We start from the raw sequence: 232309 nt of genomic DNA, 5'->3' as shown, positions 1-232309 counted from the left end.
AAAAGCCAGTCCCTCTCCAATACCTCTTGCAATGGCATTCTCCATCTCACAGTTCTCCCGCCCTTTCGTTCTCCTGCTGCCTTCTGGGTGTTCCCCCCCCCCCCCGCGGCCGCCCGGGGCAGCAGCGCTAGCAGAGACTTCCAGCCTTGGACCACCGGTGATTCGCAGTGCGTCCCCACCAATGGCAAAATTGCCTCATACCGGGGAGACCGAAAAGTGCATGGATGGTCCTCTTAGACCACACACCCACATCCTCCTATTTCTCTTTACGGCGCAGTGAGTTGCCGTGCTTCCTGAGTCTTTTCAACCATGAGCAGGGGGTGGTTTACAGCTTTGCCAGAGTGTGCCATGGTGTCATGGTGCTGGCCAGCAGGCATCCTGTCACCTGCAACCCGCAACACTGTGCGGCGGAGGACACAGATAGGTTGGTGTCTTTGGCTTGAGGTTGCACTAGGATGATCATGGAGAGCTGATGTGTTCGCCTGCATGTGCTGTGGCATGTGATGGCATTGGAACAGTGTCCATTGCATTTTTTGATTACAGACAGGGCGCCACCCTCAATATTCTGTTCCCATCAGTGAATTAACTTGGGAGATCAGCATTGGCCCCAGGCAGGGAGCAGCAGTGGAAGGAATGCTCAGGGAGGAAGTGCAGTCACCATGCATTGTCACCTTCTTTGTATTATATCCTCATCACATTCTCCGCCTGTACCCTCTCAGCTGGGCTGGATTGAGGAGTCCTCACCACAGCAGAATTGTGATGGAGGGTGTGTCCCCTGGCTGGACCAGGTTGGGTTACATGTGCTCATTACATCAAGTGGCATTGTGGAGTGGATTTCAGTTGGAGATGGCATGGGATGGGTTTGCCTGACAAGGTGCTTTTTTGGCTGCATTGGCAGTGTCCCCTTCCTCCCCCCGGGGGGGGGGCTCAGTGAGGGGTGGGAGCTTCTGCACATGCCTTGCTCTATATAGAGGCCCATCTCCGCGTGAATTCGTGAGGAACAATATATCACACCACAGGTAAAGCACAACTGCAAGAGTACACAATGGCTTCTGTTGATCTTGACAACATCCAATTCTACTTTTCACCTCCATCATCTCCAGGCTACAGACTCTCAAGACCCAACATGGCCCACTCTTCCGCGGGCATTCTCATGCTTAACAGCTCAGATTGCACTGAACTCTCTACAGCTGCAGTTTCCATTACCACACCATCTCCAGAACAACCACACCCTCTTGAGAACCTTCACCACCTGCCACCCTTCCATCCCGCACAGGCAGCTTGGGCGCCCACAACATCCAGCTTGCTGCAACAAAAACAACAAGAATCAACATCAACCTGGGTGGTCTCAAAGAATTTCAGTCAGGTGCTAGAGGCATTTGGAATTGCTGAAATCAAAACTGTTGATTTGACCAGTGATGATTCTACCAGTCAAGCATCCTTGCCCAGCATGAGCTTGTCTAATCTTGAATGTCTGCTCCTCCTTTCGTACCTCACCTTATCACTGGCGCTCTCCTCTGTGTATCCAGACTGATCAGTGACACCTCAGCAGGCAATTTTGATGATAAGAGCTCCTACATTCCACAGTCACCTAACAGCAATTCCATGGTATCAACCAGGCTTGCGAGCCCAGCAGGTCTGTTGGACATGACTCTAGATAAGCCACACAGCAGTAGTCAACGCGAGCACTTCCATGCATCAAAGTCTTACACCACTGAGCCCCTATTCCCACATTCTGGTGCAGGTGACCCGGTCAAAGTGGGCTCAAGCTGCAATATTGACACAGCAGACACTCAGCTTTATGGGCTTCCTGATGTCTCTGTACCTTCCTTGTCACAGCCAGATACTGAGGCTGTTGCTGCCAGCACCATTGACAGTCCCGCCCATATTTCCCAGAAGCAACCACCAACCAGCCCACAACTGCCCAGGTACCCCAGGGTTGAAGTGGTGATTCCTACTGGCTTTCACACTCGCAATCTGCCAACCCTTGATATCACAGACAATCATGGGCCAACCTCAGTATATGACTGCAAATGCCATGGCAGTGCAGATGCTGAGCATGAGTCTTCAGCACCACCTGCAAAGCAGCAAAGAGTGTCACTGCAGCCATCCATGTGTTATAATTACAGTCAGTCTACAGTATCTGCAGCAAACCCACCAACACAGATCCAACAACAAGCCACCACTGAAAATGCCCATGCACATGACAACAACACTGAAGAAAAGGGCAGTGAAGAAGCTGGCACTGGTTTTGTCCAAACAGCTCATGAAGAGAGTGGCAGGGAGCCTGGACAAGCAGGTCACACATGCCTATGCCAGGCAGGTCACGCTCCGCTACCCCCAGAGGAGGCAATGACGCTGGCTTCTGCCGTTGTGCTTGAACTCTACTCGCTCCTCAGTCCAAGTTTGAGGAGTTGTTGGCTCTTATCAAAACCGGATATCAAACCTCGAAATGGCAGTTCAAGTTTCCCTTTGAAGACTCGGAGGTTATTCTCGACGCTGCCCGTCTGATGATTTGCTGGATCGACCACAATGCGTCTTCGATTGCGCAAGATCCTCAGCGGTTGGTGGTGTTCATCAAAGACTTCGTCATTATTCTCTTTGGGTTGGATCGTGAGTCAGCGACCAAATACCTCACTGAGATCTACGACAGCAGCCCCGCAGCTAGCGAAGCGGGTGACGAAGATGCCATGATGGTCGAGGAACCAAGCGCACCTCCTTCGCGGCGTGCTGGCAATAGCAAGAGGCATGTGCTCTTAGTATTCAAGCTTTTAAGACGCTTCGCAACGCCGCTGACCTCCCATTTCATGCAGCAGGACGAAGCAACCGGACGGAAACGAAAGTAGACAATGCGGGGTCTGTAGAAAGTGCCACGATTTCAACAGGAGTTTCCCATTCTCCAGTCCTCTCACTGTCCTAGATTGCACACTACCGCCAAAAATATCTCCGGCGTGCGCCCTTTGGCAACGTAACTGGTGTGAATAGGTTGCCAAAATCTGGCCGTGGTACATTAGGCTCGAATTTTGTGAGTGGGCGCTGCCTATCCAGGAAAGGAAAATGTACTTCCTGCCTCCAGCGCCGTCACGCCTCGCAGTACGGGTCAAGGCGATAATCCTTGGAGGAGAATGCCTGGTCCAGCCAGCGCGCATCTGTGGGAGACTTGAGGCGGCCGTAATGGCGCCTGATGTCAAACCTGACGTGGTCTGTCCTAAAATTCAAGGAGACTCTTGTTTTGCAACCCTTACACCTGAAGCTGAACCATATCTTGAAACCCTTCTCGACTCGCTCGGCGGATTCAAGATGCTTCTCGATACGCCCAGCACTGACATATGCTTAGATAAAGTCCGCAATCAGTTCAGGCAAGATGGCCAGGGAAAACTCGATCGACGCGAAAACGGACATCGTGGTAAAAGCAACCTTCTAACATACAGAGTATACATATGTATGTATATATGTACATAGCTATTTGCAAACCTCACCACCAACAAAAAGGCCTCCGTCAACATATTCCCTCTATCCTCTGTAGTTGGAGCATTGCCGAACATGTCCCCCCCCAGTGATACACACACATACCCATCTTTCTCTCTCTCTCTCACTCTCTGTGTCGCCCAAAATGGGAATAACAACAGTTGGGGTTCTTATATCCTCAAAACAAATTTCAAACAAGGGTAACCCATAACCCGCTGTAAATCTGTAGGCGAGATGTTTGATGCTCAAAAAGCCTCTCTTACCTTTCTTTTTTTTCATGGGTCCTGAAACGCGCATCGGAATATTTTCTCTCTCTCCCCCTTTACATTACAACCCCTTGCATATGTAGTTAACTAGGTAGGATGCAAAACACAACACTTCAGTCTATATTTACGATGCATAGATATGGATTCATATCATAATTCTTTCTTTTCTTTCTCCTCTTTTTTTTTTTTTTTTTTTTTTTTTTTGATGATGTGCGAGGAAAGCTCCCGTATCTTGTAGTAGGAGGTGTGTAAATGAGTTTTGAAAAAAATAAAAAAAGAGAATCCAGATCCGCAGAGGATCAATATCTGGAGGAGGAGCGCGATTGGGAACAGTCTGGATGAAGCCGGCATCTTTCACTTCTTGACACGCAACTTTGTAATCTTCATCCCACCGGATCAGTATGCTCGCCTGCAGAGAAAGTTCACACCTTGGCAATGCATTCTGTAGTTACTTTACGGGCACTCTGCAACCCCTACCGGCCCTATCATGAGAGGCGTGGAAAGGGTTAGCATTAACGTTTCTGATCGTTGTCTTCACTTTGCTATTGGATCCTATTATGGGATGATAGGAATCTATCAAGGTCCTGTTTGTTGGGCCATGTGCTTAGGGGCTTGACTGTATCCCTGACAGAAGGTTCAAACCCCTGTGGGCCTTAACCTGGAAAGTTTACACGGAGGTTTGCTCTTCAACACCCAAATCCGGGTCTAGTATGGAAAGGGCATTTTCATTGAATCAATATCTTCCTCTGACTTATGCATGCATGTGTCGAAACCGTTCGGTCTCCAGCTTTCTCTCATCCCTGATACCCCAATCCCCCACCCGACGACGCCCCTGGAGCGGGGGGAGGCGGCGGCGGCACGCCACCCCCATTCCTATCGGGCGTCCAGACGTCTTCCGCCGTAACACCGCCCGCGGTCGTGTAATCGCGTGGAAACTGAGGATCCCAAAATGCACCCTAAATCATATCGAAAAAGAGACACGGACAAGGAAGGTAAGAAAAAGAGAATAGACCCAATATATGACTAGGAGGAGAAACAGAAGGGGGAGTTTTACTTACCCAGCCAAATTGCACCGGCGCATCGATCATCGTCTCCATCACTTTGTACGCCGGGTTGGACGACATCCCCGCCGCCGCCGCAGCAGCTGCCATCGCCTCCATCGATCCTCTGCTGGTCTCCTGCGCCATCATGGCGTCCGGCTGCTGATACATCATCGCATCGGGTCTATACTGGAGCTGCTCTGCTTGCTGTTGTTGCTGCGCCTGATTTTCCGGTATTTCACCGATCACGCCATATTGATGATGGCTCCCCTCGCCACCGCCATGGGGCATACCAATCATGTACTGTGCTGCCGCTGCCTCTGCTGCCACCGCCGCCGCCGCCGCCGTCGTAGTTACTGAATAGTCCATGGCGCTGCCAGCAAACTGTTCGCCCTGCAGACTCTGTACTGGGCTGGTAGAGTTTGATGTTCCAGATCCGAAACTACCTTCAGAAACATCGCGCGAGGCGCACACGGCCTTTGCCTTGCGAATAGTTAATTGCACAACGTGCGCTGCCGTCGATGCCTCCTTGGACATGGAGCGGTATTCCTGCCAGATACCAAAAGACTGCTCCAAAGCTTGGATCTTACTCTCCAGGGACAGAGCTGGATTACTTAGTGGGGCGGTTGGATTGCTCGATGCGCCGATATTCCTGAGCGCCTGGTCGACGTCGAGGCAAACAATCATTGCCGCCAAGAGATTCTCACGGTTTAGATAGGTAAGAAGTTTCCACCTCTGCGGGAACAGCTTTTTGCCTGGTTGACTCTCCCGGTGCATGTACCGTTGCTGCGCGAGCATGTTCATCGCCGCATCCACGCATGCCTCTCGCGAATAGGCGTATCGCGGGTCCTGTTTAGTAAGGTATTTCCGATGCAGCGTGCACCGCGCCTGTTCATACAGAGATTCAAACGACAGTCGCTGAAGGAACGTCAGAGAATCTTGCGTATCCGGACCTTCTCCCAGCTTGTAAAATGTCGGCAATTGTCCGTATATATTAGAGAGCTCTCGATCAAACTCCAGGACCGTCTCGTACCGCGGTGGAACAGTAGCATTTGCGAGATCGGTAGTCTTCCCCAGGAACCTGATAAGCTTTAGCCTGGCGAGCACGTACGTCACCACCGTAGGATCGGCCAACGGTCTCGGCGGCGGTAGTTCCGCCGAATCTTCTGAGAAATCTTCCTCACGGAGGTTTCGCGGAGGTGAATTGTCGGTTTTGGAGTCATCAATCAATCTGGGAACGCCCACCTACACCAATGGTTAGCTGTGAGACCCTTTCAGTTTTCCTTCATCGACCCTCAAACCGGCACAAATTCATACTGCAACAGATATCATCTGATCAAGCTGCACGACGACAGCCCAAAGGCGCCGGCGTATTTCCCCGGCAAAAGGAGATAGATTGGGATAGTGGCTCGCGTCACGGTGATAGCCCATGCGCAGGGCCAGGCTGACGATCATCGCAAACAGAATGGGAAGACCGTAGTCAAATTCCTCCTTCCGCATGCGTTCGCAGGCGAGATATATTATTAGGGCCGGTAGATTGTATTTTCCCGGTTTCGTATAATTTCCTGATATGAGACACTGGGCGCATCTCTCTCTGTAGTCTCGAACGTCCATCCTCAGCGATTCCTCGCGCTCAGGGTCAACGTTGGAGAGCAGAAGGAAACTTGACGAGAGGGACATCATGCCAAACACCATGCTGAGCCATATGATCGACGCTGTCGTAGGGTCGCGCCGAAAATTTTCATACTTACGTTTGGGTCAGCAAGCTCAGATTATGGATAGCACATCTGGGTTGAATTTGCAGGCGGGAAAAGGGGGGAGAGAGTTTGGGGTTGGGGTTTGATCCTCACTTCTTTCCGGAACGTTGGTGAATGCAAGATCACTGTTATGTTAGTCAGGTGTCTCCGCAGTCTCAGGATCTGCAAAACTTCACAATCCAAGGAAAACTTACAAGGGGAGATTTCCATATTCTCAAAGAAGTGGCAGATCAGCGGGTCAACCACGGAGCGGGGTGGCACACTGTTGAATAATTCTCCCGGTTCAAAATACTTTCTAGCTTCCATCAGTAGATCAAGGCCATCGTCTTCCTCGAGGTCCCTTGGGCGGTCCGTGAAAGGAGAGTCAGTGCTCTCCGGAATAAGATCTTTCATATACTCGATCTATTAAAGCCCGGGGGAGGGTAAGATAAGCTCCCGTCCGATAACACCCAATAAGCAGCAGCAGCAAACCCCAGTAAGGAAAGGAAAGAGGAGCATTGAAATCACACCTCGTTCAAGATCGCCTGCCACGTCGAGCTCCCAAAATAGCTCGTCCCGTTGTCTTCGATACTGAGGCGACCCACGGACTCGACCACCTGCGGCTCAGTCGGGGCATCCTGACTCTGACTCTCGGGCAGGCCCGGGTGACCCTGGGCAGTCTCCTTGTTATTGACCAGGTTCAAGACCACGCCCTCGAGGTGGCGAATGCGTTCGTGCAGGCTATTCAGATAGGCCGGGTACTGGCGCCCGGTCTGTCCCGATTTGGCCTGACTTGGGGAGTTGACGTATATACATGACTGACCCCTCTTCGCGCAATTCTGACAGGGCTGGGAACGATCGCATCGCAACCTGTAGCGAGGGACAAGCAGCGTGTGTTAGGAAACAATAGCTAGTAGATAGTAGGGTAGCAGGGAGAGAGATAGTGTGCACCGTACTTTCTGTGCCTGCATAGCATGCACGACAGCTGGGCCTTGTCGCGCCGTCGGCCATTGGGAGGCAATGGCTTGGAGGGATGGAGCTCAGTCGCACGCAACGGCGAGGCGGAGGCGGGACTCGTCATGGTTCACGGAGCTCGAGTGCAATGCGACGCAGTCAGGGAAAAAAAAAAAGAAATATTACAGAGGAGTGAAAAAAGAAAAAAAAAAAAAAAAAAAGGAGGGGGGGCCGCCACTTTCCTCTCTTCTGCTATAGCCACATTCTAGCAGCAGGCCAACCGACAAGCTCCCAAGCAATGTGCGGATGGCATTTGAAGATAAGAGAAGAAGAGCCAGACGATGGGCGATTCTGGGGAGCTGAATAGATTTTAATTATTCCTTCTCCTTCGTCTCTTTTCCTTTTTTTTTTTTTTTTTTCTTTTTTTTTACACTTTTAACTACTTGTCATGAGAGAACTGGGGGATGGGGGGAGGAGGGGATGGCGAATCGACGAAGCAAAAGAGAGCGACGAACGAACGGGCAAGCTTGGGCGAAGTTGCAACTTGCAGACCCAAAGCAGAGTTTCACAGGAGTTGCCATGATTCACGTGCAGGGAAGAGCTTGTGCCAAAGAGCGGGCAGCAAATCTAGACGGCCCTGGGGAGGGTTTGACAGTCGATTGGGTGCTGAGAGGTCAGGATTGGCGGCATTAGGGTTTGGTGTTCGAGCAATGGGACGCGTCCAAATCAGCGCCACCCGCCGATCGGCCGTTGTGACGGGAGTCTGAAGAGAAGTTTAGTGAATCCTGAAGAAAAGTTGGTGAGCCTGAAGAGAGTTAGTTGATGGGAGCAAAAAAAAAGGAAGAGACCAGACATGGACAAGACCGGGAGAGCGAGACACGAGACAAAGACACACAAAGAGAAAAAGAGAGACAGAGAAAAGAGAAGAAGATTTTTGCTGACATCATCGATCGGCCCAATCAGCACCCGGACTTGCCCAACTAGGAAACATCTCGGGTTCCGCACAGTCCCGCCTTCCGATTTGGATGGTCCTTTTTGATGCCGAGACTGGACTTGTGTACATAAATTAGCCAGTGCCGGCCAATCAGCGCCCAGGAAACCCCGCAAAAACCCGCGGTCTGTGGAAATTAAGTTTATGCACGTTCCCAAAACTCTCCCCACACAGAACTGGACCGGTTGAAGCTCCAAGAAACGACCGTCGAAGGCAGCGAATCCTGTTGCCGCGCTGGAGAATCCTGCTGCGAAAAAGATGGCCACGCGTGAAACAACCCACCGTCCTCGAGCCAGTTCCACACCCGAAAACTAAAACTAAAAAAAAAAAAAAAAGAAGGAGAGCCGTCCCGCGTAACCCATCCTTGAGGCGGGGTGGTTGTACGGCGTAAATACAGACAGAAAAGTAAGCTCGCACCGAACCAACCACAAGCGACGGAGTTTGGCCTCTCCTGAGTGGCCAGTGCTGGCGCTTGACGCGCGCTTAATCGGGCCATGCCAAGCCCGCCAAGCCGCCTGAGTGGATCGAGACACGCGAGCCCCGTTCCCAAGCGTCAAGCGCCTTCAAGTCTATATGTACTCCAGCCATAGCCTTCCCGCGAGGGGGCGAGCCAATTCTAGTCCAACACATGTTGCCCCAGGAGATCTACATGGTCATCGCCAACGGCGTACAAGCGGTGGATGGATGGGATGTGGGGGCACTTGGAAACAGTACTACAATGGCCCGCCAGCTGACGCATGGGCCTTGTGAAACTGCGCTGTTAATGCAATAGGTAACAACAAAAGGAATGGTCAGCAGGATGAACCAGAGTCAAGTAGAAACCCAGGAGAAAAAAAAAAAGGTAAAAGAAAAAAGAGTCAAGTAGAAATCCAGGAGAGAAAAAAAAAAAAAAAAGAAGAAAAAGAAAAAGAAAAAGAAAAGGGAAAAGGAAGCTTTCCTGGAACCCAGCACCCACCATCATCAATGGAACCAGGCCCCCCCCATCGAAAAGGTACGGGAGGTGCGGGAGTGCAGGGTCAGTTTTGATATGCTGCTGAAGCTGTCGTCAGGGGTAAGAAGACATCCTGTAGCGGAAAACCCTGTCCAATGGTGTCCATATTAGTCCATCTTAGGATCCATCTTCCTAGGACCTGGAACCTTGCTTCAGGTTATAGCCGAACAACCTGTGAACCATCATAACAAGGCAGTAGTGCTGTTTCAAAAGAAAAAGCAAAAAAAAAAGGAAGAAGAAAAAGAGGTCATCTTAGTGGCCAGGACTGCTTGCACAGCTTATGCATATCGACCATCAATCCACCAAAACCTTTGAGACTCTCGCCGTTCTTGCAGAGGACTGGGCTTCCTGGCAACACTGACTATTCAGCCACAAAAGGATAAATTAAAACATTATCTGGAAGGCATTACCAGAAGAAGTAATGCTTCTGGGTTCACAAGACAAAAGGAAACATAAAAACTTGTGGCCCCCTTTGCATATCGGCCTGTTGGGGAAGCAGTAAATCACTCAACAAAAGTGCCCTCTCTTCCTCTGGCTGACGAAAGAATATTGGATGGGGAGAGACGGATCGCGAATTGCCACGTCACGACATGGGGACATAGACCTCCCCGGCATGTAGCGCTCCCCCTGATCTCGGCTACTCTGATTCTCCGAGGATCGACGGTGTTACACGTCCCGAGTGTGAAGGTTGTCCACAGACTCCTAACCGGACGACTGGAGGCATTCTGCCATCAGTCCGAGACAGGAGCAGAAATGGATATTTTCTGGCTGGACACCAGGCTAATGATTGGGAGGGGGTGGGGGGTGGTTTATGTGGCCTCAATTTGCTGTTTGTGAAGCACAAGGCCTGATGGGCGAGTGAAGATCGCAGGGGCCGGGCACCCGAGTAGACGGATGCTCTGAACACCATTGGTGGGCAGCTCAAAGGAGTTAGTCACGAATGTCGGCATCTGCTGCTCCCAGAACGTTTAAAAAAAAAAAAAAAAAAAAAAAAAAAAAAAAAAAACCTGTAGGCTGGTGAGAAGAAGAAGAAGATGGTATTCTGATTTTTAGAAGGGCAGGTCGGAAGAACTCCAGGTTGGATGGAGTGAAGAAGAAGAAGAAGACCGGAGCTGAGCAGCCTTCCGGTCAAATTCGGAGCAGGTCCCGGGCCATTCTCCCAGCGGCGGCAACTTGTCAGCTTCTTTGCCTCCTGCTGCTGCTGCTCTTCTTCTCTCGTAGTAGTCCTCATAGTCACTGACTGCATAAGACTAGTTATAATGAATAATAATAATAATAATAAATTCTTCTCTCGTCGGAAAAAGCCCACGTGGAACAACGTCGAGCGAGATTGGTCGGATCAGACCAGATCGGCCAGGGTTGTTGAACTCCCAACAACAACAACAACCACGACGACGACGACGACATCATCTTTATCAGGGCTCAGACTCCTTCGCACAGTCCGCTGAGGAATCAAAAAAAAAAAAAAAAGAAAAGAAAAAAAGACAAAAGAAAACAGGAGGCGTCTGTCTGTTGGATCGTGGCTTTTTTCGCGGCGGTCTCTTTACGGTGTGATTGTACTGTTACAGCGAAACGCGAGGGGCTGCCCATTCGCCGAACGCTGCCAATACGCGTCCCATACCGCGTGTGACCAGACAAACCCGCAATTCCTGCCGTACCCGCCCGTCACACCAGAACCGCGCTGCCTGTAATTTTTTGTTTTTTTGTTTTTTTGTTTTTTTGTTTTTTCGTTTTTTTCTTCAGTTAAATTTTTCGATTCCACGGATCAAACAATGACCACCAGGACCAGCTACCAGAACCGTCCCCCGGCTGCTGCAGACAGCGGCTTCTCCTGGCACTTGCGGGTGGTGACTTGACTTAATGATGCAGATATGATAGTACTCTGAAGATAAAAGGGAACCCTTTTCTTGGGGCTTTTTGGGTCATAATTCTCCGCAAGGATCGGGAACGGTGTGTGTCAAAACCCCAGCACGTCGCTGGGAGACCCAAGTGACCCCCTTCTAGTTTATATAGCTCCTGGATGCGACGTGAAGGTTCAATAATATTAATAGCTTTTTGCGGCCTTTTAGCTAATGACACTCATTGCGAACTCTCAGGGGGGTGGAAGAGTAAAAAAAAAAGGGCAAGGGGACTCGGAGAGCGATGATCCCACGTTGAATGAATGCGTCTCCGCCCACTGGGTCGATTGGAAATTGTCACGATAATATATTATATCTTCAATTTTCTTATTTTCTTATTTTTTTATTAATTACTTGGTTACCTGTTCAAATTTTCTCTTTACTGTTCACTTCTTCTTCCGAGTTTTACTCTTGATCAACTCCTCTATTCTTATTTCTTATTTCTTATTTCTTTTCTTTTCTTTTCTTTTTTTCCCCCCTTTGGTTCATTGGAGCTCTTCATTTCAAGCGCGACGGCCGACACCCGGCTTCGCTTCATCACTAGAAATCAACCTCATATCTCTACTCCTGCTCCGCCATGTTCGTTTGACTCTGTTTTGCATTTTCACACTCCCCACTGATCTGCCGCAGCTGGCACTTCCCATGGTTCTAAATCTCTCCTGAGCCTGCGCCCGCCACCCGCATTGCCTCCCTTGCCTCCGCCATCCGCGGTTAACTTTTAGCTACATATTAAGCTCGATGCAAAACAGAAAAATTCCCCAACTACCATTCCAATCAAGATCTGAGACATACATACAGCCTCTCTGGTTCTCTGCGGCTCAGCCCTATGACGTTCCCACTATCCACGTTCCTTAGCTGCAGATACAGTCACCTTTGAGGTTATCCGCTCGTCAGGCACAGGCCTTATCTATCGCCTGCCGCGCAGTTTAAAATTTTTTTCTCCGCGCAAACTAAAACCCTTCCCCCATTTGAACTCGTCCCTCTCCCTTTCTCCCTGCAACTTCTCTCTTCTTAGCCACGCGCTGTCTTGCTCCCCAATGCAACTTGGCAGCGGAACTCCGGCGGACGGCCGTCAAGCTCTGGCGGTCAAGACTCCGGCCGATGCCAAGACCGCCAATCCACCAACTCTGGCGCTGTCGACGAATCCCACTCCGCCCTTGACACCTGTTCTCGCCGACGATGGCGATGCCTCGCCCATCGCTTTCGCTGGGCTCCAGGCGTCCAGGCCTGACCTCTCGTCTGCTCTCGCCAGCCCGTCTGCGAGCCTGGCTGATGTTCCAGCCATTGCCACTCCCCGTGAGTTTGAACATGACCTGGAGATACGCCGCGATTCTCGTGGCCAGACGGTTGAATTCGGCCACGGCGCATGGAGCGTTGTGTACAGCGCCGTGTGCCCGGAAGCTGCGCCAGCGTCCCCCGTGGGAAGTGAGTCGCCAGCCACGACCAACATGTCCGATCGCGTCTTCGCGGTCAAAACGCCGCTGCGGCGCGATGCGCATCACATACTGAAGGCGGAAGCCCTCCTGTTAACTCGCCTATCGAGGATACCCGGCCAGGAGGACCATCTGGTCCCCTTCCACGGCTATGTCTCAGCGTCTCATTCGTTGGTGATGGATGCGTTGCCGCTGACTCTTGCGAACTACATCACCTCACAGGCTGCCGCCACCCGAGAGAACTTCTCCACGAGCACCATGTTCGACCCCGTTCTCGGCATGTCGAAGTGGCTGGGACTATCCGAGCGTCTCGTCAAGGGACTCGCCTGGCTGCACGACACCGCCCAAGTCGTCCATGGAGACATAAAGCCACAGAACATCCTGCTACGACCGCACAATCCAGCGCATGAAGAGGCTCTGCCCCACGACCTGGTCTATGTCGACTTTACCTCGTCACACGACTTGTCTTCGTCGACTGCCGGTTCGAACAGCCACGGGCTCGGTCTGTCGGCCCTGACTCCTCCCTTCGCGGCCCCTGAGCTGCTCACGATCTCGGCCCTGACGTCATCAACCCTTGCTCCGTCGAAAGCATCAGACACGTTCTCTCTTGCCGTGACGCTACTGACAGCCGTCACCGGCGACTTGCAACTCTACCCCGGTGCAGGCAGCATGCAGTGCCTGGCCATGTCGCGGGACGGGCACCGTGTGCTTGACTTCGTGCGGAGCGGCGTCAATTGCTCGAGAGTACCCAGAAAAGGGACGGTCGAGCGCCTATTGTCTCCGGCCGTCGTGAAAGATCCGGACAGCAGGATTCACCCTGCTGCGTGGTTCGATTTGATTAAATCTGAAGCGAAGACCTTGCTGTCAGCGGCGTCATCGTGACTGCATTCTTTTTTCTTCCCTTTTTACCTTTTTTTTTTTTTCTTTTTTTTTTTCTTTTTTTTTTTTTCCATTTCGCGTACGGAAATCGTGTTGATTGACGATGATAAGCGCAGTGACGATTTATGGTGGCCGGACCGACCAACTGACGTTTTTATTTAGACTTTGCCCATTAAAATATTTTGCATTTGTATAACATGCTTTATGCGTTTTATCATCAGCAGAGGTGTGATTGAGATGGTGTTGCGTTTTTCTCCTCCTTGTGCTTAACCACAGGTTCGTCCTTTTTTTCTCTTTTTACTTTTATCATCTTTTCTTGCCACTGTACTAGAAAAGATTCATGACCTCTTCTTTTCTTTTCTTTTCATTTCCTTTCTCTTCATTTCACTTTCAACTTTTCTTATACAGGATACATTTGATATGACGACTCCTAGACATACTCTTTGATACCATGTTTGCTAGAATGCCTTCAACTGTTATGTATGCCAATATCGGAAAATGAATGCTATTCTACATCAAGACTTGAAATTTTTTGGGTACATGACTCGAGTTAAGATAGACGCTGCATGGCGACTTGCCGGGGTTCGTCTGTCTTCATCGCGCTTTCACAGATTGACAGGAAGCAGGGCCATCGCAGAGGGACATGGCTTCCGTCCCGCATGCATATATATGTGTGTGTGTGTGTGTGTGGTTGATTGCCTAGTTCCTGCCTCTGGGTCCAGCACACTCTTTGTTCCTTTCTGCTAAGTATAAATATCTTGCAAAGACGGCACATTCGATGATGGAAACAAGCAGTTTTTCTCTTCTTCTCATCCGTTCTCTGGTGTCCTATCCTTGCCAGCACTCATCTACATTCGCTCCCTGAAAAGAGTGTATTCTTACATCTTACTGTATCTATTTAATCAATAATATCCCTTTGTTTCTTTTCTTTCCTTCAATTTTTTTTTGTCTTGCTTGCTTTTCTTTTCCTGAACGATTATCTAATCTACAAGATGGAGTCGAAGAAGACTGCTTCGTCCTGGTCCCCGTCAGGCAGAAGCAACAATAACAACTCAGACAGCAACGCCAACCAAAATGACTCAGACTTCGGGGATCAAGACAAATGCCCGGAAATTGAAAATAGCACAGTCTCTGAGCCTTCGATGTCGGGATGCGGAACTCCGGCTCCCAGTTTCGCCTCTAGTCCCTCCTTGAATCTGGCGTTGAGTTCAGCTCCGAGTCCATCCTTGAGTCGAGTCTCAAGCCCAGGCTCAAGTCGATCAAGAAGTCCCAATCAGGGTGAACAGAGCCCAAATGTCGATCACGAAGCGCATCGTCCGGTCGAGCCCATGATCGTATCTTCCGACCAAGTCGGCCAACCTTCCCCTCCGAGACCGGCGGACCTGCGGCCTGAGTTTTTCATATATCGCCCTAATCTGACGCGAGTGCCGCTCATCGCGGTCGATGAGTTACCCCCTGAGATTATCCTCGGAGGACGAACGGACTGGGTGTCCAATGAGACCTTGTTGGCGGATATGGCTCCTGTTAGTAACTGGACAGTCCCATGGTCTGGGGTGTATAATGTTCAATTTGTTGCAAATGCACATGGGAGAAGCGCTGCCTATGACCATGGAGGAAGGGAATGTCAACCAGAACCAGTCCCTGTGCCAATGGTAAATGGAACGGAAGAATATACGGCGTTAGAGGATTCGTCAAACAATTCATGGCAGGGGCTCGGGGTTTTGCTGGACACGGCATACTACGACGAAGCCCCCCAAGAAGGATTCCCTCCTATCTATTATGATAATTATCAAGATTGGGCTGAACAATCGATGGAGGTAAATTTACCTTCGTCTTCAACACTGGCACCGCAGTTCGGGAGTCCCGGGCAGCCTGAGACAACTTATATCATACACGATTCACCAGCAACAAGCACAATGCCAGAAACTTTGCAGGGAACCGGCGTCAGCGATCCCCTAGTCAATCAAGTTACGGAAGCTCCTATGCAAGATGATGCCGGACATGATGATTTGGGCCCTTCACGCCATCGGCGCTACTCTATGTAAGATCGACGCATGAGGAATTTGCAGGGCTCAAAAAGGGGCTCTTTGGGGTGTAACTCGGGGATTGAGTGGCTCCATCTCGGTGACGTCGCCTTCAAGAAGTTTCTACCTGTTTGGATTTTCTATATCAGTGTTGCTATATATATTTATGTTCCTCTTCCTTTCTTTACATAATATTAATAGCACTCCGGCGAGATACAGATCTCGCCGAGCCGCAGCACCACCATCCAACCCCCTGTCACTCCTTTTGCTGATGCTATTGAAACTTTCATATATTGATATTGGTTACCTGTAATAATCACTATTGTATAATCAATAGATTAAGTGGCTTTTAAGAGTCTATCAAACTAAGACGCACTTTCAGTTCGCCTCCTTCATTTCTAGCCAAATAAGAAATTTCGAGTTTATGCGTTAAATGAACACGTATATCTGTACAGAACAAGATTGCAAGCATTCACCGAAGCACCCTTGCACGACTCCGTCCCTGTAAATCCGCTGCAAAAAGTACAAGACAAAATATATGCAGTTTCATTCAATTTTTCCGCGAGACAAACGTCGCCTCTATTCTCTGCACACCACCGCCTCCCAGCACCTTCCACAGGTCCTGCGCAGTTATCATTCGCATGGGCCACCTATTCCATTCCAGCGCAATATCCCAGAGCACAGAGATAGGAAGTTCCCGCAAATACGTTCCAGACAGACAATCCTCGGCAAACGTAAGCTGGAGGTCTTTCGCGGATCTGATGGTGGAGCCTGGCGGATATGTCGCTGTGACCCTTGCGAATTTGCGCAGGGACGGGATGGCCTCGACAAGGTCTGTCACGGGGCGGCCGGGGAACAAGGGGTGAAGGAGGGAGCGGTCGACGGCGGTGGCGTTGCCGCGTGAGATGATGCGGATCAGTTGCTTGAAGAGGGAGATCATGTCGAGATAGTCTTCGCGGGATTTGTTGGCGGATGTGTATTCTTGGAGGGTGCGGAGCATGGGCGAGGATGGGTTGGGGTGGAAGTCGATGATGCCGCAGGGGATAGGGGGTTGGAGCTCTTCCTGCTTGATGCGTAAGGGTTCGGCGACACGTCGGTCCCAGAGGAGGAGTGGGGTGTGGCAGTCTGTGGAATCGGTGTTGTTGTTGTAGGCGCGGACTTCTTGGATGTGCTGGACGGCGCGAAGTTTGGAGAGCATTGAGAGTTGGGAGAAGACCGCGCCGTACTTGGACGTGAGGGCTTCTAGTTTTGAGACGAGGTCCGGAGTGCTCACGGGATATGGTTTGCCCTTCTGCATGATGGAGCGAAGCTGGGCGTGGACATCATCGATGGCGAGCGCCTTTTCAAGGCAGTCCGCGATTATGTGTGATTCTCTATTTTCAAGAAGGAGGCGCTTTCGCTGTACCATGAAAAGGCTCTCCTTCTGGGGATCCGGGAGCTTTGTGGATCCGGGATTATCTTTGGCGTTTTGTTTATACTCTTCGTATAGCTCGAGAAAGCCGTTGTGCCAATCTTGTCTGGGGCGTTTGAAATGCGGTATATCACTGGGACGTAGCGCCAATGCCTCGGGGGCCAGTTCTATTGGCTTCGGCTTTCGATCTCGCGGAGTAGTGATCCCGGCATTCTTCGCGCGAGCTGCAGTTGCTCTTGCGGATCGATCCCAGATATCACCTCCCTTGAGTGCGGCATTGTTACTCTCATTGGTGCCACCAGCAACCTGTATGACTTCTGACGCCGTTGCATCTGCAAGCACCGCCAACCTCCGGCGCCCAAAGAGCTTTCTGGGGAGAACATTTTCAGCGTCCGCAGCAGAAAATAACGAGATCATTCGCACCAGCCCGCGCTGGTGGAAAAGTGTCTGATCAAAGCAGGACTCGAGGTGTCGGAGAAAAGTGAATATCTTCTTCGAGTAGGAGTTCCGATGGCGTGTCATATTTGCAAGGATCAGCAAGGACGGGTTGACCTGGATGCGGCCCTGCGGCCCCAAAACGCGCTTGAGCTGCTCGGGGAGGTAATTCTCGGAGAATAGGGTGGCCAGCTTCCTTTCGTCGAGCGGTTCCCACGGCAGCAATCTGTAGTTTGGGCTACGGTCGAGAAGGGGTCGTAGATGGGGTAGATAGTCTTTCTCGTTAGGTTCGAGTAGGATATGGCGTCGTGGCTTGAGGAGCTCGTTGACCTTCCTCGACCAGAGCCCGATGCCGGGATACAAGTCGATGATGTCGATTGGACCCGTGTTGTGGAACGTGGGAGCGAGTCTTTCGAGCACATCATCTTCATAAAACCAAAGACAAAAAGAAAGAAAAATAAGAGTCAGAATACAGAGCGACAGGATACTATTTCTTTGGCATTCAGGGCTTCATGGACCACTCACCGCATAGTTTCTCGCTGTTGATGTGGATGGCATGATCCCTAGAGGCGGCGGAGAGAGAAGGGGATCGGGAATAATGCCGGACAGGCGTCCATACCAGGTGTATGGGCCTGAGCCCAAGGTACCTCCGCATCAGGAGAGGCCGTCGTTGCGTGTCGATTGAGCTACGTTGGCTGGACGCTGGATTTGTCCGTCGCGTCAAAAAAGAGACGAACAAGCTCCCTTGGCGCCGGTGAGGTGACATCAGCGAGTGCGTGAAAAGAAAGACGGCGGCCTGGACCGACAGCCAGAACACAGACACAAGGACTGGCACTAGACACTGTGACCCCGAGCGAGCAGACAATGGGAATGGCCGTCAGCGCACGGCTCATCCCCCGTCGCCGGCGCTGTTGAAACAAGTTCAGTAGATTCGATCCCCGCCCCATCGTGTGGCAGTTCACCACCTCATCGCCAAACCTTGGGAGAGACAAGCTCGCAACTTTCCGGCGCCACAACAACCTTTAAATCCTCAGTGGTTGGGCTATTTTAAGACGGTTGTGTGTTTTACACCTCCTCGTGCGGTTTGCCTACGGACCTAGCTGCATGTCAGTTTGCTGCTCACGTCCAAACGGCAGCCATGATTCCGCCGCTCAACGTCGCGGAAATCGCTCGCCAGGCCGCAGCGTACGAGTACAGCCCCAGCACGAAGCTGCAATACTGGCTGAGGACCGCTGCGTCTTTGGTGAAAGAGGTTCGTTTCCCTCCGTAGCAACATTCCGGTTGATACTGACTGTCGTCCCATTCAGGCAGATGTCTACGAGCGCGAAGGAAACGACCAGCAGGCATACCTCCTCCTTTTCAGACATGCACAGCTCGTCCTTGTCAATCTTATTATGCACCCCCAGGCCCAGGACCCGAGTTGCCGGCGTGGCCTGGCCGAAGCGCAGCGGGAGGTGCAGAATTCGCTGAAAAGATTGGAGGTCCTGAAGCCCCGGATAAATCAGCGATACAAGCAGTATCAAGAGGCAAGAGATATTGAGTTTAGGAAGACTATAGCCGCTCAGCTGGACGACCACGCAGACCTCCTTCGTGATCGCGAGTCTCATGACCCTGCGATAGCTGGACGACCACAGCCCCTCGCTGCTGCAGAGAACAAGGACCTAGCCGTGAAACTGGCCCAAAAAGAGCTGAAACGCAGAGCAGCGGCTAAATTGGGGCACTACCTGAGCGAGAATCTTCACCCGCACAAGCAACGGAAACTGCTCGCGCCTGTTCAAGGTCAATCAACGCAGGAGCAGCACGGCGTGTCCGACCAGGACGATCTTGCCAGCCGACTACAGGAAGTGCGAGCCAGAGTTGAAGGGGACCAGACTCACAGGACAAGCATCCAGGAATCTCAACCTGCGAGTTCTGAGGTTCAAACAATACTACGGCGGCCTGAGCCGAACCGTTCAGCGACAGGCTACAAGTATCCCGCTGTTCCTGCACAGAGCATCTTCACAATCACGGAAACAGTGCCGCCACTTCCAAGTAAAGGGCTGCTTCAGCCTCTGCCATTGCGGCCGCCAGCAATTCCAGCTAAAATCCCTGAACCTCCCTCCAGACCAATATCTGCTACACCTCCTTCCGCCCCGCCAGTTCCTAGTAAAGTCGCGCCTAACACCACAAGTATCACCCCTCCCGAGCCACCTCGCCAACCCGACTACATCACCCCGTCTTCATCCGACCTTCAACCGTCCACATTCACCTTCAAACCATCTTCCTACCTCGAGAATGGCAACCCGCTCCGCACAATCTTCATTTCCCCTGACCTCCGCCAACGCTTCCTCGAAATCGCCTACCCCAACACCCGTCGCAACCTTGAAACATGCGGCATCCTGTGCGGCTCCCTGATCTCCAACGCCTTTTTCATCTCCAAGCTCCTTATCCCCGAACAAGAATCCACACCAGACACCTGCGAAATGGTCAACGAAGGCGCCGTCTTCGAGTACTGTGACGCCGAGGACCTCATGGTCCTGGGCTGGATACACACCCACCCAACGCAGACCTGTTTCATGAGCTCGCGTGATCTGCACACTCAGTCGGGATACCAGGTCATGCTCGCTGAGAGTATCGCTATCGTCTGTGCGCCCAGCAGGACGCCGGACTGGGGTGTGTTTAGATTGACCGATCCACCGGGATTGAAGACCGTCCTAGCGTGTACGAAGCAGGGACTCTTCCACCCACATGAAGAGACTGATATCTATACGGATGCATTGAGGCCAGGACATGTGTTTGAGGCAAAGGGTTTGGAGTTCGAGACAGTGGATTTGAGGAATAAAAGGTGATCCTAAATTCATTTTCATAACAATTTAAACTGCATAGATAGGTACCTCTTTTTTTTCCCCTTATCTCCCCTCCCTCTCTACTAATGTTACATGCTAGAGAGCGTATTTCTATCAGCGCTTTTTATAATGGTGCTGGGAGTGCTGTCTATGTTTAAATGATTGATGAGTTATACCGAAACAGCTTTGCTACTTGTTATGTGCTTTTTCCCCCCCGAATTCAAAACCCTAATGATATCACAGAAGATCATTGCAGTCACTGCTGATCTAAGCAAATAGATTTATTGCTATATGTGTAGTTAATTGTATCTATAACTCTGTGTGTTTTTGTGAGTGTGTTGGGGAGGGGGGTTGGTCTGTCTCTTCTCATAACAACAACCAAGTATTGTGATAGCCCCCCTTTTAATTGTGTATAAAACATCCACCTCCTGCCTTGTTCCTTATCACAGAGGAACCATTTGTTCCAATAACACGCACTGGTCATGAGGGCCTTTGTTTTCGCTATACAAGCAAGCCACTGGCCATATCCTCAATCACAAACTGACTATATTGTATATCAAATAAAAAATCTTCTTGAAGATTATGCACGCAATCAATTTCACAAAGGCACACCATCTTTTGCCTCATTGAGATTTTATAGGCTTAGGAGGTAAGGGAAACTGCTTCCAATGATTGCTGGCCATTGTTGCCGCACAGGCCTTTCCATATATGATCCGGATCGAACTCCTTTTCGTCTGCAACCCTCCAGTTAGGGCTATGGCCCATCTTGAGCCAACTGAAGTCATCTACATGGGACCAAGAATCCTTTATTGTAAAAGGAACCGGGCTTCGAAGCTACATATTACATTAGTTATTGCTCTAAGATCAGTGAATGGTAACTTTTGAAACAAAACTTACAAAAGGACTTGGGATATGAGTGAAGCGAATATTGTGACAATTCTCGATGATGGGAGTGCTCGAGCACCCAAGATAGACGGTGACATTATCGCAATCATGCATACGGAACTGATGGCAGGATACGGCAATCACTGAATGTCCCACACCGGTGATGTGCGCCGCTCCCGTTACTTCGCCGCACATGAGTAAACTGTCGGTAATATTCTTGACCGAAAGAGCAGCAAATGGGTATCCATCGAGTAGATCAATCACAGAGCGTGTCACTGAAGTGATAGAGATTGGAACTGATTTATGTAACGTAGGACGCGGCAGGGTGAACCGCACATTGGACTGCGAGTTCACGGATATCGGCGAAATTTCGTTCTTTGTAGACTGCCCGTTGCCTATCTCTGATGTATCCCGTGTAGTAAAAGAGGAGAGAGAGCCATCCGCGAAGCCGTTGCTTGGACTTTCTGGACCTCCAGGATCGTTAGGCGTCAGAGCATGAAGGGGTGTTGTGTTCAGGGACGATTCCACAGATGAGTTGTCCCCAGACCGATAACCGGGGATATGGCGACGGCCTTGCGCGTCTAGTTCGGCTACATCTGCAAGAGATATCGCGGAGGGATTTTTGCGGGCGGTTTTGAAGGTGAACTTTTGCCGGGGAGCAATAGCCGCTTGGGTCTCTGCTAGCTTTTCTTGAAGAGCTTTGATCGCCTAGAAAGTGTAAGAAGCGGGCCAAAAAAAGAATAAAACAGAGGGATCCAGCGTGCTTCTCGGAAACATACTTCAGCATATATCCGCTGATCATATGGTGGTACGTAGCTAGAGGCGTCCTTAACTTCACTTGACAACCTCGATATCCCAGCAAGACAGTGGTCAACGGCATCTCGGCTTTCTCCGCCGGCCGTCGAGGTATCGGCGAGACGGTCCATCTGGTCTTGCAAAGCTGGAGCACGAGTGGATTAGCGGCGAAGTACTAAGCTGCTGAAGAAATTCGTACCCGTGATCTCTTGTTGAAAGTAGCGGAAGAAGCGGTCGTTCAGCGATTGCTCTTGCTTATTCCTGGGAGCAACTTCTGAGGGCGCACCACCAGGTGCATCGTGTGCTCGTGACGCCATAGTTGTTTCGAAGAGCTCCTGGCTTTGACACGCAGAGTCTTCAAGGAACAAAGGGTCGGGGAGAGGGGATAGATGGATGAGCGGCAAGTGGGATATGATGAAATCTGCTTAAGGAAATACCCCGTGACTGCAGAACGGCGTAACCTATGAGATAAATCTGAGCTCGTCAGAACAAGAATTTGCTTTGAAGAGCGAGGAGGATTGGAAAGGTCCACAGCCTCTGCCGTACCACGATCCGTAGCCGACTTCAAGCGTTGCTCGTTTTTGCTGTCTGAGCAGAGCCTGATTCAGTGGTCGAGGGCTGTCGCAAGGACGAGGCCCAGGAGTTGGATTGGCGGGTGTCGAGGAGTGGCGGGACTGCCGTCCAGGAAGACATCGCGTGCTCGCCTGCCAGAGCTGCTTGGCTTTGAGCACGTTGCGAACGACGGGCGGTCGGCGATGCGCTTGCCGGGCGGGCTGCGGCTCCGGACTGCGGGGCGCGCACGGACCATGCAGAGGGGATGATCACGTGGGAGGGGCAGCTTATGTAAGTGACATGTTTTGTTTGTTCTGTTTGCTATGTTTGACGAGTTACCCCGGATTGGTTGCATGTTTGCTCTGTTTGTGTAATATCTAAAGGGATGGAGTTTGCGATGCTTGGAATTTAAAGTGCGCAATGGTATGAAACAAGCAGTAATACTCGATATGTATCAATGTACGGAGTATATACATTCAAAAAAAAAAAAAAAAAAAAGGAAAAAAAGCCCTATCCTCTTACACTTGCCGAAGCCGCTGGATTTCGATACCCGAACCTCTCGTTCAGCTGCCATGCCGTGGTTCGTACCCATTCGTTCGAGCTACCCGTCCAAGCCTGCACCATAAATTTGGCTTCCTCACTCTGTGCCACGGCCACCACATTGAGTCTATCCAACAGCTCTGCGGCTAGCTGAATTCGAAGATTTTGAACCAGCTCACCACATGCGTCGCCGGAAAGTCGACCTAGTCGTAAAGCGCAGGCAAGCTTGTCCTTCGTGCGGACCTTGGCCATTGCCTTTTCTAGATGCCTAAAATCATCGATGAAAGATGAAGACAGGGTGCAGTTAGAAGTCAACTCGAAAACGCGACCGGCGAATGTATCATAACGATCTTGCGATGATTCTTCAAGATGCGGGAACGGAAGTAGAAGAGCCTGGATCTCCATGCAAGACGGAAGGATTGCTGGATGCCGATTGGGATCACCCAGCCAAGACTGTGTGCGAAGCCTATCCACCTCAGCCGCGATGCCTGCAAGTACCTGCCGAGCCGCCAATTCCCGGGATACGCTATTTTGTAACGAGGAAAATAGGTTGTGGATCAGGGCCCGAATTGGCGCCAGGGACAGGTGGGCTTTCCTGTCATTTCCAATATGGATTGGATTGTGGAGAACTATCTGGCATCGTTGATATACCTCATTTGCCAAATCATCTTGTGTGATACCATCCCCCACCTTTGGAGCAATTTGACCTGCGTTGAATACCTTGCAAGTGCTGTAGTTCTCCATGAATCTGGACCAGTGTCCACCGGAGTCTGTATATTTCCAGTTGGGGTTTTGAGCGGTCAACTTTTCCTCCACAAAAGTAACCTTGCAGCAATCCATGTAACGCAACGCCCATGCGCGGTGAAGGAGGAGATAATCTTTCTGAAGGTATGGTAGCCAGTTCACGAAAACCTTGTTTTCCACCTCGTTGTCAAACGGGCCAAAGTTGGAAATCGGAATGGACTCTTCTGACAATCCAACCTTCTTGAGAAACATTCGTATCCAGCGGTTATGCTTTCTTGTGGACTCGGCCAGGAGGGGTAGGATAGTATTCTTAACATAGTCTTCACGTAGATTGTGCGGAATACTATGACGGGCTCTTTCAATGAATAGCTGAAGCAACGGTCGGTTTTCGTTGACGCTTGGAAGAGGACCACCCTTGTCAGCATTGTCCCAGTCCGCCTCGGAAAGAGTTATCCGTTCACTAGGCGCAGCTGCAGCGGTATAAAACGATGTAACTATGCCATAAACTTCATCAGATAGGTTACCGTCCAAACCCATGCTCTTGCGCAACAATTGGAATAACGCGGTGATCACAGCATCTCGCACGTCAATGTGATGGCTAGCATGAAACAGTGACTGAAGGGTATGGAGAGCAGTTTTGCTTGAGAAGAACCCCCCATCTCCAATCAGTCTCGCTAGCAGTTTGATCGTCGAGATCTTAATGTGTTCTGGTTTCTTACCCAGTTCTGTATCCGAGGGAGCAACTAGGTGTTCGATTTCATCGCAGAGGATAGCGTCGTCAAGATCTTCCTCCTCAACAAGGTCGTTCTCCGGTGTTCTCGCCAAAAATTCGAGCACCACCGACGCGAACTTGGCCAACATGCGTTCTGCAACCGCAAAATCCAAACGCTGAATCAAGCCCAAGGAGACGACATCTCGATGCCATGACGAAGCACCCGGCATGTGCTCGATAACGTGTAAACTAAGATCAACTGCCAGCTCTGGTTGATCGGCTTTGCCAACCAACTTGATCAAGTCGAATGCCGCTCTTTCGACAAGCCAAAGTTTACTCTTCACCTGCGGGAGTTTTTTCAGCAACGAAGCCGAGAGCTTGCAAAGCAGCTCAGCTGGTATCATGTGTCTCAACTTGTTCAGAATACTCAACGCAGCCGTGACGGCCTCTGACTCATTTTCGATAGACGAAAGGAAGTCGTAATCCAGGTATAAAGGCGGATAACGTGGGGAACCGCTATTTTCAGGGAATGACGTAGAGAATATGCCTGAAGATTCACCTCCAAGGGTGTCCAAAAATAGCATAGCGGATACAATAATAATTTCCTTGTCCACCAAAGAAAGCTCACAAAAATTGCACTTGGGCTGCCATATATCTAGTGCGCATGGCTTCGGTTCCTCTATATCTGTACTGGGTTCTTCAAATGTAGCGTAAAAATCATTGGTAATATGAAAGAACCAATATGTCGACAACCGGCATTCAAGCAGAGTGGCGGGACCCTCATCGTCCATCTCAATATCTGACGAAGCGTCCAAAATGGCAGAGTAAGGATTCCATTCCGACGGTTCAGAAGCAGTAGAATTCTCCAATCCAGGCAGCGCACCCAATATCAGCGGATCTAGTATTTGCACCGCTTTTCGAGGTCTTGGCTTTGCGCAAGCGTAGTTTTGAAGAAGATATTGCTTGATGTGCCTGGTATACTTGCTTTGTGCGGGAAAGATGCGTGTATAATGTTCCCAAACCTGAATTATCCTCTCAGACTGTTCGACCTCTGACTTGCATGCGCAAAATGCAGTAATCACGTAAGGTAAGCTATCCACAAACCCACCGATTCCCCGAGTGCTTCGAGGAATCGGTGAAAGAACTGTTTTGGAATTGCAAAATAATATTTCGTCAAGCCGCTTTGCCACAAATGGTGCAGCACTCTTGTCCTTAAACACAGCTGATGCCCAGTCAATAGATGGCAAAAGCGCCTGAACCGGCAAGCCCTTTGGCCAGCCAAGTTTCAACGCTGCCGATTGTGGCTGCCTAATACGTCTCTGTTTAGCCCACAACTCGTCGCGTTGGAGAGCTAGTTTGTCGAGGAACCTCAAGGCATATCCTGGCGTTGGGGTGGGACAGTTCAAGTCGTCGAGAGGACCTCCCATGGCATGCCAGTGAAGCATTTCATTCCCTTCCGTGACTGCGATCGTTTCATACAGCAGTAAAACTGGGATCATAGAATCTAGCAAAACTTCAACTAGGGAATCTTTATCGGCAAGCCCCAATTTGCTAAATTGGTTTACTCCATCAATTCGCATTGAAACCACCTCAGTGAGTTGGGTGCTCGGATTGCGCAAAGGATGGTTTTTGAAACTTGGCTCTTGCAAAGCTGACAATGCAACGTTGACATGATACGAAAGAACGGCGTTTGCCTCTTGTACAAGTTCCGCAAGAGCAGTAAGAGAAGTCGGCCGATGGGGTAGTTTCGTACATGATAGGAGATCTGCACTCTCCGAACCAAACAAGGAGTCAACCAAATAACGGTAGACCAACTATTAACCGACAGTCAGTTTTGATTGATAGACCAAGCCAGAGAGAAGAAAGCAGGCCAATATGCGGGCTTCACTCACAGGATCGCGTAAATATCTAGAAGTCCAACGGCTGACTTCCTTGAAAAGCGGTATACTTTTACTTTCACAGGCAGCTTCAATGGCTCTCATAGCCCAATCTCTTCGCACGTCGCTCTCGCGCTGGGTCTCGGCCTCCGCTTTGATCTCCTCAATAACTATGACAGGTCATTAGGGCTCCATTCCTTGCAGGTAACTTTTTCCTTTTCTTTCTTTCTTGCTTTCTTTTTTGGAATGCATAGGTAGTTTACTTACATTGAAATGTTGTTGAGCCATCATTTCCAGGTACTGGATCTGCTGCTGCCCATTTTACTTTTAACAATCCTTTGTTATACCAAGTAGGCTTAGAGCTGTCGGACGCAGAAAACAGGATGGTGTCATCCACCAGCCCCAAACTCTCGATCTGTGAGAAAAGCCATCTCGCATCTTTTGCAGGAAGAGTGTTAAAAACATTGATGCCCCAACGGAAACGACGCCAATCTTTCTCGGAAGCGGGGAGCGCGTCCAAATCGATTTGGACACCCGGAGAATGTAGAGATAAAAGTTTTATAACCCCTAGCTTAGATCCCAGCGGAAAAGCTGAACCGTCGACCTTCTTTTCCAGCGTCAAAAATGTCGATGCGATATCAAGAGGGGTAAGATTGTCCTGCGGAATAACCTGAATAAAGCGTACAAGCAGATTCTCCAAGCTTTGCTTGTGTTTAGCGTTTGGTCGAGAAGGGTGACTTCGGGTTCTTCGACGACCAAAGATGATAATGCTTGTATCAAGGTCGCCGGCCGCTTCATCTGCAAAGGCCCATAACTGCGCCAGGTGTGCAGGGAATGCATGCAATGATTGTCCCAGCCCTTCATTCCGATCCGAAGCAAAATCCGTAACTGTTTGGATTAACCGCAAGATATCATCAAATGATGCTTTTTTATCAGCAGCAGCTGTGATAGCCGTGAGAGCCCAACCAAAAACCGTAGAATTTGAGAGTGAGATGGGCTGGCTGCGGAGACAGTCAACCAAGTCCAAGCAAAAGCGCAATCCCGGCGGAGCAGATTCGGAAATTTGGAAATCAGAAGTTGACCGGATAGAGTAAGGCTCGTTTGAAGAGAAGAGATTCTTCGGCAACCGGTTCACTATCTCTTGTCGAACCGATGTATCCACGGGTGTGGCACCAACCGAAATCCGCCGGAGAAGATCCGTTCGAGGTTCACCCAAAAGGTCCAGCCAGTTGAAGAGAGGAAAATCGGGGTCATAAGGCCGCATAAACAGTTGCAGAAGAAAGGATTCGCTGCATGCCTGAAGGAGCGGCGATACGTCGTCGGGCGCGAGACGTCTTGTCGCGGTTACACGGTCCCCTAGGACCGAGCAATTGAACGTGAGAGCTTGGGTGAGCATGTCAATATCTTCTTCAAAAGCGGGCTTCTTCCTCATCCTCTTTCCAATCATTTTCGCGAGCATTCTGGCTTGGCTGGAACCAACAGCCTGGAATATTTCGAAGAGACCCGCCGCGCCTCCAACCGCATCCCATGCGCGCTTTCTCCATCGTCTTTTACGTAAAGTTCGACACAGAGATTTCAAACCAATATTTCGAATGCAATATGACTTTGGGTCTAAAAGTAATGACTTGAGCAACGGCGGAGAACGGTGGAGCATCAACGGAAGCCAAACATTGAAGATAGTCGGTGGAATCGCTCCGCTATGTATTTGCGCAATAATATGAGCAACAATGCGTTGTTGATTTTCAATAGCCCAATTCTCCGTGATAGTGCGGTAGTAGCTGAGAAGTTCAGCTGAGCTCATCTGAATGAGGAGCCGTGGCTCCAGCTGCGGGAGCATCTCCATCTTGTGGTTGAGTCTTCTGCTTCGGACGTAAGAAAGCTCCCACAATATTATTCGACAGATTCAGACTCTAGGAGACTTAGAGCCTCAGAATGCCTGATTGACTGGCTTCAAATGTCGTGCATCTGGGGGCCATCTTTCAGAATTTATTTGCCAGACCTGGTACGATCTTGAAGGGGGCTGGCGAAGCCGAGGAGGTGTCCAACAGGAATGTGACACAACCCCCAGAGCTATGCGTCACTTTCTGGGGAAAATAAGACTTTAGGCCAGGGTCTGGGTGCACTCCAGATCAAGGTGAAAAAAACTCTTAAGCTGAAGCATGCGGGATCGTTTGCGGTGGAAGGGTGGGCGAAGGAGCGTTAACCAGCCTAGTCCCGCTTGGCCCTGGAAAGTTTCCACATCGCGAGAGGGAGTTATTACTCATTCTCGAAGTTCTTCAACCTGATATCCCTTTCGATTGGACAGATAGCCGTCTCGTACGCGTCTTCTCTGGAAGATTTCGAGGACCCTTGGGACAGGATTAGCTGCCTGCAGCCGAACCGGTTCAGACCGCTGGAGTAACATCGACTTGCCTTGCACCAACAGAAGACACATGCTTGCTGAGTGATTAGCGAGGGGTTTTCCACATTTTCGGAGCCACAAGCTTTGCCCTTATTCCATCGCTCTATTCGATCATGTTTCAACTCCTAGATTCATGGACATGAGAGGGACAAGGAATGGTGGACAGCCTTACGCGCTTCTAGGCAGCAGACGTTGAAGTCATATCTACTCGAATTGAATTCCCTTTTGAGGGAGGATTTTGCTTCTCGAAAATGCCCTCTCTACCCCTTTTCACACAGCATTCGCGAATCAGGCTTCTAGTCGGGCCGGCAGAAACCGGGAAATCTTCGTCTGCCAACGAGCTTGCTGTTGCTAATACGAAAGTTGAGCATGCTCTACAAGCAACAAAGGGCATGATTTTCTATTGTGACTAGGTAGGTAATTTCAGGGTATTAACGATCCCTACGGAGTACAGAGTATAAAATCCACGATATCTTATTTGAGATTCGGTTAGCTCTGTAATTCAACAAAAACTATGGGGAATAAACAAAACTATGATCTCCCCCTTTGTTTTTAACGATCACAGCAACCCTCGTTTCCTATTATCCCCGATTCCACTGTTTTGCATCTCCCCAATTCTCGATCACTAACCCTGAACTACCTGGGTTTTCATACCCAGCCGCCAGTTGTCTCTCAAAGCTCACGTCGCGCAAACGCTCAGCTTCTCTCGGAGTAAGACGGAGATAAATCTCCACTCCGATAAGATGAAGAAAGAAGGAAATCCAACCAGCGCTACCAAAGCTCAAATCTAGCGCCGCGCCTTTCTGCGCGACATCGTCGGCAAGAAGACTCGCTTCGATTGGCGTGAAGGTCGAGCTCATATTTTGGGAAGTAGCAGATGCGCAAATCGGATATCGTTGTGCCAGCACTTCTGCTACATCAGTAAAGGACTCGCGCTGCTCGTATGTAAACCGGATTTGTTCGCAAGACCACACGTCATGTCGGGAAGGCTGTATGCGACTAATGACCACGGCTAAAATCAGGAGGATGAGTCTGATGGTCACAATGCACCCCATATAAAACATAGCGCGCAACATCCACGCTCGATGCTGCTCGATCTGTAATCGACGAATGTTGTACCAGGTCATACCGACACTGATTGTGCAAGCAGCGACGAGCATAACCGTGAATGATTGGACATCCAATCCTTCACCAAATGTATGCGGCATAATCATAAGCGCACTAGCATTCGAAACCATAAATAGGATATAGATAATGTATCCATTTATACGATGAAACGTGACCCATCGTCGCCGGATTACTGGGGTGAACTGGAAAACCACAAGAATCGCACAGGGCAAGATGGTAGCCAGATGGAGAACAATCCCAACTCGATCCCGACCCGTATGTGCGTAATACCATTCGCCTGGTGCTGATTCTTTTGCGTAGGTGTCGAGGTGAAGGTACTGAAGGCGCGCAAAAGTGAATCCAAGAAGGGCACCGCCAAAAACGAACCAAAGAATGAAGTTATAGAGTTTCGAATACCCTACAATTTTGGCTGCATTCCGAAAGTATTGTTTAGCGATAGGAGCCATTCTTTCTCGGTGAATCGCTGTCGACGTTGGATCGTGAGGGCCATGTTTTTTTCTCGTCCAAAATGGCCGCTCGTGCTTTTAAACGGTCAAAAATCGGTAGGCGGGGAGACCTAGGAGTACGTGTGTGCTGACGCAGATATCGTAAAGCTCATGGTGACTTCTCGCTTTGCAAGCTCAATATCCTACTGGCCTCAGGTCTAGCAAACACCCAGTCGTTTGGCTGTCAGCGGCCGTTCGTGCAGTTGGCAATGATGTACTTCCGCTTGCCAAGAAAGAAAGTTGCTGCCTGGGCTCATGCTTGAAGAATCTGACAAGTCGTCAAGGGAATAGTTAAAAAATCCAAAAGCGCATCGTAATCTCTCGTATTGATTGTCGCCGCAGCCATTTTCCTGGGAAGAATGGGGCCTTTCCAATAGCCATGCACACGCTTGGTAGCATAGGCACTGGGTTTCGGGAGAGATCGACCGTCAATCTTTTCAAACTTTTTGGTTAAAATGATATCGTAAAAGAATCGACAAGTTCCCAATAAACCAAACAAAGAGGCTTGCATTGTTCGGAGCATGGGCAACACTATTCCCGATCAGTTGATTTCCAAGGCGACCACTCCTCGATGACAACGGACACCCTTCCAAGTGATAGAACCATCTGCCTTGTAACTAGTATAGCTTGTTTGGACGCCAGAATAGAGATAAATCTGGGATCGGATCGATATGAACAGGAGTTTGTTGAATTTGACTGAGCAAATGTCGGGGATAATGAAAAAGCGAGGATGACGACGGCGCGTTGCCAGCTGGAGAGCTTGGTAATCCATAACCAGGGTTAATATTGCTATACTGTTGCACATATGGGTATGGGTCGGAAGGGCCTTTGGGTTCCTCGAGAGTGTTCAACGTTTTGGGAGTACATTTTCCATCCAACGACGGTTCACCGAACGCTCTAAAATCCAGGGGTAGCAAAGTATCTATATCCGTATCCGCTAAATCGAGCAACGCGCGTCCTGAGAAAGTTGTCAGGTTGGGATCTTCGTTCTGTGCATTCAAGTCGCCGTGGTCGAGTCTCGTATCAGGAACGACATTTATTTGGGCCATCCACGTCCCGGACGCTGATGGACTATACGGCTTACGTTCCAGGGTGCCTTTCCGATCAGGACGCGAGTACCCATGTCGGAGTCCTCCGGGGCACTTTTCAGTGAGTCCAATAGGGAATTTCGGATACTCATGCTTCGAAGTGGACGCTCCTCTGTCATGACTGTCAAATAGAAACGTAGGCTCATTATGGCAAACGAAAAGATCTTGGTGGGAGGCCAGACTTGGGGGCTCTTTTTCCACCTCTAGTCCCTTTAAACTCCGCATAGTCCTCGCAAACCGGTCCTTGGGGCAGGCGGTTCCCGTTATAGAATTTTCTCCTTGACAATAAATGCCCTGGTACCCACTGGAGATAATTCCCGGTTTGTCAGGGTAGTCGTCGGTTTTGGTTTGTACTTGGTCTGCTTCCGAAATATATCTATCACCTTGTTTTGATATGGGGGCGGAGGAAAGATGTCGGCTTGCTAACGATTGCAATTCCTCTAATGTGTAGATTTGTGAACCGGATGATGCTGGCATCTCGTACGGCTGGCCTAAGTAGGCGTTTTTGAAAACCATGTCATAGACTTTCGATATAATGCACGGATCATGTCCAGAAACATCTTCGGCGGATGATACTTTCGTCCAAAAATCCTGTCGGGAAGCCACATCTCGGGCAGAAATTTGATGTGTGGTACCGTGTAGTTCATCACCCCCAGTTTTGATGTCACTCTTCGGGCTATCCTTAGCATTAGTGTCGGACCAAGTATAATAAGTTGTGGACCGCCTTGACCGCTTCACGCTGTGTGAATCTTTCGTTTCCAAACCATGGCATAGATCTGCTAGCGGCGCAGGTGAATCATCCTTAGAGATACCGGCTTGTTTAGCGAAATTTGATACGTCTCCGCATTTCAAAGGTTCTGGCCTTTGCTGCAGAATAGCGGAAGGACAGCTTTTAGCAGGCTTTCCCGTGGACTGCGGGCGAGAGAAATATTCTGATATCTCCACAACTGGGGGCCTGATCGATGCGTTACGTTTGCTTTTATCAACAGTGTTAAGGGGCTGGTGCTGCCTGCGATGAGATAAAAATCTCATCTCTGAAAATGCAAGGTCGGGTACTGCTAAGAATGATTAGCATATAAGCAGGTATAGAGATACTTTCAGTATGTAAACTCACGTTCGCATCGTCTTACTGGTGAAGAAGCACGTCCGCGTGCAAACAATCCCATATCAAAGCTTGAGCCAAGCTTTCAGGGGAATAATTAGTATTTTCAGTAACTGGGCCCTTTTTGGGGGATGACGCCCTACCGTGATGCGCTGTTGCGACACATTCGGTGCAACAAACTGATCCTCAAGAAGTTTCTTTCTGTGTTTACACTTCGTCGTTTCGGGTCTGCTGGACGTGGTGTTTCCAGCAAATTTAGTTGCCTTGTGGGTTTTTGCTGCATCTTTCGGATCGTATCGATCTTTTCGCGTTTTTCTTCTAGGCTTCTTCTCGTATGTCTTTTCAGGGAGAGGTAGCTCGATAGTATCGCCAACGGCCGTCCTTGTGGGACTGTATTGAACTGGGCTGTGCGGAGCGGGAAAAGCAAAACGCTGGAACGTGAACAAGTTGTTAGTTTTGGGAGTGTTACGATCGTGATGCATTGCTATAAATTTGTAGAAATGAAAGTTGTTTCCGCTAACCTGAGTTTCTCTTGAGTGAGATCTTGTCTCGCCGAGTCGCGTAGTGTTCCCTGAATGTAGGTACGAGGTGAGTTTCTGGGAACAAAATAGGGATGGGAGCATTGGAAATTGACCTCGGCCACCCCGCAACGTCATATCATCCGACTGTCTAGCTGGAACGTGGCATTCCAAGGCATGTGAGGACTGATACGGGTTCGGATGTATCGCAGCGTAGGATTCAACAGGAGGAACACCATCCAAGGGATCGACCTGCGACAGCCACTGGACAACGCTTTTCCGTCGCGAAACGCCAGGTTCCGGCATAGCTGGTATTTACCGGTCAACGCCTGTGGGAACCGTCTGGTTTCGTCGAGAAGAGCAGTGAACGCAAGACACGCCGGCGGACTCACAGCAGGTTGCCGTGAAGATGGCGGCGGCAGTGTCCTGACACGCCGTTGCCATTTCCCAAAAGGGCAAGTCACACGCGCGGGCAGAGGGAAGCCGGACGACGACCGCTGACGACGGTGCTCGGGACGACAGCACGACCACCAACTCACTTCGCCATCCGGCCGGCATCGCCCTCGGGAGACCACCGGGGAGCAGCTGTGAAGCACATGAGACTGGCCGCGGGCCTGCATGCTGACACACGCATTCCAAGCCAGCAGATATGATGCTCACCTTGAACATGTAGCATGGGCCGTGCCGGTCCAGCACACATTCAACAGGGCTGACATAATTCCAATGGAGCCAGGCGACGTTTGAGAGTAGGCCCGTAGGGCCATGGCGGCTAAAGCGATCGAACAGCCGTTAACCTTGTTCAGGATAAGCTATGCTATGGGATTGCGGAGGTAAAAAGGGCGAGCCAACAATATCTTCTGCTTGCTGCAGAATGTTGGTTAATCCGAAACCGGGGTGACAACCCATCAACCCAATGTGCGATCTCCGGGATCCACCCAGAGAGGCGACTTCAAAGATCTGGAAGATCTGGTGGATCCGCGTTTTATTGTCTATTTTTTTTGGGACTGAACACGCGATGGTGTCACAACAAACAAATTTCAAGTTCATTGACCTGTAGCCAGCATCGAGGCATTTCCAACAACCACTATAAGACCCAATGACAGTATGCGGGAGAAAAAAAAAAAATACTCCGGTCTCCAGGCTCCGTGGGCATCAACGGCGTAAGTACCAAGGGGGTCGTTTGTGCTGCTGGCATTTGCATCCCCCAAGAGAAGAACTAGCAAAACAAAGCCCTTCCTGAACAGTATACGGGAGCCTATTTGCATCACCGGAACAGACCACTACGCTTGTTAGAAGGCCCTAACCGAAAAGAATTGCACCGCTTCAAAAAGCATGCGGCTGGCCAGCTCGTACATTATTCTTATCCTTTGAAGAGAATCCGTGAAAATTCTATCGAACCATCGACTTACATTTTACGATCTGAGATGCCCAAGCTGCGGGACAAGCTCCCTCGCTCGACGAATAAACGCCCTTTGAAGTATGTGGTAGCGCATGTGGTCGAGGCGGGCTGAAGAGCCTGGCGTACGGAGCACAAGAGGTACGAACCGCGGAACCAATCAGTCGAGACGGGCTTTCTGGGACCTTTCCTCTTTTCCATGGGCCAGCTCAAAGAAAGCCAACTTCCCTCCCGCTGGGACGCATGCATCACGCCCTTTTATCCAAACATCGACGGAGAAATATCACCATGGCTGCCCTGCGAGTTCTGGCTGACATACATAACTCATACCATACTGTCGATCGTCCGTGTCCAGACCCTGATCCTGGCCATCCGTGCTCCATCAGCATCGTTGCAACAGACTTCATCAATTCCGTCAGATGGCACAGCATCCGAGCCAGTCCAGTTCGAATCGACCCGGGTCTGTGATGTGACTGGCTTAGCACCCCTTGCCGCGAGGAAATTAACGCACCAGCTAATGGTTTTCTGTCCAGTGGGAAAATCGGAAAACCTACGGAGTGCCGAGATTCGTCAACACCAGCAGCTAGTGCCCACACTTTTCCCATCACTAGCCCCAGAGCTGTTAGCCGACTCTTCCCACCAACGGCCGGCCGGGGGCGACGAGGGCTGGGATAGTGTAGTGCTGTCGCATAAATGAAGCGGAAGTGCATTCACCTGCGGGTATTCGAAGCAGGCTTCTCTGCTGTCGCAGCCAAGGATTGCCTTTCTGTTCTGCTGAGTCTGCTTGTCATGTTGCTTTCCGTCGTCTCATCAGGCACCCTTCGCAGTGTGCTTGAAAAATATTCAAAGGTTTTCAACTTTGTCAGTTGAAATTATTTTTTATTTTTCAGTTGAAAACCTTTGAATATTTTTTCTCATATTTTACTTTTTCTCGTCTACTCTCGCACCACTTGGATTTATTTTCCTGTTGGATGCAGGGCCTTTAAAACCATCTGCTGACCCCTCCATCTTGAGAACCGGCTGCTTCCACCACTCTTGCTCCCCGGCCAGTGTCTGCCTTGCGACTATTACTCAGAGCCGGCATATTCAAATCAGCATCCAGAGTGCACATAGAATCATTGCCAGAAAGGGTTAGATCACTTGATTCCTTTTTGACATGTTCTCTCCCCCACTTTGATGTGAATCTTGTGCTGGACATTCTTCCTGTTTTGTCCTGACTGCGCAGAGTCATACCTATCCCGTGCGGCCTGTATATCGCTCCCGGCAACACTGTTTTGCTTTGTTACGTGTGAAACATTCATGCTTGCGTCCTGAAAAACATTACGATCATAAATTTACCACCACATCTTGGTGTTCCTTCAGCCCAGATCAACCTTTTGACTCTCAATTTATTTTTCTGGTTCCAAGCTAACAGCATACTCCTTTGCTTCTAAAGTTATTTCTATCACTTGCTACTATTCGATTCATCAAATCTATCCTATTTGGTGTCATCATGTCCAAATTGTTCATTGGGTTAGTTTTTCAATTCCATCTCGGCCTTCTGCGCACCCTCGCGTCAGTACTAACCTAATAATTCAACTTCCTAAGAGGCCTAGCATGGCATACCACCGATGAAACCCTACGTCAGGGCTTCTCCAAGTTTGGAAGCATCGAGGAGGCTGTTAGTTATTATATGATCCTGGGCTGCTCGTTCAATTCGAAGCGGTGAAAGCGATATGAGTGTCTTATTCTAAACTGAAATAGATCGTCGTGAAGGATCGCGATACCAACCGCAGTCGGGGATTTGGATTTGTTCGTTTTGCCAGTGAGGGCGAGGCGGAAGCCGCTATGAACGAGATGAACAACCAGGAGTACGTTAAAACCTCCCTCATTTTCTCATTCAAAAAGCAGCTCTCTTCTCCATAAACCATTTCTGGGCAGCATTAAAAGTTGATCGATGCAGGTTTGATGGTCGCACCATTCGCGTTGACAAGGCTGCTGATCGCCCGTCTGGCCCGCGCAACGACGGCTTTAACCGCAGCAACTACAGCCGTTTCGAAGGCGGTGGAGCAGGTGGTTACAATCGAGGTGGTTATGGTGAGCTTTCTTCCTCATAGTTATAGCACCTTATCAGAAAAGTCGATCCTAGCTGATGCACGTGTTTGATGAAGGTGGCAACAATGGAGGTGGCTATGACCAGCGTCAGGGTGGTACTGGAGGAGGTAGGATTTTTATTTTCGCTTTTCTAATCTTCACCAAGAGATTGTCACTCGCAAAACTGACCAGTCTCTTCTTGGAATTTATAGGATGGGGCGGCTATCAACAGAACTGGTCCAACCAAAACCAGGGCGGATCTGCTGCCTGAGCCGTAAGTTGGGCGATTAGAGGCCGAAGCGAGTCTTGCTTCTCACTTTTTCCAAGTCCTATTCGCATATGATGAACCCTGGCTGCATTTCTTATGTCCTTTTGTTGGTGAGCTGACATTGAGGAGGGATGTACGAAAGTTCCAAGGCATTGGGATAGCATCTTGATAGCTTCTCTAACGATTTGCTCTCTAATTTCTCTTCCTTATTTTCGATTCTTAATGACTGACATGCTAGGTCCTCTTGTCCGAATTGTGGTTACTCGAATACACGGCCTGATATTGTCTGTCCATTCCCTTTTCTGTCTTGCCTTTGATTCTCTTCTCCGGATTTACGAGGGCTGGCGGTACGATGAACATTCCTTTTGCTTTCCTATTTGTAGTCCTTCGTTTTGGTTTGTTCTTTGATTTTGACCCGGCAAAAAGTCCAGCTCCCGAATTTTTGTCACTATTTTCCTTTTGTTGAAATTGCTACTACTTGCTTCTCATTTTCTACTCTATTGGTGTATGTACGCATGTACGCAAACAAGGGTGATGAGGGAATGCTGCTTGGTGGTCGAATTTCAGATCCTTTCGGCTTCTGCTCTGAATATAGTTTCGTTAGCTCTACTCTAAATAAATCTTCAGTAACTGCTTGGTAAACCTATGAACTTGTATGTAGACCAAGTCTAATATCTAATAAGGGGGAAATAAACACAGCTTAGCCTGGACAAATCGCAATCACTTCATCATGCTTTCCGCTCAACATGTTCATCCACCTCTTCCATCGCCTCGTCTTCCCTATATTCCGCTTCTGGGATAGTAATTTTCTCCACGTCAATCTCACTCTGGCTCTTTCTGCCCTCGCGAACACCCTCCAACGCTCTAACCCTTCGCACTAAATCCGTAACATGGGCGTCGGCGTAGCCCAGTCCGATCCCTTCAAGGGCTTTCTCTAGCAGATACAAGTACTCTTTATTCTCGCCACTCTGACCACGACTTTTAGCAATCACACCCGCCACAGAGGACGGATCGCGATCTGTCGGGTTTCGGAGGAACTGAGAATTTGTTGGAAGGCCGATGTAAACCATGCAGAGGAATGATGGAGATGAGTTCGATGGATCGGGTGCGTCGGGCTCGCCCCCCTGGGTTGAAGGCGTGTACGGATGGAAAGGGGTGTAGTGGACGCTGTAGCCGTTTATTTCACGGTGATCGAGATAGGCGTTGACCTCTTCGGCGTGGGAGGCGGGAATGTGGTACGCTGCACCCCAAACCAACGATTCGTTGGAGTTTGGCTGGACATCTTGATGCTGTGTGGTTTGAGGATAAGCTGGTTTTGTTGCCTGTAAATGGGATACAAGCCAAAAAAAAAAAAAAAAAAAAAAAAAAAAAAAAGGGAAAAAAAGAAAAAAGTTGTGAGAGCGACCCTTTATTCCCAAATGAAAGACGGGGAGGCAAAGAGCCTAGGGAGTACTAACAGGATCGGACAAAGTCTCCCAAAAGGAGCGCTCTATGACTGTGACCACACGGCCATTGGACTCAGGGGTGCCACGGTGATCCGCGCTGGGTATTAGAATTACGAATTAGCACTGAAAGGTGTCCATTTCCATTCAGCCGATCCATGTTGATTAGGGGATGCAACGCGTATTGACGGCTGAAAGGTCCCGGAATCCGACGGTATTTTCAACAAAACGGGACGTGGTTGGGAACAAGAAAAATGTCACTTTCAGGTCTAGAGGAACTGTGCTCCATACCTTGCCTTGACAAGGGAAAATTACGGGAGACGATAAAAATTAGCTTCTCTTAACCACGACAACCCGCGTTGGCTGAATGCTATGGTGTGCCTGGGCGTGTGAAGTTGGACAGTTGGTTGACACAGGACATACCTGCCAGAATCGCCGAACATAGCCTTTGATATAGCCTGGAAGACGCCGGTCTAAACTCCAATCAATTAGCACCAGCAGGAACCTCAGGAGAATACCGAGTACGGAGTAATGGAGCGTCTCATTGCATATCTTCTCGAAACTCAAACCAGCGTTGTGGCTTGTTACATCTCGGGGAGGCCACGGCTTAATGCTCTCCGTGTATCTCATGAAATTCGCAAATATGAGAAAAATAAAATGTAAAGTTGAACCCAATATGGAGTAATGGCTCCTCATCGGTACACATAATTTTCGGGTGCCTCATCTGATGTATTGAAACATACCATAATGCGGAGGCGGTTTCCATATCAAACTCCTGTTCATCAATGCATTAGCGGTACTCGCACAGACCTCCTTAAACAGGAAAAAGCAATAAAGCACCGGGACGGAGCCCAGACTCAACATCGAGCGGCAGATAACTAGTTGCAAACACTCACGCACCCATATCCGAAAACCCAGACATCTCCGTCGGGGAAATAACGCCGCCATGAACTCAGGGCGGATACCGAATGGGCTGAGGTCTGTTGGGAGCTGTCTTCCATGACTGTCCTTTAGATTCAGCACGAAACGCACAACCCGCGGCGAACAGGTTATAAATCTACTATGTCTATTATCAGATCGCCATCACGCCGCCCGTCGTCACGAACAATTCATGCCCTGTTCCATCCGCCCTGAGAAAACGGTACACGGGCGGGATGTCTTACCAGCCAATCAGCGCTAGCGCTTACTAACCCCTGGCGGAAATCCAGGGCAGCAACAGGCTAGGTTTAATGAGGAAAGGTGTCGAACCTTGATGCGGAAAACATGTGACCTGAGCTTGGCGCCCGCGATGCTTGGCGGGGAGAAGCTGCTGTTGAGCCGCGTCAAAGAGGGCGTTTCGAAAGAGAGTCAATGGGGCAGCTGAGCGTAAAGAGTAGATCAAACGCACTAGCCAGCTTGGTGAGCTCCTCTTGAGCGTGAAGGCCACGGTTGCGCCCAGTAATGTTTGTGTCTTCGTCGAACGCAATCTAAAAGTTGTCGACTCCTTGCTCCCATTTTTCACCCCCTCCTCCAGGCTTCCAAGTATCAAGAACGACGGTGAGGTGCTGAACAAACCAGCGTACAATGGCGTATAATAGCGCATTTAACCCGGATGCGCTTCCAGCGTAAGTATCTTCAGTTTGCCCTCGCGATTCCACAGCTACCGCTAAGAAATCCGAACTTAGGCATGCAGAGCCGGAGCAGGTATGCGATTAACCTCCGCATTTCTGGCCGGAGGAAGCGGCATTCCAATGTCACCATAGTAACACAGGAAAACAGGCTGCGCAGATGCTAGGGCAAATGCGGTCTTCCCATCCGCAATCTCACGCCCACAGTCAGCCACCACCAGGCGGCGGACTTCCGCCGCGTGCCCATCCAAATGCTCCACATCACCAGCAGACTTACCCCCCAGCTTCAAGACCTCCTGTTCCGAGTTCGAATACTGGTAATCGAATATATTCACCTCCTCCACAGAGCTATGGCCATGGCCCACGACCCATGCACCCAACGCAGAACCGCCCTCCCGCATCCTCTTTGCCCCCGCGGACACCCCGGCCGGGACAAGCGCCCGGAGTGCCCGCATCCGACAATCCCCAAGATCTCTTCCCGCTCTTTCGTGCCGCGAACGCTTCTAACACAGGCTCATTATCTGAACACGAGTTAGGATCCGCACTGGTAAACGGAGACTATACTTCTTTCGATCCCCAAACGGTTAAGATGATGATCCGAATGTTTGACAGAGACGGCAATTGTCGGGTGACATTTGATGAATTTGTTGCGCTATGGCGCTTTTTAGCTGCCTGGAGAGAATTATTTGACCGGTTTGATGAAGATCGCAGTGGCCGCATCAGTTTACCAGAGTTTAGTAAGGCGCTGGTCGCATTTGGCTATAGGTTGAGCCAATCGTTCGTGAATCTCCTATATAAGACCTTTGAGAATAAAGGTCGAGGAAGGGGTGCTCCAGTTCTATCCGGCGAAAAGGGTGGGATGAGCTTTGATCTATTCGTTCAGGCCTGCTTGACGTTAAAAAGAATGACGGATGTGTTCAAGAAGTATGACGAAGACCGGGATGGTTATATAACAGTGAGCTTCGAGGAGTTTTTAACAGGTACCTCCATTCTCCACCCTTGGTCCGGTTTGATGCTAACATACCTCCGTTAGAAATAATACAGCTACGAGAATAGCGTGAGACGGCCATGAGACGATAATTTGATGTCCATATGGCACGACCACATTTATATCCATTGCATATGCATGACCTTTTGGTTTTTCTTTTTTTTTTCTTTTTTTTTTTGGTCTCGAATATCTCGAGTTGCTTTTGATTCAGGTATCCGATAGACAGACACAAAAGTATGACATTGAGCTCAAAGGGTATCTCCTCAAATCACACCAGCACATCAGTAAGTTTGAACGCTCCATCCTTTCTCGGACCCCCTAGCGCCACGAATTCAAGCATCACTCTTCTTCTCCAATTCCTCTATTCTCTTCGACAACGCTTCATCAGCCATCTTGACCATGCCCTCCTCGCACCAAACCATCTCCCACAAATACCCATCCAAATCAGCAAACGCCCGCGTGTACATCATGCTTTCATCACATCCTTCCATCTTGACGGCAGGAAATGCTTTCCCGCCCGCACTCGCGGCCCTCTCAACCAATTCGTCAACCTCCTGCTTGCTTTTAGCAGGCAAGCCGAGGAGTACCACGTTCTTGGAAACCTCGTCAATGGTTGTTTCTGGGGTTCGCCGTGAGGCAGGGATGAATTTCTGGAAGTGGTCCGCACTGGAAATCATGACCACGATGTCGTGGTTGCGGGAATGGACCATCGCATGGCCATGTTCGGAACTGAAGAAGGGATGTTTTATGAAGCCCATTGTTTCATAGAAAGTAGTTGCGGCGGAGAGCTTGGTCGTTGAGAGGTTAATGAAGACTGGAAAAGCCATAGCTTGAAACGCTGATATGGAAAGTTTGCTTGAAGGATCTTGGAAGATGGAACGACAAGGGTATCTCTCCGCTATTGGAGTTGGATGGAATGCTTCTTTGCTTCGAATATTGAGGGTACACTCTTGTGGATATATTTAAAAAAAAAAAAAAAAAAAAGTGGAAAGCGGGAGTTATTGCATTTATGTACATATATGTATGTATGCGTGTTCAATATCACGATCTAGTTGCACATTGCATCATGATCACAGTCTGCCTGAAGTCAATTATCGAATCCGGCCCAAGTGCATCTAGGCAGAAAGGAGATTGAATCTATTAGCATTATTGGACTGTTCATGAAGCACCCGATGTTGACGGCGGGGTCTAGGGGATGCAATGCTTATCCGCAACTCAGCCTTGGAGTGCAACTTCTAACTTTCTCCCCAAGCCAATCTGTGCCAGCCCAGATAGAAGATTACTATTCAGATGTTTTGTGATTACTCAATACGAGAAACTTGGCCGTTTACCATCGCGCTTGGCACGGGCCTCGACCTCGCGAGAGGCCAAAAGCCAAAGATCAGGATAACTAATTAACCCTACGAAAGAGATTTAGCATCAAAGTAAGTGTCACTTCTTGGCGAGTCAATTTCTAGATTAATCGAGCTTTCAAGGCTCAGAGCGCACTTCAACAGGTTAAAACTGCAAATTTCTGGCATGTGGACCCGCTGTCACAGGGAAGTGTCTTTGGAATTCTTTTTGTCGAGTTATGAAATGTAATCAGAAGAGGTGTTGCAGTATATGACAGACCACGAGTGCGCCGATTCACTCTAGGTAAGGTACGAGCCATCCATTCAGCTTCTCGATTAACTAAACTTATCATTGAGGTGAATATCCAACTGGAATGATCGAAGAATCGAAGAAGCAAATGGTAAATCCGTGCCCTGCAAAATGGGTTTCGATCAGATAGTGTCATCCAAGGGTCTATATGTCTGAATAAATCAAGCCCTAACCAGTTCCAGAAGCTAAATTCGCTGGCGCAGACTTGAAAATCAAGGTCTCATGAATAAAAGAAAAGAAAAGAAAAGAAATTGGGGACGGGATAGGCTATTTAGCTAATCCCGCCATAGAAGTTATTTCGTCCAAGCCGTAGTGGATCGGTAGAGGATGATTTCGAAAGAAGATTACTGGCGTCCATGGTGGGCAATGGACCTGTTGCTTGAACCTTGCACAGAAAATGGCTGATAAACACCTCTCTTTGGCGCCTCTTGAAGGGGTGCATATCAACCCATCTAAAGGAAGAAATTTGACTTCCTCTTTGCATAGAGAGGCCATCCTTGCTGTCAGTGCATCATCTTAAATCATTCGGAGGATGTCTGTTGAAGGATTAATTTAAGAAGTCACTGGACGGCAAAATTGCGAGTTATCGTGATGGTAAGTACCGGTGCACGATGGCCTTGATTGTTATTCGCGTGCATTCGGAATTGTTTAGCAGTGAACAAGCCTGGACCTCTTTGGGTTGATTTTGGAGCTGGCCGGGAGTTTGATGCTGGCTGTGCTGCAGCAAGTCATCAGTCAATTAAAGGCCCATTTGTATCAGAAGTTGTCGATGTCAACAGTTGTATCTCCGATTTTTTGACTGTCAGAGAATATTTAGACCTAGTCAATTTGGCGTTGGTAGGATCATCCCAAACTCTTCCTTTGGAATTTATGGACGCGTGAGGATTTTTCCAAATGGCAAGGCTTCATCTTGGGGATTTGTGCCAAAAGCAACCCAGAGGGTGCAGAACACTACCAGACAAGAGAAACAGCGGCCAGAAGATACCTCAAAGGAACTGGTGGAGAGTTGAATTTTTCTCTCTTCAGCTTCAACACGTGGAGGACGCGCCAACAGCGCTTGGCCACGGCGGCGTTACACGACAGGGGGAAGTGTATGCCGATCGCATGAAGGAACTAACAACAAATCCAGAGTAACTGCGTATGGAGTACGGAGTGTCTATTTCAGCAACCTTGCCAGCTCGGACAACCATGGTATTTCAAATTCTCGTATAAGTTGCGAATGACTTTGAGATCTGGAGGAGAATGGACAGCCCCAAAGCAAGCTTATCTCCGGCTTGCCGGAGTTAGACGAAAGTACTCCGTACGGAGTGCTTCGCTCGTTTGTTTCGTGCCGTGTGAGCTCAGCGGCGTCGAGCCAATATCAATTTGGCTTTGTGGAGGGTACTCGGGCCCTTGGGTCTGGCTACTCGGTTTGTTCTAGAAGGAGATGACCAAGTGCCTTCGAAATGGGCATCCGCCGTGACGGTCGGCTCGCGAAAGAGCGAGGATCTAACCATCGGGAGCGGCGTCGTTTAACCCCGACAAGCTGGACTACGACGAAGCAGGGATGGGCTTCGGCTTCTTGACAGCGAAAAATGACCCACTTGGTATTTTGTTGAGTCAGGCAGAGTTGTTTCTTTTTTATTCTACAATCCTCTCGATAACTGGGAGGTTCGCTCCGGGCAGACAGGAAAATCCACGGCGAAAGGCTGTATAGAGGGTGCGAAGACACGCCTCTTGACGGGCTTCCATTTTTAAGATCTGGATGGTCACTGAGACTCTCGGGAAAAGCGACACCCCGTCTAGCGTTTCCAGGAACCAGACATTTGCGAAAAGCTTATCCATCCTTCCCCAAACCCCCGAGTTTTCATTTCCGCCGCCTTGGTAACGAAGAATATTCTCAATTTCATGCCTTGATATTATTCCCTGCGGTGATGGCGCATTCCACAGATCAACGGCCGCTTGATGGTCTTTCGGCTGAGTCTCGTTGCACCGTAACGGATAGTGTCGACCTTCAAGATGGGCAGGAGAAAGAGATAGATGGTTCACTCCGAGGAGAAAACATATCGCCATCGTCATCGACAGTGAATTCAAACGACAACGCTGGCGAAGATGATCCTGCTGAATCGCCCGCAACGCAAGAGGAACAAAATCCGTTGCAACTAACACCTTCTCAAAGCGAGAAAATGAACAGGAAGCGGGTGATCGCGATTATGGGGGCATTATGCGTAAGGACCCAGCTTATCGCAAAGCAAGCTTATGTATACGGAAGCTGATGGATAGTTGATTAGTTGGCGCTCTTCCTGGCAGCTTTAGATATGGTTAGTCGCTTCTTCTCCGCCATAAGTGATCGGATCATGGCTCTAATTCCTTATCTCTCAAGACCATTATTTCCACTGCTCTGCCTACGATTGCTGCTCAGTTCGATGCCAATGAAACGTCTTATACGTGGATGGCTTCGTCATATCTCCTTGCTAATGCCGCATGTTTGCCGCTGTGGGGAAAGCTGAGCGACATCTGGGGGCGCAAAATTATCGTTCTTCTCGCAAATGTCGTGTTCCTCGTAGGTAGCTTGATTTGCGCCCTAGCGAACTCCCTTGCCATGTTTTTGGTCGGAAGAGCTCTGCAGGGTATCGGTGGTGGAGGTGTCATTATCTTGGGACAGATCTGCGTGAGTGACCTGTTCAGTGCGAGGTGAGAATCCCCTCCCCCTTTCTTTCCCTTTTTTTTTTTTTTTTTTTTTTTTTTTTTTAGAATCTTGCCACGCTCTACGACTCCGGTCACACCATCTAATACTATATTCTCCGTACTTAGAGAACGGCCTGTTTATTACGCAATGTTTGGAGCTGTTTGGGCTGTTGCTGGCTCGCTTGGACCTGTGATTGGCGGTGCTTTAACTCAGGAAGTCACCTGGCGGTGGTGCTTTTATATCAACCGTAAGTCGTTTCTGCAAGCTCTCGCTTTTAAAACATGAGACTGGTTCCATTATGCTAATTCGGACACAGTCCCCGTCGGTGGCGTCTCGCTCATCATTTTGCTCCTTTGGCTGAATATCGAGTCCCCAAAGACACCACTTGTTGCCGGCCTCCAAGCGATTGACTGGCTGGGGACCCTGACCATTATCGGCGGGACTCTGATGTTACTTTTTGGGTTGGAGTTTGGAGGAATCACGTACCCGTGGGACTCCGCCACGACTATTTGTTTAATCGTGTTTGGCATCGTCGTTTTGGCCCTCTTTGGGCTCGTTGAACGTAGAGTTGCCAAATACCCGATCATGCCCACTGCGCTTTTTGAGTCTTGGAGCAATATCTGCCTTCTTGGAGTCAGCTGGTCACAAGCCACCTGCTTCATCGCCGGAACATACTACTTACCAATCTACTTCCAAACCGTCCTCGGCGTCGGCCCCATTCTTAGCGGCGTATACATCCTTCCCCAAGCAATTGGCCTGGCCGTCCTCTCCATTGCAGCCGCCATAGTCATCCGCAAGACAGGTCAATACCTATGGATCATCCGCGCCAGCGCCCTCATCACGACACTCGGCTACGGCCTTTTCATCGACTTCAAACCGTACGCCTCCTGGGCACGCATCATCATCTACCAGCTCATCTCTGGCATCGGAATCGGCCCTAACTTCCAGGCCCCGCTCATCGCTATCCAATCAGCCATGAGGCCTTCCGACGTCGCTTCTGCAACATCGACCTTCGGGTTCATGCGCCAACTATCTACATCCACCTCCCTCGTGCTTGGTGGTGTCGTCTTCCAGAACGTAATGAAACAATCTGCTCCGAAAATTCGCGCCGCACTTGGCCCGGAACTAGCACCCGCGTTCCTGGGCACCATCGCGGGCACGAACATCGAGAAGACACACCTCCTCACCGAGGAGCAAAAACGCGTTGTATTCGGCGAATACACACATGCTTTGAGTCGACTGTGGATATTCTACACCTGTGTTGCGGCGTTAGGTTGCTTGTTTAGTCTAGGAATTAAGAAGACAGAATTGAGCAAGAAGCATGAAGTCACAAGAACCGGTCTTGCGGAGCAGGAGCGTGCGAGACAGGAGCGGCTAGAAGCACAGAGGGAGAAGAAGAGGTTAAAAGCCGAGAAGAACGGGAACGGGAGCGAAATGAAACAGGAGGTTTAATGCTTGCGCGTTGGAGTGAAGAGCGGGGATATAAAGTGAGTTCAAAAGACTTTTTCGTTATATACATGGTTTTGGCTTGGTGATATCTGGTGGTCGGACTGGTTTCTTCACTTTTTCCTACCTTTCTTGTCGGTGAGGCTACACACATATATCATGCCTTTCTTGGACATTTTGATACCCGCACTGTACCTTCTTGGAGTATATGTTACGAATGGATATGGAAAGGGAGTTTTTGCACAAAAGGTACTGCTATTCTTGTACTCTAATACACTAAGATATAAGTCACATAATGCCATAGAGAGAAATGTATGATTCCTCGCTGTTTTCTTCCTGTTGTTTGATATATGTGCTTAAACAAGAGTTGAATCACTGCACCCTATTGTTCCAGGATCATACCTAATAAAGAAAATGTGGATGAGAAGACTATCCTAGCATTATCGAGAGCCTTATTCGAAAAAGGTATTGTGTTAAGTCTTTTGCGTCCACATGAGCATCTGACCCAGTCAGCAAAATAATCATGCAATACCATTTTCTGGTAACAGTGAGATGCGATAGGCTTGATGCTCCCTCAGATCGCACATCCGGGCCGTACTGCTGGTTCTCTGTGAGTTCTTAAATTGTGCTGATGGGAATTTGGATTTACCAGGGCATAAATTTGATAGACTACCCCAAGAAAATACATCGATATCTTAGGTATGGATTATCAACAAGGTCTAAAATCAGCAAAATCGGTAAATCTGCCAGACAGATATTCTGCCTCATTGCTCGTGGAAAGGTCTTCGACCGCCAAACCGGACATGGACCCCTCTTAGGCTAGTGGTTAACTGTTGAAAATACCGGTACTCCGTACTCCTCAAAGGGGTTTAGAAGGCATGAAAGAGGAGGCCTCTCTATGGGTGTACAGGCAAGAGAGCCACCCCATAAGACACTGGACGAATGGCCCCCTCGCGTCTCTGCCTTTAGCCAGACGAGTTGAGAATGAAATGAGAAAGCTGCAGGGCCCCAAAGAAAATGAAGAGAATTTGCGGGGACCAAAGAATCAAAATAGACACGAGGCTCGACCCGACGGGACCTTAAAAAAAAAAAAAAAAAAAAAAAAGAAAAAGAAAAAGAAAAAGAAAAAGAAAGGTAAAATGGTCCTCTGAATGAAGGACTCAGTGCGGAGTAGAAATGTTCGACAGTTAGGATGAGGCAGGCCTCCCATGGTAAATAAGAAAGTCATATCGGTCATGAGCAGACACCAGGAATTGTTACGAGGGAATTACGTTCGCAAGCCAATGCGGATGCTGAAGCCCGAATGGAATCATCCCATCAGAATTAAGCCGTCCAGTGTACAGAGTACTGACCCTGCAGATCAATAGTGTCGATTTGAAAGCTGATGGCCGATCATGACTGCCCAGAAATATCTTTGCACGGACACAAGAGCTAGGCATCGCTCAGCTGAGCTGTGGTCTAGGCCCGAGCCTGGGGAGCGATCGCCAATTTTCCTTGGGTCTCTTGAGCCATAGCGACCTCTCGCAGATCAAATTAATGTCGTACGCGCCATCTCCCAAAAGGCGTGTTGATTCAATATTGGTGTGGATGGAAATATGCAGTGTGATCATATGGAGTACGAGTTTTGATAGTGGCAGCGATGGCGGAACCAATATGAGCAAGATGCTGGGATGTGTCTCTTCGCGGCTCATCAAACATTGGCTTTTGATTGCACTTCGTGGGGGCTGTGATCTCACAAAAGCGGTCTCGCCTCGCTCTCAGGAAGCGGCAGGATGCACCGATAGTACGAAATCCCGTTCAACTTGGGGCTCGCCATCTTTTATGCAGCTTCTCGCGATCAAACAAAGAAATCTGATAAGATCATAAGGGGAAGTTGGCCCATCCAAACAGGTTAAGCCACCACCTTGCCCTCGAATGTACGGTCATAGTTAACTAACCGCAATATTATTACTAATATTGATTTTCAAAAAGCGAGGCATTTGCATGAACGAAGCGTTTTAGACTTGGGTATAGAGCACGGGGTGACAGGGTGGTGGTCTTTGGCCAGCAAGGAGGCCGATCGAGTCGGTGTAGGGGTCCGTGTGTCACCCGGACGAGAGATGAAACCGGTTTGAAATGGATTCTGCAAAGCGCAGCAAGCTAAACGAATAATAATTGTGAACTGGGGGGTGTGAAGACTCGAGATTTGATGTGCAGAGAGGGGCGTAATCGACGGGTTCAGAAGCACGAACGTTGAACAGCCCTGATCCTGGGCGAGACGTGTCTTCCCGGCTGGAGCACTCGGCGGATTCCGAACTGCGACTCTCAGTGAACGAGCGCGCCGACCCTTGTTGTCTCCCAAGCCCTTGCCGTCCGCCATGCGAATTCTGCAAACAAAGCAGCGATCGTCATTTCGTGGCGGAAGACGCAATAACGAAAAGCAAAAATGGCGCTTTGTGTGGGGATCCAACAGCATCCCTGTCCCAGTTCAAGCCTTCTCAACAGGAACCTTTGGATATTGATACCGAATTATTATCATATTTTTAGCTTCAAGCACTACATTCGCTGAGGAAATAATGCAGAGTTCCTCCTCATCAGACTTTTTGTAAATCTGTTAGTAGCCGATCTGGACCTCGGCTCTCTGTCACAGAAGCAGTTCGCAAAATTGTAGAAGTTGGTCGCAAAGTTTTGACTCGTTGCTCCGGAAGCTGTGATCTTTTTGATCTTCCAGCCCTGCTTTGTGCTTCAATATTTAAATACAAACCGATTTTGAACTCAGGTGAATAGCAGCCCAAGCCAGCATTAATATGATTTTTCCTTGTCTCTTTTGTTTATAAATACTCTATGATATGGTCGTATTAGTTATATGGTAAACAATCATCAACGCCGGCCAAGTCCTAGGATTCCTTCATGCTGCTAAGATCTACCATTCATGAAATGAACCTGGAGCCAGATATACGACCAATCATTATCAGATTATTGTTGTTCCTGGTGAAATATGCACACATTCTCTGTATTGTTACTCGCGCATGCAACCCGCGCCTCTTCCTCAGCATCACAGCCAATCAAGCTGGTAGAGTCAGGGACAAATTTGTGGAAAAATTGAGCATTCGCACTCATTGATGTTTTGTCACAGTGCAGCTAAAATCAATATCCATGAAGCGAAAGAGGCTGCATATCATCAACATTTTTGTCTCCCTGTCACTCGAGCCATCGCCTCACAAGTTATACTTGGCCTGCAACTCATCCATTGCAAGCATCCTTTTTTGCATGCTATTTGATACGGACTCTAGCGCAGCTGCATGCTAGAGGCTAGAGCCAGCAAACTGGCAAAAGAGCAGGTTAAGATAGTGCTCTTCTCGATCCAGGAGTTTCTTCACAAGCCATTGTCCCTAATTGGCTTGGCTTCAGTAGTAATGAGATTTGCCTGGTGGATTCTACTGTTATGATTACAGATTTGGAGAAGTGTCCGACCCTCAAGTGATATGGCAGTTTTCCGCTCATACACCTCCACTGCCGGAATCCTGTTTCACAGAATTTGGAGGACCAGACAAGCCCCTTCCTTCTCCAGGAGAAATATGAACACTTGCATGCACTATCTAGAATATCTTTGGAATGAGTCACTCTCTTTAGGCCTTTCCTATCGCATTATACTTGAGCATGCACAGCAGCCTTGCTGATCAGTGGCGGAGCAAGTGAGAGGCCAGAAATAATTGGTTCGATGAAGATGGACACAAGAATATGAGCATTTCATCCACGGTACAACAGCAGCACTAGGGACTAGTCCTAGTGATTCATGTGTATATACGGCACCCACAGGAGAGAAGAGTTTTGACATTTGTGCTTTTCTAGCAGAGGAGAATGCATGCAGTTGATGTTGATCATTGAGCTGAGAAAAAGAGCCGCGATCAAAGAAGTAGTGGGATGTGATTAAATACAAAGATGGGGCTTGCCAGAGGTGCAGAGAATGCAGGATGCAACACTGAAGAGCTCTTGAGCTACTCTATCCCTCAAGGGACAGCGCTCTTCGCTTTCTATTGAAGCCAGCTGATATCTATCATCATAACTTTGCGACAAAGTGTCTTGGGGAAAGGTGGCTTGCTATCCGTAAAGGCGAAAAAATCCAGGTGCAAGGCCAGTCATTCCCCTATATCCCACCGGGCTGAAGTTGTGATGTAATTATCACGTTTGTTATCATGGGACCCCGAGATGTAATTATTAGTATTGAGCCTGGCGTCCCATATCAGTCAGTCTAGTCAAAGTTCTCTGGATTAGAAACGAAGGATTCCAGGTTAACTACGCCACCATTCCGTAATAAATCGGTGTTCGTTGAATAGCCTCGGGATCGTCTCGCTAAGAGTATAGCTCGAGCGCAAAGCTCTCTATGCCTCGGGTCAGCAAAGTCCTCTGTCCCTACGTTAAACTTACCTGCGGTCTGGAGAGGCATTATCGCCGGCATGATTGGCGATGGCATCTCGACCGTAGGGTTGTCCATTTGGGATAGGGAATATTTAATTACACCGGACTCTAAAGACTGGACGAGGTGCATAGGACGTATGTACGGGACAGCTGGTGACTGAAGTACGAAGTAACGAGTTGGCTAATTGAACCTCGTTCTGATTATTTACATACGGGGCCCGGTACGATCATCGACAGGGCCTGGGGCCGAGTAATCAGTTAGTTAGTTATGTACTCCGTAGTTGGCGGGTTAATCACCGATCCTCAGCTGGGTGAATGATGCTGCTGCAGCTCGACCGGATGTCGTGTCTTTCTTCCCGTCGACATTTTTGAACGGTTCGCAGGCTCGAACGCTTGAAAGTCTTTCCGATCGATGTGATGATTACTAATTTGTCTCAACGATTTTGACGAGGAAACTGTCACTAACCTAGTCAACTTTTAGGTGGTTACGGATGTAACTTAACGAACATAGGGCAAGCTACCGGCAGGCCGTCGGAGTGGATGTGACTTCATGACTCCACTTCGGTATCAGCATGGGATCTTCCCTTGAACACGGTCGTATTATTGCAACGGCACTCATGGTCAGTGCGGAAGAGATGGTAAAGATGAACCCGGGCTGGCCTAAATTAGGAACGCGGCATTAGTTGATTAGTTAACAGGTAACTTATAACGACTAACATCGACCGGGAACGCCTGTCCTGCAGCTCTCAGAAAGAACGCACTGACAGTGGATGGTACCGGCTGACTGCTGCTGTAGTGCACCTGTTCCCGAGCGGGAATTGAAAAAAGGAGCATCTCACGATCGCATCATTCGCGAGGGACTGTTCACGTGGATCTGACATCATTTCCGTCCAGCGACCGCCGGACTCGGAAGTTCTCTTTTGCGCTTCATAGACTCGAAGGTTAGTTGGATCATCAAACTGCCTGGGTACGCTGGCAGGAACCGAGTATGTTGTCCAACTAACCACTTTTCGTCGGCTATCCTTCAAGCCACCGTTCAAATACTATTGCTAGACGCTTCTCTGTTTTCTTTCTTACATCATTCTGTCCTCACCTGGCTTAAAAAAAGAAAAAAAAAAAAAAAAAAAAAAAGAGAGAGAAGATCCTCATCCTCAGACAATAAGGGTGTGAGAGGCCGCATAAATACTCCATTCGAGCTTCTTTGGTTAGTTATCCCGCTAGTTAACTATCAGGATAACCAGCATCCAGCCCCACCACCAGAGCCACCTCAAACACCCCATTGCGACGTCTTCCCGGCTACGCACGTTGACTCAATTTGAACCTCGATTGTTGACCATCTTCATCTCTCATTCCTAGATGCTCCATTGATTTTATCTTCCAAAAACACACATCTCCTCGACCATCTATATCTCTCGTCTTGCGCGTGTGCCGAACAGTGCCCTCCCCCTCCCCGCCCGCATCCCTCTTTTTTTTTTTTTTTTCCCTTTCGTTTCGTCTTTTATCATTTCAGCTCGAACCACAGACCTCAATTGCACAATGTCACCTTCACAGAACCACAATGGGGAGCACCAGAATCCTAGGTGAGTGTCTACAATTTTCTTATCCGGGTGCTTTTGCTCCCCAGCCAAGTTTCCCCGGTCCTTGGGCAAATCTTCCAGAGCTGTTGGCGGGCTACATGTAGTATCGAGTGAACGGTGCTGGGCTGAATGACAAAGATATTCGAAGAGCAAGCCAATATTTGGGAATAAATGTTTTTGATTATTTCAGTCCTGGAGCCTACTGTTACCCTAGAGAGCTGTGATGTCAGTCTACTAAGCTAATTTTCATTATAGCGCTAAAGAGCTCAAAGATGATACGGTCATCGTGGTCCTAGGCGCATCTGGTGATCTAGCAAAGAAAAAAACAGTAAGTCCGACTATGTTGAATATTCGCAGTAGTCACGTATATCGATACTGATTGATGCAGTTCCCGGCCCTTTTTGGCCTCGTAGGTCCCCAGTTTCTTTACCCCGGACCCCACCATAAGAATCGAAAGCTTACTCCCGAATCCAGTTCCGCAACAAATTCCTCCCGAAAGACATCAAGATCATCGGATATGCTCGAACGAAGATGGACCATGCGGAATTCATCAAACGCGTCCGCTCGTACATTAAAGTTCCCACAAAAGAGATCGAAGAGCAGCTGGCTAGTTTTTGTGAACTCTGCACATATGTCGCCGGTCAATATGATCAAGATGACTCTTTCATCGCCTTGAATAAGCACCTGGAGGAGCTAGAGAAGGGAAAAACCGAGCAGAACAGAGTATTCTACATGGCCCTACCTCCGAGCGTTTTCGTCCCCGTATCAGAGCACCTAAAAAAGAACTGCTACCCGAAAAAAGGCATTGCAAGGATTATTGTGAGTCCATCGGTTTCTTCACGTTCTTTTTGCCGAGTCGAGTGCTCATCGATAGTGATATAAAGGTCGAGAAACCGTTTGGCAAAGATCTCGAGAGTTCGCGCGAGCTGCAAAGAGCGCTCCAGCCTAACTGGAGAGAAGACGAAGTTTTCCGTATCGATCACTATCTCGGAAAAGAGATGGTGAAGAATATTCTCATCCTTCGATTCGGAAACGAATTCTTCAATGCTACTTGGAATCGACACCATATCGACAACGTGCAGGTATGCCCTTGGCATTGGGGTGTGAAAATGAAATCTCTCAGGGGGTCTAACAGGTTGCAGATTACGTTCAAAGAGCCTTTCGGTACGGAAGGAAGAGGAGGCTACTTTGACGAGTTCGGCATCATCCGTGACGTGATGCAGAACCGTAGGTCACTCAATGTTAAGTTTTACTAATTTCAACTAATAATCGTGAATAGATCTACTTCAAGTCCTCACCCTCCTCGCAATGGAACGTCCTGTTTCCTTCTCCGCAGAAGATATTCGTGATGAGAAAGTCCGCGTGTTACGCGGTATTGACCCTATCAAGCCGAAGAATGTGATTATTGGACAGTACGGCAGATCCCTGGACGGAACGAAACCCTCCTACTTGGAGGACGACACTGTTCCCAAAGATTCCAGATGCCCAACCTTTTGCGCCATGGTGGCCTATATCAAGAATGAACGCTGGGATGGCGTCCCCTTCATTTTAAAAGCTGGGAAAGGTGGGTCTCAAAGCCTCTGAACCCAATTCGCGTTGGATGCTTACATATTTTACAGCCTTGAATGAGCAGAAGACTGAAATCCGCATTCAATTCCGTGACGTGACGTCCGGCATATTTAAAGACATTCCCAGAAACGAACTTGTTATTCGCGTACAACCCAACGAGTCGGTGTACATTAAGATGAACTCCAAGCTTCCCGGTCTCTCCATGCAAACAGTCGAAACCGAGCTCGATCTCACGTACCGTCGAAGGTTCTCCGATTTAAAGATCCCTGAGGCGTACGAGTCGTTAATTCTAGACGCGCTGAAGGGCGACCACTCCAACTTCGTCCGTGACGACGAGCTGGATGCCAGCTGGAGAATTTTCACACCACTTCTTCATTATCTCGATGATAATACGGATATAATCCCAATGGAGTATCCCTATGGTATGCTTTCGTCCCAAAATTTGAACTGGTAATAAGAGTTACTGATTCTCTGTAGGCTCGCGTGGTCCTCCGGTACTTGACGATTTCACAGCTTCATTCGGATACAAATTCAGTGACGCGGCTGGGTACCAATGGCCTCTTACAACTGCACCCAACCGCTTATGAGGCTCCAGAACCCACATTGTTGATGTGCAGAAATATCCTTATTTGTTGATAAATCAAACTCGTTTTTGCCCCATGTATGAATGAAAAAGGAAAAGAAAAGTGGTAATGGTTTAGGACTTAAGCTTCTCACTTATTTGTGTTATTTTTTTTTCTTTCTTCCTTTTTTTCCTTTTCATCTGTATTGTTTTTTTGTGCAATGAATGGGGAGAATGAATTCGGCAGCCAAGGTTTTTGTGGCGCTTCTCCCACTGGTTTCTTAGATTTGTTAAGCATGAGTGATGCAGCTTTTTGTTACGTTTTCTGGATGTATATGATCTGTCTTCTGTTCAATTCAATCCGTACGACGATTCCCTTTCATCTTTCGAATAAATATTTGGGCAATCACAGCCAGGGGGCTTGTGAGGTTGGGACAGATTGGCTGAGAGATTATGGCTTTCTAAAAAAAAAAGAAAAGAAAAAAAGAAAAGAAAAGAAAAGAAAAGTGAAAAGGACAAAAAAAGGAAACCATACGGAGTACGGAGTAGTTACAGTGAAAATTGGGGTCCCAAGGTTTGGCAATTTCAAGTGCTTCACAAGGCTCTACTCCATACGGAGTACTCCGTACATAGTCATGAAAGCATGCATATAATAACTAGCGCACCATGAAGAAGTAGGGCGTCATTCGACCTTAACTGCCAGGCTGTAACCACGTCAGGCCTGCATGGCTGTGGGTCAAGCTGTCAAGCCACATAGCCTGCAGGCCCCCGCGTCCCTTGCAGTGATTTTCACGAGGATCCTAAAAAAAAAAGCGGGACGGGGGTTTTAAGGTCAAGCGAAAAAGAAAGAAGAAGAATTGGAAAAAAAGCAAGCATGGCAAAGCTTTCCCCAGATTTTTGAGCTTGATGTTGTGGGGAGTTTCGGGAGGGTGCCGATGGGAGAAGGGCGGTTAGGGGGCCTTGGCGAGGGAGGGTTGGGCGGGATGTTGCCGAGGGACACCCTGGCGGTGATAGCTTGTGATGAGGTCTCTTTAACGCTAGACAATCACAAAAATTTAAATCCGACTGCTCAGCGCAATATCAAGGAGGATCCATGATTTCTGTGCGAGGGATGTATGAATAGCAAGCTTACTTCGGTGCTCAAGCTGCTTAGAAACTACCCTGGATTGGACACAGAGACGCTCTCTTGCTGCGCGCCATAGAAAACCAGTGTCTTAAGAGACTACTTCCCAAACCAGAAGGATGAGTTGAGGTTTAACAGTGATGGTGTCAATACAAAAGGGACGTCGGTGAGGAGAAGTCAATAAGGTGGTGGCATATGGTGTCAATGAGACCTTCCTGAGAGTCATGAAGTGCCCAATAACAGGCTCTAGAGATATGAAAGCCTACATCAGAGGGAGAAGGACATGAAATAAGCTGGCATCGAGTCGGAGTAATAAAGCCGGGATATACCTCGTTATGAATGTGTGCCTCCAGATGGTTCATTGGCGCGGTATGGATGACAGCGATTTTCCTTCGACGTTAAATCCAGCAAGGTCTCTAGCAAACAGCTTTTTACTGATTACAAGGCCCACTAATGGTAGGTCTAAAGGTATAGTTGTCAAGCATATGATCCTCTACCATGCCCCCAAAATTATAACAGCTTGTTTCAAAAATGCACAATATCTCACATTTATATAGATCTCCAGCACTGATGGCAATTTCTGGATTACTGTTCTTGAGACTCCAACAGAATCAAGGTCCGTCCGCCAGATGGAAACCTGCCTGAAAACATCATCTACACGTGTGACCTAACATGCGCAACCTTGGGTGCACGAAACCGGAAGTTCAGCTTCTTCACAGCAGGGCAAGGTTGCAGTGCTGAACCACGTGCCTCAGATGATGGGGAATACATGTTTGTATACAGTATACAAGATAGCGGAAGATTCGTCGAATGAACTTGATGAGTCGTCGGACAGTGCTTTATGACTGTTAGGAATACCCTTAGCAATGAAAACAGCCAAAGCTTCTGGAAAAGCTTCCCTGTCCATAAACCCAGCCTTTATCTCCCTCAACTGCGCCATGGCAACTTCTTCATTCTCATAGTCAATAAGGCGTTTCCAGGCCACAAAGCCCCAAGCGCTGATGTAGAAAATTCGGCGAAAATTGGGCGGCTCAACTGAACACGGCTAATCCGAAGGACGGGGTGAGAAACAGACACTTGCCGAGCATCTGTTTACCACGAGGCACTGTGGAACTCGAGTTTGGAAGAAGGGAAAGCGTTGGTAAGAAATAGGGGTGAAGGTACGTTGAATTATCACAATGTCCTTTGCATCCTCGATGCGGAAAGGCTGGAGGCTGGAACACAACTAGTTAGCCCCCATGGGCACCTGAAATGCCAAGGGCAGAGCCTAAGTAGTTCGCATAGTACCCTCCATGACTGTGACCGACCGAGGCGAAGCCGATCAAAGGAAGCCTGAAGTTTAGCGGAGAGGAGTTTTGGATTAAAATTCGAGGTGCTGTTGACCAACCCGAAAATTAAGTAAGAGTTCCGTCACGGAGCCTGGATCTAGTTAACTAGTTAGCTGTGGGAGAAGGGATCGCAGATATCAGGGAACTAAAGGCTGCACGTAGGGACATAACCAGCCATGCGGAGTAGCAAATATACGTTTTCGAATGTTTGCCATTTATGGAGTTATCGCTCCGGTTGTCAGCGCTTTCACCCAATGAATCGGAGAACTAAACGCAGACCCCTGTCGATTTTTGCCTGTAGGTCGCAGTTCGTGCAGATATTTCCCTGTCCGGTGCCGACGCCGCCTCCTGCGTGGACAAAGGGGTAAGACGGGCATGGAGAACCCGTGCCCCGTACTCCGTACTCCATACTCCATTGTCATCACCCTCCATTCCACATATATATAGTCCATTCTGACGCTCAGTGGATTGATCTCTGCGGGCTTTTCCTCATCTGTTGATCCCGACAACCGTTTTGCTGGGCCGCGACTCCGCAGTTCAGTGCCCTAAATTTAGTGCCTGGAGCTTAGTACGCGCAATTAACCTGGGCCGGGAGCTTGGACCGTGGATTGCGCCAAGGGGAGTTCTCCACGCTGAGTTAAATTGATCCAAAACGAAACGTCCTTTTTTGTCTTCCCAGATTTGCCCAACGTGATCTCCCGCTCCTATGTCTGTCTGCTTGTTTGAATAAATTGTTGGGCTTGACATGTTAGTGTGAGGCATTTTACCTGCAGGTCCTTTGACGTACGATGTATAGATCGGCCTAGTTCCACCCCCGATCTTTTTCAACTCGATCCGTCTGATGTTTACGTCGCTCGCTTGGTTTCCGATCTTTCACCAGGACTGTCAAAACTTCCAGACGAGACTCATCTTTTACGAAAAGCCGTGAATGACCAACAGGACATAGTCAGGCAATAACGGAATTTTTTGGCGGTAGCTACGCTCGCCTGGTACCCTTATCTGAAGGGGCGTGAGCCATGCGACAAGGGGCATCATGGATGGGGACGCCCTCCATCAAGGGGCGGACAGAGTCCCAGCGCATGGCTCTGTTGACTTTCAGCTTGGTTGGACTACAGTGCGTTGGTTTTCCCCGGATCCTTCGATTCCAATATCTACGCCTGGTTGCATGCTTAACTGGCGTTGGATTGAAAAAACTTGTGCTGATTTTACCGTTCTCATGTGCTGCCTTCCGTTCTAAAGGTTCACTTGGGGAATTGAAATGACATGTAATTGCTCACATTTTCCTTGATTTTTTTAATTTTTTATTTTCTATTTTATTTTTATTTTTATTATTTTTTTGGTTCTCATCCGCCGTCTATCTTCCTTTTATGAGTTTATCAGAAGATTTGCTAACAAGTTTCCTGGTATGATTATGATCAGATTGCACGCCGTATCTCCTTCAGCTCGGGTTAACGAAGTCACGCACGTCGCTCGTATGGATAGCTGGCCCGCTTTCGGGCTTAATAATGCAGCCGTTGGTTGGAGTAATAGCTGATCGTTCGACGTCGAAATGGGGTCGCCGACGACCGTTTATGATCGGGGGTTCTCTGGTAGTTGCGCTCTGTCTCTTCGTGCTCGGATGGACAACCGAGATTGTTTCGATCTTTATAAGCGATACACAATTGGTACGTCGTCGGATTCGACCCTGCATTAAGACTAGGGTTTTACTTTGAAAGTCTCCTTGAACAATGCTGCATGTATTTGATGCCGATTGTGCGGAAGCTAACCAACAAGTAGAGAAAGTCAGTGACGATAATGGTAGCGGTTTTAAGCATTTATGCCACTGACTTCGCCATAAATGTTGGTGCGTATAATCCTTTAAACTTTGTTTCGACGTATTCTAATTCTGTCGAACAGTTCAGGCATGTTGCCGGAGTTTAATAGTGGATACACTGCCCATCCCCCAGCAGCAACTGGGGTCTGCTTGGGGTAAGCTCAATTCGCTGATTTGTAACAATGTGAACCTTTGCTCAGTCCTATCACAGCAAGTAGGATGACTGCGGTGGGAAGCCTTATTGGCTATGCAATTGGGTCTGTCGACATGCTGAGCAGATTTGGCACCACGCTTGGAAATACTCAATTCAAGCAAATGACGGTGATAGCTGCCCTGTCACTCATCACAGCAGTATCTGTCACCTCGTACGCCGTTAAAGAGAGAGTCTTATTATCCGTCAGGTTCGTGGAGAACTACCTTGCTCGCTTCAAGTTTCCAATACTAAAACTTCAACCTTTGTAGAGATACGGATAGTCGAGCCGGCGCGATCAAAATACTCTCTCAGCTATTTAGAACCACTTTTAATCTGCCACCTCGAATCAAGGCGATATGCTGGGCGCAATTCTGGGCTTGGATTGGTATGCACGCCCCAGAAAACCCTCCGAGAAACCCTCGCTAATGCTTTTCTAGGTTGGTTTCCATTCCTTTTCTATAGCAGCACCTGGGTTGGAGAGACATATTTTCGATATGAAGTGCCAAAATCTGCCGTTGAACAGTCAAAAGATACACTTGGCGAGGTTGGTCGCCTGGGGAGTCTGTCACTCGTAATATTCTCCATGATTACGTTGGTTAGCTCCGTTGTGCTTCCGTTTGGGGTCCTCTCACCGGAAAACAAAAGAGGGCGATTCACTCCACGGCCGCCTCGGGGTGTCGTCCGTCTCCTCAAAAAGATCGCTTTTGTCCGGCCGGATTTGCAGACAGCGTGGATGATGTCGCACATCATCTTCGCTGCAACAATGATATTCGCGCCATTGGCAAAATCGGTTCGATTCGCGACGTTCCTCGTAGCCATTTGCGGCATTCCATGGGCTGTTACTAGCTGGGCTCCTTTTGCTTTCATGGGAGTTGAAATCAATCGGCTGGCCCTATCCTCTACGTCACGGAATTCCACAGTTACCATGATAACCTCTGCAGGAGCGAGCAACAGACATAGTGCCTACCTACCCCTTGAAACCACGGACGGTAACAATTCCGATCTAGAATTCGATAACGCCAGTGTCCTTCGGCTCAACCACCGTCATGATGGAGACAGCGATTTCGAGAGTGACGTAGAAGACGATGAATCCGCGTCCACTGGCGAATTGGCCGGAATATACCTCGGCGTCCTCAACGTGTACACTACTCTTCCTCAGTTCGTGGGCACGTTTATTAGCTGGATCGTCTTCAGCATTCTAGAACCGAATAGATCATCGACACAGAGCGAACCAGAGCTCAAGGCCAAGGAGACGACCAATTCAAAAGAAGACCAATGGATGAATCTCAATGCTGAGGGACCAAATGGGATTGCGATGTGTTTGTTTATTGGTGCGATATGTGCGATGGTCGCGACCGAAGCCACAAGGAGGTTGAAGCATGTCCGATGAATAGCCCCTTCAAGGCTACGAAGGCTTCTTCAGTATGGTGCTCTACCGATGGGGAACTGTTAAGCCGGTTCCCGTGTTTTAATATACATAACCTGACCACTTGGCCTTACATTCAAGGGCAGGGAGTCCGTACTATTCAAGGTATTTCCCCAGCTATACCTAACCAGCCATCAAGATATAGACTCTTTTTAACAAGACATGTGAGGTCCTCTGATGATTCTATGTGAAATCGCTTTATTCCTTTTTAATGTGAATGTTGAATTTCAATCTCTGAAGCCCACAATATGCTTGTTTTACAGTCATTCTGACGAGAACGCCCTGGGAAAACTGGTATTTTGGATGTACTGTACATTTAATACAACTTACATTCGGAATGTCGTTGCACCCTCGATACTGAGCCGTGACTCGGGATTGGGAGATTCTGGCAAGCAGGTATAAACGGAGCAATCTTCCCGATAGGTTTCACGGATGCGCTTTTTGTTCACCCGAAACTGAGAGAATCTATCATCATCCGCCGACCGGCGGTTCCCAAACGAATCCATGAAGTATAGGCTCGGAAGCCCGTTATCAAAATCAAGCCGGTCTCCTCTTAACGAACTGCTCTAGGTCTTCCTTCGTTGCAACCCCAAGCACGAATTTCCTGCTCGCATCCGTCACCACGGCAAAGTCCTGCTTTTCTCTCTTCTCTCCACCACCCATGTCTCCTTCAAAAAATCTCTCCAATTCCTCTAACGGCGTGTCCATCGTGATAACCTTGTAAACATGCCCTTTCCTTCTGAATCTGTGCATGGCTTTCTCTACGGGATCGGATTCGGTGACGGTGCCATCTTTAAGTAAGGATTTTAACCGCGGGATGCTGAGGTAGCCAAGGAGAGAGCGGGACGTGGAGGAGATTACAGTGAGGTGAGTGTAGTCGCGTTCGTAGGCGGCAAGGAGGGCGGAGGAGATAGAGTCGTGAGGTGAGGTGGAGAGGGCGGGTGGAGGGTCGAGATCTTCTACTGTCGCCTATGGAGTGGCTCGTTAATACTTTTTTTTTCCTTTCTTCTGCGGCTTTACTTCTTGCTGGGCTAAGGAGTAAGGGGAGACGGTGGGTGGGGAGGATCTTACTCCGCGGTATTTATCTGACCATGAAGACTGGGGTTGTGAAGCTGAGGATGAAGGCACCCAATTGGTGGGAGACCTTTCGCGTTTGTATGCTTCGCTTGCGGATATGTAGGAAGTCATTGCTCGTTTCTATTATTCCAAGAACAACTGATCGTGTTTGCTATTGAGAGAATAACATGCCCCTCCTAAGGTTGGCGGGGTGTTTAACAAGCAGGGAGTTCACAAATGAAGTCCCAGGAAGCGTAATAGAGACCAGGACCGGGCGTGAAGTGTGCAAGAAGCAACAGTCTCAATGTCCTTAGAGCAAGACGACATAGAATGCCAGCATCTCGAGTCAACACGCAGCGTCACCGTCGCTATTCCGTGGACGAGCACCACCATTACATAAACAATGATGCCAAGAATTGCGGATGAGGACGGCGTTCCCTATGTGGCCTAGCGCCCCTTCCAACCTTTCCCGAAATTCAGAAGCAACTCCCGAACTCCGCCTAACCTCATCTACATCAGCCTTTGTCCCCGTTGCTGACATTTAGGCCGCAGCAATATTATTTCTTGAACCAGCAGGTCTCTTGCTGAACTGGCTGTGTTGGCGAGTGTCTTGTTCATTGGCCCCACGCCTAGAGCTTTACTCTCGGATATTAGATTACCCTAACGCCCATTGTCTTTCCGGTTACCCGGTAGGCCGTGGACGTCATCATAACAAACCCAACTCCACAGGAGTTCATTGCAATCTTGCTTGACTGAGAGGGCGATATCAAGGCTTTAATTGCCAGTATCATACCTAGTGAGATTATGCTTACCACTTTCCTCACATGATCCTGGACTTTTGCAATACCACGACTCCGCACTTACACCAATATGATCAGTTCCTGGGGATCTCAGCTTATTAACTGTTTTTAGATCAATTTACACCTAGTCTGGGCGCTTGACGCACATTACGTACAAAATGCCTTCAGTCTTCCCTTCGCGAGACACTCTCGCCAGCGCTTTTGCGTCGAGATACGGACTCAAACAGGAAAAGAAGCCGGCAGAGGTCCAGCCGGCGTCTGTTCCTAAGAGGCGTCTCTTTCCAGCATGGAGTGCTGTGGACGATGTCAAACACAAGGCTGAAGCTGTGGGACACGCTGCAGCCCAGGAATTTGATAAAGCTAGCCAGAAGGCGCAAGCTAAGACTGGCAAGATCGAGCTGCATTCCCCAAAGTATTATGCGGCCTGTACCTTTGGAGGATTACTCGCTTGCGTGAGTATAAACCAAGGCCAAATTTTAGCCTGACCAATTTTTTTTTTTTTTCCTGCCGCGTTCTTATTTTCAAATTATGCATGTTCTATCGAACTTATATTGGGCTATATAATATTTCAGGGCTTGACGCATACTGCTGTGACTCCGTTGGATCTGGCAAAATGCCGCCTTCAGGTGGACCCTACCATGTATAAGGGTAACTTCGATGCGTGGAGAAAAATTGGCCGCGCTGAAGGGATTCGCGGTATATTCACTGGTTGGGGTCCAACCTTGAATGGATATTCCGTACGTTATGCTCTCCCATAGCCGAAAGCCCACGGGGTTTGGCAACATTCTTATCCATCTCTCAAACAGGCGCAAGGAGCGTTCAAGTACGGCGGCTATGAATTTTTCAAGAAATTCTACTCTGATCTCCTTGGGGAGGACGCCGCTATCCGATGGAGAACATCTGTTTATTTAGCTGCTAGCGCATCGGCAGAACTTATCGCGGACGTCGCACTCTGTCCGTTCGAGGCTGTCAAAGTGCGAATGCAAACGACAATCCCACCATTTGCCAAGACCACATTTGGCGGAATCTCCCACGTCGTTGGCAAGGAAGGTGTAGCAGGGTAAGATGAACCATTGCTCTAACGTAGAAAATTATTGTGTCTCTAATGAGGTTCCCTCGAGCTAGCCTGTACAAGGGCCTGTACCCACTTTGGGGTCGTCAAATTCCCTATACAATGATGAAGTTCGCCTCCTTCGAACGAATCGTGGAAATGATCTATAATCGACTTCCAGGCCAGAAGTCTGACTACAATAAGGGGGCACAAACTGCTGTTGCGTTTACTGGTGGTTATCTCGCTGGTATTCTCTGCGCTGCTGTGTCTCACCCTGCCGATGTCATGGTCAGCAAGCTCAATGCCAATCGATTGCCCGGGGAAGCCTTCGGTACAGCGATGAGTCGAATCTACAAGGATATCGGATTCAAAGGGTTGTGGAACGGTCTTCCTGTCAGAATTGTCATGATTGGCACATTGGTGAGTAAAGCCTGCCCCGAGCTCTATTTCCGAAGTAAATCTAACTATTGTTCTACAGACTGGTCTCCAATGGATGATGTATGCGTTTCTTTCTGCAGCCCCCTCCTCTGTGTTTCAAGAACATGCTGACAGACCGCAACAGCTACGATTCATTCAAGATCTTTATGGGTCTCCCAACCACTGGCGGCCCGAAGGAGACGAAAAAGCATTCCACAGAAGCTTAGAGCTACAACTAGCAATCCTATTATGTTTCTTACTTTTATCTATCGTCGTTTTGTATGTTATTCGAAAAGGTCTTGTAGATATAGCCAACCCCTCTCATACACTTTGCAATTGGTATCTGCATTCCATGTGGTTTTCGTGTCTCTTGTTGGATTATCTTATCGGTAAGATACGGGGTGGGATACCGCTTGATCGTCGTCTCCGATTGGCCGGGAAGGCGACTTTATCTTATCTCCATTCTCTTGGCAAACGCTCATTGGCCCGGAAAGCTCCCTCTGCCCCTAAAGCATTATCGGGCCTGACCGGAGCCTCTCAGACTGCAGTGATAGAGGACTGTTTTTTGCATCTGCGAGATTTCATCATATATTTGTTGAAATTCTAACTGGAACACAGCAAAGACTGAAGATTAGTCCCCGGATATAAAGATCTTGTTTGAGAAGAGCTGAAGGGAACAGTTCTTCCTGCAATTGATATTTATTCGTCATACCCAAGACTCTTCATTCGAATCAAGCAAAACTACATTATCTAAGTCTATATCCTGTACCCATCCCATCCCGCTAAGTCCCAAAAATAGCGATGGGTAAAACGAACAAGCCTACAACCGAGAACCCAGATTATACACTGGTACCTGTCGTGTCTCATGGCCGTGGCGGTATCAATCCCCTGTGTCCTTCAGTTCTATTCATCTCAAAACCATGGGTGAAGCTAACTATGATCTCTCCGGGCACAACAACCTGAAACTGACCTGGCCCCCTTGTGCTTCTCTAGGACAAGGGAATATACACCCCGACAGCACCGTGTACGTATCATACCACAACATGGCTGCGTTAACTTACTGATCTTGATAAAACCTAACAGCTACGCCGACGGCGCCATAACCCGTCAAGGCGAGGAGGGCGATCAAGGAGACGGTGCTTACTCCGTTGGCGTAGGATCCCCTCATTTCCAACTCGTCCCCCCAGTTTCCCGTTTTAATGACAAAATACTCCCTCTCTTACAAACAGCGTGGAGGAGCCGGCAATATTGGCCCGCGCGGTGTAAAACCAACCTCTCAAACACCGCGCGACGTGGACATCATTCCGCCGTTGGCGATACGACCAAGTATGGAGGGTGATTATCATGTTGGTGTAAGTGCTTCTTGTAGCAGCCCTTCCCTCCCCCCTCTCTCTCTCCAAAACCGACCTTCACCTTCGCTTTGTTTCCATTTATTTGGGTGACACATTAACGGCCTTGTATATATAGCGTGGTGGTCTGGGAAACATCTCGCACGGGTTGGATCGGAAGAAGGAAACTCTCCAGCCTGATTTGCCAAGGGTGCAGGAGAGGAAGGATATGGACGTTCAGATTGATCATGATGATTGTACGGGGTTAGCGGATAAGCTGAAGTACAAGATCTTTGGCTGGAGATAATAAGTTGCAGGGACGCACGAGGGCTTAAGTCCCTAGGCGGTTACAATATGCGATTATGAGACAAAGTGGAAATATCCCATTGGCATTGCGAGTTGCAAGTCTCATGGGCTTTTGGATGTTTTAAAATCTTCATATTTTATTAATTTTATTTTTTTGCTAGCTCTGGATAAATTGAATACATGGTTTGGTCGCTAAGAGCAAAAATTACTGACCGTACTCCGTAAAATGATATGATACTGAATATTTGGCCCACATCCATCGTTCCACAGCCGATGTGGCTGATAAATGCTTGAAGAACGTTGAATAAGGTTCTCTGAGAGCCGTGGTTGGAACTGAAGAGCGATTACAAGGGGAGTCTGAGTGTAATCATCAAGACAACACAAGGCGTTCCAAGGAAGGGTGGTAAGGTGAATCACAAAGGGGATCCTAGGGAGATTTGTAAGGCAGATTGCAGGGGAGACTTTGGGTGGCGTTGAGGGAATTAATTAAGGACAAGAATTAAGGGCTAGGAAAGAGGGTTCCAGAGGGGCGCTAGGCCGGGTGTTTTGGAGGTTAATAAGGGGGAGGTTAGGGAGGAACCGTAGGTAGGCACTGTCACAGCTGGGACCATGTCAGCACTTATCCCATGAATGAATTCCCGGTAAATGCATACAGGAAGGACTAGGAAAAAGGGCAACGATGCCCAATCAAACGTGCCATTTGTACATAATCAAAAGAAAAGGCACAGATGCATCTCAAGGAAATATTTCAATTGTTTGTGACTATCGAGACATTTAACGATTGAGAGACCAGCCAAAAAAGCATATGACAAGGAGATGGCACAGTTAGCACACGGCTCGGAATTGAAGCTCGGGAGGAAAAGAGGACATATCTAGTCCAAGACCCATGTATAAATCAGTCGGTCACCCTCAAGGAAGGGGGAGAAAACTTGAGAATCCTAGATGTAGTCTTACACGAACTGCCATCTCATGAGAATCAACTCAGAGCAACTCGAAAAGGTACATCAGTACAGAAAGCAGGAGATTCACTAAAATCGTACTAGTAAGACACAGAAAAACACCCAGCATGTGCTAAAATCGCAAATGTGCGTAAATTCAAATCAATTAATGGGTATGTCAGAAAAATGGGTATCGATCCAACGATCCGAGATCAGTCAGGTACAGGAAATAAAAGAAAAAGAAAAAGAGAAAATAAAAGGCGAACAGACAATAAATGATAAAAAGTGGAAGAATATTGAGATGGCTATTAATCAATACATCGAGAACGAGGCCAGGTAGGACCTCCAATCAATCCAGGTAACTATCTCGAGGCTTCCATATTTTTTGTTAGTTCAGCAACACGGGCACGAATACGTGCCGCTCGCAATTCAATAGCTAAAAGAAGTGAACGTTAGTGGGAGCCTGGATGAGAAATCTATAAGACATTACTGACATTGCTGTGTTGGGTCATCGGTAGTAGGGTTTTCCGGCGCAGTCTTTTTCGGGGTGGGATCTTCAACCACTCCTGCTCTCTCAACAGCATTCTTCCGAATTTGTGCCCAGCGATCCTGGAGTGGCATTGGTTGTTCGCTGGACACAGGGCTAGAAGGAGCTGTACGTCCATTCACTGGGCTGGGTTCAACCGGCTTTTCACTTTGCGGAGGAGTTGGGGACTTCTCGGAGAAAGACTCGGCGGTAGGTGTATCCACAGGCAGGAAAGCAGGCTGGTCAACTATCGGACTCTGGTGGTCAAAATTGGAAAAGTGATGGTCCGCTTCCGCCTGCTCAGCAGTGTTTACGCGGGAAAGATTGTTAAACTCAGCTTCCCGGCGGGATTTCGAGGGACCATCATATGTCTCTGGGGTGGGGTCTGACACGGGCGCTGGTGGAGCAACCGGTGTTGGCTTTCTATCCACAATCGGGGGAGTTGGCGAATTGGGGGTCACAGGGGTAGATGGCTCCTCGGATGACTGCTTTTGGCCATACATCGACAGCCGACGAGCAGCTATCCCCTTGGGAGTCAACGTTCCGGATCGCGAAGGCCGACCTTCAGAGGCAGCAGCTGCAGACGTGCTGTCTACGGAAGACCTGCTGGCTGTCTCCGACTTCTTCTTCGAAAAGAGCGCCTTGAGTCCTGAGGTTCCTGGTCTCTTCTTCAGTTTTCCATGTTCACGTGTGGATTCACCGGACGATCTGGCGATGCCTGGCCAGGGTATGGGAAATGTGCGCTCACCAGTTTCTTGTTTTGGAGGGGCAGGTTCAGCTACTTGCGTTGCCTTTGACCTCTCCGGTTGCACCTCCTTAGAAGGTGGAGGAGGCGGGGCAGCCGATACAGGCTCAGGGACTGCACGGGTCCCGTCCTTCGGTGGGACTTTTGGCTCCTGATCCGTAGTAAAGGTGGAATTAGTGGGAGATTTTCCATTCCAGCCAATATCCAAATTCTCAGCAGGGATACCAGTGCCAGCACGAGTATTGCCAAGGTAAGCTGCCCGGACGGCACTTTTATCATAGTTGCTAGCCCATTTCATCGCATGGGAAGCCTCATTCATGATGGACGGCTGCAGAGTTAGTACAGAGTTGGTCCGAGCCGAGTAAGAGTCGGCCTGCATTGATTTGGTGGCTCTAGCCTGTTCCTCTTCTTGCTCTCTATGTTTTCTCTGAAGTGCGGCAGCTGCTGCCTGGATTCTGGCATGTTGATCCGGTCCAATGCTTGTCCTGCTCATTGGTGCGGTGTTGTTAGTAGATTTATATGGCTCGGCGTTCTTTTTTGCGGCAGATCGGCGCCGAGCCAACCGCCCTTTTCTTGTCCTGAAACCGAAAAAGCTCTTTTTCTCAACAATATAGGCGCCAGCATCAGGTTCTGGTGCTGCTCCTTTCACCTGTTCCTCCAAGATAAGCCACTTGCCACCAGCGATGATGGTCTCAAGTAGAGCACAACGTCCGAAGACTGCTTTGCGTGAGGCAGGCTCTTCACCAGCCAAACTGCTGATCCAAACCCACCAGAATGAATCATCAAGATCTAGGATAGAAATGCTTGCCAGCTCACCTGGGTCAAGTGTTGATTCCTGGTCAAATGAGCGCTTGTGGGATTGGGAACTTTGTCCACGCACAGTTTGGATTGGTGGAAGAACCTTATCTGGCGGCAAGAGAAGAGGAGCGCGGCTTCTATTTTGCTGTTCGTCCGTAAATCCAGTTGACAAGAAATCAGCCCACGAGGGCGTAGTTGGACGACCTAGGTCAGCGGTACGCGAAGCCGGAGCTGACCTTAAACCAACTTGCGGTGGCTTTCCAAAGGATGGGAGCTCTTCATCTTCTGATTCCTCGATAGAGCCTCCAAATCCAATGTCTTCGAAACGCGACCATGAAGCATCCCGCAAGCTTGTGGATGCTTTGGTCGTTGACACCTCCGATTGGTTTGTGGTTGAAATGCATCGTAAGACGCGGCGACATTCATCGCTTAATGCGTGAGCTGGATCTTCGAAGCCTGCAAAGCTCTTCAAGACGGTGTCGCTATCGCGGTATTCAAAATTCTTTGCCCGCCGTAGTAAGGCAAAGGGAGTAGGGGAAACTGTATCGACGATCATAACAACCTTTGTCGTCTGAGTTTGGAGCAAGGACGGTGATTCTGGAGGGTACTCTGTCCCTTGAACCAACGTTTGGAGGGATAATGGGAGAGTAGCGATGCCATTTGTGCCACGGATTGAATCAGGGGAGAGAGAGCGCAGATAGGCGAAAAATAAGTGACTAGTCGCATCGGCAGCACTATAAAATAAACTTGTCAACACCGCCAGCACAGAGAGCCGAATGAACAAGGAATCTTACTTTGTCCATGTTTTATAGCTTGCTTCAAATCCTTTTCCTGCGTCGGTGTGCTCGAAAGCCCACCAGCCAGCGTATCTCGAAAGTTTTCGACCGCCTAAACCGTTCTTCTTCCCATGAGCTGCAATAGCGGCTAGAAGGTCAAAGAAATCGAAAATAATTTTAGTTCTAGCGTCCGAGTCCACGCTGATCGGAATAAATGTCGAGAATGCATCACGGGCGAGTTGTGAATCTACGAGACGTCAATCCATTGGTCGATGGCGAGGAGGAGATTTGAGTTCTGGAAGCCTATACCTTGTTCACCAACTTTAAAGAGTTCATAAGCTTCCCACGTTACTATACCTCCAGGAAGTCTACTCCAGCACCATTTCATAACACTGCAAAGGACCTAGGGAATGATGCTCAGCCATTTCTGATTCCAACGCGACGATACGGTATATTCATTTCAAAATTAACGCACCATTGGCTCCGTTAAACGTAACTCTTGCATGAGATTGTCACCTCGTAATAACGCGGCTCTTTCGGGTGGTGGGTTAAAATAATTACGGACGAATGTACGAGCAGCGCTAGGATCTGACGTCGGGCGAAATGGGAGCAGTAAAAATGGAGTGTCAAGAGCTATTCCAGTAGAAAGCAGTGAGCACCATTCGTCAGAACACATGCAAGATGCAAGCTGAATATATAACCCTTACCTCTGGCCTTCAATTCCTGTGTACATCCTCGCAATAGCTCCTGTACTTCCTCAGGATTGACTTCTGTGCGAAGCCATGCGTCCGTCCATTGGGGCTTCGCCGGCCCAGCAACGCTGGCTCCATTCTGCTTTTTCTTGCTACCTCCATCCTTTCGGAAAACTCGCGCAAAGAAAGACATTGTTCTGGGTAAAAGGGTTAGACCTCTCCTGTGATGGGACGTCGGACCTTGTCACGTTTCGCGGAGATAAGGCGTAGCGAATGTGGCTCGACCCGTGAATAGCTCGGGCTCGCTGTGATTCTCAAACGCTGACGTCCTTTTAATCAAACCGACGGCTCGACGATGTCCAAGTGGGGTACCAAGAAGGAGTAGTCTTCGAGGAGACGGGCGGTCAAAGGCCAAAGCTTTGGACAGGCACCTATGCGTGAGGGGAAAGAAAAAAAAAAAAAAAAACTGTCGCGACCTCAGAGACCGTCGGTCGGGAATTAAAGGGGGGGTGCGTGTATCGGGGCGACGGTTCCAATCAGCGGGAGGCTGTATGATCTGTGCATGGACAAGGCTTGTTAGAGTTATTTACTGAACGAAGGGAACATTTTAAAGGCAGATATCAGGACCAACCGAGTCAATGTGTCGCCCAAAGTCGGCTGCCCTGCCTAGTGCTGTTTCAACATGCAGGCAGGAGATGCATACGGGGAGAAAAGAAGTACGAGCGGAAAAAAAGACAAAAAGGAAAAAAGAGCGACGGGCAAAGGAAGAAACTGACAAATGAATGTGAAGAGGACGAAAAGAAACGCGGCCCTGGTCGTGCAGGTCTTAAACCGGCGGGATAATCGAATTGAAATGATAATCAGGGAGGACAAGGAAAAGGAAAAAGAGAGAAAAAAGGAGTTGAAGCCGTTTCAGAGGAAACACGTCGCTGAAGGATCTTGACTTGGCAGGGAAAGGCGAGCAGACTAGGCCGTTCAGGGGCTGCGATGTCGCCCACCCGCCCAATGACAGCCGGCGGCCGCGTTCCTCTGCCCAAAAAGCAATTATAGTGATTTTCCCAGGCCAATGGCTCGTCCTGCGAGCCGGAGAAAATGCAGACCTCGCCCTCTGTGTCTGCCCTCCTGCCCTTCTACCTGCGGGTTGTCTAGGTTCCTGGACGCTGCGCCCACATCTCCCCTCCGTCGCTCGCCACGCACAGAGCAGCCGAGAAGCTTCTTGCTTGTCGCCCCCCCCCGGCCTTAGCTTCATGGAATACGGGCCATCGCACGGGAGTCTAACCTTGAAATTCGGGCGTGAATGTACCATGGTTGACCTCTGCACAACAACCTTTGCTCTGGCTGATCCATCAATGTCAATGGCTACGGACCTCTCTCCGTCCAGCATTTTACAAAGACTCTTTCGCATGTTCTCCCCAACCTTGATGACACTGGCATGCGCTTCGTCCGGGCTCCTTTGTTCGCCCCAAGCAGCTCAAGGACAAGAAAGAAATTCTGAAGCTAAGGTTTTAGGCTCTGCCCGGGGTACATAAGGCTCATGCACGCGCCGTTCATTCAAGATAGTCGAATCATGAATACCGGACGTTTCGTGGCTTTTTTCTTCTTGCCTGCCTTCAAACGACGACGACAGGTCCGTCCTTTGGGACATGACCGCGTCCTATTTAACTACCCAAGACCCAGCCCCTGGGCGTCCACATAAGTGACAGGGGCGGTGATAACCACATGGGTGTTACCTTTAACAACTCCCCGGCCTATTTAGCTCCGCATGCCACATGGCCGTGGCGGGGGCAAAGCCAATTTGGTTTGGTATTTTTGGAAAAGCCAGACACTCTTTGGAAATCTGGCCCTGCAGGAATCTTCACATCTACGGAGCGTCGCACTGACATTTCGCTCTGTCAAAGTGCTCGACGTTTCCTGGGTGAGTCGAGGCCTGGTAGGCATATTTTCATGATCTGTGCAGATGCTGGCCGCCCGAATGTCCACTGAGTGCACGAAATCGGTTCTCAAATCGTCCGAGGCCGGTGTCACTGTGACATCTCGTCGATCACGGCTTCTTTTGGAAAACACCGTGGAAAACCGTTGGTCATGGCTGTTAATGCTCTCTACCTATAATGTGGTTCATGTCTATACTAACTAGTGGATATTCCTCTCCGCCAATAACCTTCCCGATTCGTCTCAGCGGATACTCGTAGGGTTTCAAGTTTTGGGATATGATTTTGATGAGCCTTCTCCGTCCCCAGCCAGACATAAGCGCCAGTCGAAATTTCCGACACATCAGTACCCTCTGGTCGGAGCACCCAAGGAAAAGCTATTCCAGTACTTCTTAGCTTTGTGGCTGGAAACGGCCAGCAGTTCCAAACGCGCACGACTATTGAACCCAGACAGACTTTCATAATACTCGATTCAGTTTATTTTGGATTGTCGGTAATAAAAGCTTGCTAGCGTTGTCTTAACGTTAAGAATAGCAGTTCTCGCAGCACAAGAATAGAAAGGAATTCTATTATTTTGTAGCATTACCAGCAAGAAACCGCACATAAATATTGTAACTCACATATCCTCGGAACGCAACCCAATTTTCATCTCGCAATTGCAAGCCGTAAATTCATGACGCGAATAAAAGCAACAAAAGGGGGAAGAGGGGGAGGGGATAAAAAGGAAAAAAGGTAGAAATGACTCGGAGGAATAGGTCGTAACCTCAACTTCATCGCTTATCTTCTTGCCTTCTCCCTCTCCACCTCATACATAAAGTCAAAGTATGGCTTATCAAAATGATGTACACGGACATATCCGTCTTCTCCGCCAGATGCATAGCCAGTGCCGGCTGGATGCACAGCAATCGTGTTGAGGGGACCGAAGTGACCTCGCACGCGGCCAATCTCGTCCTCGAAAATCTTGTGGTAGAATCGGGCCTCGAATTTTCCTTGCCTGGCTGATGTGGTTGTGACATCCATGGCGGCTTGACCACCACCGAGAATGACAAAGTCTTTTTTTGGGGTTATGGCGGCGGTGTTGAGGGGAGTATCAGCGACAAAAGTTTTCATGACTTGGAGGTCTCGGCAGGAGATGATCTGGCACTTATCAGCAAAGGAATTTCCATAACGATAAAGGTAGCAGGGCTATAGGGATTTTTAACGTACTTTGGCGGATTTGTCTTTTGAGGCGGTAATGAAATAAGTTCTATCGGCAGAGAATTGCAGGTCGTTGATTTGATAGTCAAATTCGTGCGCTTGAACATTTTGGAGTTGTTCGCCGGTCTGCTTCGAGTCAGTAAACGCCCTGTATGCAAAACATAAAGTCAACATGCGATGGATTTCTCACCTTTGAGTCATACTGGCTTACACTGCCATCCTCATGACCCGCGATAATGTATTTTCCCAAGAAACTCCATCCCGCGACGGTAGCTTTGCTCTGTTCACAAGTAATCTTCAAGCTAGGTTCGTCGGTCTGGTCGTCCAGATTATTACCCTCTCCGTCTCCGTACCGCACATCAAACACAACGATTGTGCCCAAGTAACCCATACGCTTCTCCGTGACCGCGAGTAATCTCGACCCATCGGGGCTGAACTCGACCCTCTTCACCGCAGTTGGAAAATCCCACACCTTCACACACTCGCCAGACTTTGCATTCCATAGGCGAACCGTATTGTCTGCAGCACCTGTTGCCAGAAGAACCGTGCCGGGGCTGACGTCGACGGTCCAGAGCGCACCTTGATGTCCGTGATAAGTTCCTAGTCTCTCACCGTTCGCCGAGTACCACGCGCATAGGATCTTGTCTTTCGCAACAGAGAAAAGGAGATCGCCGTCATGGTTAAATCTTATCTGGTTGAGGGACCGTTCCTACGCAGATATCAGTCTTGCGAGGCCCATATAAAAATCAAGGGGAGGTAGGCCGTCACTCACATGGCCCTGGAGGAGGATCGGTCTCATTGTCGCTGTCTATAAATTGTTCGGTGTAAAAACGGAACTGCGGGTGAACGGGACTCGTTTTCAGCTTGCTCGGTTTGCTATCTTCGCGGTGCTGTGGGATTGTCAATCCGAGTCGATATCGACCAACGCTGTCTGTGGAGCAACCACACACACACACAGAGTTCGATTTTGATGCCAAGATTTCGCCTGCCCATCGCGAAGTTAAAGTCACGTGAAATTCCCGGATCACGGAGTTATATTGATCCGAGGGGCCACCTGCTACGGCGGGCAGCGGGGACCAACCCTGTAAGGGGGAGCCTAGGGGTTGATAGACACTAGCATAGGTACAGAGTAGGTACTGGAGGATGGATATTCGGCACGAATGAGTGTGACTGCTGTACATGTCGTACTAGACGAAGACGTTTCTGTCCGACGTGTTTTTGGGGAGGACAAAACGTCTCAGCCTGTGGCTCGCAGAAATTTGGTCGCCATTAACTATTCCTACGGACCGACATTCTCTTACGTCCGGTTACAAGCCGATCCCAGGTACGGAGTACGGCTAGCCGATATGCATCCGGGCTAGCAACTGGGGATCCCGAGCGCACCGTTATTGCATATCTGCCCAGCCGAGCGTCTCACAGGTTTCGCAGCATTAAAACGTCTCTGAGGCCAATCACTGCAGTCAGGCTTTTGAAGCAGGTTTAAGACTTCTCGCACCGTGGCTCGCTGCAACGGGATGGTTTTGTGCCATTCATACATCAACTGATGCAGCTGAAAGACAGTTGGCAAGAGCTTGGTTTTAAAGGGGAATGTCCTCTCCCAGTCCCAAGTTCAGAGGTAATACACTTTTATCAGGAACAACTGGACCTCTATGACAAGATATTAGCTTTTAAGCAGGATCTCGTTGAAACTTTGGCAGTTGAGCAGGATGGTTAGGTCCCTGAAGATCGCTGGGAAGAGGTAAAGAAGTCTCATCAGTGTGTTTAAGAGGAGATTATGCGAGCTATGGAGAGTGAGAGGAACCGCGAAGATATAAAAATGATGTGGCCATTTGATGGAGTTAAAGTACGTGCTGATAAGGGATAGGATGTGCGTGATGATGGTCCTAGAGATGAGGTCTTGGTGTTAGAGGTCTTGGTGTTAGAGGTCTTGGTGTTAGAGGTCTTGGTGTTAGAGGTCTTGGAGGTCTTGGAGGTTTTGGTGCTAGCTTCTGTACGGAGTACTGTCTTCTAATATTTTTTTTATTTATATTTTATATCATTCTATGTAATATTTGGAATTCATTCTCTTCTCTAGACTTCTTCTTGTTTTGATGGGGTTTCTCTGGTCTATTTAATTATCTCAGATTAATCCGAAGTATAGAGAGAATCTCCGAGTAGTCCTTCGTCTTATTATCTGTACAGCTTATTATAATTTTGGCATTGTCAGATGCTTGATCTGCTTGCTAAATATATATAATTTGCAGAGATTCAACTTGCTATCTAGCTGTATGCTGAGAAGATGCAAAGATTGACTCACTATCCAGCTGTGTGTCAGAAACCTGCAGAGATTGCATGTACTCCGTATAGATATCTTTCTTAACAGATGTGCGTTTTTAAGTACTTAAAAATCTCACTATCCATAAAGATAGCTACTAAAGATGTTAATTATAAGCCTTAAATAACTAATTAGGCTGTAAAATCAATCCCATACACCCGCTTCTTAGCACAAAGAGCTATAACCTGATGGAGGACTCTACATGCGTGTCCCACCAAGCTATCAAAGGGGGGATTTTGTGTAATCTATGTGGGTCACGTGAGCGAGATGCCAGTTCGATTACTTAACCAGGGCCTCAGCGCGAAAAACGAGTCAAATTAAGTTTGGAATTGAAGAGCTGTGGGCAGGTAAAAAAATTTGCTGGTTTTTGAAAGTCAATTTTTATTTTGAATTTACCAGTTTTCCAAGGCGATAAAACTAAGACATATTGTCCCTTAGAGCCGTGGTGCGCGGATGGTCAATTTGCAAACCCGTATGTACAAGGCGGGAGTGCAGAGCCTATCGCGGTCAGCACCAGAGAAGATCCCGAGGGTCATGCACAGGCGGCCCAGCTCTCTGCTAATAAAACGCCGACTTCCATTTCTACCCCGCCATGAGTATCCCCTTGCCCACCATCGAACGATCACCTGCTACAACCTACGAGCAAACGGTTCTCGAAATTCTATTGCCACAACAAATCCAGCAAACGAACGTTCTCTCGGACTAAATTCCTCTTCGACATTCTCCGAGAGTTTGGGTACTTACTCACGGCCTCAACTTTCCCTAACTCCGCCCCTCTATAGCACCCCGCTTTGCGCGCAGCGCTTCTTTGCTTCAAGCTCAGTGAACATGGCCGGCACGAAGATTGACGGCACGGCGATAGCGAAAGGTATTCGTGAGAGGCTCAATGCCGAAATTCGGAAGACACAGGAGTCGAATCCAAGATTCAACCCGAGCCTGGTGATTTTCCAGGGTAAGTTTACCCCTTCTCCCGGATATCCTGTGGAATGATTGTCGAAGCTAATACTTAAATGATTGTAGTCGGTGACAGATCGGATTCAAGTATGTTCAAAACATTCTAGGATCGATTGCATGCTAACATCCCGTAGGTACCTATGTCCGCATGAAGCTCAAGGCTGCGGAGGAGGTAAGAAGGCCAATACACCCAAGATGCAAAATGAATATGGTCAGAACTAACAAAAGGTTTTTGTGAGTTTAGGCGAATATTCTTTGCAGACTTGCCAAATTCCCAGAAGAAATTACCGAAACAGAGCTGATCCAGGAAATTACCAACGCAAACAACGACCCTTCGGTACACGGAATTTTGGTGCAATTACCCCTCCCCAATCATCTTTCTGAACATACAGTCACGTCAGCAGTCTCGAATGAGAAAGACGTGGATGGCTTTGGCGCGATCAACATTGGAGAATTGGCAAAGCGGGGAGGCAAGCCACTCTTTGTCCCTTGCACACCGCAAGGGATCATGGAACTTCTACGCTCAAGCGGCGTAAATCCGGCTGGGAAGAATGCCGTTGTCCTTGGGCGGAGTGATATCGTCGGCAGCCCCGTTAGTTATCTGCTAAAGAACGCTGATGCCACCGTGACTGTCTGCCACTCGAAAACGAAGAATCTCCCTGAAGTCATCAAAGAAGCCGATATCCTAGTCGCAGCCATCGGAAAGGCAGAGTTCGTTAAAGGAGAGTGGCTTAAGCCCGGTGCCGTCGTTATCGATGTTGGAACGAACTTCGTTCCCGACGCATCTAAAAAATCAGGTCAGCGCCTTGTGGGCGACGTTGAGTTCGGATCCGCCGTAGAGGTGGCTTCTCAGATCACTCCAGTACCTGGGGGCGTCGGGCCGATGACAGTCGCGATGCTTCTTCAAAATGTGGTGAATTCAGCCAACGCGTCTTTTGAGAGGCTCAAGGATAGACGGATTTCTCCTTTGCCCATCAAACTCCAGAACCCAGTTCCGTCTGATATTGCCATCTCTCGTGCACAACGTCCAAAAGCAATTTCTCAAGTGGCTGCCGAGATTGGAATTGCTCCCCATGAACTTGAGCCATATGGCCATACAAAGGCAAAGGTAAGCCTAGACGTCTTATCGAGACTATCCCATCGCCGTAATGGACGATATGTCCTCGTTTGTGGCATTACTCCAACTCCTCTGGGAGAAGGCAAATCGACCACCACAATGGGACTTACTCAAGCTTTGGGTGCCCATCTCAATAGAATTGTTTTTGCAAATGTCCGGCAACCGAGTCAAGGTCCGACTTTCGGTATCAAGGGTGGTGCCGCGGGTGGTGGCTACAGTCAAGTTATTCCCATGGATGAGTTCAACCTCCATTTGACTGGCGATATTCACGCTATCACAGCAGCCAATAACCTTCTTGCTGCCGCTCTCGAAACCAGAATGTTTCATGAGTCTACGCAGAGCGATGCTGCTCTCTACAGACGCTTGGTCCCGACCAAGAAAGGAAAGAGAGAATTCCAGCCTATCATGTTCCGAAGACTGAAGAAGCTGGGTATTGACAAGACTGATCCTAACGAATTAACGGGAGAGGAGGTTCACCGGTTTGCTCGCCTGGACATTGATCCTGATACGATTACATGGCGCCGCGTGTTGGATGTCAACGATCGACATCTCCGAACCATCACTGTTGGCCAAGCAGCAACTGAAAAGGGCCATACAAGACAAACTGGATTTGACATCTCAGTTGCAAGTGAATGCATGGCCATTTTAGCCCTTAGCAACGACCTTGGCGATATGCGAGAGCGTCTTGGGAGAATGGTGGTTGCGACCTCCAAGAATGGAGATCCTGTTACTTGTGATGACATTGGAGTTGGAGGCGCATTGACAGCCCTGATGAAGGATGCAATCAAACCAAACCTCATGCAAAGTCTGGAGGGCACACCGGTCTTTGTCCACGCCGGTCCATTCGCCAACATCAGTATCGGGGCTAATTCCGTTGTAGCGGACAAGCTCGCGCTCAAATTGGCGGGTACCGAGCCTGATGAAGACCATGAAGCTAAGACTGGCTTTGTTGTCACTGAAGCTGGATTCGACTTCACCATGGGTGGCGAGCGTTTCTTCAACATCAAATGCCGCTCTTCCGGCCTTGTCCCAGATACCGTCGTTATCGTGGCTACTGTGCGCGCTCTCAAGGTTCACGGCGGTGGACCCGACATCACTCCTGGTGCACCACTTCCAGAAGCCTACAGAAATGAGGACATCGAGCTTCTCCGACGAGGTTGCATCAACCTGAAGAAACATATTGAGAACGCAAAACAATATGGCATCCCCGTTGTGGTCGCCATCAACAAATTCGAGACCGATACGGAGGCTGAGATGGCTGTTATCCGCGAGGAAGCCATCGCTGCCGGAGCCGAAGACGCAATTCCAGCTAACCACTGGGCCGAAGGCGGTGCGGGAGCCGTTGAGCTCGCAAAGGGTGTCATCATGGCCAGCTCCAAACCCAAGGACTTCAAACTTCTCTACAGCCTCGAAGGCACGATCCAAGAGCGGATCGAAAAGATCGGCCAGCTCATGTACGGTGCGGACAAGGTTGAGTTCAGCGAACTCGCCCAGAAGAAGGTGGACACATACACAAAACAAGGGTTTGGCAATCTGCCCATCTGCATCGCAAAGACACAGTATTCATTGAGTCACGATCCTAGCCTCAAGGGTGCCCCAACTGGATTTACAGTGCCAATCAGAGATGTGCGATTGGCAGTGGGGGCTGGATACTTGTGAGTATTTCACATCTCCCCAAAATTTCCATCTTATCAATCCGCTAACGCACTCCTTCCAGGTATGCTTTGGCGGCCGATATCCAGACCATCCCTGGTCTTCCCACCGCCCCAGGCTATCTCAATGTCGACGTTGATGCCGAAACCGGCGAAATTGACGGACTTTTCTAAACCCCGTTTCTGCTCGACTCTTCATAGCCCTTCCCTCTTTCCCCTGTATTTTTACCTTTCCCTGCATCCGAAATTTTCCCAAAAGAACAAAAAAAAGGAAACAAGGTGACATCTTCCTTTCTCCCTTCAACAGCGCTCATTCTTCCTTTGATATAAGCCTTCGGCGTTTCAGTTTTTTATTGTCATTTTTTTTCTAGGTCCCATTTTCGGGTTGATAGAGCCTGATGGACGTGGCAGTATAGATGGGCAAAAAAGTGTGGCGTGATTTATATGGGCGGCATATCGCGCACCTCTGGGTATTTTCAACAATAAGATTTCAACAGCAATGCATATATGGAATGTAATATCCATACATATATGCAGATAGCTAGCAGATAGATGTTCGACCTGATAGATCCTTTAAAATTCCAAGAGCATTTGTTCAGAAGCTGCGTGTTGAAATCCTGATTTCAAGGTTGAGCCGGGATATGTAAAAGCAACATATTGTCAGCAACCGCTCCAGACCCCCAGAGCGACATGCTCTCGAGGCCGAGGATGCAGCGAAGTAACTGGTTATTGGCCAGTTTCGGAGTCCAGGGGGAAGCGGTTGACCTCACGTCTTTTTTTGTCACGGTTACATCGGCGGGTTCTGAGACGAAAATATCACAGAGTTTATCAGCGATGCTGCAAGGAACAGCAGTCTTGCGGATGATGGATAACTCCGTATCCCATCTCCCTTTTGACCAGTTCGAGCAAGCCACCCCGCTCGCCTTGACGGCTAAACGAGGCAAATTCGGCAAGGAGAGAGAGGGGTAAATTTACCTCGAGACAGGGTCATGTTGCGGTCCCCCCTAGAGGCTGGGCGGTGGGAGAGAGAGAGATTTGAGGAAAGAGTCCCGAGGAGAGGACCATCGGCGGCGGGCTTTTTCTTTTTTTTTTTTTTCTTTTGCTTTCCGTCGGACTTGCACGTATGGGGTAACCAGGCACGTAGGTCATCCATAAGGAGGAGAAGGAGGAGGAGGAGAACGGAATTGGATTCCGCGGTCGGCTGTCGGATATTCCGGTTCCGGGACAGGTACCTACCTACCTACTAGAGAGGTACATACCCCCCCGAGGTGCCTGCAGCTACCTCGAATGCCACGGTACGGGTGGCACGCCGAAGCCGCCGATAAGATAAGGTTTTCGATACTGCAGGCGAGGCTCGGTCGGCCCCAAATAGCCGGCGGATGAACCGGTGAATAGTTATTCCGTAGCAGCTTTCCACCCGTCCTACCCATCCATCCATGTCAGCCCAAAGAATTGGGAAACGAGACCGAGCACGAGAGGAGTTGATTTCTGTTATTTTATTTTTTTTTTTTTTTGGTGGTTCCTGAGATGGAAAGACGCTCAGCGTAAATCGTTTTCAGCATTTCTCATTGGCCAAACCTGCCTGCGCAAAAGTTACTTTTAAACGGGCGCGATATCCGAACTTCTGGTTATCTTTTGGCGCGACTCGTCCGAGACAAGCCAAGAAGCGTCCAATGTCGTGACCTGCCGCATTAATGCTTAGCGCTGCGCCTGGCGATGTGACGTGGGAGGCGTTGTGACAACTCGCGGAACGTTAACTCCGCTGCATGAGAGGTTAGGAATGCCCCAAGTCTGCTGCGATAGCTGTTTGCGATTGCTGTTGATGTATTTATATTTGACGTCGACATCACGTAATCCAGTGGCCGATAAGAGCCCCAAGAATGATGCAAGCGCATACTGTATGATCCACTTATCAGCCCTGAAAGCTTAAAGGCAAGAGAAGCCGGGCACAAAGAGGGGAAAAATTGAAACCGCGCAAAGCTGATCGGATTAGTGTTCCTCCGGAGTGGTGAAAGAAATGGATGGAAGGTCCTCAGGCACTGGTCATGTATGTACGTAGGATTTGCGGATGGAGAGTTAGGCTCCGTCTGCAGGACTGCCGGAGGTGGTTTCACTCTGATCGGCCCCCCGGCAAGCCAGGGATTTGCGACTTCGTCTGAGGGCAGCCGGTCCAAGCAGCGTCTCGCTGATCGTCGACCAGCAGTCGTATTCCTGGCGCTCGCCCCCCTCCCCCGGTCAGACGAGAGGCTCGAGTACCGTATGTACAACGCCCGCCCGGCAATTATGGAGGCGGGACTGGGTATCGGTGCTGGGCCCTGGAGCAACGGAAGATGACATAAGCGAGCAAGCCGAGGACCCCGCCGAGGAAAATACTTTGAGCGGAAAAGCCCCACCGGGCCTCTGAGCCCGCCAACTCGCTAGCGCCCTTTGCAGCGCGAGGACGGCCTGCTGGAGTCGCACAGAGCAGCGGCCATGGCGCCCCAAGAGCGCGACGAGTCCCCGGAAGCCTGTACGCTGGAGTTGGACGGGACATGGGTGCGGCGGTGGTTGGGAGCATGACCTGCTTTTTATTTTGAATGTGCTAGTTGCTGGTTAGACGGAGGACGGTCATCGGATTAAAAGTGCCCTCTTCTCTCTCTCTTGCCTCCTCGCGCCCGTTTGTTTCTGCTGGATTCCCATCCCACGCCGCCTGTAGCTTTTGCACCCTGGGACGTCGAAGGGGACATCGCAGCCGTGTGAAAGTTTGTACATACACACATAATTTCCCGAGGAATTTTTGTCTAGGACAGCGAGGTTACTATAACCAAGCTTTGCCGCCCTGCACAGGTTCCGCCCACCAATACACTTTTTGCTTATATATCCTGATTAGGTTAAAGTTCCACTGATCGGAAATCTCTTCGCCGCCCCATATTACCCAGAGAGAGAGAGAGAGAAAATTTCCAGCCTAACAAAGGAGCCCAAGCAAGGCACCAAGCGCCAACGCGAAAAAAGACAGAGAAGACGAAAGGCAGAACCCACCGGACACGCCCGACACAGGCAGCTTCATCGCGCTCAGCGTACTCCTCCCCCTGGCGTAATTACTTATCCCCCCCGCCCCCGTTTGGCTCCCCTTCGCCTTTCATCAAACCAGCCCAATTTCCCGGCATTCCAAGACCATGCCTGCTCTTCGGGCGAGTTCCGTCCCATCCCGACTCTCCCTGACCCGCCTCGCTCGCAATAATTCACAGCCCGCTCCCCGACTGCTCTCAACGTTTTCTATCCGTCCTGCCCCTCCTTTGCCTTTGAATTCTTCCACTGCGCGCTCTTGTCTTCCTTCTACTTCCTCTATCCACAACACCTCCGCCGCAACCACTCGTTTCCAATCCTCCTTTGCCCCCCTGAGAGCAGTTAGCTGGACTGCTGCATCATCCCCCTCATTGTCCCATACACAGAAGCGCAACATGTCGACCGGACGGAAGAAGATCAAGGTCAAGAACCCCGTGGTGGAGTTGGATGGTGATGAGGTGCGTTTTGGATACCCGCGTCTTTTTGGTTTTCTGGCTGCATCCTCTATCCTCGGGGAGGGAAACTGGGCGTGAACGCATCGATCGCTTGTTCTCTCTCTCTCTTTTTTCTTTTTTCCCTTGCCTTTGGGAGGCGGAATTGCGGACCGGTTTTTATATAAGATGGAAAGAAGGAACTAACGTCATGCGGATCATCAGATGACCAGAATTATCTGGCAGGATATCAAGGACAAAGTAAGCGAATCTTAAATATCCTATTCTATACCCGTTTTGGTTGGAATTCCCCAGACCCGGTTGGCTAACCCTGAATCAGTTCATCTATCCGTTAGTTCAAACCTCACGCTGCAGGACTGTGCTGCAGATGCAGTGAAGATCAAAATACTAATTGAGACGCTAGATACCTTGACGTTGACCTGAAGTACTACGACTTGGTGAGTTGTCAATTCTAGACCTTCTTTCTCTTCGGGAGGATGCGTCGCTGACGGACTATACCGGAAAACAGGGCTTGGAGTATCGCGACCAAACCGATGACAAGGTCACGGTAGATGCCGCTGAGGCTATCAAGAAATATGGCGTCGGTGTCAAGTGTGCCACCATCACCCCTGATGAGGCGCGTGTTGAGGAATTCAAGTTGAAGAAGAGTATGTCCTGTCTCTGGTTATTTGCCGAATGAGGAGGCGCAGGATGAAGTGCTGACCCCGCATAGTGTGGCTTTCTCCCAACGGAACCATCAGAAATATCCTGTAAGTGTTTCTTTTTGTCCTGCACATGCAATCTGAATGGGGCCCAGAATACTCATACCGGGCAGAGGTGGAACCGTTTTCCGTGAGCCCATCGTCATTCCCCGCATTCCAAGACTTGTTCCTGGCTGGAAGAAGCCAATCATCATCGGAAGACATGCCTTCGGTGACCAATATCGTGCCACTGATCGTCTTGTCCCCGGACCCGGCAAGTTGGAGCTTGTCTACACTCCCACAAACGGCGAACCAGAGCGCATTACCGTATATGACTTCCAAGGAGCCGGTATCGCCCAGGTCCAGTACAACACCGACGACTCCATCCGAGGATTCGCTCACGCTAGCTTCAAGCTGGCCCTTCTGAAGGGTCTGCCCATGTATATGAGCACCAAGAACACCATCTTGAAGAAATATGATGGTCGATTCAAGGATATCTTTGAGGAAGTGTACGAGGCCGAATACAAGAAAGCCTTCGAGGCCAAGGGTATCTGGTATGAGCACCGCCTGATTGACGACATGGTTGCCCAGATGATCAAGGGCGACGGAGGTTGCGTTATCGCCATGAAGAGTACGTTCGATGCCTCAAACATTCCTTGGCCCACCCACGCTGACCCGATCTTTTAGACTATGATGGTGATGTTCAATCCGACATCGTTGCTCAAGGCTTCGGCTCCCTTGGCTTAATGACATCCACTCTCACCACCCCAGACGGCTCTGCCTTCGAGTCCGAAGCTGCCCATGGCACAGTCACTCGCCACTACCGTGAGCACCAGAAGGGTCGTGAGACTTCCACGAACCCCATCGCGTCCATCTTCGCATGGACTCGTGGCTTGATCCGCCGCGGTCAACTCGACGAGACTCCTGACGTTGTCACCTTCGCTGAACAACTCGAGCGTGCCTGTATCGAGGTCGTCGACGAGGAGGGCATCATGACCAAGGATCTGGCTCTGTCCTGCGGCAAGAAGGAGAGAGATGCTTGGGTTACCACCCGAGAGTATATGGATGCCGTTGAGAGACGCCTCCGCAGCAATCTGGCCAACGCCAAGCTCTAAATGAGTGTAAAAAACGCCCACCACTGAGCCTTCTGGATCAAAAAAATCAAACGCAAAAAGAAAAAAGAAAAAAAAAAAAAAAAAAAAAAAAGGCAAAAGGCTGTGTTTGAATGAATATCCATCTCTCCTCCCCAGCCTAATACCATTTATGGGCCAGATCCCATCTTCTGGGCCCTTTCCCGTCAGCGCTTGATTTCGGCTATCACACGGAGTGCTCCATACTCCGTACAATTGGTTGGAAACCGCTAGTCTCCCTCCCCAATTCCCCCGCATTGAATCGCGCAAAAGAAACTAGACAAACCCCCCAATAGATCGGCTTCTAGTCTTGTTCGACGTTTAGAAAAAGAACTACAACGGATAGGGAGGCGGGCACCCTTTCCGGATCTGCTCTTTTACGATTAATATGTTCTCATGATTTGAACCTGTGTATGTAACCAGATTTGGCTAGCTCTTCCTGTGTCCATTGTATCTTTGGCAGAGTTGATGCGAGCAAATTACAGAGAAATTTTCAACATGTAACTCATGGAATTGACATCGATCAGATAATTACTTCCCGTCTATTAATTGACTTGACTCCTTTGGGGAAAAAAAAATAAGAAAAAGTATTAGCTACGGTAGAAAGTATCCCAAGATGTCTGGCTCTCAAGTTTGGACAAAAAACAGCCTGCAAGGCTTCTTTTCAATATTGGCTACTTCGGCTATTTTTTGCTTCTTTAGTTTGTGTTTTGGCTTTTTTTTTTTTTTTTTGAATCGCCGGGTCGAACCTCAAAATGCAACAAGTTCAAACAAAAAAGAAAGCACGCAGCCAGTCTAAACAGTCGTGATTCGTTTGGCATAAGAAAAAAAAAAAAGTCCACAAATCTAGTGAGCGAAAATCTGTCAAAAGCAGGTAAACAGTAATCGCTGAAAAAAAAATAGTTGGACCATGCAAAAATCGTCAAAGTCGGATACAGGACAAGAAACCCGAGATACAAAGGGAAACTATTTCCCGGCGAAGAAGAAGTTACACAATTCCAAAAGTTCAATCACTCCTCCCAAAGAACCCAACCCCAAAATCGAAAACAATGGGAGGAAGGGCCAGTGAGGAGAGCAATTAAACAAGAAAAATTTATCTACTTCTTCTTCGCCGGAAATTTTTCTTTCCCGATATCCGACCCCCGCAATTTGACATTGAGCACTCTCTCCATGGCCGAAAGGACCTTCTGATCTGGAGCTGCGGTGCCGCGCTCAAAGTCCTGCACCACGCTGACGGTCGTGTTGCACTTGGTGGCGAGCTCCTTCTGGGACATCCTGTACTTCTCCTCGTTACGGCGGCGTTTGATGGCATCGCCGACCTCAAGACCAACGGTCTTGGGCTTGACGATGTCGTCGGAGCGGTCGACTTTGGTGAGATGCTGGCCTTCGACGGCGGGGCGCGAGGACTGCCGGGAAAGGTGACGTTAGCTCGATGTCTCTAGCCGCTTTTAACCCCTCCCTATTATTGGGTGACGCTGGGGAGGGGGAGGGAGAAAATTCAACTTACAGCATTACCCGTGGAGTACTTCTTTTCCGTGCCGATGATCGCTCCGGCTCTGGCGGCGGCGTTGAGGGCTGAGCGGCCCTTGACAACGGTTTCGCGAGGAGCACCGCCGCCACGGTGCTTGCTGCCGATAACGGTGACGGAGTCCCAGTCAGACATATTGACAGGTGTGCGAATTTGCGCTTGTTCGGATTAAGAAGCGAGGAAAGAGTGTTGAAGTTTAGGGAGCCAGTTGCGTTGAACCGCTTGCTCGATTCCAGAAACAACTGAGACTTTGGTAGATGAAATGCTCAAGGATAAGTGAACGGCCAGATAAAAAAAGGTATCCCACACAAGAAGGGCTATGCCGATGCAGCAAGGAAGAAACTGGCTGGAGAGAAAGTTGGAGTATGGGATGATGTGAGAGATGAGTCGTCGTCAATCTTATACTGCTGTTGGTTGGGATGACGGAGCGGCAAAAGGAAGATTCGAGAGAAAGCTAGCCGCTAGTCCTAATCTGGTATGGTGCGGCTGTAAAACTCTAAATTAATTTATCCGAATCGGGCTCACCGCCACGTGGATTATGTAATTCAGGGTTCATTTGTCATTCAGGGGACGAAGAACCCATGGGAGGAGAATACGGGGGAAGGACGCCATGCAGCAACAGCTGAGGGCCAAAAGCTGGGGAAATCGCCAGTAGCTGCATGGAGCGGGGAGATCCAAACAGCTCTTTTCAAGGAAACTTGTGTGAATGAATTGAAAAGCTCCCACGGCCACAACAGCTACGGAGCATTCTCTCTTGGGAATTAAGCCTAGCTTACTCCATAGAGAGCCGGAGCCCAACTAAGGTATTTCCGTTTCTCCGCTATCCACAAAGAATACCGGAATCGAAAGCACTCCGTATATTGCTTTTAATAAGCAGATGGTTATATCTTTAGTAGCCCCTAGCTATCGCATATTGGCATTTTCCTTCTACTATAACTAAACTATATGCCTGTCTGACTTTAGCTCCTCGATATGTGCGCTCATCAAGATATCAGTTGCCTCATTATAGCATGGACCTGATATCTCATGAAGATGCGCGAGTCCCAAACGGTATATTTTGGATAGGCTCGGTGTCCGCTACCTGAACCCCATCAAAATCGTTTCCCACAGCTTATCGATGAGGAGATAGTATATTGGTCAACTGCCCTGCAGAAATACAGAGCAGTGAATTGTGACATGCTCCGGAATTCTCAGGTAAGGCCTCCTTTAGATGGAGTTTCAGGATTGGAGTATCTTGGCGGAATCGAAGTATACGACGATATCTTCGTCAATATAAACTCCCTCACGTTAACGAAACTTCTGGAGGAAAGTATAGACGCGGTCGACACCATAAGTGTTCTCGGACCGCCCCTTAAAATTGGTGAGCTGGCCGAAAACGCCCAGAAAACAATTCTTGATAACTACCTCTTGAATATTTGGTAGCAATCACCGCCCTGCCGAACAGTTATACGGCATAAACGGAACAGGTGTTGAGCGTAGCGAAATGGAATCTCAACATTTCCCATCATGGTCTCTTTCCATATGGCTTTTGGCGAGAGGCCTTCGCTCTTTTATTTATTTGAATATACTCTGTGCAGAAAGTAGCAATTAGGCGAAAGCCGTCCCAAAGGTTCGAACCCTTGAATTCCTAGACAGCCATTTTCCATGTACGAGGCCTGGGTGGCTGAAATCTGAGAGCGGATTGATAAGAGAAGTCCATATTGTTAAAAATTTATTTTACCTTTTTATCGCGATGGTTCGTTTCAATCATCACAATGTAATTTTCCGACGATACAGCGAGACGCTCGTCCAACGGGTGGAGGTTTTCCCATTTTGGTTGCTCACGGCTGAAGAAAATTGGGCAAAGTCCAGTAGAGCTGTGACGGCTTTGTTCGGCCTGTTGGCGACAATCATTGCAGCCTGTCGCCAGTCAGCATCCAAGAGGTTGGTTGATGGCACAATCCACTCTGGCGCCCATGGATAGGGCTGATCTTGAGGTCTCGGCTCCGCCACTAACAATGCCATGACGGTGTTCAATCTCGACAGGAAATCAAGGAAAATACAAAAGTAGTAACGGTTTCTTCAGTCCTCTTTGCTGTGCTGAGAATGACGGCTGCATTCCGTATTTGTGTGCGATAAAAACGAAGCTCCAGGGCACACTATGCTGGAATGGTCTTTTAAGAAAAATACGTCTCGTGGGCGAGGGCTTCCGCTGTTACTTGAAGGCTAAAAAAAGAAATACAAACACCGAAGACCGGACGCTGTCGCTTCGAGTAGCTCTCGAGGTCCAATCAGATATGGACGGGGATTCCACATTCATAAGCACGGGGCGAGTGACAAGGAGCTGCCACCTGCGAGCCGCCGAGTTGGCTGGGGTTTCTCAACGCCGAATTGGATGATCATGACACAGTTTTCCCTTTACTCCAAGTCCGCTTGCATCCGGATCTCCATAATTTTGAGACTAGTTTCTAGTGATGGGCCTTCTGCTCACAAATTGGCTTGCTCCGTGCGACACTCTTCGAAAACTTCATCGATTTTCTCCGTACTCCGTAGTTATTTTGCTCCTCGCCTTGTAATTATATTCCTCCGCTCAGTGGAATGAATGGGCGCGTGCAATTGAGAAAGGAAAACGCGGCGCCAGGAACCTCCGCCCCCACGTGAGCCGAGCCTTGTTCACAGCCATCAATCATCACACCCTCAGCACCAGTATCAAATCACTGCTTCCATTCATTTTTTTTTTTTTTTTTTTCCATCCATTTCATCTCCCTTTCACCTCTCTCTTCCTTTACGCTGTTCTCCTCACCTTGTTATTATATCCCACCTCTTACCTTTCGCCGGTTCGATCCGAAACGCAGCCGTCAACCATTACTGTAAGATTGCCGTCGGCGTCTATATCCTCGTCCAGCCATCATGGCTCCAAACGATCTCTCAACCGCCATAACCAACCGGTCTTTACGGACCATCAAAACAGTACGTGGGAATATGCTACGACAATGTTTCGATCATGGTAAGCCCGTCTTTGCTAATCCCAAACCCTCCATAGGAACTGGAATTCCTCTGCGACTCATCCGTCATCACACCTGGCCAACTTTCCTCAATTCTTTCACAACTCCCAAGCCAAACACAGCTACACGCTCCCGTGCCGCAGTCGACGGCGGATACCGGCTTCACGCCTCCCTCAGGTCAGCTGGATAAACTGGCATTGAATGAAAAGAGCTCGGAACAAGATCCTTACTCGGATGTAGTACCTCCACCATCTTACGCATCAGCCCCGCCCGTTCTGTGCATGGCTTCGGCACTCTACGCATACACACCAACCGACGCAGGTGATTTGGCCTTACAAGCCAACGACCGGATTCAAGTTCTTGAACACATGAACAACGACTGTACGTTGCAGCAAATCTATAGATAAACCCCGCCGATTCTCATGTGCTAACACTCTCGTTCAGGGTGGCGTGGTAGGAACGAGCGAACGAGTATGGAGGGTATTTTCCCAAGAACATACGTTACCATTATCGATGAGAAACCGGCAGCCACCCCTCCACAACCGACAAACTACGGAAACATGCCACTCGAAGTTGCAAACTCCGGCTCAAGCAGCCAGGCAGGAAGGAAACCAAGCAAATTCGAAGAAAATGGAAAGAAGTTTGGCAAGAAGATGGGCAATGCTGGTACGTTTCTCCCATCGAGCAACCCTTTTTTTGGAATAAGGCATCAGTTTATCTTACTCCATGCTAGCTATCTTTGGCGCGGGTGCCACCATCGGCTCCAACATCGTCAACGGTATTTTCTAGTCGTATATTTGCCCCTCGACTTTTCTATTTGCTCTATTCCATACTTTTGGTTTCCATACGGGTCGTCTGGTTAATGGGATGGCAATTTGCTTTTCTGTGCCTTTTGTCATACGAGTGGCGTTTACGGTGTGACCGGTATCGAAATACATTTATCGGGTGGTTTTTGAAAACAACGGACCGGAAATCAAATTCCCATGTTACGAAACATGGCTGACATAGGAAGACTTTTTTTTTTTTCTCCCCCCCCAAAGCCTTTTGAGGTTTACGGGTTGAATATATCTTGCTTACTGTTATTAAAAATCTGGAACAAGGATTCCAATGAATCATGCGAAGTGGATGGGGTTGCATCGATATTCCTCGTTTAGCGGTGATGGCTATGCCACACACGCCCCCCTGGACAAGTTGTCGCTCCAGCATCTCGCTGAATTGGTTAATCACTCCTCATAAATATTTTGGCCGGATCTCCGCTGTCCTAAGTTAGATTTCTTGAGCCCTTTAATGATCTGCCGATGGTTTATTACGTTGGCTTCCTGCGAAGCCTTCACGGTGTAACCCGGCGTTCAGTCACATTCTCTATCCTTCCTTTCCCTTCACTGATCGATTTGGAATTTTTTCTTCACTCTTGAATTTTTATTTTTATTTTTCTTATTTTTTTCTTTTTCTTTTTCGAAGAAGCTACCTTTAAACTAACATCCTTTCATCCGTTCTTCCCTTTAATCGTGTCTCTTACCTTGTATGTGAGATCATAGAGGAGAGTTTGATTACTACATATGCATTATGTGTATTATTGTTTCCTATATCTACCTAGATGACCTTGTGCAGTTAAAGTATAACTCCCGCCCACTCGATGTGAAGATACGCATACCGAGATCCCAATTGTTGTAAGATGGCTATGTACTCCATACTTTGCTGCCCAATGTTCTACGAAAGGGAGCCGGTGTGCAGAACAAGGAACTAATGTGAAATGTGAGGAATTCAGCCCCGGCCGATGACGGACCCTGGCTGTCGTTTGCTACCTCCACTTCGCCGCGGAAAAGCAAAACTGTCGCGTGGCGCATTTGTGACATAAATCACATGAGATACGTTTATGCAGCAAAGCTGAAATGCATAAATTTAAAATAATGTGTGCCAAGCCGTATTACATAAAGATATGCAAACATGGCAAAACTTTTGCATTCGGTTTCTGTTGTTGAGGTTTGCTGGTATTTGAAGGATATATTTGGGTGGATCGCATTATTTGTTGATGAAGGGTGATGAGCACCGGGCCAAATTTGAGAGATGCCCTTACCTCAAATGCATAGCCCCGGGATCTGAAGTATTTCGGGGATCTCGAAATGCCGGACGCCCGCCAAGGGCGCCTTTTCAGTGACCGCCTCGATTCTCACGAGCGTGCGTGACTCTTGGGAACCTGGCTCCCACACGCATGATTATCTCCTTTGCCGGACAACGTGAGTGATAATCCCCGCCGTCTCGTCGATGCTGGGAACGGTAGGGTTTCTGGGTCATGTTTGCTTTCTGGTTTTGCCTAACGTTGCCCGCGCCCTAGCCGCTTTGTTCAAGTTTCCGTCGCGCAGGTCGTTTTGATAGATAGATATACCATGGCACCGGTCCCGGCCCTAGCAAGCGCGACCAATATTTCGGTGGGTTTTGAAAATAATATCTCTCCAATGTTAAGGCCCTTGTTAAGTTTTGAGTAGACGAATGGATATGGAGTTTAAATTATTCGCAGATTCATTGATCATCCGTATCCCTAAATATAACATGAGTTGTCGTTTTAAATATGGATAAAGTGTCAGCAATTCCTTACTCGATGCCGAAGGGGCAGGGGCGTCGGGTGTTAAAGACTGATCTTCGCTTTGAGATTGAATAAGGGACGCATGCGTCTGGCCAGCCTAACGTCAGATATCAGCACCTTTATCACAGAAACAAGGGGCCACGAGCAGATTGCTCTTACAGGACAAGCATCCAGGCTCCGCTTCAGCTGTTCTCCCTCCGATTTTATCAGTTTAAGCTTGGTATCAAAATGTTGGTACTTCTTGCTCAGCCAAAGGTAGGGGAATCGCAGGCCTCGGAGGGTATATCTCTTAGCAAGTGCCCGCGACTGTCGGAACCCGATGGAATATAACCAGCGGCCCAGCCAAGCGCAAAGGTCCAATATCCTTCGCGCTTGGAGCTCTATGTCTTGGCATCCAAGTCCTCGACGGATATACGGCTCGATTGAGACCATATAGCTCATCCAGTCGACAATCGAGAACCCAAAATCCGACCTGGCAATCCTCCTGTCGCCAACAGCATTGTAGATTGCCGCAATGGCCGCCGGTAAAGCGAGGAACGATTGCATCGCGAGGTCCAGAGCAGGACCACCGGCTGCCATCGACATTCTGGTCAACCGAGACACAAGGATAGGTGCGGGCTATGGTCGCGGAGTAGTTGTTATTCTCCCAGAACAATGTCAAGGTCGGGTTTCTGCATACCTACACACATTAATGACATCGTCGCACTGTCGGTCTGATCATCGAGGGCTGGTTTCCAGAAAGGGCAGCTGGATAACCAATCAAGTTTCAGTTAGGGTTACTCAACATTGGCGCTGAACCAACTGCATTCGAAGGTCATGCTGTCATGTTGAGTTTGAGCGCAACGAGTTGAAGCATCATCGGCTCTTCTGAGTGGCGTGGGATTTGGCATAATTCGTCCAACCTTGTGGTGATGGTCATTTTTGTCTGATTTCTCTTACTCTGTTTCGCAAAGTTCATTCTAACCTAAATTGCTCTATCAACGAGAATCACCCGGCCATCACCTGACACTTTAAATCATGCATGTACAGAGCATATACCCAAGAGGCTATAGTTCTAATAGACTATTCTTAAGGCTATCTAGGGAAGTGGTAACTTCAAGTAGTTTACCATGCTGCATCTTCTAGCAAAGTGCTTTAAACTATCCTTCGCAGGGAGTATATGCATGGCAATACGTCTATTCAACATAAAATATTGCAGCGGTCCTGTCGCTGAAAGCTATCGGGAGGCGGGACATGATGAAGGTCGCCCGGTCAATGCCAACGATATGCGCCAATACAGCCTGGGCGGGGCGCTGGTGCCCAAAACGGAGACTCGTGTAACCCGTCGCAAAAAAGCTCAGATTTTGCATCCAGGCAGATCCTTTGGTACAATATCTCTTGCACACCGTCCGATGAGTGTAAACAATTCGTCTGGTTTCTCTAGTTGAGGCCAATGTCCACATTCTAAATTCTCAATTCGCGGGTTTCGTGCCCATCGCTTGATTTTCTGGACTTGCGTTTCGGAGCCCCAAGCAAAATCCTTTGTTGATTGAATGAACAGATTTGGGAGAGTCAGGTATTTGTTCTCTTCGGAGATAAGTGCATCATCAGCGGCATTTACACCACGCATGGATACTTTATACCTGTATGCATCGGTTGGCCGAAGACTCGTACTCTGATGGAAATAACTTACCAGTTAAGAGGTGCACGGTATCCGCCGTCAGAAAAGATATTTTGCCGAATAAGATATTCAGGGACCGTGATGTAGGGTGGCAATGAAGTAGTTTTACCGGCCTTTAGCCATGCCCTCGCAGCCCCTGGTGGACAGAGATCAGTCTTCCAGAGCTCTGATTTGGTAGGCTAAAAGTGCCGATCGGGGCTTCCAGACGTTTTGAGAATGTAAACAATGCGGGGCCGTGATCCCATTACATTTTGATCACATAACTACACGGCCTCCTCAGTGTTGAACCAGTTCATATACTAAACTGCTGGGTATCCAAGCAATTTTTTTGTCATGTCGTTGAACTCATCTATTAACTAGTGGTTAACAGTTGTTACTGGAAACATGTCAACAATTAATGAATGTCACTCACCTACATTAAAGGTACCGGGTGGTGTATAAACTAACAGTCACTGTGACCACACCCAATAGCCGATCAGGGTGATAGATGGCTAACATAGATAACATTGCCGAACCCTAGAAATCAAAACATGAATGTACATTAACCAATCACCCACAGAAAGAGTATAATTCTCGGATGTGCATACCAGTCATGAGCTACACCAATGCATTTTCCCACGTCCTCGATATCAAGAATCTCCACTATATGCTGTGTCATTTTTGTCATCGCATAACTGTTAAGCTCCACAGGCTTGTCTGTATCCCCATATCCAAGCAGGTCCGGCACGATAACGCCATACCCAGTATTCCTGAGGCGAACGATCATGTGCCGCCGGTCCCAGCTAGACCTAGGGAGGCCGTGGAGGGTAAAAATGTGGGCTTCACACGAGCCGCCGGCTTGACTGATACATACGCATACGTTGTGTTATCAGAGAGGGAGACTTGCTTTGCAATATGTGGAAAGGCTGCGAGAGCCATCTTGGGTGATTATAGGCACAAACAAGAATATATTAGAGTGTGCCAGAGCAAATAGGCAGTTGATATAGCAGTCAAGGATCGAGACGTTAAAAAGTTAGAACCTAGGAAATTGCATCGATCCAGATGTGAGGGTTAGCTCTCTTAAAAGGCAAGATGGACATGCTAACAGCTGCCGCCCTAGTGCTTTTGAGAACATGCAGCTGTCCACGTTGGCGAGGGCTGAAATGCGCGAATATAGTTCTCCACACATCCATGTTCCCTTCACGTATTGAAATCTTTGCAGCGGCCGGTGGGACAAACAGGCACAGGACACTCAACCCCGAGTACACTTTGGGCGTCAATGGTGCTGTTCTGATGGAGGCCAGCTTCCAATATCACTCGGGGCCGTACATCCATGAGGTTGTTCTACGGACTTATTTATTCCGTTTCGGATGTGGACGAGCCAACTAACTACTTATGTAAATCTTCGGTAGTTTGTCGCCGCCTGTTCGCGAGTTCATCACCAATTCCGGACCGTGGATTCTCACGTGTCCACAAGGATCTCCAGATCCATGTCTTCATTCAACAACGTGAAGGGAAATGCAGAACTTAGGGAGAGATACGCGCAATGCCCCGAGGCCAGAAGTGGCGTAAAACATAGTTGGAAGCATTGCTGGATAGTTCCCTCAGGTCAGTGCTCCAAGTATCCACCATATCCTGAATACTAGCGAGACGGTCAGGAAGCTCAAGCTCGCCCAATCTGAGCCTACTGAATGTTTATGATGCATTTGTGTTCCGAGGAAAAGCCAAGAATCACAATGAATTTTCTCGGGCATGACAGAAGGATATTTGCGCCACTTGATGGCCGCCTGAAAGACGGTTACTTCTTGATTAAACAATATGTATGAGATATAAGCCTTGGGTGAGAGAGTTGGATGTGAAGGATTGGTAATAACTCTCTCGCATGAACTCTGAGGTGCCCCTGATTGCTGGAGGGTGCTCTTCGCGTTGTTGTGATGTGAGCTGATGCGGCCGCCGAGAATCAGGCGCGAGGCATCTGCAGTGAAATTGATTTTGATTGGTCAAGTTTAGAATTCTTCTCCATTCTGCTTTGAAGATACAGCGGTTAAATGATTGAGCCTAAGCGCCAATAAGCCGGATGATTCGTCTCTTGTTCGGATTCAAAATATCATGGAAAGACGTGTGTCCATCGTCGACTCATCGAGTCCATGGCAGTGTCGATGGTGTTTGTTTGAGTTTCGACGGGTCGTCCACCAGAGCCGAGGCCGCGTTTGCAATGAGAGATGATCGTTTGGCTACCGGCTTGGGAACACAGCTTCATGGGCAAAACAAGAGGATTCTCAACGCGCTTATGCTCGTATCGAAAAACTAATGTTTAGTGGCCCAACACAACCCGGATTGGGGGAGCTTGGAGCACGGGCGAAGATCACCACCATTTAAGCCTCAGTTGCCCCTCCCCTCGTGTTGGGCTTCTTTTTCTCGCCTGTTTTCTGCACTTCTTTTTTTTTTTTTTTTTTCATCTCTGCCTTATTCTTGTCACAAAAGGCACCCGACTTAGGACTTGATTGTTTGTTTGGGTTGTTGCAAGATTGTGAAGTTTGTTCACCAGCTGTACTACTCGCCATGTCATTCCAGCAAGGCCAGCAATCTCAACAACCCCCACCGCAACTAGGATTCTATCCGCGTAAGCCTCTCTGCTGGCTTCTGTGTCCTGCAATTCACTAATACAAGCTATGCTATTTAGCACCAATGCAACAAGGAGGAGGTACTTTGAACCCGTGTTCATAGAAGAGTGTTGATGAGGGCTCTCACTTGTAGCCGAAATATCTCCATTGACTGCTGTGCTGTAGCCTATCCTCCTCCTCCCCAGCAAAGTGCATTCCCTCCACCACAACAGCAGAGCTACAACTATCCTCCTCCCCCAGGGGCACAAGGAGCTCCTCAGTTCGCGCCACCCCCAACAGGTGGCCATGGCTCTCCACCACCACACGCGAACTCACCTCCTCCGATGACACAAACACCCCCTCAAATGCCACAACCTACACCTCCGCCAAAGATGGAACAGATGCCTGGTGGTGCGCCACCAGCTGGCCAGTTTGTAGGAGCCCAATCCACAGCTGCAGATGATGTTGGCACGTTCAATGGAGGCAGCTATCGCATCAGTCATCGTGATTCCAATTCGATTTTGACTCTTCAGCTTGCAATGGGATGTCCATTGACTGCCAAGCCCGGTACGTCCTTTTCGGTGGTATCCATTGCCGTGTAGATTTTGTGATATACATCTTTTAAGCTGTATGCTGACAAGACGATTGTTCAGGGGCTATGATTGCCATGTCACCCACAATGACCCTCAAAGGCTCAGTAAAATTCTCTGTGAAGAAGATGCTGGCTGGTGGCGAGATGTCGTCCTCAACATACACTGGCCCGGGTGAACTCCTCCTGGCACCTTCTGCACTGGGTGACATTTCCCTTCTCCGTCTCAACGGGCAGGAGCAATGGTTTGTTGGTAAAGACGCCTTTTTGGCTTGCACACAAGGCATCGTCAAAGACTATAAGCGCCAGGGACTAGGCAAGGCTTTTTTTTCCGGCGAAGGCCTGTATATCTATACAGTCAGCGGTACCGGTATCCTTTTCATCCAAAGCTTTGGCGCGATTATCAAGAAAGATGTATGTCTGGGGCCCTTTGGTATTTTTGCGATGGGCACTGACTGACTTTTAACAGCTTGTCGCTGGCGAGAAATATATCGTTGATAACGGCCATCTTGTCGCATGGACCTGCAACTACGTGATGGAGCGTGTTGCCTCCGGAGGAATCATGTCCGGTTTAGCCTCCGGCGAAGGGTTGGTGTGCAAGTTCACCGGACCGGGAACTATTTACATGCAGACGAGAAATGCGCAAGCATTTGCGCATTGGGTTTTGGCTAATGGAGGTGTGAGTGGGGCTTAAGAAGATATTTCATTTACTCCGCATCGAGTACCTTTGACACGTTTCTGATTATCCGCTGATTAATACCGTACTGTTATGATATCAATTCGTTGCCAGCTGAGCTTTAAATTCTTATGTGATATACCTCCCTTTAATGATGATGATGATGAAGATGATGATAATGATGAAGATGATGATAATGATGAAGATGATGATAATGATGAAGATGATGATAATGATGAAGATGATGATAATGATGTGGTTCGAGGATGCTTGAAGGTAATGTATCAGGATGGGCGGTGTGTGACACGGCGATTTTCCACCATCGTTTACCCCACTCAAAAAAAAAAAAAAAGGGGGTAGCGATATCAAAAATGAAAAACAATTTCGAAAGAAAGTCATCAGGTCCTACTGGGATTCGAACCCAGGATGCCGGAATTCTTGAGTATATCAAAATCCGGAGTCATAACCACTAGACCATAGGACCTTATTGAGGGGCAACCCCCACCCTACTTAACCTTGTCCTAAAAATGCCCCGGGATTTCTGGCACGAGGTTTAAAAAGGAGACAAACTTCAGTTTCCACTGGAATACTTGGAGAACGGTGTTCAACTCAGCAATATTGATTACTCACTTTTAGAAATATCCTTTTAAGAATGAGAGGAAAGCTGAATAAAGATTTAAAATACTATGCCAACCACGCAGCAAATGATGTAAGCAAGCATAAATCGTGATCCAGAAACGAATACCATCAGTCAGAAAATGAAGTCATTGAGCTATGCGACCACGACGACATTCAGGGGTAATATGTGAAAATGACATGGATCCGGTCGTTACTTTTGCAAGGAGATAACATCGTAGAGTAACGTAGAAAGCAAACAAAAGACAATATTGCATCTACGGCTGCCTCTTCCGCCTTCCGACCTGGCCACGGAAACCTGTCTTGATGGCAGTGACACTGCGACGACTGCCGCAGGAGTTGCAAGTAACGAAGTACAAACGATTTTCTCCCTTGTTGAGTTCGGTGTCGGGGCTGCGGCAGGTCTTGCAGGTGACATATTCGACTGTTCAAGCGGCATGTGTTAGAGATATTACAATTGGGGAAGCTCAAGGTTAAGGGCCCACATACCGATATATCGTCTCAAAACGTTTTCAATCTGTTTCTGCTGGAAACGACCCTTGATGACCAATCGTCGGTTGCCGTCAACTGAGCCGCTGGTACCCAATTCAGCGAACAAGAACTGAGTGACGTGATCTTCCGATCTCTTCATTCGCTTGCAGATATCCGCAATGTTAGCAAAGATCGTCCTCCGATTGCCTTCGCGCAAGCACTGTGGTGGCGGAATCTTATAAGACTTGGACCCGCTGGCTAACAAGTCTGGATGATGGCTGTGGATAAGGCTGAAGAAGCGTGTAACGAGATACGAGTAGGGGATGGGCTGGGTAGCTTCATGAGCCCAGATACCGGTTCCGCTCTCGAGGTCCTTGGCAATTTGTTCGGGGGATGGTTTTTCTTCCGCAGCAGGCTCTTCCTCGGCACCAAGACCAGCTTCGGCGAGTTTAGCCTCGAAGTCTCCAGCATCGACGGTCTTCTTTTTCGAGCTGCTCTTCTTCTTCTTTTTCATTGTCGATGGATCGAAGGCCCCATCAGCAGCACCATCTTCGCCATCTGCGGCCGCTTCGGCATCCTTCTTTTTGGAAGACTTCTTCTTTTTTGGTAAACTCTTGAAAAGTTCTGTCACTTCGTCGACCTCTTTATCTGGGGTTGCTGTAACAAAAAACACATTACTAGGGCTTGAGACAGGAAAAGCAATTTCACAACACTATGAAATAGAATTAACTTACCCGCAGTGTGCTTCTCAGCGGTGGATTTCGTCACATGGCCCGCCTCAGTGATAGAGCCATTCGCATCCATGACTGTGGCGCCTTCACTGAATGCAACAGACTTTCTGTGTTTCTTTTCGGGCATCTGAACCTCCTGCATTATATGACTGGCGTTAGCATTGGTCATGATCACACTCACAACTTTTCACCGCGGGCAAGACTCGTGTGGCGAGGATCGTGGGGAGACAAGGGGAACCTCAGATGACGTACCATGTCCGCCATGATGGGCACAGCTTTTGAAAATTCTCCTGACAAGAGAAGGGAGATTTGCAGAGCCTTAGTGCTTAAGACCTGGGTATGAATGGAACTGAGATTATCAGATGGTATCGCTGCAGGTGAGCTGGTAGTTGGAATCTTTTTGTTGAGGGCTCATTATGACTGCGCTTATCAAGAACGTGAAAACTCAGTGACTAATCCGCAGATACTTCACGTGACCGGGTTAGTCGCCTCAGGCTGCATCCTGCCGTCCGTCATGGGCTGGGCGATGATGGAGTGATTCTTAAGACCATGATCTTACTGAACAGAAAGGCTTTATGTACATACATATACTCGCAATAGTTACTGTAATCACCATCGCCCACCAAAAGTTATCTCCCCTGTGAAACCAGTCAATGCCTTCTCCCTCCAAGAACACCCTTTCGAACGCCAACCCACCACTCACTTCGCCTGCCGAGTACTGTCTCTAGCTCAACCAGGGACCGAGACCTAGATCCATATCGACAACGATCATGTCCAGCTTCTCTTCTTCCCCACGCATAAACATGACCACCTCCCCGTCTTCCTCCAGTTATATGTTCGCCTCTCAAATCCACCACGATTCCTCCGAGGAGGATGTAGCCTCCCTTCCGTCCTCGTCCGCGTCAGATTCATCACTGGCAGACCATTTATCCATGTATGACGATGAAGATGAAGACGAATCCGACGCAGAAGCGGAATGGCGGGAAAGCATGCGGCAACTAGAGCTCCTGGTGACAATGGTGATAGTACCGTTTGCGGGGAAGTTTTTGGGGCGGAAGTGTGCCTATTGGTGTATGTCCACCGTGTGTTCGAGTTCAAGGGAGATGCCTAGATTATCTTGCTAATCTTTCATAGGGTGGGCGAAATTTATGGAATGGAAATACCCCTTTGAAGATACCACACGAAATAAAGGGGATTCTCGAAACGTCAGGCCACTCAAAATCGCTGCTGCATTGTGAATTTATAATCAGTGGGTGACACTATCATATGTATGTCTATGTATTCCCAGACAGTGTCGACTATTACTAATGTAGCAATTAACAGTTGAAAAGGTATTAGATACAACAAGACCTCCCACCCTCGCCTCAAAACCGGTCGTACTCCATAAAATCTGAAAACAACATTACTTCCACAAAAAAAAAAAAAAAAAAAGAAAATGGCCGTGGGCCTAGGTGGAAATATCAAAAACCGTACAAAGTACTCATGGGAATATGGCAACTGCGAAACGCGCTCGAAAAACACGCTCGATTCGATATTAGAGTCCGATATGGCTAATATCTATCATAACGCTGAAACTCTGTCATCGCACTAAAAACTGCAAGCATCAAAAAGAGAGATTATGCAGGATATCAATATCATTAATATCTCCAAAATGAAATAGGTCCTCGAAGGAATATTCGTGAGTCTGGGACAGGCTAAAGTTTTGCTCGGTGCTAGTGTGTGGATCCTGAAGTTCGCGGGCGTTGAAATCAAGGCTTTGGACATCACCATACAGCCCATTCATGTTGGACACCGGCATAGAATCTGGTCTAGATTGATAACTATATTGCCTATTTGCCAAAAGACAAGGCGCAAAGAAATGATAAGCAGCTGTTTTAAATAAGCCCACATACGTTTGCAGGGGACATACATAAATTGTTCACCGGTTCCAGAAATCGCTTCTGTCACAAGGCATGGAGCATTCACTGGAGCGGAACAAAGTCTTGTTCTGGCTAGGCCTGACTCGAGAATTCCCATGGTCCCATAGGATGTGCCGAGGCTTTGTGACATGTCTTCCTGAAGAAAACTTATATCTGGTTCTAGCATTTTCGCTGTGTCCAGGAATCAATATCGTCTTCGGCTAACAAGGCGCGATGATAGTAGGATGTATGTACTCACTATACTTACCGTCGGCCGGTATGAGATGCTCAATCTTACACTGTCACACCAACGATATAAAATCAGCCACCTAAATATAAAAATAACAAACGAACGAACAGAAAAACGGACTCACAGAGCGATGATTCTTCTTGCAATCCGCACAGGCCCCGCCCAGCTCACGGATCCTTGCCGTCTTCTGTTTTTCTTTCTCCGTCCGCTGACGTCGTGGTGGTGGCTCCTCTAGCTCCTGTCCAGAAGCCGAATCCCAGACTGAGAAGTTTGGCCGTTTAAGGGTGCGTGACTGGGCTTTAGAAATTCCAGATTTGTATCGGGAACTCGCTGTATAGCTGATACCACTCTTAAATGACGAACTCAAGATAGAGCTAGAATGCGGAAACGAGGAAGCAAGATGGTCCCCATTGCGTTCCACCTGCGGGGAAAATGATGGAAGCGCAATGGGAATTGCCTCTAAGGTCATTGAACAGAAGTATTAGCATGGTCATTACTGTTTATGGTAGGGAGGCTCATCGCGTCTCATACTTGTCGTAGAAGGCAGCGGACCGTTACCGTCACTAAGTTTGCCATTGAATGTCGCCTGGTCCGATCCGTCTGTCATCAGAGTGTTTCCCAAGGTTCCAAACGCTTTGTCGCAGAGGGCATTTTTCCCTTGTGGATCATTATGCAGCTCTGATGGCACAAAGCCTTCCACAGGTTTACTTGAAATATCTGGACTTCCATCCGGCTCATGTGGGTAGGAATTATGTGGCCCGGGACATTGTACCCGGCCCGGTTGACCTGGACTTCTAGTATTGCCCTCGGAAGCTGCTCCATACGGACTGGAAGCGCAACTTGGATAAGAAGGGTTGATGCCTGGCAAAAAAAGATGGGGCTGGTAAGACGCCCCTGCATTGACCACGGCAGCATTATTGGTCAAAGCTTGATTGATAAGTCCTTCATTCGTTGTATGTCGCATCAATGGGTCTGACATACGGGCAAATGTGTCCTCCTGGGATATCTTGCGATTCTGGGAACGGTTCTCCAACCGGCCATTTCGATAACCTACCAGCACGCTGCTTTCACAGCTAGGGTTTGTGAAAGCGATCTCGCGGAGGCCATTGTCTTCCTGGTCATCAATCCCTTGCAAAGAACCCTTTCCTGGGGAACACTCATAATGTGGGCTGATAGGTAGTTCTCCGGCGGCCCTTCGGGGCTTCATCATTTCTATTCGTTCAGGCGGGAGGCCCATGATTTGTCTGCAAATCAAAACTTAGAACCGTCCTCCAAGCGATCGGCTTGGAAATTGGGCGAGAATATTTTGAAAATGCGAACATAAAGAAAAAAGATCTAAATGTGGAGACGACCGGCAAAGAAAACGGGTCATGCAACAGAATAGGTCTGCTCCCTAACCAGGGAGTTGAAATGTCAAACAATTCCAGGCAGGTCAATGTCCGTAGGTCTTGTCAGATTGTAGGTCCTCGGTTTCCGGCCATCTAGTACCTCGTCCAAGGGGTTTCCTCGGCCAGTAAATTTCAAAGCAATGTAGCAGACGTAGATGCAATCAAGCTATAACGAATGATTAATGAATGGTCACCAGACTCCAGCCAGCAGGATAAAATAAAAAAGTCCAAACGCCATATGCGCCATTGGATCTTCGGGCCATATCTATTTTCCACAGTAGGATAAAGGTATGAAAAGCTCGTCTCAGGGAGTAATTATAGAAATCAAGATCTCCTTCCAAAGAAGACGTACCTTTGGGGGTTGAAGTGTTCGCAATCACAATACAGCATGGTCGAAACCCAGCATTCCATTTCGGTGGAATTTTTGAATGTAATGGAAGAATCGGGGTAACTATGTGTATATATGCACTCGGTATGGCTGTGCACGGCTGGGGTTGTGCGTTACCATTTTCGTCTGCCGCAAAGACTAGTTTGTGGTGGAAAGGATCTAGCCAATTTGGGGGGCGGCTTTGATGCAAGTCAAGGGGATTCGTCCAGTAGCACGGCGTGGAGTGGGCGAGGGCTCATCGCCTGAGCTCCCGTTGGGTAGGGAAAATGCAGCCTGACCTTTAGAAGCCGTTTCGAGCGGTGACAATCGCCACCTTAACAGAGATGACAGCTGAAACCGGGTTCGCCTCGTTGGTCAATAATGCGCAGCCGTCCTGGCATATCCAACCACCAGTGCTCGTTTGGACCCTGCCTCAAACCAGAGAAATGAGGACGGTGCCCCGTCCCAGAATCTTCCTTCCATCCCATCAATTAGATGATAAGTACTCCGTACTAGCGAAGCGATGCTGGTAGGTATCCTGGCTGACTACTCCGTACTTCGGAGCCAAGTTCCGTGGTGTTGCAGAATGTTAGGGATCAAGACGCTGTTGGGTGGAAAACAATGCCGGCGGTCTGGAACAAGAGAATTGGAAAGTTGCAGGCATTCTCGGGTGCGGGATGGTGGTCATGGGAGCTGCGGTTAAGGACAAACCCCGGGTGATTGGCCCACGCCACTCCGCGTCCCGGTCCCGCCAGCCGAACCAAGACGCCGCGTGCTACAGTAGTTGAGCCGCGTCGAGAACCTCGTTGCTGCGCAGGCAAAAAATAAAATAAAATAAAATAAAAATAAAAATCAAATCAAAAAATCAAAAAAGCGAATCTGAAGCAAGACTGTAGACAATTGTCACTCCTTTGTCGCTATGGAGTACGGAGTAGTGATACAACAGTACCTCTGGCGGTGGAACAACAGGCGGCAAACGCGACGTGGAGATCGTGATTTCGACCCACGTCCCCCGCATCACTCAGCCTTACAGTACCTTATTCTTTTTCTCTTATCCTCTTATAAATACGGAGTACGGAGTACTCTATTCCTTTTCTTGGTCGCTCTTCTTATGAGTTGATTGAAGACTATTCACATCCATCCGAGAGATTCAACTAAAATTCGCTAAAACTCGTCGTTTAACTTACTTCTATACATTCCAACTTGATGCTTCAAATATTCCTCGAAGGCCCAAAATGAACAACCCCACTAGAAAAAAATCATCCTACGCTGCCTGGACGTGCGGCTAGTGTCCCTGCTGCAAGCCGGCACGAAAAATATCATATCTACTTCGCCTTTGGAAGCAATCTATCAGCGGGGATACGCGAACGTGGTTCCATCGCGGGGGCACCGTGTGGAAGGGCTCTGTTACATGCTGAGCAAGGAGGATGAAGCTCGTCTCGACAGGCATGAAGGCGTGCCAAAAGCATACGAGAAGCATCTGCTTGACATTGATCTGTACTTTCTGAGGAACGGGCCGAGAAGTCAACGTGGGAGCTCCGTCCGACCCGTTCGCAGCGATGGAGAAAGGGTAACGGTTAAGGCGTTGGTGTATCTCAGTCCACAGTACACCACTGACTCAGCTCCTCGAGAGGAGTATGCCAATCGGATGATTCGAGGCCTGCAGGACTCCTTGGATTTCGGCATGTCCGAGGACTACGTCAGCAACGTAGTCATGCCAGCCTTGAGGAGACGACCTAACCAAAATCGTACGGCAGCATCGGCCTTTTCGAGACGGCGTGCCAATGTCGATATAGAGAGGAATCGATCCCAACGTTTTCAGTTCACAGTCCCTTGGACACAGTGAGCGTCTAATAGGGGGGGTACTTCCTCGTGCCCTCGCCGAGTCTCACGATGGTACCCACAACACTCTCGGGCCCGCCCCTGGATGCCCGTGACCTACATACCAAGTTCTTGGCGTCGGCTTTTGCAGCCACTTCTCGTGATCCCACAGCATAGCCTTTGCATGCATGAAATGGTGGATTTTGTTTTCATCTTATTTTTCTTGTTTTGCTAGTCGCATACTATTAGATGGCCTACCCGTGCTAGAATAATGATATGATGATTAATTATTTTGCATGGTTAATCTTCAAGTTAGTCTTGGTAGTCAGTATCAGGATTTTGCTTTTAATGACCTTAAGGCCATCTTAATCCTCTGCTCTTCTTCACCAGGCCTTGTTGGTCGCATTCGTCGCCTACTACTCCCCCCTCCTCCCCCCCAAACAAGACCTTATTAGGCAGCGCTGGCAGAAGTCAGTCACTACTCTCCTGGGCTTCAGATATTTCTTTATTCTGTGAGGGCCAGGCAAGAGAGTTACACAAAACGGGGGAAGAGGAAGGTGAAGAGAAGGGGATGCTGATCTTCTCTTGTTTGGACCGGGCACATATGTACCTGCAAACTCAAAAAAGACATTTAATTTTGTATCAGTACTCCGGAATTTGGCCACATCTTAGGTGAAGTGAACGAGCTGAAGAAGATGGAGATGAGCGGGAGAGGCTGCGCTAATTAATGTAGAAATTCCGAACCGAACCAGCTGGAAATCCCGAAGAATGGGAATTTGGGTCTGGCGTCTGCCGTTTAATTCAGAGTGCCGCACGCGCCTTGGACCAATCCGAACATTTGGGTCCTGAAGCAAGCAGAAGATCATCCATACAGCCACATGGAATCTTACCGGAAATAACCATTCTTTTTCCTCCATTATCGAGAGGCTCGAGGGTGTTGTAAATATGTCCAGCAGGGCGCTGAATGCGAAGTAGCGGTGAACAAGCTCAGTGCCCAAGGTTCAATGTTGGACAATTTCGATTACATTGGACAATCCCATTTCTGAGTCAAAGCATTGCTTGACGCGTAAAAGTATTTTATGCTTTGCGGAGCACTAGCTAAGTGATAGTAGCGTTCTCTCGAAAAGTTTGCGCCCCAAGAGAAATGTAGACAAGGGCGAAACAAGCCTAGCGTAAAACAGGAAATCTAAAACTAGTTATGATATTGGACCGAAAAATAAGAAACAGGAACTTCGACTGGGGTGAAGCCATCAACGGAAGTGAAAATGGAAGCCAACTGTTTTCGACGAGGAGAAAAATAGCCAGTGGACAGCGCTAACAAACAAGGCTGTGTATATCTGGATCCCCCTTTTAGGGAAGGGTCATCTCAAAAACTTGGTTAGAATCAGGAGCAGAGCAGCTCATCTCAACTTCCATAGAGCTCTTTCGTCGCTTTATTTTCGCTGGCGGTTTGCGGGCCCCCTCAGCGTTGAGCTGAGCAATCAATCTCCGATTCTCAATAGATTCTGCACTTGCGTATGGCGTTTTGAGCTTTTCAAGCCCTTGCTTGGCGACATGGGGTGGGTCAGCGATGTGACCAGGTGTCAAGTGCCGTTCTACTGGATCCTCGATGGCGGACTTGGCAAATCCTTGGACTAGTTTCAAGTCGTTATCCAGTTGTTCGGGGCCGTGCGAGGGCGTCTGGCACAGTGGATTTGAGGATTCCGATGGAAAACTTGTGTTCTGAAAGGATTTACTCTCTGAAGCGCCATTACTGTCAAGCAGAACCTGCCCTTGTTCTTGGTGCAAAGAACGAAACTGTTCTCGCCTGACGGTAGCGGCAGCGTAACTGTCCTGTAGCTCGGGCTTCTAATGATACAGTTAGGCTTTGACTCAATATAAAAGAAAGGAAAAGCAAAGAATGCAACGTACTGGCTCCGGCAACTTCTCCAAGAGCTTAAGGGACGTTTGAGTCAATCTTTGTTGCTCGGGGCTTGTCATTTTTGACGTGTCTCGGATGGGGGGAACTGGGCACTCTTAGGAGTGGCCTTTGAGGAACAAAACGGCTTGTGGAATTTGCAAGTGTAGTTGGCTCTCCGTTTCCCAAATGTATGTTCGAAGAGAGTGGGTTGCCTTGAAAGGAGGAAGCGGCTGGTATGTCTAACTGGAGATGAAGGAGCAACATGAAGGGAAGGTCCCCATCATTTATAGAGATGCGTCCTAGATTCCACGGAAAGAGGTTCACAGAATTAAGAAAAGACTTGACTGCGGGTTGCCTGCTGATATCCAGGAGCATCGCAAACGGTGGATTGCCGGGCATCAATGCATCTTTTACCCATAAGCTCTAGCCTATTGCATCCCTGCAAGATCTCCGCGAGGAATGGCCTAGAATCGGGTTAGGAAGGCAAAAGGCGACAATCAACAACGCATCAGAATGGCTTGAGCAAAAAGGCGTCAGAAGGAGCCAAAGGCGCAACAATTGCCATTTCCTGAAACAGGAGCTTGGTGGACAGAGGCAAGCTTACGGTTCCTCTTGCCATCCGCACCGAATCACAGGCAATAAGAATAAGCGGTCAAGTATTACTTGCTATCCTTCCTTAGGATCTGGAAGGCGATATCGATTTCTGTGGCTTCAAGCCACAGATACCTGCATTGACACTTGACAGGCATCATGAGACGCCAAAAAGAAGAAAAAGCAAAGAAAAGAGGGCGAGAAGAACTGAACCGCCCTAATGTAGGCGGGTGGGTGACCAGCAAAAGAATAGCGCGGAGGGCTCGCTACTACTCCCAGGCAGACAACTTCAGTGACTCGAACATAGCCGAAGCACACAGCCAACATTCCGCAGCGTGGTTTTGTTTAATGAAAGACCGTACATTTAGTTAACAACGATATTCCAAAGATTATTTCTGCAAACCATGGAAATATTCCGTAACGGCAGCTAGATTCTAGCCTTTTGCAGCGAAATTGGCTTCACGTCAATCGCTGCACATGCCTAGGGCTGTGGCTTGTTGGTGCGCAGCCGCCATACCCATGCCAGTTGAGGGCATGCGTTGAGGTGTCAAAGAGCAAAAAATCAAGGCTTAATTTCCGGTGAGCTTGGCAATGGCTGTGGGTTCATACCAGCTTTTGGCAAATTAAAACCGAGCCTGCGCAGGCACCATCAACCAATTGAAAATACATCATTGGAGTTGGATGTATGAAGTGTAAAGCATTAGCAGCATACAGAAGGCATTCCTCCCATAATGGAATGAGAACATAATGACGATCTACAGGCCGCATCGGACGAATCGTCGATTTCAAACCCAATGCCCCCCCTCTTGAGTGGATCCGAGCCTGGTGGCTGCGCCGGATCGAGCACTCTTTGAGCCTTCAATCACTCCGAAATCAGCCTTGAATTCGTCAAACATACGGACGGCGACCTTCTCTTGAGCCCAGGAGCATCGCAGTCGGACCAAGGATGCGGGTCGTTCCAGCGTATTCGATTGAGAACAGTAGCTCGCATCATTCATACGCCATTTTCTTTGGGGCCTAGAAAACACTATGCATGTAGGTAGTTAACCATCATGGAGGCTAAGTTGGGGGCTGTCACCGATGTTTCAAGCGGAGTTGAGGAACGAATCAAACTGAGTTCTAACTCCGGCGGATGCGATTTTCGAGTCGGCAAAGTTGTCAATCAACTAGGTATTTCGCGGTGGTGTAACAAATACGGTCTATCGACGGGAAGTAGGGAGAATGTCACACAGATCTGCTGTTTTCCACAGAGGCTGTGCGAGACGGCCCTTCCGGTCTTAGGAAAAAAAAAAATTCATCGCTTCATCAAGCTAAGCACATAGCTGCACAGCTTCACAAGGGTCCTGTCGGAAAGCTGTCCATCAGCGAGAATCACTGTCATGTGCGGTCATGTGTATCCCTGTGATCTGTGGATTTTTCATGGTGTTTGAAATATAAACGGCATGGAGTGGAAGCCTAAAATTTCAACGCCTTGCAGTCCAATTGACAAGCTATCGATTGCATGCAGGAGCTGACGGTGGAGCATTCCCACTACTAGAAGCTTCCCCAGGATAGCCCAAGATGGTGGATTTCTAAACATCAGGCCACAGTAGCCATCAGCATTGTGTGTACAGTACATGCATATATTGTGCACAAGTATATTCTCCGTAATGTGTATGTAAAAATGTGCAGATCTGTACTTGTCAGTCTGAAAAAGTGATGACGAGCGGGCACAGCGTATTGATGCGCTAGGAGTGCTTGGGCGAAATGCACACAAGTTCTTCCTGAGGTGAAGCAACCACTGTTAAGCTCATAGCATATGGTGTAGTTGCTCATTGACATGAACAGTGACGGGCACGTGGGTCGTGGTTATTTGTGAACTGCGATTAAATGCACCGGTTCTATCCTTGAAATAAACGGACACACCGCTAGAAGTGGGATTGTTCCTCTACTGCATTGCAACGTCAGCTTTTTCAAAAGCTCGGACCTCGACTAGAGCGTTTGGGGCGAAGCGATGCGAAAGGCATGGGAGTTGTTTGCATCCCCTGTAGAATGGGGTCCCGTATGCTTCTTTCAGCCGAGAGTTCCAGACCTTCATCGACACGGTGGCTTTTTTGAATCCTTTTCAAGGCGGGAAACGATTAAGAGCATGCCCCGCAAGTTCCGAACGCAGGCTCAGTCTTTAAAAAAGGCGTCGTTTTCATTGCAAAAGCCAGTCACGATTCCACGGAGGTCTAGACTCTGCTCGGGCGATCTGCCGGCGGCTTCGCGCGCTAAGCGGCATCCTAATTTCTCCCGATCTTTGGGAATCATAAAGCAAGGTCCAGGCCTGTTTGTTTGAACATCCCTGTCCTGACACCACTGAGAAGATAAAATTTCGATCGGCTTCCTGCAGCCCGCGCCCGAATCTGGATCCCTGGTCGGAATTGTGAGGTTGAAGGATGGCTGGCCGGTGCTTTCATATTCTAGCATAGCCTGTCACAGTCAAATTAAGCCAAAGTAGCCGAGGGCTTTGTCAACTCTCGAATAGCACAAGACATTTGATGTTCGTATCGAATTTGACCCGGAATGCCAGACATGACACATTCCGATAACTAATTTGATGGGGATACCCAGCTAGGGATTTTTATCGGCCGGTTTAACGTGACGAAGGTGTGTGCCAACCTGACTCGTATCAAGAATTCTCAACCAGCTACCCTGTAGAAGATGTCGGGAAATGGCGTGGGGTACGGTTCGGATCACCTGCACTTGGCCCGAAAGACCCCGTAGTTCGCGCGATAGATTCATGCAGAATCGTATGTCGATACATCGTGTATTCCCGTTGTGGTTCTAGACGGCTCCAAAAGTGACCCAGACGCGAGCAAATGTCTCTGCATATTTTTCAGAACCGAAAATTTTCTGGAGACGTAGTGTTGTTTTTCTGCTGACGGCCAGCTATACTCGATACTAAGAAAATTCAGCAAGGCTTAGCTTCACACGTATTCTACACAAGTACGGAGCATGCGCATATGGTAGAATGCATACCTGTACGTATCTGGCCAAAATGTATGGCCTCCATGTACGGCCCGTATGGTACTGCACATAACTGTAGATGGGCACATATAACATATAACACACGCAGCAATTTGACCATTGAATGCTCACTGGTTGAGATATTCGATGGTCTAAATGTGGGCGTGGAATCGCATGGCTTTGCCTGCAGAGAGTTGACGTACCAGTTAACTTGTTCGGAAAAAGTCAATTGATGGCCAAACCCCTTTTGGAGTTTGTTCTCTGCCATAAATCCATAGCTTTGGGTCCACAAAAGAAGTGACGTCACCCCATTTCATCACCCAACATCCTCGAGACCTATCGAGATTTTCATTCCCATCCTCGTCATCTCTATCAAAATGTGCGTGAAGGACGATCCCGTCGAATATACCTGGAAATGCGGTCATACCGCACCTCACCTTCTCGGCTCTGAAATCTACTGGTGCGCTGAAGCCTTGCAAAGAGGTCGCCTGTGTGCAATTATCCAGCCATCAGACAAGGCGAGAACCCGCGATTGGGCAGAAACAACTGTGTGCCCAACTTGCCGGCCAAGGAGAGCTTCGGAGGGCTCCGTGTATGAATACCATAAAGATGATCATGAGAAGGATGATAAGGGACGCCCACCTAAGCGAAGATTGGGGTCAGTTGGCCCTAGTGGGATTATAACTGGCGTTTAAACTGGAGCTACAGGAGGCGGCTTTTGCGTCATTGATGGATATTATCTAGGCACTCCGTAAATGGGAAGGATCAGAGTTGCTGGAGAATCGAAAGCAGTTTGCCCCTACACTAAGATTGAAAACATGTGCAAAATTAGCAACACATGAAAGACAACAATTAATTAGTAGGTTTTGGCAAACAAGTTATTATATAACTTCCAGAAAGGTATTGAAAGCTTCCAAACAGCTGGTCTCATCATCAGCTTCTATGCTTGTCCAAGGCCACTGTGATCTGTAGTGGAAGGATACATATGCACCTATTATCTACACTAGAAAGGAAATAGTACAGAAATTTGATGATGAGCTTATAGAGTCAATTAGCATAGAAACAATCTGAGGAAATAGTTCTGCTTTGCGTGTGTCTGGGTCATTCAAACATCTTGATTCATGATTCTTCCATCTCTGCTTGTTCCCAGCCACGATGGCTCTATGCTTCACATTTCCTGGCTAGAGCTGCACCTAACTAGCATTGAGATGGAAGTAGAAATCAGAGTGCCCGCGGAACGTAACTGGAGGAAGTAGTCACTGGAATAGTCACAGGCAAAGCAGCTATTGCCAGAGATTTCTCTTTATGAAACACCCAAAGGAGAACTGCCACCCATGGGAAGGAAAATTTGCCATAGATATAGAAAAACCAATATCAGCCATCATAGGACAAATAAAGAGAACACTCTGTACGGTTGCATTAGGTGATCGATCACAGGGGACGCGGCCTACGCAAACAAGAGTCTCTGGATTAACTCCAGAGGAGTGTGAAAACCCACTCAATGTGTTGAGGTTTTAGGGGTTCAGAAAGACCCCATTGGCAAGAAAATTGACATTTCAAAAGAGAGACAGATGGTGTTAATTTTTGAAGCTTTGCAACTGTAGATCTTATAATTGCTCTTATGAATCACCCATCACTTGGTGGTTTCAGAACATAATCCAGCGCCTGCCTGACCACGGTGGAAAAATCAATTGCAAAAAATAACAATCTAGCAGAACATTTCAGTTATATGCCTATTTACTTCTTGTCCCGTGGAGTGGGTCGACCCTCACTGAGCCCTGCTTCGCAATGAAAACAAATGTTCGGCGCCAAGTCATCGGTTTAGATAAATGGAGTACTACTCCGTACGGAGCACCTCCTCTCCATATCCCGAATGAATTGTCTAGCCTAATTTGGCTAGCGTACGTAGGATGCCAACGGAAGGAATATCTAATTATCCGCCATCAGGCGCTCCCGTGACGTTGAGCTTCTGACGGGCCCAAGACGAACAGACATCCCTTGATCCAGTTCATTTATATCGCAAAAGAATAGAATTTTCCCCCTTCTGTCATCTGACTAGAGCCAGTCCGAGTTATTTCTGGTTCTGGCTTTTTCCTTTTCCCTAAAGATCGCCCATTGCTACCTCGAATCTGCCAGCCATGGCACCCGACGAACTCCAAGCTCTTGTCACCGAGCTCCACGGCAGTCTTCAAAATGAGCAGCTCGACCAAGCTCTTGCGCTTCTTAGCCGTTCGAAACTAGCACTGCTACAGCTAAATGCCCTGATTCCCACATCCTCCACCCCCCCAAGACTTTTCTCTCTTGCCCGCGAAATCCTGGAGCTAGGCGCCATTACTTCAATACGTCGAGGCGATGCCCCATCGTTCACCAGATATTACCAACAACTTCAGCCATTTTACGACATCGAGCGACATATTATTGCGACGCAGGGAAGTACATCACAGATCAACGTACACACAAGTCAGAGGAGCAAGATCACCGGGCTTTATTTGCTTTTGTTGTTGAGCATGGGTAATAATACCGATTTCCACACAGTATTGGAAGGTTTAGTGGAAGAAGCCTCTATTCAGGGTCGCATAGTAGAAGATGATCCATTCATCAAATACCCTGTTGAACTGGAGAGGAGTTTGATGGAAGGAAGTTATGATAAGGTGTGGAGGGAAACCAAGCTGGAGAATGTCCCATCTCCGGATTTTGGTTTGTTTTCTGATGTATGTCTTCACCAACTGCCTCGCTAAGATTTCTATATGCCAGTTCAATGCTAATGCTATGCTTTAGATCCTTATTGGGACGATTAGAAGTGAGATTGCGGACTGCTCGGAGAAAGCGTATCCATCTTTGCCTATTTCCAATATAAAGAACCTCCTATTCTTCAACTCTGAAGGCGCCGTTATAGAATTTGCGAAAGAGCGAGGCTGGACTCTTAAAGATGGAAGAGTATATTTCCCGACGCAAGAAGAGCAGACCGACGAGGATGCCTCTCAATCCGAAAAGCAAATTCTCCTGACGGGAGGCAACGTCATTGAGAACGCGATCGGCTACGCAAGACAATTAGAGACAATCGTCTGATATTCACTCGTAGAACGCTTTTCGCGGGGTGGGGCATGGGAGATGCAATGGCCATGGATTGTATCATACATCTCTGTTTCTCCCTTGTCTTTGCAGGGATAATATAATCCTAGTTTTCGCATATTTCTAAAGTATAGACAAACTTGGTGCTCCAGGGTTTTGGAGGGTGATGTTGCAAACTTTGCGTCTCTCTTTAAGTACTTGCTTTCCATACACAGACCCTTTTATCATAAAAGCTGCTTGTCACACAAAGAACAGTACGATCCTGAGTGTCCGTTTCGAATCCCCCCTTTCTGCCTTTATAGAAGTCTGAGGCATAGTTCATACTTTGATGCTCTTTAAACTCGGTAGTCACATCGATCTCCCACTGTCCTTCATCGTCTTCCCGTTGGACAGAATGATTCACACGGAGTAGTCTGGCGCCCCCGTGCATACAGCTAGCTAAAACCAGATAACTTCGGATTCGCTTATATCCCAATTGCCACTGTGATGGTGTGCTTTTATCCGCATCCCCTAAAAGCTCAATTTTTATTAGTCTGAGACGCCAGACTCCTCCGCCAATATTCTTGCTTGCCAGGACTTCGCTCCGGGGCTTAAAGTGGTAAACGCGTATGTGCTCGTCATAACTTCCTGTGAGAAGAATCGTGCCCACCTCATCGGCGAAGAGAGGCACAATAGCTGTTACTCCTGCATCATGACATCGTCCACGGTCGTCAAGTTGCCATGCGCGTGATGATACATTTCCAGCGCATTCAATTTCCTCGAGTGTGACCCCACGAACATGCTGCATATCATCGCCGGCGAACAAAACCGGAATTTGTTTATGTTCAACCGTTTTTAAATAAAAAGCAACGTACCAGACCTCGATAGGGTATCCAGTGAACCGAATTTCAGAGATTGCGATCTCATTGGTGCTCTCAATTCCTGCATCTGTGCAAAGCACAGAAACCCGGCCATCTGAGAATGACACCGCAAAGCCATCCTTAATTTCTTGACCATCATTCTCACCTCGACTAGAGCCACCAGAAGGAATCCAGGCAAGAAATAAAGCCAATTGGCTGGCGTTTTCATGGACATTAATGGAGCGCACAAACACTATTTTCACTGAAGCGTTCGGCTCACCACTAGGACCTTCAATGCGATATAATGATACGACAGGTGTGCTTAGGACCACAGCAAATAAAGTTGGATCTCGTGGCGAGAACTGAAAGTCGAAAACTGCCGAATCTAAGTAAAGCTTTTGCACCGGAGAGCTGCATAATTTAGTTAAGCGCGAGTTTTGACGCATGGGACGTAAAAATTGTCTCACAGATGACATAGATGTGGATCAAAGCGAAAGAGTTGGAGGCTTCCGGTTCGAACTGATTCTGGCGTGGAGTTTTCTGCTGCTGCGGGATTTTCTATGAGCAGATAGGTGGAGATCAAGACATGATCGGGAGCGGTTGGGCAGAAGGCTAAGCAGCTGGGTGGCTGATCAAGAAATAAAGTAGACAATGATGCTGGGGACTCTATTGTAGAATCCATCATCTTAATTTTGAGATTCTCACTTGTTGCTAGTCCTGAGATGAGATGGGCGCGTGCGGGTGGTGAGGGTTCATGCAATGACCCTTGGGCCTTGGTAAAAATGTGCTCATGTTTAGCTAGTTAAACCCTCGACGGCTTGTACTTCAATCTCAATGAATAAATTATCTGGAAGCTCTAAAATGATTTCCTATATCCTGTGGTCACATTGTAAAGACATACACAGCTCATTTGTTTCAAATCTTTACAAGAGAAAATGTGAAAAATTCCATTGATAGATAATCGAAGACCATGGCCTGACGGCCATTTAGAGACGACTCCAGTTGGTGTCTGTATCCCCAGTTGCCGCTTTGTGCGAGATGCTTTTGAAAACAAGATGCTGTCCGATTTTTAGTACTCCTTTCTAACAATTAAAAAAAGGCATCGAATATCATCACCTGAGTAGATTTTGCCTCGCATCCTTTTGCTCAAGCTTTTTGACGACGTAGCCCCGTGCATAGAAACATATCACCGGGATAACGTTTATCGTACGCTTTTAAGGAAGTTGAGTCAAGTTTTAGTACTCTAGCCATTTGAAATCTTCTTTCTCGTCTTTCTCCAAGGAGTTTCATAGCCGCCAAATTATTCATATATTTGCGACAGGAGTAGACAATTGATTTTATAAGATTTTTTAGAAACCTTGCCTCTTTCATTGAGTTCATTCCTGTATCGGCCAGTTAAACAGCGCAGTCAAGATTCGACTGAATATCCTGCGCCAATTATATCATCGACAAGGCGTGTATGGCGTGAACATATGCAGGGTCTCGATGGCACAGGCGTTTTAAGGTCCTTTGCAGACGACGTGTTTCTCTACCTCTCCTGTTTTAAAATGGCTTCGCATTCTCGCTTCAACTCTTCAACGCCTTTCACCCGTTCCCACTTGGCTAGCAGCTGCTTTATCTCCTCCCAGTCTCTCTCTGCGTCGTCGGTTTTATCCTCTTCTAATAAGACTCGGAGACGCCTTGGTGTATCCAATACCCATCTCACAGTTTGTTTATCTGGGCTTTTCCTGTCTTTTAATTGCCTAATCTCGTCATTGCCTCTGTTGTTCATCTCTTCCTGCTCCTTGATCAGGGTGCCAGCTGTCTCAGCAACAAATCCTATCGCTGGCCCAAGGGTCTTCGTCATAATCATTGGGGCACCTTCTTCTTCTAAAGTGGTTCTCATCTTGCCAATGGTTTCCACTGCTTTTATTAACTTTGAGTAGTTGTCATATACCAAAGCTTTGCGTTCACCGTCAAGAGTTCTAATATCGCTGACAAGTGAATTTTCAGCGCGTAAAATTGTTGAAAGAGAGGATGTGGATAAAAGGTGTGAAACATAGGCTGACGGGTCAAAACTTGGGTTGTCAAGCTCAGTGTTGGTAATTGGGGTGGCCTGTTGCGGCGCAAGGCTATCTTGGGCACGAGGGGCGCTGCGCGCACTTGGCTGAATTGAAACCGATGGCTCGGTGCGATTTGATCTCAGGTTATAGTAATCTCGCAGTGCGGCTCTATTACGGCGATGTGTGATGGATGGAGATGGGGCTCGGTGGGTGGGAGTAGATGCGATGCTCACGGCTAAGCTGTCGACAGAGGGTCTTCGGGAGCCTGTAGGTGTGGGCGTGCGGGCGGAAGTAATAGAGGGCCTGGGAGACGACATAGTGGACATTTTGTTTCGCAAGAAGTAGACGTAAAGATAAGGCTAGGAACCATAGCACGCTTGTAATTCACCTCCGCTGATGTAAGGGCAACGAGAAATAGACGGATTGCCAGCTGTCAACGGATGATGTATTAAACTCGCAAATAAGGTTGTGGCCCGTGCTTTGGAACATTTTTGAACTTTATCGCGTGCTTTGGCAACGCGTGTCGTCTAAGGAAAATCCTCCTATGGATAGCTTAGGGATGCAGGCCAGCGAGCCTCCTTCATCGAATCTTTGCAGAGTAACATCCTCTACGAAATGCATGTTAATTATTGGCTTTGTTTTAACCTCATTATCAACTTCTAAGGTGGATTCTCACCAGCTCAGTCTTCTCTCCTATGATGGCCTCCAATCCTGATGCTCACATTTCGCACTATCTTCTAACCGTGAAATCTCTCCCGGTTTCACAAGTCTGGCTTTCTAGATTTCTTTCTTCCCAAAGATCAATCCCGGTTTCTCTACCTGCCCTTACTCAGACTGCGTTATTCCGCCTTCTTGCATCCGATTTTACCACCTCACTAGCCCCGGCACCTTCGAATCTCCTTCCAACCAGCGTCTCCGATCCAAACATAAGAGAAACGAAGATACCCGGGCCAATTCCCTTACAGGTCCTCGATATTGAGGACATCGGGAGCAGTGTATGGACCCAGATTGAGGCAATTGAGCGAGTGGAGAGGGGCGAGACTACACGAGGACGAGAAATTATCCGCACTGTGATGAGAGATGAGGGAGGAGATTCCACTGTAGGGAATAATCCTAATTCTGGAAATATGAGCTCCAATTCTGCCGTACTACAGGGGAACAACAATACGTCTCCAAAGTCAGGCCCACATCGACTTGTCCTTGAAGATCCACGAGGAACGAAAGTAGTCGCTATTGAACTAAGCCCGGTCGAGAGCGTAGGAATTGGTAAAATGCCAATTGGCGCAAAACTACTTATCAAAAACGCTACTGTTGCGAGAGGCATGCTGCTCCTTGAACCAAGCTGTGTTACTGTGCTGGGTGGCAAGATCGAAGATGCAGACACAGCATGGAATGCTGGCAGGAAAGATAGATTGCTAGCTAAGGTGCAACAATTGCAACCCGAACAAACTTAGAACCCCGGTGGGCATCAAGAAACATTGTTTAATCTTGTTCGTACCAGTATCACACGGCGAAAACCGCTGGTTATATTTGGTGGTCATGTGCCTTTATTTTATTTTATTTTTTTTTGTCACTATGCTTCAATCAGACAATGACTCAGTTCCTCCCAGCCATCGGAAATCCATGGCGCCACCATGACAGCTTTTAGGGCATCTTGCCTCTGTCCTGTAAGAGCACATGCTCTCGAGACATCGACTGCACCGAGTGAGCCGTGCGGTGGAATGTTTCCAAGAGCGGTGAGAACAGTCATTTGAGCCGGAAACTCCTCTGAAGACGCCAAAGCGAGTGCTTTCCAGCCTTGCGGCTCACTCGGTGATAGCATGACAGAAATGCTCGCTTGATGAATTCGGCTTTGCTCCTCCGAAACATTAGGTTCATTTTTGGAGGTGATACTCGAGACACCAGCCAAAAGTTTGGATACTTTCGTGCGATCATGAATGCTCAGTTCATTATTGGTCCTCATGCTCTGAAGATCAGACTCAACCGCATCGATAGCGTCCTCATCCATGTCGAGTAACGCAATCACACCAAGAAGGGTAACGGCTCCAACATGGTCAGGATGTTGCTCAACGCAATTAAATAATTGCTCGCGAGCAACGCTCCTTTCTTCTTCACCTCCTTTGGCCCACAAAACTTGCGCGAGGAGACATATAACATCGGGAGAACTGTTAGCTTCCTGCAAAGCGTCCCGGAACATATCGATAGCTCTATCCATTTCCTTTAAATAATAATACGCAAGCCCTGCCGTTAAGTGTGCAGATAGCCGCAATTTTTTGTGTGTCTCAGTGTCAAACTCCGCTACACCGTCTTCGTTCGATAAACTAAGGGCAGTCTCTGCACTCTCCACAGCAGTTTCATACTCTAGATGGGCCAACTGCGCACGGGCCATATCTGCTTTCGCCTGGGAATATCGAGATAAAGCAGAAATAGATTCTGTGGCTTCATATTCAGTTTCAACGGTGGAGCAAACGCGTTCGAGGCTCGATTTTGCACCGGCAGTGTCTCCGAGGCGCTCTGCTAGAAGGGCGGACAGGTGATCATGAGGTAGATTTGATGGCTCTTGGGTGTGGAGTTGATGAAGCGCAAAAAGAGGTTGGATGAGATGGGATAGATCACTGGATGCCGAGCTAGAGCAAAGGTGGTCAAAGACAGAGGTCGTATATTGCCGTTTTGGGAAAACGAAGCTGGAATTCCCCAGAGTGAATGCATGCGTGACGAGTTCACGAGCCTCAGCGACGTCCCCAATTAAGAATGCAAGAATGGCTTGTCCTAACCAAGCATGCGAAAGGTCGGGATCTGCAGACTGAGCTTTGGTAAATGCTTCATTTGCCAGTTGAAAATCGTTATTCAAAAGATATAATGCACCTAAGTTCGTCCAGACTGATGCACTCCTTTCGTTGATGTGCAGGCTCCTGACGAACGAATGCTGGGCAACCTTTGGACTCAAGGATGCGCATGCAATACCAAGTGCGTTCCAGAACTCAGAATTTCCGGCCTCGAGTTCAATTGCTCTCTTGAAACAGCGCATGGAGGCTTTGAGAAACCCACTGTGTTTACCCTTTTTAGCCTTGCTCGGCTCGGCCAGGCGACGTACGTGTGCACGGTACTCTGCCCAACCTAGGTTGTACCATGCGACCGCGCGAGCATGAACATCAGCATTAGAGACCGATAATGCACGCTTATACGCAAGGATAGCTGCAATCGTCGGCAGATTCGAGTTCGGCGTTTCAAGGAGATCGTTGACGTTCGAGCCTATGTTATCGAGATCCGCCAGTATCTGAAAGCCCTCCGAATCACACCGTGTATCCAAGAGCGCCTTAAACTCTGAGACAGGCATTAATGCAGTTTTATTCTCAATCCAAGAGAACGCGGAGAACGCATCACCGATTGCTTTCCACAAATTGACGGAATTAGGGTGTCGTTTGGCAATTGAAATTCCCATCCTGATAGTTGTCGCAGCCATTTCTGCAGCGTCGCTAAAAACACCGGATTCAACGGATTTCCAAGAGCTTTCTGTGAGCGTTTGTAGTAGCGCGATTGAAATTCCAAACTCATCAGGCTTCATGTTCAGCACTTCTTTGTACCTAGAAATAGCCTCCGGGAAATCTCCAAGTTCTCGCATCACGTTCGCCATCATGTACCTTGCAAACCAAATGTGATCTCTATCAGCTTCGGATAGCGTCTCTTCGAGTGCCTGGGCGTGTTGGAAGGATTTGATAGCAGAGATATATCGGCCAGAATTATGGTAACTCTCCCCAAGGCCAACCCAGCAGTGATAGTCGTTGGGCGATATACGGAGAGCGGTTTGAAACGAAACAATGCTTTTGGTATATTGCTGTCTATTTATCTCCACCACCCCCAGGGCGGCGTATGGCCAGCTGTGACCTTTCCTCCTTGACCCTGGCGCGGGCTTAGCCTTTCCAGAATCAACAACTCTCTGGGCTATTGCCTCGACGAGATCCCAGTCACCTTGGTTAGCAAAATCCCGGGCGAGACGTTCTGCAGCTTCGGTCTCCGACGATGAGAGTTCAATTGCCTTATGAAAGCAGCGTTTTGCCCTTTTCTGATCTTTCTTATAATCTGCGTAGAATATACCGAGACTGGTATACGCCGGTGCATAGTTCATATTCGATTGGATTGACCCAAGGAATTTGGCATATGCTCCATTTCGATCTTTCCTTGCTGTCGGGGATGGGTCTAGCTCCCACTGGCATTGTCCAATTCGATATAATATCACAGCCTTCAGATCACGATACTGTGATTGCTCGCACTGAATCATTGTAAGGGTTTCCTCTAGACCTCTCGTCGCCTGTTGAAGCTCCCCACAATGCGCTCTGCACCAGAAAAGCTCGCACCGAACTCTAGCGTTTTTGGGATCGCGCTGCAATGCTTTCTCGAGCAGAGCTACGGCTTGATCATAGCCCTGATCTTCCTCGAAAATGAGGCCTAGTCCCAGGAGACACTTTGTCGAAGTTTGATTTCGCTTCAAGATTTCTTCGAAAATTTGCTTGGCCTCAGGGTGATTTTTCGGGGACTGATATGTGATAAGTGCAGTTGCAAGTGCCGTATTCATAGAATCGATTGTATTGCGAAGCTTTAGGCCTGTACGTCGCTGAAGGTCCAGCGCCAATGCTAAGCCCTTCCGACTAACCTCTGTGGTGGACTGGAACTCCTCAAGTGCAAGATATACTTCTCCCATTATTCGATGGGATAATACGGAACCGGAAGATTCCACCAGCCCTTCAGCCATTAACAACAACGGATCATCCCCTGGAACCTGGTTTTCATCATCAGCGGGATTTCCTGCCTTTGACACATCCTGATCGACTTGGGTTTCTGGATCCGTTTCCTTAGGAAACGGGGATAGATCGCTGGCCAACCACCCTTTCAGTACTTTACTAAGCCCGTCGTCTGGGAATAACTGAATATATTCCCTTAAGAGAGTAACATCTAGCTCAGAGAGCTCATTGACGTCTTTCCATTCCAAGGCAATTTTCCATGCACGGTCAAACGGGTGATGAATGATAACCATATCGTTGGCGGATTTTATCACATGGTTCCGCTGTTCGGGTTTCTTTCCGATTGGGAGGGCCAATAGATAGTCATATCCTCGCTGTAGGAGCTTCTCTTCATGCTCTCGCCGTACTGCGTCATCGTGGGTCCAGTCAATGAGGCCACGGTACAATTCATCAAGGTCGCTACGTCGAAAAGCCTCGAGTTTAACTTCTGCTGTGACCTGATCAATTTTGGCACCCAATCTAGTCCTTCTTTCGCCAATCTCCCGGTTGATAAATTGCTTTTCTTCCGCTTCAGAAAGCTCGATAACTCGAAGATATGTGTGGGAAGGATGAGGAATCAGGCCTTCCAAAACATTGAACAATGGGCTTAAAGGCAGTAGCAGCTTCAGTGCTTGCTTGTATTGACTGGTAGTGCCACTCTTCCCAGCGGAAGAGATATACTTTTCCACCAACGCCTGGGCGCGGCTCTTTTCGTCTCTAGAAGAGGCTTTAGCTAAGAGACATGTCAAAGATATTATCAAGGGTCACGAACGCTTCTCCAAAAATATGACATAGTCGAATCACAGCGGATGCATAATCATCCAGCTTCTTGCCTCCGAGCCTTTCGTACAAATTTATCAAGCCTTGCCAGGCAGTTTTATCATCCGCCTTGAGCTTGGTAGCGTTTATATACGCACGCTCGGATGCATCCGCGTCATTTAGTTTATCAAGGGCAAGCCCTAGAAATACGTGCCTTGAATATCCATAGAGATTAGTATTATCAAATATTGGCCAGTTTGGGAGAAGATCTATATAGCTTACGCATGATAATTTTGAGGATCTTGCTCGCAGAGCTCTGTGGCTTTTATGGCAGCTTGCGCAAAGTCTCCGGCATCTAGACAAGCTCTGATATTCCTCAGGGCTGATTTTGCTGGCATTTCTACTTGGCTGTCTAGCCTTAGAGCATTTCCTGTTCGCTATCTGTCACCAAAACGTCCGGGATGTAAGATTCCTAAATTTCTTAGTTGCAGCTGTTATCCCACGCCTTGCGCACTGCATCTGGGTTGTGCACTCGTCCACACAGCACAGATGGTTATTTAATGTGATAACAGGAGACATGCGGCCATCCTGATCCCGCCTGCTGGTTGAGCGGAGCAATGAAGTCAGGTTCAAGCTTAGTCAGCTCCCAAGCCCATCCCATCACCAACTGATGCCGGCCGGAGCTTCAACCTTGGGCAACCGCATCGCTTTGTTTACTCAAGGGGTGTCGGCGGTTTGATCACGCTAGTCCGACAACTGCAGCACAAATAATATAATTAGTTACTCACTAGAGTTATCTATGTGATAGATCTCAACTTTTAGATGGATTGCATGATACTCCAAGATTGCCTCTGGTGATGAGTGGTGGTTTGTCCGGCATCCGTTGACGCCTTTGAATTCAGACGATTGCCTTGATCCTAACAGTATATATATGCGAAATTATGGCTCCATTACGCCTCTACATCGATGGAAGGACCTTCAGGGATCAGCACAATCGAGAAGTTGTCTTAAGAGGTATCAATATTGATGCCACGGCGAAATTTCCAAAGACCCCAAATCTACCCTCCTATATCCCGGACGAATTCTACGATGGAGATAATGTCTCCTTTGTCGGGCGGCCGTTTGCTCTTGAAGATGCACATACACATTTCGAAAGATTAAGAAGATGGGGTTATAATCAAATCAGATACATCTTTACATGGGAGGCCATTGAACATGCTGGCCCCGGAAAATATGATGAAGACTGGATAGAATTCACAATAAAATTGCTCCGGAGTTTGAAAAAATATGGCTTCTATATTTATATGGATCCTCACCAAGACGTGGTAGGAAATCCCCAACCAATAAGTCATGACCCTGGCGTGCCCAATATTATTACTAAATTTTGATAGTGGTCCCGGCACTCGGGTGGCTCTGGGGCCCCTATGTGGACTTTATACGCTGCTGGATTCGATCCTCGAAATTTTAATATCACACAGGCTGCTCTCGTTCAAAATACGTATCCAGATCCTGCTTCATTCCCAAAAATGATATGGAGTACAAACTATACTAGACTTGTTTGTCAAACCATTTTTACACTATTTTGGGCTGGGAAGGATTTTGCCCCCAAAGCTATTATCAATGGCAAGAACATACAGGATTTTCTCCAAGGTCATTTCATTGCTGCAGTGAAGCATTTGGCCAAGCGTATCCATGAGGCTGGTGACCTCGAAAATGAAGTCGTAATAGGTTGGGAAAGCATTAATGAGCCTAATAGGGGACTGGTGGGCTATCAAGATATTTCGGTTATCCCTCCGGAACAGCAGCTTCAGCTCGGTACCTCGCCAACCGCTTTCCAAGGGATGCTGACCGGCTCAGGGCGCGCTTGTGAGATTACTACTTGGGCCTTTGGAAACTTTGGTCCTCGCCAAACTGGGAGAGAACTTGTTGATCCAAAAGGAGCCACAGTATGGCTTTCGTCAGAGTATAGCGATAGCAAATATGGCTGGAAGAGAGATCCGCAGTGGAAACTTGGCGAATGTCTCTGGGCGCAACATGGGGTTTGGGACCCGGCTACGGATACCTTGCTAAAGAAAGACTACTTTGCGAAGGATCCCAAAACCGGTGAACAGTTGGACTATGCTGGCTTTACGAATCAATACTTTCTCGAGCACTATCGAAACTATAGGGATGCTATTCGAAGCGTTCATGCGGACGCTATCCTCTTCTGTCAGCCGCCGGTTATGGAAATCCCCCCGGCTATTAAGGATACGGCTGATGATGATCCAAATATGGTTCATGCTGTCCATTTCTACGATGGCCTCACTCTTATGACCAAGCACTGGTGAGTATCCTATCATAAGACGATTGAACCACAATTAACAAAGCTAGGAACCGGCTTTACAATGTTGATGTAATTGGTATACTTCGAGGAAAATATCTCACTCCTGCATTCGCAATAAAGATCGGAGAGACTGCGATTCGAAATTGCTTACGAGATCAGCTCCACTTCCTTCGACAAGAAAGTCTAGATCTTATGGGAAATCACCCTGCGATCTTGACAGAAATAGGTATTCCGTATGACATGGATGACAAGCACGCTTATAAAACCGGAGATTATTCCAGCCAGATCAGCGCCATGGATGCCAATCATTATGCGATTGAAGGAAGCGGAATGAATGGCTTCTCGGTCTGGACTTATATGGCAATGGTACGCTGTTCTACCCAATGATCTTCAAATAATAGTCGCTAAATCAAGTCGTTGCAGAACATACACAAGTGGGGTGATCATTGGAACGGCGAGGATTTGTCGATCTACTCTCTTGACGATCCTGAATTGCCTACCGCGAAGTCACTGGGACAGAACTCTCAAAATCAGTCGAGTACTTCTCTAGATCGCACTTCCCCTGCGTTCTCTCAAAGCCGAACCGATTCGCTCAGCGGAAGTATTAACCCAAATAATGTGAAGCAAGCGCTTTGCACACCCTCTATCTCAGTCAATCCCGCATCAGATGCCGATCCATCCAGCCAGCCTGGATACAGAGCTGCAGAAGCGTACATCCGGCCGAGCCCCGTTGTGGTACACGGAAACCTGGGAGGCTACGGCTTCAATTTGCAAAACTGCTTATTTACTATGTCGTTAACCTCTCCGACCCCTACTCCGGAAAATGCGCCCACCGTCGTTTACCTTCCGGAATTCCACTATCCCAGCATGCACACAGACGTTACGGTGAGCGGCGGGAAATGGGCTATTGACACGGAAGAAATTGGGTCCGGCATCGTCCAGTATTTGAAGTGGTGGCACGCAGAAGGGGATCAAAGCATTGAGATCCGCGGTGCGAAACGAAAAGCAGGAGCTATAGTGGATACTAGCGACGATGAAGCATACCTTGAGCAGTGTCGTCGCGACGCCTGCATTCTGATGTAGAGTGTTGAAACTCGGGTAGATGAAATGAGTTGAATGATGCACAACAATGATCTCGGTTTAAGTGCTGTTATTTGTTTCTTGTTATTCTATAGCGTTTAGCCATGCACACGATGTCCTTGATAGTGTTGTCAGTTTTCGGATTTGTCGCGCGCTTAGGCTCATTTCCGCGTACCAAGATTAGCGAGCGTTGACATGTTTGAACACTCAATGCGAATGCTCCTACAACCAACTGGTGGTTTACTATTTTGCACACTTGGGTGTTCATAATGGCCTTGAAGCATTTTCAATCAATCGGGCCATCAAGGGCCTCGCGCAGTATCAATTCGAGAGTAAGCCCTGGATTACTGATAAATGCACTTCTAATTATAGCATTTTTGCTATCAAAAAAACCTCTGTAATGAGGTGGCGGGTGTTGCCTTTTCGAAAATAAATTCAAGTCAAAGCCTGGATGAAGCCTAAATCATCCTATGAGTTACATCCAACTCGATGCATCATTCAAGGCTGTATGGATTTGTAGTCATTCGATGCGTTTTGTGATTTGCGTTTGCCTGACGTTAAATTTAAAAATTGTATCTGTACGAAATAGTTAAATCCTCAAGTCATTCTTAGCTCTTGAATTTTACATAAACTGTGACCAGCTGTTGTTTGTGTGGACCGGCTAACTTCCACTGAGCTCGAGGTGAATTTTGTTTGCAGGTCAATGAAAAAACTTGCATTGATGTTGAACTTGTTGCGGATCTCACCCAAATCCACCACAAACCACCTCCAACCAACAAACAAGATCCAGGTAACATCACTGCCAAAGCCAGTGTTCAGATCGTGTTTACGACACATGAAGTAGACATTACGTGGACGGTGGACTCTTCTATTCCTAGGGATCGGATGTGCTGAAAGCTAGTGGCGAGAGCTCGAGATACAATAAATAACTCATCGCCGCCCGGGGAATCTGGGAACTCGCAATATCAGAGCTTGAAAGCCGAGAATCACTTGTATATGAAATCACACGAACTCGGTTTAACGCGTTTGATTTAACCAGTCGCCGGGGAGCGATATGGCTGCATCAACACCTCAGACCCTGGAACTTCCAACTGCAATACATGGCAACGGGACAGCCCATCCCGACCTAGCCAATATCATCCAGGCGCTAGAAGCCATACATACTCGGACCACGACAAATGAAATCAGAAAGCAAGCTTCGGAATTTTTGGAATTGCAGAAACATGAGAAGAGTGCGGTGCAGAATGGATTTTACTTGGCGGCGGAGCGGAGCCACTCTCCCCTCGTACGGCATTTCGGTCTCTCGCTCCTGGAGCATGTTTTGAAGCACAGATTGTCCGAGTTGACCCCCGGGCAAATTGGGCACCTTAGAGGATTGATTTTGGGACTTGCCCAGGAGGTTCAGGTTCAAGATCTGTCGTATATCCGCAACAAGCTCATTCTGTTGTGGGTAGAGATAGCGAAGCGGACATGGGCGCTGGATTGGTTAGGCATGGACGAATCGTTGCTGCAGTTATGGAACGGATCACTGATACATAAAGAGTTTGTTCTGGGCGTTCTGGAAGCGATGTCCGATGATGTTTTCCATCACGAAGATACAGCCTCTTCGTTGCGCGGGACGGATTTGAATCGCGCGCTGGTGGAGATTTGCACTCCATATGCAGTTTTCAAGGAAGTCTATCCCGATCGAGCAAACTTCACCGAACTCCGCTGTGGGCCTGAAGGCTGGCTTTTCAGAATCACCGTTCTCCTGAATGATTGTGTGCAGAATCTCCATTCAGCTCCCGAAGTCCGGACATGTGCCCAGAAGGCGCTCGCAACTTTGCGATCACTGTTGACGTGGAACATCCCGCTGGCTATTGCCTCTAGTCAGTGTGTTCAGGCAATATGCGGTGCGCTTACTGCAAACGATGAGAGCATCTTAATGGTAGGTGTCCTTTCTCCGCTAACTCGTAGAGAAAGCACTAATGGGATATGCAGTTGGCTGTTGAGGCTTTGCATGCTTTATATGGGAGAACGCACTATGATATCCAGGAATTCGAACCCCTTCTACTCATAATTTATGACACAGATCGTCTTGAATTACTGAGAAAACTTTACGAGTGGTCCATTGTCGATGCAGAAAACATTATAGATTCGAAATATACAACGTCTAAGAAACTGTCGGAGGTGAGACTGATACTGCTACGTCTATGCGCGCTTGAGCTAATCGCCTGTGTTAGCTCCTATCGTACTTGGCCGGTTTCCTTGAAGAGAAAAGTATCAATCTCAGCAAGAAGATCGATCAATCCTACTTTTTCTCTTTTTTGACCAATGTCTTAAGGCATCCAAGTTTGATTCTATCTATTCCTGTGCTTCATTCTTGGTCAAGGCTGCTCATTTGCGATGAGATTGGGAACCCAGACATCGTTACCAATTTTATTGGCCCGTTGCTTGAGATATGCACCCAGCGACTCGTACGATACGAAGCATTCCCGGAAAATTCAGAAGATCCAACAATTTTGTTCCTTAATGAGGATATTGACACATTACCCGACAGGCATGCATTCGTAGGAAACTACAGAAGGTATTGTGGACAGGTCATCGAGGTTATCGTTCAAAAGCGACCTCATGATGCTATTCCGCATATCCTCTCCGGTGTTGATATTGGCCTTAACAACATATATAATGGAACTGATCCCTTTAATCGTGCGTGAGCTATGACTTTCATGAGGATGTATGGCTTCTAACATTATTTTTATTTAGCTGCTACTTTCCATAAGCACACGGTTGCAGCGCTGCGGGCTGACACGCAGTTTACTGTCACAGAATATCTTTTGAAAGGTTACAATAAATGGGTTGAAAACCACGGTAATGACCCGCAACGAGATGTAAGTTGAGGGTTGCCAACCTAAAAGAGGCATAAAGTCGGGCTGACGAGTTAAATTATTCACAGGAACAGCAACGATCAACGCTTGAGAGTTTGCTAGAATCATGGGCTCTAAGTTTGTTGCAAAGACAATTTGTGGTATGGGACATCCAAAATATATATATGGCTCAGATGCTGATGATAAACAGGACCCGGTGATCAAACAACGAGTTATTCGGTTGTCCGTTGATTTTTCAGCTAAAGCTTTGCGAAATAAACCAAGCTATGCACTAAAGGTTCTTGAGCATATCCTAACGACCCACGCTGTGGATAATCCCGAGTTCCCACTTTATTCTGAGGCTGTGAGAGAACTGTATAGCTTGTCAACGTATGAAGTACGCAGACTTGCGACTCGATATGCAGATTACTTTTCCGTATGGCTTCCCCCCCAACCGCTAAGCAATCAACAGCTGACAAATTAGACATTTTATGATATCCTCGAGCAAAAAGTCCAGGAGATGCAACAAAGATCTACCGAAGATCAACCACAGATGGAATTATCTTCGGTTTTACTCATCGTTATGTATGTGCCGTTGTGTGTGCTCCAAGCGGAAATCTGCAATCTAACCTACGTAGGCACCGAGCAAAAGATGTCGATCCGCATCTACGACAAGCCCGTTTGCGCTCATTCATTGAACCCTTAAGGCAGGCTTGGGCAAACGACCAGTTCCGGCAGATAATTAGTACCTTTCAGGGCTTCTGTGAAGTCTTTGCCCTTGACCAGGTTCACCCATATTTACAAGCTCGTCAGGCACAAAATATTGAAGATTGGTCTGTCATTACCCTTGACGAGGAAGGAAAACGAATTCAAAGTCAGATGAACTCGAAGTTTCAGGTACCTTTCGCAATTCAGGGACTGTGGAGACCTACGCTGACTTCAAGTCATAGAGCGTTCCATTAAGGAACACCAAAACTTTGCTGGCTGTCTCCACAGAGAAACTAAAACCAAGCGATCCCCCGTACCAGGTATCATGCGAGCTCTGGAAAGACATGATTCCTCTCATCCTTCCTTCTTTGCTGCAATTGGTTGGGTTAGTGACACTCATCCCAAGGTATCTCTATTCTGCTGACCCTATAGCCATGCCCACGCGTTTCATAACCCCGATAATTGGGCGGGGTTACCACTAGAGATGCGCCCAATTGTTGGTCGAATCTTGACAGATAGGTTCTGGCAAGCTGGTATTTCAGCGGGCAGCAGAGAGGATTTCTACGCTAAAATTGCCACATCGAAACGTAGCCTTGAGGGATTCTCATCATCCGTTCGAGGCAAAGTTAGAGCTGTCAGAGAAGCATGTTATTCCATTCTGTTTAGCATGAGTAGATTGGGTGAGCACTTTTACGGCTTTCAGGAACTCTCGATACCTTTATCTCAAGCGTTATACAGCAACGCCACATCTCTTTCCTCTCACCAATTTTCGGTTCTCTTGAATATATCTAGATGCCTCATTGACGACTGCCCGCCGCAATCCCGCGGGCACTTCCTCCCACCAATGATGTCAAGCTTATTCGTTCAACTTGATAAGAAGATTACGACGGAATGGGATGTAATAGAACGTCGGAGGGCGGGCATGGTGGATGACGATTTAACGGAAGAGATGAAGGAAGAGAGCATACTGAGACAGTTGACTTACTCTGCCGTAATCATGGTGGCTAGTTTGTTGGATCCTAACAAAGAAGGTTTGTTGCTCTAGCGTTGTGAGACATGGTATTATATTTGCTGACTTCCCCTCGAGAAAAAGGCCCCGGAAACCCAGACTCCAATAATCGCCCAACCCAAGCAGAAGAAGTTAACCCGGCCAACCTAATGAGAACATTCATCCTCTCCACGCCCCAAATCCTCGAACCGGTAGTCGTTTTCTGTACCCATGCTCTACGCATACACGATACTCGGAGCTGTAGCATAATAACCCGAGTGCTCCGCTCTATTCTATCTTCCTTCTTACCCACCGTTGATACCCCCACTGCAGCGAGTATTCGCGAATTCATCAGCACCCAGGTGCTGAAAGCGTGCATAACCTCCGTGCATGAACCGTACTTTGTCGATATGCAAAAGGACCTCGCCCAACTAATTGCCTCTATATGGATCCTCTACGGGCCCCGGAGCCCTACCCCAAGATCTGTCATGTTAAGCTTACCTGGAATTACGGAAGCGAGAGCCATAGCTGCTGAAGAGGCGTTGATGAAATCCTCGTCAACACGAATCCAGAAAGCAGTGGTTTTGGATTTCCTAGAAGGTTTGAGGGGCGTAAGTATCAGTGAGCAAGGAAAGATCGGCGGAGCCCGGGCTGGTCGAAGAAAGGAGCGAAGTATCATGCAGGCAAGGTATATGACGACGGAAATGGAAGGCCAGGAGGGCGGAAAAGTGGATATCAACAATGGACCTGATTTGACCGGAGTGGCTGATATGTTCTCTTGAGGGGGTCCTGAGAGGTTGATGGGCTCCCTTTTTCAGTGCAGCTATATATCCCGATACTTTTTGCATTTCTATGGCCCCATCGTATTCGCAGTGTTGGAAACCTGTATACCTCATTTCCTCTCCCAGTCTTTATCTGCTAAGATAAGGTGCGGGCGCTTTACGCATAACGTTTTGTCGGTGCATACGAATGCCTATTTCTGCGTTGAAGAGTGAAGAACTCCTGTATTGTAGGATCGAGGAACGCTCTTGAATGTAGGATGAATCTTGATGCATTTTGAACTGATATACACTTCATTGGCGGACATCATGTCCAACGCTTATAAAACACAAATATATGGGGACACTGCAGATCGACCATCTATACTCTCCACACTATTTTGCCCATAAGCTATTTCCTTGAAAACATTGTGTTAATCGAGCAGACCCAGCTCTAAAGCTGGCAAAAGGGCATTTTCTGATGTTCCAAGTAGCCCGATCCTCTAATAGGCACTAAAAATGCCAAATAGGAAACACCCCAGCGGTGCAACGCTTTTAATTCTTCTGGGTCTATTGGGTGGGCTGAGCAGGGGTATACGCGAAGGTCGGTCTCACAAATCTAGACCGCAATCAGGTGTTAGAAGCAACTTTTTAACGAAACACTCTTGCAGGCAACTTTAACGAACCGGTCTGAGTTGTAAACCTTGATCTCTGTCCCAACCAACTCCTTCTCTCTCGCCCGATCGGCAAAGTATCGTCGGACTTGATCGCGGTCTTCTTCCGCCTGGAGAAGGGGAATCAAATGAATTCGAGCCCAGGTTTTCTCGCGAGCAAGTTCGCTGCCAATAATTAGCACTGTTGCTTGATAAATATAACGCTCGAGAAGTCCAGTTCGACGTTTGAAGAGGGACGTAAGAGCACGATTGTGGAGAAGGAGAAAACTCAGGTGACTAACTTCTTCTCTCGTTGGCCAAGCCACAGCTTATAGAATCCATATCCCATAATGGCATGCATTCCAAGCAAGTAGTAAACCGGTCTAAAGCCGCGAACGGGGAGGTTGCGCTGTTCAATGTATTCTTGTTAGCGTTTCAACGCTCGACCTGCATTCTGGGCAATGGGGGGATAAGAGCCAAATTGATACCTTATATTGAACAGGCTTGTAGCCCCCAACTGGGGGCATGTCCTGAGGCATTGTGAAAAGGAAGTTATGAGCAAAGACGACAACTCAATCGTGAAGCAGCAAGTCATGGTGGTAATGATGATCAATGATGGATCGGCAGTCGGATAATCTATCACGTGATTTGATGATATCCTTTCCCTCCCATTGGCTGGAAGTTTGGACGCCTCTGGCGGCGGTGGGCGAACGTTTCGCAAAGCTCTTCAGGCCTCCAGAACCCCCACGCGCTTTTTTCAAAGCTGCGCGCATTGGACAGATGGTTGCATCAACTACTGTTGCGCATGCCATGGCAGAAGAGGAACGGCCGCGCAAATTACAGAAGGTGGTGCATGAGCCCGGCTCGGGAGCAAAAGACGACAAAATCGCAATACCTATTTCGGCCCCTACAACGGATACAGCGATGTCAAACGATAGTTCAATCACTGAAAAAGAACCACCTACAACTAGTGGAGATGATAGTAGAGCAACGTCGGAAGCGGGCCCTCTAGCCCGCACTGGAACTGGAGACGAGGTCGCCCCCGCCCTATCAAAAAACCAGCTCAAGAAACTTAAGAAACTGGAACGATGGGAAGCAGGGCGGGAATGGCGCAAGGAGAAGCGGAAGGAGAAAATGAAGGCGAGAAAAGAGCGTGAACGAGCTGTAAAAGCACAGGCCGCAGCAGAAGAACCCTCTGAAGCCCCTGAAGGAGAAGAACAAGGTGACGGCTCGCCAGCCGGAAGAATTACGCTTCGGCAGCTGAGAAAAAGGGATAATGGCCGCTCTGTTGTTCTCCCCATTACGCTTCTCCTGGATTGCGACTTTGACGATCTCATGCTGGATAAGGAGCGAAAATCCCTGGCGTCACAAATCACTCGTTCATATTCTGACAACTCTCGATCCAAGTATAGGGCGCACTTGGTGGTATCTTCTTTTAATAAAATGTTAAAAGAGCGGTTCGACACAGTGTTGGCGAAACAATATGAGCGCTGGAAGGGCGTGACCCTAACGGAGGATGACTTTGTCCTAGCAGCGGAGTCTGCGCAAGCTCGAATGAAACAGCCCAGGGGTGGAAGACTGGCCGGCATGTTTTCCCGCAAAGCAGAGATTGGAAAGTCCAAGTTAGAAGAGGAAGGAGAAATTGTCTATCTCACGAGCGACAGTCCTGACACGTTAACGGAGCTGAAGCCCTACAGCACGTATATTATTGGGGGACTAGTCGATAAGAATCGCCACAAAGGAATCTGCTATAAGAGAGCTACAGAGAAAGGGTTTAAAACTGCTAAGTTACCCATCGGGGACTACATGGAGATGTCCAGTCGATCTGTTCTAGCAACAAACCATGTTGTTGAAATAATGATCAGGTGGCTAGAATTGGGCGACTGGGGTCAGGCATTTGATCGGGTCATACCGAAGAGAAAAGGCGGCACGTTGAAGACCAGTAGCACCAGTGAAGAAAAGAATGAAGTGGAGAAAGATATGCAGGTGCAAGAGCAGCAGGATGATGTGAAGGAAGGGAACAAGGGGGAAACGTCTCCTTTGGTCACCGAGGGCGCCGGCAACCCGATACCCGTCTGAGCGTATCAGCTAGTCTTGGTAATATGTATCTATATACATAAATCGCGTCAAAGATAGATTTCTCGCGAAAAAGAGATTCAAGCAAGATGTCTGTGGCGGATAGGAGGACGAGCTGTGTGCATAAAGCTGTCGTTAAGTACGCTATGCCGAATACAGTTTAGTCCCTCATTTCGCGATCGGTTTCCAGTACATTGATTGGTTAGTTCCACTCCCTGCAAGCCATTTGCCACGGAAACCGTCACCAAGGTTGGTGTTTGCCTGGTTTTGGCTTGTTTTGTCGTCATGCAAAAACATTCATTCCCTCGAAAAATACATTGTTCCTGAGCTTCATCCTCACCTCTTCAGGAATTAAACCGGTGTTTTCCTTATTTTACCTTTTGCTTTTTACTTTCTTTCGGTGATGCTCTTATTGAACAATTTTATCAAGTTTTAACTAAGGGCTACTTTTCATTTCCAAGTCCACCACCATGTTTATGCTCCGAAACGGTGTGTTTTTCTAGCAGGAAGCTTTCGACCCCTCCCCCACCCTAGAAGTGCAGCTGCACAACACAACGCTGCCAGCCTTCGGGAATATACTAATCTTTTCATTTTTCTTCCGCAGTAAGCAAATTTATATTCGGCGACGCTGCCAAGGAGTCCATTATCGAAATTCCCCAAGGCCAACTCTACATCGTCCGACCGCTGTCGCCAAAGGGGTTTTCCGAGCTCATTTTCAAAGACGCTGCCGCCAGTATCAGACGGACGGGGCAAGAATTCCAGTACCAATTGGTCATACAACGTGCGTACGAGGAGGGTGAAGAGGAGCTCGTGGATGACGAGAACGAGGGAGGCGACGTTGAAGGACTTGGTGGCGACAAGGATGAAAAGACATTCTTGTTAGATCAAAGTCTTCATTTTCGATCTGAGGTACGCGAAGGAGGAGAGAAAGTACTGGCTTGGCGAGATCTAAGTGGAGACGTCGGCGATCTCTACGAATTTGTGTGTGACATCTCGACCTCATCTGAAAAAGTTGCGACATTTGTCCTCGCGGCAGTCCAGTGTCAGTACGAGCGAAAATACAGACGGAGCGCCCAGAAGGCTACGGAAAGGGAGCTTCAGGAATTTTCGTTTGAAGAAGAAAGTCCCATACCAAACGCGAGCCCTATTGCAAGTCCTGTCAGCCCAACGTCCAAGGAATCAGCCGCTGCAATGTCCAAGGAGGTTGTAGTAGGTAAAGATCTCACTGTAGCAAAGTCTGATGGACAAACTCAAGCTCCTCCTGCCGCGGTGCATCCCGATGCGCTTGAGGTCCTCGCAAAAGAGACTGCAGAGCTGCACCTTTTCGATTTCAACTCCGGAACGTTCATTCTTCAGGACCACTTTGTAACGGCAACAGTGTCTGAAGTTGGAAACTGGCAGTACTGGTTACAAATAACCGGCACCGATAGGGAATGGTTAGGACAACCTGTGGTGGCGGATATTAATCCAGTATTCAATTTTGAATACCTCTCGTTCATCTTCAATCATTATACAGCAGATGGATCAGCCTACTCTTGGCTCTTGAGATTTAAAAACCAGGCTGTGGAAGAACGGTTCCAAGAGGGCTTGATGCAAGCGCTATGGGAATACTTGCATGAAATGAAGTGGTCTAAAACTAAGGTCGATGAGCGTGACTACGTCTTGGAAGCTTTCAATGATCTCACCATGGAAGACATCCCCGAGGAACTCGAGGAGGAAGAGGAAGAAGAGGAAGAAGCAGATGAGATCGATGACTCGCAGCGAAGCGAGCACTACGATTCGGACGAAGAAGCGGACGACGTTGTGACTAAGGAAGACGATGGGAACGTCAACTCCCAACTTGCCGTCGGCTACAAGCATGACAGATCGTTTGTCGTTCGCGGCTCAAAGATCGGGGTCTTTAAGCATACGCCAAATAATAACCTAGAATTTTCGACAAATATATCGAAGGTTGAAACCTCAAAGGGCAAACTCTTCAGTCCCAAGAAGGTTATGCTTCATGCAGAGGATTCAAATATGATTCTTCAGAATGAATCAGAACCCAATACGCTATACCGCATGGATCTTGAATATGGAAAAGTTGTGGATGAATGGAAGGTCCACGACGATATCCCTGTGACCAATTTTGCTCCAGAGAATGTATGTACCCATCCTTTGGTGGATTTCTATTGGGCCTTTTGACTAACTTGAGTTAGAAATTTTCCCAAATGACTTCTCATCAACCTTTCTTGGGTATTTCACGCAATGCACTCTATCGGGTCGATCCTCGTTTATCGGGCAATAAGCTTGTCGAAGCAGATTTGAAACAATATGTCAGCAAAAACGACTTTTCGGTCGCTGCTACAACAGAAAAAGGATATATAGCTGTTGCGTCAAACAAAGGAGATGTTCGCCTGTTTGATCGGCTAGGAATAAACGCAAAGACTCACATTCCTGCACTTGGCGAACCTATCATTGGTCTGGATGTCTCCGCAGATGGTCGCTGGGTCTTAGCAACATGCCGTACCTACCTTCTTCTTATCGATGCGCTCCAAAAAGAGGGGAAAAACGAAGGAAGGCTCGGTTTCGAAAAGCCATTTGGAAAGGATTCCAAACCACAGCCGCGTCGTCTAGGTCTTCAGCCATCCCATGTGGCCCAATTCCAACATGAGACTGGGGCTCCATTGTCATTCACTCCGGCCCGTTTCAACACCGGCCTCGACTCCAGTGAAACCTCTATTATTACGGCCACGGGACCTTTCATCATCACCTGGAATCTGAAGAAGGTTCTGGCCGGTAGAAAGGACCCTTACACGATCAAGCGATATGCGGAGGAAGTTAAGGCTGATAACTTCAAGTTCGGAAGTGACAAGAACGTCATTGTTGCGCTCCCGAATGAGGTCAATATGGTTGCGAAACAAAGTTTCCGAAAACCAACGAGAGAAAGTATTGCGGGTCCGGTTACCCCGGCCAGATTTGGTAGAAGGAGCAGCGCGCGGCTGAGAAAAGATGAGATCGTGAATAGCCCATTTTAGTTATGACACCGCAATGGAGTTTTGGAATTAGGATGAGCGTGCACGAGGTCAGACGGGAGTGGGTATTTGGAGATTTTAGTCTTTTTCCTCCTTTTTCCCTGATTTTGTGTTTTGTTTGACATCAATTAATTTTCCTTATTCGGGAAGTAAACTCGCCTGTGTAGAGGCGTTGTATTCTTCTACTTCATTCACACTGTATATACCCTTTTTTAATTCGCTTTTCAGTTTTTATTTTCCTTGCTCTTTGTCTTGGTCACTTTACCTTTCCCATTCAATCAGCCTTAAAGGTTTGGCGACAACGCATAACCAGAGGATGACGTGGGACTTCAAGCTCCGGCTGGTAGTTCAACATATAGAACCTTCATGGCTTTTAAGGCTTACATTCCAGTTCGGCCATCTACATTTCATGGATGTGTACTCCACAAACAGGCTGTCAAACAGGCAAAGTTGTTTTGTGAATAGTGTTGCTTTCCACTCTTTCTTTGTCTATTTTTATTTTTATTTTTATTTATTTTTTGGTGAGAGTCACAGGAGCTATGTGGCTTCAGAATAGGATTAAGTACATAGCAAAATGATCAAGAGATATATGTGCTGGTTAATTCCCAATGTACCATAACTCCACATTCAAAACATCAAATTTCGTTCCTTCGTCGCATAATGGTTCATTCCCGAATGTTAGACAGGGACTGCTAACTCCTTTTTCGAACGAGTCGTCAAGCCAGAGGCCATAATGGCCATCACTAGCAGCGTAGAAAGTCAGTACACATATATGCTAAGCACAATGATCGCTCTATTGGGAGGTTGAAAAGGAATTGGAGTGGAATCAAACGAAAACCTACCCTCCACCAACGCTTAGGAACCCGGTCTCGCAGAGTATCATATAATCGTTCACTCCACTATACGGGAATGCTTTAAAACGTATTCGATCGGGCGTGCTAGTTCCACTTCTTAGATTTTCTCCTGTAGTATCATTTCTTGCATTAGCAAACAGGGTTATCGGGACCAGTATCACAGCGAGAATTTGTGAATATTCCGGATCTTGGAGCAATTGGCTGGACTTTCGTCCCGATCTCTGCTAACATGAGTTACAGCATTGCGTATGAACCATTCCTCACCTTTAAATGTCGTACTTCTGCCCCGCAAATCCGTCGTATCCGCACTTGGCGGGGGAGGTAAACTTGTCAAATCAAGTTGCTCTTGTCCCCCGGGCGCATTCCCATAGCCATTCAGCCCAACCTGCAGCAATGGCGTAGAAGCAAGCGTGCTAGCTCTCCACAGAAAGCACTCCCCCGTCCCATAATAATGTGATGCTGGGCGTGGAGGATCTGTGAGGTATGCTCCAAACAATGCTTCTCCGCCTCCTCCACCCCCACTGTCACTTACCCCAGCGGAATTATTCCCCGAAGAAACGTTCTTCACAACAAGTACATATCCCGCCCGCTGACTTCTCGCCGCGCACTGACTGCTCTTTTCAAACAGCGTGGACAAACTCGACCCATCCCGATCCAAACTATATGCTAGCGTCCACGTATCGACTAGCTGCAATCTAGGCGGAACAAGTAATCGAATCTCCTCCGCCAACGCATGCGTCAATAGCTGAGTCGACGGCGCTGGCGAGGCATTGAGTGTGAGTGGTGTGAGAGGCGGTGGTTGGAACGGGGACGCCGTGCGCCGGGGTGTAAATACGACGCTCGGAGCGCTGGAATTCATGGGCTCTGTGGCGGTACGGGTGGGCGGCTTGGGAGGGAGCTCGGGAGCAGGGTCAGTTAAACGGCGGTAGAGGCCGGAGACGACATGTGTGACGGGGAAGGTGAAATAGGACGTCGTCGAGAGGGATGGCTGCTGCTGCTGCTGTTGTTCTTGGTGGCGTGGTGATTGTGGGGGTGGGGCGGAGGCCTGGAGGTCGTCAGAGGGCGGTTCGTGATGAGCGGTCTGGGCTTCTTCGCTTGATGACATGCGGATTGATTTGCCTTGGACTAGTTATTATAGTGACTGCAGAGTGCTCGAGGGATATGGGTCGTTGATGGAATCGGTGTTGTTGTGGACTCTATCTAAGACAGCTTTTATCCTACATTCCGTTTGGGAGTGAATCGGGTGATGTCACAGTCAATTGGTCAAGAAATAGCTTTGTAAATGGTTCCATTGTTGTCCTTTTGTGCACTGGATGTGGCACAAAGCTTACCAGGAGAGCCCTTTGCTGACGATCTAGACTCTGGGCCTGCAACCTCGTACTAGTTCTTATCAGGTGATGGTGTTTAACTGGGGATACCCTAGAATCCCAACGGATATAAATGTTCAAAATATCATGTGTGCGTTGAAGCGCCTCTATATTCCCCAGTTGCTGCATCCAGACTTGCTAATCTAATTAAATAAGATCAATGGTATCCGTATTGTTTTGCTTTTGCGTCGCGGCTGTACTTGTAGCCGCAGGAGCAGTGGAAGACCGAGATAGGTCCAAACCAGCAAAGCCATTCATCAAGTCCGCTCCGCCAGAGCTGCTTGTGTTTCCTCCAAACCCGCCATCATTTGCCGCCGGACCACTTCCGAATACGCCCATCAAATCTTCTAGATTTGAGCTAGGTTGTGACGCCCCCGCAGCAGGTGACTGAACCCTCATTGGTGTCCCAGCCAGGCCTTCAAGGCCGGACATGCCGGAAGGAGGCTCCTTGTGCGCAGACGCAGGTGCTGTGCCATCAAAATCGATGTCCAGTAGATTCTCAACGTTATTTTGGATTGGAGCTGTGGAAGTGCCGGTAACTGCTGCCGCCGCCGCCGCAGCGAGGGGATTTTCGCGAGCATTTTGCAGTTGTTCCCTATTAGAACGTTAGCACCTTTGTAGGGTTTGTTAGGGATGGCGAACATACTCGATGGCGGCCTTTTGTACAGCATCAGCCGCAAATCTTCCTTGTCCGACAAATTGTTCTGGTGGTTTGTGGTAAACAGAGGCTAGCGTCGATAGTTCGTGAAGCAATTGATCAAGGAGAGTAGGCGGAAGGGATTGGATGGTGGTGACTATTGGAGGTTTTTCAGATAATACAACGTTTTTGGCGGCATTGGTGTCTGTCGTGTTTGACAGTAGTCGCCAGTAAGCATATGCTCGGTCGCGGATGTCAGGGTTGTCGCTTTCTGCTGTTGCTGCTTGTAATACTTTCTGAACCAGCCCTTGAGCCTTTTCGGGCCGCTTCAGAAATAGCTTAACAACCGCCGTCAATATTTGCAACTGAGTCTGTTAAATGAATTAGATGGTTTGTTGGAACAAAATAGTCGCAAGATTAACCAACCTGGGTGAATTCTTCATTAAATCCTTCCACAAAACCAGCTAAAATGTCACCAGCGTTGCTAATTTTTTCGGCATATTCTCCTACAATCCATATCAACGATCCCCTAGCATTTGGTTCGTCGAGGTCATCAATACATTGACATAAAGTAGGGATGATGCCTTCGTAGCCTGGGTATTTTCGAAAGATGTCTTTGATCACGACGATAGCTTCTTGGACGACGTAGTTCACCTTGGTATTGATGAGATCTAGTAGCGTGGTAACACATTTCTCGGTCGCTGTTTCAATCTTTATAGCGGTCTGTCCGATTGCCTTGACGGCCCGACGTACGAAATCCATATCGACTTCCAGTGCATACTCTTTCAACTCTGCGAGTAGCTGATCTACGTTCCGTTCATTGGCAATCCGGACCATTATCTCCAGCTTTTGAAACTTCACATAAGGCGGATCGTTGTATTTGCAGAAGAAAACCCGGAGTTCTTTATCCAAGATATTTGGCTGAGCTTGAAGGAGGAGGTCAATGTTTCTCAAAGCGACATACTGCACTTCGGGAGCAGCAGACACGAGCGTTACTAGGTAATGGATCAGCACTGGGTTGTCAGTGCCGGCAAAAGTTTGTACGAGACTCACCTAATGGTGGCGCCATCTTTTTAAGGTAAGATTTCGCTGTTTCTGGATTGATGTACTTCATGTGCAAGAATACCACTTTCACTGCAGCAAGAACAACGCCAGCATTTATATGCTGGAATTGGGGAACAACTCGTTCGCAAATGCTTTCCGACTCCTTCTGGTCCGCCGTTCTATAATTCGACAGGCATGTAAGAACCGACACTCGACCCCATTCTGTACATTCGTTCAATGCCATTAGCATCTTTCGGAGCGTATTCGGAGTGATTTGGAGCGCCTTGGTTTCTGGCGCAGTCTCATTGATCTCCGCAAGCGCAGTAACCGAATTTGCCACTACCATTGGATTCGGATCCCCGATCATTTCTTGTAGGGCTTCCAAAAATCCATTCTCCAAGCAAAGCGTGGGGTTGAGGTCGAAAAGCTTCGTAACGCAGATAGCAGCGGTTTTGCGCACGTAGGGAGATTCATCTCGTAGTGTTTTCCGCAGTGGTTCCTCCATGTAGTCCACCATTTTGTCTACTCGGATACAGCCCATTGTGCGTATGGCCAGCGCTCGTATCAGGGGATTGGGGTCTTCGGAGTCTTGAACAAAGGTGTTGACGGCGAGGATGCAGAGATCGGGATGGGACTTGGCATAATTCCTTACATAGGGGATTAGTTCTTGGATATTAAAGCAGTGCAATCCCCGGGGGATATCGACCAGCAAGAAAAGGTGTCACCAACATTAGATATAAATATACAAGCTTCTTCTGATCCAGATCGGCGGTAGCTATGTTCTTAAGGACGTCTGGAAAGAGGGACGAGACATCCTTGCCCAGGGTCATAGCCATAATGGTCTTTTGTATCGCCTCCTTCCTAGCATATTATAAGCCTTGCCATTCTCTGCCAGATCAAATTGGGAAACTAGAAATACCTCTCGTGTGCATATTGAGACCTACGCAACCCATGTTAGCAACGGTCAAAGGCACCAAAGGTAACTACTGCCACGCATACACTAGACCGGCCCTCAGCTCGAATGTCTCTCCTTTTCGAGGCGTTGTAAATGCGCCTCTTATCCGATTAACTGCCATGTCTCAAAGTGAGTGAACAGAGGCCAGGCCGTCTGTGAGAAGTATGCTGAATGGCTTGGAGTGTGGGGTCAGGAGCACGCCGACGGGCAACGAACAGAACCCGAGTTGTCCTTCCAGGAATTCCTCAATGGGGACCGACTATGATAATCTGTGGTGGCAAGCTCCGTATGCAGAATATGGTCCCTGCCAGTTCTCATTCCATTGAATCTCGAGATTAAAAGCTGAATGCGATCGTTTCCACCGTCCTCGCATCGACTCCCTCCCGTCGAGCTTACACAGAGATGGGCAACAAATCGGCCTATTCCGTAATTGGAATGGGCGGTTTCAATGACACGCTTATATAATTCATTAGGGAGCTGACAGCCCAGTGCTTCCTATCGCTAGAGCAATCCTGCAACGTGGATGCTGCCTTCAAAGAATACAGTCAAAAGTAGGACCAATAGTCCCTTGCGCCCGAAGAAGAGGATGGTCAACTACTCATTTCCCTGGAGGATATAAAGTCAGACTACGGAGTACACTAGCCATTATGCCTGCTATGCTCTACTGAAGCTAGCGCTCGTAGGACTGTCCCATCTAGCCCGGTTCCAACACGGGTAGCCTTCACGGCACGTCGAGAGGGATTTGTAATTCTGTTATTCTGTTTGAGGTTCTACAGCTATAAACCTAGCAAGGAAAACCCCCAACGTGAAGTGCTGCCGCGGAGAGTGGACGAGCTTCTTTGAGGCTTGGCATGATTTTCAGTTGGCCTGCAACCTCCACTTTTCTCCGTACAAGCACCAAGAAGCAGACCTTTCATTTTCCCGACAACTAGAGAACACAGGAAGCGAGCAATGGTATCTCCCTTAAATTTAATTGAAAGATACACAGCCCATCGTTCAATTAGTGCTCACACATTTCTAGGCAAATCTTCCAAATCTCCGCCGGCTTTTCGTAGAAGCCCGTTCCGAGGCCGAAGAAAATGAATACTCAAGAAATGCCGTATGGCTGTGAACTTTTTCCAAGAGAGAACAAGCTAACAATGGGCTTAGTTTTATAATCTCGTCCTATTCATATCTTCTGTGGCAGTTTTCAGCCTCATCGCCCAGAGAATGGGCGGCGGAAAAACAGCTCAATAATTATATAAACTACAAAATAGACATTCCCAAAAAGGCTCCTGAGCATCGACCATAGGGTACAACATTGTATTAGATATAGGCTCATACAAATGCTCAGAGACTCAAAAAGCAAACTTTTTCGGGAAAGCCGTAAATGCTATCAGGATACCGAATGGGCCCCAACACAACTGGCCTAGAAACACCCCATGTCAGCCAGATTCTACGTCGTCGTCATTAAGGAAATCAAAACTTTTGGCCTCCTGCGTCGCTAGCCGTCTAGGACGTCCGCGGTTCAGCCCCTCATCGTCAGATTCCTCTCTCCCCCATTTCTTCGCACCTTCTTGGATGACTTCCAGGTCTTCTTGAAGCTCTTTTGTTTCTCTGATAACGTTGGCCTGCGCAATGCTGTATCGTCCGACCATCCCAGCGTCACTGAGCATCTCCTTTAGATGTCGTATCTTCGCTTTGGGTGTATCGAACGGCGCAAGCTCGCGAGGCCACATTTTTCTTATGCCACACTTAACCAACCAGGATTGCAGTCGTTTGATCTCCGCTTGGTCCTTGTCGACATTGGCATCTTTACCACGGCTAGATCCAGTCGCCTTTCCCTTCGTTGGGCGGTTTTTGCGCTTTCGCTGTTGAGGCCTTGGGGCCTCATCTAATACCTCCGACATTTCACTCTCCGAGGCAGCTTCTTCGCTCTGCGTGGATTCAACGGCTTTCCCTCTCACGATTACCTTTCCCTGCGGCTTAGGCCTCGGTGGTTCATTCAGCACAGCACACATTTCACTCTCCGGTTGCTCATCTCTATCGCGCAAGTTCCGCGGCTCAATTTCGGTCTCAGAAGCAGACTCCACAATTGGTCTCGAGGATTTTCTAGGTTTCTTTTCCATTTTTGTCCGTTTCGCTAGGATGCCCGACTCTATTCCTTCTTCGATATCACTTTCCTTTTCCGACGGCTTTTTAGTATTGGATAGTGCGGATACGCGTTCTCGGTGAGAAGGTAGTGCGCTTTGCCTTCGTCTCTTCCTCGGTGCTTCCGATGTGGCGGCTGACGCTCTCTTAACACGCTTGGGCTGTAATGGCGGTCTCGTCGATGTAGTGGAACCTGCCGGTCTCTTGGGTGAGGGAGAAGCCGGGATCTTATTTTTCTGATCAAGCAGTTGGTCTTGCCGGTCCTGGAGAGAAGATCTTGGAGTTAGCCACGAGTGAAGCGAAATCAAAGAGCAAAAGCCGTTGGGAGGTTAGAGATGGGGATCATACCACTTCGTTCTTGATAATCCCTTCGCTCTTTGGCTTCCAACCCAGGTCTCTCTTTAAGAATTCAGCTGGTAGGTTTAAGGCGTTTTCAACCGCTCTGCGGATGCGCTTCATAGTCAGATCCTCGAATTTTTCCAATCTGTACCATTCTGCGACTGTTTCACGGAGCGCATTTTCGACGATGTCATCCTCAGGCGCACTGAAGGACGAAATTGACTCTGAATCGTCCGACATTTTGCGTTGTAATGTTGGGGAACCTTTCGGCCAAATCTTCCAGGCAAAAACTCGACGTAGTGGTGGTGTGTTTAACGCGTCAAACAGAGGATTCTACGTGTCTATAGTCACCAGTAACTGTATTCAATCAATGAAATTCCCTGTACTCCGTACAGAGTAGACATGTCGCTATTGCGCTGTGTTATGCGCTGGGCAAATGCGGGTGTTATATTTGTCTTTGGCTGGCGCTCGGACCTTATCTCTCCACATGACGTGCGGTTGGTCGGCGATCGTGAGGTCCAGATCTCCGCCGCGATTCGAAACCGGAGTACGGAGTACGGGAGTACATAATTCACCACATTAACTGTACGATTGAAAGGCAACGTTAACGAAGCGTACTTCACTCTCTTGTCTTCCTTTGAATTTTTCCTTTTTTTTCCCTATCTACTGACACTCTCCTAAACAACCCAGTCTAGACGACCTTTCCCGCCCCACGAGTGTTAAATGGCAGAAATCTTGACCGAGCAGATCGACGCCCTCAAGGAGCAAAAGCTACCCAATCGGGGTGATAAAGGAATCAAGCAGAATTTGCCAAAGGGTGTAGTGTTAGATAAAGATGGAAAACCGTAGGTTAACCGTTCCTCTTCTCCCCTGCGACACTTACCTGGTCTCTCTGCGTTGTTTGTCTTTGCTAACGACCCGTGTTCACACAGCTGTCGCACATGTACATCTCTTGCTGACTGGCGCGCTCTCACAAGGATGAAATCCTCCTCTACCGCAGCCGGAGCCGCTGCCGCTGCTGCCACCGCATCCTCTTCATCGTCCACCGCAGCCACACTGCCGTCCACGAGATCCGTTCTAACCTTGACTCCCTCCGATCCCATCCCCTCAGACTGCCCTGCTGACGTCGAGACCCTTGGCCGAAGCACTTGGACCCTCCTGCACACAATGGCAGCGACCTACCCAACATCTGCAACCCCGCAGCAACAAGATGACATGCGCTCGTTCCTCTCGCTCTTCTCAAAGCTGTACCCGTGCTGGGTGTGCGCAGACGATTTCCGGACGTGGATGAACGATCCCTCTGGAAAGAATAAGCCAAAAGTGAAGGGAAGAGATGAATTCGGAAATTGGATGTGCGAGGCACATAACGAAGTTAATCGAAAGCTGGGAAAGAAGGAATTTGATTGTTCAAAGTGGCAGGAGAGGTGGAGGACGGGCTGGAAGGATGGAAGATGTGACTAGGGAGACGGAGGACTCGTCGTTTGGCACGTCATAGGATCTTCCTCAGGGATGACTCTGGCTGCTTTGCCCTGGCCCCTTTGTGGCTGTGGCGACTATTGCGCTTGGTATGATGCCTAGAGCTCCCTATGGGTGCCATTTAGACCCGTTTTTATGAAGCATGATAGAATGCCCTGCTTGCATTGTATATATCCACGTATGTACACTAGATATTTGTACTATATTCAGCAACCCAACTCATGATGTAACTAGATCTTGATTCTATAACATCAGCATGTACCGTTTCGCACTAGGAGTCTTGTATGGTGACGATATTTGCCCCAGCCACATGTTACATCTGGGAGAGCCAGATCAAATTGATTATTAAAAAAAGCATGGTCATGGCATAGATAAGCTGGTATCGACATTATTCCCCCAGTCTATCATCAAAGCGAAGACAAGTAATAAAAAGTAGAACTGTTTAAAAATTTCCATCTTCGCAAATCCATCTCCGATAGAAAGAAATCATAACCGCCAAAAACTCTCAACCAAGATACGCGAGCCCTCTACTCATCTACCTCCACTTCTTCGGCGGGTTCTCCCTCGTCTTCATACCCATTTGCTTCATCTTCATCTTCTTCTCCTTCTTCATCGGCCAAGAGCAGCTTCTCAAATGCAGAATGAGAAGCAGCCTTCACAGGCCAGTTGGACTTGAAGGTTGGAACAACAACTTTGGGAACCTCCTGCGGTGTGCCAAGCGCAGGCAGCTTAACCTCATCTTCTGTGAGACCGTTTGCCTCAAGGATTGCTTCCGCTTCTTCGGTAAGCCCGTGGGACTTCGCTGTGAGATAAGCCAGCGGTACTAGTTTCATCAGCACTTGTTAAGGATCGGCTATGAAGGCGATATACTTACAGAGACCAAGTTCTTTAAACATCTGTATCCTACCCTCAACATCACCAAGGTAAATTGCGTTTTGGAATCGGGACGTAAAATCTCCCCGGTGTTCTGCGATCTTTGCCATTCGATTTAACTTTTCCTGGTCGCCCGTTGCTAGATAGAGGAATGATAACTTGTCAAAATTCCGTTGCTTCTGATAAGTCATCTCCACTGTCTGGTGATTTCCGTGTGCTAAGGCTTCGTTTCCTAGCCGTGACCACAGTTTAGGGCGGTCGAGTTGCTTCGCCATTTCAATGGCAACATCAATGTTACCACATTCGAGGGCCAGCTCGAACCGTGTTTGGGGATCTTGTACGAACTGTAAAGCAATTTCTGGATAACCCTTCTTTTGTAAATACGAAATGATGCTTTGTCCAACAAGACTGGAAGTTTTAATAATCTGCAACATTTCGTCATAGTTGCGTTTGACCAAGGCAAGCTTGAAGCGATAATCTGTCGGATCGATTTCGAGGATAATCGGCTGAGCATTTCTATCAAGACAACAAACACTCTTGCCCTTTACTCGGACTAGGTATATTGTGTTGTCAAGAGTTCGTACAATGCCATTGTCACTACCAACTGTCAGTAACCCGCATCCACCAGGTTGAAGAACAACATACCCATTTAAGAGAGAATATTTGATATGGTTGAGAGTGGAATACAATAGGACACCACTATCATCCCAGCAGGCACTCTTGATGCGGATTGTCTCATGCAATGTGCTCACATGTTCCAAAGTCTTTGTGGCGATTGTCACATTGTGCTTGCTCAAAAGAGCCACATATTGCCCATCATTCGACCACACAACATATTTAACACCGCTAGCACTTGATTCAGCCACTTGCTGTTTTTGCTGAATATCATATAAAACAACAGAAGTCGGGGTTAGGAAGAGAAGTAAGCCAGGTCCGCCGACACAGATGTCGGTGGTTCCAGAAGGGGGTTTGATCGTTTCGGAGGTCGAGTTGTTCATGTCCTTGATATCGATTTGCTGGGTTGGTTGATTAAAAATTGCGAACTTATCGCGGTCAACGAAAACAGCTGATGTCCCGTGGCCCCTCTTGATATCAGTTGGCTCAATAGCCCCCGCCGAATCTTTCGGAATGTGTATAAGTTCGTAAGTGCCATTATCAGTTGGTGAGGTCACTAGAATCGCGCGTTGGGCTGCATTGTAAGACAATGTCCGTGGTGGCACCCATGGGCTACCAAGCTTTCTGAGTGATAACATGGGGGGGGACTCAGTCCTCTTAACAAAGTCATAACATTTCAAATGTTTCTCCTTTGTGATGTAGAAGAGTTGACTTTGATGTATAGCTGATGCCGGACGTTCACGTTCTAGTTTGAATACCATAACACCGGTGTCGTGCCCAGCAGCGAATAAATTAATTTCTGGGTGCGCAGCGATTACCCAGAATCGGTCTAAGTCACGCTTAAATGACTGGACGGATGTTCGCTTATTCAAATCCCATACACGGATAGTCTTGTCCTCTCCGACGGATAATATCAAGTCTTGGTGAGGGTGGAACAAACAAGCAGATGCGTTCTGGAAATGTCCTCGGCAGGTGTCGACTTCCCACGCCTTGGTGTCTGTACACGGTTAGTTGCTTTCCAACCACAGGCAATTCTAGAGAGAATCCTACCGCTCATTCTCCAAAGTTTTACTAAGCGATCATCGCCTGCAGAAACAATCAATGGCAGGGTAGGGTGGAATGCAACCCAGTTAACGCCACGGTCATGACCTTCGAGCACAAACTTAACCACGGCATCGGTATTTCCAAACATATCCGCCTGAGCAGGACTAGCACGGGCCAGCTGATCTTCGAAGCTCATTGAGCTGGTTGGAGCGGAATGCTTCTTTCGGAGGCCAGATATATCCCACACTCGAACAGACTGGTCGAGGGAAGCAGAAACGATCAGATCCTCCTTTGGATGGAATTGCGCACACATAACATAATGATTATGGCCGGTCATCGTGCAAACTGCCCTCTATATCAGTGAAGAACCGTGTTGACGAAAGCATCAGAACCACTTACTCAGCGATCGATTCTGCCAATTCCAGATACGGATCGTCTGATCGTCGGAACTTGAAATAATCCACGGGTGTTCATGATGAAAGAAAACCGTACGAACGTAATCTAGATGGCCATTGAGCGTAAAGAGACATCGGCGTGACTGATATGACCAGACTTTAATTTTGTAGTCATCGCCTCCTGATACGAACAGCGGCTGTGTTTTATGAAAATCGATTCCTCGAACTGGGCCGTCATGCTCTTCGAACCGATCGATCAACGTTCCCATCCTATAATCCCATAGTTGTATCGTGGAGGAGTGGAGGGAGACAAGGAGCCATGGCCTAATTACATTTTAGTATCGGAGAGAAAAGGAGGTATGAAGACCGCGGTTAACTAACCGTTTGGGGTGGAAGGCAATGCCCTTTGCCCTAGACGACTTAGATTCGAACTAGACAATGGTGTCAGTGGCAAGCTCTCATCACCAAAGCTGCGGGACAAACCTTTGTGAGCATGGTGGGAGCGGACTGCATGTTGACGGGTGGTGGCCGAAGCCACGGTGTTCTGCAGGCTCTCTCGGCTGAGCAATGGAAGAGCAATACTTGAGTTGATAGGATGAAAGGCCGCGGTGTCAATTGAATGCTATTTGATTATCAGAAGCCCTTTATTGCTGCCTTACGCTGCTGTCCCTCAACGGCGCTGTGAAGTACGTGGACTCTTCGGAAGTTGTGGTTCGAGCGGCTTGTATGGGGAGGAGCCAGCCCGTACTGGGCCATACACGCGAGCAAAGCTATAACGACGTGTCATTGGCTGGTCCCTTACGGACTCTGAAACCCAAAAACCGATCTTTTCGATCACACAATTTCAACCGGACCATGACGACGATCTCATTCTTACCACCTCCCAGTTCAAAAATTCGCGCGATAGGAGTCTGGTGTTGTCGTTATTTTGAACAAATCAGACACTACGCCCTCAGGTTCTAGGGTGCATCGATACTTCTCACTAATAGTCCTAGATCCACAAGCTTCTTCCATGGCCGGTTGAGTCCATCCTGCTTTTGAACGGCACAACGACGGATTCCATATAATAGATGGCCAAATACAGCTACATGAGTCTTTTCACCCTAAAGCCTTTCTTTGTGACTTCCGAAAATTTCATATATGCATCCCGTCGGGCCGAACGAAGACGATGCTGAATCGGGAACTAAACAAGGCCGATCCCATTTTGCAAGGCGTCAGAAGGATACACCTCCAAAACGGAAGCAATCGCTTGACTCCGTGGCCCCTCGTAAACGTCGCTTGAGTGTCGAGTTCGACGGCGCGTTCACTATCGAAGATATATCTAACCAAGACTCTGGATACGATGCTGATCTTGAAGTGGTTTGGCCATATCAATACGAAGACGGGGGCGAGGAGGCAGAGCCCGGTTCAAAGCAACCGACGAATTCCAAATGGACAGGTCCGAAGCGGATAAACCACGATGATGTGTCACACAGTAAATTGATCGATTGGATGCGCTCCTTACGCTGTGACTCTGAAAACGACACTGCTCGTCTAAAGAAAAGCCGAAAGAGGAAATCGAGGCCTTCGTTGGATTCTTTACACCAAAGATCGTCTCTACGTTCCGGCCATCCGAGTTTGAATCGTCAAGAATCTAAGAAGGCACTCCTTATGGCCAAGAGACCTAAAATGGAATATTCCGGCTTCGAGACTGACACAGACCTGGACCTTGACCCGATAAACCGCTTCTCAGATGGGCCCTTCATATCTGAAGCATCCGCACATTGGAACCATGAAAAGCACGAGTCAAGTGCCGTCGGGAGTGATTCTATGGATATTGACTGAGTCTCCTCGTGGGTACTGCGTATTATGGTGTGCTTCCAATAGCTGAGACGAACGCCATTTAGCACTTTCACTTCTTCAGATCATCCACCCATAGAATAGAGTACTTCTCCGTGCAAGTCACTAATTTCTTGGCCATAAAAAAGGCCAACATTCAAGCGTGAATCAAGATTATCCTCCTCAAATCTCCGGTACGAGTTATAGTCACGTGACATCCCGCTGGCCATCCATGACGTCAGAGGCCAACACCTCGATATTGAAAGACTGCCATTCCATGAGGTTTTTCCTTTTAATTGACAATGCTGAAAAGTGGTAAAATCCTGATGTCCTCGATGCTATACAATTGACATTTCTTTTCAAGTCCTGTTCCATTGGTTCATCGTATTTTTGCACAATGCCCACCAGAACATCAACTCGTCAAGCAGCCGTGAAAGCGAACGAGGCATTGCACCAAACTGCACGTGCAGCAACTAGAAGGGCATCTGGCAGCAAGCGGAAAGGCTCCACTGATGAGGGGGGGGCCAAGGTCAAACGTGGAAAGAAGGTGGGAGACGAGCCCCATGCTAAAGAGGAGGCTATTCCTGCAGACCAGCAGCCAAGCCAGCCCCCAAAGGACCAATTGAAAAAGGCTGAGAAGCAGCAGAATGGACATGATATAAACGGAGATAAAAAGAAGGCATCTAGTGAAGGGAAGGGATTGCAGAAAGAAACCAAGGAGGAGGGTAAGGGAGGAGCGGCCACACAACCAGAGACCGCAGTAAGAAGATCCGTAGACAGGGAAGAAGAAATACCATCGAACGTTTTGGAGAAGGGAATTATCTACTTCTTCTTTCGTTCACGTGTTGGTGTTGAAGAGCCAGAGAGTCTCGAAGACATTGCGCGGAGTTTTATTGTTCTGCGGCCTCTACCCCTAGGTGCGGAGCTAGGCAAAGGCCCGATTGGAGATGATCCTAATTGCCGACTTCTTGTCCTCCCAAAGAAACAGTTGCCATCGTCTCCTCGTGAGCGGTACATGGGCTTCGTGGAGAAGGCGAATTCCACTCTCAAAACGATCAGAGAATCGTTTTTGGGCACGGAATACGAAACGAAAACTCAGGGACATCAGGAAGTTCCAAGCGCAACTCCTCTGGCCGAAGGTGTCTATGCAATTACATCCACAACTCGTAGTTCTCACCTAGCATACATTCTCACCATTCCTGGGGAACCATCCGAAATCCAGACAGATTTCGGCCTCAAGAAAAAGGCCTCTTTTGTTGTCAGCTCCAAAAGCCCGAAGTTTCCTGGGCCGTCGATGGCGCGGCTTCCAAAACCTCCGGAATACCCCCAGGAGTAAGTGTATTTCTGTGGTTATTCTTGAGTCCAGCATCTAACGCATGATAGGATTTTGGATGGGTTTCGCGACCTCCGTTGGGTCCCTTTGGAGCCCAAGTTCATTAATTACCCTAATGCCCAATTCCTTATGATAGGAGAGGCACGAGGTGAACTTGGTAAAGGCGGTATGACTGAAAACAAACCGAGCGAAAAAGTAGAAGCTGGAGAAGAGCTTGAGCAGCTGGAGCATGAAAATGAAGTTCGAGCTTCTCCACTTCGAGGTAGGTTTCCGAGCGCCGCTGTTGTAAGGCGATATACTCATTCTTTTTTCGTAGATGATCACGCAGTCTTCGAAGATCTGGGAATGAGCTCAAAACAGTTTTCGTCCATGCCGACCACGTGGGAGTAAGGCGTTTAAAAGCCCTATAATTATCCCCTTGTATATTGAGTGCGGAAGAGTTTGAACGGTCCTTACCAAACAGGCTTAATGGGGACAAATGGAAAGTGAACTTAATATTTGTATAAATCCGGCGCGCTCTGACATATCATTTGACAATGCCACCCGGATCACTTATGGTCACATCGAAGCAGACGGGTTGATCTTAGCCATTAATATCAAAACCTATGTACAATAATAAGAAAATTCTCCGGGTAACCTCCGTCACATATTTAGTACGTCGGAATGGCGGTAACTGCCGGCTCTATAAGTATGTAGTTAACTTTGCCTTTCAACTTTCAAGTCGAAATGATAGTGAGAGAGTCGAGCGAAGCGGCAGTACAATACCTTTCACATTTACGGAGCACAGGGTGCAAGATTGGGCAGAGGAGAAATCAATGATGGCTTTTCAGGTCAACTCATCTTGTGGCCAGCGACGGGCAAAAAGAAAAAGAAACCATATCGCCAGCGCTCCACAACAGGTCCAACGTGACATCAAAAGCGAACATCATTGGGCCGGACAACATCCCCGTCCTTGACAGTGACATTGGGTGGAGCAAGGAAGACGGGTCGTGAGGGAAGAGTATTTCCCAAGATACCTGCGCCCACTACCATTTACGATAGAACTCTAGATGCTACAGGGGTTCCGGCTCGAGTGGTGCTCGGTTAGGACTCCAAACTTTTGGAATATTCGCCTAGATTGAGGGTCACTCCGAAGCCGACTTACAAGGGACGCGTTAGGCGCATTTCCTAATGTATGTAGAAAGTACGGGAGCTCTTCTGGGGGCAAAGAGACACGTGCAGCGTCCTTCTTCACCATACGGATCAATATGTAGCTAGTTGAAGCACAAGAATGCTAGTTGCTCAAGGCGAATCAAAGTCCAATTTTGAGCTGCACAAGGCTCATTCCAAGCAAAAGAGCTCGCTGCCCTCGTCCCTCATAAAGGGGAACACATTTCCCAGAGCGGCCACTTTTTTCTTTTTTTTAAAAAAAGAAAAGGAAAAGCACTCTGAACCCCGCTTGCCATTCCGACTGCAAAATGGCGCCGCTATGGAACTGTTCGTTGAGCTCTCTGCTCTGGTTTCTTTCCCTCTCAAATGCTGTGTCGGGTGGAAGGGTATATCCACCGAAAGATCTTCCAGTGGTGGGGGAAACAACCTGCGGCGGACATACATATCAATACCACGGTCTGGCGGGCTACGGAGTCGTCCCTTCAGACGCGGTAGATAAATACGGTGATACACTCGGCGGTATCGGCAGCGCTATAGCTGTAGAGCAATCTTCGTGGCAGAGAAAACGAGATGGATCATACGAAGGTATTGCGTGGGCATTGCCAGACCGCGGCTGGTATGAAGACGAGCATCCCTTGTGAAGATATAAGGCCTGTTCCACTAACATGGGAGCGTAGGAACACCAATGGTACCCTGAATGTGCAAGCAAGAGTCCAGAAATTGAGCTTGAAGCTTACTCTGGCACCCACGGCCAGCGCCGAAAACCCATCCAAACCAAATCTCCAAATAAAGTATCTCGACACGATTCTCCTCACAGGGCCAGATGGTACTCCTACCACTGGAATTGATGCCGACGCCACAGGATTTATTTCATTTCCGGGATTCCCTCCGTTACCAGGAGCGACCATCAATGGCGACGGGTTCGGTGGTGCAGGACCAGGTGGACGCCGTATCTCTTTAGATTGCGAAGGTCTTGCGTTGGGTCGTGATGGCTCATTTTGGGTTTCGGACGAATACGGTCCTTATGTCTATAAATTTTCGCGTCGCGGGCGGATGTTGCAAGCCATCCAACCGCCGGCTGCATACCTTCCTCGCCGTAACAACACACTTAGCTTCAGTGCTGCGTCACCCCCAATATATGACCCCGACCGAATACCTGTTCCCGAAGATCCTGAATGCGGACGCAATAATAATCAAGGCTTTGAAGCCTTGACGATTTCGCCTGACGGGAAAAAACTCTTCGTTATGCTTCAGTCTGGCATGAACCAGGAAGGGGGGCCGAAGAAGCGGAATAGAAAGCAGGCGCGTTTGCTCGAATATGATATTTCTGGGAGGAAACAACGGTATGTGCATGAGTACGCGGTAACATTGCCAACGTATGTAGACTACACGGAGGAGGACCCCGAGAAAGCCACATTGGTTGCATCGCAATCGGAAATCCATTACCTTCCCACAGGAGACTTGATGATTCTGGCGCGGGATTCCGGCTTTGGCCATGGTCAATCAGAATCCCGCTCGGTGTATCGCCAGGCGGATATCATCTCTAAATCTCGATGGACGACAGACATCAAGTCGTACCAGTACGACAGAGTCAACGGCTCAATTGCATCGTCGACTGGAGTCCTAAAGGCAGGAATAAGGCCCGTTGAGTACTGCCCCTTTATCGACTACAACCTCGCTTCAGAGCTGGCGAAGTTTGGTCTCCATAACGGCGGTGAGCAAGATCGATTCCTGCTCAACGAGAAGTGGGAGAGTCTTGCGCGAGTTCCCGTCGATCGAAGGGATCGTCGACATCACAAAAAGCACGAATATTTCCTGATCAGTTTTAGTGATAACGACTATATCACCCAGAATGGTAAATGAGCTCCTTGGATCCTTTAGGTCAACAGTGCTGATCGTTCTTAGGCCGCCTTAACTTCGGCAAGTTTAAGTACGCAGACCAGTCTGGATTCAACCTGGAGACCCAGGCGTTAGTTTTCCATCTTTCGCTTTGATCTGACTTTCGCCATATTCTGGTGGGAGGTCCCACGTCACAACTGTTGAAAGATGTATCTCAAGGAAGTTGATGTGCCGGGCATATTGAAGAGAGGAAAAGAAGATCAAAATAAATAAAGAGATGATGTCGGAATTAGCCGACATGCTCTGTGGAGTTAGAGAAGCCTTTTTACAATTCGGGCATGAAAGCTTGCCTAGCCTACTTGACGCCCAGTGGTGCCAAGCGCCAAAAAGGGATCAAAATGATACTGTGTTGTCATCCCCTCTTCCCGGAGCACGCCGCCCTTGTGCTCCAGAGTCCTAGGTAAAAATGTCATTCCGGGTTGTAAAGACGTTCCATGGATCAAGATAGGCACCCATTCTTTTAGCTATGATTCTTTATTGTGGGCTAAAGGCTGTGTGCGTGACAGATAAAGGTCAAGCACAACTTGCAAATCGGTTACAGATATTTCTTGGGACACAACAAAACCAAAATTAGGATTAGCGTGGTCATAGTGTTACAAACAAACTTTCTGACACTGCATGGCCCTGATAATAATATTTCTCACTGTTGATGGTTTATTCTTTCTGTCTGTCGACTTGCTGATTTCAGGAAGCTTAAGATCTTTCATGTGAGCATTTGCTTGCAAAATGAGGGTTGATTCAGAATATCTGGATCTTAGTGATATTCATCATGGGTGTTACTGCAGACAACATTTGAATGTGAAAGCTGTGGATCCCAAGACAACTACGGAGTACAGTACTTTAGTCAGTACTCCGTAAATAAAGACTTATTCTTCTAACCTCACAATCATCAGTAAAACAAGAAGAAAGATTTCCAACTGGCTGCAATGTAACAACTACACAGAGAATTAAAAAGAATCTGAAAATCCTGAGAAGGCAGTAACAGAAGCAGTAATGCAGCATTATCTTTCTATTTGAAATTATCCCATCACACGCACCCATATGTTCTTGAGGGGGAGGTGGATAGCAAATAACCTTGGGGTTAGAGCAGAAAGAATATAGCATCAGTGATAAGAAATATTAGCACCAGAGCCACAGCGCCCGCAAAATTTGTATAATGAGGGTGTGAATCCACTAATCTTATTCTATTTTAGTGGTGGAGCCCCGAGCAGCACCCGACAATATGGAGTGCTCTCTGCTGCTCTGATTTGGTTGGGATCGCGCGTCGCCGAATGAAGCATCCCATTCCGCCCAGTGGATGGATATGCTTCAAGAGAAGCCTGGGGAGCCAGGAGCCTTAGAATTATTGTCCGAGGACCTTCGAAGGGAGGGGGAATATGGAGTTCCGGGCCGCAAGCACAATCACAGGAATGCAACCCCGCCATTCGGATTGTTGGTTGTATGAGACCGAAGAGCACGGAGGAGTAGCGAATGGAGAGCGGAGATACATCGGTAAGTTGTGGCAAAACCACAGGTTGCACTCCCAGCATAGTCATCCGATCGCTTCGTTTGTGCTTATTTTATCAGCTGGCAGGGAGTTACATAGTTAACTACGTGGGGGGCCCTGGATGATGATGTCTGGAGAATCCCACTACGAGCTGGGTCGTCATGCTCCGAGAAAATTTATGACCAGGTCCCTGCGACCCCCTCCCACATTCAGTTGCGGTCAGCGAGCTTTGCGGAGTGCGTGTGGCTGGGAATGAGTTCGAGAGCGGAGCAAATCCTCGCACTAACACTGGAACTATTGATGCTTTTTTAGGTGTGAAGGTTTTTGTCTTCCGCAAGTTCCATAGTTACCCGGTTACCATACCCTTGCCGAGGGGCAGAAGCGACATGATAAAAAGATGTTTTTAAACAGCCATCAGTCACCTCACTTATAGCAGACCCTAAGCAAGAGGCTGAAGGTGTAGCCGATGTATGCTCCGTATATGTATCTGTATGTGTCTTATATGCACGGGGGATCTATTTTAAAGGCCCGTGGAGTTTGCTGTTTCCAGCGACAGGCCCTGATCGTCGACCGACTGGACGAAGCGTGCGCCTGGGCTTCCCTTGGCACAGTGCATTGATTTATGTCGTCGCACGCCGCCTCGGGGTTCCGGGGCTGAGGATACGTTTGTTTCTCCCACGCATCCAATTATCGACGGCGAGGACCAGCGAAACCCGCCAAAAGAAACGAGGCCGCCGCCACGCCTGGAGAGATCTGGATGTGTGGATGTGGATGCTCTTTTGAATTTAGGTAGAAATACCATCCTCCACGTCTCTTTTCTCTCTGCTGTGAGAGGTTTACCAATCGCTGGCGTCTCTGTGCCACTTCCGTCGCCCTGGCTCTGCAAACTTCGCGCTGTTGAGCGTTCAGTGTTCCTCCCCACTCCGAGACCGCAGTGAAGTTTCTTTGTTTTCTCGGCCCCGTTTTCCCAGATCTTCATTTAAAAGCATACCACTATCTCTCCCATCTCCAAAAAATTCACATTTGTGTTCTCATCTGAACATCATCTGTGTTGCTTTGGACTTTGGTTATTGCTGTATCCTTATCACCATCCTAGGGCCTGTTTCATGGTCTGTTGAACGAAACCCAGTCTCCGACTTTGCTGCTGTGTGTTTAGCCTGTCCGCATCGCCTGTGTCATTACGTCAACTCTGCCCTCAGCCATCCGTTTGCAAAGACCTGCGCAGAAAGCATCTTTAAGACACTTATTAATACGTACTTCTTATTATTCTTACCGACAGACCCGGACGCGCGATGCCGTATTTGAAGATAAAGAAGTCGTTGTAGCATCCGAATCGGGGGTGTTTTGTTTCATCGACTGGGGATGACATTGATGGACCGACGACGACGCGCCCGAGTATCCCATTGTATGTACACGCCGCGATCATGCCTATCGACTATCTGGGGAAGATTGGTGACGGGAGCGGTGTCTTAACGTCGAGAAGGCAGAGGATGAAGCCGATTAGGTTTGCTCGTCCATGGTTGTCCCCGTCCGCTTATCATTTTATGCTCACCCTTGCGCTCGTTCAAAGGTCCCAATCATCGGGAAACTTCTTGGATCAGGATGACGTTCGTGCTGGTCCCGGACGCTTCTCGAGCTCTCTTCCATCTCTCAAAGACGCCTCCAACCCTTCCCCTTCGAAATACAGCACACGGTCATACAGATCCCCTTCTTCAACAGACTCTGCACAAGCTGAGATGACCTTGGCCAGTGGGTATCGCCCCGACATGTTGGATAAGAAGGCTAGGAGTAAGCACAAGGTCCATATCCTTCCGCATCTCAAAAAGGACCGATCAACGTCTCTCGACCTGAATCTCACCGCCGTCGAAAACGAAGGACTGGGAATATACACGAACCTAGACAGAGACCAAAGATATGGCGATGCGTACGTCACTGCAACGCGCTTGGCGGGGTCAAACAGCCATCAACGCTCTATAAGCGGCAATTCCCAGGGCTCTGTGACTATGACAATGTCTGCTTCAAACAAGCCCGGGTCGCACTATGTTCATCCCATGCGCCAGACCCCGCGCCCTCGCACCCCAGTCAATCGCTCTCATCAAAACTCGATTACTGACAACTCCCCTGACACGCACCAGTTCCCTGATCTCGATGGCCAAGCCACCTCGAGTAATCGAGAACCCCCCAGACAATCTTCTTCCCTAAACTCCAACATGGAATCGCGTCCCTCTTTCAATATTCACCGAGAGAATCTCACATTCCCCCACGCCGCGTCACAGACAAATGTCGGAAGAGCCTCCTCCTCGTTTAGCCGCCAAATGGACAACAATAGCGCGCGAGAAACAATATCGCCTATCTCTCGAAGCTCGCTTGAATTTCCATTCCGCTCTAAGAGCCGCCCAAGCACTACAGACCCCGTGGCGCGGGCAGCAGCCGTCCAGGCCGCCAGGCAGGCTTTTGAAGATCGTGAGGCTGCCAAGTCGCGTAAGCATGAGCAACGGAATATGAAAGCGCAAGATAAAGAGCTACGGCGGGAACAAAAAGAACAGCATGAAGGGTCGGGGAGGACCCCGCGCTTAACAGATTTTACGTTCCGAAATCACAGAAACAGTGAAAAGGCAGCCCATCACGAGGGATCCGCCCATGGTGATTCTGGATATTATTCAAGTAGTGGTGCAAGGTATGGGGGTGAGGGAGGAACGAAATTCGGGTTTAAAAGCCCAAAAACGGCATGGCTTTTGTTTCTGACATGGCTTCGGACTCGGATCTTCAAGATGGGAAAGAAGATTAAAAAGATGAGCTAGAGACGTGTTACGCGTGACGGATGAATCTACGCCTTTGTGTTTTACGAGCCCCCCGACACTCGTCCTTGGTTTCGCCCTGGTTTGGCAGGAGGACACACATGGGGTTTATGGCGTTGGCTGAATGGTGCGATCGGAGTTATTCGTCGTTGAACTGGGATGTGCCTTTTGTTTTCTTTCTTTTTGCCGCTGTTTTTTTACTGCTGATTTCGTTTCTCTTCGTGGTCTTTCCTTTCCTTCCTGGCGATATATGTACGGGTTGCGAAGTTCCTGTCTATCATTTAAGAACTCCCTTGCCATGTATCTCTCGCTTTCGCGGAGAGAAATTGCTGATCGTTACATGGGGATGTCAGCCTCGAAAGGGGAGTATAAGGCAGCCACTTCGCTCTTGTTGTGCTCCTGCTTTATCGTGTTAGAATAGCATCTGCATCTGGAGAATCCATATTATTCCTTGAATTCAACGATCGTTTCCACGCTGCACGAAACCAGCTCCATGAGAGGCCATGATGCTTGTGCTGCCTTGCCGAGGTCCCCCGGAGGGCAAGCCGGCCAATCGATGATGCTATCACTGATTATATAATAAACGTCCAACGGCCCGCCAAGGCCTTTCCGCAAGCAGCTAGTGCCAGTATCACCTGACTCAACGGCCAGCCTGTGCTACGGCGGATCAAGCAACCTCTTCTTCCATCGCCAGCAAGGCATTACGGTGGACCACGCAGCCCAGGGATACGCCCATCAGCATAACCGCAAACATGGTGTACGATTGGGAGGGCAAGCGAGACGCCTGTTACAGGATGTACATTGAAGAGAAAAAGTCTCTGGATGATATCATGGAGTATATGAAAACGTCGCATCAATTTGCACCGAGGTGTGTTTTGGCAATTTCCAAAAGAAGGCATCGGCCCGGAGATTTCCCTGTTCCCCCCTTAAATCCGCAGATATAGGAGCACTACTGATAAGGAGACTTACTAACTTGTCTCTGCTCGTCTTTTCCTTGCCTCTCTATGTATCCAGTAAGCGAGCTTTCCAGACACAGTTTAAACGCTGGGGTTTCCCCTCGAAGCACAATCCTGCGCATAAAAGTCCGAACCTTGTGGCGCGAGTGAAAGAGCTATGGGAGAACAATGTTACGCAGCGGGATATGCTGCGAATTCTAAACGACGAAGGGTATATGATTGGGGAGCGTGGGCTGATGCGACTACGTGCAAAGAACAGATGGCTGCTGAGAGTCCCGAATGGCATGAAGTCGTACCGAGAGAGCGTTCCACCAACCGGCGCTGAAGAAGCGGCTCCATCTGACATTGGGACGACTCAGGGGGCTTCGGTGGATGCTCCCGGCGAACAAGCAGGTCCTGCGGTGCATCAGGCGGTTCCTTCGTCTTCTGATGCGGATATCATGGTGAAGAGACAAGAGAGACTGGCTCAATTGCGGGCGGAGAGTGACGAGAGATGGGCTACTAAGAAGCGACGGCGCCGCACTCGGGGTTGGGGAGGGTTGCCTGCCGACCCTCCTGGGCCCCCGCGCTTCCCATCCGAAACCACGCTTGATGAGAGTAAGAAATACCTGTGTCTGACCGATGCGACGTACCGAGAGATTCGTGATCAATTTCAGCGAATATGTGAGGAAGCTGGGTTTATCAAAAAGACGATTGCCGGGCCAGAGAAGTGGCAGGCAGCGAAGGATAGGCTGATACGGGAATCCCCACATCTGCAGACTATGTTTTGGGCAAATAATGTTCATGTGGAACTAAAGACGCTTGCGCTGGACGTTGTTTGCACCGATGTCACGAAACGAATGCGTACTTTAGAAACCAGGATGACCATAGCAGAGGCGAAGAACACTTTGGGGATTAACCCGGAGGAAAGCAGACAAATACGGAATGCTTTCTACGACGCACTGAGAGCTGATCATTTCACAAGCAAGATTGAAATGGGTGACGACCGTTGGAAGGAACTCAAACAGCGCTGGATTCAGGACTCTGACATTTTACAACGTATCCTTTCCCCAGGGCCAGCGGACCCTCAACACGCAGCCAAAGTTAAAGCAGTAGAAGTGCTCTGTCGAGATGTTATGAAACGACTGCGAGACGATCAAGCTAAGCGTGATCCGAGCCTTCGACAGGCAACTCGACGGGGGCCTAATACCAGCCGAGCTCCTCGAGCTAGAACCTCCACCGCGGTTCCTAGTGGGGTTACTTCACTGGCATCTCAAGCGCTTGCATCGACTCGCATGGCTAGCGGCGAACTTGGCGGGATCCAGATAGATCCGTCACTGATCCAGGCCGCAACTAACGACCCTTCTTTCGCCATTCATCAGCAGCCAGCCGCGCAACCTTTCGATTTCTCCAGTCCAATCCTTAATTCACAGGCCCTTGTACCAGTTCCTGTTTTCCTCCGCATCCACCCCCAGTCTCAGATCCATCAGAATGCTAAAACTTGGATCAGCAAGCTTAATACGCGGACTGTGGCTGAGCTGCGAATGCTTGCTTTAGTGAAGTTCAAAGATGCGCGTGTGGCGAGGATAGAAGGCACAGTGAGAGACGACGACGGGAGTGATATCTCCTTTCTCATTACCGAAGACCACGAATTGGATGCATATCTCACACATGTCCAAGGCCGGACAGCAACATTCTCCTTTGTTTTACAGCCGGCTCAGCAATGACCCTGGCAATTGAAAAAGTGAATTTCACCCTATTATTCAGAAGCACTTGTTGCATACTGTTCCATTCATCCTCACCGCTGAATTTCCGAAGCCAGTTTTCCTGAAGTCTCAAATATCCATAGATTGGAAGACACCGCCTATACGGCTAAACTCCTGGCAAGCAACATACAACCCGACGAGTTTTGCATCTTCAGGGAAAATATACTGGCAACTAAGCGCCTGTTTAACAGGCATCTTGGCCGCGATAGCTTCAGTTGCGCACCATGTCGATGTCCAATCACCTTTATTCCCTGGGGAACGGAATAATGACTTCCTGGTCCCTTCCAACGATGAAGGGTCGCCGTTAGATCGCCTAGTTTCAAACTGGAAATCACACTTTAGCGCGCGCACAAGACGAGCGACGTCTTACGAGGAACTCTTACCTCAATTCTTATTATCCTTTCTCTCCAAATTTCAACTTCAAAGACTAGAATATCTTCGTAGTCTGTTAGGCCAATAGAATATTCTATTAAGTTTGGAATATCTGTATATCCCATTGATTTCCTGCATCCTGACTGGTAGTCGAAACTTACGCCCAGAACTTCGTTATTCCGGACATGTGCTACCATTTGGACCAACTTATCCAGGCGGCTAGTTTGGTCTGTGATTTCGAAGAATAGCTTCTGAGCTTGGTCGAACGGAACATCGTGCTGAGGGATCAGGATAGGAGGCGGTATCGCAGGATTTACGAGTTGGATAACCGCTCGCACTCGGTCAAACGTGCCATTTAGAATCCATGAAATCGCTGTCTATTCGATAAAAGCCAAGTCAGCCTCACCGATATATAGTTATAACATAGTTATGGTGCATGTGCTGGGTTGTAAAAAGAACGCACTAAGTTTTCTCGCAGATTTGACTGGTATTGCTGTTGCTTGTACTCTTCCAAAGAGATGTCAACGTTATCAGCCTTGAATATTTTATGCCGTTTCGATGAGCTATCAATTCGAATAGCAATCACTCTCCCAGGCTCCACCGGGTTTACTGTTCGATAGCATGACTCTGTAGACAGCCAAACGGTTAAGCCCTCGATCCTCTCGCCTTGATCTAGCTCAAAGGCATCCAATTCATTCATCCACTGACCAACAATTGTAGGACAGTGCCATTCGTCGTGATAGTCAAATCTTAAACCGGAGACATTACATGGGGTCCTGGAACGCCCCTCGGACCCTGTGGATGCCGTAATTCGGCGCACGCTTTCAAAAGGTGCGTAGGTGCAAAAGTCGCCCTGAGTTAGGACATTGATAGTAACGGCAAACACTTTGTCATATTCCACCTGAGATTCACGTAGTTCTTGACTCAGGTCTCGAATACGTTTCGATTCCGAAGATGAATGATTTTTGCTTGGGTGACCCTGGAGGCCAAGTTTTTGGAGAGTGTTGTCATCCGCCTAGTAGTTAATACGATCAATCCAAAGATCATTTCTATATACCTTCTAACCAAGAGGGTAACTCACATCCTTCGTAGCGATGAGCCCAGTAACCGAATAGTTTTTTGGCAGCTCTAAAAGCTCAGAGTCTTTTTGCAAGTGAGGGAAGCGAGGGATTGCAGAAAACACAATATTCCGGCTGTAATTGGTACCAATCTATGGAGGAGCCTTGGTCAATAACTATAATGCCGAGCGTAGGAGAAGATGTGAGACTAACTTGGCAGCCACGCATCCTCTGTTCATAGCGGAACTCATAACCTAACACTTGGAGATTCGTAATTCGCTCACCCCCAGGGCCATCGATCACTGCAGAAAGCTCAGCCTCTCCTGTTTTTCCGAGGCTGAGAGTGTGCTTTTCAAAGACAAACGAGAACCCAACAACCGATTGAAAGTCAGAGACCATGTGGACTACGACTCTCTTTAACATTGGCAGCAGCCACCCATTCGAGCCTGCAAAGTTCATATCAATTATTGGTTCAAATGGACGCACATTCAAGGACGGCCTAAGAGGAGTTATCCGAATATTTCGAGAGTTTGGAACCATTGGGCTCCAAAGCCTTGATACGATACGGTTTGGTTCCTCAGCCGTATCTCCATTTTTGGCGACGAGTCCCAGCTCAATGATCTTATAGTACTAACGTTGTACTGGTTAGTGAGGTAATTAGAGTAATATAATCGGTGATTCCACATACATCAAGACCTGCAATAATATCATACTCCGCTGAGCTTTCCAATTGAATGAGGCCTCTTGCTAGTCCTTCTCCTCTAAATTGTCCTGCCCATGGGGAAGAGGCTCCACTGCTATAGATAAACCTAATCCCTCTTAAACCGGTTGCTGAGAAGACAACTTCAAGTGTTCGAATTTCATCCTGATCTGGAAGTCGAATTATGGTTTCTCCTGGCATAAAATAGCCTATCTCAGAAGGAAACGCCGCAGCAGGTGGCGAACGTGCGATTCTGATACCAGACACATATTTATTGTTTGCTATCTTGACAACTGAAATCCTGACTTCGTTGGGAAAATCAGGCTCCATAGTTCTGGTTGGAAATCGCGCGACCATGTATTCCACGGGGCGGCAGCCTTCCGTCAATTGATTCTGATAGTCTTGCGAAGCCAACTGTCCACCGAAAATACGGCTGATTCTCAAGTGAGATCCAAGCTGTTGTCTAGCTTGACTGTCAGAACAAACATATTCATATTTTGTCCTCGGGGTTATTCGAACACCATATGGCTGTCCTCGGATTCTGATCTTCACTTCCAGTAGGCGGGCTATCGGCTCAATAAGGCCCCTAACCCGCTTTCGATTGATCAGGTTTTTGCTGCCTGGAAGGGACTTGGATTTGTCGTTGAGATATTCGTCCACGCCTAAAAATAGCCGAAACCAATCCTCTTGTGACGTAGTAAAATCTGGGAATATGAAGTCCTGTTCATGTGGTACCATGAATCTGGTCTTCCAGAAAGACTGGGGCAATTCTTCCGGGGCAAGGAGTCGATAAAACGGCCTAGAGAGCAATCTAAGACCGAGCACATCTTTTAACGATAAATATGATGAAACCATATACAAAAGTTCCACTGGAAGATTTTCAAGTGGGGAAGTCCTCTCCCTGGGAGTGCTTGAATAGTCATGCTCGACTCCTTGTGCATGGAATTGTGAGGTTGAAGCAAGATCTTTCAAATCTTCAAATGGGGGAACATAAGAAGGATCTGCGTAGAAAAACAACGATAATTTAAATGGCTCTCCAGGAAGGGAGCGCTTTTGCATTTCAGTGGCGCCCGCATAATCATGGCCAAGGGAAAAAATCGAAAACCGAGGGCATTCTGTGGACCAAAAGAAGCGAAAAAGAGGTTTTATGATATCGGCCTCGTCAATATCTGGTAGGCAAGCAAGGAAGAGTCGCCAGCAAGCGTCATGAAAGCCATAACCCCAACAGGAGTCAGAGGTTCTGAATAATGTAATATCCACTGTTGGATTCTCGTCTTTGCATGATGATTTGCTATCAACAGGTGCTCGGAGGATGTTGCGTGAAGCCAGATATCCAACGCCTGTTAGCGCCACAGTGTCCGATGCTGTCCCTTTGACAAAGACTGAAAAGATAGTTGGCTTGACTGCACACAGTCATTCTTCAAAGACAGACTCACCTGCTCGTATCGCCGAGAACCAAAATGGACATTTAATGGGCGCAAAGGGTGTATAGTGGAGAATCACGCCACAAAAGGGGCAATAGCTATCAGGTTGGGTATTTGGATATTGCAGCATGGTCAAACAGGTTGACTGGTTTAATCATCACAGCTGGCAAATGGCATCTGATACTTTTTAGCCATTAGGTATGATAAAAGCAGTTTCCTGAGGGGAATGCTAGTGGTGCTGACATCCAGTTTGTGCAAGCACCGAGCTCATCATTACTTAAGTAACTAATCTGCGACTAGGTTGGTGAACCATGGGAGCAACACACACAACTAACCAGCAAAAGCCAATCCCAATCCAATCACTTTGGACGCAGAGAAAACATAACTCAACCCGAAGTGATATTATAGTGTCAATGCTGCAAGTACTTGCTGACCATACAGAGTAAGCCCTAAACAAATGGCGCTGCGTGGAGCAAAGTCTCTCATGAAATAAACGCCTGATTCCCTAGGACTGACCATTCTGTAGTGTCATGGCACATCTGGGAACAGCCATCTTCTGTTTCTTAACTACCAATTGTGATGAGGCGGGCACCAGTCTGTTTCGTCTTTCATGGAGCATAGCATCTGCCCTTCTCGCCAAAAGATATTGATACATAGGTCATCAGTGGACAGCAGTGCAAGCAGGGGGGAGGGAGCAGGAGAGAAGGGTCAGTGGGCCACAACGTTGTGTAGGGCCATCAGTCAAGTTTCTGTATTCCCTTGAGAGTGGCTAACTCCGGGAAAGCAGTTCATAGAGAAACACAGAATGTCACAGTCTCAGCTTGGCCTGTTTTGCGCCACCATTCACTTGTTGCGGGGTAACTAGGTCGCTAACAAAAGGGTGGTCATGGGCATCTTTGAAACTCTTTTCTTGTGACAGGCTTCAAACCTGTGCCTCCGCTGTGCTCTCTTCTCCAGCAGCATCTGGACTGCGGTTTTACAAGTTCATTTCATCAGCTGTGTTGTTGTCCTTTTCGCCTCCTCTGACCAAGCTTCCGAATATCCACATCCTCGTACTCCATACGGAGTACATTGCTCGGTATAGTGGGGCTGTTCATTCGACTTCACTACTCGCTCCTGGGTTAAAACCCCCCCCTCCCACAACACTCTCCTTTTCATAAGCAACCATTCTCAATCGCTGAACCCATACTCACTGGCTAGCCTTTTTCGCTCTTTGAGACGGGGCAACCATGGCCGTGTCAACTTCAACTCTCATTGCAACCACCTTTCTTCTTGTCCTCATCTTCGCCCATCCCGCCGCCGCCTTTGGTGCCGGCAATATCGCCTCACTCTCCCGCATCGAGGGCCAGAACTGGCGGCATGGGGATATCGAAGATGCGCTTCTCTCTGTGGTCATGGCACGTGTAGCAGGCGGGAAGAAATTCTCCAAACTCGATCTGCAACGGGTATATTTTGGCAACTGGCTCCGCGACTATAGTCAGGCAGTGGACGTTGGAACTGTCAAATACGTTAGTGCTGAAGCAATTCGGATCTTGCTCTGGGTTTTGGGATTTTTGAGCTTCGGGTGAGATCACTTTGCAAATGGAGATTGTCAACTCCTGTTAACACCAAGCATAGGTACGGTACTGGCGAATTCGAAGTGACGACGGAACGCCTCGGAACCTATCAACCCACAGAGCATATTGATAATCCTTTGGGATATGCTGAGGGTGATGATGCTCGTCGCTACGACAGACGGCTCCGAGGCCCCATCGACGAGGAGCGAGAGCTGGCTATTGATGCTCGTACTGGTATGTTTTACCGAGTTGGTTTATTCATCTTCTTCTTCAGAGTATACAACTGTTTTTCACATCAGGTCTTAAGCATTACATTGCCACCGAAGATATTGGTATCGCAACGTCTGCCGGCCTTCTGCGAAATGTTTTTGGAAGGTGTATCGAGCTTGGGCGTAGCTATGGGCGATCTCGCGACAAAACTGAACTGTATGAAGCGCTACGCCTCCTTGGAACCGGCCTCCATTGCTTGGAAGACTATGCCGCTCACTCCAATTTTACTGAGCTCTGTCTGATTGAAATGGGTGAGCAAGATGTTTTCCCACACGTGGGTCGACGAACCATGATGGAGCTACCAGGAGTTGGGTATCCAGTTTATCCAATCATCACCGGTACCTTCGGTGGTGTGGACTTTTTGCACTCGGTTATGGGAGAATTCTCCGATAAGGCTACCCAATCGGAGCTTCAGTCCCTCGAAGGGGTTATGGAGCAATCCCAAGGTGAAGGGGGAAACAAGAGCTTCATCAAGGATTTGTTAGATAAGATACCATCTGAGATCTTTGGCGGCCAGGATAATTCTGGAAAGATGGACGAATTTCAAGCCAACGCTCAACACCAACAACAGTCACCACCACATGTTTCTCCAAAAGAGCCAGAGGAGTGGACCGAATACCTGGATAACGTCAAAACCCAAGTCTATCCGGTTCTAGAATGGCACGATAACTTGATGAAATCGATCAGCGAAGCAATCGAAAAGATCCCGGTGCTCCCAGATCTTATTGAACAGGTTCAAAATGAGATCAATGTTTTCGTGTTCTCGGTAATCGCACCATACGTGATTCCAATAATTAATCAAGTCAAAACCGAGCTCGAGACCGGTTCGTCCGAAGTTATCCAAAGCAGCAGAGATCAGCAACACAACATCTTCAATAACGACGACTGCACTGATCCTACCCATTCAATGTTATCCAAGGACCACTTCTCCAATGTGCTCAACGAGCCAGCTGGAAAGGTCGCGCAGGAAGTCGTGAAATGGGCCGTTCCTCAGATCATGGACGCTTGGGACGATGAATATATTGACGTTGATCGCACGCTGACTCGGATTATCCACGGTGTTTTCCACCATCCCGCTCACCGTAATTACGGACAAGATGGACAGTCAGATATCCGCATGCTCATGTTTGGTGCTGTTGAGCAATGGTGGAATGAACAGGGTCGTCGTGGCCAAGACTCGCTCCGACGGCAGCTGAGCCGGGAAGGTGTGAGAAACGGTGATAACCACAAACCTGGCGTTCGTGATACCGGCCACGGCTGCGGCAAGCCGTTGTCTCTTCCGAAACATAAATCTAAGAACACTGGCGTTTTGGGCGGGCTTTCAGGAGCTGGCCGCACTCAAGACACAGATGAACTAGCCCACATGGCTAAGAAAGCGGTTGGAGGAGGTATCCTAGGTGATTTAGTTGGCGGTATCGTGACTGGCGCTGGTGCCGAGATTCTTGCTGGAGGGTCAGGATACGAAGGCGGCAGTCGCGTAGCAGATGAATATAAGAAGGAGAAGAAGGAAAAGAAGGAAAGGAAATATAGCTACGACGAAGAAGATGAATATAAAAAGAAGAAAAAGGAAAAGAAACAATACGGGGATTATTACGACGAGGACGGAGACGAGTCCAAGAAGAAGAAGAAAGAGCAAAAGTACGGCGATTATTACGACGAAGACGTGTATAAAAAGAAGAAGGAGAAGTATGGTGACGATGATGAGGATGAGTATAAGAAGAAAAAGAAAGAGAAGAAGTATAAAGGTTACGATGAGGATGAAGATGAAGGCGAAAAGTACAAATACCGCAGCAACGATGACGATGACGATGAGTACAAGAAGAAGAAAAAGAAAGAAAAGAAATACAAACATGAGAAGAAAGGCAGTGGGGATGAATCTTCTTCGAGATATGGACGCTCAGACTATGAGCAGCCGTCATACGGTTCCCGACAAGAACATTATGGCCGATCTGAATATGAGCAAACCGGATACGGTGGAGGCTCATATGGACGTCAACAAGAGTATTCTCAGCCGTCATATGGAGGATACCAGCAGAGTGGAGACTATGGGGAGAAGCAATACGGTAGCGAATACGGTCAGCAAAGGTATTTCGCTCCTTAGTATAACTAGTGAATAACATCGAGTTAGAAACTGACATGTGGACAGAACCTATGACTCTGGATACGGCCAGACGGGCGGATATGGACAACAAACTCAAAGCTATTCCGGAGGTGACAGCTACTCGCAAGGATACGGGGGCGGCGAAAGTAGGCATTCTAGTGGGTATGGACGCCAGGAATACGGCGAAAGCGGCTCGTATGGAGGAAGACGACAATCGAGATCACGCGAACGAGAGTCAAGACAGTATTCCAGTGGACATTATGGTGGCCGGGATGAAAGACGCCATGGCAGTGAAGAAAGGCAGTACGGAGGCGACTACGGCCACTCATATAAAAAGCGATACGATAACGATGGTGACTCCGGTGACGAATATGACCGACACGGGCATCACCATCACCACCGTCACCGTCGGGGATCCTAGCGGTCGTGGTTGGCGGCTGATGATTGGGCCTTTAAGACATATGGGCGCACAACACTCCAATTGTAAAGGGAGTTTCGCGGTGTAAGAATAAATGCAGCCTCCCCATCCCAGGTCGTAGTTACGTTTTACACAGGCAACGATTTTGTCAAGTTGTATCAAATTTCTACCTGCCAAAAATCCGATCGGGGAATAATTGTCCCCAAGGTCCTTACTGCAGTAACTACCTAGCAGCATTCCCGCAAAGATTACATCTTTAAGCCCAAACGAGCAGGTCTTCTCCAAAAGAACCTTAATTCTGGACTTTATATTGGGAAAAAGGAGATTGTGCATTGCCTTATTTCAAGACGGCTCCCGTAGGGATCCTACAACCCGAGCGTTCGAGGGTTTTGTGCAACGGTTCCCCATTCACGCGGCTCTTGTGAAACAACGGCGACGTTGACTTCTATGTGTTATTTCCACGTATTTAGATCCGGAGTCACCAACTAAGCAAAGCGGGGCTTCTTCAAGCGACCGGGAGGAGCGCCGTTTATATTAGTAGTCATGGAAACTGGCGACATCATAGAACTTTGTAATGCTCTGGTTCATCCCACCGTCCAGGGACAGGCCGTGCTGGGAGGAGCAGATATTAGAGTTGAATGCCTGGTTTCTCTTAAGAGAAAGAGTCCATCCATGGGACCTCATCGAAGAGGGGAATCTAGCAAAGTAGATGAAGTGGGTTGAACGAACCCACACCAAACACCAGAAGACACGAGATTAGACACCGAGAGCAAGCCAGGATGTGATATAGAAATGGACGGCAAAAAATAGCTGAACATTGGTGAGATGGTAACGACGTTGAGTGTCCGGAAGCGCCCCGGGTCGGGCCGGACCAATAGGAGCTGGAGGAACCCGCCGGATTCCAATCCGCCACCCAACTCCAGCGTCTGACGAATTTATCACAACTTGCATTTGCTAAATGGGAAAGGAGGCTCACAAAGCTAGTTCTCCTGGACAGGTAGTCAATAGGTAGTGCAATAGCATAGATTAACCAACATCCACCTCCTTAAAACTACACAGACAGCATGGTTTGACAAATAATTACAGTGGTAGGAAGTGCTTTGGAAGATATCACATTAACAAATATGAAGTATGTGTGCAGGTAGGTACCAAAGAAATTTGCCTCGCATAGCCCAACCAAAGCCATCAAACCACCTAGGGATTATTAATTCTAACACACCTTTGCATCAGAAGGGTTGCTGGCTGAACTCAAGTTCTCACAAGACGGGTAGAAAAATGCCGCCACAGAAATGATCACGTACGCAGCAAGCAGGAGTGCACCTTCGAGATAATTTGTCCTTCCATCCAGCATTAGGTAGTTGGCAATGAATGCTGATGCGAACAGCGAAACAGTCTCAAAAAGACTGAAATACAGCGACATGTTGGTGTTCAGACACCAACCCAACAAGACAATAATGGGCGTTACAAAGAGAGCAATCTGGATACTGCTGCCAAGGGCAACACCAATAGCCAAATCCATTTTATTCTTGCCAGCCATAGCCACCGCCGTAGCGTGCTCTGCCGCATTACCCACAATCGGAAGGATAATCAAACCAATAAAGGCTTGACTGATCCCTGTGTTCTTGACGAGATAATCAATGCTTTCCACAAGGAACTCTGCACAGGCTGCCACTAGCCCTGTGGAGACCACGAGAAGAATAACGGCCGCCATTCGAGAGAGATGTGGCTTCTCCTCGACCTGCGAATCTCCGTCGGACTCGTCGTGAACTGGAATAATCGGCATCAGATGGGGAAGTGGCTGAGTGAATGGGACAGTTGGATTATGGATATAGGATTGGTGTAAACGATCAGGCAAAGAGGTGGTGCGACGAAGAATACGTGGGCTGCCGTTGTACGTCGTTGAAACCCGTCGTTGCGTGACTTCTGTGCTACTTAGCCTTGGTTGCAAAGTGGGGATCAGGTGTGGAAATATTCTTTCCCGCGACACTCCCCGGAGCATAAAGGGCTTTTTTGCGGTGTCGGAGGTGGTAGGAGTAGGGGCAGGTTCGGTAAACCCGACACGGCGCTCTGGAGGTTTATTCTGCTGGGACTCTGAATGTTCTCTGGCTTTATGGCATTTGCTTGGCGTTTCCTCTTTCTTCAACGCCATGCGATGCCTTTTACGGTGCCTCTTTGTCGCTTTGTTTGAAGAGTCATGGGACTCGCCAGTTTCAAAATCATGGGTAGTCACACCTGGGTATCGCTGATGAGATATAGCCGCATCTTCACGATCAGCTTCATCTCCACTGGAAATGGTCTCAGGATCAATTGTCTTCGCCGGTGAGAAGGAAGCATGGTCCGTTAGTGACATAGTCCTGATTGAATGTGAAGCTGACGTGACGCGGTCTAATGTCTGTGTCGACGGTATGGATTGTGATTCTTTCGATAAACTAGTGCTGGACTTGCGGCGTCTTCTTTTATTAATGGCTCTGCGAATACGTTTCGCTGTAGTTCGCGATCCCGAGCTGCTATCTGTGTCACTATCGCTTGATGAACTGGATTCGGATGAACTGCTAGAGTTTAATATGTCTGCTAAGACACCAGGATGGGATTCTTCATCGATTTTATGCTGTGGCGTACTCTCATAAATATATGCATGGGACTTGAGTTGGAAGAGCAGATAGAGAACGTAGACGAGGAGCAGTATCTATTTTCGAATTAGAGTAGGGCAACAATAGGGCAAACAATAAACCTACTACACTGGTTCCTCTGCTGACCTGTATAACAGCTTTATCCGCAATAGCAAGGTTGTTGAATGATGCGTGAAATGCAGTCTGAGAGGTTGTGTTAGCGGTGTATTCGTAGAGCCTAGATGGTGACGTACCGGCAGAAGCAAACTCATCACGCTGAGACTAAGAAGACATGCACTCATTTGAGTAATGGCAGGATTGTACAGCTGAGAGAATAATATTAGTCTGCAGTGTTCCAAATAAACGGGACTATGCAGCTCACTTGTTCTCGAAATCGGAGTCCACCGAACAGAAAACACATGCCGAGGATAAGTAGCAGATTCGCTAAAATGGATCCTAGTAAAGAGGCTTGAACAATGCGAACTTCGTTCTGCAGGCAATGAATGATCAGCAAAAGCCAAGGCAGGGGTGCCAGCAGCAGCACGTACCGCTACTAATGCAAGGCTATTCACAGTGAGCATAATCGTCAGTACCGGCCGAAGAATGGCAATAAATGTAGACATTAAAGTCTCTTATGTGAGCATCAAATGGGCAACATACATACTAAGTATGACGGGTCAGTACCAGAAGTTTTGTAAAACACACAGGTGTTCCTTACAAGATGATCAGTTCCACAGCATTTCCAAAGGTGACATTGAGCAAAGCTCCAACTTTGTCACCCATTTTTCTTGCAACACTCTCCGTTGCAAACCCGAGCAGGTAAGCCAACGGGATGATGGCCACAGCATTGACTGCAAATATAACCGTAGGGCTTACGGAGGCTTCGTCTCCCTGGCGACGATGTAGAGCTCCCAGGGCGATACCAACAGGTACGAATATGAGTAAGATGTTGATCCAACTTGAAAAGATAATAATATTTAATGATTGCCGTATTCTAGTGAGAACAGGCAACCTTTCGTTGTCCGTCACGGCGGTGGATTCTTCACGATGGCCCAGGGTATCAGGGGGCGGCGGTGCTGGCGGAGGGAGGCCAGAGGAGCTTGCATCGCAAATACCCGCGCTGGCGTTCTTCTCATTATCGTGCAGCGGAGCAATGCTGCTCGCGCATCGACTCTCGTTGTTGTGGTCAGTTGCGCCATGCTTATGAGAAGGCTTGTCTGTGAGAGGAAGTATGGGGGTGTTGGGGTTTCGATTGTTGCTTGATTTCGTTCGCAGCCAGGCACCAATCCAACTATGAAGTGGCGATTCGCCAGAAGGTTCGCTCATCGATGTGTTAGATGGAGTTTTAGAAAGGTGGTGAGAAGTAGGATTGCCGAAGAAAGACAGGAGCGGCAACGCAGCTGGGGAGATGCTCCTGGGATTCTTGTTGGGAATCGTGGTCCGTTAAATAGCTAAGCATTGCGCAAATGGCGGAAAGCTTGCTGGCAGGTTCCACGAGCCACTCACCGGGGCACACACAGGCAAACGCCCCAGCCAATCGCAGTCCAATGATGTCATGGGACACCAAGCCACAGGTGGGGCGTCCCACGGCTGACTTCTAGGACGACAAAGCAGGGATTGTTTAACGTCCAGAACGCCATGGAGTAACTTTTGTCCGACTTTCGCATCCATCCACCTATTCTCCAGTAGCAGGCCTCTGGGGGAGGGAGGATCAACTTCCGGGTTGGTGGAGATAGCTTGCACCATGAAACTCGACTACGCTACAAGGTTACACTTGTCGTCAGCTATTTCAATTTGGATGGCGTCCTTCGTTGCTCAGCAAGAATAACAATGGATGTGGGTGCATCAAAAACCGATGAGTGCAGAGTGAAGGAATAAAACACCATCCTCTCGTGCTAATTGGAATTGTCGGGGTTGGTTAGGTGGGTAGATATATCACATCCGCTCCGGTTTAGTAGCCTACGTTCGTCAGCCGGTGGTTGGCATTGGCCTCTACGCCGATAGACATGACATGAGATCGCGCTCTGGTGAAGGACAGTCAAAATTGACAAGCAGTCAGCATACAACCAACTCGGCGATATCCTACCAGAGACTTTTACTTGGGAACTTATGGGTCAAAGACGGGGGCTGCGCAAGAAATGTTGTTTAGGTAGGGCAAGGTTGATCTCGAATTCTTCGAGTTGCTTGTATCACTTTCGCAATCGGTCTTTGAAATTAAGGCATCGGGAGAAGACAAACTTTTCGTTGTCGGACGAGGGACCCGATTCTCCGTCACTGTCCCAGCTTCATAGCGCGGTTACGCGTGGCAGGGAATGTGACCTGTGGCGGGTTGAATGTTATCTCCAAGGACGTGGGATGGATTTGATGTATATCCCGGCTCTTTTCAAATGGTATATATATTATACACTACTTAACTAATAGCCTGAAGTCCGCTAAGCTTCACCAGTAGAATCTCCCAACAAAGGCTACTAACCGTTCTCGACGGCTCTATGCTGAATAGATATATGTGCTAAACAAAGGCTGGAGACTAATGAGGCCGGAGCTGATGTATGTAGCCGCAAACTATCCTGCTTCAACATGCAGACAGATGGGTTATATCTCCGTTTCCAGGAACTGACTTATCTTATTTAAACAAGATAATTCAAGAATGATGAAAACTTTGTGTTCTCAGATCGCCGAGTGCAACGCAGACATTTCACACTGTCATTTCTAAAAGAGTCGACCATAGCGAACAGAAACCTGGTGTGTTACGCGTACAAAGGTTGACTGTGTAGGAATATGTTCCAAGGTCCTGATAGATTGAATTTTGACATGCGAATACATTCACTCTGCCCATGGGAGTGAGAAATGTGATCTGAGATTTTGACTTTAAGGTTCAATGAAAGAGTAAACAGACTTCAGGTAGCAGGTACTTATTGGATCAAAAGAAAGTTTCCAGCGGAGACTCTCAGTTTTGGTTGAGATCTTTTTTTAAGAATCCGTTGGCGGGTATGCTCTCCTCTAACCATGGGTCATTGAACCCAAATTAACCTTATCCGTGTGTTGATCAGTTTACTACGGAGTTAACTACACCTTGGTGCAGTGTGTCGACAACCGTCTCCAGCAGAGCTCTCCAACAGCAAAGGCATGCATCTTGAAAGTGGAAGTACCGGCCTGTGGGTAGTTAACAGGCGCAGCAAGGCGTAGAGTTATTACTCAGCCGTCATTTCTAATCTCCGCTCCTCTCCCCAAAGAACAAATGACGCAATTTGCAGCAAACGTCATTCCAAACGTTGGATCTCAGTGACCTGGAAATAAAGTCCCGATATTAGAATTTCCGAAGTTGCAAGCCCCTTTTCTCAATCGGATATTTAGAGCCATGGGTTGATACCGGTGCCTCTCCGCCATTTCCATATCCATATTTCCAAAGAGCATGGACTTGGGGTGTGCCTGGAAATATAGTGAGGGCCACATTCAGCTTTCCGACTTTATCTGTGGCATCGTATTAAAAAATTCGTGGCTCAATTGAGAGGATATCTCTAAACAGAAATAGTTCTTTCACAGGGCTCTCCACATGAATGGGGCGAAGTGGCGGCTAAACAGGGAGGCTATAGTAAAAGAGACCATGCCTTCACTGTTCACTCGCAACGCAAAATCAGTCATGTTCACCAACATGCCGCCATGCCCATCTAAAATCAACGCACGCTCAAAGGTATTGTGTATCTCACCATATAATACAGGGCCATGATTATCTAGCTGATGTGCTCAAAGATGGTTGTTTGGAATAATAGGGGTATCATCACCTCGCAATACGGTTCAAGAAGGTGAGTAGGATTGGAAGCTCTGGGCATTGCTAGCTACTTTCAAAAATTTTTGTGTTGCAAGTAACGGTCCTTTGAAAATGAAGTACAGATCAGAATATGATTTTCCACGTTGTCTCAAGCCTGTAGAGAAAGAACCAGTTAAGAATAATGATTGCTTTGATGAGAAGGGAACGCCAACAGCTTCAGCTAATATGGACGATATAGACATGGTGCTGTTCTCAAAGACTGTAGCTCATATGTGAGGTGTGATTGGTTTTTATGATTCCCTCCACATGGTGTGAAGTCAGCAAACACAACGCAGCACCTGCAGAATATAATCCCCTCTAAGAGTCTGCAAGTTACTGGGTGGGGGAGAAGAGAGTCAAGGCTGCAGCAACTGGAGCGACTGCCATGTTTGTCTTTTGGGTTTCACAGTTTGGTTTTGAAAGGAAATTTACCAATAGTTTCAGAATCTTTGATGGCATCTGGAGATGTAGAATGGCTCCAATAGTTGTCGATATAGAAGGAGAGCGAAATGGCTGGCGAAGTTGTGTATATATACTCTTCCTTTTTTCTCCCTTTTCGCCTCATTGCCTTTGCATTTGCAAACCAGGCCATTTTTGCCGTAGGATATACCTGCCAGAACTGGAGGTCCCTAGTGTTCTCATAAGCTTCAATCCAAGTTATTTTCCAAGGATTCTGCGCGCCAATGGCAAATAGCTCGCGATTGTAGGTAGACTGGAACTCAGGAGATAGATGGGAATGCAATGTGAGCCCGGTTGCCCTTCCCGCCGCGTTTAGTGGTTGAAAAGCGCAGTGTATGGATTCATCAAGATCCATAGCATACGTTATGCCATGCGGGTAGCTTTCGTTGGATCTGGTAGTTGGGTGATATGATAGAGGTAACTGGACGTCTACAGCGATGATCGTCTGGCAGTTCTCTTTCATTCTAGCAGTTGGGAGGGAGGACAAACGTATGTATGTATGGAGTACATACACACATTCCGAGCTCAAAGGGCGCTGGACACTGTTAGAGCCGAATTGGCTGTATTGAGATTCACCGCTCGTATTGACGACCTCACGGAACCGGGAAAAGCGAACAAAGTGCGCTGAAATCGGCGGGCGTTGGATGGGAGACTATCGAGATCTCAGGATTATTTATCTGTCAGTTACGGAGTACAAATCACAGAGAATAAAGGTTTCCGCTCTTACAACCTAACCATCCATCCTTCGCTGAGAAAGCCACAATCCGCGCCGAACAATGAAAAAAAAAGAACAAAAGTCAAAAGACGGTCACCGACACTCTCTTGCAGCACGATGTGTTCGGCTGCAGCCACTGCTAGCGAATCAGAGACGGTTCCGGTCATTGTCCTCCAAACAGACTCCATCCTCCGGCACTAACTCGAGCCCGGCAAGCCACCTTCAGAGTTTTTTATTTGCAGTACGGAGTACCTTCGTCCATCCACTTGGCTGGACTCTGGATGGAAATAATGTCGGTATTTGTCGGTTGGCTCTGCTGAAACATTCTCTACTAAATCTGATATGGCTTTGGTGAAAGCCATCTCTTTCGGGGAGTTGCGGCGCCACGTAGCCGCCAGCAGCTTCGTCGATGGGCCCGTGGCGGCCGTTTGTTAATGGCCTGAAGCGCCTTCTTGACAGCCCATGTGCCCCCACCTCCTTCTTGGATGTCATCTGCCAATTCATGTGGCATTTTAGGGTGGCAATTTACTCCGTATTTAGTTCCGTCTAAAAATGGCCCATGAGCGCTACGCCGAGGAGACCCGGGTGTTTTCATGCACTTGTCTCACCATCCTGTTAGAGGTGGGAACTTCCACCAGACTTGTCGACAATACCAGTCACTCTTTTTTGGACACCGAGATAGTGATGACTTTGCGGGGCATTGTCTTTGGTTCTCTTCTTATTGCTCTCTGTGCATATAACCGCATGGGAGGCGTTACATGTCCCTGGCAGCCGGTCCTCTGTGGGCTGATCTGTGTTGGAAGCTGACCTACCATGGTGCCAGTCTGAGATGAACTTGATACTTATTACTTAATTTTACCTTGTATTGAAGTTGTCTGGATGCCAGCTTCTTGTCACTCGCTTTGTCTCGTCTAAATTTCTATCCTTTCTCCATCTAATTACAGATTCACAGCTGCACTGCCCAAGTGCCCTTGTCCCACACTGCAGGCCTCCAGTTCCTTGTGGCCCCTCCATGCTTTATGTTAACAGAATAAAGCACTCTTGCCTGTGCACTGTATGTGCATTTGCTAAACTTGGATCCAGAGTACCGTGTGACCTAGAAGCCTCCAATCTTCTACAGAGCTTTTTGCCAGTGCACCCTTCCCTATCGATTGCACCAAATCCCAGCTGAAAAGGCTTTCCGTTTACTCGCGGTTTCAATTATAAGTTGAAATCCCATAATCCCCCACGGTAAAATGGACCAGGAGTCGGACGAAACGGATAGTGTGTACGATACTGCCAGCTCTACAAACAGTAGGCCTGGCTTGTCGAATGACACTCACTATCAGGTAATGTACATACATCGTTCACTTACGATATAGTGATGATAAAGCAACCACTAACGGTCATCTAGCGCCGCAGATACCATTCGAATGAAGTCCATAATGCGTCCGACACCCCTGAACGATCGATGTCATTCCGGTCAATGTCCCGCACCCCAAGTTCAAAATACAGAAATTCAGATCTTGTTTGCCAAAAGAGTAGGCATGGTGAGACTCCGCGATAACTTCTGTGGCTAACATCATTCAAGTTCCTCCTGGAGAATACGCCGCTACAATCGACGAAGTGCTGGCCTTGAACGATGCAGAGCCCGTTCAGAAAGTCAACAGCGCGGAAGAGCGCCGCAAAGATGATGACCACAACTCAATTAGCTCGCAGGTTTGCGTGTCGCCATCATGGTCGCGGGCTGCTCAAAAGAGGCGTGAGAAAAAAGAGCAAAGGAAGAAAATGGAGAAGGAGCAGAAGGAGCTTGAGCGGAGGTTAAAACAGGAAGCTAAACGAAGAAAAGGGGCTGATTCACGGGAGCCTCGACGGCTGCAGAAGCGAGCACCCCTAGCGGCTTCAAGCAGAGCCTCGAGTGCCCATAGTGCGTTTCCGCTACCGTCTGCCGCTTCATCGCGTGGATCATTTTGGTCCAGAAGAACATCAGGGGCCAATTCCATTAATGATCAATATCAGGGTGAGGTAAAAAAGGAAAGTCGTAGATTTTCTTTCGGTGGAGATAATGCATCGGGGAAGAAACTAAAGTTTCCCAATGTCTGGCCTCGTCGATCTACTAAACCCAAGGAGCGGCAAGGTGCTGATCAGCCATCTGCTACAGAAAATACCCCACCCGATACCAATAGGCATTTTCTCCATACGGTGAAGAGGCATGGAGATTTGCGAGCAAGCGCAAAGGCGTTTGAAGTGATCAGAGGCGCGCGAACATCCTTCGATCCAGTATCAGCGCACCCCAAGATGCGTCAAAGTATGCCTGATGGTCGGCGTGTGGGAAATATGAATGGCAGAGCAGATGAAGGGGACATCGCTACGCAACATCGAGTATTTGCAAATCAGGAACTACGAATGCCGTTCGAGCCAGTTCACAATATTCGCTCTCAGAGGCAACCTTCCGAAGCCGCAACACTGAGCCAATCTCTAGGTTCTCGCGCGATCACCGGCACGGACTGCCTTGGCATTCAAATCAAAGCAAGGGGACCCGCTGATAAGGATGCACGGAGCAAGATTCCGAGCGATGAGCGCCATCCAACTCCGGTTGTCGGCTTGAAAAATTCTGAAGATGGAGCTGAAACAATAGACATGTCCCCGGTTGAGCATGGATCGCCCAAAGATACCCCTACTATGAAGGACCCCTCTTCCCCACATTCTCCTGTGCAAAGTACGAAATGCGAAATGACCAATACTCGTGAAGAGGAACATTCGTCTTCGCCCGGTGCCAAACAGTCCCAGCCACTTTCTCGAAATGCCTACACCCCCAGCAGCCAGAACGAATCGCAGCATGGTGCGGCAAGCGTCACACCTAATGGCAGTGAAACTCAACCCATCGAGCCCACGCCTCCGCAAGCGAATTTTTCTAGGCTCGAACACCCACGTATAGCTTCCAACCACATTCGGGACGCTAACTTCCGCTCATCACCATTGGCTGGACCACCTCTTGTTGTCCAACATCCTGAGAAGGGGAATGACACTTCCGCAGCTGAAGAGCAAGGACATTGTACTATTGAAACCGCACAAAATCCAGCTAGGCGCCGTAATTCCTTACAAGCATACATAGATTCCAAGAGACTCACCATCCCGCGGTTTTTAGGGCATGGTAGAAGGAGCAACAGTGGTGCCAGTATGGACTTGGTACAGGGACGAAAGAAAATGGGTCAGGCTGGGTCTGCCGTGGCATCTTCAAAGTCTGAATCGACTACGGTTGCTTCGAGTCCTTTGTCCACTACTACTAGTCCACCGGACAGTCCGAACAGTCAGAAAAATGGATTTTCGACTGCGAAATCAACCGATATAACGGACTCTTCGCGGCCCAATCGAAACTCAAACGATATTATGCAGAGACTGCGCATGGGTGGTGATCAAAGGGAAAAGCTACGGAAACGAGCGGTGTCGGTAGATATCAATTCCAGATCCGATTCCAAAACGCCAGAAACAGAAACACTACGTCATACTGTCCATGACAAACCATCTGGAGACCGCAACTCGCAGCCCAAGACGCAAACGCCACAGAGTCTGGATTCCCCTCGTCTATCTGCAAACACCGGGAAGAAAATATCGGCTAACCCTTCTAAAGAGCCATCATCCGCCACACCAGGGCCCAGTCATTTTCGACGCTCCACGTCCGACTATATCCCTACCTCTCCAAGCTCTTTAAGCCTTCACCGAGCGCTTGGTGCGTCACCCCAAGGTACTGGATCAAGCCGAACGCCTGGCCAACAAATTGCAAAAATGTTTGTCATATGTTGCCAGTGCAAACATTGGCACGACATGACTTCCCAAGCCTATGCAAAGTTAGCCTTTCCCGATAAAACACAGGATCCTGCCCATGGGGCCGCGGATACTGTTACTTCTCCAACCGGACTCGAATCACCATTGAGAGTTTTTGGTGGATCGCCATTAGCAAGTCCTAATTCGTCGAGGACGAGCCTTGGAGTCAAGGAAGGAAAGGCACCTGTTAAACCCATCCGGCCAGGACACAGCTCCACGTCTACCTTGTTAAATCACTCTACGATATGTTGCTGGTGTTACCATCAAATGGCAAAGGCTTGCTGCGCTGGCTGGACAACAATTGTTACTATGCGCGAACGCCATCATTGAAAGGCGTTGAACACCGGCAAGTCGGACGATTGGACCTTGACCAAAGTCCGAATAACTAGGTATTAGGACGTTCTTGGAATCGAAAACGTGCCCGTACTCAATGGTTTGGATTCCCAGTTCTTCATTCTACTCAGTCTTATGAACTTTTGAATCCTGCCTTTTTTTTTTTTTTTTTTTGGACATTTTGACATCTTGATGCACCAAAACATAACACAAGTGTTTTCCAACTAATGTCATGCATTACATGGAGACTTGATGCATTCGGTCTTTGCAATCATTTTCTAGGTGCTAAAAGCGACCCTCTTTTTTGGTATTGCTGTGAAGTATAATTGCTGTTTTTTTTTCGGTTACCACATGAATGGGATATGAGTTGCATTTCGGTTGCGCAAATTTGGAAGTATGATTCTATGACCTTGTCTATTCTCCCCTTTTCTATTCTAGATATATTTGTACTGTTCCTTGAGTTCCATGGTTCGGAGCATACTCTAAAACATACTACATTGTATAAAAGTTTTACATCCATAGAGTTTTTTGTCTTGTTTCCTTTCTTGTGTGTTTTCCACAAAAAAAAAAAAAAAAAAAAGGTAAACCATGGTATCTTTGAAATTTCATCACCGGCAATGATTGTATTTACATCATAATGACTTGTTCCGTGGCTGCAACTCAACTTTCTCTTCTTCATTTGCCTTCATTCGAACGGGATACTGTAAAGAGGTAACCAAATGGTATCCCAACACACAAAAGCAGTACTCACGGCCTGTGTTTCCATTTTTCTTTTTTTTCCTTTTAATTTTAGCTCAATGGATGAAATCCGACACATCGCTAACAGCCGCTTGCAGCGCTGCATCAACATCATGCTTGCGAAATCCAGGTGCCCGACCAAGGCATACACCTCTACGGGATAGTTCTACAGACAAGAGAAAGAAAATGTGTCAGTTTTCTTAGGTTTATAAAGGCAGCTTATGATTCTGCTTTTGGAAGAATAAGTTTTAACTTACGTGTAACAAATTTGTCTACGTCTAATATTAGGGACGGTGTACTGTCGAACGAAGGGCTTATTGTTTGCTGTGGAGGACCATTTGACCTTAGAGATGGGTCGTAATCAAGACCGAGAAGGTGCATCATCTGTGAGCATACTTCGTTTTGGAAGGGGTAGTATGTCTGGGATATTGGATTATTTGCGGCCGTCGCGAATCCTGCTTGTGATGCTGGGTCATCAAGCGTAGCGGAGCACGGCGATGCCGCCGTAACTTGTGATCCGATAGATGAATTTGTTGATGGAGAGCTGGCGTTGGATATCCGCGCAGCAATGGCTGATGGAGGTACAAGAACGTAGGATGATAGGCTACTCAGTTTGATCCCCTTTTCGAGTAGATATCCTTCCACGTCGTGACAATCAAACCAGTCCCCGCCAAATCCAATAGCTTCGATGAGTTCATCAAGACTTTTGAACTGATGTGGTCTTTCGGCATTGTGAAATGGGAGCGGTCCAAACGCCCGTTCAGGCGGATGCATATTTGGCGGGAAAATCACGTTCCCGAATTCATCTTGGTAAGGGTAATGCATACCAGCTTTACCGATGTAGAAAAACGGTTTGTTCCAAAATTCAAGAGGCTCACCAGCTTTCCTCTGGAGAAGGGTGGAAAACATATGAGCTACCCTATCTCTTTTTGCGAGACTAAATGTAAATTTGAATTTGCGATATAACCTCTCTTCATTAAAGGACGGGTCAGTGAGGGCTGAATATCCGAATTCCAGGCATCGGCGATGAAGACGCCGGGAAAAACTAGTTTCCTGAAAACAGTAGGTATATCGATGATGTGGGCTTGGTTGTCGAGGAATGAATGCTGAGCTCTTCAATGGCGATTGTGACTCCTCGTCGCACCAAGATTTATAATTGAAAAAGTGATTACTCGCCATACTCGTGTCCCAGACATCGGGTAACGTCGCGATATGAGAACATATCGGAATGGTCGCGTGAGTCGCTGGTACGTTCGCATAAGAAGCGATAAGAGTCTCAGGTTCAGTGTAATCAGGTCGGGGATTATTTCCCGAAGCATTTAGTGAACATTGTTCATTGTTTGGAGCTTCCATAGTGGCAGCATTGCCCGATTGCGCGTCTTCCTGCGGCGCATCATCTTGCGAAATTTCGGACGCAAGCTTAATAAATCGCTGTGTAGCAGAGCGTAATCGTTGTGCAAGTTCCGGCTGCGCAGACAAAACGCCGGATTTGAGAGCATCGTCATTGAAAGCTAAAAATGTCTTGTTCATTTCATCAACTGTGCACTCCAGTTGCTCCACCCGTTCGTTGAGTGACGCTATAGTGGCCTCTTTCCGCGATCGATATGCCCGCTGAGCAATCCTTATTTGTCTTCGCCGCCGCTAAGCATGTGTGAGTATCCCATGCAAGACTCAATTCGATATAAAACATACATCAGCAGGCGTCTCATTTTCGGTGTGAAGACGAGGCCGACCTCGCTTCTTGGTAATCTTATCCTCTTTTGTCACCGATTCAGATGGAACCGCCACAACTTCCTTTGGTAACACCCTTTTCTTCTTTGAACAAGTTGCCGACTGGCTCTTGTTGCTGTCTTCATTCAGATGTCCATGGGCCTCCTGTGAAACCGGAGTAAGTGCCTCAAGAGCCCTTTGTGAGGAATTTTCCGCAGGAGTATGGTAAGACGGAGTCTGGGGTGCACTTGGAAAAGAGCTTGCTGAAAGTATATCCAAATGCCATTCTGGAACTAAGGCGGAGTACATAGTAAATAGGATTTGGTATCCACGGAGAGAATGTGTAAGCAGCACAGAAAGAATAGCAAGGCCCAGTGCAATAAACAGTTTCTTTGCATCTAGATATTGATCTCTACCGAATGACCGCACAGACCATGGTATCTATGCAAAATGTGGAGAGCAGCTGAATGTTGATTAATCGTTGTGACATTGAAAGTGTTTGGGCTAAAACCGTATGTAAACATATAGGAATAAGTAGGTGATTTAAACACTGGAGACGGTAATCGCATGCAAAGGTGTATCCAAGAAAAGGCACAGCTGGGTAATAAATTCCAAGGCTCCCCAGCAGCCCAAGCGCTCACAGCTGAATATCCCCATGATCGATCGTCCATTGCCCCTTTCGGCGTTACGAAGAGGTTGTAGATTTGTCATCTAGTGAAAGCGGCGGCTGAAATCAGGCAGCCGAGGCTATATCTGCCGTTGTTATTGGCCGACAAATGAGAAGGATCGCGCCACTCCCGCCGCTTTAGCTTGTCTGTCTCGGATAGCGATATACTTGGCGCTTATAATACGTTGAAAGAGTTAAACGTTAACCAAGCCCGGGTAGCTCAGTCGGTAGAGCATGAGGCTTTTAACCTCAGGGTCCAGAGTTCGAGCCTCTGCTCGGGCGGGTTTCCTTTTTTGGCTCTACATTTTTTTTTCGGCTTCACAAAATTAAAGAATACTATTTTGGCAACTGTACGGCGTAGTAGACAGCGATGAAAAGCGTGCGCTTCCGACATATCATACAAACATTTTAAGATTATATAAAGTACTATGTTGCATACATAAATTTTACCACTTTTTGATCTCGCCTTGCTTTGGAGGCTCCATTCTTACGACCTTATCGCAGTTAAGAAGGCATAGTGGATCGAGAGCTTGCTTGATCTAAACGAGGAGGTCAGCCACGGTACGATAGCTCATTTCCGAACTGTAACTTCTTCAGTGAGAAACGTACCTTGCGCATAGTATCCACGGCAGAGTCGCCGAGTTCGTGAGGAAGATAGTCTCGTTTAATAAGTCCCACTCCATGCTCGCCGGTAACTGTTCCCTCCATTTCAACAGCTCGTTTCACCATTCTATGGACGACACCTTCAGCAACATTACGTTCGCTATCATTGAATAATAAGATAGCTTGTGCATCGGTGCAATGTCAGCATCACCGCGGCATACCAAGGACGCCCTGATGAACTTACCGTGGAAATTTCCATCACCCACATGTCCACAGATACCTCCTAGCAGCCCTTTTTTTGTAATATCTTCCTTTGTCTGTTCGATGATATCAGGCAATCTGCTGATCGGTACCGCAACATCAGTAGTCCAGACGTGATCGTTCTGGTCTCTTTTCATCGCCATGACACTCCACAGGGCTTCCTTCCTTGCGCTCCACAGCTCCTGCATCTCATCTCGTCCCTGAGCAAATTCAAATGACTGGCCCATCGTATCCTTAGCGATCTTCTGAACAATTTTAATCTGCTCTTTGACCCCGGCGGGCGTTCCGGTGAACTTGAAGAAGATAGTCGGGGCCTCTTTCCATGTCCGTCTCGTCGTCTGGCTGTCGTTGATGCATTTCATTTGAACGTCATCCAGGATTTCGACACCTGCAACTTGGATACCTTCACCAACGACTCGAGCAACGCATTCAGCAGCACAGTGAATCGATGGGAAAGCAGCTACTGCGACACTTTCGCTCTTTGGCTTTGGCGTGACCTTTAGTGTGGCTTCAGTAACGAGGCCCAGCGTGCCTTCGCTGCCAATAAACAGTTTTGTAAGATCATATCCGGCGCTGGATTTCCGGGGACGCTGCCTCGTCTTGATGATAGTTCCATCGGCAAGAACGACGGTCAATGAGAGTACCCATTCGCGCATCGTTCCGTATCGATAAGCGTTGGTCCCAGAACAGCCGGTTCCCACCATACCTCCGATCTGCGCACCTGGGCCAGGATCAGGAGGGAAGAATAGCCCGCGCTTGGCAAGCTCTTCATTTAAGTCTTCCCATCCAACCGCTGGTTGCACTACAACGTCTAAATCGTCCTCATGCAAAGCTATGATGTTGCCCATGCGGGCGAAGTCGACGCAGACGCCACCTCGCGTGGGAGAGAAGTGTCCTTCCAAGCTCGTGCCGCCCGAAAAAGCCGTAACTGGGATCCTTCTATCATGGCAAACCTTCATTATGCGAGAGACTTCTTCTGTGGTGGAAGGGAATACGACTAAAAATGGCCTCTCGCTCTCTTTCGCGGTGTAGGACGACCAATCCGATCCGGCGTGCGCATCCAGGTCAACCTTGTCCGTGGAAACATTTTCCTTCCCGACAATGTGGATAAAATCAGACCAGGCGGCTTGAAGGTTACCCGGTGAAGTATCGTGATGAGGCTTTGGAGCACTGTATAGAGGCGTAGTGGACGATTCCGGTAAGGCAGCAGGTCTTAAGGATCCTAGGTAGTAACATCCAAGTGCCGTGACGAGGACAGCTATGCCATTGTAAGCTTGAAGGAAAGAGAAAAAATTTCATTCCACACGAAGCAATTGGATAGAACAAAACGTACTGAAAGTAATTGCTGTGTTTCGCAAAGCAGACGAGTCTTTTTGCATCCGAGCATACCGCTCAAGCTCTGCCCGTTCACGCTGTATTCTCTGCTGTGTACTCTCATACAGTTGACCTTTGAATGTCGGTCGTTCCTCCGCTCTAGCGCATGTTGTTCCGAATGATCTTTTCGCATGGGCTCTGTTCTTTGGAGTGGAATTATAGACAGTGGTTGTGATCCGTTGGGCCCTTTTGGCTGCTCGCGCGGCCTTTGAAGCTACTTCGCGAGAGCTGAACATCGTGGCGAAGGCGGGTGGAATTCGTGCACAATTGGCCCAGAAGGATTTCTCTGCTCGATGATCCTGCGGTTAACTGTTGGCTTTTGAGTTTCCCCGAGCATTAACACATTGCGGGGTCGAGATGCGGTCTCTGGCGCAGCTCCGGAAGTGCTTCCACAGGTTGAAATTGGAGATGTGATTGTCCCGGAGCTTATTTCTCCTCACCGCAGAGCTCCGTTCGTCCTGTTTGCCGACGCAATGCCACGGACTCTTTCGACTCGCGGTTAGTTCTCTCGTTGCTTTCGGGCGAGAGATGCGAGTATTGTACATAATACATACGATAACGAGAACTACATACTCCGTGCATGGTTGATTATTTGTTAACTTGTTAGTTAGTTAGCTGTCAACCGCATCCATCTCTCCATCTTCCGCGCCACAATTTTTCCAATGTGGGCGAGAGACTTGGCGCCGAACCTTGGGGAAGATATCCCGTTTGTCCATTTGATATTGGAGATTCAATCCCAGTGATTATCTCCGCCTACGCCCCTGCGTAACATCAGAGTCCATGGACACTGGTCGCCTGACCTGCATGGCAGTGAAATGCGACCTCAGCATCTCAACCACGGATATGTTTTCGGGACTTTCCTCTTTGACGACGGAGGACCTTCCACCTCACCTCATGCAGGCTCTGTGAGCAACGGAGCTTCCGACTTCTTTTCCGGACAAATGTGCTCAAGCCCTCGTGTACCCCAGGGAGACAAGGTCCTCATACGATATCCTTGCCGTGGTCTGACGAGCATAAATACCACCTTTGGTTCGTTTAATTAACATGATGCAGTTTTCATCCGTCTTGAACAGCTAGCTTTTATTGCCCAAAAGAAAAAATCTCAGTTCAAAATGGTGCAAGGCGCCGCTCGTCGAGCAATCTTCCCAATTGACCAAAAGTGGGAGTTCAAGCAAGCAAACGATGAAGGTGGCAGGTTTCTTCCCGTTGCGCAGTTCCCTACAAACATTCACTTGGACCTCATGCAGCATGGTATCATTGAGGATCCATTCGTTGGAAAGAATGAAGACAAGGTACAGTGGGTTGGAGAAAAAGCATGGGTGTATAGGACTACGTTTCCCACGCCTCTAGGCCTCAATACTGCGATTAAAGCAGTCCTTGCTTTTGACGGTCTCGATACATACGCCACGGTGAATCTCAATGGGAAGACAATATTGATGACCGAAAACATGTTCGTTCCAGAAAGAGTCGATGTTACTGAGATACTCGAACCCAGGAACGGCGAGAATACGTTGGAAATTACGTTTGAGAGTGCATTTGAGATCGGAAAGAGGTTTCAGGAAAGGCATCCCGAGCATATCTGGGGTTGTTGGAATGGAGACCCAAGCAGATGCGCCGTCAGAAAAGCGCAGTATCATTATGTGAGGTATACCTTTGATACGGTGGTGTCGTCGCTAATATTATGGTTTTAGGGGTGGGATTGGGGGCCAATGCTCATGACATGTGGGCCCTGGAGACCGATCAGGCTTGAAACTTTTACGTCTCTTATCGCTGATCTATATTGCCGTACTGACGTTGACAAGTCTCTTGAGAATGCTGAAGTAGCAGGGACCGTTGAAGTGGAGGGAGAAGGGGACGAAGTAATTCTACAGCTTCTCTACCAAGGTGATACGAAGGCCCAAAAATCCGCACATATAGATGCCGGCGTTGCAACTGCGACATTTCTCATCCGGGATCCTCAACTTTGGTACCCAGCAAAATATGGGGCCCAGCCGCTATACATTGTACGTGCAATCCTACGAGGAAGCGGTATAGAGTTGGATAGCGTATCCAAGCGAATTGGGCTCCGCCGAGCGAGGCTAGTACAAAGACCATTAGATGAAACTTCCGGTGAATCGTTCTTTTTTGAAATCAACAACGTCCCCGTTTTCTGCGGGGGCAGTAACTGGATCCCGGGAGACAATTTCGTCCCGAGAATATCGCCCGAGAAATATCGAGAGTGGCTGCACCTAGCTGTTGATGGCAATCAAGCAATGGTCAGGGTCTGGGGCGGTGGTATCTATGAAGAGCAAATATTCTACGATACTTGCGATGAGCTAGGCTTGCTTGTCTGGCAAGACTTTTTGTTTGCATGCGGGAACTACCCAGCGTACAAAAGTTTTCTCGAGACCGTGGAACGAGAAGCTATAGCCAATGTCAAACGCATTAGGCATCATCCGTCTATCGTGATTTGGGCAGGGAACAATGAAGATTACCAGTATGCGGAAAGTGAAAAGCTGGAATACAACCCAAGTGATCAGGATCCGTCTAGCTGGCTCAAGTCATCATTTCCTGCTAGGTACATCTACGAGAAACTGCTGGTTGATGTGATGAGTATGTATAGTCCTGACACTTATTATCACTTTGGTTCTCCATGGGGAGGCAGAACCAGCGCCGATCCACTCGAGGGAGACATCCACCAATGGAATGGTATGCCATTTTCAAGTCGATATTCTATATGTCCATGCCGGTTTGCTCACATGTTTAATTTAGTCTGGCACGGGACCCAGGAGAAATATCAAAATTTCGACAAGATGTCCGGTCGGTTTGTTTCGGAATTTGGTATGGAAGCCTTTCCCAGCATCCAAACCATAGACTCTTACCTCCCTGGCGGGAACGATGACCATGACAGGTACCCACAGTCTTCCACTGTTGACTTCCACAATAAAGCTGTCGGGCATGAGAAACGAATGGCTTTATACATGGTTGAAAACATCAGGTACAATTTTGATCCCTTCGAGCAATATATCCATTGTACGCAGGTAATGCAGGCGGAATGCTTGGCCACTGCTTATCGGCTGTGGAGACGCCAGTGGAAGGGGTTGGGGAAAGAATATTGTGCTGGTGCATTGGTATGGCAGATGAACGACTGTTGGCCAGTGACCTCATGGGCCATCGCGGATTACTACCTCCGGCCCAAGCATGCATACTACGCAGTTAGACGGGAGTTGGCACCTATAATCGTCGGCCTCAAACGCCCAATGGGAGAGGCATCAAATGCTGGGCCAGATATGCGAAAAATCGATATATGGGCATCCAATTTCACACTTGAGACCAAAGAGGTGCAAGTGGTCGTGAAGATCTTCGACATTGTCACAGGAGAAGAAATACATGTTGAGACTCTCTTTAATAGTTTTGTTCTGGAACAAAACCAGAGCACTGAAATTACACAATACAAGATCCCGCCCTCCATAGGTGATAAAGAAGGGACAACATTCCACCTGGTAATAGCGGCATATCTCTTTGAGAGCGGAGAACAAATTGCACGATCCATCAACTGGCCAGAACCGTTGAAATACGTACATATCCAACGGTCGAGCGAGCTGAAAGTGGCGCTTTCCAAAGATTCATGCCAAGTTCAATTATCGTCCTGCATTCCTGTGAAAGGCCTGGCACTGTATTCCCAGCGAGAAGCCGTTAAGTTTGAGGATAATTGCGTTGACCTCGTCCCTAATGAAACGCTCCACATTGGCGTTCGTGGATTGGAAAAGGGACAAGAAACTGAAATTTCGGTTCGATTTCTGCTATAGATCATAGTGATGTATATCGCCTCTTCTATCCACATCCACTATGTCTGCAAACGAAAGCGATGTCGTGCGTGAACTTGATCTGAGGCGTCTTCCCAATAGGGCGCGCAAAGAATTAGTTAGTTAATTGCAGACTAACTACGGAGTACTCCGTACGGAGTACTCCGTAACTAGACATTTATTCGCTAAAAAATAAGCAACTCCACATTCTTTGCCATGGAAACCTGGTAACTATATCAGGTTCGGAGCCTCGACCGCTTTGCCCAATTCCGGAAATTCCGGTTGACAAGCCGGGATGCGGGAAGCTTATGCTGTCCCACTTGGCTCCCCGCGATCTTGCTGGAGCTGACCAGCTCCGCACGCAAGCGGATTGTGGCACAATGCTTCGAGTTTTGGATATTTAGCTAAGAGGAAGAGCAGTGAACGAAGCTTTCTTTTTCATTTCGTTCTTTAGCACTTTCTACTGGTGCTCCGCACTTCGCTATCTCATTAAACTGAAGAACCAAGCAAGGGACTGAACATGGGTGCTAAGGTGAGTGACATCATCGTTGTTTGGATGCCGAGCCCATGTACAGCGAAGACAACACTTTCCATAGGAATACAGAGGGCTCGCGGGGCTAATCGTTATACTTGGAAGAACCCGTCATTTGTCCTCGAGGCCGTCAAGAAGGTCAAGTTCGAAGACCGCCCGGTCCCAACCATCCAACACCCACATGATGTTATGATTAACGTCAAATACACTGGCGTCTGCGGTAGCGATGTACGTGTCTACCATTCTGATTGCTTTTACATTGATCGCAAGCAACTAGAGCCCCGTTGCCACTAAAGGATAGCCCGGTTAATGTAGGTGCACTACTGGGACCACGGCGCAATCGGCCACCTCGTCCTCAAAGAACCCATGGTCCTCGGTCACGAGTCCAGTGGGATAGTTATCTCCGTCGGACCGGGTGTCAGATCGCTCAAACCTGGCGACCGTGTAGCTCTTGAACCGGGTGTTCCATGTCGGCAATGCGAGGCCTGCAAAGGTGGCAAATATAACTTGTGCGATGACATGAGGTTCGCAGCGACGCCGCCGTACGATGGCACCCTAGCGAAGTATTACATTTTGCCAGAGGACTTTTGCTATAAGATCCCAGAGAGTATGAATCTACAAGAGGCTGCACTGATGGAGCCGTTGAGCGTCGCTGTGCATATCACGAAGCAAGGAGGAGTGAAGCCCGGCGATCAGGTCGTTGTTTTCGGCGCTGGTCCTGTGGGATTGTTGTGCTGCGCGGTTGCCAGGGCATTTGGTGCGTCGAAGGTCATTGCTGTGGATGTTCAACAGGTTCGATTGCATTTTGCTAGGAAGTACGCAGCGACGGCGACGTTCATGCCAGGATCCATTCCCGCGGCGGAAAATGCGCAAAGGCTGAAGGAGCAGTGTGGCTTAGGTCGTGGTGCGGATGTTGTGCTTGATGCATCGGGCGCTGAGCCTTCCGCACAAACAGGAATTCATGCTTTGAGACCGGGTGGAACATACGTGCAAGGCGGCATGGGCAGGGCCGAGTTTTCTGTTCCAATCATGGTCGTATGCACGAGGGAGATTAGTGTGAAGGGAAGCTTTCGTTACAGCAGCGGTGATTACAAGCTTGCTCTAGAGCTTGTTCAGACCGGAAAAATCAACGTTAGGGATTTGATCACGAAAGTCGTCCGCTTCACCGATGCAGAGCAGGCAATCATCGAGGTCAAGGCAGGCAAAGGAATCAAGACATTAATCTCTGGAGTAGAGGATTAGCTTTCATCGTCTGGCCGCGACCGAAGGAAAAACCATTGTAATGGCCATGTTCCGTCGAAATTGAAACATGCTTTTTGAATGACTGCTTGCCCGCATATGAAAATCCCATTATACACCAAAGGAGCACCGAGTAGGTTCTCCAAAGCACAACCCCATTTTCCTGTCGCGAAAAATGATATATTATTAGCATTGGGATGTACTTGGAACTATCTAGCTGTTGCTGCGAAATATACGCTTAGAAGTAGTATAACGCCGTGGTGAGAAGCCAACTTCAAAATTGCAAACGTATTACAAAAAATACGTGCCCGCAGGGCAGGTTGTCCGACCAGAGCGGACGGATAGCGAGGATAAAATGAATGTGATGGGGTATCATTTCGACGTGAATAACATAAGTAAACATTACAGGGTACAGGAGCCAGGCGAAATGAGGAGATGGGGATATCGGGAAGAATCATCGATCAAAGAAAGAAAAGAAACAAGATGTGGTGGCCAGAATCAGGTATCTCTGGTCAACTTCCATGTAAATGCGTGCGTAGGAAGGAAATGCGAAACGGTCCAGTGTCAGCAACAACCTCTTCGTCTGGTTGTACCTCCTAATCGGAACACGTCTTCCCATTCTCGCATGGTGGAGGATCTGCCACCTTTCTTGCGGCTCTTTCCTTGCCGAAGTTGGACATAAGAATCATCAACAGTGATTCCACTTCGGATACTTCCGCCATCGCTGGCGCTCATGCCAAACATGTCTCCGTACTGAATTCCGCTCTGCGGGTCATCTGGATCGATCTCCCCAAGCTCGATCTTGGTGAGAATTATTCTCGCCAATCGAGTAAACAATTCGTCCACCCCTTCCCCAGATAGTGCAGACACTTCCACAGCAACGGGAATGTTATTCTTTGCTGCCCACCGCGACGCTTCTTCCAAGGACACCTCACCCCCGTCTGGCGCAATTGTGGCGGTCATCCTTGTCCCAGCGATCGGGCTGTTCATCGATCGAACAGATCCACCACCGGAATCAAACGCCCAGGGCGACTGTTTACTCGATGTACTATTAGGCGTGGCTGGTATTCTTTGGCCCTCCTCCCAGTAATCTCCGTGATTAATAGGGTCTGTAATCAGATCACTCTTGTTTCCAGCTAGTAGCACCGTTAAATTCGGAGACGCTAAGGCTCGAGCATCAAGTAGGAAAGTAGGTAGTGCGTTAAAAGAGATGTGAGATGCGACATCATATACTAATATTGCACCTGCAGCACCGCGATAGTACGAACGCGACACGGAGCGAAAGCGTTCTGTCCCTGCGGTGTCCCAGAGCTGTAGTTTTATACGTTTCCTTCTCGAGCCGGTTCCGATCTTTACGATCTTCGAAGAGAATTCAACACCGATGGTCTGAGAAGATAGAACCCTCCCTGTGCAGTGTTCCGCAAGTTAGCATCCAGGTCTAGAAAAGAGCCGTAGCCAGGGGAGATGAGGACAAATGACATACATTCATTCTTCACAAATCTATGCAACAGACATGACCTAGGCTAGGTGTCAGTAATACCGCCAGGCAAGGCTCACGAGGAATGCAAAGAAACGGACTTTCCGGCACCACTTGGACCTAAAAGAATGACCTTTGCTAGGTAGTCATACATGCTCCCTAGCTCCTAAAGAAGCAGAATAAACAGTTGTTAGCCTATGCGGTGCTAATATCTGTGGCGGATTGCTTTCCCCTCACCTGGTTCTGATCAGGAAGAGATGATTGGGAAGAGGCAGTAGAAGCACCTCTCTGGCGCGCCATGACGCTGGAATTGAAAGAAAATGTGTTATCGCCTTCCCGTCCCGAGGTGCATATTAGGCTGGTAATTCTTGATGTGAGTTCAGGACAGAGAGAGTGGATTGATCGTCGTCCAGCTCGCCAAGTAATGAGTTGGGCTAACGGCCCTCTTGAGTTCCTGGCGCAATGGGGTGATGTTGTGGTTTCCGGCTTGACAACAAATCAGCACTAACACTCTCGCACATGTGACATCTTATTGCACCGAAAACTATCTTGGAGAGTCGCTCTGCGGAGTAATGAGAATTGATTCTTGGTCTGCCATTAAAGATACAATGAGAAGATGAGAAGCCCCTTGTGGGCAAACCCTTTGCCCAGATGTTGGAGACTCGATGAAATCTATCCATAAAATTCAATTGTGGTTTCTCTAGGTCTTTCAGCTTCCACCATGGTCCACACTGTTGATTGTCGTTCTGTTGCTTGTCCAAAGGATCTTTTTTGGCTCAATCTACTTCGGGTCTCCTCGTTTTGCAACCTAATTCACGCGCTTGATTTGTGAGCGGTGTATGGCTGTCTCTGTCAAGTTGAGTCCTGGATTCAAGACTCTGGAATAGTCCAGAGTTACCGTTGCGCTCGCTGTGAAGGCTCCACAAGCATGCATCTTTATAGCTGTATACGTTGCGAATTACAAGAAATAGCGGGCCAGTCTCTCCATTCAGAACAATCGGTACCATCATATACGATAGACCATGTAATTATGTCGATGGAGCTGAACTCCTGCAGCAATGGTTCAAAACGGTTGTCCGAATTGCTTTCAGGTCGCAAGACCTTGATGCGTCACCGTTGACCCTGGAAAATACCAGACTAAGAACTTGGCCTTTATCAAAACAGCTAGTACAAAGGGTATTTCCACTGTCTCTAAGCCCGGGTGCTATGGAGATTGGATATAGCCTGGCATACATATTCCGGCTATATGGTATCCTTATTTCAATTTCTTTTCCTCTCCGTCTTCCTCGTCAACGCTGATTGCCTTATATCCGGAGGCAACGGAATTTTGTAACCAACCATTTGCATATGTGAGACTCGATGACTGGCACTGATGCATAGTTCTATGCATCGAGAATGGATGATCCCAATATTTGGTTCATCTTCAAATCGTTCTCGTTCATTATTTCAGCGGATCTCCATATTTAAAATATATGAAGGTTCACTTTGGGCTTTCGCAACCACCCAGCGAGAGGAATTGAATTCAATTCACTTTCTAGCCTCACAATACCTCCCAGTCCCCATTTACTGCCTCCTGCATGAGTTTTCATTCGCCATAGCAAGACAGGCTACAGCAGCCAAAATCTCCGCTACGCCCGCACTTAAATGCCCGAGGTCCAACTCCTAGCCCCGCCGAGTATCAGCGTCGAAATCAAGATAACGTGAATATCCACCTGCATATTTTCTGACACTAGGGTGGGACTATGCCGGAGGACCAGTTTCTTGGTTACTTCCCGGATTTAAAACTAAGGAATACAATCAATGCGGGCATCGCAATGGGCCGAAATGCTCAATTCTTACTCTACAGTCCTAGCCCTTTATCGATGAAAATACCTTTCGTGTTTGCCGCCAGTATCAACACGTGGAATATACCCTCCTTGAGTATGTATACTTGGGCAGTCTTATTTAGAACTAGCCAGCTGGTGCATAAAGTTTATGCCAATCAAGCAACTGTATGTATGTATGTACATATATGTTTATCGAAACACCCCATCAGTTGAGTGAAATAGGACAGCTGCCACCCAGTGCTTTCATTTCAGTACGGCAGCGGAGTGAATTTTTTTTCGCTGAACATCTATTCCCCCTCCTGAATGGACAACCCGTGGATCTTCAACTTCAGGCATGGAGCACTCAAGATAAGTTGAAGCCTGCTCAAAACTAGGTGCCACGCCCAATGTAGTGGTGAGTTGCAACATATATATAAATATTAGCTGGATACTAATGCATATTTCAGCTCATGCAAAATATCTAGTGTCTAAATTGTATTGGGTCCCTGAAATTTGCGTGCCCTCTAGTGAAGGCATCCCACCGCTGATCGAGTTTCATATCATGCTGGTAGATTATCCAGTTTAAAAGGGACTTAATATCAACAGAATCACTCCTGACTTCTCAGTTAGCATGTCATACAAAATATTCACCAAATCAGGGGGTTCGAACATAAGTTCACTGTTGTTCAAGCTTATGGTTCCATTATTGTTACAGTAATGCCTCTATATAACGAATCAATTTTGGAAGCCCTGTTCAATTCGTTATATAGAGCTAGCATACAAAATAGGTTCTAATATCCTGGTGCTGCTGATTTTCAAGCCTCCGAGCCCCTAATCTTCTCTCATAATGATTTAACTGTTGAATTAGCTCTGTATCTCCCTTATCCTGCCACTCTTCATACAAGCCAAGCCTTTTCACCATGTCAAGGGCCTCAGTGGTGCTGATTTGCAGATCAGCTTCCAAATTTATAGTCTCTTTCTCTTTCTCATCCTCTGGCTCCAGCTGCTCAATTATATGGCGCTCTAGGTCTTCAGAAGAGTCCTCCACTACTTCCTCTGCAGAATTGAGAAAGTTTTCAATTTTCATTAGGTTTTGAATACCAGAGATCATGCAGAGCCATTGAAAATCATTGGAGATCTGTATAATTAAAAGATCTTCAGACAGAACATCTGTCTTCTTGAACAAGACTCTCTGAAAGCAGTGTTGAATAGTGACAGACACTATATTAATATTCCAAGCCTGTATTCTCCAGCATAAAGCCTTCAAAATGTTCATTGTAGTAAGAGAATCACAGTTTGACTTGTATTCTTCAAGCATATAGATAATCCACTGCCATTTCCAGTGGCGCTTCCAAGAATATATAATCCCTTGATCTAGTGGCTGATATCTGCTCATTACATTTGGTGGAAGCCAAATAACCAGTGTATTCCATAGAGATTAAAGGCTCTTATTGATATTTTCAACTGCCAGTTCATAAGCAGAGAAATTATTCATTAAAAGCACGACTTGACAGCCAGTTTGATGTATGGTTGACAGGCTGGTCAAGATGTTTGTATTTTAGAAAGGATCTCAGAGACTGAAGATAAAGCAATCTTTTGTGTATATAGAGCCTCAAACCACTGCTTCAAGGCCTTGTTGGAGAGGGAAGAATTGAGAGCTTTGTGAAAGCATAATTTCTTCTTCTGCTTGATCAAAATTGCAGTTCAGTGGGGCATTTTGGTCTTTTTTAGTCTCATTATAACAAATTATTAAGAAATCTTGAGAGATATTTAACAAATTTTGTAGTATAGGTTAACAAATATTCTGTATGAAGTTTTAATTTTGGAAGAGATTTTCGTTTGTTATATACGGAGTAGAGGATTTGTTATATAAGGTGATCATTATAGGCATTCCTGTACTCCATATGGAGTAGTGCTTTGCAAATGGCTTTAGCATCTCTCTAAGTCATGTAGCTGTTTCTTTTTCCGATATGTTTGCAGAGCCCGATAGTGGTGCAAACTACTCCGAATGAAGAGGGTCAGAACACCCCTGCAACTGACAAAGTTTGGTGTCGTATCCATCCATGAAAGCTCCGTTTCATAGCCAAGATGACTCTGCGACCGGCATTCTCCTAGATCACCGGTTGTGGGAACACTGATAAAGCTGAATCTATTAATGGTGTGTACTCCGTACAGAACAAAGCTAATAGCAACTAGTTTGTTCCAGGCCATTTGTACTCCGTACGAACAATTCTCATGAACTGCGGAGTACTTGTTAACCTCTGCGGTCCAAACTGCAGAACAGACCAATCAAGGTCCGCTCACCTTCGCCATCGAGTGTTTTCTTCAAAACAACAACACAATATCTTACATCTGAATGTAAGTGTCATGTTCATGTGTGCTAGGAATTGGATGTTGTACAAGCAGAATCCATTGTACAAACACTTTTTTTCCCCTACTACAGCAGCATGTCATTTCTCTCCACTATAGGAGGATCATGTGTGCATCATCCGCCATGAAAGAAAGGTGAGGTGATGCGAGAAGCCAAAAGGTGTAATATATCTACATCTAGGGCATTGTGCGAATCGATAAATGGTTCAGCAGCACAACTAGATGCAAGCATAGATGGAAGGGGGCAAAGCAGCTTTATTTTATGAGCATTCAGGATGGCAAGCTTGCTCTCTAGCTATTAGGAGCAGCTGAATAGCAGATATTGATATCATAATTTGCAATGACTTGCAATGCAAACTCATGGTGGGCTTATTGCACGCCCATGCGACTGTGGAAAATATTATTGCTGATTCTTATGCATATGTTGAACTATATCAAGCTTGGACCGGAACCACGCTTGTTAATGCTTTGTGCTCCAATCCGACTAGCGTACCGAATGGAATCGCCAGTGGAGTCTTCTGAAAGCGGGATGAGTTCAATGGAACCCGCGATAATCGATACTTTGGTTCGAATTGGGGAGAAAATAAAACTGCAATTCCGACACATATGAATACCGTCTGGACTAAGCAGAACATTGGAAGAGCTTTGAATATGTGCATATATTTCTTGGGATAAGTTCCTCGTTGCATAGTGAAAGAAGAACTTGATAAGCTTTGCTGACTTCCTGCTAGATGACTTCTTTCTACCACATCTGAGCCGTCGATTGCTAGACTATATCTATTAGCAATCCCAGTCACATCCGCCACCCAGCCACCTTTTGGGGATATATTTTTGGGTTTAAAACTCCATCACGGGGCAACAATGACTCTCGCTGAGGTGAAATTCTTGATTCTGTTTCCTGAATACTTGGGGTGTTGAACCGCAGTTTTAAGGCAATTCCAAAAAGATGGCGACATTTGGTTTCTAGGCACGAGCTTGAACCGACGTTTGTACAATGATTGCTGATGGCTTATCTGATAGCCCAAGGAATTCTGCTGTCTGGCTTTCATAATTGATGACGGGAAACTTGTGAGGGCCATTCTGGCTCAGATGGAACAACGTCTCAGGGAAAGACTGTGGATGGAATTGCGCGTTTTCGAAAGAAAGTGAAGATTGAAAGGCCTGAGATAGCGGACAGAGCTGCACCTCCAGTCCGCATCCCGGCTGACATATGGTGCTAGCCCTTTTTGATGAGCTCATTCATGATTGAAGTACATACATATAGACCTACGTGGATAAGTTAGTCCAACTTTGCGAAAACCCGCAAGTTCAAACCGTCTTCACTGCTTTTCGTTGGTTACTCTTCTCGAGGAGCGGCTAAAAAGCGCCGGGGTGTTTGACCAGCGTGTCCACTCGCGCTGACCGCCAGAAGCGAAAGTGAACGACTAGTCGCATCCTGCTTTTCAATGGATACAAAGAATATAAAATAGTACACAGCCGAAAGCATGTGATTCTTTTTTCTCCTGTCTAACTAGCGAATATTTATTTTACAGAACTACTCCGTACATCCCAGGCCTTTCGTCCCAGAAAACTGTACATGGCTCTGTGCGTTCAGGGGTCCTAGTACGAGGTAACAGAGGGATTGTGATCACCTCTCCTGAGAACTGCGAGGTGTTCATTGGGTAGCTTGACTGAAGCGTACTAAACTTAAGGATGGAGGCCCGGGAAGCTGCAGACTTGGTGATAGTAGGTGCTGGTATGTAACTACGCGCCTTTCTTCGAGTCGGAAATTGACAATCTATGAAACCTGGGAGACGATGCTCAACGGATAAAATAGGAATCAACGGCTTAGCCGCCGCTCGAACGTACTGCACGATACATCCCTCCGCAAACGTAGTAATTCTCGAATCTGCGGCATCCATAGGAGGAGTATGGGCGAGAGAAAGACTCTATTCAGGCTTGCGCCTGAACAACCTCTTGGGAACGTATGAATATAGCGATTTTCCGATGGACGAAGCGTTCGGCATTCAGCCCGGGCAGCATATCACTGGAGAAGCGACGCATCGGTATCTCATGGCTTATGCGGAAGAATTTGAGCTTTATTCGAGAGTCCGGCTCCAGTCCCGAGTGGAAACCGTTGAAAAGCTCGATAGAAAAAGCGACGCCGCCTGGCTAGTGACATACACCAAATACAACGATGACGGGGAAAGCCAACGACAACAGATATTTACGCGGAAGTTGATAGTGGCAACGGGAGTAGCTTCCGAGCCTTTTATACCAACGCTGAAAGGGGCCGAAACATTCGATGCTCCCTTACTTCACAGCAAGGATACGGCCAGGAAGCAACGTGAGATTACTGAGGCAAAACGCGTGGTCGTTTTAGGCGGCGCAAAGTCTGGATACGATGCGGCATATCTAGCGGCATCTCACGGCGTGGAAGTCGATTGGATTATTAGCAAGTCCGGTCGAGGTGCCTCTTGGATGGCACCTCCGTACGTAACTCCACTGAAGAAGTGGCTAGAAAAGCTGGTGAATACTAGATTTCTGACCTGGTTCAGCCCCTGTTCTTGGGGCGAGGCGGATGGTTTTGGAGGCATCAGAGGATTTCTTCATGGCACGTTCATAGGCAGATGGATTGTGGACGTGTTTTGGAAAATCCTAGCAAACGACGTTGTAACTCTCAACGGTTATAGAAACCATCCGGAAACAAAGAAATTGGAGCCATGGACAGATGCATTTTGGTCAGCAACCACTTTTAGCATCCTCAACTATCCAACACATTTCTATGATTTGGTACGCGATGGAAAGATCAGAGTACACGTTGCGGACATCTCACATCTTTCACCAAAAACAGTTCATTTTGTAGGAGGGCAAGCAATCAAGACTGATGCTTTTATTAGTTGCACAGGCTGGACAGCTCTTCCAACCATAAAATTCCTTCCAGAAGGAATAGAAGAGCAAATGGGGCTTCCGCACAAAACCCAGAATGTGAACAAGCTGGCCCGCAAGGCAGATGCGGAAATCCTATCGCGCTTCCCTCGACTACAGCGGCAGCCGGAAGTGAAGAATCCATACGGGGGCGCTAGGAGAGATTGTACTCGCCCAGAAGACCACGAACCATATAGACTGTATCGCCATATGGTGCCACCGGACTTCATTCACGATCGCAGCCTTGGATTTCTGGGAACCGTGTCAAACTTTTCTACAGTTTTAACCGCCCAAACACAAGCTCTTTGGCTGGTGGCGTACATGGATGGAAAGCTGGCTCTTGACACCTGCTCACCCACGTTCGAAGACGACTTGCATTGGGACACCGTGCTCCACAGCCAATTCGGGAAGTGGAGATACCCGTTTACCGGTCAGCAACGATCGGATTTTGTTTTCGACGCAGTGCCATATCTGGACTGGCTATTGCGAGATTTAGGGCTCAAGGTGCATAGGAAGGGCGGACCTTTGGCGGAGATCTTTGAACCGTATGGCCCCGCGGATTATCGGGGTCTCATTGAAGAGTGGCAGAGGTCACTCACCCAGGAGTAGATGCGGAGAAGGGTATAACGGACCATGAGTAGATCTTCTGCGCTCCGTACGGTTTGCTGGCTGGTAAGATTGATCGACAGATCATTCCATGGGGCTTCCAGGGTTCTTTTAAGATGCCACTTAGCTGGTGGGATTAGATAATATGGCTACCCCATCCAATACACCAGATAGTCGTGCAGCAGACAGAGAGATACATACAACTGCAAAGTTCGAATCCAATACCTGGGAGCTTGTCGTTTTTGGCTGCCCAGATTGTGGCAGTTTCGGGTTGGGGCGCAGCCAGCACAACCAGCGAATGACATAATTTTCCGACTGGCTCAGCCACGATCTGGGGTCACTGAGCCACTCTTGCTGCTTACGACATTAAAACGCTTGAACCGAATCAACTCGAGTAGTCGTTGTGCTGGGCGCACGTAACTCAGATTCGACAGACATCAAATAGCCCTCTCAGGGCCAAAAAGACAAAAGCAAAGGGATAGAGATTTTTATGCCCAAGTGAAGTAAGCGTCAAGGCTCTCCGAGAGGTCATAACGTCCGTCATGTGTTTCAGGGCACTTTTCCGCCGGGGTGGAGGCAGTAAGATCGGGACCAACCCACCGATCAGCCTGGAGATGGAGTCCTCCCAAGAGAAAAAGCGAAAGGGCAGCACAGTGTCATCTTATCGGCCGGCGTATACGACGAATACGTTGAATCTCAGTACCTCGGACGAGAAGCAGCAAGTGTTTGGACAGGACACGATATCTCTAACTACAGCAGGGCATATTTCTAACGGCGGCAGCAGTAGGATACCAGCACAGACCTGTGATCCTCCATCAGGGCCTCCGCCTGGTTATGCTTCTCAAAACCACACGTTCTCTCCTCCCCTAGGTCCACCTCCTCATCTAGGAGCAACTTCATTTTCTCAGCCGGATCACAACTGGCAGGCCATTCCCGACCCCGCGGATCTTCCCCCACCGCCTGCTCATGCCTATCTATACTCCAACACCGGCAATGCAACTGAGGAAGATGCTGAGCGAGCCCACGCTTTCTGCGACAACACTCCGCTCACACTCCCGGTGGATCCCTTGCCGGAAGTCTACCAAGCCGCTCAAAGGGCCAGCTTCCGTCCGGTTAAACCAAGCGAATATAACGGGTCCCTTTCTGTCCCAACTAACGGCAGATGGGAGGGCCGCACCACCACCGGAAACCCGGACTGCATTATATGGACTGACCACCCAATGTATTTCGCACGGGAAAATTCTCCTCTAGTCACCGAATGCTCAAAGACTATCTACTTTGAAGTCACGCTCCGGAAATTATCTGGCGGTACACCCACCCAGACTCCCGGTTTCTCCATTGGGTATGTGGCACAGCCATACCCAACATGGCGTTCCCCCGGTTGGGAGCGTGGAAGCCTGGGTGTCTTTTCCGACGACGGATGTAGATTCATCAACGACTCCTGGGGTGGGAAAGAATTCACAACAGAGTTTGCAATTGGAGAAACTGTCGGCTTAGGAATGAAGTTTTACTGTGTGGGAGAGACACCATTCGGAGTAGCGCCGCAACCTCCAGCCGTGGACGGAGAGTTAAACTCCTTTGCAGTTGAAGTATTCTTCACGCGGAACGGAAAATTAGCAGGGAAATGGAACCTTCACGAGGAGATAGACGCTGACCAAGGCAGTCTCGAGGGTTTAGAGGGAGATTTTGATTTGCATGGAGCTATTGGATTGTTTGGCGGAGTGGAATTCGAAGCCTGTTTCGATCCATCAGGATGGAAATGGTCTCCACCTGAATAAATTTCCGCCCATTTTTACCCATTTGCTCTCATCCCATGGGTTTTGTTACTTCTTGTCAATATATACCTAATCAGCCATCTAAACGATAAACCGTTGACAGTCTTGTGAATATTTGCCGCACATGTACTTGGTATTTTGGATACGTATACCGGATATACTATCACTCATATATTGCTTTGGTATTAAAGAAATCTGACCGATCGTCGAGTGTAAAATCTGTCCGCCCTAATTGAGTTTGTAACATCCTAAATCTATTGCTATAATATCACTTGTCGTAAGCTGGAGCGTACAGATTGAGCTTGTGTCATCAAGCGAGATTTACCCAAGACATCAGCCACCGTCGCTCACCTCAATTTCATGGCGAATGGCGATAAAAAAGCGAGAAAAAAAGAAGAAAAAAAATTCAAGGCAGAAACCATGTTCCCGCAAAAGAAAAAAAAAAAAAAAAGAAAAAAAGAAAAAAAATTAATGACTCAATCAACTGTCGATCGTGAACGGAGAATTTCAAGAAAAAAGTTCCCGTCATGCAAAATCTCCCACCGTCGGTTTCATAAGTTGCACACGACGAGGGGTGGGGGGAAGAGATAAAAGAAAAAGAAAATATATAACTACATAGTTATATAATCATAATGCGCACTCCAAATAGGGTAGAATGATAGTTCTAGCCTAAGAGACAGAGAAGCCGGCATAAGTTAGGTGCTTCATCATCGACGAAATCGGGGATGAAAGGCCTTGAAGACGGCTAATCTTGAAAAGGTTCATCTTGGATTGAGATAGTCTGTCTGCGGAATCAAGCGACAGCTTTGCGTCGGGGAATAAGCCCTAAGCCCAGTGTGGTCGCTCTGCAGGTCTGTATTTCTCTATTCCAAAATCCGGACTCCAAACTTGCATGGATGACAGTCCGCATTCGGACTTCTGGATGTAACTCCTCCGTAGGCATGCAGTGAATCTCACGACGAATGGCGAGTAATCGACAATAGTTGGGCAGAAGGCTTTCACTATCTGGATGATCAGTATCCACGCGTAGGGCCAGATATATGCACTTCGCTGTAGAGAGTACCGAGTACTTACGTATTTCCATGTTTCCCGTGGTTACAAATGTAACGACTTTCTCTCACCGAAGGACTTGAGAAGTACCTCCGCGGCAAAAGATACTCATCCGGCCTCCTAGCCCATCAATACGAAACAAGAACCGTTGAGTCCTCACAAAAAGCAATTATTTACCGCGTTGAATGCAAAACAGCTTCGAAACATTCAAGTCAGTACTCGACGCGGGTCGGCGCCCCTGAATATCACCCGGCAAAGCCTCGGGCATCCCGGTTTAGCTTGATTTTAGCATCTCGGGGAACACCAGGCTTGCTTCCGGAGGCGCACGTTGCATGCAGCCAACCCTGCAACCTCTCGAACAGACGCGATGGTGTCCAGTGGCGGGCTGGAAGCCTATCTCAAATGAAGATTCTATCGGCCATCCCAGAATCTCATGCTTTGCCCTTTTTTTTTTTTTTTTTTTTTTTTTTTTTTTTTTTTTTTTGGTTGCCAACACATGTCGCTTACAAGATCTTGTTGGGCAGCAAGCGTAACGCCTTGTAAGGGTAACGGGATAGGCTGATCCACGGGAAAGATCAAAATGCATCTGTTCCTGTTCCTCCGTAATCAGAGTCTCACCGCTGAATTCCTGCTCCCGGTATTTCCGTACAGGACTTGCGCAATTCCGATAGTAGGAGCCAAAGCGCTTCAAGGTTATTGCTGGACCAATAATTAGCCTTTTCAAAACTCCTTCCGTTCCTGTTGACGCCAACTCCGAATCTCAGAACCACGTGGAATGATGAAAGGAAGACAAGAGGAAGATGTCTCGTTCAGCGCATCATCTGACCTGTCGCCGTATGGATGGATATCCGGCCCAACCTTCTCTCCTTCATACCAAGAGATTGAGCAGCTGGTGGGGCAAAACGTGGCAGTCTCCTTTCGTTGCCTTTGTGGACACGAAAGGCTACTCTTCGGTTAGTTAAGTTGAACATCCCTGGGGCCCTCAATCAAAAAAATTTTCAGTGAGAAGCGGTTACGCCGTTCATCGGCCCACTCGATTCCAGAGCCGTTTGCTTCGTTGCTAGTCGTTGCATAAGCGTTGACCCTGATCCCTGTCAGAACGCGACCTTCTCAAACAAAGGCAAAGCCGATCGGGTTCTTCCTGAGTTTTGGGGCTTCGGGACGGGGCTCCACTGCCATCAACTGGCTGGCTTCGAGAAATTTTCTAGAAGACAAAGTGGACGAAACTTTAGGACCGAGTATTATACGTATGAACGTACCCCATACGCAGACTCCACGAGAGCATGAATTTTCATTAATCGTTAGGACGGCAGATTTCGATGTTCAATGCAATCTTGTAGTTATGGAGCCGAGATCCGCCGTGGTACATGCATATGTATGTACTCCAGATGATACCCGAAATCCAGACACCCTTGGGTCCCCATCTCCATACATCTCAGACACGTAAGGCTGAGTGCTCAGATGTTCGGTGATCAGCAATTCCGATAATAGGATATCGATTGCGCAAAACTCAGCTGAAATTTCTCCAGGTTATTCGCTTCAGGGAACTCGCAGCATTATCACCATGGATGTCGAGACTGCAGGAACGCAAGTCCCGAGACATGTCCCGTAATATTCGGGGAATCGCTCTCTCGGGTGGGTGGGATCTGCCCATCAAGTCTTACATTCTGCGACATGCCGCGGAAAACAGGGCCGGCCAAATCTGCTTTGGGCCCGGAACCAGTTTTTCACTAGGCGGCATCAAAATTTGAGAGACGAGAGACAATTGTCGTAGCACGATTTCTGAACATTTTCTACTGCCAAGCATCATTTTCTCATCTCAATACTCCGTACGGAGCATGGAGGAGCACTAGCATCGGGAACGGTTCGCTGAATCTTTACTCCGTACTCCGTAGAAGAAGAACCTTGAACTCGAAAACAAGCACAAAATGTGTGTAACTACCAGGCGCATAACAAGGTGTGAAGCCTAGCCGTCTCACGGGAGGCGCTGGCTCCGGGCATTTATATTGACAATGTTGCAGAGAGGGGACACGTCGATTGGTAAACGACTAGACTGGTTCATTCCCTTGATACGCCATGAATACAGATATCGGAACCTCTTGCCCATTGGCATTCCAAGAAATACGACTTTCGACAATCAAGTGATCTACAACGACCCGGAGTGAGATCAATCACCACAAGGACTCAATATTTTCTAGGGGTTGCAGAGGATTTCGCAAATCCCTGGGTTCAATCCCTCCCTTGTACTCCGCAGTCACCCTCCCTTTGCTTTATCAAGTGAGAAAGCCCTGGAATCAGGAACAAGTAATAGACAAGGGAGGTTCACAAATCAAGCAAACTTTCACACCTGGCGCCCAATGATCTGGCACAATTTCGGAGGGGACTGCTATCTCGAAGGGCCCAACTCACATCCCAACCTCCAAACATCTAGAACAAAAGTTTGGCGCTAATGATCTTGGCGTTTTGTGAAGCGTTATCGGAGAGGCACTTCGGCCTGTATCTCATCTGTACGGCCGAAAATACATGTATGCTTTCAACTGCTCGTGTATCAGACCTCGGAGGTTTCGACGACGATTTTTGCTGGAAGCATTGGCAGGCGCTCGAAAATACTAGCACGCCATGAATTGCGTATGATGTATCTATGCTCCGCAGACAGCCCACAGCATTAAGAGTCATGGTTTGGAGCCCATGGCAGAAATTTGTTGTCCACATGAAACCAGCCCTGCATAGAACCCTGTTGCCCAGCTGTTCAACGACCTCCTAGTTCGAGAAATCCTTGCAAATTGGGCAACTTCCTGGCTGAAGGATTAACTCCTGGTGGAGGTATATGCTTCCTTTGAAGAGTCAAGTGATGACAGTCGTTAATGAATTCGCTTAATAAAATCGGTTCGTCGGAGTCTCTTCACTGCAAATCTGTGAGCAGCTCGTTCTCGGAATTAGAAATCCATCGTCACTCCCTTTTTTAAAGATAATAATGCTCTCCGCAAAAGAGCGGGAAGCGTTTACCTAGGTAGTCAGAAACCGGTCTTGGCGAATGGTCAATGCTTCGAATTTTATCCACTTTGTCTTCGCTGATCGTAACTATCGAACTGCGGGGCGGACTAGTGCGCATAATATTTGCTATGTCCCGCGAGCGTTATATTTGATACATTTTGGTAGCGAGATGGGCTGCTTTAAATCGTTGGTTTAGATGGTGGTGCTGAAATCCATACCCGAAGAGTCAATGTCCTGGAAGGTGAGCATGGATTGAACTGTACAACTGTTTGAACAGCAGCTCAAGCCTTGGAACTAGCCTTCCTTGTACTAGCGAATACTATGGCAGACACGAGGGACATACTCTTCGAGTTGAGATGGAATTGGACGTTTGAATTTACTCAGGCGCAATTGAAAGATATATCCTATCAATACCTCATTAGTTAGAAAAGCAGAAAACGAAATCATATGCTGAGAAACATTGAAAACTCATTATTTGGCTCAAAGATGCCCCAAGATTATCTGTTTATCAGCTATTTTCCCATCGGTCTTGGCGGACAGGTAGCTCTGTGGCAGCTAGGAGGCAAAAGATGATTCATGGTATCGGAATATGTCTCGCCTCAAATTGCAGAGGTGGTACAGTGGTACTTTCTATGCGCTTTGGCTCTCTAAGCAGCCGCAGATTTGACATCGCTACTGCAAGAACGTTCATCAGAATATCAAAAGGCGAGGGGCGTTAACATAGGAGACAGGACATTCCGCTTGTCAAGATGAACAACAAGTGAGACCCGGCTGCCAGGCGATGAGCGCCTCGATTCCTGGAATCATTTGGCATTTGCATGAAGTGATGTTGAATGCTCCTGCAGGGCGCTTCGGCGCAACCTGTCGCTTTGCCAAGACGCCGCAACTCATCGTCGCCGTGGGCCAATTCCGGAGACTCCAACCAAGACCAGATATCTCCTCAGGCTCATTTGTAGATTCTATCTCCGTTAACGGGCCGAAGTTGTTGCATCCAGAGCAACGATTTCATGCGGAACGCGGCCAGGTGCTGGCCCGGAGTGCCAGATGTGCTAATGTCCACCACGTAACAAGCTGGGACAACCAACTCTGTGCCTCTTTCCCCGACTTCTGGGTCTTTGTTGACTCGTAAGACGTTGCGCCGCCGACGAGGTTTTGAGTTCAGGGGTCTCAAATATCGCAGTCTTCGGCTATGTCAGCCCAGCCCCAGTTTTTCTCGCACTTGAGAACCCGGACCTTTCCGAAAGCGGAAACCTTCTTTGAGAACTGATGGATTGCGATGAAGAGTAGAGGAGCGGATTGCGGAATTCATATTCGATGGTCGGCTTGTAGGTCAGTCAGGAAGCTTGGTTTCACGAAAGGTCAGTCTCTCGACTCTGAACTCAGCCCGGTGTTGCATTGATCGTCGAATGTGCGCCTGTGCTCACCGACTGGCCGGCTGCCGCTCCCAGGAGCCGCCCGAGCCGGGTCCTGTCCATTCACCTCCCACACATCGTGGTTGCGGAACGGGATTTGGTGGTGCCGCTTGTTGGCCTGGGAGTTGTTGGCTCTCTTCCGAATCCAGAATCACCCCCAGCATATTGCATATGGCTGGCTAACAATGCAATCAGGGCAAATGTTCGAGTGAGTTGAATAAATCCCAAGCTTCCCCAAGCATGCATGTCCGCTGATATATTTGGGAGTTTCAGGAGCTGACAGTGCTCACTGCGCCTTCATTTCCACCAGCGGTCAGCTCAAACCCCGTTTCGGTCCAATTCTGAATATTCAGGTAATTTTGAAGCTGCTTTCGCCCCGTAACGAAGGAAGCGCCCCTCCGTCCTCCCATGTTATAACACGATCGCGGAGTAAGTTAGCGACTCCAACGTCAGATAACGAAGACCCCTGTTCCATGTGAAATGATTGACAGCCAATTTTTTTACTTTTTCCTGTCCCCCTTGGCCACGCTACGTAACTCCTTGGACTAAATCGTCAAATGCACCCCTCCCCGGTAACTTTGAAGCCAAAGACTAACTGATGCTTGCTCCTGAGGTAGCTCCACACACTGCTGGAGGCCTGCAGGGATGACCTCTTATTATTACGCCTTTCATAAATGCGCTTAACACACAAACACACACGCAAAAAAGAGGCGACCAAGTAATAACCAGTTACTCCATACAGTAGTGAGCTAGGTACCGAGTAAAAAGAGGGTAGTCGATGCACAGGCATATCCAGCCGCCAGTGGACCGAAACTACTCGATAAGCATAGGGATCCCATGAAAAAAGGAATTTTTCTAAAAGAAAAAATAAAAAATAAAAAAAGGTTTCGCTTCCTTTCCTGCTTCATCCTTTATCCTCACTACGTGCCCACAGTTGTCTTTTCAACGATGACACTATATTTGTCGCTGTCAGTTACCAATTGCGATTCACGATGCGAGGATGGTACAAATTAAGCTGTCTTCATCGGCTCCCCACCAAGCTCCCTTTAACCCCATGTTCCTGACTGTCTTGCTGGTTGCTCAGATCATTTTAATCTCTAACTAATCTCCTCCGCTTATTCTTCTCTTTTTCGTTTTCAAGTCTGCATTACTCTTCGCATCTTTTCTTTTTCTTTCTTTCTAGTCGCTCTCTTATACCCTCCGGTGGCCGCTCCACTGGGCCGCTCGTTTCCATCTTCTTCTACCTTAACGCCTATTAATCTTAATAATTTTCTTCCTTCTGGGAGCGATCGGCTCCGATATAATCGGGAGGTCTTCTTCGGCCACGCATTGTACGAGTTTCTACATACATTGGTTGGTGTTTAACGGTTGGCAAAGAAGACGCAATCAACGACGCATGATGGCATATGAATTTCCCCATTTTCTGGCTTTTAAGCTATTATTGTAGGTTTTATTTCTTAGTCGATCTACTCACTCTTTGCACCTCGCTGGCCTTGGGCTTTTTGAGACGGGATGATGGTCTAACTGGAGGATTGATACAGTGTCTACCGATATCTCAGACTGGCTGTTAATTTAATTGCAGTATGGACATTTCGTCCAATTCCTCCTCCGGAGAACCCTACCTTAACATCCCAAGATGCGACCATCATTATACCCTCCTTGCAAGGCTGTGGTGAGGAGTTGCGAGAGACAATTAGGACAATCTTAGTCAACGAGCCCTACCAGATTTTCCTGGTGACCATTGACGCGAACCGTGCAAACGCGCAGAAGATGCTCGACACGATGCCCGCATCGAAAACCAGAATCCAGCTTCTCAGCATCCCCAAGCCGAACAAGAGACGCCAAATGGTTCGCGCCATTCCCGAGGTGCGCACGGAAATCACAATCTTCGTCGATGATGACGTGACGTGGCCCAAGACGGAATTGAAGTGGATGCTCGCCGTATTCGAGAAAGACCCCATTTACGGGGGCGTCGCGACATGCCAGAGATTACGGCGTGTGAATGCACCGATGTTTTCAATGCAGAAGATCTGGGACTTCCTGGGGGCGTTGTACCTCGAACGGCGCAACTTTGATTGTGCTGCGACTACCCATGTGGATGGCGGCATGCCGTGCCTTTCTGGTCGTACCGTCGCGTATCGGACCAAGATCCTACAAGACCGCGAGTTTACTATGGGGTTCACCAACGAGGAGTGGTGGTTTGGGCGGTATGAGCTCAATGCTGACGACGATAACTTCTTATCACGATGGATGGTTACTCACGGCTGGGAAACATACTTTCAATACCATCCCGAGGCTGAGATTCAAACAACACTCGAAGACAATCCCAAATTCCTGAAACAATGTGTCAGATGGTCGAGAAGTAACTGGCGCAGCAATCTAACAACCTTATTTCAGGAACACGTCGTCTGGTTGTAAGTTCACCCCTAACTTTTCACCAATATTTCCTTTTCTATCCAAGACGAAGCTTATGGATGATGTTGATGATTTTCTGAACTTCTTTGATTTTCTTTGCTTCCCTTTTTTTTTTTCCTTTTATTTTTATTTTTTTTTGTCTTTCCTTTTCCCCTAGCGTCATTGTGTTGCATTTGATTGTCATGCATATTTTAGCGTGTTTGCTTTTTTGCTTTTTCTCGGGTGAAGATCGCAGGATCTGTCGCCGGGCAAATCGTGCCAGCAGATCCCTGTCCTTAACCTGGAACTGCCGCACTGGGTTTAGATTAGTGCTGGCTCCACCTTTTTCTAGAGCACACGAAGGCCGTTGTTCGAATTGGACGCTAACTCAAGGGGTCCGTGTGGCCACCCACTCTCTATTTAGCCGCCAACCGTGGAGCACCTACGCCGTCTTCCTGACCACGCTGTCACCTCCCGCTTTTATTGGCGATCTCTCTCTGATCCTCTTCCTCTATAAAGGTACAGAGGGTTGGAGTGGAGAGACCCGCACATTGGCGATGCAAGTACTCTTGCTGTGGATGTTCGTTAGCAAATTTATCAAGTTGCTCGGCCATTACATCCGCTATCCCGCCGATTTCCTCCTACTCCCAGTTTCGATATTGTTTGGATACCTCCATGGTATCATCAAGGTTTACGCCGCCTTCACGCTCAATGTGGTAAGACAAAAGTCACTTTCATTTTTACTTTCTTTCCCCGCATCGCAGGGCCAATTTGTGCAGTTTACCCGGCGGAGTTCCCACGGTTTGCCCAAAGTTCCTCCGATTCTTGTGCCGCCATGGACTGGTTCTAGCCCTGCTCCACTTTTCCACTCGCGTCTCCTTGCTTCAGCTCCGTCTTATTGCTTTTTCGTCCAATTTTAATTGCCCACTCACCCGACTGTTTTGGATCCTCAATTGGCCGCGTTTGTCCGTGTTAACTCTACGCGACCTGTGTCGTGGAGCGCTTACCATCGCCGTCATATTGGCTCCTTTGTCCGGCTCTTCACATGTATTTTCTCACCACGTGCTAACTACTTTTTAGACGACATGGGGTTCTCGTGAAGGCGCCGACGTCAGCGACACTGACCGGATGAAGGAAAAATCGGATTACGATAACTCCTCTTTTTCCAAAGCGCGATTATTGGCAGCTCCTCAATAGACCGGACCAAAAGCCTTCGTTAGGCCCGCGATCAGATAGCATAGATGGCCTTCCCTTTTACCGAATCGAGGTAACATAAGTACCTCGACCGAGTTAATGTCAACTTTGAGCCAAAACAAAAAAGGAACAGAAAAACTAAAAGAGAAGAAAACAAACCAGCCGGATGTTGGTGCATTCTTGAACTTCCCCGCTATCCTGCCGCTTTTCGCTCCGTATGGAGTACTCTACAGCGACATTTACAATATCATACCCTGACTCCCTCGGGTCGGAACGGTTTTTGGATAAGATGAATTATCCTTATAGTTACCCGTTTCTCTAACCCATTCCCCTTCTTGACTCGGCCGACGGAAAGGCCGATATGTTTTGATGACAAAATTTCCACTTTATCATCTTTTCACGGCCTTCCGTGCTATCCACATTTTTATTTCCACCCTTCGTACGGAGTCCTCCGTACCGACTCCCAATTTATGTTAGCGTTTCTGGAATACCATCAGCACTTTATGGATCCTGCATGTCTGAGAGGAGATTCCAGTCTCTGCAGACTACTTATTTTTTAACCGATTTTATACGAGTCGATCTACAGCGGTTTAAGGCCATGTTAGGGCCTGGAACGACTTGCTCGTGTGTCAACAGCGTGAATCTTTTTTTTTTTTTTTTTTTGGATCTTTTCTCATTTCATCCTTTTTCGATTCTCCCCTCCCACAGATGGATATTTATTTTTCACTGAAAAGTTTTAATTGATGGGCACAGGTTTACAAAAAGCACCGTTCTACTATATGACTGCTTTAGATCTCCTTTCTCGTTTTGCTTTTGAACATAGTCTTTCGTGCCATTTTTCCCGGCGGTCTCAAAAAGAATGTCATTGCTGTTGATTGCCCCTTTTTCCCCCGCTCCACCCGTAACCTCCTATCCGCGCGCAAGGAGATTTAGCATATTATTCTTTCGCAAATCATACTAATGAACGAGATCTCTTCCCTCATTTTAATTATCATCTCCTTTCACTGATAGGTCGCGGTATTTCCTTTTAATTAGAGTACCTGTCCTCCGCCCTATTAGCGTCACCATCTTATCAGCGCTCAGGGCACCCCCGCAAGTTCAACGTGCCACCCAGCAAAGACGAGTCATTCGCTTCCAACTCTTCGGGGAAGCACTTAACGATGCATACGGATTGTTCCCGATGCATGTGTACCAAATCCAAGCATGAAGTCGTTCTCCAATAGGGTAGGCGAAATAATTACTCCCGCGGTTTGAGTCACCGAGACCCGAGGAGTCACGACGGCCAAATCCCGTTTTCGGGATCTTGTTGTGCTGCCAATGCTGGTAATCAACCCGAGAATCGAATCGAAATTATTCCCGGTCTGCGTCGGAGCACGAATCGTTGGAAAATTTGCCCCGCGGGCTTTGACACTTTGTTTGCTTTTCTTAACGGCGGCGTGCGGCCAATTAGCTTCCAACTCTGGTTCTTATCCCATATCGCCGCCTGAAGTCATTCATTCAATAACGGCCAACACCAAGGTTCATCTGCCTTTTTTTGTTTTTTTTTCCCACCCAAAAACAAGTCTATCTTCTATGGAGTACCATCTATGCAACTCCTGCAACACCATGCAGTTGATATGTGCGACTCTCGCATATATCCAACATAACTGGGTGAACAGAACCACGTCAATAATGGGCATATGCCAGATCTCGTTGTCCACAAAGGGTAAACAACAGGCGCAATCCTTAAATATCCTTTGATTTACGAACCGGAGTCATGCATCGGTCGTCGTTTTATAACAGAAAGCTAAGGCGGGGAGAAGCGGTTGATGCATTAGCCCCTCTAACCGTGCTGCAGGATAAAAATATATTTCCGAAATGCATAAACTAAATAGCGTGCTGCAAGGTATGTATGGAGTCCGCAGTGCTCCAAACAATGGCTCTCCGAAAGTCGAAAACGTTTTCCAAAGGTGCGCATCCCGCTTTTCTTCACACCCTCCCCCCAAGAAAATTCCGTGTTGCTCTCTCCAGCGCCCGACACTTTACGAACTGCTCTTTATGGAAAAGTGCTTCTCAGAGCTGGACGAACAGTTACGAATGGCCAAGAAACGTTTTTTATTTGATTATCGAGGAGCATTGACGGATAATTTGAGTGGGCGGCCAACCAACGTAGGAGCCTTTTGTATCCGTCACTTGAGGCTCGGCAATTGGGAATCACGGCGCGAAATCAGAATCAAAGTACGAATCGGCAAGCCGACGGCACACCACGTTTGACCATGTCCAGTGCAAGAAACAACCGCGAGCGAAGCCAAGTAGGCATGTCTATGTATCGATGGACAACTACCCACGTGCATCCTCGGTACTTTGTCGCCGTAGGATCTGGAGAAGCAATCGGTTCTGCGGATGTGAATGGATACGGGGAAAGCAGAAGGAAAGGGGTAGCTAGGCCCTATCCTGGTCAACTAAATTTTGACATCGTGGCGGTCAGCGATGGATGGCACCGTTGTATGCCAACAAGGGGGTAGCACTGCTTGCATTGTATGATGCTGCTTCGTATCTCCCATCTCATTGGCTCGGTCGCAGTGTTCCTTTGTCGTAATGATAATTTCTTTTAAATCCCAGCGGATGTTTTGCCTTATATCGCACTTGAAGAGGCCAGGGTGGTCAACATCCCAGGTGCCCCTTGCTGGTCCCAATACTTAACATCCACTGGTGAATGCCGTAAGATTTTGGGAACGTGATACCCCATGGGCAACTAAGGGCCGGCACGGATCATAATAAACTGAATCACAAATCCAACCAATCCCAGTTTGCCCCCGAGCTCCGTGGCGCAAACCAAGCACTTGAAACAAACGTCCCGCTCGTCCCGCAAACGGTTGGTTGGGTTTGGAACTTTTCTCACTTCCCCCCAGGCAGGCTCGTTGACGTAGGGCAATCTTGTCCAAAAACCCTAGTCCGGCACGACGCATTCAGACATCGAGACGTTTCAAAATATGTCGAATGCTGGCCCGGAGTAGCTATTATAGCCAGTCTTCCTTTACTCCTAACTGCCAACAAAGCCCGTAACCTGATGCGAGCTGGGACAGCTTTACAGACAAGCATATTGACAACACTTAGAGCTGCTAAGCCATGGTTATTTTCTGTCTGTTATGACTGATGAGAGGTATTGAATGCCATATCACGAAATATATAATATGAGGAATCACAAGTGGGACAACGCAGTTCATCACTGCGAGAAGCAACTCGCTGCTCCTGCTAAAAGCAGCTTAATCTTCGGGGTCTCAATCTGACGATGTTGAGGATAGGTAATCCTTGAACTGTCCAGTTTACTTCATCCGGATACTCAGTACCTCTTCTGTTTGGTAATGAGCTGCAGGCACAGAACTCCGGCTGCTCGTCGCACAAACCAAAGCGCCCTCACCTTACCTTCCCCAGGCTCTCAGTCATTCTTAAACCCTCTAACATCGTCGTCTCTACTTATCCTTGAGTATCTGACCTGTACTGTAAACGCAACGGAACCGAGCGAGATTTAAAGGTCGAAGCGTAGCAGCTTTGGCATGGCTACTTGCATCCTTATGTAAATCACTCAGACGTGGGGTCGAGTGTTTGGGATTTAAACTACCATGTACGGAGTAGACTCAAGTCTATTTCCTAGAATAGCCCTCAGGTCAGTGGAAAAAGAGCTGCGTTGATTTTCAAACGTCAAATGTGCCCGGCGATATAAGATCTCCTCCAGGGATATGCCTTCATGGAATCATAAGGAGAGAAAAATAAGGCGCTCTCTGTAGCCTGCAAGCATGCTCGACAAATGATATCTTATCTGGAGTGGATCATCTAGAAATGGAAAAGCGACTTCGCCTTTAAAGCACATGTCAATAATCTTTCGTCTCAACCATTGCCCTGAGAAAATTTCTCAGGCAGAGGATCGCTGCACCATGCTACTGGCAATGTTTGTCGCTGTGGTACTGTACATAATTTATGCGTACATAGCATCAAGCCAGTCAGTTTATCAGAAAATAGTTGTCAGTGTCTAACGTAGTATTAAGAAAACGCATATCAATGTTAGGAGTTCTCTGGAGCACTCGCCAGAAGATTTTAAGGTACCTAACTAGGTGAGGTCAGATCTAGACCCGCACTTATGTTTTTCCGGCTGCTGGCTGGAGTGGACGGGATGAACCCAAGATGTGCGCAACGACATTTCAGCAAGCTCAGAATATTTTAATTTGTTATAGACAATGAAAGTTTTGCAGAGAACATCTTCTATATGGGCCCGGCCTTCCTATATTTTAACGGGAATAAGGGCAGAAACTACACGCGCCCGGGCTGTCCATTCCTCAACTTTTAAGTCTGCCGTAGCGCATCCGATAAATGTTCACGGGCCTCCCCCAAAAGCTCCAGTCCCGTCACCGGAGTATAATGAACGGATTGAACGACGCAGGAAACAATCGGAATTGTTAAGACAAGACAAGGATACATCAGCGGCGAAAGGAGGAGCAGCAGGTCCTCTGCGAAAACGGTTCTGGAAAGATGTCCACGTGAAAGAAGCAGCCGGTGAAGCGAACTCTATAACTCTAAGTATTAATTTAGGACGCACGGTTTTAAACTGACTGGTCGGTATATAGAGGGTTACCAGGTCCTTTTAGATTCTCGACCGATACGTACCCCGGCCAAAACTATCCTGAATATACCACGTTCGAAACCTCATCTTGCACATGCGATAGCGCTCGAATGGGACCAACTCGTGTCGGCTCAACAAGCTCTGAGACATCACTTAATCCCCTTGACTTCTCTCACTGCACGAGCTGAAGACATTGTTCAACAGGACTCACGGGGCGAGAGTACTATCCGAAACGAGATTATGCGAACATTGATGAGATACCTTGACACCGATACCCTTCTGAGCTGGGCACCGCAGAAAGGGCCCTACGACATTGACAGCACAGAGGGAGCTGAAGAAGCTCCTAGATCGCTCCGAGATTTACAGATCCGCACCGCTCAGCCGATCATCGGATTTTTAACAACCGTCGTATGGCCAGGGATTGAAATCAAACCCGTTCTCGAAGAGGATAGCATCCTGCCAGTTTCCCAACCCCAGATGACGAAGGAGGTGATTCGCGGATGGATCACCGGCCTTCCGGCATATGAATTGGCGGGTTTAGAGAGAGCTGTCCTTGCCAGCAAGAGTTTGCTAATCGGGGTGCGGCTCGTTGTCGAATGGAGCGAGCATTTCCGCGATCTCCAGCCGGGGGGAAGGAGAACCTTTGGCATTGAGAAAGCCGCCGAGGTATCGAGTCTCGAGGTTAAATGGCAGACCGAGCAATGGGGGGAAGTTGAAGATACACACGACGTGGAGAAGGAGGATTTGAGGAGGCAGCTTGGGAGCGCTGTTCTCTTGGTGAGTGGGGAGCGGAGGTGAAAGTTCGCGAGAACCGGAAAAGGCGCCCTGCAAGTCAAACGTTTCCCTCACGGCCCTGTCGACAACACGAAATAAACGCGGCCATCTTCTATTCTTGACTGTGTGTAAATAAATCCTGATTCAAACTCGTGGATTTTACATTGATTAGGCATGATTATGCGGGCACAGTGCTTGTCGGCAACTACGAGTGCTCTGTATATTTCGTAGTTAATGTGTAGTTCAATCGCATAGTTAACCATCGAGATCGGAGGACCAAATGGGACGGCATACTCCGAAGCATTCATTCCATACGGTGGACGCAGCTGTGAACCTTCTTTGACCATTCGACGGCTTCTGGTTCAAGAGCGGCCATGCTCACGAAACTTGGCGGCTGTTATTGATCGGCTCCGCAGGCGCTTCATCGTCAAACGCGCAGCGCCAGCAATCCAGACTTAACCGCCAAGGCCTCGCCCCCCTTACCATCACCACCCGATCGCAGTTACTTCTAGGCCATACTTGTAAGCATTCTCAGCATGGAATCAATCCATTTATCCCTTCTGTGCTTTTGATTTTGCAAGGATACCACCTCTTTGGGGATATTTCAATCCTCGACTTTACCCGTTTACCCGTTTATCCGACCGTTGTGGCCGCCCTCCGCCTTTATGACCTTTGCTTGCCTTCGCAGAAGTTGTGTCTGAACCGCAAATACGGGATCCGAGGGTGAATCCCTGTGGAAACGGCGAAGATGGGAGACAAACATGAAGGGTAATGCCCAGTTCTTTTCTTTCTGCATTCCGTCGTTCGTGTCCTTCGGAACTACCTGTATTGTGCCACAGAGGTCCTTAGGTCCTAACCCGGCTTGACCCATGGCTCCAAACTTACTCAGCTTCCATCTTATAGGCACAAGCGCTCAAAGAGTGCGCTGGCTCTCTCCATTCTCCATCGCGATAAGTCAAAGAGTGACGATGGTAACGATGATAAGCACTCAAATCTAGACCCCGGTTCACCGATATCGACCTCCCCCTCCCCTGTTCACGAGTCCCGCCATTCGTACTCTGCGTCAATGAGTTACCTACGGCCATCAAGGCGAAAAGCAGAGGCGGAGGCCACGAGCAGCCAGAGCAGCAATAAATTGCCGTGCGAGAGCCCCGAGAATCCTACAGATTTAAGAGACAGGTTGGATATGAACACAGCTTCCACATCAAATGTCCCAGCGGGTGGTGCTCTGTCGATAGAGCAATCCGTACGGACCTTTCGGTTGTTTGAGATCCTACGCGATGGAGACACAACAGCCATATCGAAGGCAATCAAGGAGTGTCGAGATTCTGAAACACAAAACACCATAGCGCTAGGAACAAGCATCCTTCACCTAGCAATCCAATGTGCAGAGCCTCAAGTCGTTGAATATGTACTTTCGAATGGTGACGTTGATGTGAATGCTAGGGATCGTGATGGAAACACCCCTCTTCACTTGGCAGCGCAGTTGGGACGACTATCAATTGTGAAAGAATTGCTGGATCGTCCAGATATCAATGACGGTATCGCAAACTTCCATGGCCAGACTCCTCTTGACCTCGCCCGGACGCCCGAAATTTTCCAGCAGCTCCAGCTTTCCCGATCGCTATTTATAGAAGCGAAGACTCGAGAGATCCAGTGCCTAGTGGCACAGGGTGATTACGAGGGATTGGAAAATTTGCTGGTCGACCCACGAGTTCAAGGAACGGTCGATGTGAATAGCTTGGACCTTGTGACAGATCGCACGACAGCCTTGACCGGTGGAACCTTGCTGCATGAAGCGACAAGGAAGAAGGATTCAAGGCTAATCCAGATCCTGCTGATGAATGGCGCCGATCCTTTTCGCCGTGATAGAAAGGGAAAGCTTCCACAGGATGTCACAAAGGATGATCGTACAAAAGCCATCGTGAAGAGGTCACCAGCTGCCGTTATCGCTCAGCAGGGAATCCAGGAAAGGTCCATTCTGGGAAGTAGTTCTGGGCATGGTGGTGATGTGAGCATTGGAGGGAAAGACGCCCGTGAAATGAAAGGGTACCTCAAAAAGTGGACAAATTATACCGGAGGTTACAAATTAAGATGGTTTGTGTTGGAGGATGGGGTTATGAGCTACTACAAACATCAGGGTTGGTTGTGTGCTTCGACGTAGGTGAAAGGTACGCTAACATATGGTAGATGACGCTGGCTCTGCATGTCGTGGCGCGATCAATATGCGTATTGCAAAGCTTAATATGGATCCCCAGGACAAGACCCGATTTGAGATTCAAGGAAAATCCTCTGTCAAGTATCACCTGAAGGCGAATCACGTTGTGGAAGCCAAGAGGTGGTTTTGGGCATTGAATAATGCCATTCAGTGGGCAAAGGATGAAGCGAAGGAAGACGACCGGCGACGGACGAGAGATGCTGAGGTTCTACGACAGGCAAGGATGGACCAATTTGGACAGGTACAGGATAATCAAACCGACACGGGAAGTTTCACCAGTGGCAAGGGCAACGGGAAAACACTCGCCCCTCCGTCCTTGGGCCTCACACCTAGCGGATCGAAACTAAGTCTCCAGCCTTCCAGAGGCGCCTCAGAAAGCGGCGTCGGGGATGAAGAAGGGTCGGTCTCCATTGCCCTTGATCCCACGTACTCGCAGCCTACTATCGACCGTATTATCAGTCAAGCCACTATACCCGCTGAAGGCGATGTGGATGATGACGACTATGGTGATTACGATAGCAGTCGGGAAGTCAAACCATCGAACAAGGACGCGTTCAACATTACAGCACAGTCTGTGAAACTGCAACTAGATCTCTTGGGAACTGTCTCAGCTGCGTTACAGGCCGAAAAGGAGAAAAGTCCTAATACGACAATTTCAGATCCGTCTATAACCCAAGCCTTAACTACCTATGAAGGAGCAGTTAGCAATTTGAACTCCCTTGTACTTGATCTACTTAAGATCTCACGAGATCGCGATGCTTACTGGCAATATCGCCTGGAGAGAGAAGCCGATGCGCGGAAAATGTGGGAAGATAGCATGGCTCGTATAGCGCAAGAGCACGAGGAGCTTCAGAATAGAATGGGAGAGTCAGAAGACAAACGCAAACGAACAAAGAAGGCTTTAAAAGAGGCCTTAGAAAGCGCATCTACAGTCCCCAGCTCAGGTCCTTCACACGTCCAGATATCAGACGTGGTCGAGGTTGTTAAGGAACTGGCTTTGGACAAAGAATCAATTCAGTCTAAGCCAAGTGGTCATGAACTGGTGCGTAGGAGGTCGATCTTGGATGAAATAAGTGCTCTGTCAGAGAGTGAGGAGGAAGAGGAAGAGTTCTTCGACGCAATTGATGCTGGCGAGGTTGAAGTTGTTATTCCTCCAAAGCCGGAAGAGGTACCGCCTGCCGATTCTGATGTTCGAGCTCTAAAACAATTAGAGATTGAGCCGTCATACAAGGGATATGAGGACCCAATACGCAAACGTCTAAAAATGGACGATGACAATCGACCAAAAATTTCGCTCTGGGTAAGCCAAACTTGACACTTCATCTGGCTATCCTACTCACATTTGATCATTTTAGGGCATTCTTAAATCGATGATTGGAAAGGACATGACCAAAATGACGCTCCCTGTTTCATTCAATGAGCCCACCTCGTTACTTCAGCGTGTGGCAGAAGACATGGAATACACCGATCTCCTCGATGTCGCCGCCGATCGGGCCAATTCTTTAGAGCGTATGATTTACGTTGCCGCATTTGCGGCCAGTGAGTATGCTTCGACAATTGGACGTGTTGCTAAGCCATTCAACCCACTTCTTGGGGAAACCTATGAGTACGTACGGCCAGACAAAGGTTTCCGCTTCTTCATCGAACAAGTCAGTCATCATCCACCGATTGGTGCCGCCTACGCAGAGTCGGCCAAATGGGATTATTACGTGAGTGTCTCTTTTATGCTACCTATAGGAGACACGCCTTAACATATTTGTCTCCAGGGCGAATCAGCTGTAAAGTCAAAGTTTTACGGTAAATCTTTTGATATCAATCCGTTGGGTACTTGGTTTTTGAAACTGCGCCCGGTTACTGGTGGCGAAGAGCTTTACACTTGGAAAAAAGTCACTTCCTCGGTAATTGGCATTATTACTGGGAGCCCGACCGTGGACAACTATGGTCCGATGACGATCAAGAACTGGACAACCGGTGAGGTTTGCAACCTGGACTTCAAGCCACGTGGCTGGACGGCATCATCCGCCTACCAGGTTACCGGCAAAGTTTTAGATCGGGATGGTGTTCCAAAATGGAGTATTGGCGGGCGTTGGAACGACAAAATTTATGCACGACACACACCAGGATATCACGAACCAGTGTCAGCACCGCAAAACGACGCATCGGCCAATCCGGATTCAGCGCAAGCCTTCTTAGTTTGGCAAGCGAATCCACGGCCGACTGGGATTCCGTTTAACCTCACACCTTTCGTTGTCACTCTTAACGCGATACCAGAGAGCTTAAGACCATTTTTACCTCCTACAGATACCCGTCTACGGCCAGATCAACGTGCCATGGAAGACGGCGAATATGACTTTGCAGCCACAGAAAAACACCGTGTCGAAGAGAAACAAAGAGCTAAGCGCAGAAAACGTGAGGCCAAGGGCGAGGAATTCGTCCCCAAATGGTTCAGCAAGGGCAGATGTGGCGTCACTGGGGAAGAATACTGGGTTTATGGCGGAAAATACTGGAAATGTAGAGATACGGGTGATTGGAGCTTGTGTGAAGATATTTTTTAAGAAACACTGTCCAGAGGGATTTATTGTTGCCCTACGGAATGGGTTTCTGCGAGATTGCATTCTGTGGTAGTCATAGCATGGGCACCGTTTTCGTGAAGCCATTTTGTGAACCGCAATTGGCGAACTTGAGTGACAGATACATGGCCCATTCGGCTAATATAACATAGCACGTATATAGGTCAATACCCATCTCATCGTTGTGGACTTGAACGGTGCTTTGTCTACAGAATTGAGCTTACAATCTGGCCCAGCTCGGGGCTTGCCGGGCAGCCAACAGAAGTGTCACGTGATCATGCTCTGGGCCGACCTGAGATCTGCTGAATATCGTCGCAAAGAAAAAGTGGGTGAATATCGGTCAATTACCACACTCAACAATTCCATGACAATGGTGGTAGAATTCACCTGTCAAAGGTGTGCTCAGGCGCTCCGCCTTGGAATCAGAAGCCATGTTCCCACAGCCAGGATGAAATCGATCCCTAACACCCGGTCTTATCACTCGAACACCATTTTCTCTGGACGCCGAAAGCTCCAGCCCAGCATCAAGCATGGATATGTCAACGTTCAGGGCCAGATAAAAGGAATCGCGTCTGCTTCCAGATCTCAAGCTACCGATGCACCCTCTTCTCAAATCCAGACAAAACGTCAGGCGTCCAGATCTGAGTTCGAGCGGCCCATCCTCCGTGCGAATAACCTCTTCCACTCCTATACAAACTCTCCTTCTCCGGAGATCAGACGTCGCGCGGCATTCATCAAGCAAAATGCATTTTGTCCTCATCCCAACCACCGGCAAACACGCGTTCCGCAGTCTCCGCATGACTCCGAGTCTAGGAAAACCTCCGACGCAACCAGTCAAGAGCCAGCCCCTGCACAGTTCGAATGTCCCGACTGTGGGGTCCCGGTATACTGCTGTGAAGAGCACTGGATGGATGATTTCGAAGCACATTTGGAAGTGTGCGAGACAATTCGACAAATCAATGAGGACGACCATGATTTGGTTTCGGGTCGATTTTTTACAGAGTTTGACTATCCCGGCCGACAGGATGACGATTTCGTAGTTAATATGACGAATTGGGATACATTCTTGTATACGAGGGAGTTTAATGCGGTAAATGATGATAGGTGTATGCGGCAGGTTACGAGACTATTGACATATCCGGTGACTATTGCGAGTGTATTGCATGAGCTAAGCCCCTATGATATTCGGAACAATGGGAGACTCACGACAGAGGGATTAAAGAGTCTTGCTGGTTAGTATACGCAATAGCAAAGCCAGTACCCTGTTTATGAAGTTACTAATGTAGAAATCAGCCCTCCGATATACCCTTCATCCGCCGAAAACAGGTGAAGGAACGGATATGTCGGGCCTACGACTCCATGCTCCGCCAGTTAGAATATTCGTTCTCGGAGCCCGTGCCGAGTCCTCTCTTCCACGAGACGTCTGGTTACAGCTCACATACCTCTTCCCAAGAGCAAGCATCAATCTCATCTTCATCGGCCCGGAAAGCATGGCAAACAGAGATGACGAATTCCCACTCCCGGAACGAACTCCGAGCAATCCCTTCGGCGGCATCGTAGAAGACCGTTTAGGACCGCAACTCAAGATAACAACATATGTGGACTACTTCCATACCATGCATCGCGCAAACATGTTCCAGCCCTATGATCCTTACTTTGACTGCTTCATGCTTTTCCATCCTGGTCTGGGTCACCCTGCAAGCTCACACGAGTGGGAAGAAACATTGCCCCACCTCCTTGAAACAAAAGTACCCATTCTCTGCACGGGATACACTGAATGGGATATGCAGAGAGACCTGAATTGGGTGACAGAGAAATGTGCCGGTGAATTCGATATCCTCCTTGAGCCGGGAGAGAATAGGTTCCGGAGCTTGAGATGGGATCTGAACGATTTAGATCCGCATGATGTCTCTGCCGGAAACTGGGGTGTTTGGGGTTTTAGAGGAAAGAGGTATGCTTTCGGGCTTTCTGTTCATTGTTCCTCACACTCCTATGCTAACCATCTTCTTCTGTTCAGATACGAGGCTACCCTAAAAGACTAGATCCTTTTCATTTGATTTTTAGTTTGGAGTACAGGGAGGACATCCAGTTCTACTTCGGGACTTATGAAGGTCTCTTTGTCGCATTGGGGCACCGTGAATGTATTGTAATTGGCTTCCTTATGCATGTATATTACCAGCTCCCCTCTGCCTATAGCCAAATGCTATCCCAACTTCAACAGCGGTTGTTTAAAGCTAATTTTGCATCATCTGACTACTGTGAATATCATTAACCATAGCAATATACTGCTCGACGTGATCATGAGGAGCATCATAATAATACATATGTACAAGACCCGACACCACCTTGTTTACTATCCTTGCATCAGATTAAGGCGACGAAGCAGGATCCAAAAAATCACAAGCATGGAGACAACATTTCGAATGCGACTGCAAGCCGAGTTGCCTCTGCCCAAAAAAAAAAAAAAAAAAAAAATGGGTATAAGCCATTTAGCGAAAGCGCGGGTATCGTATCTGGCGAACGTAGGACGGAGCACAGCAAAATAAACAAGAAATAAAACATCAAATCCCCTCCCTATCGCGTAGTTACATGCCTCGAGTTCTGACTTAGAGGAGCGTCACAGTCGCCAGGACGATTGCTACCATGGACCAATAACCGCTCAACTTCAGAAGATGCGGCAACATAAGCCCGGGGGCCATGTTGGTCGATTCTCCGGAGGGAGCGGTAGTCCCGTTGGGCAGAGTGCCATTAATATAAATTCTTGTTGTGCCGTTGACCTCCACAGTCTTGACGATGGAAGAATTGCGTGGCAGCCCGTTCTGATCTGTGTCGTTGAGTATGGACTGGATATAGGTGCTATTGTTATTATCATCGCATCCGCACACGGAGTATTGTTGGCACAGGCAGATGATCGGGATGTTCTCGTCCATGCCACTCGTGCGATTGCGCCAGTTGAAGTCATGATTGGACTGATAGGCGTAGGCTCCGAATAGCCAAAGCCCCGGGAAAAAGGCGAGCAGCGCCACTGGGAGGAAAAATGGCAATAAACCGGTTGGAGATCGCCTGCCAGCTGTGTAGGGAACTTCCGCACCTCCGGCGTAATTGTTGCCGCCGCCGTAACTACGAGGGCTACCGGATCCTCCGGGCGACGTGCCACCGGCATTGCTGGAATGCGGAAATAATCCATCGTCAGCTTTTCGAAGTCCAAATCTATCGCACTGATCGAGCCTTTGTAGGACTAGAATAACGCACCTTGACGGTCTACTACCCGGGCTACTAGCACCACCTCTGCCGCCGGGGCTTCCGCCACGCCCACCACCCCCCGAACGACCTCCAGATCCTCCACCGCTGCGGCCTCCGCCTCCACCTCGTCCTCCTCCACCTCGTGCTCCTCCTCCTCCACCTCGTCCTCCTCCTCCACCTCCGCCACCCCTTCGCTTCTCCAACACAGGCAGTTTAGGAGCGTCGATCACGGGCGCATAGTGGCCGCTTGCCTCAGCTTCTGTTCGACTGAGGTCCGTCCGGAGGACTCTGCGTGATGTGACGGAGAGCGAGGAAGAGAGGAATAGGAGCAAGCCAAGCGTAAAGCTCGATTTTATTTTCATACTGTCAGTATTTCGCGTATGCGCGCGGCATGCAAGTATGCGCCCAATGGTTTTGCAAGAATCGTAAGCACTCCAATCCTACAGCCACAGAATATGTAGTTACTTGGAAAAAAAAAAAAGGAAAAAGAAAAATGTTCGTTCATATGTTGCACCCTGATGAGCAAATTGTGGACAGTAAAGCAGGATATGTTGTTGGAAACAACAAGCAATGCCTGTTTTTAAATGACAAAACAAAGCTCTCGCTCAGTGAGCGGTCAAGACAGGGCCGTGTTGCGGACAGCTTGCGGCCAAGGCGGCGATGCAAACTCAACTCTCTTTGTTCCTCCGAAGCTCAAACTTACCGCGGCGTGGCGAAGCGCAAGGTTGAACCTGGCCAAGCGCAACACGGGGGCGTATCGCGGGTGATGACGGCCAAGCTTCCAATTCGGATTCCAGAAAATGTCAAACAGCACCGCTAGCTTGTCAATAAGTTACCATTCAAGTTAAAAACAACTCTACTGACTGTTCTACATACATATGTGTGATGATCAGGTGCTAGGATTTGGCACCAACTACGGAGTACAGATTGCAGAGGCAGATTTTCAAGTTGCTCATGCATGAAACAAGGCCTTTTGAAGGGCCATCAGCGTCAGCCATGTGGTTAAGCCTGTCATGACCATCTCAGGTTGAACTTTATGCTCCATTTCGGGGCTGAATACCGACAAATTGCACCGCTGTAGGCATGCGAGTAGTCCATAGACGCTGCTTGGAAACAAGATCCTTTTTAACGCCTGGACTATCCCGACTTCTCGATAGATCACTAGAGATTGTAGGGAGTAACAGCTTCATCATTGCAGCCCACTGCTCAACAAAATCAAAATAGTTCCCCCTGAAAGGCCAACACAGCGACCACCCGAGTGATCGGGCAAGGCGGCCACGAAAAAGATTGTTATCCCCACACTTGACCTCCATCGAGACCCGCATACCCCGTAATCTGGCTCCAATTCAATATAGAAAACGAATACTCTGTGCAGCCCATACAGGGAAAATTCAACCTCGAATGCATGCGCCCTGCTTGCGGGGGCACATCAGGTGAAGAGGGATCCCTCGTATTTCTTCCCGTCTTCACCACAAAAAATTGGTCATAGATGGTTGAATATACAAATAGGGATGGTCTGAGGCATAGCCGAGTTAGAGTGTGATCGTCGAGTAAGCAAACTTATGTTGTATATACGTACCTTATGAGGCTCTTTCGTGCTTAAAAGAAATATAATCCACAGGCTTTGATCTACATCATCGGATTGATGTCGAGGAAGCATGTGGACATGCTTAGCGACTAGGATAAATACCAGATTGCCAGGTGTTTGCCGTCAGTGGTTTTGAAAGCAGTTCGATTCTGAATCATATCATTCCCTTGTCACTTTTAACTCGAGCTCTCACAGGAAGATGGTAAAGGTTAAGTAGTTGGATGTCCGCCAGTATGGAATCTACCTTACTCACTTCTATGGCTTATCGACGCGCTCGATCATATTTAACAAGGTCAACGGCCACAAGCAGGGAGGTGCATCATTTCACATGCAATAAGGTACGCTACCTGCTACCCTCTTAGACAGTGCGATTTAGTGACCTTTTTTGGGTGGGTGGGGCAGTGTATCTCAACATGGCTAAGTAAAAAACGGGGATATCTAACTGCCAGGTATCAGGACTTATGCGGACCGCTAAAATAACTTTCTGCTGGTTTATAAAGCCGAAGGAAATTCATCCCGTCAAGGCCTTGGCGGCACATAGTTCCCTAGAGTAAGGTAAAGCCATACTCGAGACCGAGGCTGTAAGCACAGATGCTCGGGATAACGGCATCAGTTTTAGATGAAGGCCCTGAAGTCGAGGTGCTGAGCAAACAAGAAAATCTCTCGAAGTGCATGGATGAACCGTTGATTGCTTGATTGAGAATGGGAGGCTCAGTACGGAGTAGAGAATGCCTAATTCAAGAATGTTCGCAACGGCTTGGTATAAACGTATGGATGCCCCGCTCTCAAATAGGCTGGCATAGAGCAATTTTCCCTCAAGGATAACCGAGTTACTTGAGGGCGAATAACTTGGACGTTATGCAGATCGTTGACCCAGGGGACGATGATGCTTTTTCGAAACATCATCGTCGAGCTCCTTATCAAAAGGTACCCTCAAGGATACAGAAAATAGAATTATGGACTAAAGAAATACACAAAATAGGAGCTGCTTCGCGTAGGGGAGAGAAAAGTGCCGTCAATGTAAAGGTCTAAGGATGACAAGAAAGATAGTCAGTCCCCTGACATCTTCAAGTGCAGTAAAACACTCCACAAATTGGTTGATTGAGCAAAACCCCAGAAATTTTCACATAGCCCACCACAAGATGTTGCATTAAAGACTTCTTGACCGTCGTTATTCTGTCCTGTTGAAGACTTCAAGCATGGGTAGTTTGTCGTGTCGATGTGGCAATAATAAGTTACAAACAGAACAAACATGTCATTTCTTCCAAATCAATCTCTCGTCGCCTTTGCGGACGAAAAATTCAATTTGTTTTTGTCTCTGCACTGACTGACGGGACTCACGCTGCTGGCTTACTGAGCCAGTGACGATGTGCCGACTCTGATTAGGCGTAATTATCACATCTTTCAAGCTCTCTTCTTATTCTTGACTTGCTGCGAATCACTGACGTCTCTAGCAAGCCAACCGAACCTTTCAATTCACTACGGAGTACAAATGTCGCAAAAGTACGGAGTAGCCTTCCCCGATAACTGACGCTGAGTCGTATACATCTTCCATGGAATCGATTTCAATAGCCAACAAAAGCGAATGCAGTAGCCTTTATGAGGGTTGTTGCGATCACACGATCATCGAATATCTTTACACATAGGAGCAATTCTTCAAACTCGGCTGCTCTAACGCAGGTTTCCCATTACCTTCTGCTCGTTGAGTGGAGCGGCTAAAGGGACAGCGTCCTTACGAGCCCTTTCATTTGAAAGGACAGCGAACACATCTGCCCGTTTTGTGCACGTGTAAGCTGGAGCTGGGTGAGAAACAAAGGCAGACCCCTTTTGTGAATAGTGGTCTTTCGAGTTGCGAGAATAAAAATGGAATTGAAATGTCTCTAGCAAATCGATTCCATTAAGAGCCTTCATAGTTCGTGCTATTTGCTCTTCTTGGTCCTTCGCGGGACCAAATCCCATAGAGAGCATGACTCCTTGCGCTTCTACATTCCAAGCAATCGTATGTCTGGTTTTGCCAATCCAATTCCAGTCTAATTTTGTATATATATACACATCCAGCTATGAAAACACAAGTTCTATATGGCGCATATCTCAGAAAAATCATCACAGCTTGCTTGATTTGGCCCCGGATTGTTCCTCGTCAGGAACTTTAACAACCACCTTTCCCCATGTTTCCCTACCCCCAAGAGCTTGTAACGCCCTCGGTACGGACTCGAGGCCAACAAAGGTTTCGTCTTTGAAGCTGGTCCCTTTAAACTTTCCTTCCTTCACCAAGTCAAATATTCCCTTCCAGACGACACCGACGGTTTCTTTTTCGAAATTTGCATACTGGCCCCAGTGCAGCCCAACAAGACTTACATTTTTCAACAGTACACGGTTCAACGCGACCTTCTCGATACTTCCTGCCGCAAATCCGATAACGAGCAATCGTGCATTCCAGGCTACGCACTTTAGGCTCTGATCGATCATACCAACAGGATCGTACACAATATCGACGCCAGCCTTTCCATTACCTGTTCGGTGTTGCGCACAAAGCTTCTTCACGGCATCAGGCCATTTGGGTTCCCGATAATTGATCGTGTAATCGGCTCCAAAACTCTTGGCAACCTGTCGTTTCCTCTCCGTTCCCGCTGTAGCGATTACTGTAGCCCCTTTCGCCTTGGCAATTTGCACTGCGGCGAGCCCAACGCCACCCGCAGCCGCGTGAACAAGGACCCATTCACCCTTCTGCACGTTGGCACGATGTACAAGGCCACCATATGAAGTGGGCGCTGTGATAAATAGCCCTGCGGCATCTTCGAAGCTCCATCCCTCTGGAACGGGGAGTAACGAGCGCTCCGTTGCTACTATGTGTGTAGCATATGCGCCTTGGCTGGCGCCAAAGACGCGATCACCAACTTTGTATTTCGGAGATTTGTTGCCGCTAGGGGTACTGAGGACTGTGCCCGCAAACTCCGCGCCGGAAATCCATGGAAGTGGCGGCTGATTCTGGTATTTGCCTTGAATCTGGAGAAGATCGAAGAAGTTGGTTCCAGCGGAATGGACTTGGATCAAGTATTGATCTGGGGAAGGAGAGGGAATCGGCAGGGTTGTGACCGTAAGGTCAAGGGGTCCCTACGTTAAAAAGTTATTAGGACAATGCTTTTTCAGATGCATCCCGGGATTGCAATGGTGCAATCATTCCCGTGTACGCACGCTCGGGAACTGATGTGCTTACCTTGACGTATTCTCTCACTTGAATCGCGCGCATTCTTCCCGAGTTGTTTCCGCTGAAAGAATTCTAAAAATTTCTTGAATGAAAATAATTGAAGCTGATGTTTCTTCCCTTTCCCGTTTTTACCTCAGATCGAAGTTGCCGCTCGCCCTTAAATGGTCTTGTCGCTGAAATTCTGATAAAGCTTGGTTATCGCGCACGCGGGGAAGATGCCGAGGCTCACTGCCCCGGCGTTCTGGTGAATGGCCCCGGGAAGCGCCATAATAAGCGGCGTGCCGGCTAAAATTTCCCTAGAGCACGGAGTACACCAAGCTCATTCGGAGAATAAGCGCATTGCTGAAACCATGATGAAGATAATGTTTAACAGGTATGGCAATGTCATACTGATTCTCTGAAGAAATTGATTTCCATATTCTATCGCTGTTGGAAGGCTGGTCGCAGCTGAGTGTACTTCAGGAAAAGATGAACTGCTAGAAAATCCATCATGAGGAGGCATAAAGTAGCATGACCATGACAATAATTCAGGCCTCAAGCAGTCCAGAGCTCGAAATCTGCTCTTTCTTGAGCTCTTTGTTTGCTTATTTGTTTGTCTTGCCATGGTTAATGAGTCCTAGATGTCTGCAAAAAAAAAAAAAAAAAAAAAAGAAAGGAAAAAGAAAAAGAAAAAGCCGATGTATACTCCATACCTTTTCCTAATTTCAGGAGGACTTGCCGACAATTTACACCTGCATCATGCATATTTTGTTATCTGCTTGTCCCCCAAGCCCTTTTCTCCCTTTTCTATAGCTTCAAGTTCTCCTTCATGAGACTAGCATGACTGTTGCCATTTCAGCAAAATTCGTCAGCTTCTCCTTTCCTGAAACTGGACCGGCGTCTCAACGGCGCAGTTGACGTATACCATCACCAAGGAACTCGGCGAATTTCTATGACTGGGAAGGCATGTATGTTTAACACATATAAATCACAAATTCTCTTCTCCCGTTCCATGTTGCATGGACACCAAACAGCCGCACATCCCACCCTAACACAGTACCGTACTACCGTTTCGGCAGCTAGGACAAGGTCGGGCAACCTGTCGCGGTCGATTTGACTGGTGCGATGGTCAAATCAGCAGATCCCGCCCGCTACAGTGCTGAAGTATCTCAAAGATGATCTGTTCACCTCTTCAAATGCCAAGGGGTTCAACGAGTGGAAGGGTGTTCCAACATATCTCGAAGCAGGTTCTTGAGGCATTGAAAACGCTACATAAAAATGCCATGTGCACACGGGTCGGGATTAATGCCTGGATAAGCCGCTGAAAGTGCAACTAGCCTCTGATGCCAAAGATCGCCGGATATCAAAACGGGAAATGTCCTAAGAAATTGCACTCCATCTTCTCCTGAGTGCAAGTGGATACTGCAGATGGGTTCTTGCCTTCGAGGATACCGCGATGGATTTGGTTTGCTGATTTGGCCTGGGCTTGAAACCAGGTTGAGGCCTCAAAGGTGTCGCCTGACCGGCATATGGTCATTCGGGACAATGGCAGCTATTGCATAGCGTGCCTCAATTTTCCTAATAATTTTAATCATTAACAATTAATACTTCTCCATCTTCAAACCAAAGGTTCCCGGTAGCCATAGCGAATATGAGTCGAGATCCTTGCCAAATATAATATCAAATTTGGACCATATCTACCGTGATATGGTGACCTCACTGACTGGGGGCTTATGAGTGCTATCACTTATTGTGACTGATGTCCAGTCTAGATTGAGGCCTTTCTCACTGACGAGTCATCGGGGGTCGTCTTGAAGATAATGAATCTCGAGCAGAGGTCGGGCCCAACCGCAAAATAGTTGAAGGGCGATCCAATTGACTATGAGCGGAGCAGCAATTCGGCCGATTCATTGTTGTTATTGCCGGCTCTCAGTCAATCGATAAGGTTCACCAATATTTTATTTGAGATACCGTTACGTACGGAATATTGTGAGAGATTATTTATTCCCTTTCAGCTTCCACTAACCAGCAGGACCGTATGAAATATCCGCTCAACTGATCACGTATCATCGCATCATAAGGCCGACGGAATAGATGGGGATGATTTGGCCAGGACAATCCTTGTTGCCACCCTTTGATGACCAATAGGGTACGCATGGAGCACAATATGGAGTAACCAGGACCGGGAAAGCAAATCAGCAAATAGCACAGCCTAGCACTCCCCCCGGTGTTACAGACACTTAAAGAGACGCAGCCTTATCAGGGGGTCAAAGTCAAGTCTTCCATCATATACACCCGGTGCTCAGCAGGATACCTTCTTTGTCATTGCACGGAGGCTGTATGTAGGACTTAGGTAAGACTGTGGTGGAAATGTTCCTTGAATCATCAAGACCCATCAGCATAGGAATAAATGAATAAAGAAAGGGAGGGAAGAAGTAGGCAATTAACGAACGAAGCGCGTCCGCAGGTCACCAGTCGCACCCTTGGATATAAGTGACGGACACAATTGGTCAAGCCAATG

General features: G+C 48.2%; 91 protein-coding genes and 2 non-coding genes across 95 annotated transcripts; 49 read left to right on the top strand and 44 right to left on the bottom strand.

The window, feature by feature from the left end:
* Window positions 1-659: 659 nt before the first annotated feature.
* Window positions 660-971, top strand: CIMG_13319 (uncharacterized protein; the record flags this gene model as incomplete). Its single annotated transcript, XM_004445122.1, has 1 exon — window positions 660-971. The coding sequence occupies one exon, from the start codon at window positions 660-662 to the stop codon at window positions 969-971; it is 312 nt and encodes a 103-aa protein (XP_004445179.1).
* Window positions 972-1045: 74 nt separating this feature from the next.
* CIMG_07642 (uncharacterized protein) lies at window positions 1046-2846 on the top strand (the record flags this gene model as incomplete). Its single annotated transcript, XM_001240478.2, has 3 exons — window positions 1046-1488; window positions 1530-2373; window positions 2400-2846. The coding sequence occupies 3 exons, from the start codon at window positions 1046-1048 to the stop codon at window positions 2844-2846; spliced, it is 1734 nt and encodes a 577-aa protein (XP_001240479.2).
* Window positions 2847-4528: 1682 nt separating this feature from the next.
* Window positions 4529-7591, bottom strand: CIMG_07643 (uncharacterized protein; the record flags this gene model as incomplete). The annotated part of the gene is made up of 7 exons (XM_001240479.2): window positions 4529-4690; window positions 4793-6019; window positions 6092-6520; window positions 6625-6656; window positions 6726-6933; window positions 7041-7380; window positions 7467-7591. 7 exons carry the CDS (start codon window positions 7589-7591, stop codon window positions 4529-4531), a joined length of 2523 nt encoding a protein of 840 aa, XP_001240480.2.
* A 2666-nt stretch (window positions 7592-10257) lies between these two features.
* On the top strand, window positions 10258-10894 carry CIMG_07644 (uncharacterized protein; the record flags this gene model as incomplete). Its single annotated transcript, XM_001240480.1, has 3 exons — window positions 10258-10304; window positions 10500-10621; window positions 10701-10894. 3 exons carry the CDS (start codon window positions 10258-10260, stop codon window positions 10892-10894), a joined length of 363 nt encoding a protein of 120 aa, XP_001240481.1.
* A 1487-nt stretch (window positions 10895-12381) lies between these two features.
* CIMG_07645 (serine/threonine protein kinase) lies at window positions 12382-13659 on the top strand (the record flags this gene model as incomplete). The annotated part of the gene is made up of 1 exon (XM_001240481.1): window positions 12382-13659. The coding sequence occupies one exon, from the start codon at window positions 12382-12384 to the stop codon at window positions 13657-13659; it is 1278 nt and encodes a 425-aa protein (XP_001240482.1).
* A 989-nt stretch (window positions 13660-14648) lies between these two features.
* On the top strand, window positions 14649-15701 carry CIMG_07646 (uncharacterized protein; the record flags this gene model as incomplete). Its single annotated transcript, XM_001240482.1, has 1 exon — window positions 14649-15701. The coding sequence occupies one exon, from the start codon at window positions 14649-14651 to the stop codon at window positions 15699-15701; it is 1053 nt and encodes a 350-aa protein (XP_001240483.1).
* A 255-nt stretch (window positions 15702-15956) lies between these two features.
* CIMG_07647 (mitochondrial transcription factor 1) lies at window positions 15957-18428 on the bottom strand. Its single transcript, XM_001240483.2, has 2 exons — window positions 18052-18428; window positions 15957-17951 (listed from the first exon to the last, which is right to left on the bottom strand). The coding sequence occupies exons 1-2, from the start codon at window positions 18290-18292 to the stop codon at window positions 16231-16233; spliced, it is 1962 nt and encodes a 653-aa protein (XP_001240484.2). The 5' UTR covers window positions 18293-18428; the 3' UTR covers window positions 15957-16230.
* CIMG_07648 (endosome-associated ubiquitin isopeptidase) lies at window positions 18370-20685 on the top strand. The gene is made up of 2 exons (XM_001240484.2): window positions 18370-18778; window positions 18834-20685. The coding sequence occupies exons 1-2, from the start codon at window positions 18665-18667 to the stop codon at window positions 20352-20354; spliced, it is 1635 nt and encodes a 544-aa protein (XP_001240485.1). The 5' UTR covers window positions 18370-18664; the 3' UTR covers window positions 20355-20685.
* Window positions 20686-20891: 206 nt separating this feature from the next.
* CIMG_07649 (tubulin-specific chaperone c) lies at window positions 20892-22639 on the bottom strand. The gene is made up of 4 exons (XM_001240485.2): window positions 22231-22639; window positions 22016-22176; window positions 21249-21944; window positions 20892-21185 (listed from the first exon to the last, which is right to left on the bottom strand). The coding sequence occupies exons 1-4, from the start codon at window positions 22346-22348 to the stop codon at window positions 20994-20996; spliced, it is 1167 nt and encodes a 388-aa protein (XP_001240486.1). The 5' UTR covers window positions 22349-22639; the 3' UTR covers window positions 20892-20993.
* Window positions 22640-22993: 354 nt separating this feature from the next.
* Window positions 22994-28593, bottom strand: CIMG_11992 (uncharacterized protein). Its single transcript, XM_012358526.1, has 3 exons — window positions 26724-28593; window positions 26472-26626; window positions 22994-26393 (listed from the first exon to the last, which is right to left on the bottom strand). The coding sequence occupies exons 1-3, from the start codon at window positions 28297-28299 to the stop codon at window positions 23094-23096; spliced, it is 5031 nt and encodes a 1676-aa protein (XP_012213949.1). The 5' UTR covers window positions 28300-28593; the 3' UTR covers window positions 22994-23093.
* A 720-nt stretch (window positions 28594-29313) lies between these two features.
* On the bottom strand, window positions 29314-30494 carry CIMG_11994 (uncharacterized protein). The gene has a single exon (XM_012358527.1). The coding sequence runs from the start codon at window positions 30429-30431 to the stop codon at window positions 29439-29441; it is 993 nt and encodes a 330-aa protein (XP_012213950.1). The 5' UTR covers window positions 30432-30494; the 3' UTR covers window positions 29314-29438.
* A 593-nt stretch (window positions 30495-31087) lies between these two features.
* CIMG_07651 (uncharacterized protein) lies at window positions 31088-33976 on the bottom strand (the record flags this gene model as incomplete). The annotated part of the gene is made up of 6 exons (XM_001240487.2): window positions 33571-33976; window positions 33295-33486; window positions 33182-33231; window positions 32804-33091; window positions 32673-32742; window positions 31088-32616 (listed from the first exon to the last, which is right to left on the bottom strand). Exons 1-6 carry the CDS (start codon window positions 33845-33847, stop codon window positions 31088-31090), a joined length of 2406 nt encoding a protein of 801 aa, XP_001240488.2. The 5' UTR covers window positions 33848-33976.
* Window positions 33977-34221: 245 nt separating this feature from the next.
* On the bottom strand, window positions 34222-35365 carry CIMG_07652 (uncharacterized protein; the record flags this gene model as incomplete). The annotated part of the gene is made up of 5 exons (XM_001240488.1): window positions 34222-34262; window positions 34588-34648; window positions 34905-35099; window positions 35129-35240; window positions 35289-35365. The coding sequence occupies 5 exons, from the start codon at window positions 35363-35365 to the stop codon at window positions 34222-34224; spliced, it is 486 nt and encodes a 161-aa protein (XP_001240489.1).
* A 28-nt stretch (window positions 35366-35393) lies between these two features.
* Window positions 35394-37124, top strand: CIMG_07653 (glycine-rich RNA-binding protein). Its single transcript, XM_001240489.2, has 7 exons — window positions 35394-35704; window positions 36010-36086; window positions 36162-36234; window positions 36318-36424; window positions 36517-36650; window positions 36725-36775; window positions 36860-37124. Exons 2-7 carry the CDS (start codon window positions 36067-36069, stop codon window positions 36916-36918), a joined length of 444 nt encoding a protein of 147 aa, XP_001240490.1. The 5' UTR covers window positions 35394-35704; window positions 36010-36066; the 3' UTR covers window positions 36919-37124.
* A 519-nt stretch (window positions 37125-37643) lies between these two features.
* Window positions 37644-39358, bottom strand: CIMG_07654 (cation transporter ChaC; the record flags this gene model as incomplete). Its single annotated transcript, XM_001240490.2, has 6 exons — window positions 37644-38204; window positions 38373-38457; window positions 38649-38653; window positions 38781-38830; window positions 39101-39132; window positions 39258-39358. 6 exons carry the CDS (start codon window positions 39356-39358, stop codon window positions 37644-37646), a joined length of 834 nt encoding a protein of 277 aa, XP_001240491.2.
* A 357-nt stretch (window positions 39359-39715) lies between these two features.
* On the top strand, window positions 39716-41020 carry CIMG_07655 (EF hand domain-containing protein; the record flags this gene model as incomplete). Its single annotated transcript, XM_001240491.2, has 4 exons — window positions 39716-39961; window positions 40022-40040; window positions 40116-40944; window positions 40998-41020. The coding sequence occupies exons 1-4, from the start codon at window positions 39921-39923 to the stop codon at window positions 41018-41020; spliced, it is 912 nt and encodes a 303-aa protein (XP_001240492.1). The 5' UTR covers window positions 39716-39920.
* A 264-nt stretch (window positions 41021-41284) lies between these two features.
* On the bottom strand, window positions 41285-41779 carry CIMG_07656 (glyoxalase/bleomycin resistance protein/dioxygenase; the record flags this gene model as incomplete). Its single annotated transcript, XM_001240492.2, has 1 exon — window positions 41285-41779. The coding sequence occupies one exon, from the start codon at window positions 41777-41779 to the stop codon at window positions 41285-41287; it is 495 nt and encodes a 164-aa protein (XP_001240493.2).
* Window positions 41780-42990: 1211 nt separating this feature from the next.
* On the top strand, window positions 42991-43727 carry CIMG_13318 (uncharacterized protein; the record flags this gene model as incomplete). Its single annotated transcript, XM_004445121.1, has 4 exons — window positions 42991-43095; window positions 43151-43187; window positions 43246-43430; window positions 43620-43727. 4 exons carry the CDS (start codon window positions 42991-42993, stop codon window positions 43725-43727), a joined length of 435 nt encoding a protein of 144 aa, XP_004445178.1.
* A 779-nt stretch (window positions 43728-44506) lies between these two features.
* Window positions 44507-46713, top strand: CIMG_07658 (drug:H+ antiporter-2; the record flags this gene model as incomplete). The annotated part of the gene is made up of 5 exons (XM_001240494.1): window positions 44507-44800; window positions 44864-44893; window positions 44956-45266; window positions 45387-45508; window positions 45578-46713. The coding sequence occupies 5 exons, from the start codon at window positions 44507-44509 to the stop codon at window positions 46711-46713; spliced, it is 1893 nt and encodes a 630-aa protein (XP_001240495.1).
* A 4225-nt stretch (window positions 46714-50938) lies between these two features.
* CIMG_07660 (uncharacterized protein) lies at window positions 50939-51235 on the bottom strand (the record flags this gene model as incomplete). Its single annotated transcript, XM_001240496.1, has 1 exon — window positions 50939-51235. The coding sequence occupies one exon, from the start codon at window positions 51233-51235 to the stop codon at window positions 50939-50941; it is 297 nt and encodes a 98-aa protein (XP_001240497.1).
* Window positions 51236-52272: 1037 nt separating this feature from the next.
* CIMG_07661 (glucose-6-phosphate 1-dehydrogenase) lies at window positions 52273-55185 on the top strand. The gene is made up of 9 exons (XM_001240497.2): window positions 52273-52685; window positions 52938-53010; window positions 53071-53091; window positions 53157-53501; window positions 53567-53764; window positions 53825-53909; window positions 53962-54246; window positions 54302-54673; window positions 54729-55185. Exons 1-9 carry the CDS (start codon window positions 52642-52644, stop codon window positions 54836-54838), a joined length of 1533 nt encoding a protein of 510 aa, XP_001240498.1. The 5' UTR covers window positions 52273-52641; the 3' UTR covers window positions 54839-55185.
* A 1796-nt stretch (window positions 55186-56981) lies between these two features.
* On the bottom strand, window positions 56982-57479 carry CIMG_07662 (uncharacterized protein; the record flags this gene model as incomplete). Its single annotated transcript, XM_001240498.2, has 3 exons — window positions 56982-57150; window positions 57224-57311; window positions 57461-57479. The coding sequence occupies 3 exons, from the start codon at window positions 57477-57479 to the stop codon at window positions 56982-56984; spliced, it is 276 nt and encodes a 91-aa protein (XP_001240499.2).
* An 818-nt stretch (window positions 57480-58297) lies between these two features.
* Window positions 58298-61564, top strand: CIMG_07663 (sucrose transporter; the record flags this gene model as incomplete). The annotated part of the gene is made up of 7 exons (XM_001240499.2): window positions 58298-58382; window positions 58684-58928; window positions 59041-59107; window positions 59161-59232; window positions 59289-59478; window positions 59540-59655; window positions 59708-61564. 7 exons carry the CDS (start codon window positions 58298-58300, stop codon window positions 60658-60660), a joined length of 1728 nt encoding a protein of 575 aa, XP_001240500.2. The 3' UTR covers window positions 60661-61564.
* On the bottom strand, window positions 59710-62120 carry CIMG_07664 (cystathionine beta-synthase). Its single transcript, XM_001240500.2, has 2 exons — window positions 61768-62120; window positions 59710-61665 (listed from the first exon to the last, which is right to left on the bottom strand). Exons 1-2 carry the CDS (start codon window positions 61882-61884, stop codon window positions 61234-61236), a joined length of 549 nt encoding a protein of 182 aa, XP_001240501.1. The 5' UTR covers window positions 61885-62120; the 3' UTR covers window positions 59710-61233.
* Window positions 62121-62279: 159 nt separating this feature from the next.
* Window positions 62280-64354, top strand: CIMG_07665 (mitochondrial phosphate carrier protein 2). Its single transcript, XM_001240501.2, has 7 exons — window positions 62280-62548; window positions 62665-63004; window positions 63125-63289; window positions 63359-63612; window positions 63678-64023; window positions 64082-64101; window positions 64166-64354. The coding sequence occupies exons 2-7, from the start codon at window positions 62711-62713 to the stop codon at window positions 64245-64247; spliced, it is 1161 nt and encodes a 386-aa protein (XP_001240502.1). The 5' UTR covers window positions 62280-62548; window positions 62665-62710; the 3' UTR covers window positions 64248-64354.
* A 467-nt stretch (window positions 64355-64821) lies between these two features.
* On the top strand, window positions 64822-65655 carry CIMG_07666 (uncharacterized protein; the record flags this gene model as incomplete). Its single annotated transcript, XM_001240502.1, has 5 exons — window positions 64822-64897; window positions 65014-65044; window positions 65104-65173; window positions 65250-65372; window positions 65488-65655. The coding sequence occupies 5 exons, from the start codon at window positions 64822-64824 to the stop codon at window positions 65653-65655; spliced, it is 468 nt and encodes a 155-aa protein (XP_001240503.1).
* A 1109-nt stretch (window positions 65656-66764) lies between these two features.
* CIMG_07667 (morphogenesis protein) lies at window positions 66765-71010 on the bottom strand. Its single transcript, XM_001240503.2, has 8 exons — window positions 70761-71010; window positions 70145-70685; window positions 69913-70070; window positions 69747-69840; window positions 69456-69684; window positions 67867-69395; window positions 67087-67776; window positions 66765-67028 (listed from the first exon to the last, which is right to left on the bottom strand). Exons 2-8 carry the CDS (start codon window positions 70320-70322, stop codon window positions 66955-66957), a joined length of 2952 nt encoding a protein of 983 aa, XP_001240504.2. The 5' UTR covers window positions 70323-70685; window positions 70761-71010; the 3' UTR covers window positions 66765-66954.
* Window positions 71011-71696: 686 nt separating this feature from the next.
* Window positions 71697-72521, top strand: CIMG_07668 (uncharacterized protein; the record flags this gene model as incomplete). Its single annotated transcript, XM_001240504.1, has 3 exons — window positions 71697-71756; window positions 71886-72044; window positions 72264-72521. 3 exons carry the CDS (start codon window positions 71697-71699, stop codon window positions 72519-72521), a joined length of 477 nt encoding a protein of 158 aa, XP_001240505.1.
* A 166-nt stretch (window positions 72522-72687) lies between these two features.
* Window positions 72688-74184, bottom strand: CIMG_07669 (eukaryotic translation initiation factor 3 subunit I). The gene is made up of 4 exons (XM_001240505.2): window positions 74027-74184; window positions 73445-73963; window positions 73264-73380; window positions 72688-73194 (listed from the first exon to the last, which is right to left on the bottom strand). Exons 1-4 carry the CDS (start codon window positions 74051-74053, stop codon window positions 72835-72837), a joined length of 1023 nt encoding a protein of 340 aa, XP_001240506.1. The 5' UTR covers window positions 74054-74184; the 3' UTR covers window positions 72688-72834.
* A 230-nt stretch (window positions 74185-74414) lies between these two features.
* Window positions 74415-75265, top strand: CIMG_07670 (uncharacterized protein; the record flags this gene model as incomplete). The annotated part of the gene is made up of 3 exons (XM_001240506.2): window positions 74415-74585; window positions 74804-74869; window positions 75119-75265. The coding sequence occupies 3 exons, from the start codon at window positions 74415-74417 to the stop codon at window positions 75263-75265; spliced, it is 384 nt and encodes a 127-aa protein (XP_001240507.2).
* An 882-nt stretch (window positions 75266-76147) lies between these two features.
* Window positions 76148-79892, top strand: CIMG_07671 (formate-tetrahydrofolate ligase). Its single transcript, XM_001240507.2, has 5 exons — window positions 76148-76520; window positions 76589-76609; window positions 76657-76694; window positions 76767-79294; window positions 79357-79892. Exons 1-5 carry the CDS (start codon window positions 76397-76399, stop codon window positions 79463-79465), a joined length of 2820 nt encoding a protein of 939 aa, XP_001240508.2. The 5' UTR covers window positions 76148-76396; the 3' UTR covers window positions 79466-79892.
* Window positions 79893-80989: 1097 nt separating this feature from the next.
* Window positions 80990-81824, bottom strand: CIMG_13317 (uncharacterized protein; the record flags this gene model as incomplete). Its single annotated transcript, XM_001240508.2, has 3 exons — window positions 80990-81209; window positions 81347-81599; window positions 81665-81824. 3 exons carry the CDS (start codon window positions 81822-81824, stop codon window positions 80990-80992), a joined length of 633 nt encoding a protein of 210 aa, XP_001240509.2.
* A 245-nt stretch (window positions 81825-82069) lies between these two features.
* On the top strand, window positions 82070-84919 carry CIMG_07673 (isocitrate dehydrogenase [NADP], mitochondrial). The gene is made up of 8 exons (XM_001240509.2): window positions 82070-82794; window positions 82993-83028; window positions 83108-83118; window positions 83192-83225; window positions 83297-83435; window positions 83501-83537; window positions 83603-84099; window positions 84156-84919. The coding sequence occupies exons 1-8, from the start codon at window positions 82447-82449 to the stop codon at window positions 84581-84583; spliced, it is 1530 nt and encodes a 509-aa protein (XP_001240510.1). The 5' UTR covers window positions 82070-82446; the 3' UTR covers window positions 84584-84919.
* A 311-nt stretch (window positions 84920-85230) lies between these two features.
* Window positions 85231-86521, bottom strand: CIMG_07674 (multiprotein-bridging factor 1). Its single transcript, XM_001240510.2, has 2 exons — window positions 86106-86521; window positions 85231-86004 (listed from the first exon to the last, which is right to left on the bottom strand). Exons 1-2 carry the CDS (start codon window positions 86259-86261, stop codon window positions 85696-85698), a joined length of 465 nt encoding a protein of 154 aa, XP_001240511.1. The 5' UTR covers window positions 86262-86521; the 3' UTR covers window positions 85231-85695.
* Window positions 86522-88835: 2314 nt separating this feature from the next.
* Window positions 88836-90742, top strand: CIMG_07675 (SH3 domain-containing protein). The gene is made up of 4 exons (XM_001240511.2): window positions 88836-89075; window positions 89149-89491; window positions 89555-89776; window positions 89844-90742. Exons 1-4 carry the CDS (start codon window positions 89016-89018, stop codon window positions 89897-89899), a joined length of 681 nt encoding a protein of 226 aa, XP_001240512.1. The 5' UTR covers window positions 88836-89015; the 3' UTR covers window positions 89900-90742.
* Window positions 90743-91052: 310 nt separating this feature from the next.
* Window positions 91053-92770, bottom strand: CIMG_07676. 2 transcript variants are annotated; one of them, XM_004445117.1, is made up of 4 exons: window positions 92378-92531; window positions 91854-92312; window positions 91707-91782; window positions 91053-91649 (listed from the first exon to the last, which is right to left on the bottom strand). In XM_004445117.1, the coding sequence occupies exons 1-4, from the start codon at window positions 92390-92392 to the stop codon at window positions 91582-91584; spliced, it is 618 nt and encodes a 205-aa protein (XP_004445174.1). In that variant the 5' UTR covers window positions 92393-92531; the 3' UTR covers window positions 91053-91581. The 2 variants fall into 2 exon arrangements, with proteins under 2 accessions (XP_004445174.1, XP_004445175.1); XM_004445118.1 differs by having other exon boundaries at window positions 91190-91649; window positions 91707-91791; window positions 91854-92770.
* Window positions 92771-93030: 260 nt separating this feature from the next.
* CIMG_07677 (uncharacterized protein) lies at window positions 93031-94272 on the bottom strand (the record flags this gene model as incomplete). The annotated part of the gene is made up of 7 exons (XM_001240513.2): window positions 93031-93316; window positions 93367-93533; window positions 93660-93703; window positions 93767-93796; window positions 93851-93870; window positions 93942-94142; window positions 94208-94272. 7 exons carry the CDS (start codon window positions 94270-94272, stop codon window positions 93031-93033), a joined length of 813 nt encoding a protein of 270 aa, XP_001240514.2.
* A 1623-nt stretch (window positions 94273-95895) lies between these two features.
* On the top strand, window positions 95896-97385 carry CIMG_07678 (TIGR00266 family protein; the record flags this gene model as incomplete). The annotated part of the gene is made up of 5 exons (XM_001240514.2): window positions 95896-95956; window positions 96017-96037; window positions 96123-96503; window positions 96590-96939; window positions 96995-97385. The coding sequence occupies 5 exons, from the start codon at window positions 95896-95898 to the stop codon at window positions 97217-97219; spliced, it is 1038 nt and encodes a 345-aa protein (XP_001240515.2). The 3' UTR covers window positions 97220-97385.
* A 216-nt stretch (window positions 97386-97601) lies between these two features.
* On the bottom strand, window positions 97602-97685 carry CIMG_15080. Its single transcript has one exon. It is a non-coding gene; the product is annotated as a tRNA-Gln (tRNA).
* A 133-nt stretch (window positions 97686-97818) lies between these two features.
* CIMG_07679 (eukaryotic translation initiation factor 2 beta subunit) lies at window positions 97819-99396 on the bottom strand. The gene is made up of 4 exons (XM_001240515.2): window positions 99292-99396; window positions 99043-99175; window positions 98327-98965; window positions 97819-98261 (listed from the first exon to the last, which is right to left on the bottom strand). Exons 1-4 carry the CDS (start codon window positions 99301-99303, stop codon window positions 98095-98097), a joined length of 951 nt encoding a protein of 316 aa, XP_001240516.1. The 5' UTR covers window positions 99304-99396; the 3' UTR covers window positions 97819-98094.
* Window positions 99397-99591: 195 nt separating this feature from the next.
* Window positions 99592-100475, top strand: CIMG_07680 (uncharacterized protein). The gene is made up of 3 exons (XM_001240516.2): window positions 99592-100110; window positions 100174-100307; window positions 100363-100475. Exons 1-2 carry the CDS (start codon window positions 99810-99812, stop codon window positions 100275-100277), a joined length of 405 nt encoding a protein of 134 aa, XP_001240517.1. The 5' UTR covers window positions 99592-99809; the 3' UTR covers window positions 100278-100307; window positions 100363-100475.
* Window positions 100476-100642: 167 nt separating this feature from the next.
* Window positions 100643-101728, bottom strand: CIMG_07681 (uncharacterized protein; the record flags this gene model as incomplete). The annotated part of the gene is made up of 4 exons (XM_001240517.2): window positions 101312-101728; window positions 101197-101236; window positions 100949-101129; window positions 100643-100868 (listed from the first exon to the last, which is right to left on the bottom strand). The coding sequence occupies exons 1-4, from the start codon at window positions 101654-101656 to the stop codon at window positions 100643-100645; spliced, it is 792 nt and encodes a 263-aa protein (XP_001240518.2). The 5' UTR covers window positions 101657-101728.
* Window positions 101729-104353: 2625 nt separating this feature from the next.
* Window positions 104354-104788, top strand: CIMG_12002 (uncharacterized protein; the record flags this gene model as incomplete). The annotated part of the gene is made up of 1 exon (XM_001240519.2): window positions 104354-104788. One exon carries the CDS (start codon window positions 104354-104356, stop codon window positions 104786-104788), a length of 435 nt encoding a protein of 144 aa, XP_001240520.2.
* Window positions 104789-105822: 1034 nt separating this feature from the next.
* Window positions 105823-106895, bottom strand: CIMG_07684 (uncharacterized protein). The gene is made up of 2 exons (XM_001240520.2): window positions 106675-106895; window positions 105823-106611 (listed from the first exon to the last, which is right to left on the bottom strand). Exons 1-2 carry the CDS (start codon window positions 106741-106743, stop codon window positions 106114-106116), a joined length of 567 nt encoding a protein of 188 aa, XP_001240521.2. The 5' UTR covers window positions 106744-106895; the 3' UTR covers window positions 105823-106113.
* A 680-nt stretch (window positions 106896-107575) lies between these two features.
* Window positions 107576-108866, bottom strand: CIMG_12003 (uncharacterized protein). Its single transcript, XM_012358528.1, has 2 exons — window positions 107967-108866; window positions 107576-107889 (listed from the first exon to the last, which is right to left on the bottom strand). Exon 1 carries the CDS (start codon window positions 108250-108252, stop codon window positions 108040-108042), a length of 213 nt encoding a protein of 70 aa, XP_012213951.1. The 5' UTR covers window positions 108253-108866; the 3' UTR covers window positions 107576-107889; window positions 107967-108039.
* On the bottom strand, window positions 108472-110387 carry CIMG_13316 (uncharacterized protein). The gene is made up of 2 exons (XM_004445116.1): window positions 110258-110387; window positions 108472-110179 (listed from the first exon to the last, which is right to left on the bottom strand). The coding sequence occupies exon 2, from the start codon at window positions 109703-109705 to the stop codon at window positions 109409-109411; it is 297 nt and encodes a 98-aa protein (XP_004445173.1). The 5' UTR covers window positions 109706-110179; window positions 110258-110387; the 3' UTR covers window positions 108472-109408.
* Window positions 110388-110622: 235 nt separating this feature from the next.
* CIMG_07685 (uncharacterized protein) lies at window positions 110623-110940 on the top strand (the record flags this gene model as incomplete). Its single annotated transcript, XM_001240521.1, has 1 exon — window positions 110623-110940. One exon carries the CDS (start codon window positions 110623-110625, stop codon window positions 110938-110940), a length of 318 nt encoding a protein of 105 aa, XP_001240522.1.
* A 1316-nt stretch (window positions 110941-112256) lies between these two features.
* CIMG_07686 (proteasome regulatory particle subunit) lies at window positions 112257-113437 on the top strand. Its single transcript, XM_001240522.2, has 2 exons — window positions 112257-112956; window positions 113024-113437. The coding sequence occupies exons 1-2, from the start codon at window positions 112384-112386 to the stop codon at window positions 113312-113314; spliced, it is 864 nt and encodes a 287-aa protein (XP_001240523.1). The 5' UTR covers window positions 112257-112383; the 3' UTR covers window positions 113315-113437.
* A 34-nt stretch (window positions 113438-113471) lies between these two features.
* On the bottom strand, window positions 113472-114890 carry CIMG_12005 (uncharacterized protein). Its single transcript, XM_012358529.1, has 2 exons — window positions 114624-114890; window positions 113472-114567 (listed from the first exon to the last, which is right to left on the bottom strand). The coding sequence occupies exons 1-2, from the start codon at window positions 114839-114841 to the stop codon at window positions 113508-113510; spliced, it is 1278 nt and encodes a 425-aa protein (XP_012213952.1). The 5' UTR covers window positions 114842-114890; the 3' UTR covers window positions 113472-113507.
* Window positions 114891-115291: 401 nt separating this feature from the next.
* On the bottom strand, window positions 115292-116578 carry CIMG_12006 (uncharacterized protein). Its single transcript, XM_012358530.1, has one exon. The coding sequence runs from the start codon at window positions 116522-116524 to the stop codon at window positions 115685-115687; it is 840 nt and encodes a 279-aa protein (XP_012213953.1). The 5' UTR covers window positions 116525-116578; the 3' UTR covers window positions 115292-115684.
* Window positions 116579-116896: 318 nt separating this feature from the next.
* CIMG_07688 (RecQ-mediated genome instability protein 1) lies at window positions 116897-117652 on the top strand (the record flags this gene model as incomplete). The annotated part of the gene is made up of 1 exon (XM_001240524.1): window positions 116897-117652. The coding sequence occupies one exon, from the start codon at window positions 116897-116899 to the stop codon at window positions 117650-117652; it is 756 nt and encodes a 251-aa protein (XP_001240525.1).
* A 119-nt stretch (window positions 117653-117771) lies between these two features.
* CIMG_07689 (translation repressor/antiviral protein Ski3) lies at window positions 117772-122148 on the bottom strand (the record flags this gene model as incomplete). The annotated part of the gene is made up of 3 exons (XM_001240525.2): window positions 122018-122148; window positions 121749-121949; window positions 117772-121693 (listed from the first exon to the last, which is right to left on the bottom strand). Exons 1-3 carry the CDS (start codon window positions 122131-122133, stop codon window positions 117772-117774), a joined length of 4239 nt encoding a protein of 1412 aa, XP_001240526.1. The 5' UTR covers window positions 122134-122148.
* Window positions 122149-122453: 305 nt separating this feature from the next.
* CIMG_07690 (glycosyl hydrolase) lies at window positions 122454-125470 on the top strand. The gene is made up of 4 exons (XM_001240526.2): window positions 122454-123060; window positions 123127-124058; window positions 124106-124424; window positions 124482-125470. Exons 1-4 carry the CDS (start codon window positions 122677-122679, stop codon window positions 125139-125141), a joined length of 2295 nt encoding a protein of 764 aa, XP_001240527.1. The 5' UTR covers window positions 122454-122676; the 3' UTR covers window positions 125142-125470.
* Window positions 125471-125881: 411 nt separating this feature from the next.
* Window positions 125882-130745, top strand: CIMG_07691 (exportin-5). Its single transcript, XM_001240527.2, has 11 exons — window positions 125882-127065; window positions 127119-127307; window positions 127361-127826; window positions 127884-128008; window positions 128074-128145; window positions 128196-128420; window positions 128469-128569; window positions 128623-128881; window positions 128935-129077; window positions 129125-129723; window positions 129786-130745. Exons 1-11 carry the CDS (start codon window positions 126193-126195, stop codon window positions 130460-130462), a joined length of 3729 nt encoding a protein of 1242 aa, XP_001240528.2. The 5' UTR covers window positions 125882-126192; the 3' UTR covers window positions 130463-130745.
* CIMG_07692 (NADH-ubiquinone oxidoreductase subunit GRIM-19) lies at window positions 129781-131672 on the bottom strand. The gene is made up of 4 exons (XM_001240528.2): window positions 131580-131672; window positions 131394-131500; window positions 131125-131277; window positions 129781-131057 (listed from the first exon to the last, which is right to left on the bottom strand). The coding sequence occupies exons 1-4, from the start codon at window positions 131628-131630 to the stop codon at window positions 131009-131011; spliced, it is 360 nt and encodes a 119-aa protein (XP_001240529.1). The 5' UTR covers window positions 131631-131672; the 3' UTR covers window positions 129781-131008.
* Window positions 131673-131836: 164 nt separating this feature from the next.
* Window positions 131837-133318, top strand: CIMG_07693 (tRNA m(1)G methyltransferase). The gene has a single exon (XM_001240529.2). The coding sequence runs from the start codon at window positions 131902-131904 to the stop codon at window positions 133168-133170; it is 1269 nt and encodes a 422-aa protein (XP_001240530.1). The 5' UTR covers window positions 131837-131901; the 3' UTR covers window positions 133171-133318.
* Window positions 133319-133511: 193 nt separating this feature from the next.
* CIMG_07694 (vacuolar import and degradation protein 27) lies at window positions 133512-136480 on the top strand. The gene is made up of 3 exons (XM_001240530.2): window positions 133512-133656; window positions 133772-135306; window positions 135363-136480. The coding sequence occupies exons 1-3, from the start codon at window positions 133638-133640 to the stop codon at window positions 136179-136181; spliced, it is 2373 nt and encodes a 790-aa protein (XP_001240531.1). The 5' UTR covers window positions 133512-133637; the 3' UTR covers window positions 136182-136480.
* Window positions 136481-136683: 203 nt separating this feature from the next.
* CIMG_07695 (TLD domain-containing protein) lies at window positions 136684-138206 on the bottom strand. Its single transcript, XM_001240531.2, has 3 exons — window positions 137297-138206; window positions 137021-137141; window positions 136684-136921 (listed from the first exon to the last, which is right to left on the bottom strand). The coding sequence occupies exons 1-3, from the start codon at window positions 138135-138137 to the stop codon at window positions 136777-136779; spliced, it is 1107 nt and encodes a 368-aa protein (XP_001240532.1). The 5' UTR covers window positions 138138-138206; the 3' UTR covers window positions 136684-136776.
* Window positions 138207-138332: 126 nt separating this feature from the next.
* Window positions 138333-141382, bottom strand: CIMG_07696 (AP-1 complex subunit beta-1). Its single transcript, XM_001240532.2, has 7 exons — window positions 141080-141382; window positions 141000-141020; window positions 140810-140941; window positions 140090-140727; window positions 139463-140031; window positions 139046-139407; window positions 138333-138994 (listed from the first exon to the last, which is right to left on the bottom strand). The coding sequence occupies exons 1-7, from the start codon at window positions 141154-141156 to the stop codon at window positions 138547-138549; spliced, it is 2247 nt and encodes a 748-aa protein (XP_001240533.1). The 5' UTR covers window positions 141157-141382; the 3' UTR covers window positions 138333-138546.
* A 793-nt stretch (window positions 141383-142175) lies between these two features.
* CIMG_07697 (transcriptional regulator) lies at window positions 142176-143885 on the bottom strand. The gene is made up of 2 exons (XM_001240533.2): window positions 143514-143885; window positions 142176-143428 (listed from the first exon to the last, which is right to left on the bottom strand). The coding sequence occupies exons 1-2, from the start codon at window positions 143742-143744 to the stop codon at window positions 142460-142462; spliced, it is 1200 nt and encodes a 399-aa protein (XP_001240534.1). The 5' UTR covers window positions 143745-143885; the 3' UTR covers window positions 142176-142459.
* A 217-nt stretch (window positions 143886-144102) lies between these two features.
* On the top strand, window positions 144103-145257 carry CIMG_07698 (FAD dependent sulfhydryl oxidase Erv1). Its single transcript, XM_001240534.2, has 2 exons — window positions 144103-144349; window positions 144437-145257. The coding sequence occupies exons 1-2, from the start codon at window positions 144228-144230 to the stop codon at window positions 144963-144965; spliced, it is 651 nt and encodes a 216-aa protein (XP_001240535.1). The 5' UTR covers window positions 144103-144227; the 3' UTR covers window positions 144966-145257.
* A 100-nt stretch (window positions 145258-145357) lies between these two features.
* Window positions 145358-148615, bottom strand: CIMG_07699 (coatomer alpha subunit). The gene is made up of 7 exons (XM_001240535.2): window positions 148391-148615; window positions 148289-148338; window positions 147912-148231; window positions 147519-147857; window positions 146499-147465; window positions 145855-146450; window positions 145358-145803 (listed from the first exon to the last, which is right to left on the bottom strand). The coding sequence occupies exons 1-7, from the start codon at window positions 148418-148420 to the stop codon at window positions 145508-145510; spliced, it is 2598 nt and encodes an 865-aa protein (XP_001240536.2). The 5' UTR covers window positions 148421-148615; the 3' UTR covers window positions 145358-145507.
* Window positions 148616-148776: 161 nt separating this feature from the next.
* Window positions 148777-149912, top strand: CIMG_07700 (uncharacterized protein). The gene has a single exon (XM_001240536.2). It carries the CDS (start codon window positions 149048-149050, stop codon window positions 149729-149731), a length of 684 nt encoding a protein of 227 aa, XP_001240537.1. The 5' UTR covers window positions 148777-149047; the 3' UTR covers window positions 149732-149912.
* Window positions 149913-150014: 102 nt separating this feature from the next.
* Window positions 150015-151674, top strand: CIMG_07701 (uncharacterized protein). Its single transcript, XM_001240537.2, has 3 exons — window positions 150015-151057; window positions 151109-151320; window positions 151375-151674. The coding sequence occupies exons 1-3, from the start codon at window positions 150123-150125 to the stop codon at window positions 151446-151448; spliced, it is 1221 nt and encodes a 406-aa protein (XP_001240538.2). The 5' UTR covers window positions 150015-150122; the 3' UTR covers window positions 151449-151674.
* Window positions 151675-152515: 841 nt separating this feature from the next.
* On the top strand, window positions 152516-154201 carry CIMG_07702 (uncharacterized protein; the record flags this gene model as incomplete). The annotated part of the gene is made up of 3 exons (XM_001240538.2): window positions 152516-152823; window positions 152885-154062; window positions 154113-154201. 3 exons carry the CDS (start codon window positions 152516-152518, stop codon window positions 154199-154201), a joined length of 1575 nt encoding a protein of 524 aa, XP_001240539.2.
* Window positions 154202-156438: 2237 nt separating this feature from the next.
* Window positions 156439-158868, top strand: CIMG_07704. Of its 2 annotated transcripts, XM_004445114.1 has the most exons (3): window positions 156654-156738; window positions 156872-157096; window positions 157163-158868. In XM_004445114.1, the coding sequence occupies exons 2-3, from the start codon at window positions 157017-157019 to the stop codon at window positions 158391-158393; spliced, it is 1311 nt and encodes a 436-aa protein (XP_004445171.1). In that variant the 5' UTR covers window positions 156654-156738; window positions 156872-157016; the 3' UTR covers window positions 158394-158868. The 2 variants fall into 2 exon arrangements, with proteins under 2 accessions (XP_004445172.1, XP_004445171.1); XM_004445115.1 differs by having other exon boundaries at window positions 156439-157096.
* A 245-nt stretch (window positions 158869-159113) lies between these two features.
* On the top strand, window positions 159114-161052 carry CIMG_07705 (uncharacterized protein; the record flags this gene model as incomplete). The annotated part of the gene is made up of 2 exons (XM_001240541.2): window positions 159114-159258; window positions 159405-161052. Exons 1-2 carry the CDS (start codon window positions 159143-159145, stop codon window positions 161050-161052), a joined length of 1764 nt encoding a protein of 587 aa, XP_001240542.2. The 5' UTR covers window positions 159114-159142.
* Window positions 161053-161160: 108 nt separating this feature from the next.
* Window positions 161161-165359, bottom strand: CIMG_07706 (uncharacterized protein; the record flags this gene model as incomplete). Its single annotated transcript, XM_001240542.2, has 7 exons — window positions 164658-165359; window positions 163210-164603; window positions 162735-163151; window positions 162545-162673; window positions 161927-162478; window positions 161475-161840; window positions 161161-161415 (listed from the first exon to the last, which is right to left on the bottom strand). Exons 1-7 carry the CDS (start codon window positions 164773-164775, stop codon window positions 161161-161163), a joined length of 3231 nt encoding a protein of 1076 aa, XP_001240543.2. The 5' UTR covers window positions 164776-165359.
* Window positions 165027-169257, top strand: CIMG_07708 (NIMA-interacting protein TinC). The gene is made up of 6 exons (XM_001240544.2): window positions 165027-165087; window positions 165172-165352; window positions 165433-166209; window positions 166263-166435; window positions 166501-168556; window positions 168618-169257. The coding sequence occupies exons 3-6, from the start codon at window positions 165875-165877 to the stop codon at window positions 168991-168993; spliced, it is 2940 nt and encodes a 979-aa protein (XP_001240545.1). The 5' UTR covers window positions 165027-165087; window positions 165172-165352; window positions 165433-165874; the 3' UTR covers window positions 168994-169257.
* Window positions 169258-170060: 803 nt separating this feature from the next.
* On the bottom strand, window positions 170061-172990 carry CIMG_07709 (calcium/proton exchanger). Its single transcript, XM_001240545.2, has 6 exons — window positions 172318-172990; window positions 172148-172163; window positions 171982-172089; window positions 171854-171925; window positions 171726-171803; window positions 170061-171676 (listed from the first exon to the last, which is right to left on the bottom strand). Exons 1-6 carry the CDS (start codon window positions 172923-172925, stop codon window positions 170201-170203), a joined length of 2358 nt encoding a protein of 785 aa, XP_001240546.1. The 5' UTR covers window positions 172926-172990; the 3' UTR covers window positions 170061-170200.
* Window positions 172991-173429: 439 nt separating this feature from the next.
* Window positions 173430-174394, top strand: CIMG_12007 (uncharacterized protein; the record flags this gene model as incomplete). Its single annotated transcript, XM_012358531.1, has 5 exons — window positions 173430-173435; window positions 173530-173653; window positions 173749-173989; window positions 174119-174146; window positions 174374-174394. The coding sequence occupies 5 exons, from the start codon at window positions 173430-173432 to the stop codon at window positions 174392-174394; spliced, it is 420 nt and encodes a 139-aa protein (XP_012213954.1).
* An 809-nt stretch (window positions 174395-175203) lies between these two features.
* Window positions 175204-175644, top strand: CIMG_13315 (uncharacterized protein; the record flags this gene model as incomplete). The annotated part of the gene is made up of 3 exons (XM_004445113.1): window positions 175204-175290; window positions 175335-175402; window positions 175491-175644. The coding sequence occupies 3 exons, from the start codon at window positions 175204-175206 to the stop codon at window positions 175642-175644; spliced, it is 309 nt and encodes a 102-aa protein (XP_004445170.1).
* Window positions 175645-175810: 166 nt separating this feature from the next.
* Window positions 175811-176329, bottom strand: CIMG_07710 (uncharacterized protein; the record flags this gene model as incomplete). The annotated part of the gene is made up of 1 exon (XM_001240546.2): window positions 175811-176329. The coding sequence occupies one exon, from the start codon at window positions 176327-176329 to the stop codon at window positions 175811-175813; it is 519 nt and encodes a 172-aa protein (XP_001240547.2).
* Window positions 176330-177254: 925 nt separating this feature from the next.
* On the top strand, window positions 177255-181396 carry CIMG_07711 (uncharacterized protein). The gene is made up of 3 exons (XM_001240547.2): window positions 177255-177909; window positions 177975-178101; window positions 178152-181396. Exons 1-3 carry the CDS (start codon window positions 177817-177819, stop codon window positions 180713-180715), a joined length of 2784 nt encoding a protein of 927 aa, XP_001240548.2. The 5' UTR covers window positions 177255-177816; the 3' UTR covers window positions 180716-181396.
* Window positions 181397-181512: 116 nt separating this feature from the next.
* Window positions 181513-183475, bottom strand: CIMG_07712 (uncharacterized protein; the record flags this gene model as incomplete). Its single annotated transcript, XM_001240548.2, has 3 exons — window positions 181513-181622; window positions 181714-183097; window positions 183149-183475. The coding sequence occupies 3 exons, from the start codon at window positions 183473-183475 to the stop codon at window positions 181513-181515; spliced, it is 1821 nt and encodes a 606-aa protein (XP_001240549.2).
* A 567-nt stretch (window positions 183476-184042) lies between these two features.
* Window positions 184043-184115, top strand: CIMG_15079. Its single transcript has one exon. It is a non-coding gene; the product is annotated as a tRNA-Lys (tRNA).
* A 164-nt stretch (window positions 184116-184279) lies between these two features.
* On the bottom strand, window positions 184280-186444 carry CIMG_07713 (glycolate oxidase, subunit GlcD; the record flags this gene model as incomplete). Its single annotated transcript, XM_001240549.2, has 4 exons — window positions 186031-186444; window positions 184681-185955; window positions 184443-184618; window positions 184280-184372 (listed from the first exon to the last, which is right to left on the bottom strand). The coding sequence occupies exons 1-4, from the start codon at window positions 186305-186307 to the stop codon at window positions 184280-184282; spliced, it is 1821 nt and encodes a 606-aa protein (XP_001240550.2). The 5' UTR covers window positions 186308-186444.
* A 651-nt stretch (window positions 186445-187095) lies between these two features.
* Window positions 187096-189859, top strand: CIMG_07714 (beta-mannosidase; the record flags this gene model as incomplete). Its single annotated transcript, XM_001240550.2, has 3 exons — window positions 187096-187711; window positions 187763-188759; window positions 188823-189859. The coding sequence occupies exons 1-3, from the start codon at window positions 187184-187186 to the stop codon at window positions 189857-189859; spliced, it is 2562 nt and encodes an 853-aa protein (XP_001240551.2). The 5' UTR covers window positions 187096-187183.
* Window positions 189860-190236: 377 nt separating this feature from the next.
* On the top strand, window positions 190237-191914 carry CIMG_07715 (D-xylulose reductase A). Its single transcript, XM_001240551.2, has 3 exons — window positions 190237-190388; window positions 190494-190616; window positions 190704-191914. The coding sequence occupies exons 1-3, from the start codon at window positions 190377-190379 to the stop codon at window positions 191628-191630; spliced, it is 1062 nt and encodes a 353-aa protein (XP_001240552.2). The 5' UTR covers window positions 190237-190376; the 3' UTR covers window positions 191631-191914.
* On the bottom strand, window positions 191797-193543 carry CIMG_07716 (small GTP-binding protein). The gene is made up of 4 exons (XM_001240552.2): window positions 193342-193543; window positions 193206-193270; window positions 193111-193145; window positions 191797-193033 (listed from the first exon to the last, which is right to left on the bottom strand). Exons 1-4 carry the CDS (start codon window positions 193402-193404, stop codon window positions 192192-192194), a joined length of 1005 nt encoding a protein of 334 aa, XP_001240553.1. The 5' UTR covers window positions 193405-193543; the 3' UTR covers window positions 191797-192191.
* Window positions 193544-198971: 5428 nt separating this feature from the next.
* CIMG_07719 (uncharacterized protein) lies at window positions 198972-200827 on the top strand (the record flags this gene model as incomplete). The annotated part of the gene is made up of 2 exons (XM_001240555.2): window positions 198972-199014; window positions 199096-200827. 2 exons carry the CDS (start codon window positions 198972-198974, stop codon window positions 200793-200795), a joined length of 1743 nt encoding a protein of 580 aa, XP_001240556.2. The 3' UTR covers window positions 200796-200827.
* Window positions 200828-201198: 371 nt separating this feature from the next.
* On the top strand, window positions 201199-202785 carry CIMG_07720 (uncharacterized protein). Its single transcript, XM_001240556.2, has one exon. The coding sequence runs from the start codon at window positions 201335-201337 to the stop codon at window positions 202568-202570; it is 1236 nt and encodes a 411-aa protein (XP_001240557.1). The 5' UTR covers window positions 201199-201334; the 3' UTR covers window positions 202571-202785.
* Window positions 202786-203360: 575 nt separating this feature from the next.
* On the bottom strand, window positions 203361-203651 carry CIMG_07721 (uncharacterized protein; the record flags this gene model as incomplete). The annotated part of the gene is made up of 2 exons (XM_001240557.2): window positions 203361-203572; window positions 203642-203651. The coding sequence occupies 2 exons, from the start codon at window positions 203649-203651 to the stop codon at window positions 203361-203363; spliced, it is 222 nt and encodes a 73-aa protein (XP_001240558.2).
* A 766-nt stretch (window positions 203652-204417) lies between these two features.
* CIMG_13314 (uncharacterized protein) lies at window positions 204418-205229 on the top strand (the record flags this gene model as incomplete). Its single annotated transcript, XM_004445112.1, has 3 exons — window positions 204418-204570; window positions 204738-205060; window positions 205109-205229. The coding sequence occupies 3 exons, from the start codon at window positions 204418-204420 to the stop codon at window positions 205227-205229; spliced, it is 597 nt and encodes a 198-aa protein (XP_004445169.1).
* A 2328-nt stretch (window positions 205230-207557) lies between these two features.
* On the bottom strand, window positions 207558-208187 carry CIMG_13313 (uncharacterized protein; the record flags this gene model as incomplete). Its single annotated transcript, XM_004445111.1, has 2 exons — window positions 207558-207792; window positions 208036-208187. The coding sequence occupies 2 exons, from the start codon at window positions 208185-208187 to the stop codon at window positions 207558-207560; spliced, it is 387 nt and encodes a 128-aa protein (XP_004445168.1).
* Window positions 207954-211614, top strand: CIMG_07723 (polysaccharide synthase Cps1; the record flags this gene model as incomplete). Its single annotated transcript, XM_001240559.2, has 6 exons — window positions 207954-208231; window positions 208334-208452; window positions 208641-209466; window positions 209565-210437; window positions 210842-211133; window positions 211498-211614. Exons 3-6 carry the CDS (start codon window positions 209420-209422, stop codon window positions 211612-211614), a joined length of 1329 nt encoding a protein of 442 aa, XP_001240560.2. The 5' UTR covers window positions 207954-208231; window positions 208334-208452; window positions 208641-209419.
* A 2165-nt stretch (window positions 211615-213779) lies between these two features.
* On the bottom strand, window positions 213780-214159 carry CIMG_07724 (uncharacterized protein; the record flags this gene model as incomplete). Its single annotated transcript, XM_001240560.2, has 2 exons — window positions 213780-214039; window positions 214126-214159. The coding sequence occupies 2 exons, from the start codon at window positions 214157-214159 to the stop codon at window positions 213780-213782; spliced, it is 294 nt and encodes a 97-aa protein (XP_001240561.2).
* A 1643-nt stretch (window positions 214160-215802) lies between these two features.
* Window positions 215803-217283, top strand: CIMG_07725 (mitochondrial molecular chaperone). Its single transcript, XM_001240561.2, has 2 exons — window positions 215803-216141; window positions 216213-217283. Exons 1-2 carry the CDS (start codon window positions 215826-215828, stop codon window positions 217004-217006), a joined length of 1110 nt encoding a protein of 369 aa, XP_001240562.1. The 5' UTR covers window positions 215803-215825; the 3' UTR covers window positions 217007-217283.
* A 238-nt stretch (window positions 217284-217521) lies between these two features.
* Window positions 217522-221965, top strand: CIMG_07726 (oxysterol-binding protein). The gene is made up of 5 exons (XM_001240562.2): window positions 217522-217750; window positions 217886-219123; window positions 219173-220500; window positions 220556-220909; window positions 220967-221965. The coding sequence occupies exons 1-5, from the start codon at window positions 217731-217733 to the stop codon at window positions 221753-221755; spliced, it is 3729 nt and encodes a 1242-aa protein (XP_001240563.1). The 5' UTR covers window positions 217522-217730; the 3' UTR covers window positions 221756-221965.
* An 82-nt stretch (window positions 221966-222047) lies between these two features.
* CIMG_07727 (uncharacterized protein) lies at window positions 222048-223993 on the top strand (the record flags this gene model as incomplete). The annotated part of the gene is made up of 3 exons (XM_001240563.2): window positions 222048-223002; window positions 223064-223721; window positions 223788-223993. The coding sequence occupies 3 exons, from the start codon at window positions 222048-222050 to the stop codon at window positions 223810-223812; spliced, it is 1638 nt and encodes a 545-aa protein (XP_001240564.1). The 3' UTR covers window positions 223813-223993.
* A 383-nt stretch (window positions 223994-224376) lies between these two features.
* On the bottom strand, window positions 224377-225375 carry CIMG_07728 (uncharacterized protein; the record flags this gene model as incomplete). The annotated part of the gene is made up of 2 exons (XM_001240564.1): window positions 224377-224935; window positions 225023-225375. 2 exons carry the CDS (start codon window positions 225373-225375, stop codon window positions 224377-224379), a joined length of 912 nt encoding a protein of 303 aa, XP_001240565.1.
* Window positions 225376-228166: 2791 nt separating this feature from the next.
* CIMG_12008 (uncharacterized protein) lies at window positions 228167-228569 on the bottom strand (the record flags this gene model as incomplete). Its single annotated transcript, XM_012358532.1, has 2 exons — window positions 228167-228235; window positions 228294-228569. 2 exons carry the CDS (start codon window positions 228567-228569, stop codon window positions 228167-228169), a joined length of 345 nt encoding a protein of 114 aa, XP_012213955.1.
* A 29-nt stretch (window positions 228570-228598) lies between these two features.
* On the bottom strand, window positions 228599-229953 carry CIMG_07730 (alcohol dehydrogenase). The gene is made up of 2 exons (XM_001240566.2): window positions 229819-229953; window positions 228599-229715 (listed from the first exon to the last, which is right to left on the bottom strand). The coding sequence occupies exons 1-2, from the start codon at window positions 229849-229851 to the stop codon at window positions 228705-228707; spliced, it is 1044 nt and encodes a 347-aa protein (XP_001240567.1). The 5' UTR covers window positions 229852-229953; the 3' UTR covers window positions 228599-228704.
* Window positions 229954-232309: the final 2356 nt, after the last annotated feature.

This window comes from Coccidioides immitis, assembly GCF_000149335.2.
Source record: "Coccidioides immitis RS genomic scaffold supercont3.3, whole genome shotgun sequence".
In the NCBI taxonomy this organism is placed as follows: Eukaryota; Fungi; Ascomycota; class Eurotiomycetes; order Onygenales; family Onygenaceae; genus Coccidioides; species Coccidioides immitis.
This window is presented reverse-complemented; position numbering and strand designations above follow the sequence as displayed.

Excerpts from the sequence above, each read along its gene's own strand:
- CIMG_07647 (XM_001240483.2), bottom strand. The coding sequence starts at position 18,292 with ATGTCACCTCACCGGCGCCAAGGGAGCTTGTTCGTCTCTTTTTTGACG. Across the intron at positions 17,952-18,051 it reads CAACAGCGAGAAACTATGCG|ATGATGTGCTCGAAAGACTC; the intron begins GTGAGTGGTCCA and ends GGTTTTATGAAG.
- CIMG_07648 (XM_001240484.2), top strand. The coding sequence starts at position 18,665 with ATGATTCCGCCGCTCAACGTCGCGGAAATCGCTCGCCAGGCCGCAGCG. Across the intron at positions 18,779-18,833 it reads CTGCGTCTTTGGTGAAAGAG|GCAGATGTCTACGAGCGCGA; the intron begins GTTCGTTTCCCT and ends CGTCCCATTCAG.
- CIMG_07649 (XM_001240485.2), bottom strand. The coding sequence starts at position 22,348 with ATGGCGTCACGAGCACACGATGCACCTGGTGGTGCGCCCTCAGAAGTT. Across the intron at positions 22,177-22,230 it reads CTTTCAACAAGAGATCACGG|CTTTGCAAGACCAGATGGAC; the intron begins GTACGAATTTCT and ends CTCGTGCTCCAG. Across the intron at positions 21,945-22,015 it reads ATCAGCGGATATATGCTGAA|GCGATCAAAGCTCTTCAAGA; the intron begins GTATGTTTCCGA and ends TACACTTTCTAG.
- CIMG_11992 (XM_012358526.1), bottom strand. The coding sequence starts at position 28,299 with ATGGAGATGCTCCCGCAGCTGGAGCCACGGCTCCTCATTCAGATGAGC. Across the intron at positions 26,627-26,723 it reads TGGCTCAACAACATTTCAAT|TTATTGAGGAGATCAAAGCG; the intron begins GTAAGTAAACTA and ends GACCTGTCATAG. Across the intron at positions 26,394-26,471 it reads CTAGATATTTACGCGATCCT|TTGGTCTACCGTTATTTGGT; the intron begins GTGAGTGAAGCC and ends GTCGGTTAATAG.
- CIMG_11994 (XM_012358527.1), bottom strand. The coding sequence starts at position 30,431 with ATGGCTCCTATCGCTAAACAATACTTTCGGAATGCAGCCAAAATTGTA.
- CIMG_07653 (XM_001240489.2), top strand. The coding sequence starts at position 36,067 with ATGTCCAAATTGTTCATTGG. Across the intron at positions 36,087-36,161 it reads ATGTCCAAATTGTTCATTGG|AGGCCTAGCATGGCATACCA; the intron begins GTTAGTTTTTCA and ends CAACTTCCTAAG. Across the intron at positions 36,425-36,516 it reads AACGAGATGAACAACCAGGA|GTTTGATGGTCGCACCATTC; the intron begins GTACGTTAAAAC and ends TGATCGATGCAG.
- CIMG_07661 (XM_001240497.2), top strand. The coding sequence starts at position 52,642 with ATGTCACCTTCACAGAACCACAATGGGGAGCACCAGAATCCTAG. Across the intron at positions 52,686-52,937 it reads GGGGAGCACCAGAATCCTAG|CGCTAAAGAGCTCAAAGATG; the intron begins GTGAGTGTCTAC and ends TTTTCATTATAG. Across the intron at positions 53,011-53,070 it reads ATCTAGCAAAGAAAAAAACA|TTCCCGGCCCTTTTTGGCCT; the intron begins GTAAGTCCGACT and ends TGATTGATGCAG.
- CIMG_07664 (XM_001240500.2), bottom strand. The coding sequence starts at position 61,884 with ATGACTTCCTACATATCCGCAAGCGAAGCATACAAACGCGAAAGGTCT. Across the intron at positions 61,666-61,767 it reads GGTCAGATAAATACCGCGGA|GCGACAGTAGAAGATCTCGA; the intron begins GTAAGATCCTCC and ends GCCACTCCATAG.
- CIMG_07665 (XM_001240501.2), top strand. The coding sequence starts at position 62,711 with ATGCCTTCAGTCTTCCCTTCGCGAGACACTCTCGCCAGCGCTTTTGCG. Across the intron at positions 63,613-63,677 it reads GGCAAGGAAGGTGTAGCAGG|CCTGTACAAGGGCCTGTACC; the intron begins GTAAGATGAACC and ends CCCTCGAGCTAG. Across the intron at positions 64,024-64,081 it reads TTGTCATGATTGGCACATTG|ACTGGTCTCCAATGGATGAT; the intron begins GTGAGTAAAGCC and ends ATTGTTCTACAG.
- CIMG_07667 (XM_001240503.2), bottom strand. The coding sequence starts at position 70,322 with ATGTCTTTCTTTGCGCGAGTTTTCCGAAAGGATGGAGGTAGCAAGAAA. Across the intron at positions 69,685-69,746 it reads CTTTAAAGTTGGTGAACAAG|ATTCACAACTCGCCCGTGAT; the intron begins GTATAGGCTTCC and ends GACGTCTCGTAG. Across the intron at positions 67,777-67,866 it reads CCCTCCAAAACAAGAAACTG|GAACCTCAGGACTCAAGGCG; the intron begins GTGAGCGCACAT and ends AGAAGAGACCAG.
- CIMG_07669 (XM_001240505.2), bottom strand. The coding sequence starts at position 74,053 with ATGAGACCGATCCTCCTCCAGGGCCAT. Across the intron at positions 73,964-74,026 it reads CGATCCTCCTCCAGGGCCAT|GAACGGTCCCTCAACCAGAT; the intron begins GTGAGTGACGGC and ends ATATCTGCGTAG. Across the intron at positions 73,381-73,444 it reads TAAGCCAGTATGACTCAAAG|ACCGGCGAACAACTCCAAAA; the intron begins GTGAGAAATCCA and ends GACTCGAAGCAG.
- CIMG_07671 (XM_001240507.2), top strand. The coding sequence starts at position 76,397 with ATGGCCGGCACGAAGATTGACGGCACGGCGATAGCGAAAGGTATTCGT. Across the intron at positions 76,610-76,656 it reads CGGTGACAGATCGGATTCAA|GTACCTATGTCCGCATGAAG; the intron begins GTATGTTCAAAA and ends AACATCCCGTAG. Across the intron at positions 79,295-79,356 it reads GCAGTGGGGGCTGGATACTT|GTATGCTTTGGCGGCCGATA; the intron begins GTGAGTATTTCA and ends CACTCCTTCCAG.
- CIMG_07673 (XM_001240509.2), top strand. The coding sequence starts at position 82,447 with ATGCCTGCTCTTCGGGCGAGTTCCGTCCCATCCCGACTCTCCCTGACC. Across the intron at positions 83,226-83,296 it reads ACCTGAAGTACTACGACTTG|GGCTTGGAGTATCGCGACCA; the intron begins GTGAGTTGTCAA and ends ACCGGAAAACAG. Across the intron at positions 83,436-83,500 it reads GGAATTCAAGTTGAAGAAGA|TGTGGCTTTCTCCCAACGGA; the intron begins GTATGTCCTGTC and ends GACCCCGCATAG.
- CIMG_07674 (XM_001240510.2), bottom strand. The coding sequence starts at position 86,261 with ATGTCTGACTGGGACTCCGTCACCGTTATCGGCAGCAAGCACCGTGGC. Across the intron at positions 86,005-86,105 it reads AGTACTCCACGGGTAATGCT|TCCTCGCGCCCCGCCGTCGA; the intron begins GTAAGTTGAATT and ends CTTTCCCGGCAG.
- CIMG_07675 (XM_001240511.2), top strand. The coding sequence starts at position 89,016 with ATGGCTCCAAACGATCTCTCAACCGCCATAACCAACCGGTCTTTACGG. Across the intron at positions 89,492-89,554 it reads TGAACACATGAACAACGACT|GGTGGCGTGGTAGGAACGAG; the intron begins GTACGTTGCAGC and ends ACTCTCGTTCAG. Across the intron at positions 89,777-89,843 it reads CAAGAAGATGGGCAATGCTG|CTATCTTTGGCGCGGGTGCC; the intron begins GTACGTTTCTCC and ends ACTCCATGCTAG.
- CIMG_07676 (XM_004445117.1), bottom strand. Across the intron at positions 91,783-91,853 it reads GGAGCCTGGATGCTTGTCCT|ACGCATGCGTCCCTTATTCA; the intron begins GTAAGAGCAATC and ends TAGGCTGGCCAG. Across the intron at positions 91,650-91,706 it reads CCCTGCCCCTTCGGCATCGA|GGATACGGATGATCAATGAA; the intron begins GTAAGGAATTGC and ends TGTTATATTTAG.
- CIMG_07679 (XM_001240515.2), bottom strand. Across the intron at positions 98,966-99,042 it reads CGCTGAGAAGCACACTGCGG|CAACCCCAGATAAAGAGGTC; the intron begins GTAAGTTAATTC and ends TTTTTGTTACAG. Across the intron at positions 98,262-98,326 it reads CGTTTTGAGACGATATATCG|TCGAATATGTCACCTGCAAG; the intron begins GTATGTGGGCCC and ends CCGCTTGAACAG.
- CIMG_07680 (XM_001240516.2), top strand. The coding sequence starts at position 99,810 with ATGTCCAGCTTCTCTTCTTCCCCACGCATAAACATGACCACCTCCCCG. Across the intron at positions 100,111-100,173 it reads GCGGAAGTGTGCCTATTGGT|GGTGGGCGAAATTTATGGAA; the intron begins GTATGTCCACCG and ends AATCTTTCATAG.
- CIMG_07684 (XM_001240520.2), bottom strand. The coding sequence starts at position 106,743 with ATGACAAGCCCCGAGCAACAAAGATTGACTCAAACGTCCCTTAAGCTC. Across the intron at positions 106,612-106,674 it reads TGGAGAAGTTGCCGGAGCCA|AAGCCCGAGCTACAGGACAG; the intron begins GTACGTTGCATT and ends CTGTATCATTAG.
- CIMG_12003 (XM_012358528.1), bottom strand. The coding sequence starts at position 108,252 with ATGAATGATGCGAGCTACTGTTCTCAATCGAATACGCTGGAACGACCC.
- CIMG_13316 (XM_004445116.1), bottom strand. The coding sequence starts at position 109,705 with ATGCTAGAATATGAAAGCACCGGCCAGCCATCCTTCAACCTCACAATT.
- CIMG_07686 (XM_001240522.2), top strand. The coding sequence starts at position 112,384 with ATGGCACCCGACGAACTCCAAGCTCTTGTCACCGAGCTCCACGGCAGT. Across the intron at positions 112,957-113,023 it reads ATTTTGGTTTGTTTTCTGAT|ATCCTTATTGGGACGATTAG; the intron begins GTATGTCTTCAC and ends GCTATGCTTTAG.
- CIMG_12005 (XM_012358529.1), bottom strand. The coding sequence starts at position 114,841 with ATGATGGATTCTACAATAGAGTCCCCAGCATCATTGTCTACTTTATTT. Across the intron at positions 114,568-114,623 it reads GATCCACATCTATGTCATCT|CTCTCCGGTGCAAAAGCTTT; the intron begins GTGAGACAATTT and ends TAAATTATGCAG.
- CIMG_12006 (XM_012358530.1), bottom strand. The coding sequence starts at position 116,524 with ATGTCCACTATGTCGTCTCCCAGGCCCTCTATTACTTCCGCCCGCACG.
- CIMG_07690 (XM_001240526.2), top strand. The coding sequence starts at position 122,677 with ATGGCTCCATTACGCCTCTACATCGATGGAAGGACCTTCAGGGATCAG. Across the intron at positions 123,061-123,126 it reads TGGATCCTCACCAAGACGTG|TGGTCCCGGCACTCGGGTGG; the intron begins GTAGGAAATCCC and ends AAATTTTGATAG. Across the intron at positions 124,059-124,105 it reads ACTCTTATGACCAAGCACTG|GAACCGGCTTTACAATGTTG; the intron begins GTGAGTATCCTA and ends TAACAAAGCTAG.
- CIMG_07691 (XM_001240527.2), top strand. The coding sequence starts at position 126,193 with ATGGCTGCATCAACACCTCAGACCCTGGAACTTCCAACTGCAATACAT. Across the intron at positions 127,066-127,118 it reads ACGATGAGAGCATCTTAATG|TTGGCTGTTGAGGCTTTGCA; the intron begins GTAGGTGTCCTT and ends TGGGATATGCAG. Across the intron at positions 128,421-128,468 it reads GATATGCAGATTACTTTTCC|ACATTTTATGATATCCTCGA; the intron begins GTATGGCTTCCC and ends CTGACAAATTAG.
- CIMG_07692 (XM_001240528.2), bottom strand. The coding sequence starts at position 131,630 with ATGCCTCAGGACATGCCCCCAGTTGGGGGCTACAAGCCTGTTCAATAT. Across the intron at positions 131,501-131,579 it reads ACAAGCCTGTTCAATATAAG|CGCAACCTCCCCGTTCGCGG; the intron begins GTATCAATTTGG and ends TACATTGAACAG. Across the intron at positions 131,058-131,124 it reads AAGGTTTACAACTCAGACCG|ATTTGTGAGACCGACCTTCG; the intron begins GTTCGTTAAAGT and ends ATTGCGGTCTAG.
- CIMG_07693 (XM_001240529.2), top strand. The coding sequence starts at position 131,902 with ATGGCAGAAGAGGAACGGCCGCGCAAATTACAGAAGGTGGTGCATGAG.
- CIMG_07694 (XM_001240530.2), top strand. Across the intron at positions 135,307-135,362 it reads CCAATTTTGCTCCAGAGAAT|AAATTTTCCCAAATGACTTC; the intron begins GTATGTACCCAT and ends AACTTGAGTTAG.
- CIMG_07695 (XM_001240531.2), bottom strand. The coding sequence starts at position 138,137 with ATGTCATCAAGCGAAGAAGCCCAGACCGCTCATCACGAACCGCCCTCT. Across the intron at positions 137,142-137,296 it reads CAGAAGTACGACATTTAAAG|GAGAAAATCTAAGAAGTGGA; the intron begins GTGAGGAATGGT and ends ATGATACTACAG. Across the intron at positions 136,922-137,020 it reads TTCCTAAGCGTTGGTGGAGG|TGATGGCCATTATGGCCTCT; the intron begins GTAGGTTTTCGT and ends CTACGCTGCTAG.
- CIMG_07696 (XM_001240532.2), bottom strand. The coding sequence starts at position 141,156 with ATGGCAGTTAATCGGATAAGAGGCGCATTTACAACGCCTCGAAAAGGA. Across the intron at positions 140,942-140,999 it reads TCTCAATATGCACACGAGAG|GAAGGAGGCGATACAAAAGA; the intron begins GTATTTCTAGTT and ends ATAATATGCTAG. Across the intron at positions 138,995-139,045 it reads GTACAAAAGGCCGCCATCGA|GGAACAACTGCAAAATGCTC; the intron begins GTATGTTCGCCA and ends ACGTTCTAATAG.
- CIMG_07697 (XM_001240533.2), bottom strand. The coding sequence starts at position 143,744 with ATGTCGGACGATTCAGAGTCAATTTCGTCCTTCAGTGCGCCTGAGGAT. Across the intron at positions 143,429-143,513 it reads GGATTATCAAGAACGAAGTG|GACCGGCAAGACCAACTGCT; the intron begins GTATGATCCCCA and ends TCTTCTCTCCAG.
- CIMG_07698 (XM_001240534.2), top strand. The coding sequence starts at position 144,228 with ATGGCAGAAATCTTGACCGAGCAGATCGACGCCCTCAAGGAGCAAAAG. Across the intron at positions 144,350-144,436 it reads TTAGATAAAGATGGAAAACC|CTGTCGCACATGTACATCTC; the intron begins GTAGGTTAACCG and ends GTGTTCACACAG.
- CIMG_07699 (XM_001240535.2), bottom strand. The coding sequence starts at position 148,420 with ATGCAGTCCGCTCCCACCATGCTCACAAAG. Across the intron at positions 147,466-147,518 it reads AAAACTTTGGAGAATGAGCG|ACACCAAGGCGTGGGAAGTC; the intron begins GTAGGATTCTCT and ends AACCGTGTACAG. Across the intron at positions 146,451-146,498 it reads AAATATTCTCTCTTAAATGG|TGACAATGGCATTGTACGAA; the intron begins GTATGTTGTTCT and ends GACAGTTGGTAG.
- CIMG_07700 (XM_001240536.2), top strand. The coding sequence starts at position 149,048 with ATGCATCCCGTCGGGCCGAACGAAGACGATGCTGAATCGGGAACTAAA.
- CIMG_07701 (XM_001240537.2), top strand. The coding sequence starts at position 150,123 with ATGCCCACCAGAACATCAACTCGTCAAGCAGCCGTGAAAGCGAACGAG. Across the intron at positions 151,058-151,108 it reads CCTCCGGAATACCCCCAGGA|GATTTTGGATGGGTTTCGCG; the intron begins GTAAGTGTATTT and ends AACGCATGATAG. Across the intron at positions 151,321-151,374 it reads TCGAGCTTCTCCACTTCGAG|ATGATCACGCAGTCTTCGAA; the intron begins GTAGGTTTCCGA and ends CTTTTTTCGTAG.
- CIMG_07704 (XM_004445115.1), top strand. The coding sequence starts at position 157,017 with ATGCCTATCGACTATCTGGGGAAGATTGGTGACGGGAGCGGTGTCTTA. Across the intron at positions 157,097-157,162 it reads CAGAGGATGAAGCCGATTAG|GTCCCAATCATCGGGAAACT; the intron begins GTTTGCTCGTCC and ends GCTCGTTCAAAG.
- CIMG_07708 (XM_001240544.2), top strand. The coding sequence starts at position 165,875 with ATGGCCGTGTCAACTTCAACTCTCATTGCAACCACCTTTCTTCTTGTC. Across the intron at positions 166,436-166,500 it reads GGCTATTGATGCTCGTACTG|GTCTTAAGCATTACATTGCC; the intron begins GTATGTTTTACC and ends TTTTCACATCAG. Across the intron at positions 168,557-168,617 it reads AGCGAATACGGTCAGCAAAG|AACCTATGACTCTGGATACG; the intron begins GTATTTCGCTCC and ends ACATGTGGACAG.
- CIMG_07709 (XM_001240545.2), bottom strand. The coding sequence starts at position 172,925 with ATGAGCGAACCTTCTGGCGAATCGCCACTTCATAGTTGGATTGGTGCC. Across the intron at positions 171,926-171,981 it reads GACTCCGATTTCGAGAACAA|CTGTACAATCCTGCCATTAC; the intron begins GTGAGCTGCATA and ends TTATTCTCTCAG. Across the intron at positions 171,804-171,853 it reads TGATGAGTTTGCTTCTGCCG|ACTGCATTTCACGCATCATT; the intron begins GTACGTCACCAT and ends ACAACCTCTCAG.
- CIMG_07711 (XM_001240547.2), top strand. The coding sequence starts at position 177,817 with ATGGACCAGGAGTCGGACGAAACGGATAGTGTGTACGATACTGCCAGC. Across the intron at positions 177,910-177,974 it reads CGAATGACACTCACTATCAG|CGCCGCAGATACCATTCGAA; the intron begins GTAATGTACATA and ends ACGGTCATCTAG. Across the intron at positions 178,102-178,151 it reads AGATCTTGTTTGCCAAAAGA|TTCCTCCTGGAGAATACGCC; the intron begins GTAGGCATGGTG and ends ACATCATTCAAG.
- CIMG_07715 (XM_001240551.2), top strand. Across the intron at positions 190,617-190,703 it reads CTGGCGTCTGCGGTAGCGAT|GTGCACTACTGGGACCACGG; the intron begins GTACGTGTCTAC and ends CGGTTAATGTAG.
- CIMG_07716 (XM_001240552.2), bottom strand. The coding sequence starts at position 193,404 with ATGGCGCGCCAGAGAGGTGCTTCTACTGCCTCTTCCCAATCATCTCTT. Across the intron at positions 193,271-193,341 it reads CTCTTCCTGATCAGAACCAG|GAGCTAGGGAGCATGTATGA; the intron begins GTGAGGGGAAAG and ends CTGCTTCTTTAG. Across the intron at positions 193,146-193,205 it reads GGTCCAAGTGGTGCCGGAAA|GTCATGTCTGTTGCATAGAT; the intron begins GTCCGTTTCTTT and ends CACCTAGCCTAG.
- CIMG_07720 (XM_001240556.2), top strand. The coding sequence starts at position 201,335 with ATGTGTTTCAGGGCACTTTTCCGCCGGGGTGGAGGCAGTAAGATCGGG.
- CIMG_07725 (XM_001240561.2), top strand. The coding sequence starts at position 215,826 with ATGAAAGTTTTGCAGAGAACATCTTCTATATGGGCCCGGCCTTCCTAT. Across the intron at positions 216,142-216,212 it reads CCACGTGAAAGAAGCAGCCG|AGGGTTACCAGGTCCTTTTA; the intron begins GTGAAGCGAACT and ends GTCGGTATATAG.
- CIMG_07726 (XM_001240562.2), top strand. The coding sequence starts at position 217,731 with ATGGGAGACAAACATGAAGG. Across the intron at positions 220,501-220,555 it reads GACCAAAAATTTCGCTCTGG|GGCATTCTTAAATCGATGAT; the intron begins GTAAGCCAAACT and ends TGATCATTTTAG. Across the intron at positions 220,910-220,966 it reads CGGCCAAATGGGATTATTAC|GGCGAATCAGCTGTAAAGTC; the intron begins GTGAGTGTCTCT and ends ATTTGTCTCCAG.
- CIMG_07730 (XM_001240566.2), bottom strand. The coding sequence starts at position 229,851 with ATGCGCGCGATTCAAGTGAGAGAATACGTCAAG. Across the intron at positions 229,716-229,818 it reads AAGTGAGAGAATACGTCAAG|GGACCCCTTGACCTTACGGT; the intron begins GTAAGCACATCA and ends TTTTTAACGTAG.